Raw genomic sequence first — 249,284 nt, 5'->3', positions numbered from 1 at the left:
GGCCTTACAAATAGCTGTGAAAAGAAGAGAAGTGAAAAGCAAAGGAGAAAAGGAAAGATATTCCCATTTGAATGCAGAGTTCCAAAGAATAGCAAGGAGAGATAAGAAAGCCTTCCTCAGTGATCAGTGCAAAGAAATAGAGGAAAACAACAGAATGGGAAAGACTAGAGATCTTTTCAAGAAAATTAGAGATACCAAGGGAACATTTCATGCAAAGATGGGCTCGATAAAGGGCAGAAATGGTATGGACCTAACAGAAGCAGAAGATATTAAGAAGAGGTGGCAAGAATACACAGAGGAACTGTACAAAAAAGATCTTCATGACCAAGATAATCATGATGGTGTGATCACTCACCTAGAGCCAGACATCTTGGAATGTGAAGTCAAGTGGGCCTTAGAAAGCATCTCTACAAACAAAGCTAGTGGAGGTGATGGAATTCCAGTTGAGCTATTTCAAATCCTGAAAGATGATGCTGTGAAAGTGCTGCACTCAATATGCCAGCAAATTTGGAAAACTCAGCAGTGCCCACAGGACTGGAAAAGGTCAGTTTTCATTCCAATCCCAAAGAAAGGCAATGCCAAAATGCTCAAACTACTGCACAATTGCAGTCATCTCACATGCTAGTAAAATAATGATCAAAATTCTCCAAGCCAGGCTTCAGCAATACGTGAACTGTGAACTTCCAGATGTCCAAGCTGGTTTTAGAAAAGGCAGAGGAACCAGAGATCAAATTGCCAGCATCTGTTGGATCATGGAAAAAGCAAGAGAGTTCCAGAAAAACATCTATTTCTGCTTTATTGACTATCCCAAAACCTTTGACTGTGTGGATCACAATAAACTGTGGAAAATTCTGAAAGAGATGGGAATACCAGACCACCTGACCTGCCTCTTGAGAAACCTATATGCAGGTCAGGAAGCCACAGTTAGAACTGGACATGGAACAACAGACTGGTTCCAAATAGGAAAAGGAGTCTGTCAAGGCTGTATATTGTCATCCTGCTTCTTTAACTTATATGCAGAGTACATCATGAGAAACGCTGGGCTGGGGGAAGCACAAGCTGGAATCAAGATTGCCAGGAGAAATATCAATCACCTCAGATATGCAGATGACACCACCCTTATGGCAGAAAGTGAAGAGGAACTAAAGAGCCTTTTGATGAAAGTGAAAGAGGAGAGTGAAAAAGTTGGCTTAAAGCTCAGCATTCAGAAAACTAAGATCATGGCATCTGGTCCCATCACTTCAGGGCAAATAGATGGGCAAACAGTGGAAACAGTGGCTGACTTTATTCTTCTGGGCTCCAAAATCACTGCAGATGGTGGTTGAAGCCATGAAACTAAAAGATGCTTACTCCTTGGAAGGAAAGTTATGAGCAACCTTGATAGCATATTAAAAAGCAGAGACATTACTTTGCCAACAAAGATCCGTCTAGTCAAGGCTATAGTTTTTCCAGTGGTTATTTATGGATGTGAGAGTTGGACTGTGAAGAAAGCTGAGCACCAAAGAATTGATGCTTTTGAACTGTGGTGTTGGAGAAGACTCTTAAGAGTCCCTTGGACTGCAAAGAGATCCAACCAGTCCATTCTAAAGGAAATCAGTCCTGGGTGTTCATTGGAAGGACTGAAGCTGAAGCTGAAATTCCAGTACTTTGGCCACTTCATGTGGAGAGTTGACTCATTGGAAAAGACTCTGATGCTGGGAGGGATTGGGGGCAGGAGGAAAAGGGGATGACAGAGGATGAGATGGTTGGATGGCATCACTGACTTGATGGACATGAGTTTTAGTGAACTCCGGGAGTTGGTGATGGACAGGGAGGCCTGGCGTGCTGCGATTCATGGGGCCGCAAAGAGCTGGACACGACTGAGTGACTGAACTGAACTGAACTGAGGTCAATTATATTTCAATTTTATAAAAAGAATTTCCTTTGTATTTAAAGCTGAATAATATTCCATTGTATGTATACATATCACATTTTGCTCATGCATTCACTGGTTGATAAATACCTTGGGTGTATCTAACTTTTAGCTACTGTGAATAATGCAGCTATGAACAAGGGTGATAAAGATCTCTTACAGACCCTGCTTTCAATTCTTTAGGGTTTATACACAGAAGGGGAATTGATGGATCATATAGTAATTCTATTTTTAATTTTTTGAGGAACCACTGACAGTTTTTCACAGTGGCTATGCTATTTTACCTCATTCCCACTAACAGTACACAAGGGTTTCCTGATTCTACATCCTCGATAATATTTATTATTTTCTGTTTTTTTTATAGCAGTCATCATAGTGGGTATGAGGTGGTACCTGGCTGTTGTTTTCATTTGCATTTCCCTAATAATTAGTAATGTTAAACATGTTCTAATGTGCTTATTGGCCATTGTGTTCTTTTTGGAATTATATATATATATATATATTATGTATATATATATATTATATATACTATTAGTAGAAACAAGACCAGGAGCTGACTGTGGCTCAGATCATGAACTCCTTATTGCCAAATTCAGGCTTAAATTGAAGAAAGTAGGGAAAACCACTAGACCATTCAGGTATGACCTAAATCAAATCCCTTATGATTATACAGTGGAAGTGAGAAATAGATTTAAGGGCCTAGATCTGATAGATAGAGTGCCTGATGAACTATGGATGGAGGTTTGTGACATTGTACAGGAGAAAGGGATCAAGACCATCCCCATGGAAAAGAAATGCAAAAAAGCAAAATGGCTGTCTGGGCAGGCCTTACAAATAGCTGTGAAAAGAAGAGAAGAGAAAAGCAAAGGAGAAAAGGAAAGATATAAGCCTCTGAATGCAGAGTTCCAAAGAATAGCAAGGAGAGATACGAAAGCCTTCCTCAGTGATCAGTGCAAAGAAATAGAGGAAAACAACAGAATGGGAAAGACTAGAGATCTCTTCAAGAAAATTAGAGATACCAAGGGAACATTTTATGCAAAGATGGGCTCAATAAAGGACAGAAATGGTAGGGACCTAACAGAAGCAGAAGATATTAAGAAGAGGTGGCAAGAATGCACAGAAGAACTGTACAAAAAAGATCTTCATGACCCAGATAATCATGATGGTGTGATCACTGACCTAGAGCCAGACATCCTGGAATGTGAAGTTAAGTGGGCCTTAGAAAGCGTCACTGCGAACAAAGCTAGTGGAGGTGATGGGATTCCAGTTGAGCTATTCCAAATCCTGAAAGATGATGCTGTGAAAGTGCTGCACTCAATATGCCAGCAAATTTGGAAAACTCAGCAGTGCCCACAGGACTGGAGAAGGTCAGTATTCATTCCAATCCCAAAGAAAGGCAATGCCAAAATGCTCAAACTACTGCACAATTGCACTCATCTCACATGCTAGTAAAGTAATGATCAAAATTCTCCAAGCCAGGCTTCAGCAATACGTGAACTGTGAACTTCCAGATGTCCAAGCTGGTTTTAGAAAAGGCAGAGGAACCAGAGATCAAATTGCCAGCATCTGTTGGATCATGGAAAAAGCAAGAGAGTTCCAGAAAAACATCTATTTCTGCTTTATTGACTATCCCAAAACCTCTGACTGTGTGGATCACAATAAACTGTGGAAAATTCTGAAAGAGATGGGAATACCAGACCACCTGACCTGCCTCTTGAGAAATCTGTATGCAGGTCAGAAAGCAACAATTAGAACTGGACATGGAACAACAGACTGGTTCCAAATACGAAAAGGAGTACGTCAAGGCTATATATTGTCACCCTGCTTATTTAACTTGTATGCAGAGTACATCATGAGAAACGCTGGGCTGGGGGAAGTACAAGCTGGAATCAAGATTGCCAGGAGAAATATCAATAACCTCAGATATGGAGATGACACTACCCTTATGGCAGAAAGTGAAGAGGAACTAAGAAGCCTCTTGATGAAAGTGAAAGAGGAGAGTGAAAAAGTTGGCTTAAAGCTCAACATTCAGAAAACTAAGATCATGAAAAAAAATAAATAAATAAAAGAAAAAAAAAAAGAAAAAGAAAACTAAGATCATGGCATCTGGTCCCATCACTTCATGGCAAGTAGATGGGGAAACAGTGGAAACAGTGGCTGACTTTATTTTGGGGGGGCTCCAAAATCACTGCAGATGGTGATTTAAGCCATGAAATTGAAAGACGTTTACTCCTTGGAAGGAAAGTTATGACCAACCTAGATAGCATATTCAAAAGCAGAGACATTACTTTGCCAACAAAGGTCCGTCTAGTCAAGACTATGGTTTTTCCTGTGGTCATGTATGGATGTGAGAGTTGGACTGTGAAGAAGGCTGAGCGCCGAAGAATTGATGCTTTTGAACAGTGGTGTTGGAGAAGACTCTTGAGAGTCCCTTGGACTGCAAGGAGATCCAACCAGTCCATTCTGAAGGAGATCAGCCCTGGGATTTCTTTGGAAGGAATGATGCTAAAGCTGAAACTCCAGTACTTTGGCCACCTCATGCGAAGAGTTGACTCATTGGAAAAGACTCTGATGCTGGGAGGGATTGGGGGCAGGAGGAGAAGGGGACAACAGAGGATGAGATGGCTGGATGGCATCACCGACTCGATGGACATGAGTTTGAGTAAACTCCGGGAGTTGGTGGTGGACAGGGAGGCCTGGAGTGCTGCGATTCATGGGGCAGCAGAATCGGACATGACTGAGCGACTGAATTGATTAGTAGTATATAGATTACATATACTATTATAATCCTCATAATAATCCGCTCTCTCATGGATACTACTGATTACCTCTATAGACTGAATATTTATGTCACCCTGCAAAAAAATTCATTTGTTGGAACTTAATGTGATGGTATTGAGAGGTAGGGCTTTGGGGAGGTGATTAGGTCATGAGAGTGAAGTCCTCATAAATGGCATTAGTGCCTCTGTAAAATGGGCCAAAGAGAGTTCCCCCATCCCTTTCACCATGTGAGGTCAGAGCAAAAAATGACTACCTCCTATGAACCAGGAAGCCTGCCCTCATCAGACACCAAAGCTGCCATTGCCTTTTTCAGACTTCTCAGCCTTCAGATCTGAGAAATAAATTTCCATTGATTATAAGCCGCTCAAGTTATGGTATTTTGATACAGCAACCCAAATAGATTATGACAGTTGCCCATGCCCTTTCCTCTCTACCAACACTTCCTTTTTAGAGGGCCACCCTCTGTGTACTTAAGGGGCAGCTGAAACTATTCACAGTGATAGTAGGTTCTGATAGATCTAAGCCAATACTGGTGATCTCATTCCTCTTGCCCGTGTTTAGGAATATGTATTAAAGCAATTAATAATTAAAAAATAGTCCCAGTGTGGGACTTCCCTGGTGGTATAGTGGTTAAGAACCCACCTTGCAATGCAGGGCACATGGATTCAACCCCTGGTCTGGGAAGTAAGACCCCAAAGGATACAACGAAGATCCTGAGTGTGGCAACTGAGACCCAACACAGCCAAGTAAATAGATGTCTTTTTAAAAACCATGAGTTAAAAAATAACAAGCTTGGGGCAAGGTTTCTCAACCCTGGTACTACTGCAATATTTTGAGTTAGATAACTTTGTTGTAGGGAGGATGTTTTATGCATTATAGGATATTTAGCAGCACCCATGAGATGCCAGTAGATCCCACAGGTGCAACAATCATCAGTGAATCAGACATCAGTGAATGTCTTTTCCTCCCCACCATTTTGAAAATACAGGCTTAAGGTATTCCTCTGGTGCTGGTGACTATGATTGAGCCAGGGATAGGCATATGGTCTAAGCTGGTCCAATTAAACTGAAAGACAGATTCTGGTTGGAAAGAACCACTCTCTGAACTTACCATGGACAAGGAAGGAAGTTCCTCAGTTACTGCTGGCAGGTTTCTTATGACCACAGACTTTGGAAGTTTACAAGGAGGTGAGGGTAAGGCTGAAAAAATACGAAAATATAAATAAATGCTCATTCTCCAAAATTAGCAACAGTTTAACAATTCATGCCAGACCATGATTCTATCCTGCCTAGAGGCAGCCATACTTCTAGAACTACACTGTCTGATACTGTAACCACCCATCCACATGTAGCCATTGGGCCAGTGGATAGTCCAAACTGAAATGTGCCTTAAGTGTAAAATACACACCTGATTTTGAAGAGTCAGTAAAAAATAAGATTGTAAAATATGTCATTAATAATTTTATACTGATTACATGTTTAACAATATTTTTGATAATTAGGTTAAATAAAATGCTATTGAAATTAATTTAATGTGCTTTTTTTGGCATTTTAATATGGCCTCTAGGTAATTTAACATACATATGTAGCTTTCACCTGTGGCTCACGTTGTATTTCTCTTGGACAGAGTTACTCTAGACTATCTAGTTTTTGAGATAACACATTTTCTTATTGTTTAAACCAGTGTAGGTTGACCTTTTTTCCTATAGAAAGCTTCCTGTTTGATACAAGAGGCTGCTACATTATCGTTAACCTGCTTTTTACTGATTGTATACTGCTGGAACAGTATATAAGGTATATTTGGGGGGCATTTGCTATTTCCTCACTCCTATAATTTTCAGTTTCCAAAATATAAACAAGGCTTCTCCCAACACCCACATAACCTCCATAGTATAAGGAACTTGAAAGTGTATTAAAAGGAATTTTCAAACATACAGCACTAGCCTGATCGTGATACTCCTTTATCACAGGTAGGAAGCCCTTTGAGGCTTGTTCCCACAGTGGGCAATTTACTGCTTCACAGAAATATTTGGTTCACCAGTATCACAGATATTCTATGGAACAACCACAGGAGTGTAATTCTTTTATTAACTCAATGGTTTCTATATGTCAAATGGATTTGATGAAAAAAAAAAAACTGAATTTATCAACAGACATTAAGGTAATGGTGATATTGCAGTGCTCTTAGCTCTAGGATCAGTGTAATTACCCCTTATAAATGACATTCAGAAAATGTATTAAAGTAAAGGCAGAAAATATGTTTCACAATTGAAGGAGGTAGATACTTTTGGGGTAACTTCAGTTGATTCTTTCAATTATCTCTGACAACCTTCTATTTCAAGGTTTACTAACTGAAATAGATCATAATTTTTGAAAATCTAAATTTCCCACAATTTATCTCAAATTATTTTCTGTGATAAAGCTATTTGAGCATCATAAAACTCACAGGCAATTGAAATGCAAAGCAATATTTGGATTATTCTCATGTATAAGCATGGCCGGCCTCAGATTATATAGGATTAAATAAAGCATTATGCAGAAGCCAGCATGTTAAATTCATATCCATGAGTTAACTAAAATTGGGTACAATTAAGGGACTAGCACATTGGAAACTTTTCTTCAAAAAGAGGAAATAGATCATCCTGGAAATTATATATACATCAGCACGGACATGCCTCTTGAGAAACCTGTATGCAGGTCAGAAAGCAACAGTTAGAATTGAACATGGAACAACAGACTGGTTCCAAATAGGAAAGGGAGTCCATCAAGGCTGTATATTGTCACCCTGCTTATTTAACTTCTATGCAGGGTACATCATGAGAAACACTGGGCTGGAGGAAGCACAAGCTGGAATCAAGATTGCCAGGAGAAACATCAATAACCTCAGATATGCAGATGACACCACCCTTATGGCAGAAAGTGAAGAAGAACTAAAGAGCTTCTTGATGAAAGTGAAAGAGGAGAGTGAAAAAGTTGGCTTAAAGCTCAACATTCACAAAACTAAGATCATGGCATCCGGTCCCATCACTTCATAGCAAGTAGATGGGTAAACAGTGGAAAGAGTGGCTGACTTTATTTTGGGGGGCTCCAAAATCACTGCAGATGGTGATCGAAGCCATGAAATTAAAAGACGCTTACTCCTTGGAAGGAAAGTTATGACCAACCTAGATAGCATATTAAAAAGCAGAGACATCACTTTGTCAATAAACGTCCGTCCAGTCAAGGCTATGGTTTTTCCAGCGGTCAATTATGGATGTGAGAGTTGAACTATAAAGAAAGCTGAGTGCCGAAGAATTGATGCTTTTGAACAGTGGTATTGGAGAAGACTCTTGAGAGTCCCTTGGACTGTAAGGAGATCCAACCAGTCCATCCTAAAGGAGATTAGTCCTCAGTGTTCATTGGAAGGAATGATGTTGAAGCTGAAACTCCAATAGTTTTGTCACCTGATGCAAAGAGCTGTCTCATTGGAAAAGACCCTAATGCTGGGAAAGATTGAGGGCAGGAGGAGAAGGGGATGACAGAGGATGAGATGGTTGGATGGCATCACCGACTCAATGGACATGGGTTTGGGTGGACTCCGGGAGTTGGTGATGGACAGGGAGGCCTGGTGTGCTGCAGTTCATGGGGTCGCAAAGAGTTGGACAGAACTGAGCCACTGAACTGAACTGAACATTCTTCAACACATTACAGAACAAAGAACTAAAGCACAATTATGTGCAAGTGCATAATTTCCCTTCAGACTTAGCATGAAAAACCAAACTGGGGTCAAGCATTTAAATTCCACCCCATGATATGCAATATCACAGTCTGCTGAAACCAAATGGGACACATTCACATCTGCTGTTTGCAAACTTCCGGCCTCCTAACAATTAGTAAGACCCTTGACTGGAGAGGAAATGTCTATCAAGTGACTCTCTTTCATTTTAAGGCAATACAGAATGTATTTTCTCTCACAAATTATTAGAGGATTTAGATTATATTCTTCCGATGGGTCAATTTTTTCATTCAATTACCAAATATTTGTTATCTCCCACGTTTTGATATGAGGCACTGGGACCAGATGAGCACACGGTTAGACTTCTAATTATCATGGACCTTCCAATCTTAGGTGAGGGAGACAATAAGTACAAAAGAAATAAAGTGAATTTTCTATATGTTAATCACATTTTAAGCGTGTCCCCTTAAACTTAAGATGCAGGTGCTGATATTTTAGAGAATATAATTTTAATTTTAATCATTGTGATACTCTACCAAATTGACCCTATTAATAAATGGAAATGAACAGAAGTGAAAACTCTTACACTGTGAGTCTGAAGTACTATAAATCCATGTTAAGACTACCTGACAACCTAAAGAGGCAAGTAGAAAAGTTACCTGAACAGTAGAGGTGAATTTTTTTTTAATTCCAAACTAAAAAATTACTGGCAAATTAGTGGCAGGGTGTAATACTTCAGTTAAAGGTTAATCAGACCATTTGTCTTTCAGACAACGGTCTTCAATGAACACCGGCCTCCCGAAGAACACTACGTTCCCTGTTTACAATTATACCTACACCTAACACATTATAAAAGAAATCACCCTTGTTGCCTCAGGAAGTCTCCAAAACACAAACAGACCGTGAGTCACAAGCCCCCTAAGGACACTTTAACTATCAACAAACACAGAATTACATAGTGGGCAGCACGTCCTCACGCCACTGATTCAGGTACTTTAAAATCCACAGGCATGATTAGTTATGAATTCTTTTATCGGCTCCAGATTTAAGAACATAGTCTGGGAGACTCCGAGATGTTTCCAGAAACAAACACTATTTCAGCACGGACGGCCTATCTCCAGCAATCACACGGAAGCCTAGGAAGTAACCGGCCCCCGGCGAGCTAGTAAAAGCGCTGGCTTAGCAGAAGCAGGTGAGACAATCTTTCTTAGAATTGCTTTCCGTAAACACTTTAAAGGTAGTGGCTGTTTTGGAAACCTGATCCCCACCCTCTCGTAAATCTAAAATCTCGCGAGATAACAAGCCACGCCGAACGGCGTAATCGCGAGTTGCGCCTGCGCGCGCTGAAACAGCCTGCACTTCCGCCCAAGGCGTGCTGTCACTCACAGACTCCTCCAGTCCTGCGGGGTGACGTAACGCTTTCTTTTCCGCTCGCTCTGCAGCTCCGGACAGAGGCACGCCGAGCTGCGGAGTTGCAAAGTCTGGCGCTCAGAGCTGCGGCTCTCTGCGAGATTTCACCTTGCTGGTTCCGAGTCATTTCACCGATAATCAATAGCGGATCGCTTTGCCAAGTGCCGGGAAGAACAAAGGAATCAAGAAAGAGACGCTCGGCTCCCGGCCTTGTTCTGAGTGGCTTTTTCCGCTCGTTCCTGTCCGGAGAATCTGGATTTATAATCGTCACTGGATTGTAAGTACCCGAGGCGAAGAGAGCTCACTACGCCCCGCATTTTGAATATCTTTGTTCCGGGAGAGTTTGTGGTTTGGGCGTTATCTGCTGAGCCTTACTTTCTGTGCCGAAAATCCGTAGGAGCTGCCATTTGCTTTCTCTGCATTGTTCTGCAGCGGCATCTAGAGGTTGAAACTTGGCGTTGCAGCTAATAGATTTAAATGGACATAACTGAATAAGACAATGCATCAGTAACAACTGGTGTTCAGTCACGGCGTTTTAAGAAAGACTTGGGGCATAATTAAAAATATATGCTTAGCTGATGTTCTACCTAGAACTCTTTGTAATTAAGGATTCACGTTTATAAAGAACTGGTCTTTCTGGTGAAGTACCTGGAACTTTTTAGTGCAACAAGTGGTTATTAGAGAAAAAGTGAATTACAAAGAAATAAAAATGAGTAAGAGCAAAGATGATGCTCCTCATGAACTAGAGAGCCAGTTTATCTTACGCCTACCCCCGGAGTATGCCTCTACTGTGAGGCGGGCGGTACAGTCTGGCCATGTCAACTTGAAGGACAGACTGTCAATTGAGTTACACCCTGATGGGCGTCATGGAATTGTCAGAGTGGACCGAGTCCCTTTGGCCGCAAAATTGGTAGACCTGCCGTGTGTTATGGAGAGTTTGAAAACCATTGATAAAAAAACCTTTTACAAGACAGCTGATGTCTGTCAGATGCTTGTCTCTACAGTTGATGGTGATCTGTATCCTCCTGTGGAGGAACCAGTTGCTACTGCTGATCCCAAAGCAAGCAAAAAGAAGGATAAGGACAAAGAGAAAAAATTTGTATGGAACCATGGAATTACTCTGCCTCTGAAAAATGTGAGAAAGAGAAGATTCCGTAAGACAGCAAAGAAAAAGTATATTGAGTCTCCAGATGTGGAAAAAGAAGTAAAACGGTTGCTGAGCACAGATGCTGAAGCTGTCAGTACCCGCTGGGAAATAATTGCTGAAGATGAGACAAAAGAAACAGAAAATCAAGGCCTTGATATCTCTTCCCCAGGAATGTCTGGGCATAGGCAGGGCCATGACTCCTTAGAACATGATGAGCTTCGGGAGATATTCAATGACCTCAGCAGCAGCAGTGAAGATGAAGATGAGACACAGCATCAAGATGAAGAAGATATAAACATCATAGACACTGAAGAAGATCTGGAAAGGCAGCTACAGGACAAACTAAATGAATCAGATGAACAGCACCAAGAAAACGAGGGAACCAATCAGCTGGTTATGGGAATTCAGAAACAGATTGATAACATGAAAGGCAAGCTCCAAGAGACCCAGGACAGAGCAAAGCGACAGGAGGATCTCATCATGAAAGTGGAAAACCTGGCTCTCAAGAACAGATTTCAGGCTGTGCTGGATGAACTGAAACAGAAGGAAGACCGGGAAAAAGAGCAGCTCAGCTCTTTGCAAGAAGAGCTAGAATCACTCCTAGAGAAGTGAGGAGTGGTTTCATACTCAATTTCATTACTGTGAGAGGTCAGCATTGAAAGAGAAAATGTTTTTGTTTTCATCGCTTGTAAAACTGCAGTAGTTCGCAGTTTCTTCCACTGTATTCTTTTGGATTTGTCTTGTAGACAAATGTGAATTTCTAACTCATTTGTCTTTTGGAACCACTTTGCTAGGTGTTTATCCTGTAGGAAGTAGGAATGTATAGACAGATAAATGTAGAGAGTTGTAGGATTAGTGGAGTGAAAAGTTCAACTTAGTTATTAATCACAGCTTCATTGCAGGACTTTGTGGCTGTTTCTCTGATTAGAAGCTTCCATTGCTACTCTGTGATGACATCTGAGGTAAATCAATAGAGTCTAGTCTGGAGGCAGTAAAGTTTGTTTGCTTATGTTTTTTGATGCTATAGCTAATTTTCCAGCTATTCAAAGCAATTTTTCGTATTTTTGCATTGCAAGTCATTTCGTAATGTTCAACAATAAATAAAAGCAAGTTAAGTTTCACTTTATAATGTGTCTTGCTCTTTTCGGGGTAGTGGATATTATCCTCTTCTGAAGTGGTTTCCTGGTGGGGTTTAATAGATTGACCAATTGGATTCTGTTTTGTAGGAAAAGAAGCAATTATGTTCGATTTTAAGAAAAGAACACAGCAAGGGCAAAGAAATTGGGCAGTACCACCTTTACATTATGTTTCCAGTCCACCTGCTCCATTTGGAGGTTAGGAAATAAAGAGCCTTCCTAAACTATCTGAATGTTTTTTCCAGCCTAATCTCCCGTTCTCCCACTGTTTTCAATCCTGAGCTTATTTACATTTTTTTCAAGGAGTTTAATTACTCCTCTTCCTCTATAATAGTCTACTGGGATAAGTACTCTTATGCACACCTGTCATACCAGAGTCTAAGTTACCTGTTGCTCATATCCTTACTAAGCTGTTAATTCACTGAGATTAGGCATTTTGCCTTTTTAGTCACTAAAGAAGAGAAAAGCAGTTAAAATCACAAGGTCAGGTGATGTAGTGCCTGAGTTGAGTGATCTTGGGCAAGTAAATCTGTTTGCCTCAATTTCCTCATCTCTACCTAAAGTGGAGGTAATAATATCATCTACCTTGGGACCTTTGATTTTGGTTATTGAGTTAATACATATAAAGGATTTGAAAACAATTCCTGGAATAGAAGCAAATTATTGCCTATTTTCTAGGCAGTGATTACAAACTTGAATGAAAGAGTGATCAAAATGGTAGAAAAGTCTATGAAGAAACTTAAATGTTGACTGATTTCAAATTAAAGAATCTAAATCAAAGCTTAAACTACAGCAGAAACAGTTTTTCAATACATACATCTACCGCATAAGCATACTGAGTTTACTGTAGCTTTTTTTTTGTTTGATTTATTTATGGTTTTGCATAAGGCCTCCATAATGAAGAGTAATTATCTGTTACATAAACTTCAAAAGAGAACAACTTAAGATCCATTTCCCTTCATGTAAACCCAGAGTTTCCAAAAAAGACTCACTTTTCTCACAGCTCCCTTGTCTGATGAGTGTGATATATAGTTGGGCTACAGTTTTCAATATTTCTCTGAATTTGTGAACAGAAATTGAATTTTTTTTAAAAAGTTTAAAAGAGAAAAAACTCACTGAAAATTTTAAGCAATGCAGAAATTTTACAAATTCTTAATTTTACTCACTCCCCTATTACTGGTCGCTTAGGTTGTTCTGTTTTAAATTTGCTATTATACAGAATGCTGCAATAAGCATATCACTGTGGCCTTCTTTTTCATTGTATTTATAGATTAGGTACATGGGGGTCTTTATGTTCAGTTCTAAATGTCATAAAGCCTAGACATTTTGAATTTATAGATCAAATGTTTGAGATGAAAAATTGAGACAAATTGTGACAAGTCAAGTCTCTGAAGGACTGTGTCTTGAACTCTGCTTTTTAATGTTTTTTAGTATCCAGTAAGAATTCTGTGTAAAAACAGACTAGGAAAACTGCTCACCACACAGGAAGTATAGATGTTGGCCTTTCTGTGTTACAGATGCCCAGCTCTTTCACACTACAGAGCTTTGCTTTTATTACACTTAAATTTCCCTTTTTCTGGAACGTCTAGATCATGGCTAGCTTTTTGTTACTCAGCCCTCAGTTCAGACTTTACTTTCTCTGGTAACCTATCTGGCTACTCAATCAGATATCTAGGGAACTTGTGATGTGGGTATGCATCTTCTTAAGAGTGATGGACTTCACTGAAAATATGGAAATTTCATTGCCATTATTTTCCATGTATGCTTGGGAGTACATGTGCTTAAATTTAAAACAGAAGCATCATAATTTTGATTAAGTTAGAATCAGGAAAAAATGGTTTCAGATGGTCAAGACTGCCTTTTGTCTTGGGCAGTGTTACAGTATATTCTGTAAACAGTATATACAGTACAGCTCCAAGTCCAGCTGTTTAGTATATTTTATGGAACTTGAGTTCTGGCTGTAATATTTGTACAACTATGTCTGACTGTTCAGTGACGTTCCAGACCATTTTTCTATTAATGCCCGCATGATCCCTGGCACTGATTACTAATTTGGTTTTTCCAAAATATACACATACATGAACTTAATGCAGAAGCTTAATGATTTACTGCAGTAACCTCCATCTCTTGTGTTTGTAAAAACTCAGTATGTGCTTTAAAAATAAAAAACAATTTTTAATATTTAAAAATAAAAAAATAAACAATGAACCATATGTCATTAATGGACAGTTTTAAAAGCCAAAACATTTTTTAAAGACTCAAATATGATAGGACTAAAATTTTTTTTTCTAGTTTAAAATGGCACATTGTTCTTGTGAATCTCTTTTCTCTCCCAGAAAGCCTGCTGATACAGCATAGCAGCCCCTAAGGGAAAGAATAGGAGGTGAGACAGCAGGGGATGAGAGATGTCAGTCTGTTTTGATAAGACCAAAGCAGGTGAAGGAATGATTAATTCAGAGGTGGCAGAAAATTTCATGCTAAATGTCTACAAGGAGGTATACCAAGGAGAAACAAACCCACTTGACATAGACACTGTGAGCCTGGCCGTTTGTGCAGGCCATTTCCCAAGGAAAAGGGAAGGTGTGCGGCTGAAAACAAGATTAATTAAAGGCCAAGTTCTAGGACTTCCCTGGCAGTCCAGTGGTTAGAATTCCAGCTTCCACTGTGGAGGGCACAGATTAGATACCTGGTGGGGGAACTAAGATCCCACAGGCCCGGCAATGCAGTCAAATAATAAAAAGTCTGTGTTCAGAGTGGTTGGATATCCAGGAACCCTATCTCACCGGAGGAAGCCAGATGACTTCCTTACCCATCCCACAGAAGGAAAGTTTATTTTATGGGTAAACTGAACTAAAGAAGGCCCAGATGAAGGCTGGGTTCTACAGCATTTAAACAAGGGAATTGTGTGAAAGTCTTTTCTGATTGCAGAATGTCAACCCTCTTCTCCCATTTGGTCTCCTTACATAAGTACTTAAGGCATACACTGCCCCCTCCCCCATCCCCAAGCACGGACAAACAGACATATTGGAAGATTGGAAGATTATTCTCTGAAGAAACCATGTGGTACCGGGGAAAAGAAATCCAGGTACATTTGGGCACTCTAAAGAAAAGACCAGGTCACTATTTTCTATGGCAATGAAGTCTACCTGATGACAAACACTTATCTATCCATGCACCATCTGCTTTTAGGTGCTGCACTTTAAAATATTAGCTGATAGCCAAAGGATCAAAGAAAGCTTTCAAAATGAATCATTTAAGCCCTCCCCATTTTGTTTTTTAACCCCCAAAGTTAAATACCGCCTAGGGCTTAGAACTTAAACTTTAAGAGCATTGGTTCCAACGCTGGGATTATAAGCATCTGGGAGGAAAAAGTGTCCTGGCAGCGGTACCCTCCCTGATGGCCCAAACCACATCTTGCCTACTAGGTCTGTGGTCAATTACACCCAGAACTTATGTTGCACAAAGGTGCATGGCTCCTCAACGAGAGCCCGGAAGCACCAGAACCACACAGCTCTTTTCTATCAACTTTCTTAGCTATATATAAATATCTCTTTTCCAAGCCGATTGTACAAGGCCGTGCCCTACCTCTAGAAATAATAAGGGCTCTGCGTCCACTAGCGCGCAGGGATCCAGGCCCAGAGCCTCGGCGATGTTGCCACGAAATAAAGCTTCCGTCCGCCTCAGGCCTCCCTTCCCGTCCCCAGGCGAGCGAAGCGCCACAACTGGAGAGAGGCCCGGCGGTCGGCACATTTGCGAAGCTGTTCCTCTCCGGAGACGATTAAGGGTTTTCTGACCTGTAGGATACACCGACAGTCAGGTAACAACCCTCCGGCCCCCCAACCCGTGTTTGTTTGTTTTCTCTATTATAAACCTTTGTCTCTGAAGATTGACCCTTTGACTCCAGGCGCGATCAACTGGGAGCACCTCCCATTTTATTTGGCCGAGTAGAAAATGCGGGAGGCCGGGGGTCTAGCCGTATAGGAAGGCATTTCTTCCTCCGCTGCAGCAGCGCCTAGAGTTTCTTCCCCTAATCTCAGGAATTTATCGAATAGCTTTCAACTGCTGTATTGTAATTCATTTGAAGTGTTTATCTAGTCCGTCCTCAAGCCCGCCGGAGCTGGGACGGCCTGGCTGAGTGGAGCTAACAGGCGGCGGAGCTAACAGACCGCCGCGTCGGGGGTCCGGCGGTCACGCGGAGCGAGGAGCGGCGCGCGCTGGGCCACCGCCGGGGGTTAGCGCTGGGCCACGGTGCGCGGGGAGGGCGGCCCGAGGCCTAATCTGGGGTTAAGCGGCTACTCCAGCTGGGGAGAGACAGCCAAGAGTAGGGGGTGGGACACAGGACGCCCGTCTTAAACTCCAGAGAGTGGACTTCTGCGGAGACCGGCGGGTGGGCGAACATGAAATCCAGTCCTGCTATCCAGGCTGCCATCGACCTCACCGCGGGGGCCCTGGGGGGCACAGCGTGCGTCCTGACCGGGCAGCCCTTCGACACTATGAAGGTGAAGATGCAGACGTTCCCCGGCCTGTACAAGGGCCTCACCGACTGTGCCCTGAAGACGTACTCCCAGGTGGGCTTGCGGGGCTTCTACAAGGGGACCGGCCCCGCGCTAATGGCCTACGTCGCCGAGAACTCGGTCCTCTTCATGTGCTACGGCTTCTGCCAACATTTCGTTAGGAAAGTGGCTGGACTGGACGAGCAGGCGAAGCTGAATGATCTGCAAACTGCGGCCGCAGGTTCCATCGCCTCAGCGTTTGCCGCGCTGGCCCTGTGCCCCACTGAGCTCGTGAAGTGCCGGCTGCAGACCATGCACGAACTGGAGATGTCAGGGAGGATAGCCAAAAGCCATGATACAGTTTGGTCCGTCGTGAAGAGTATCCTTAGAAAGGATGGCCCCTGGGGCTTCTACCACGGACTCACCAGTACTCTGTTTCAAGTAGTACCAGGCTATTTCTTCTTCTTCGGTGGCTATGAACTGAGCCGATCGTTTTTTGCCTCCGGGGGTTCAAAAGATGAACTAGGCCCTGTCCCCTTGATGTTAAGTGGTGGAATTGCTGGCATTTGCCTTTGGTTTGTCATATACCCCGTGGATTGTATCAAATCCAGAATTCAGGTTCTTTCCATGTTTGGAAAACAGACAGGATTCATCAGAACTCTTTTAAGTGTTGTGAGAACCGAAGGAATAGCAGCTTTATATTCTGGTCTGAAAGCTACTCTGATTCGAGCGTTTCCTGCCAATGCAGCACTATTTTTGGCTTATGAATACAGCAGGAAAATGATGATGAGCCAGTTTGAAGCATATTGAAGTATCTTGGTGAGTCGGAATCCAAGTACAAGCCTTTGGGGACTGTAACTCAGTTTCATGAAGCTCTAGACCAGTGCGGTATTATTGTTGACTTCCTGGGAGCTTTGTTTTTGTCTTTCCTTCTTATACTCTTAAACTTTATAGAAGAAACTTCATTTTATATCATATAATTTCAGCCCATAATTGTATTCAAATAGAAAAATTGCTGCTCTTATGTTTGGTGAGATACACAGCATGAGTGGGTGGTCCTAGGTACCTAATCTGAAAAGCTAAATACAGTTGGGGGAAAAAGAATTATAGTTGAGTTTTTGCATAAATCTGCATATGTACGTGCAGTTTGGTTGGTTATGTGTTGTGTGAATTAAATAGAGCTTGGTTCCTGTGTTTAATCTTATGTCACAAGAAAAAACCGAGTTAAGCATGTTTCTGAAGGTGCTTATAAATGATTGCTTAATCCACTCAAGATGCAGGGTCTCTGGAAAACTCTGCTTAAAATGTGCACTGTTCTAGCCAATTAAAGTTTTTAAAAAGTTTTTGTGTGGTGCTTGAAAACCAAAATATCCATCTACAATTTTTTGCATCTACAATGATTCATTTATTTTATTTTTTACTGAGTAACTGATTTATAGCATTATATTTTTATTTCTATGTACCCTACAACGTGCTCACTACCAAAAATAATTTATTTTTTCTTTCATTACCATATAATTGATCCCCTTTATCCAGTTTGTCTTCCTTCTTCACCCTCCCTGCCAACCTCCCCCACCCCCCACCCAAAACCACTACTCTGTTCTCTGTAATGTAATTATGTTTGTTTTGTTTGGTTTTGGGTTGTTCATTTATTATGGATTTTGTTTGTTTATTAGTTTTTCATATTCCACATATGAATGAAGTCATATGGTATTTGTCTTTCTCTGTCTGACTTATTTCACTTAATACCTTCAAGGTCCATCCATGTTGATGCAAATGGCAAGATTTTATCTTTTTTTTTCTCATCTTGATTTTTAAGAGGAGAGTATACTTGCATACTGATGTGGCTTCCACATTTGTTAAAGTTTCAGGGTAGGCATCCCAGATTTCCCCAGGATTGCTCTACTCTTAAAATAATGCTACTCATTTTCAAAGTGGGATCATATTCCATACTCTTAGGTGTGGCTTCGTTAGGCATTAGGTCTCTGGGAAATAGCCTGGCCTTTGTATCAAATTTCATTCCTCTTCTCTCCCAAAGAGCTTCCCCTCTGCTCTACTTTAGACTGAAATAGTGGTGAAGAATGGAGCTGTGCTTAAATGCTTTGATGAAGACCCATGTAGCTGACAACAATTCTTAGCTTCCAGTCTCAGGGTCCTGGGCTGGGAAGAATTCCAGGATTTACTGTTGGCCCATTTAGGGGTTATTGATCCTCTTTAGGGAGGGGGGCTTCCCTGGTAGCTAATGGTAAAGAATCTGCCTGCAATGCAGGAAACCTGCATTCGATCCCTGGGTGGAGAAGATCCCCTGGAGAAGAGATTAGCTACCCACTCCAGTATTCTTGCCTGGAGTATTCCATGGACAGAGGATCCCCCTTGGATCATTCATTCTGCCTCCACCAGTGAGAAACCTTTCCAGGGAACAGCGAGTGCAAAAGCCATGAGAACTTTTTGTTCCCTAATGGTGATCAAGTGATATTACCAGTGGATGAATGAAGTCCTCTCCTCTCAAACAGAACTAGACAGAACTTAAGTGTTTGCAATTCACAGTGATTAATGTTAGAGCGGACCCATTCTGAAGCTTACCTGAGGATCCATAACTCCTAGTCGTTTTTGTTTTTTACAGTGTTGGAACCTTCTAAATTTTGTACTGGTTATCTGTGAATTTTACTGGTGATTATACATAAGACCTTACAAAACAATGAAACATTAAAAACAACTTTATTAAACTGTACCATATGCATGTATATAGGCACTGACAAAAATTAAAACGACATAGTCTATCTGACCCCTACACGCTCGTGCATCTGTTCTTTGGCTCTATGGTGTAAGAGGGTCATTCTTACTAAAGTAAGCCTCACATTTCCTTGCTGATTCAAGAGCAGCAGAGTCACTCTCCTTAAGAAGTGTTTTTAAGCAGTTTGTAAAGCTAAAAACTGGCAGGTTCCCGTTTTAATGATCGTCCATAGCATGTGTGTAAATCACTGCTGGTGAAATGTACATCTGGTGTGGAACCCCCAATTTCCTTCAGTTTTTTGCTGTCTATCAAGTTTGCATAGTAACTAGCCATATTGCCATAGGCAAAAGGGTCAGGGTGATGGATGTTGACAAACAGGGGCTGTGGCAGACATTTGGGGAAGGGATGCTCAGTGTCATGTCTGGTGTGCCCCAGAGCAATGGCTGGTCTTTCATTTGCTTTTTCCTTAAAAGAAAACCATTTTTCTATTTCTGAGTTATTTATACATTTAAGTTATATGTTACATACATAAGTGATCAGTAGCTACTTAGTGAGGCTATATTCAAGCAGGTCTTCATTAAAGCAGGAAAGAGAACAGGAATGACTTCCGCAGGAAGTGGACCTTTCAGAGGCTCCAGGCCCTTGCCCAGCATCCATGGGCTGGTCTCGATTAGCCCTGTTGTCAGTGGACCTTTTCACATGTTGTCCATTAAAGGTTTAACTAAATAGCTTCAATAGAAATAATTTGAGACAAGCAAGAGTGCTTGGGAGTAAGGAATTGAAACCTAAGTCAGAATTGTTTTCTACTCTTGCTTAATTCATGGTTCAATATTGAGGTACAGCTTGTAGCACTTCAGACCTGTTCTCAGAGAAAAATATAGTAACTTGAAATATTGTGCTTAAAGAAATTTGAGTGTTTGGTCATTAAATTATTTACCTAAATTGAAGTATTTATTGAATGTACACTATTTACAGTATACTATTTGAGCTCTGGGGATTCAGATATTAATGGTCTGGTTTCTGTTCTTAAGGATCTGATGGTCTAGATGTTTTACAGTCAAAAGAGTGATTTTCTAGAATACAGTTTAGAACAAAAGATTAGCATCCAAATTATATGTGTGTATGTGTGTAAAATGAGTGATGTGTATGTGTGCAAAATATTTTCTTTAATTGTGTTTTTGTTTTTATATTGTGGTTTCTTTCTGTCATTTAAATTACTTCCATGGTATTTCTTTCTCTTCTCAGAACCCCAGCTTTATTGAGATATAAATGACAGATAACATTGTGCTTGTTTAAGGTATACAATGTGATGCTTTGATATATGTGTTTATTGTGAAATGATTATGACAATAAGGTTAATAATGTCATAATGACATTACTATGTAATTATTAGTAATGTCTATTACTAATGTTTATTCAGTTCAGTCTCTCAGTTGTGTCTTTGCGTCACTCTTTGCGACCCCATGAACCTGAACCGCAGCATGCCAGGCCTCCCTGTCCATCACCAACTCCCAGAGTCCACCCAAACCCATGTCCACTGAGTCGGTGATGCCATCCAACCGTCTCATTGTCTGTCGTCCCCGTCTCCTCCTGCCCTCGATCTTTCCCAGCATCAGGGTCTTTTCAAGTGAGTCAGCTCTTCGCTGGCCAAACTATTGGAGTTTCAGCTTCTACATCAGTCCTTCTAATGAACACCCAGGACTGATCTCCTTTAGGATGGACTAGTTGGATCTCCTTAAAGTCCAAGTGACTCTCAGGAGTCTTCTCCAACACCATAGTTCAAAAGCATCAATTCTTCGGCGCTCAGCTTTCTTTATAGTACAACTCTCACATCCATACACGACCACTGGAAAAACCATAGCCTTGACTAGATGGACCTTTGTTGGGAAAGTAATGTCTCTGCTTTTTAATATACTGTCTAGGTTGGTTATAACTTTCCTTCCAAGGAGTAAGCGTCTTTTAATTTCCTGGCTTCAATCACCATCTGCAGTGATTTTGGAGCCCCCAGAAATAAAGTCAGCCACTCTTTCCACTGTTTCCCCATCTATTTGCTATGAAGTGATGGGACAGGATGCCATGATCTTAGTTTTCTGAATGTTGACCTTTAAGCCAACTTTTTCACTCTCCTCTTTCACTTTCATCAAGAGGCTCTTTAGTTCTTCACTTTCTGCCATAGGGGTGGTGTCATCTGCATATCTAAGGTTATTGATATTTCTCCTGGCAATCTTGATTCCAGCTTGTGCTTCCTCCAGCCCAGCGTTTCTCATGATGTACTCTGCATATAAGTTAAATAAGCAAGGTGACAATATACAGCCTTGACATACTCCTTTTCCTATTTGGAACCAGTCTGTTGTTCCATGTCCAGTTCTAACTGTTGCTTCCTGACCTGCATATAGGTCTCTCAAGAGGCAGGTCAGGTGGTCTGGTATTCCCATCTCCTTCAGAATTTGACTGTGATCCACACAGTCAAAGGCTTTGGCATAGTCAATAAAGCAGAAATAGATGTTTTTCTGGAACTCTCTTGCTTTTTTGATGATCCAGTGGATGTTGGCAATTTGATCTCTGGTTCTTCTGCCTTTTCTAAAACCAGCTTGAACATCTGGAAGTTCACGGTTCATGTATTTTTGAAGCCTGGCTTGACAATTTTGAGCATTATTTTACTAGTGTGTGAGATGAGTGCAATTGTGTGGTAGTTTGAGCATTCTTTGGCATTGCCTTTCTTTGGGATTGAAATGAAAACTAACCATTTCCAGTCTTGTGGCCACTGCTGAGTTTTCCAAATTTCCTGACATATTGAGTAGTAGTAATGTCTATTACCTCACAGATTACTATTTATTCATTACTATTATTTGAGGTAAAATGGTATATTTTTTTACAGGTACACGCTGCTTAATTTATTTACTTATTTTTGGCTGCACTGGGTCTTCATTGCTATACTCAGCTTTCTCTAGTTTCCAAGAACAGAGGCTACTCTGTAGCTGTGGTGTGCAGGCTTCTCAGTGCAGCGGCTTCTCTTGTTGCTGAGCACAGGCTCTAGGTGCACAGGCTTCACTAGTTGTGGCACAGGGGCTTATTAGTTGTGAACACTGGCCTGGCAGCATTCAGGCTTCAGTAGTTGCAGCTTGAGGCTCTAGAGCTTCAGTAGTTGTGGTGCATGTGGTGCAGTTGTGGTGCAGCTGCTCCTTGGCATGTGGAATCTTTCCAGACCAGGGATTGAAACCTGTGGCCCCTGCCTTGGCAGATGGATTCTTATCCACTGCGCCACTAGGAAAGTCCTGAGATGGTGTTTATGTCTAAGATTTAAATTGGTCAAATCCATATGTCTGACGCCTAGCCTTATTTTAAATGTCGCTTTCACAAGATATAAATGTATCCCTCAACTTTTTAAATTTCTTTCATTGAAGTACAGTTAACTTACAATGTTGTGTTGATTTCAAGTGTATGGCAAAGTGATTTAGTTACACATATATGTGTGTGTACATATATGTACTTTTCAAGATTCTTTTCTGTTACAGGTTATTTCAAGCACTAAGTATAGTTTTCTGTGCTATGCAGTAGGCCCTTGTTGTTTACCAGTTTTATATATAGTAGTGTGTATATGTTAATCCAAAACTTCTAGTGTATCCCTCTGCCATTGCTTTTTGATGGCCGTAAGTCTGTGTGAATCTGTTTTGTAAATAAGTTCACTTGTATCATTTTTTTTAGATTCCACAAATAAATGATATCACGTGATATGTCTTTGTCTGACTTACTTCACTAAATGTGATAAACTCTAAACCTCTCCATGTTGCTGCAAAAGGCATTATTTCATTTTTTTAATGGGCATTTAGATTGTTTTTGTGTCTTGGCTATTGTAAATAGTGTTGCTATGATTACTGGGGTGCATATATATAATTTCAAATTAGAGTTTTCTCTGGTATCCCTCATATTTTTTTTTTTTTATCCATGTTTTCTGGCTTGTGGGATCTTAGTTCCCTACCAGGGATTGAACCTGGGCCACAACAGTGAAAGTGCTGAGTCCTAACCACTGGTCATGGGCCAGGGAATTACCTGGTACTCCTCAACTTTGAAATATCTTATCCCTTTGGTATATTTATTATACCCTTTGGTCTACTGTCAGGGCCAGATGGTCTGCATCTTGCAATGGTACAGTGATACTCTAGCTAGAAATTCATTCTCTGTTCCAACTTTCATGGGATATCAAATACCAAGCTATAACAGTTAAGTATCAGAAGGATCATATCTGGCTGTGGAGTTCAGTTCCCTGTACTCTATGTGGATCAAACCTGAGCATTTTCTTGAATTAAACAAGAAAATGTCCCCAAGTTGTTCAATTTTGAAGAAACGCAAGTTCTTTTTCTTCTGGCCCAGATCTCTAAGAAGGAGTGATAATTATTATCAGGAAGTTGTTACATAAAACAGTCACAGGTTTTTTTTGCTCAAGTCAGAAAGTACCCTCTGTTCAGAGCTTGCATTTCCAATTCAAGCACCCTCTGAACTCTGAAATCCCTATTTTCAAAGTCTGTGACTCTCTGGTCTCTCTGATCTCTCCAGCTTCATGTGTCATGGCCCAGAAAGCTTCTCTAAGAGTCCTTTTAGAAAGTAAATTATTTCAGTGTGAAACTATCATTCATGTCTGTGATCTGCCTTTTGAGCTCCATGTTCCACTGTGTTTTCAGTTCTGTCCTAATGCCAGCACTTTTAAATACATGCTCCTTGTGAGTGATGTAAATAATGTTTAAAAAGCAGACTTAGGCCCTTTTGTATCCCTCTGTCTTCAAGGTTGATTGAGGTCATCTATTCTAATGCTTTTGTTTATGGCAACAGGTAATAAAGGCTTTTTTCAAAACACCTTCAGAAAATTTGGTATTACTGGCTTTAGTCTGAACCTTGAGACAAAAAATTTCACAGGTAGGTAAGTAGTTTTGTAGAAAATTGATGTCTGTTAATAATTATGCACATTCCATGGGGGAAAAAATTATCCTCAGAAAGAGTATTATTTCAGTTATAGGGAAGCCGGATAATTGTGTATATAGTCAGAGTTTCTATTCCAGCCTAAAGTAGTTTCACTGGGCCCTCCCCAGAAACCTGGACTCTGAGCAGACTTTAATTGAAGCATCCTTTCACTTAACTTGTTTGATCATTGATTTACAAATTTTTTTGTGCATTTGGAACAAAGAGTTCTTTTTGCCTGTCGGTTAAGGGCAGACTCATCATCCCACGCTCTGGGCTCTGATTTAGGTTCTTGGAGGTGTTGCCCACAAAAAGCCTTATCTGTGTCTTTAGCACCCAGACATGGGAATATTCTAGGACTCAGGTGCCCACTTGGTCATGGAGTGGTCCTGAAGCAGGGTTTGTCTTTGGTTTTGAGTTCAGAGGCTGCTGTGATGCCATTACTGTCTTTTGTAATGGCTCAAGGATTTTAGCACACACTGCTCTTTATTTTTCTATTCTCTGATTCTGTTTTTATGCTTGCCTTTCCACTTCTTTTTGCCATCTGGAGTCAAAGCTGATCCGTGTCGATAATAACCTTGCACTATTTCCAAGTGTTTTCCCCCCAGATTGATTCTGTTCTGTTACTGTGAAGAGCTAGGCAGGGAGGCCCCTGGGTTTCAAGATTGTGTCTCCTTGGGAGGTTGTTCTAAAGGCTTGGTTGAACTTAAACATTTTTGGCAAGAAAAATGATTGTATGTGCTTTATATTCTATCACATGTGCTATTTTTTTCCAATTTTATCCGGTTGGACCTCAAATTCACAGAATTGGATTATGATAAACTGTCATCAGTAGTCCATACCTGAAGTGCATTGTTTATTTACTTACCTGTCCAATATCATTTAACTGTATATCTATATATGTGGTTATCTATCAAAATAATAAGAAGAATTTGTGAACACGGCACCTCCCCACTAAATGCCAGGACCTTGGTAGTAGTATATATCTAATCGTACAAATAGCCCTTCCTACTGAGAGGACCTACCTGGTCCCCACCAAATGAAGACGGTTATCATCCTGAATTTTAGGTGCATCATTCTCGTTCCTTTGATTTTTTTTTTTTTGGTATTATGTTACTCCCACAAATATATTTTTCTAGTTGTTTTAAATAAAGGTTTTTTTAAACAAATAAGTTGTTTTATAATAAGAGTAAAATGCTGTATGTGATACTTTGGTACTGTTTTTCTCTTAATATTGTTAAAATCCAATAATCTTGTGTTACTGTAATTCATTTATTTAGACTACTGTGAAACATTTCATTTTGTGAATATGCCATGATTTATTTATTCAGCTGATAGACATACAGATTGCATTCTGATTTTTGCTCCTGTTGCCCAGGAGCAAAATGTAATGTAAAGGTAAATATTCTTATATATACTTCCTGATGTAAATGTGGAAGAATTTTGAGGGCTATATAACTAGGAATAGAAATTCTGGGGCTCTCAAGTATTTATCTAGGAGTAATTGTTACATTGTTTTATTGACTATGTCAAAGTCTTTGACTGTGTGGATCACAATAAACTGTGGAAAATTCTGAAAGAGATGGGAATACCAGACTACCTGACCTGCCTCTTGAGAAACCTATATGCAGGTCAGGAAGCAACAGTTAGAACTGGACATGGAACAACAGATTGGTTCTAAATAGGAAAAGGAGTATGTCAAGGCTGTATATTGTTACCCTGCTTATTTAACTTATATGCAGAGTACATCATGAGAAACGCTGGGCTGGAAGAAGCACAAGCTGGAATCAAGATTGCCGGGAGAAATATCAATAACCTTAGATATGCAGATGACACCACCCCTATGGCAGAAAGTGAAGAACTAAAGAGCCTCTTGATGAAAGTAAAAGAGGAGAGTGAAAAAGTTGGCTTAAAGCTCAACATTCAGAAAACTAATATCATGGCATCCTGTCCCATCACTTCATGGCAAGTAGATGGGGAAACAGTGGAAAGAGTGGCTGACTTTATTTTGGGGGGCTCCAAAATCACTGCAGATGGTGATTGAAGCCATGAAATTAAAAGACGCTTACTCCTTGGAAGGAAAGTTATGACCAACCTAGATAGCATAGTCAAAATCAGAGATATTACTTTCCCAACAAAGGTCCATCTAGTCAAGGCTATGGTTTTTCCAGTGGTCATGCATGGATGTGAGAGTTGGACTGTGAAGACAGCTGAGTGCCGAAGAATTGATGCTTTTGAACAGTGGTGTTGGAGAAGACTCTTGAGAGTCCCTTGGACTGCAAGGAGATCCAACCAGTCCATCCTAAAGGAGATCAGTCCTGGGTGTTCATTGGAAGGACTGATACTGAAGCTGAAACTCCAATACTTTGGTCACCTCATGCGAACAACTGACTCATTAGAAAAGACCCTGATGCTGGGAGGGATTGGGGGCAGGAGGAGAAGGGGACGACAGAAGATGAGATGGTTGGATGGCATCACCGACTCGATGCACATGAGTTTGGGTGAACTCCGGCAGTTGGTGATGGATAGGAAGGCCTGGCGTGCTCCAACTTATGGGGTCGCAGAGTCGGACACAACTGAGCGACTGAACTGAACTGAATTGTTACATTTAATAGATAATACTCAACTCAAAGTAGTTGTACTGGTTTTTACATGTACTTGCACTATATAGGCCTGAATCTCTTGTATCCACATGCTTTCCAACACTTGGCATTGTTACGCTTTTAAATTTTTGTCAAATAACTGTGAGTAAAAGAAAAAAATAAATCTACCTTATCTTGGTTTAATCTGTATTTTTCTGATTACAGTGAAAGAACATCTCTCTTCATGTGTCTAATGGTTATATGTTTCTTCTGTGAAATGTCTGTTCATGTCTTTTACCATTTTTCTATTGTTATTTTTATTTATGTTAGTTTGTAGAATTTCTTTATATTGATATATTCTTGATATTAATTGTCAGTGTGTATATGGTGATTATCCTCTCCTGGTTTGTACCTTTTCACACCTTTAAAGATGTCTATTGATTAATAAAATTTCTTGATTTTATTACAAATAGAGATGGTTAGATAGCATCACTAACTAAATGGACATGAATTTGAGTAAACTCTAGGAGATAGTGGAGAATAGAGGAGCCTAGCATGCCACAGTCCATGGTTCACAAAGTTGGACATGACTTAGCAATTGAACAACAACAAATCTTTTATTCTATCATCAGTGTCTTTTTAAAGAAATTATTTCTACTCCAAGGTCTAAAATACATGTATTTTCCACTAAGAGCTTAAAAGTTGTTTTGGGTTTTGTCTTTGTTTTGACATTTGAGTCTTAGATCCATTTGAAGTTGATTTTTAAATTAAGACTCAATTTAATCTTTGTATGGATAATCACTTTTAATTGAACATTTCATCTTTCCCATAGATCTGTGTTGTAGACTTAATGTTTGTGCTCCACCTGCCGAATTCATATATTGAGCCCTGGCCCCAACTGTGATGGTATTAGGAGATGAGGTCTTTGGGCAGTAATTAGATTTATGTAAAGTCATGAGGATGGAGTCCATGATGTGATTAGTGCCCTTTTTTTTTTTTTTTTTTTAACTGTGGATGTCTTTACAAGTAATTTTGAGCTACCTCACATTTTGTTTGTTTGTTTATTTACCTACAGTTTCAATGGTCTTCATTGCTGCTTTCTCTAACTGCTCTGAGTGGCAGCTGTTCTTTGTTTTGGTGCTCTGGCTTCTCATCGTAGTGCTTCTCATATTGTAGAGCACAGGCTCTAGGCTTGTGGGCTTCAGTAGTTGCAGTGGACTCAACAGTTGTGGCTCCAGGGCTCTTGAGTGGAGGCTCAGTAGTTGTGGCACATGGGCTTAGTTGATCTGAGACATGTGGAATCTTCCTTGACCGGGGATGGAACCCCTGTCCCTTGCACTGGCAGGCAGATTCTTATCCACAGTACCATTAGGGAAGCAGGAGATTCGTGCCTGTATAAGAACAGGAAGAAACACCAGAGCTGCTTCTTTCTACCATATGTACATAAAGAGAGAAGGTTGTAGCCTACAAGCCAGGAAGAAGGCCATCATCAAGAAACCAACTGATGGCACCTTGATCTTTGACTTACCAGCCTCCAGAATGATGAGAAATAGATACCTGTTGTTTAAGCCACCAGTCTATGGTATTTAGCTACTGAGTAGACTAAGACATTCTGGATTGCCATCTCTGTAATATTCAAACATTCCATATATATATATATATATATATATATATATATATATCTGTTTTTGAGCTCCCTAATCTATTACACTTGTCAAAATTTCTGCCTGTGCACCAAAGCAGACTATCTTGATTAAGACAGCTTTATAACAAGTCAAGTATAAGGAAGTCAAATTTTTTATCCTACTGTTTTTTTTAAGAAGTTTCCTAGCTCTTATTTTATTCTTTCATATGAATTTTAAAGTAATGTTGTAATGTTTAAAGTAATGTCCTGGGAGAGAAGAGAATTGATAACATTAAAATATTCAGTTCAGTTCAGTTCAGTTCAGTTGAGTCGCTCAGTCATGTCCGACTCTTTGCCCAGCATCAGGGTCTTTTTCAGTGAGCCAGTTCTTCACATCAGGTGATCAAAGTATTGGAGTTTCAGCTTGAACATCAGTCCTTCCAATGAACACCCAGGACTGATCTCCTTTAGGATGGACTGGTTGGATCTCCTTATAGTCCAAGGGACTCTCAAGAGTCTTCTCCAACACCACTGTTCAAAAGCATCAATTCTTCGGCACTCAGCTTTCTATATAGTCCAACTCTTACATCCATACACGACCACTGGAAAAACCATAGCCTTGACTAGATGGACCTTTGTTGGGAAAGTAATGTCTCTGCTTTTGAATATGCTATCTAGGTTGGTCATAACTTTCCTTCCAAGGAGTAAGCATCTTTTAATTTCATGGCTTCAACCACCATCTGCAGTGATTTTGGAGCCCCCCAAAATAAAGTCAGCCACTGTTTCCCCATCTATTTACCATGAAGTGATGGGACTGGATGCCATGATCTTAGTTTTCTGAATGTTGAGTTTTAAGCCAACTTTTTCACTCTCCTCTTTCACTTTCATCAAGAGGCTCTTTAGTTCTTCTTCACTTTCTGCCATAAAGCTGGTGTCATCTGCATATCTGAGGTGATTGATATTTCTCCTGGCAATCTTGATTCCAGCTTGTGCTTCCTCCAGCCCAGCGTTTCTCATGATGTACTCTGCATATAAGTTAAATAAGCAGGGTGACAATATACAGCCTTGATGTACTCCTTTTCCTATTTAGAACCAGTCTGTTGTTCCATGTCCAGTTCTAACTGTGGCTTCCTGACCTACATATAGGTTTCTCAAGAGGCAGGTCAGGTGGTCTGGTATTCCCATCTCCTTCAGAATTTTCCACAGTTTATTGTGATCCACACGGTCAAAGGCTTTGGCATAGTCAATAAAGCAGAAATAGATGTTTTTCTGGAACTCTCTTGCTTTTTCGATGATCCAGCGGATGTTGGCAATTTGATTTCTGGTTCCTTTGCCTTTTCAAAAACCAGCTTGAACATCTGGAAGTTCACGATTCATGTATTGCTGAAGCCTGGCTTGGAGAATTTTGATCATTATTTTACTAGCATGTGAGATGAGTGCAGTTGTGCGGTAGTTTGAGCATTCTTTGGCATTGTCTTTCTTTGGCATTGGAATGAAAACTGACCTTTTCCAGTCCTGTGGCCACTGCCGAGTTTTCCAAATTTGTTGGCATATTGAGTGCAACACTTTCACAGCATCATCTTTTAGAATTTGAAATAGCTCAACTAGAATTCCATCACCTCCACTAGCTTTGCTCATAGTGATGCTTTCTAAGGCCCACTTGACTTCACATTCCAGGATGTCTGGCTCTAGGTCAGTGATTACACTATCGTGATTTTCTGGGTCGTGAAGATCTTTTTTGTACAGTTCTTCTGTGCATTCTTGCCACCTCTTCTTAATATCTTCTGCTTCTGTTAGGTCCATACCATTTCTGCCCTTTATCGAGCCCATCTTTGCATGAAATGTTCCCTTGGTATCTCTAATTTTCTTGAAGAGATCTCTAGTCTTTCCCATTCTGTTGTTTTCCTCTATTTCTTTGCACTGATCACTGAGGAAGGCTTTCTTATCTCTCCTTGCTATTCTTTGGAACTCTGCATTCAAATGGGAATATCTTTCCTTTTCTCCTTTGCTTTTCGCTTCTATTCTTTTCATAGCTATTTGTAAGGCCTCCTCAGACAGCCATTTTGCTTTTTTGCATTTCTTTTCCATGGGGATGGTCTTGATCCCTGTCTCCTGAACAACGTCACGAACCTCTGTCAATAGTTCATCAGGCACTCTGTCTATCAGATCTAGTCCCTTAAATCTATTTCTCACTTCCACTGTATAATCGTAAGGGATTTGATTTAGATCATACCTGAATGAGTGGTGTAGTGGTTTTCCCTACTTTCTTCAATTTAAGTCTGAATTAAGCCTCAATTTATAATACTGAATCTTCCAATTTAGGAACACTATATATTGAGTTGGCCAAAAACTTTGTTTGGATTTTTCTGCAGCATCTTCTGGGAAAACGAGAACATACTTTATGGCCAACCCAATATTTCTCCATTTATATAAGTCATCTTAGTGTCTCTTCACAAAGTCATATGATTATTCCATAGAAGTCTTATACTTTGTGAGGCTTATTCCTAACTACTTGATTTTTTCTTTTTGGTTATAAATTCTATTTTTATTTAAATGTCAATTTCTCTTTGATATTTTATAAAACAAATCAATGTTATTAACTTTTCAAATTCAGCAATCTTAATAAACTCCTTTTAATGATAATATTTTATCTGTAGGTACTTTTGGATTTTCTTTGTATTCCTTAATATCATCTACAAATGATAACAACTTTTCTTCTTCCTCTGCATTCTTCGTAACTTGTATTTCTTTGCCTTGTGCTCACTAAACCTGTGTACAGTATCAAATAGATGTAATAGTGGACATTTGTGTCTTGTTTCTGATCTTGGAAGAAAGCTTTTAACATTTCACAATTAATGTGTTTTGTTGTAAATGTTTTCATATCATTTAAAGATTAAGGAAGTCTTCTATTTCTAGTTTGAGAATCTCCCCCCCCCCCCCCATTATAAGCAGAATTTTATCAAATCCTTTTTCTGTGTCTGTAAAATTTTTTCATGGGATTTTTTTCTCTTTTACTTTATGTCAATGAGTGACATTGGCTTTTAATTTTCCTTTCCTCGTCTCAGGGTTATGCTACAACTTTTAAGGGAATGTTCTCCCCCTCTTTTTTTTTCTTTTCCATGGTAATGTTTGTATAAGATTGGAATTATTTCTTCCTTCAATTTTTGGTAGTACAGTCAACTGGTCCTGAATTTAAACCTAAAGAATTATCTTACTTTTCTGTGTTTTCTAATCTTGGTGAATAGTTTGGTTAATCTATTATTTCTAGAAATTTGTTTATTCCAACTAAAATTTTAGCTTGTTGGCATAGCTTTGTGCATAATATTTCTTTATTACCTTTTTGTTGTCTATGTCTACAAAATTTGAGTTGCTATTCCTGTTTAAATTCCTGATATTGGCTGTTGGTGCATTCCGTTTAGTTTTCTTGTGTATTGCCAGAGGCTTGCCAATTTTATTACTGTTTCAAAGAATCAACTTTTAGGTATTTTGATTCCCTCTCTTAGATATTTGTTTACTATCTTATTAGTTTCTTCTCAATTATTTTCTTGTCTTCTTTGGGATTTATTTTCTTCTGTTTTTCTCATTCTCGAGAAAGATATTTAATTCATTAATCTTTACCCTTTTCTTTTTTCTAATATGTTTATTCAAGGCTCTTGGCTTTTCTCTAAATACTCCTTAATTGCATCATCATGTTTTGTTATGATATATCAAAATAATTCAGTTCAAAATATTTTCTAATTCTAGTGTGATGCTTACTTTGACCCACAGGTTATTTCAAACTGAATTTTAGAATTTTCAAACACCTGGGATATTCTAAACATCTTTCTGTTATTGATTTCTAGCTTAATTTCCTTGTGATCAGATAATATGCTCATATAAATTTCATCTTTAGCTATTTATTGAAAATTTTTTATATACAACATAGTCAATTTTTGTAAATTATGAAGAAAATAATATGCATTCTGTACTTGCTGAACTCCATACTTTATATATGTCCAGTAAGTCAGTTTTCTTGTTTCTAATATAATTGCATTCCTTCTAGGTGCTGAGCCAACCAGCAAATTCATTTGCCAAAGCTCAGCTCCTATACCTCTCTAATCTTACGATTTAGTGGCTCTGATGGTATCTAGCCCATAATGAGCAGCTCTCATGGCATGATGATCATTTGGTGTCACATAGTCAGCCACTCAGTCTCTACTAGGGCTCAGGAACATGACACCATCTATTATAAACACACAGAAGCTATCTATTATATAAATAGAAGGCATGGATCTGCACTATAAGATTTATACTATAATCCTCCTGCTGTGGGTTGCTGGAAGCTCTGCACAGCATCCTCATGCACTATTGGCATTTCACTATTGGCATCCTTATGCATTATTGGCATTGGCATATGCAACATCAGATTGACTGTATCACATCATATTGGCTAGTATTATAGTTTCAACCTAATATGTGTCTTTTTCTTACTCCCACCCTGCTCAAACCTGGTAGCATTTTGAGTTCCAAAATGGTATATGCTGCCTCTAAAATCCAAAGAGGTCCCTAAAGACAGTGCCTCTTTTTCAGTGGCAAGAGATTCAAGAGATAATTTGTATTTGTAATTCCTCAGGGGGAATTTTCTGGATGCCCCAGACCCCTAGAATCCTTATTGATGGGGCAGGCCCCTAAATCTTCATGGGGCTAACCCCTTACTCTTTGACATGCATGTGTCCTGCTAGGCCATCTAGGGTCCTTTTCATTTGCTGCCCATTAGACCCAGTTAGCATGATGTCATCAATATGGCAGTCTAACATTATGCTCCGCAGAATGTTCTATGTTGAGGTTTTTGTGGAGTATGTTACAAAAGAAAGGGTTAACATAGCTCTGGGGCAAAACAGTGAATGTATTCTGCTGCCCTGTTGTGAGAAGATGACCTACTTTTGATTTTATTCTGTGATGGAGTTTAAGATGAATGCATTCAGCAGAAAAATAGCCACCTCCCAAGTGCTGAAGGCTATACTGATCTACTCCAGTAAAGATAACCACTGGTATGGCAGCTATAATTGGATCTGCCAGCTGGTTAAGTAAATTGCAGTCCATTGTCATCAAATCACTATGATCCATCCAGTTTTTGCAGGGGGTGAACAAGTGAAGTAACTGTGGATATGGTGGAGATTATCATCTCTGCAAACTGTGAGTTTGAGAATGTAGTGCTAATCTCTGAAATTAGGGTGCAGTTACTTAAGATTTACTATCTTGCTTAGGGAAAGGGAAATTTCAGGTTTTCCACTCTAGTGTTTCTTACCCTGCCAGTCAGGGAACAAATGAAAGGGTTTGACATTGAAGGTTTCTAAGACCAAGAGGTTCCATGGTGTAATGGTTAGCACTTTGGATGCTGAAAGTTTCTAAGACCATCCCCAAGTTTGGTGATTTGCTAGAAAGACTCATCAGACTCAGCATATAGTCATACTCATGGCTGAGTATGTAAAATTATATAGTAAAAAAAATACAAAGAAAAACCAGCAAAGGGAAAAGGTGCATCAGACAAAATCTGCAGGAAAGTATGTAGAAGTTTCTAAGAGTCCTTTTCCCTTGGGTTCACACAGAAAGTGCTTAATTCTTGTAGATCAAACTGAAACAACATGTATGAAGTGTTGTCTACCAGGGAAGCTTACCTGAAATCCAGGGGTTTTATTGGGTGCTGGACACACATGAGCCTAGCATAAACTACATTGTGTATACAGTTAGGCACAGTAAACCACTTTTATCAGTTATTAAATGTTGGGGACACTCCCAAAATTCAAGTCCCAGACATCACCAAAGGGCCAGCCTTGCAAACAGGCCTTTCTAAGGATAGCAGTCTCAGGCCTGCTATGGTAACTCTTGCCTGCACAGTCCAGCCCCTTGGCCCTTGGCCAAGGTGTCTTTATGACAAGATTATTATCAGTGGGGCTCCGTGTAACAGGATGAGACTCACTGATAGCTTATGGTGACTATGTCAGATTCATGATCTCCCCACTGATAGCTTACGGTGAACGATGTTGGACTTGTGATCTCCAAAGATTTAGCTTTGGGACCAGGGACCAGGCTTGATCACTCAAGAGCTTTTGTGTAGCAGAGTTTTATTAATGTGAAAAAGGGACAGAGAAAGCTTCTGACATAGACATCAGAAGGGGGGCGGACAGTGCCCCCCTCATTAGTTTTAGCAAGAGAGTTATATACCTTATTACAGTAAAGGGTCTTACCAGACCCACTCCCACAATATACAATAACAGGATTAGAACTAACAATAGAAAGATCTTAACAGACCCACTCCCACAACATACATCTTTAGATAAAAGATTAATTAGAAGTTTCTTGTTAAGGGGGGCTTCCCTGATAGCTCAGTTGGTAAAGAATCTGCCTGCAATGTGGGAGACCTGGGTTTGATCCCTGGGTTGGGAAGATCCCCTGGAGAAGGGAAAGGCTACCCACTGCAGTATTCTGGCCTAGAGAATTCCATGGACTGTATAGTCCGTGTGGTTGCAAAGAGTTGGACATGACTAAGAGACTTTCACTTCACTTCACTTCTTGTTAAGGAGGAACATGTCCTTGAGTAAGATACATTGTTATATTGACTAAGACAAAGCAATGTAGAAAAAAAGTTTCTCCTTTTTGTCTTGTCCTTTTCTCCTCCTTGAGAGCCTTGGACTCCTTTCTTCTTCTCAAGAGCCCCAGACCCCTTTTCTTCTCCTCGGGGACCTAGACTTTTTTTTTATCAACCTGCCTAGGAATTGATTCTCTCACCACATGCAATATTGGCCTCAGTTATGCCGTTCATAGCAAACACCTTCTTCCAACAACACAAGAGAAGACTCTACACATAGACATCACCAGATAGTCAACACCAAAATCAGACAGATTATATTCTTTGCAGCCAAAGATGGAGAAGCTCTATACAGTCAGCAAAAACAAGACCAGGAGCCGACTGTGGCTCAGATCATGAACTCCTTATTGCCAAATTCAGACTTAAATTGAAGAAAGTAGGGAAAACCACTAGATCATTCAGGTATGACCTAAATCAAATCCCTTACGATTATACAGTAGAAGTGAGAAATAGATTTAAGGGACTAGATCTGATAGACAGAGTGCCTGATGAATTATGGATGGAGGTTCGTGACATTGTATAGGAGACAGGGATCAAGACCATCCCCATGGAAAAGAAATGCAAAAAAGCAAAATGGCTGTCTGAGGAGGCCTTACAAATAGCTGTGAAAAGAAGAGAAGAGAAAAGCAAAGGAGAAAAGGAAAGATATTCCCATTTGAATACAGAGTTCCAAAGAATAGCAAGGAGAGATAAGAAAGCCTTCCTCAGTGATCAGTGCAAAGAAATAGAGGAAAACAACAGAATGGGAAAGACTAGAGATCTCTTCAAGAAAATTAGAGATACCAAGGGAACATTTCATGCAAAGATGGGCTCGATAAAGGGCAGAAATGGTATGGACCTAACAGAAGCAGAAGATATTAAGAAGAGGTGGCAAGAATGCACAGAAGAACTGTACAAAAAAGATCTTCATGACCAAGATAATCACGATGGTGTGATCACTCACCAAGAGCCAGACATCCTGGAATATGAAGTCAAGTGGGCCTTAGAAAGCATCACTACGAACAAAGCTAGTGGAGGTGATGGAATTCCAGTTGAGCTATTCCAAATCCTGAAAGATGATGCTATGAAAGTGTTGCACTCAATATGCCAGCAAATTTGGAAAACGCGGCAGTGGCCACAGGACTGGAAAAGGTCAGTTTTCATTCCAATCCCAAAGAAAGACAATGCCAAAGAATACTCAAACTACCGCACAATTGCACTTATCTCACTAGTGCTAGTAGTATAGTGAGTAAATATAATTTACTCATATAAATAAAAATATAGCTAGTAAAATAATGCTCAAAATTCTCCAAGCCAGGCTTCAGCAATACGTGAACCATGAACTTCCAGATGTCCAAGCTGGTTTTAGAAAAGGCAGAGGAACCAGAGATCAAATTGCCAACGTCCGCTGGATCATCGAAAAAACAAGAGAGTTCCAGAAAAACATCTATTTCTGTTTTATTGACTATGCCAAAGTCTTTGTGTAGATCACAATAAACTGTGGACAATTCTAAAGGAGATGGGGATACCAGACCACCTGATCTGCCTCTTGAGAAATCTTTATGCAGGTCAGGAAGCAACAGTTAGAACTGGACATGGAACAATAGACTGGTTCCAAATAGGAAAAGGAGTATGTCAAGGCTGTGTATTGTCATCCTGCTTCTTTAACTTATATGCAGAGTACATCATGAGAAACTCTGGGCTGGAGGAAGCACAAGCTGGAATCAAGATTGCCGGGAGAAATATCAATAACCTCAGATACGCAGATGACACCACCCCTATGGCAGAAAGTGAAGAACTAAAGAGCCTTTTGGTGAAAGTGAAAGAGGAGAGTGAAAAAGTTGGCTTAAAGCTCAACATTCAGAAAACTAAGATCATAGCATCCGGTCCCATCACTTCATGGCAAATAGATGGGGAAACAGTGGAAACAGTGGCTGACTTTATTTCTGGGGGCTCCAAAATCACTGCAGATGGTGACTGCAGCCATGAAATTAAAAGACACTTACTCCTTGGAAAGAAAGTTATGACCAACCTAGACAGCATATTAAAAAGCAGAGACATTACTTTCCCAACAAAGGTCCGTCTAGTCAAGGGTATGGTTTTTCCATTGGTCATGTGTGGATGTGAGAGTTGTACTATGAAGAAAGCTGAGCGCAGAAGAATTGATACTTTTAAACTGTGGTGTTGGAGAAGACTCTTGAGAGTCCCTTGGACTGCAAGGAGATCCAACTAGTACATCCTAAAGGAGATCAGTCCTGGGTGTTCATTGGAAGGACTGATGCTGAGGCGGGAACTCCAATACTTTGGCCACCTCATGCGAAGAGTTGACTCATTGGAAAAGACCCTGATGCTGGGAGGGATTGAGGGCAGGAGGAGAAGGGGACGACAGAGGATGAGATGGTTGGATGGCATCACTGACTTGATGCACAAAAGTTTGGGAGAACTCCGGGAGTTGGTGATGGACAGGGAGGCCTGGCATGCTGTGATTCATGGGGTCGCAAAGAGTCGGACACAACTGAGTGACTGAACTGAACTGAAGTGAACTGATGCCCTTCATGGGCTTCCCTGGTGGCCAGTCGGTAAGGAATCTGCCTGCAATGCAGGAGACCCAGGTTTGACCCCTGGATCAGGAAGATCCCTTGGAGAAGGGAATGGCAACCCACTCTAGTATTCTTGCCTGGAGAATTCCATGGACAAAGGAGCCTGGTGGGTTACAGTCCATGAGGTTGCAAACAGTTGGACACAACTGAGTGACTAACACACGTACACATGACCTTTATGTGTCCTAGCTTTGGCCAGTTAAACAAATCCCACTAACCATAAAGGCCTTCCTAAGAAAGCCAGGGATCTTCCTGCTTAAGCTTTGTTATGATCTTTTTACCTAGCCCAAGGCTTCAAGTCAGGCACAACACAACTCTAGCTAGTAAGTTGAAGCTGACACAATGCCTTTTAGGGCTGAGGCAGTGTCAGGGTACACATGTCAAAATTACAATTCCAGAGGTTACATGTAGTACCTCTGGAGACAGAGTTTACATTGTTAGGGCACCCCAAGCAGAACATATATCAGCTAGGTAGTACCGATTGACAGCCTCCAAGATGGCCTCCAACCATGGTACCTCCTACTCTGGGATTCTCAGTTCAGTCCAATAATTCAGTTCAGTTTTTGGTTTCAAAGGGGCTTCCCAAGGCAGTCATTTCCAAACAGATTTGCTTGGACACTATATCAGTTTATCCACCTCATGTGTGTGGACAGCATCTGGAAGTGTTCTGCATCGAAAGTGCAGGAGCTGGAGCCATTCTCTGCTGCTTCATAGTCGGCACTGTCAGGTGTGATTGAGGGCTCAGCAGTCCAGCTGAATTATATGTGTTCACAGCAGCTTGGTAGGCAGCATGGGGAGTTTTCCTTCAAGAAGAGAGGGAAGCTTCCAGGAACAGTTCTGAAAAACAAAAACCATTAATGTACTCCCCACTCTCTGTGCCTCTCCAGAATGTGTTTTCTTCATTGTCAAAAAATCAAGTGTATCCCATTTAGCAACTATAACTTTTTATTTTTTAGTTATCCCCTACTCCAGCCCAGAGCTCTTGTTTGGAAAGGCTGTGTGCAAGAGACAAAAGCAGTTTCACAGAAAAGATTTTTGATGTAATTTAACCACAAAGTCATATCATGTTAAGGAGTTGGTCATGAAGATATTCTGAATTTTCAAAGGTTTTCAAAATGATTTATAGAGATCAATCTATTTCTGGGGATAGTTGTATTTAACAGTCAAATTGCCTTAATAAGATGTGTCTACTAGGAAAAAGGTGAGGGAAATAAAGTTCACACTATTAGTTCATTGATGCAGATTGCAACCAAACTAGAAATCTGAATACAGCAAATCAATAGCAGTGCAACATATCACATTAGGGTCCAGAGTCTGATCTGTCTGGAGTGGGTGGAGGGGTCATAGTCACTGTAATGTGCCTTCCCCCAACTTGGCAGCTTTCCACAGTACTCACAAGTTAGAAATGCAACCAGTCTCTGTATGTATCTATCAGAAATATAGAGAGAGTCAGCGCCTCAATTGCAAATAGCCCTATCAGAAAATAAGCCCTTTCCTGTGGGCATCTGTAAGTGGCCCAGATTGTCCAGCCAGCATCCATGTTTGCACTGTTTGCTGCTGCTGCTGCTAAGTCGCTTCAGTCGTGTCCGACTCTGTGCGACCCCATAGACGGCAGCCCACCAGGCTCCCCCGTCCCCAGGATTCTCCAGGCAAGAACACTAGAGTGGGTTGCCATTGCACTGTTTAGGGCTCCACAAATGGGTTTCCTAAACCTACACAATCACAGAATCTATGTTCCCTTTATTTATTAAAAAAAATTTATTTGACTGTGCCGGGTCTTAGTTGTAGCACGGGGAATCTTCGATCTTTGTCGTGGCTTGCCGGGTCTTTAGTTGCAGTATGTGAACTCTTAGTTGCGACATGTGGGATCTAGTTCCCTGACCAGGGATCGAACCAGGGCTCCCTGCATTGGGAGCTCAGAGTCTTAGCCACTGGACCACCAGGGAAATTTCTGTGTTCCCTTTATTGAGCCTATGGCTGCTTTCAATTTGGCACAGCTCATGCTCTAACTGAAATGGCCCTTAGAAGATAGTATCAGATTTTCACTTAGAGTCAGACCTAGGTGATTTGGATCTGTGAATTCATAATTCCAAGAAAGCCAGTGGTAAGGGACAGTGGAAATACTCCCCAAATCCAAGTTCCCAGATAACAGCCAAAGGCCAGCCTTGCAAGCAGGGCTTTCTAAGGATTTGCTGCATTAGCTCTTTTCTGCACAGGGTTCTTCCAGCTGATAAGTATATCTATCCCAATTATACACTCAGGGACCTGGGAAATAATCACATGGTAATGATAATCACATGGTCTGTGGATGCTTTGGCTCCACTTTGAGGTGGATTTGGGCCTACATTTCATTCATCTCTTGATCTCTATAAGCCTTCATTATAGCTGAAGGACCATTGTAGTGTTTTAGGTCACCTCTTTCAGAGACTGCTCAGGAACTATATTTCACCTCCTTTGAGAATTCTGAACAGTCCACTTGCCCAAGTGCAGTTACCTAGGCAAATAGCTGCAGGTCTCTGTAGGAAAGGATAGAAGTAACACTTGAGCTTCCCTGGTAGCTCATCAGTAAAGAATCAGCCTGCCAATGCAGGAGACCCAGCTTCAATCTCTGGGTCAGGAAGATGCTCTGGAGAAGGAAATGGCAACTCATCCCAGTATGCCTGGGAAATCCCATGGACAGAGGAGCCTGGTGGTCTTCAGTTCACTGGGGTTGCCAAAGAGTCAGACACGACTTAGCAACCAAACAACAACAGAAGGAACACTTAGAGTCTTTAGTTGTAGTGGCATTGCCCTTCTTTAAGGAGTGTTATCTTCTCCTTCTAACAGGCTCTGATATTGACCTGATATATCTAAAAACAGGGTGAGGAACTACAGTGTTCCATTGTAATAGCTGTACATGCATGCCTGCTAAGTCGATTCAGTCGTGTCTGACTCTTTGCGATCCCATGGACCGCAGCCCGTCAGGCTCCTCTGTCCATGAGATTCTCCAGGCAAGAATACTGGAGTGGGTTGCCGTGCTCTCCTCCAGGGGATCTTGCTGATCCAGGGATCCAACTCTTGTCTCTTAAGTCTCCTGCATTGGCAGGCAGGTTCTTTACCACTAGTGCCACCTGGAAAGCTGCAGTAGCTGTACACCAACTCTCAAATATATTTATAAAACAAGACAAGCTACATTTTATTTTCTCGTCTTTCTTGCTCCCAGGAACACATTGATTTATTAGGCATAGCCACAATCCCTATGTGTAAAAACACCTTGATTGCCATGATGGTCTTGCTGATACCACAGTAGTTAAATCTGCTTTGCCACTAATAGTTATGTGGAGCTATTTGGCCTCTGTTATTCTGAAATCTCATTATCCTTACTCATGCCAGAGAGCTCAGTTCTTTGCTAGCATCAGTACCACAAACCCTTGTCTATAAGGGATAGCTACCCACTGAGCTTCACAAAGATGTCAATATTTTTCTCATTAGAAGCCTCACTCCTGGGCCATCTTAGAGAACATAATTTTGGGGTTCTCAGGTTTTATACAGTCAATCTATCCTAACATTCTCACCTCTTTGAGCCTTCTTATATTCTCTTCCATACTATGTCCGAGGATATTTCATATCTACTACATTTATTAGCTATTCATTCTGTCTAATCTTCAAAGAACCATTGATCTTTCTGGCCAAAGTATTAGGATCTGGTTCAAGTATCCTTGCCAGAAGCTTAAATCCCAAGTCATGGACAAGTTCTCCATGTCATTTAATTCTGTCATATCCAGCTTTGTATTATGTGCCCTAGTCAAATACTCTCAAAATCCACTCTCTCATGTTTCCCTGGATCCTCTTGTACATTTGGTCAGGTCTTGAAATTGCTTCTGTGAAAGTGATCTCCTCTAGAATGAAAGTGTGCTTTTCCATAGGTCATAGCCTAAGGAATGTGGATTAGAAGGAGAGATGTTGACTTTTTCACACTACTAAGACAGGGATCCATATGGCGTTTTGGATTCCCACTGTAATGCAAAGGGAAACTTTCACAATGTCTGCTGTCCGTGATGTCCTGCAAATGGAGGAGGGTGGTGTCCTCAAATTCCTTGCAGCGGGAACCCACTTAGGTGGCACCAACCTTGACTTCCAAATGGAACAGTACACCTACAGAAGGAACAGTTACGGCATCTACATCATAAATCTGAAGAGAACTTGGGAGAAGCTTCTGTTGGCAGCTTGTGCCATTGTTGCCTTGGAAAACCCAGCTGATGTCAGTGTCACATCCTCCGGGAATACTAGCCACTGAGCTGTGCTGAAGTTTGTTGCTGCCACTGGAGCTATTCCTATTACAGCCCACTTCAGTCCTGGAACTTTCACTAACCAGATCCAGGCAGCCTTCTGGGAGCCAAGATTTCTGTTAGTTACTGATCCCAGGGCTGACCACCAGCCTCTCACAGATGCCTCCTACATTAACCTGCCTACCATTGCTCTGTGTAACACAGACTCTCCTCTGTGTTATGCGGACATTGCCATCCTGCAAGAGGAGAATGGGGCGGCAGAGGATGAAATGGTTGGATGGCATCATTGACTCAATGGACATGAGTTTGAGCGAACTCTGGAAGATATGGAGGGAAAGGGAAGCCTGGTGTGCTGTCCTCCATGGTATCGCAAAGAGTTGGGCATGACTGAATGAACAACAACAACAAGGGAGCTTGCTCAGTGGGCCTGATGTGGTGGTGGTTGCAGACCTGGGAAGTTCTGTGCATGTGTGGCATCATCCCCTGGGAACACCCATGGGAGGTCATGCCTGATCTCTGTTTCTACAGAGGTCCTGAAGAGTTTGAAAAGGAAGAATAGGTGGCAGCTGAGAAGGCTGCGATCAAGGAGGAATTTCAGAGTGAATGGACTGCTCGGTTCACTCACCAGTTCATTTGCTCACTGAGTTCACTGCTACTCAAACTGGGGGCTGAACTGGTCCAAAGGCATGCAGGAACTCAGTTCAGTGGTTCCCCACTGAAGACTGGAGTGCTCAGCCTGCCACTGCACACTGGTCTGTAGCTCCCACATGTCAAGCTGCTGAATGGGTAGAAGCAACCACTGAGTGGTCTTAAGTTGTTCTTCCACAAACTTTTTAAAAAGTAATTTTATTTATTCATTTATTAGTTTTGGCTGTGCTTGGTCTTTGTTGCTGTGTGGGCTTTTCCTTTAGCTGCAGGGAGCAGGCACTAATCTCTAGTTGCAATGCTTGGGCTTCTCGTTGCAGTGGCTTCACTTGTGGAACACAGGCTCTAGGGCATTCGGGCTTCAGGAGTTGTGGTTCCAGGGCTCTAGAGCACAAGCTCAATAGTTGTGGCTCATGGGCTTAGTTGCTCCACAGCATGTGGGATATTCCCAGACCAGGGATGGAACCCGCGTCTCCTGCATTGGGCAGGTGTATTCTTTACCGTTGAGCCACTGGGGAAGCCCCCACAAACTCTTAAAATGGAAACAGGCTGACAGAAAATAAACAGTTTCTTTAAAAAAAAAAAAAGGACAGATGTTAAGAACGAGTGTCATTTTGTAAAGCACCTGCCTTGTAAATTTGTTGTATGGTTTCCAGGAAAGAGGATACTGCTTTCCTCTGGCAAGTAGTTTAAAAGTCTTATGTTGGCCGGAGGATTTAGAAGAGTCAAGGGCTTTAAGATTTTAGGTTCATTTACCACCAAATATTGGTACAGTTGGAGAAAGGGCTATTTGATATCTTCTGGGTAGATCTATGCCTGGCATACAGTAAGCATATGTGTTTTTTTGAAGTAAAAAGCCACATAATTGACCTTCTTTTCAATTTCAGTACTAAAATTCACAACTGCAGTGTTGAACATTAGTGAGCATTCATTTGAGGCACGTATATCTACATATTCTGTGTCCCATTCTGAGAGAGTTTCATAAACATGTCTCTCATCCAGTGTGACATTGTGATTTTTTAAAAATAATTTTCATTTATTTATTCTGTTTTTGGTTGCACTGGATCTTTGTTGCTACAATGGCTTTTCTCTAATTGTGGCACGCGGGGGCTACCTTTCCTTGCAGTACCCAGGCTGCTCACTGCAGTGGCTTTTCTTGTCCTGGAGCACGGTTCTAGGCACTCAGGCTTCAGTAGTTGCAGCACTTGGGCTCAGTAGTTGTGGTGCATGGGCTTAGTTGCTCCACCAGAACAGGGATATTCTGGGACCAGGGATCGAACCCGAGTAACTTACATTGGCAGGCAGATTCTTTACCATTGAACCACCGGGAAAGCTGGACATTGTGATTGATAATAGGAAATACATATTTGGTCTTTCTTCTTGGTTTCTGATACAGCCCCTTACACCCTTGAAATTTCCTAAGAGAGCAATAAAGGTGTCTTTTGTTATGTCAATGAGGTGTCTTTTTTTTGTTATTCAGTCACTGAGTTCTGTCCCTTGTCTGACTCTTTGCGACCCTATCGACTGCAGCACACCAACCTTCCCTGTCCTTCACCATCTCCAGGAGTTTGCTCATGTCCATTGAGTTGGTGATGCCATCTAACTGTCTCATTCTCTGTCACCCACTTCTCCTCCTACCTTCAGTCCTTCTCAGCATCAGGGTCTTTTCCAGTGAGTCAGCTCTTTGGATCAGGTGGCCAAATTACTGGAGCTTCAGCTTCAGCATCAGTCCTTCCAATGAATATTCAGGGTTCATTTCTTTTAGGATTGACTGGTTTGATTTCCTTGCTGTCCAAGGGACTCTCAAAAGTCTTTTCCAGCACCACAGTTCAAAGGCATCAGTTCTTCAGTGCTCAGCCTTTTTTACTGTCCAGCTCTCACATCCGTACATGACTACTGGAAAAACCATAGCTTTGACTAGACGGACATTTGTTGGCAAAGTAATGTCTCTGCTTTTTAATATGCTGTCTAGGTTTGTCATTGCTTTTCTTCCAAAGAGCAAGCGTCTTTTAATTTCATGGCTGCAGTCACCATCTGCAGTGATTTTGGAGCCCAAGAAAATAAAGTCTGTCACTGTTTCCATTGTTTCCCCATCTTTTTGCTATGAAATGATGGGACTGGATGCCATGATCTTGGTATTTTGAATGTTGAGTTTTAAGCCAGCTTTTTTCACTTTCCTCTTTCACCTTCATCAAGAGGCTCTTTAATTCCTCTTTGCTTTCTGCCATAAGGGTGGTGTCATATGCATGTCTGAGGTTAATATTTCTCCCGGCAATCTTGATTCCAGCTTGTGCTTCATCCAGCCTAGCATTTCGCATGATGTATTCTGCATATAAGTTATATAAGCAGGGTGACAAAATAGAGCCTGGATCACTCCTTTTCCAATTTGGAACCAGTCTGTTTTTCCACATCTGGTTCTACCTGTTGCTTCTTGACCTGCATACAGGTTTCGCAGGAGGCAGGTCAGGTGGTCTGATATTCCCATCTCTTTAAGAGTTTTCCAGAGTTTGTTGTGATCCACATAGTCAAAGGCTTTGGCATAGTCAATGAAGCAGATGTTTTTCTGGAATTCTCTAACTTTTTCTATGATCCAGTGGATGTTGGCAATTTTATCTCTGATACCTCTGCCTTTTCTAAATCCAACTTGTACATCTGGAAGTTCTTGTTCATATACTGTTGAAGTCTACCTTGAAGGATTTTGAGCATTACTTTGCTAGTGTGTGAAATGATTGCAGTTGTGCAGTAGTATGAATGTTCTTTGACATTGCCGTTCTTTGGGATTGAAATGAAAACTGACCTTTTCCAGTCCTGCTGCCTTTTCCAAGTTTGCTGGCATACTGAGTGCTGCAGTTTAACAGCATCATTTTTTTAGGATTTGAAATAGCTCAGCTGGAATTCTGTCAGCTCCAGTAACTTCGTAGTGATGCTTTCTAAGGCCCACTTCACACTCCAGGATGTCTGGCTCTAGGTGAGTAATCATACCATTGTAGTTATCTGGATCATGAAGGTCTTTTTTATATAGTTCTTCTGTGTATTCTTGCCACCTCTTCTTAATATCTTTTGCTTCTGTTAGGTCCATACCGTTTCTGTCCTTTATTGTACCCATCTTTGCATGAAATGTTCCCTTGGTATCTCTAATTTTCTTGACAAGATCTCTAGTCCTTCCCATTCTATTGTTTCCCTCTATTTCTTTGCATTATTCACTCAAAAAGGTTTTGTTATCTCTCCTTGCTATTCTCTGGCATTCTGCATTCAGATGGGAATATGTTTCCTTTTCTCCTTTGCCTTTCGTTTCTCATCTTTTCTCAGCTATTTGTAAGGTCTCCTCAAACAACCGTTTTGCCTTTTTGCATTTCTTTTTCTTGAGGATGGTTTTCATCACCACTTCCTGTACAATGTTATGAACCTCTGTCCATAGTTCTTCAGGCGCTCTATCTATGAGATCTAATCCCTTGAATCTATTTGTCACTTCTACTGTATAATCATAAGGGATTTGACTAGGTCATACCTGAATGGCCTAGTGGTTTCCCTTGTCTGTACTGTGCTTAGTCACTCAGTCGTGTCTGACTTTGTGACCTCATGGATTGTAGCCTGCCAAGCTCCTCTGTCCATGGGGATTCTCCATTCTAGAATACTGGAATCGTTTGCCATGCCCTCCTCCAGGGAATCTTCCCAACCTAAGGATCGAACCCAGGACTTCTGTATTGCAGGTGGATTCTTTACTGTCTGAGCCCCAGGGAAGCCCATGAATACTGGAGTGGGTAGCCTATTTCTTCTCCAGGGGATCTTCCTAACCCAGGAATTAAACCAGAGTCTCCTGCATTGCAGGCATATTTTTTACCAGCTGATCTACCAGGGAAGCCCAGTGGTTTTCCCTGTGTTCTTCAGTTTAAGTCTGAATTTTGCAATAAGGAGCTCATGATCTGAACCACAATCAGCACCCAGTCTTGTTTTTGCTGACTGTATATAGCTTCTCCATCTTCAGCTGCAAAGAATATAATAAATCTTATTTTGGTGTTGACCATCTGGTGATGTCCATGTGTAGAGTCATCTTATATGTTGGAAGAGGGTTTTTCCTATGAGCACTGTGTTCTTTTGGCAAAACTTTTAACCAGCACCTATGGCTTGGGTACTGGTTGCCAGGTAAATCAACCATGTGATTAGAGGGTAAGAACTCTCAATCTGTGGAATCTAATGCTGTTATCAGGGGAGATAGTGTCAGAAACGACTTGATTTGTAGAATACCTAGCTGGTGTTGGAACATTGCTTGTTGGAGATGTGGAGAAAAACTCTGTCTTCCCACATTGAAATTGGGTGCTCAGAACACAAAACAGTTGGTGTCAGTGAAGTGGGATTTGCTAGGTTAGCCCTGGCTCATGGAAACATGTGGTTTGGGAAGAGAAAGCATGAAGGGCAGAGGATGAAGACCCTTTGATTCCCAAGTCACTTGGTCACCCATGGTATGAGCGGCAGTTTGCTGTAGTCAGTCAGAAAGGTAAAAGTTACCAAAGGTATTTAGAGATGGATCCAAATCCTGAGAAGTGGAATCACTGGGTATATAAGGAAGTACATAATAACAAGAGGCATACTAGACATAGAATTCCTTGGTTATTGTTATCTGTAATAGCTAAACTAAAAGATAATGCTGGGTTAGACCTTGATGCTGGTCCAAACTCAGATTTCAGCAAGTTTGAGCTTGGACCACTAGCCTCAAAGCTGCCCCCAAGGTAAAAAATTGTTCAGGGACAATAGAATGTCCTCTAAGACCTCTAGTTACCAAGAAGATAGTAAACATGTTCTTGTTTAGTCACCCAGTCATGTCCGACTCTTTGCAACTCCATGGACTGCAGCACACCAGGCTTCCCTGTCCCTCACCATCTCCAAAGTTTGCCCAAGTTCATGTCCTTTGCATTGGTCATGCCATTCAGCCATGTCATCCTCCTCTGCCCTCTTCTCCTTCTGACCTCAGTCTTCCCCAGCATCAGGGACTTTTCCAATGAGTTGGCTGTTCACATCAGATGACCAAAATACTGGAGCTTCAGTTTCAGCATCAGTCCTTCCAACGAGTATTCAGGGTTGATTTCCCTTAAGATTGACTGGTTTGATCTCCTTGCTATCTAAGGAACTTTCAGGAGTCTTCTCCAACACCACAGTTTGAAGCCATCAATTCTTTGGCATTCTGCCTTCATGGATCACTGCACTGTCCTGGCAAAGGGGCTTGCGAAACTCAATGAAGTTACGAGCCATGCCGTGTAGGGTTATAATGGAGATGGACGGGTTATAATGGAGAATTCTGACAAAACATGATTCACTGGAGGAGGGAATGGCAAACTACCCCAGTATACTTGCCATGATAACCTTGTGAACTGTATCAAAGAACAAAAAGATATGACACTGAAAGATGAGTCCCCCATTAAACATGGGGAAAAGGACTAAACCAAGAAGCTCCTGACACCAGGATTATAGTGTGAAGGAACTGTTTGATTCTGTAGACCATCAAGTTCCTGAAGAATCTTCACTGAAATAAATTGCGGAGTAACTAGTTTTGGGGCTGTGTCTTTGGTTTTGAGTGCTGCAAAATGGGAGAGCATGTTTGTATTGAAACAGGGCCCACATATCACTACGGAACAATCACAGATGATTATATGGGATCCAGACACAGGAGGTTATTCCTGGGGGAATAGCCAGCCTGATGGACTAGATAAAAGCCACTCTAACGTCTGTTTATCCTGAGATGGGGATGGTTTGTCTCCCCCTGTGAATGCCAAGTGGAAAACTTCACATGAGGCAGCTGATATGCTTCATATGCAAGCTGTGTGGGACTAGCCTTTTAATGAGTAGGATATACATCCACTGAATATGCCCATTACCCAGGTCATGGTAAATTCTGTGGTTAAAGGGACCCCTTCACATGGACATCCCCTATAATCCTATTTTTGTTCAGTCGGAAAGTGCATTACACATTCAGAGTTATTATGTCTTCATGGTGGTGGTGGTGGTGGTTGTTCTGTCACCAAGTCATGTCTAACTCTTTGCCACCCCATGAACTGCAGCACGCCAGGCCTCCCTGTCCCTCACCATCGCCTGGAGTTTGCCCACATTCTTGTCCATTGAATCGGTGATGCCATCCAACCATCTCATCCTCTGTCACCTCTTCTCCTCCTGCCTTCTATCTTTCCCAGCCTCAGGGTCTTTGCCAATGAGTTGGCACTTGGCATCAGGTGGCCAAAGTATTGGAGCTTCAACATCTGTCCTTCCAATGAATATTCAGGGTTCATTTCCTAAATTGACTAGTTTAATCTCCTTGCTGTCTGGAAGGGACTCTCAAGAGGCTTCTCTAGCACCATAATTTGAAAACATCAATTCTTTGAGGCCCAGCCTTCTTTAGGGCCCAACAATCCTGTTGCAAAAAACCGTTCAGGAAACCTTATAAAATTTGCTGTTTCATCTTCCCCTCACTGGATCTTATAGATGCTAATAAAAAATTGTTAATTAACAAGAGAATGTAAGAGGCCAAGGGGGGCAGTCACATGACTCTTCCCAACAAGGTAGAACATTTTAAATAGTTACTAAGTAGTAAGGAAGGTTATGACCAACTTAGACAGCATATTGAAAAGCAGAGACATTATTTTGTCAACAAAGGTCCGTCTAGTCAAGGCTATGGTTTTTCCAGTAGTCATGTATGGATGTGAGAGTTGGACTATAAAGAAAGCTGAGCGCTGAAGAATTGATGCTTTTGAACTGTGGTGTTGGAGAAGACTCTTGAGAGTCCCTTGGACTGCAAGGAGATCCAACCAGTCCATCCAAAAGGAGATCAGTCCTGAATATTCATTGGAAGGACTGACGTTAAAGCTGAAACTCCAATACTTTGGCCACCTGATGCGAAGAGCTGACTCATTGGAAAAGACCCTGGTGCTGGGAAAGATTGGGGGCAGGAGGAGAAGGGGACGACAGAGGATGAGATGGTTGGATGGCATCACCGACTCAATGGACATGGGCTTGGATGGACTCCAGGAGTTGGTGATGGACAGGGAGGCCTGGTGTGCTGCGGTTCATGGGGTTGCAAAGAGTTGGACACGACTGAGTGATTGAACTGAACTGAACTGAACTGAAGTAGTAAGGTGAATAAAGTGAATATTGACAGGAGCAAAACAAAGAGGAAACAGAGGAGAGCCACGGGACTTATTACAGTAGAATAGAAATCTTTAGATGGTTATTTAAAAATGAGTGAATAAAATGGACACTAATGGGGTTAAAACAAAAGCTTTAACATAGCACAACCTAGGGGTGGGTGGGCCGAAGGGATCCACCATTTGGATCCCTTTTAATGTTGGATGCCCTCCCAAATTAAAGGGCCCCAAAGGAGTCCACTCTACCCGTTTGGAAAAAATTTAAAAGTCAAAAGGTAGAAATTAAAATGAGAAACCTGACTGGCAATTTCAGGAGGCAGTGGGCAGGCAGGCAGATTTACAAGATGAAGATTAACAAAAGGGCCAGGGTCCCTTGTCTCAACCCCTCACTGGGGACCCAAAGACTTTGCACTGGAGAGGGTAAAATGGTCAGGGGCCAGAAAAGAGATGTTTTCAGGACTCAGCTGTGGTACCAAAGCCCATTGGTGAAGCCCTTAACCCAGGCTACAATTAGATTAAGATTACCTAATAATCATTGATAGGATTATGAAAGTTAGAATTATGTAAAGAAGTGTGTCAGTTTTACCTGAATGTTTTATGGGAGTGCATGTTATGTTTGGCAGGGGGAACACTTCCCCTACCTACTACTGTAAAATCAAAACCTGTGGATGAAGTCCTAATCGAGGCTACAGTTAGGAACATATGAGTTGTTGGAATTACTGTAAAACTTGTAGGAGAATCAGTATGTTTGAATAGGCTTTATGTGAATAGGCTTTTTTTTTAAACCAGCTTCTATGTGGGAGATGGATACTGAATCTGACTGGGGAGCATTTCCCCTACCTAGTATTGTCAAACAAGTGAAAGTGAAAGTCGCTCAGTTGTGTCCAACTCTTTGTGACCCCAAGGACTGTAGCCCACCTGGCTCTTCTGTCCATGCAATTCTCCAGGCAAGAATACTGTAGTGGGTTTCCATTCCCTTCTCCAGGGGATCTTCCTGACCAGGGATTGAACCCAAGTCTCTTGTGTCTCCTGCATTGGCAGGCAGGTTCTTTACTATTAATGCCACCTGGGAAACCACAAGAACTGTTCTATCTGCCACCAAAATACACTGACATTGCAGATAGCTGTGTGGCCAGCTTACTGGTGGCAAGACTCTTGGACACAGCTGACTGATACTGATACCCCTGTGGTGATACAAATGGATCCTGACAGGAGTTGATACTGGTTCTGGCCTGGACTTCACTTAACCTGGTGGTAGATGCAAATACTCAGAATGATTTTGGACACACACACACAGCAGTGAGCATTAGCTTGCAATAAGCAGGAGTTGGAAGAGAGAGAACTTAATTTCCAGCCAGAATTGAACCCTGGTCACCTGGGTGGAAACCAGGAATCTTCACTGCTAGACCACAGGGGCCAGCAGGTAGAATCTAAGTCCCCAGCCCTTGTCTTGAAAGGAAGAATCAGACAAAGAGACAGAAGATACAGAGGAAAGAGTATTTACTAGAAAACCAGAATAGATGTATAAAGACACATGGGCAAGCCCAGCGAGAGAGTGCTAGAGTCGTGCCTTTGGGAAGTTTAAATCCTTTATTATGGGGCAGTCTTCTGGGGCTTTGTCCCCTTCTTGGCCAGTCGTCTTGTTTTGACCCCCCTGGTTAATCTATCTCAGGACCTTCCTCTAGGTACACACACATCCCTCAGTCCAGATGGATTTCATGGCAAAGGCATATGGGAGGGGGGTAGCAAGACTTAGTATAGTCTACATCCCCTGCCTTTTTGACCCTGTGAAGCCTTTTGTGTATGTGTAGTGTCTCCCTTGCCCCAAGGATGGGAAATGTATGACCTCTTGATCTCCTAACACAGTTTAGCTCCTCTCTGCTCCTGCCATAAAATTATCTACCTGTTGTTTCTCATACAGACGTCCCACAGGGTATTTCCCTGGTGGTCCTGTGGCTGAGACTCTGCACTCCCAATGCAAGGGGTCCAGGTTGGATCCCTGGTCAGGGACCTAGATCCCACATGCCATAACTAAGAGCCTGCATGCCACAACTAAAGATCCCATATGCTACAACGAAGATCAAAGATCTGGAGAGCTAAAACTAAGACCTGGTACAAACAAATAAATAAATAAAAATTTAAACAAAATAACATTGAACAGAAAGAGCGAGAACTTTCTGGCTTTGTCTCTTACTATTATGGGGAAACATTCAATATCTTACCAATAAGTATGATGTTAGTTTTAGGATTTTTGTAGTTTTATTTTTTAACAATAGTAAGGGTGTTCCCATCCTCTAGTGTCTTGAAAGTTTTCATAAAATGCATTTTGTATTCTTCAAGGACTTTCTATGCACTAATTGAGATAATCATATATATGTTCTTTATTTTGTTAGTATGGTGAATTATGTTAATAGTTTTAATTTAATGATACTGTGTCATTCAGGAGTTTCATTCAGTTTTGAAGTTTTTTTTTTTTTTTACAAATTTATTTATGGCTGTGCAGGGTCTTTGTTGCTGTACAGACTTTTCTCTGGTTGTGGTAAGAAGGGGTTACTCTTCATTGCCGTGTGTAGGCTTCTCATTGAGATGGCTTCTCTTGTTGTGGACTACAGGCTCTTGGGTGTTCAGACTTCAGAAGCTGTGGCACATGGGCTCAGTAGTTGTGGCTCCCAGACTCTAGAGCACAGACTCAGTACTTTTGGCACATGGGCTTAGTTGCTCTGTGGCATGTGGGATCCTCCCAGACCAGGGATCAAACCTGTGTCTCCTGAATGGGCAGGCATATTCTTTACCACTGAGCCCCCAGGGAAGCCCTTTCATTCAGTTTTGATTTAGACAAAATTCCCACAACATGCTTCACAAATCAGCAAGGTGCTTATTTCTCTCCTAGAAGAGTCCAGAAATAGGTAACAAGGATAGCCACTCACCAGTCGCAATAGGGGAACGAAGTTACTTATTTGTTTATTTGCTTGCTTTTGCTGTAACATTTTATGACTCAGGAAAACAGACCCACTGGAAGTATTAGAACTATGTGCTCATTAGAGAAATTAGACCTTTCACAAATGTGGAGAAGAGGTAATCAGAGGACTGGAGAATCTTTAAACACAATATCCTTAAACAGTGGTATGAATGGACAGATTTGAGTTTGCAAGGAAATTCAAACAGCTGTGCATGTCTGTCTGCCAAAGTAGGACCATAAAAGGTGACTCGTGGAGATGTCTGTGGACACCGCCACCTCTGAGGGGACTGAAGTGCTTGTGATTGGCTCAGAGTTGATGTTATTCAACAAAGACAGTAGTCAGGAAGATAAGCTTGAAGTTTGGAACTTCTGAACAGTTTTGGATCTGTCAATCTGTTACATCCACATCATTTTGAGATTAATGGCTTCTTCATTTTTGCATTTCAAATCTCAGGAGGTTCCTCTTTTATTCAATTCTAACCATTCAGCAAAGAGTATTCTAGAAAAAGTAGTTCTAACCCTCATATAACATAATCCAGCACAATCAAATCCCCTAGCTTTTATTCTCACGGTTCCAAGTTCTCTCTTTTCAACGTGAATTGTTGTGTCCACCTTAAAAGAGGAGCAAAGTACAAAAGGTTAAATTACCAAGTCTGATGAAACCATCCTTTTTTGATAACTTTGACCATTTTTTATTTACATCAACTACTTATTAACCAAAACAAATGCTACCTACTATACTGGCCACAAAAATGCTAAAGATACATCTCTCTACAGTAAAGGTCAACAGCCTGAAAATTTCTGTTTTCATAGTAAGGAAGAAGGGTAGAATAGGTATCAGTAGGCAAATCACAGGGTCTGTCAAAGTAGGGCAGAAAGAAAATTCCAAGAGTACCAAAGTCAGTATCACAAGGACCGCATGCATTGCATATAGTGGAAATTAAGTAGAAACAATAACAGAACTAATTCCAAGTACACTTACTTGCATATTAAAACATACATTTTACTTCAGTCTGAGATGTCACAGTGGAAATGACACAGTGCACATATGCGAATCACAATGAAAGTAATACACATTGAAAGTTATATGAAATAGCTGAAAGGGTACTAGGAGTGTTATTAACAGAGGTTTATATTAGCAAATGGAAACTATAAGTTACAAGCTAGGGTTCCACTTCAAAGATGAGAGAGACACTGATAAAGCAATTCCCTATTTGCAGCATTTTAAAGATTTCTCTTCAGGTATTAATTTCTTTATGCATAACAAAGAAGAGATGCACCTGAAGGTTTTCCCACATTCATAGGGTTTTCTCTCCAGTGTGAGTTTTCACATATTTTTGGAGTATTAGGGAAAATGAAAGAATTTCCACATTCTTCAAATTCCTGTCTCCCAGTATGAGTTCTCACTTGATGACTAAAGAATGAGAAAGACCTGAAGGTTTTCCCACACTCTTCACACTGGTATGGTTTCTCTTATGTGTTCTCATATATGCACTAAAGTGTTAGGATTCACATGGTTTTGCAAGAATTAGATACAAATTAAGATTTTCCTGTGCTTCAAATACCAATAAGAGTTCTCTTCAGTATGAGTTCTCACAAATTTCCTAAATGATGAGAACAGATGAAGACACTCCTGCATTTCATATATGCACAGTTTCACTCCAATTTATGTTATCCCATGTACAGTAAAATGTCTACAATTATAGGGCCTCTCTCCAATATTGGTCCTTTTGTGGTTAATTAAAAGAGGAAGGGAGCTGTGCATTCCTTACATGTATAGAACTCATTTCATTTCTAGTGTTTTCTCACTTGTCAAATAATCTTTGAAGAATAAGTGAAGGTCTGAGTTGGAAAACTGTCCAGTGCTGTGTGCCTCAGGAAGAATCAACAAATGAAGGATTTCTAATTAAGGGGGGGCATCTGAATGACACAAAGGACAGAATTCCCTTCTCAAACTGCAGCAAGGCTAGGGAGAGCATGAAGATAAAAATACAAACTCTACTGGTCTTCTTTATATCTTCTGAGTTATTTAGATTTATGACTTAAATGAACAATTCTTTTCTGCCAATAAATAGTTTTGAATGAGCTTTTACATACAGATCTTCTATTAGTAGGACTAAAGATAAAAGGGAACAAGATGGGAAGGCAGAGGGAATGAGAGTAAAGCAATGTCTTTTATCATTTTCATTAGGTGATTCACTCAGGTTTAGTGAAAATCCAACATGGAGTGAAAGGAGGGGATTACTATCTGCTCTGGGTCTTTTTAAAAATTAGTGAATGTTAAACAGTTTGCCCAGGAGAATGATAGAAAATGTGTCTTAGTAAACAGGGATCTAAAGCACCCTGGAATTTACTGAGAAACTTGTTTGTAAAGGCTATACGTAATTATTGCTCTTTTCTTACAAAAAATGTATTTTTGAAATTTATATTCTGTCAACTAAAGTGCTTTTGTCTAAGCGGTTTTAAAAAAAAGAATAAGTGAAGGTTTTCCCACATTCCTTATATTCATAATACTTCTTTCCAATTTGAGTTCTTATAGGTACTTTAAGGGATATAGAAGAAATAAAACTTTCTCATACTCTTTTACATTCATTGGGTATATTTTCAATATGAATTCTCACATGTGTAACTAAAAAATGAGGGCCAGTTGAAGATTTTTCCACATTTTTTGCCTTCACAGAATTTTTCTCCACTGAGAGTTTTCACATTTTCTTAGAGATGAAAGAAATGGAAGGCATTTTCACATTCTGTAAATATAAAGCCTGTCTCCACTGTGAGTTCTTACATGTACAGCAGTGCATGAAGAATGAATGAGAGCTTTCCTACATTTTGTATATTCATAGTACTCTTCTCCAATGTGAATTTTCACATGAGTCCTAAGATACAAAGAAAAGCTGAAAAGTTTTCTACATTCCTTATATTGTTAGGAGTCTGTCCAGTGTGTCTTAACAAGTGAATGATTAATGAAGGCTGTCACAGATCTAGTGAATTCACAGGATTTATCTTTAGTATGAGTTCTGTTGTACACATTTAAATTTGGAATCAGGCTGAAGACTTTTCCATATTGATTACTCTCATTATATATCTCTCCAGTCTGAAATACCTTCCACATAGTAGATTTCAAGGTCTTTCTGAAGTATTTTCCAATTTGACCATATTTACAGAGATCCTTCACTAAATGAATTCTTAAATATCTCTCCTGTGTCTTGCACTGATCTGTGCTATGGCAAAAATGATGGTAATTACATAATAGGCAGCTTTCACATGATAGATGAAGTAGTATATTAAGTTAAGGTAGGCTGTGATAAGTAAAGTTTGTGTATTCCTATTTTTAGAGTAAACACTATCCCAAAATGTTATAAGTAAAAAGTCAATTTAGGATATAAAGTGGAATACCAAAAATTACAGAATTGAGCCAAAAGAAAACAAAAAAAGGAGAATAGACACAATTATAGAAATAATTATATTAAATGTAAATAGAATGCACTATCTTATTAAAAGGCAGAAATGATAAGACTGGATAAAAAAGCAAGATGCAACTCTATGCATGGTAGTTTACCAAAGATGAACTTAAAATATAAAGACAGAATAGAAACAAAAGGATGAAAATTGATATATTATACAAACCCCAAGCATAAGAAATATGGGTAACTCTACTAATATCAGATTTAAAGTATTACTAGAAACTAAAAGAGATATTTCATGATGATTAGTGTCAATTTATTGAAAATAAAATAATTCTAATGATGTGCATATCTAACAACAAAGCTTGCCAATACATAAGGTTACAAAAATGCTAGAACTGAAAGAATAGACAAATCCACAATTAACAATTGAAGAATTAACATTTTTCTCCCAGTAACTGATAGAACATATAGGAAAATGTGGTAAGAATAAAGAATATTTAAACATTATGAAAGCAATTTGGTTTGATATTTACAGAATACTACACACCACGACTATAGAATACACATTTCTTTCAAGCATACATATAAAACATATCAAGATAACCCATATGTTAGATAACAACAACAAAACAGCAAAACTCAATTTTAAAGGAGTGAAATTGTACAGAGTATCTTCTCAGACTAAAACAGACCTATTTGGGACATCCAAAATAATATCCCCAGATATTTGGAAATTAAGTCATACTTCTAGTTAAGCAACAGATCAAAGAAGAAATCAACAGGGAAATGATAAAATCAAACTTAATATTAAAATCACGATGTATCAAAATTCATGAAATGCAGCTTAATGCATAGTAAGAAATTTATAGCTTTAATTTTTATTTTTTTTCATTTTAATATGTATTAGGAAAGAGTCAATGATCTGAGCTTTCAGAGAAACTACAAAAAGAATAGAAAATTAAACCCAAAGTAGGTATAAGAAAAGAAAAACATATGAGTAGAAATCAGTGAAACAGAAATAGTAAAATAACAATGACAAGGTTGGTTTAAAAAAATGACTAATAAAATCATTATACTAACTGCAATACTGATAAAGGCAAAAGGAGAGAAAACATATTTACCAATATCCAAAAATGAAAGAGGGGCAACACTACAGATCCTAAATATATTGAAAATATAATAACAATATTATCAATAACTTCATGTATTACCATCTTAGATAAAATGGACAAATTGTTTAAAAAACATAAGTTACCAACTGACACAAGTGGAAATAGAAAATTGGAACTGCAGCGTATTTATTTAAGAAGTTGAATTTGCAATTCAGAATTTCCCCACAAAGAGAATGCTAGCCACACATGGCTTCTGTGGTAAATTCTGTCAAATACATAACGAAGAAACAATAAATATCTTATAAACCTCATTCATACAACAGAGGTGGAATAAGAATTGTCAGCTCATTTTATGAGATCAGTATAACCCTGAAACTAAAACTGACAAGAGCATAACATGAAAAAATATATAGAGAGACAAATATCCCTCATGAACACAGATGCAAAAATTCTCAACAGTGCAAATTGAAACCAGCCAATAGATAACATTTTCACACTGCCGCATGCCACCTGGAAGAAAAACAGATAATTTGCCTGATGAATCACAGCCATACAGGTGCTCTTCCGTTCCCAGTCTGCAGGACTTGTTTGTCGGATCTCCTAGGATCTTATTGTATTCTTCTACTGTTGCTGCTACTACCTCAAGTTCAGAATGGAGATCGACTTGATTCAGATCTCACCACTCAGATTTCAGCTGTGACCACCATCACTACTGCTGTGATGATATTTGAACTTGCAAGATAGAAACTACCAACAGGACCAGGGCTAGGGAAAGGTAAGCATCTCAGAAGCAAAATTAATGGGTCAACAAAATACTTAAAAAGTAAAGATAGATACTACTTAATTTAATATTCTAAAAAGTCAAACTTAATAATTCATGATGAAACAAAATATCAATATTTTAAATAAAGACAGGATCCAACCCTACACATGAACAATTTGATTCAACAATTTACTTTTTCCTGAGCTCACTGGAGAAAAAATGACCAAGTCTGGTTTACACTTCCCTCCCCAATGGCAATTCTATTACATACATTTATGCATTAAGGAAAAAAAGCCATCTTTACAGTGTGGAAAAGCTATCAAAAAGCTATGGAAAAGCATTGTTACTCTGATAGATTATCTCTGCATGCAGAACATCTCTACCATCTGCTAAAGCTACTCCCCTTCAGCCCTGCCACACACATATACACACAGATGCACACATATACAAGCATAGACAAATATACAAACACTCTGGGTGAAGCTGCTGCTGCTGCTAAGTCGCTTCAGTCATGTCCGACTCTGTGCGACCCCATAGATGGCAGCCCACCAGGCTCCCCCATCCCTGGGATTCTCCAGGCAAGAACACTGGAGTGGGTTGCCATTTCCTTCTCCAATGCATGAAAGTGAAAACTGAAAGTGAAGTCACTCAGTTGTGTCCGACTCTTAGCGACCCCATGGACTGCAGCCTACCAGGCTCCTCTGTCCATGGGATTTTCCAGGCAAGAGTACTGGAGTAGGGTGCCATTGCCTTCTCCGCTGGGTGAAGCTAAGGAATTCTAAAACTTTGTGAGGTAATTCCATCATGTATAATGATATATTTTTATTGATTTTCATGATTATGCTGATAAACTGGAAGTAACACTCTTTTCAAGGTATTCCAGATCAGTCAAAAGAGATGTAAGTAGGAAGCCTTTGGAGATGCCTTTAAATTCTACACTTTACCAATAAAGTACTTGTAAGATAGGAAAAGAGTAGTGCCTACTGACACCTTCAAGCCTGAAAACACACATCTCTGTATATTGAAAAGGTTGTCAGGAATTTCTGATCCTTTCATCAAGCATATTCTACCAGGACATATAGCTTGCTGATATGCTTATGAAGATTTTCAGGACTCATATGTAGTCAATTTATTTTACTAAATAAAATTTTTGGCTGTGCCACTTCCATGCCTGAGAGGGAAACAAATGGTTTGTTTCATAAATAAACAAACCTTAAACAAATCTGGTTTGTTTCATAAATAAACTTCTAGTCATCTTGTGAAGACACCACTGATGCAGATTTAAAAGTATAGCTGGCATTTATCAGGTCACTTTCTCATTCTGTTTTCCAAAACTCAATTTTTAGGGTTGCTACCAGCCAGGAAAATTCCTTTGGAAGTTCAATTATTTGTGTATGTTTTTATTAGTCAGATTGAGAGATGACTGAATAAAGATATAAAGTCAGCCATGGAAACTCAAGAGTACTATCCCTTGATAGCACCTAAGGGAAGATAAAGTATTTTTTTTTGACAAGCATGTCATATATCTTAAACAGACAACCTAGGACCTAATCAGACAACTGTGTGAGTCAACCTTACTCACAAGAAGGAGAGAAGAGATATGTCAGCTTGGAATGCATTTGTCTATAATCAACAGAAAACCTGACTACAATTGTTTAATCACATAAGAGTTTATTTATAAAGTGCAACATAAAGCCTGGAGGAGGTAGTATAGAGATGTGGTAACTTGACAATGCTGTAAGAAATTCAGGGGCTTTCCATCTTACCATACTTGGTATATATAACCTTTGTTCTATGGTATTCATCTCATGGTTGCAAGTTGGCTGCTTCAACTCAAAGTTTACTCAATACCAATGCCAATTAAGAAAAAGGAAAATGGGCAAAATCCTAAGGAATATGCCACAGGAGATTATCCCTTTCAAAAATATTTCCCTTAAGCCCAATTCCCAATTACACTTCTATATCATTAGCAATAATGGAGTGATATGACATTCCTATCTGCAAGAGATTATGGGAATATGAATATTCTGGCCTGAAGTAGGGGAAGGCAAAGAAAAATAGGCTTGGAAATAGCTCTGTTGATAGCCATTGTATTCATGTTCTATAGCTACTATTAACAAATTATGACACAAATTTATTATCTTACTGTTCTGGAAGTCTGAAGTTAAACTGGGCTAAAGTTAAGGTAGAATTATATTCCTTTCTGGAAGCAAGGGGGAATACATTTTCTTGTCTTTCTAGCTTCTAGAGGCTATCTGCATTCTCTCACTGGTGGCTCCTTTCTATCTTCAAATTCAGTAATAGCTGGTTCAGAGTTTTTCACATAATATCACTCTGATACTTTTCTGCTTCCCACTTGCACTTATTAAAGGTTCTTGTGGTTCTAAGCCCACTTGGATAATTTAGAGTAATCTTATTATAAGGTCAGCTGATTATCAACCTTAATTCCATCTGCAATTTAAATTCCCCTTTGCCACATAACAAGATATCCAGAGATTAGGACATAGATACTTTGTGAGGCCATTATTCTCCCTATCATAGTCCACTCTCTGGTCCCCAAAGATTTATAGACATCCCATATAAGAAATATATGTAGGGTTCTCAAAGATCTCATCTCATTATAGTATTGTCTCAGTGTGTATGCCCAATACAAATAGTGTACACCTGTGATATCCTTGGCTTTCTTTCCTAATTTTAGCATCTTTTACAATCTGAATAGGCTGAGAATTTCTCAAATCATCAAATTCTGGTTCCTTTTTGCTTAACAGTCCTTCCCTCAATCTATTTTATCCTTCTCACATTTTACTATAAGCAGCAAGAAGAAACGAGGCTGCACTTTAAACCTATGCCTGGAAATCTCAGCTAAATATCCAAGTTCATTGCTTACAAGTCTTTTTTCTCTCACATTTCCACTGCAGGACACAATGCACCTGTTTTCAGCCTCTATGTAGCAAGGATTCCCTTTCCTCCAGTTTCCAAAAACATTTTCCTCATTTCTTTCTGAGTCCTCATCATTAGTGACTTTAACATCCATATTACTACCAAGTCTCCTAAGGTTTTGATTTAGGTATTCTACATGGCAGTATATGTTTTCTCAACCATACTTCCTCAACTTACTTCCTTTCTCAACTTACTTCCTTCTGAATCTTTGCTAGCAGAGTTATTAACATTTGTATTTCAACTAACAGTCTGTCCAAAGCAATGTAAGACTTTTCCATCATGCTCTTCACAATTCTTCCAGCCTATGCTTGTTACTCAATTCCAAGCCAGTTTTCATGTTTTTAGTTATTTGTTACAGCAGCACTCTACTTCCAGGAACCAAAATCTGTATCAGTCAGGGTTCAATCAGAGAAACAAGCAGCAGGAGATACATGTTAAGAGATTTATTGTAAGGAAGTGACTTATTTGATTGGGTGAGCTGGCTAAGCAATATCCAAAATCTGTAGAGGAGGCAATTAGAAAGGAAAGGCTGGAAATCTGGGGCATCAACTGAAGCTGCTGCCCACAGTTGGAATTTCTTCATCTCAAGGAAGACTCAAAGCTGCTCTTAAGGCCTTTCAACTGATTAAATCAGGCCCTCCAAATCATCTAGGATATTCTCCGTATTTTAAGAATGATTACCAACCTTAATACCTCTGAACCTTAATTTCCTATTGCAATACAACACAGGATACTTACGGGTTCCAGGGATTAGGATGTGGATGTCTTTAGGGGGCCATTACTCTGCCAACCACACCAGGTTCCTGAAGATAAGAGTCATCCTGACAACAGAGTTGATTATTTCTTCAAATCATTCAATTCCCTCACCAACATATCTTTACTAAGTTTTCTTTGCTTAAGTAATGTTAATTCTACAATGTATTTCCTTTCAAATTACCTATTGACCAGAACAATGTCATCATCCAAAGGCAAACAGATACTGGAACGCTGTGTCAATAGCTCCTCTAGGGGCAGAATTTAGAGCTCACTTGAGAATTTGTTTGTAATAGTACGGGACAGCGGCAGACAATGTATTGCTTGGTCACGTCTGCTGCTGCTACTGCTAAGTCGCTTCAGTTGCGTCCAACTCTGTGCGACCCCATAGACGGCAGCCCACCAGGCTCCCCCATCCCTGGGGTTCTCTAGGCAAGAACACTGGAGTGGGTTGCCATCTCCTTCTCCAGTGCATGAAAGTGAAAAGTCAAAGTGAAGTTGCTCAGTAGTGTCCGACTCTTAGTGACCTCATGGACTGCAGGCTACCAGGCTCCTCTGTCCATGGGATTTTCCAGGCAAGAGTACTGGAGTGGGGTGCCATTGCCTTCTCCAATTATCCTCTAGTTAAGAATAATTTTTAAAAAAAAAAGAGAACTCATTAGTCATTGTGGGTATCATTAAACTCTTAACAGGATCATGACTTCAGTTAGATATAAGGAAGAACTTAAAAGTCTTCAACATTAAATTAGAACAGAATAGATGAAAAAGATAAACGTTCATGAGATAACATGTATTTTAAAGTGAAAGTCCAATGATTACAAGAGTGATTTTGAAATAAATAGGAAGTTATACATGTGGCTATCTACTGATAAAACAAAAATCCAAACAGAGCTTGGAAAAAATTGGAGACAAGTAACAGAAGAACCTGGAAGGTATAGTCCATAGGGTCACGACGAGTGGAACATGACTGAAGCGACTTAGTACAGCACACAGCACAGCACACAAATATAAATTGATTCCATTCCAAACAGAAGAGGCGTTATAGAAAAGTCATAGTTGTGTAAATAACAAAAACTTAAAACCTTCCAGTAATAAAAAAATGAAATATAAAATGAGTCAGACATTTTTACATAGTGTTATATACAGTGAGAAAAGAATTCTTTATAAAGTTAGAATTACTTTTATTCTGAAAGGCTTTCATATTATCATTTAGAAATAAATACTAAAAATTTAACCAGTAGTATGAACTTTCCTGATACAAAATTTTACTAACAATAATTGGAAAACTAATTATAGAGCAAACAGGCCAACAAAACGAAGATTAGCATTACTATGAAAAACTTTGAAAAGAAGAAAGACAAGTAGAATTATTACTACCAGGTTAAAAAAGGGATGGGGCTTCCCTGGTGGCTCAGCGGTTAAAGCGTCTGCCTGGAATGCGGGAGACCGGGGTTCGATCCCTATGTCGGGAAGATCCCTTGGAGAAGGAAATGGCAACCCACGCCAGTACTCTTGCCTGGAGAATCCCATGGACGGAGGAGCCTGGTAGGTTACAGTCCATGGGGTCGCAAAGAGTCGGACACGACTGAGCGACTTCACTTTCACTTTTAAAAAAGGGAAAAGTGTAGGAGATAAAACTAACGTACGAAGTTGGAGAAGTTTCAGATGCCTAAACGATTCTGGAGGGTTGGACTTCCTTCTGATTTCCTTTCAAAGTTTGATTCTAGAATACTGGGTAAGACAGGCTTCAAGAATTTGAACTCATTCGTCCCAGTACCTCCAGTCAGACACACCTCATACTGGTAGCTCTGGGACAGGGTCCCCGTGCCGCTGACGTCCACCAGATGGCCCGGGAAGTGGCCCTCGGCCACCGGGCAGCGACCCGCCGAGGCCGCCCCGCCCCTCCTGCACAGCCGCACCGCCACGAACACCAGCACCGAGAAGAGAAAGAGCGACGACACCGACGCCAAGGCCACCACCAGGTAGACGGTGAGCGGGTCGGCCGGCGCCGCGGCCGCCGCTTCCGCTTCCGGGGCCGGCAGGTAGGGCTGCGAGAAGCCGTCCACCAGCAGCACGTGCAGCGTGACGCTGGCCGACAGCGGCGGCTCGCCGTTGTCCTTGACCAGCACCACCAGCCGCTGCTTGGGCGCGTCGCGCTCGCTCAGCAGCCGCGCCGTGCGCACCTCGCCGTTGTGCGCCCACACGCCGAACAGCCCGGGCTCCGTGGCCTTGAGCAGCTGGTACGACAGCCAGGCGTTCTGGCCCGCGTCGCCGTCCACCGCCACCACCTTGGTCACCAGGTAGCCCGGCTCGGCCGCCCTGGGCACCAGCTCGGTGCAGGGCGCCGAGGCGTTCTGCAGCGGGTAGAGCACGAAGGGCGCGTTGTCGTTGGCGTCCGCCACGAGCACGCGCACCAGCGCCTGGCTGCTGAGCGCGGGCGAGCCGCGGTCGGTGGCGCCCACGCGGAACTCGAAGGCTCGCAGGGCTTCGTAGTCCAGGGACGTGAGGGCGAAGAGGTGGCCATTGTCGGGGTTGATGGACACGAGGGAGGCGAGGGGCACGAGCGGGTCGGGCGGCGGCAGCAGCGAGTAGGTGACCTGGGCGTTGGCGCCCGCGTCTGTGTCTGTGGCGCTGACGCTTCCGATGTGTAGGGCGGGGCTGTTGTTCTCGCGGACCCACAGGGTGTAGGAGGTCTGGGTGAAGGCGGGGGCGTTGTCGTTGACGTCGGACACCAGCACGATTATGTTGTGCTCCGTTTTCAACCTCGGTGTCCCCAAGTCGGTGACAGTAATGGTGACATTATACTCAGCTTTGCTTTCTCTGTCTAGCGCCCCATTTGTTACCAGCGTATAGAAATTCTCTTCAGATGGTTTCAGAATAAAGGGGAGATCATCCTGGATGGAGCAAGTCATCTTTCCGTTCTCCCCTGAGTCTCGGTCTCGAATCCTAAACAGGGCCACTTCTGTTTCGGGGGAGTTTTCAGGAATGGGGCTGGTAAGTGATGAAATAGTTAGTTCTGGGGCATTATCGTTAACATCTACCACCTCAATGGAGACAGAGCATTTTCCAGAAAGTCCCCCGCCATCAAATGCATCTATATCTAGATCATATGAGGATACTGTCTCAAAATCGAGTTTTTTAATTAGGCGAACTTCTCCCGAAAGGCTGTTTAGCTCAAAAGTTGGGCTCATCTCCTGAGAACTATAAAAAAGAGAATATGATACCTCTCCATTTGTCCCAGTGTCTAAATCTCTAGCAGAAACTTTGACAACGAGGGCACCTACGGGGCTGTTCTCCAGGACCTGCACCTGGTAGTGGGCCTGCGCAAACTCAGGGGCGTTGTCATTGATATCCAAGACCAAGATTCTGACCTGGGTGGTACCAGATCGAGGCGGAGAGCCGCCATCCAGCGCTGTGAGGGTTAATCTGAGCAAGGCCTGCTTCTCCCGATCAAGCTCTCGGTCCAGCACCAGCTCTGGGTATTTCCTACCATCCCCCCGATTGCGGGTGGAAACATGGAAATAAGAATTGGGACTGATACTGTAGTTTTGGATGTTGTTGTTGCCCACGTCCAAATCCTGAGCTTTTTTCAGAGGAAACACTGTCCCAGGAGGGCTGTTCTCTGGGATTTTCAAAGTCATTTCTCTTTCAGGAAACTCAGGAGCATGATCGTTTATGTCTCTCACCAGTAGCTCAGCTCGAAATACTCCCAATGGTTTTTTCAGTAATACTTGAAAATGCATTACACATGGATCTGTAGGGCCGCACATCTCCTCCCGGTCCAGTTTCTCATTTAATGTCAACTTCCCAGTCTGCAGATCGAGCTGCAACCGGGGTTCGTTATCCTCAGAGACCACCCGGGCTTCCCGCGCAGCTAGCTCCCCCACTCCGAGCCCCAAGTCCTTGACAAGGTTGGCCACAAACGAGCCGCTCTCTATTTCCTCCATCACGGAATAGCGACGGGATTCCCAGCCGGCAAAAGTCACTCCCAGCAAAAGAAAGAGAATCAGGACTTGCCTTTGTTGACGAAAACGCTCCACTCCAGCCTCCATCTTTACTTCCACAAATGCCTTTCCAGGATCAAGGGCCAGCTCTATTTTAGGGAGCGATGTGACTGAGAACGTGATGGTTCTCCCAGTTGGTAACCTGTCCGGAAATGTCTGTGAGTAGCATTTTCTGGAGACTTGTGAGCTTTGCTTACATTACAGTCTTTTCGCTTCCGCTGGAGATCTGATGTAAAATTGGTAGCATTTCCTGGGCATATTTTTTCGACGCCTTAGCCTGGAGCGCCACCATGCGTTGTCTTCGAAAATAATTGCTACAATTGTATTCTTTCTATATAATAATCTAAAAGGCTATTAGAAGCTTGAAAATGTTTGGGGGAAGAGTATATAATCAGAAAACTAGGCAATCATAATTATTCATACATCATTCAAGGAAATATGATTGATATATATGTACTAGTTTCTGAAATACATCAATAAACAATCCAGACATTGTCCCTACCTTCTAGAACCTGCTGTCTAGGTGAGGTGCTTTGAGGAGAACTTAGAAGTGAAAGGACACTTAATGATGATCAGTCATGTTCGTCTTTTAAAAATAACAATAAAAGCCCATGTGATTTATTAAAAGTCTCTCCATGAAACAGAAGGAATTCCTCTACATATGCTTTTAAATTCTATGTACCCTATGTGCCAGAATTGTGGTTTCCGTTGTTGGAATCGCATAGAGGAAAAAGCTACCATTTAAGTCCAGTTTATAATACCTATTATACATAAGGTCAGAGCATTAGGATTTTATGAAACTTTACAAAGTATGCGAAAATGCATATGAGGGCACTTCCCATCTCTCTTACCCTTCTCTTTTCCTTAGCATTGGTCATTGTCTTATAAAGCAGGTATGTACATATTTGTTTCTTTTTTGTGACATCATTGAGTTTGAGAACTTTGTTTTGTTCACCTTTACACCCACTAACATTGAGAACAGTTACTGGCAGAGCATTCCTGTAGATGCTCAATGAGTATTTGTTGACTAGATCAATGAATAAGTCACAATTAATTTTAAAATTCTGGTGGATGGATTCTCCTCCTAATATAGAAGCTGCCAGCTTTGCTGACATCCTACTTCGTTATAGGAGCTGTATAAACAAGGCAGCATGTTCTCAAATGGCTTTTTTTCTATGCTCTTATGAATAGTAATTTGAAATAATTCAGAATGGCATAAAATGTTTTTTCATTAAATAGCAAAATGCCCTGGTTCCTATAAGTAAAGGAATATATTATAATAAAGAAAGAACATAATAGCAAAGCTCTAGTGAATCTACAAATAAGTCATACATCTTTTAAGAACATATTTTACATTGTCAGTGTTTTTGAATATAATTAATGTCATAATGGGCTTCTTCCCAGGTGGCACTAGTGGTAAAGAACCTGCTTGCCAATGCAGGAGACAGAAGAGATGCAGGTTCGATCCCTGGATTGGGAAGATCCCCTGGAGAAGGGCATGGCAACCCACTCTAGTATTCTTGCCTGGAAAATCCCATAGACAGAGGAACCTGGTGGGCTACAGTCCATAGGGTTGCAGAAAATTCTACTGTGGGACCTATTATTCTACTAGGTAAGAAAGAATTTTTCTAGGAATTTCTAACTTCTGTTTAACACTCCAAATACCATTCAGTTTGGAAATATCCATCAATTCTTTATAGACCCTCAAAGACTACTAATATTCTACAATCTTTGATCCTACATAGTACATTAATATGAAAACCATTATTTTTTAACATCTCAAACCAATAGTAAGGTCCAAACCATGCAAGACTACCTAAAAGTGCTTTTGACAAGGGGAAAAAACAATTTGCCTATCTTATTTAGAGGGAAATTTATTAAAATATAGCATATTTGTTTCCAAAAACTCAATAGAGAAATCTTACTTGAAAGAGATCAGAAAATCCACAACAAGGTTACTCTTTAGGCATCTCCTTTAATGGCAACCCACTCCAGTATTCTTGCCTGGAAAATCCCATGAATGGAGGAACCTGGTAGGCTACAGTCCATGGGGTCACAAAGAGTTGGACACGACTAAGTGAATTCACTTTCACTTTTCACTTATCTAAGTAGATTGAATTTCGGTGCTTTTTTCATGTATTTAGCCATCATGATATAGTTTTCTTGTTAAGTAATGGGCTATTTTATACTAGTTTATAAAGCCATTTTTTAAAGCAGAGAAAATGAGATTGGTCAAGCTTGTATCAGTAATGTCTACCACTTTGATTATCTGAAATCACAGAGGGAGATAAGTCATATAAAATAAACATGGTTGCAACAATATACTATTACTGAAGAGAGAAGTTTTCTGAAAAAGGTAGGGTGGGATAGATAGACACTACAAAAGGGACCTATTATTTAAATATTTTGAAATAATATTTCAGTAACATTCATATATATTATATACAGAAGGTTGATGTAAAGAGAGCAAAAGTCTAAGTATAGGAGAAATTGTAGTCTTTTCCATTTAATACAATTGTGAAACAAAAACATGCATTTTGCAGACATTTCTCCATTAAAAAATTTAAGACAGGTAGGCATAATATGATTCAATAGAAGATATAATAATAATTCATTATATTTTATGATGCTCATCTCCCAAGTAACCACAGTATCAAAAAATTAGGAAGCGGTTTCTGAACAACAATCAAACAATGCGTCTTGGGTCATCTTCAAATCAATAGTGTTTGATGACAAAAAGTTGAAAAATTAAATGTTTGTGACTTTGCAATAATGAAGTTGAATGATCTTTCCATCAAAATAGAATAAAGAGCATATATATGACTATATACTCAAGAAAAATTGCTAACCTTAACTAGGAAAATGAAGTCAGCAAAAAAAATTCTATATGAATCTAAAAGCAAATGGAAACTGTATTTTGAAAGAATTTCCAACTCCAATAAACTAATAAATTCCTAATTGAATCCAAAACCATTCAGAAAGTCTGAGTTTTCTTCTACATTAATCATGGACCCCCGGTGATTGGAGGCAACAGACTTTAGAACCTTGAACTCTCTGGTCCCAGTTCCTCCGGTCAGACACACTTCGTACTGGTAGCTCTGGGACAGGGTCCCCGTGCCGCTGACGTCCACCAGATGGCCAGGGAAGTGGCCCTCGAGCACCGGGCAGCGACCCGCCGAGGTTGCCCCAGCCCTCCTGCACAGCCGCACCGCCACGAACACCAGCACCGAGAAGAGGAAGAGCGACGACACCGACGCCAAGGCCACCACCAGGTAGACGGTGAGCGGGTCGGCCGGCGCCGCGGCCGCCGCTTCCGCTTCCGGGGCCGGCAGGTAGGGCTGCGAGAAGCCGTCCACCAGCAGCACGTGCAGCGTGACGCTGGCCGACAGTGGCGGCTCGCCGTTGTCCTTGACCAGCACCACCAGCCGCTGCTTGGGCGCGTCGCGCTCGCTCAGCAGCCGCGCCGTGCGCACCTCGCCGTTGTGCGCCCACACGCCGAACAGCCCGGGCTCCGTGGCCTTGAGCAGCTGGTACGACAGCCAGGCGTTCTGGCCCGCGTCGCCGTCCACCGCCACCACCTTGGTCACCAGGTAGCCCGGCTCGGCCGCCCTGGGCACCAGCTCGGTGCAGGGCGCCGAGGCGTTCTGCAGCGGGTAGAGCACGAAGGGCGCGTTGTCGTTGGCGTCCGCCACGAGCACGCGCACCAGCGCCTGGCTGCTGAGCGCAGGCGACCCGCGGTCGGTGGCGCCCACGCGGAACTCGAAGGCTCTTAGGGCCTCGTAGTCCAGGGACGTGAGGGCGAAGAGGTGGCCATTGTCGGGGTTGATGGACACGAGGGAGGCGAGGGGCACGAGCGGGTCGGGGGGCGGCAGCAGCGAGTAGGTGACCTGGGCGTTGGCGCCCGCGTCTGTGTCTGTGGCGCTGACGCTGCCGATGTGCAGGGCGGGGCTGTTGTTCTCGCGGACCCACAGGGTGTAGGAGGTCTGGGTGAAGGTGGGGGCGTTGTCGTTGACGTCGGACACCAGCACGGTTATGTTGTGCTCGGTTTTCAGTCTTGGGGTTCCCATGTCAGTGACCGTGATGGTTATGATGTACTCAGCTTTACTCTCTCTGTCCAGTGGGCTCTCTGTTTCCAAGGTGTAGAAATTCTTGAAATTAGGCTTCAAGAGAAATGGAAGGTTGTCCTGAATTGAGCAAACCATCCTCCCGTTGTCTCCAGAGTCTTGGTCTCTGAGGCTAAAAACCGCGACCACCATTTCCGGCGATGAATTTTCTGGTATGGGGCTGGTAAGAGATGTTACGACTACTTCTGGCGGGTTGTCATTTACATCTACAACACTAACTAAAATTACTGATTTTCCTGAAAGGCCCCCACCGTCAATGGCCTGAATATTTATTGTGTAAGACTGAAGTAATTCGAAATCCAGAAACGCTTTTAAACGGACTTCACCAAAAATTGGATGGATTTCAAATGTCTTCTGTATGTCTCTGGAAACGTGGGAAAATGAGTAAGATAGTTCTCCATTTATTCCTGCATCTAAATCTGTAGCAGACACCCTGACGACCAAGAAGTCCAGAGGGCTGTTTTCTGGTATCGGAACCTCATAGACGGACCTCTCAAACTGTGGGGCATTGTCATTGATATCTAAGACCAACACACGCACCAGTGCAGTTCCAGACCTCGCTGGAGACCCTCCATCCAGGGCTGTAAGCGTTAATCTAAGCTCAGGCTCCTTTTCTCGATCCAGAGGTTGGTCCAGTAACAGCTCTGGGTATTTTCTACCGTCCTCACTGTCTTGCAGTTTAAGGTGGAAATGAAGATTGGGATTTAACGTGTAGTTTTGGACACCATTCTTTCCTACATCTAAGTCCTGGGCGCTATCCATTTGGAACGAGGTTCCTGGAGCAGTGCTTTCTGAGATTTTCAGAAGTATATGTTTGTTTGTGAACGTGGGAGTGTGATCATTTATGTCTTCAACCCAAAGCTCAGCCCGAAAAAATTGCAAAGGATTTTCAAGTAATACCTGGAAATGCAATATACATGGCTCGGTAAGATCGCAAAGTGCCTCCCGGTCCGGTTGCTCATTTAAGAGCAAGTTGCCAGTCTGCAGATCCAACCGCAAGTGTGGTTTATAATCGTCAAAGATGACTCTGGCCCCTCGTGCAGCCAGGTCTTCCACACCCAAACCTATGTCTTTCACCACATTGCCTATAAAGGAGCCGATCTCCGTTTCCTCTGCTACAGAATACCGCCAGGTCTCTGAACACACCAAAGACCCTCCCAGGAAAACAAAGAAAAGCAGCACTTGCCTTATCTGCTGAGGGTTTCCTTTTCCTAGCTCCATGGCTCCCTAGTCAAATGCCTTTCTGCGGAAACATTTCAATGCAATCTCAAACAGCTTCTCTCATCTATCAGCATGAACCTTTGGGAGCCTGAAGACTTGCAGTTTTGTGGCAAAGGAGTTTCTGGCTCCCTAGCTTTCTCTTGAAAGCCTCTTTTAATCACTGGTTCTCCGGCACTCCCAGTTCTAAAGGTTCACGGAAACCAGAGCGTCTGATGGTACAAATATTTCCCAATGTTAACCTGCAGCGCCACCACGCGACTCTGCAGATTCTCAGGTTTTAAATATAGTTAAGTAAGTTTGAGACAAAATATTAATTTATCCTATTTGTTGATGATGCAAAAGGTATTTTCTCCTGTTTTCCTATATTTCTCCTATATTTCTTTTCTGAGTTTTTTCTTTGTGGTATGTGATGCTGTTACTTTTACGTCTTTAACACAATAGACTACAATCTCTAGAGCTGTGGTGGATATAAAAAGCGTATTTAAGGTATCATCCCAAGCTAAGTTATGCTCCCTCTGAAGACAATATATAAAACAACTAAAAATAGTTAAGAGGACTCTTTTATGTAATTGACTTAGTGAGCAAGAGTTTCCAAGGAAAATTGGAAATGGGACCAGAGAACTTAGTCTTCTCTAGGTATCGGCAAATACACTTCAAAAAATGATAAGGATAAAGGCATGCACTGGAAACTGAACCTGCTATATGAAAACAGTTGTTCAGGGGAAGCTGAACAATACTGGCTGGGTAAATGGTACTGTTTATTTAGGAATACTCCATAAGTGACCTACCTGGCATTAGTAGAAAGTAAATGCTCATCAGTATTGAATAACATAAGATATGTCCAGTTTCTGTCAACATTTTTAAAAAGTTGAACGAACTGGAGCCCAGTTTAGTTGTGGAACTTAATTCTGTTTTGTACACCCAAGCCTTTCAGAGACATAATTCTACATATTTTATTTCTCCATTCATTAATTTGTTTGGCAAATATTTATTGAGCATATACTTTGTGCTAGGCATGGTGATTAGTGTTGGGGTAGAATGGGAAACAGACAGACATAGTTTCTGTCCTGAAAGATGGAGGCAGAAAAGTGATCACACATTTAAAATAGAGCATAATGAATGCCATGATAAGCAAAAGTTCATGCTTGTATAAGAGCATAGATGAGGGTCACCTAACCAAAATTTGGAATACAGGAAAGACTTTTCTGGAAAAAGTAAATTCTGGTTTGATACATGAAAAATGAGTATGAGTAATCCAAATAAAAATTGGACATGGGCTAAAATTTCCAACAAACTAAAAACATGGTCGTACAGATCCAAAATGAAAGAAGTGTTTTGGAAGAACTGAAATAGGATCAGTGTGGCTGAGCCATAGAGCAAGAAGAGAGAAATGGTGAGATTGGAAAGATCAACAAATAATTTTGTAACACATGCCAAGGTATTTGGACTCTACATAAATAGAAATGTGAGATTATTGAAAGGTTGTAAGTAGAAAAGTGACATGACCCAGTTTTATTTTTTAAAAGATCATCTTGTTTCAGGGTTGATGATAAATCACAGAGGAGTAAGACTAAAGGCAAGGGACAGATTAGTAGTTGTTGCATTAATACAGTTAGGTGATACTGCTCTCATCTACAAATGCAGTTATAGAGTTGTATTAGGATAATAAAGATAAAATATGCAGTATGTGGTGATTAAACAGAGTAGGATAAGAATGAGTAAATGTACTTTTTTTTTTTTCAGGCTTAGGGAACTGGGTGAGTGTTAGTTCTGTTAACTGATAGAGTGAACACAGGAAGACCAGAAGGCATACGTATAGAGCTAGAGAAAACATTTAGTTTTGATGAAGGGAAAATTTTGATGTAAAACATGTTGAGTTTGAGGTGTCCATAGAGCATCCATATAAATTATTACATAAATAATCTTACATTATATAAAGTGAGGAAGGAGGTTTGGGCTGCAGAGAAAATTTGGGACTTATTGATCTGAATGGTGACTGAAGCCCTTAGAGAAATAATGTAAGTTGTAAATTAAGAGAAGTATGTTTGAATTTGTGATTTTAGAGATGCAGCTCTAAAAGACTACTCTATTTAGAAGTGGTCATGGTCATATAGATCTACTAGACTAGGGAAGAATTGGATGTCACTTGAGATGAAGATAGACAGTAAGTCAAATTCCTGGACTTAGGACTGTAGTAAGGGAGGGACAGAGGAAAAGTATAAGAAAGTGTATTTGAAAACTAGCTTTACCCCACTTCTCTCCCATGATCTTGATTAATTTTAAATCAACTGACATCCAGTTAACTTGATTCCCTTATTTGATGACAAGCAAAGACTATTTAGGCAGGAAGGTTTGCTAATTTCTTTTAGCACTTTGAAGGTAGTTTACTTTTTAAAAATTTCCATTGCTACTGTTGAGAAATTGTCAACATGGAACACAGCTTTCAGTCTATCATGTGTTTAAATATGAAAAGTCTTTTGCCTATGACTTTTCTTTTAAAAAAATTCTGCTTTTTTCAAATTTCACTATGATGTTTCCAGGTATGGTTATCTTTTGTTATCCTGTTAGGCTTATTTGGGTCTCTTGAATCTGTGCACTTATGTTTTCATTAATTCTGAAGAATTCCCAGCCATTTTTTTTTTAAGATTGATTTGTTGGCTGCACCAGGGTCTTCATTGCTGCATGCAGGCTTTCTCTAATTGCAGCAAGCAGGGGCTACTCTCTAGTTGTGGTGCTTGGACTTCCCATTTTGGTGGCTTCTCCTGTTGAGCACCAGCTCTAGGGCGCAGGGGCTTCAGTAGTTCCCTCTAGCAGCATGTAGGATCCTAGTTCTTAGATCAGGGATCCAACCTATGTCTCCTGCTTTGCAAGGTGGATTCTTAACCACTGGACCACCAGGGAAGTCCCCCAGTCATTAGTTTTCCAAATATTGCCTCTGATCAGTCTTTCTCATCTCTCCTAGAATTCTGGATAAATATGTTAAACTTGTTTACTCTATTATCCTTTTCTAACCATCTCCCCCATATTTTCTATCTTATTAACCCTATGAGCTGCATGTGGGATAAGTTATTTTCTGCTCTATCTTCGCTCCACACATTATTTTTTGCATTTAGTTTTCTATTAAACCTTTTATGCAGTTTAAAATTGTATCACATTTTTCAATTATAGGAGTTCTATTTGATTCTTTCCTAATCTTTCACATTTTATTGTTTCTTGTTCCCTGTTCATTTTATATATTTTATTTCAATTGAAGTTGTTAGTTTATTATAGAGTGTGTCTGATAAACTGAAACATCTGAAGTGTTTGCAAATTTGAAAAGTGAAACTGTTAGGCGCTCAGCTCTTTGCGGCCCCATGCACCATAGCCCACCAGACTTCCTCTGTCTATGGAATTCTCCAGGCAAGAATACTGGAGTAGGTAGCCATTTTCTCCGTTAGGGGATCTTCCCCACCCAAGGATTCCCTGGTCTCCTGCATTGCAGGCCGATTCTTTACTGTCTGAGCCACCAGGGAAGCCCATTTGCAAGTTTATTTTTTTGTTTCATGTTTTGTTGGGTTTCACTCATGGTGTCATATTTCCTTGTGCATCCAGTTTTCTTTATATTCAAGTTAACATAAAAATTATTTATATAAATAATTCTAGGCATAAGATGAATAAACCTTCTTTCATAGAAGGTCTCCATTTGGTTCTATCAAGATCTGGGACGACTACTTGTCAACTACCACCTTAAATTAAGTGCAATGTTAAAAATAAAGTTCAAGGCTAAAATTGTACACAAGGGCTCATCAATTTCCAGTTTATTATCATAAAGGTGGTAGTTCTTAGGAATCTGAATTTATTGAAGTGAAGGTCTTCTATCAGCTTCTCAGTATGTTAGGCTTTGATTTTCTCCCCCATATACACCATCAAAATAGAGGTTCACATTTCCCAGAATTCCAAATCCCAGGGAAAAAAATTGATTGGGTGTTGCTTTATCTTTCTGAATTACCTTTTAACATTAACTGTGACCTGACAATGTATTAGTGTTTTATTAAACTATTTTTTTCCAGTAGGAGTGTTGGTATACATAATCTATACCACCCTTACTAAAAATATAAAATCTCAAGGATATTGTTATATCTCAAAATGAGAAGCAAATACTTTGTTCTCATGGAGTGTGGAGAATTGATCTTATTGAGAGGATAGAGAAATAGTATATATATTTTAACCAACTTGATCTGATCAATACTAAATCAACTATGATGCTGCAATCAATTTAAGCAATGTCTTTGAAGAAATACTTTTTTTTTTTTGTCATTGATATTGGTATAGCTCACACTTCCATCTTCACCCTATATGTAAAATACACATCTTCTTTCCTACATCTGTTCCTTCTTCTTTTCTTCCAATATGTTTATATATTTGTATATTTTTACAAGTATAAGATATTATGTATTATACGGATATATTGGTACTGTACTATAAATCTCAGTCTCTTTTTTCCTTTTTTCTTCCTTTTAAAACATTTGGAATTTATCCATGTGATTGTACACCTAGTTCACTCCTTTTCAACACTGCATAGTAAAGTGAAGGGAAATGTTAGTCGCTCAGTCATGTCCAACTCTTTGCCACCCGGGGGACTATAGCTCACCAGGCTCCTCTGTCCATGGAATTCTTCAGGCAAACATACAGGAGTGGGTTGCCATTCCCTTCTCCAGGGGATCTTCCTGACCCAGGAATCCAACCCAGGTTTCCTGCAGATTGTAGGATTGTAGGCAGAGTAAGTTCACTCCTTTTGAATAATGCATAGTGCTCCTTCACAAATATGTTTCACATTTATCAACTTCTTTACTGATGAATATGTAGACAGACTCCCATTATTTGCTTTCCCAAGATAAACATTCTTATGCACATCACTTTGTAAAGCTGTGTTAGAATTTTCTGGCTATATGCCCCAAAGTAGAAATGCTAGATCATAAACTGTGTATATTTTTATATTTTTAGTAATACTAAATTTACATACATACTAAATTTCATTAAATACTATTGAAATTCCCTCAAAATGGGGGTATATGCAATTTTCTATGCATATACATCTATGGTTCCATATGATGTTACCCAAATTTCTCATCTATGGGTGTAAAATTATTTTATCATGTATATCATCAACTAATGAGGTTGTGTGTAACTTCGTGTTCTTTTCAGACTTTGTTTTCCCCTCTTTTGAATTACTTTTCTCTTTCGTCCTTTAAAAAACATTCTATTGGCTCCCTTGATTTTCTGACTTTTGCTGATCTACAGGAGTTATCTGAATAACCTAAATATTAATCCTTCTGAGTTAAAATGTTGCAAGTAGCTTCTCCCTGCATCCCATCTGCTAGTTTATCTGAGCTATCCTCTAGTTTTAAGGTAGTAATGTTTGTCAGTTTTTATCTTTATTGTTTGCGCTTTTCAAAATTTATTACTTTTAAATTGAAGGATAATTGCTTTACAATATTGTGTTAGTTTCTACCGTACATCAACATGAATCAGCCATAGGTATACACATTTTCCCTCCTGAACCTCCTTCCACCTCCTGTTTGCACTTTAAAAACCTTGTTTAAGAAAGTGAAACAAACAGTAAGGTTGTAAAGAGATTTTTACTTAGATATTTTCTTTATATAGTGAATTTTCCAGCCAATTTTACTGGAAAAGTAATCAGTCTCTCCCTCCCCCCGGTAATTTTGACATCTCTTCGGTCATGACTAAATTTTCCTATATAAAAGGATCTGACCTTGAATTTCATTCTATCTGGCAGTGTACAAGCTTGTTTATGAATTATTCAAGTAGAGTATTTTGTTCTTGTCTATTCTTACTCTTATGCATAAGAAAAGTAAGATTTGCTTCTTATGCCTCTGAGAGGTAAAGAGGGTCCAAACATTTTTTTTTCAGGACTGTATAATGGCACCCGACTCCAGTACTCTCGCCTGGAAAATCCCGTGTACAGAAGAGCCTGGTAGGCTGCAGTCCATGGGGTTGCTAAGAGTCAGACATGACTGAGCAACTTCACTTTCACTTTTCACGCACTGGAAAAGGAAATGGCAACCCAGTCCAGTGTTCTTGCCTGGAGAATCCCAGGGACGGGGGAGCCTGGTGGACTGCCATCTATGGGGTCGCAGAGTCGGACACAACTGAAGTGACTTAGCAGCAGCAGTACTGCTTAAATGTCTAGTTAATAAAATTCTCACAACTAGTAAGTATCTGTTGCAATGCAAAATAAGACCAGTAAAAGCTTCATGAAGCAAAGAAAAATTTCCTAAGAAAATTGGAATTTGTTTTACCCATTTCACAACGTCAAGCAAAATTGCATTTTACTACATCATCTAGTCTATAATATTTAATTTTACAAGAGAAATCACAGAAATGTATATGCATAGTAGCTTTATTAGCCACACTACATTCTAGTTACCAAAATCTCCACTGAACTGTACACTTACAGATTGGAGACATTATGATTTGGAACACCATGAGGCATCTATAAGCCATTAATATAGACCCATCCTTTGTGAACATCTGAGAAAGAGCATAAATATTAAGGATTTTTAATATTTACTTTTAAAAATTAAGAGAAAAGTGAACTGAGTTCATTTCTTTAACAGTTTGAATTTTCATCTTAATTCTTAAGAAGTTTTTATCTTTATTCTTCTAGTGGAAGAGTATTTTACTTAAGATGACACCATAAACAATCGAGCTATGTAATGAACACTATAATACAAATTTAAACTGGCAAATGTGGCATATTGAGAGAAAACAAAGCAATGTAAAATAGCAGAACTCCCCTCAAAACAGCATCAACGACAATGAGAAAAGAGGAAAATTACTTAAGAAATCACTAATTTTCAATGTGGTCAGTTTTGTCATAAATTCATGAAAAACTCGATATAACAATAACCAAAACAAATAAGGTACCCTACTATTGAATATGGACAGGTAGCACTTTTACCCTTTATGATGAAAAATTTCAAAGGGAAGAGTGCAATAAGATCCAATATACTTTCCACCCAGTCAACAGGACTTTTAATTTTTGAAGTATCTATCTATGCTTTGATGAAATATCTAGAAGTAAATTACATATATAGTGACATTCCCTAATACTTTAGAATTTACACCTTCAAATAATAATGTCGTCTTGCATAACACCATTATCACAACAAAAAATTAGCAATAACTCCATTACTATGACATTTAGACCAAATGACAAAAAAATCAAAACTATTTTTCCATGACATTATAGCCACTAATTTTAAAGCCACTAAAGCTTTTTAAAGCAACTTCAAGGAGAGCATAAGAAATGATAATACATGCAACTACCATCCAACATAAAATATATTACAGATTGGCAAAAAGGGGCCTACAAAAAAAGGGGGGTGTCTATAGTTTGCCAAGAATAACAAAACATCAGAAGTTTAAATTATTTTACTGAAGGTTGAGTCCAAAGCTATTTCTAAAGTTCTCATTTTCCCCTATATGCCTACCAGTGTCTTGGACTGGAAGATTAGGGATAATCGGCTTCAGAAATTTAAATTCATTCGTCCCAGGACCTCCCATCAGACACACCTCATACTGGTAGCTCTGGGACAGGGTCCCCGTGCCGCTGACGTCCACCAGGTGGCCTGGGAAGTGGCCCTCGGCCACCGGGCAGCGACCCGCCGAGGCCGCCCCGCCCCTCCTGCACAGCCGCACCGCCACGAACACCAGCACCGAGAAGAGGAAGAGCGACGACACCGACGCCAAGGCCACCACCAGGTAGACGGTGAGCGGGTCGGCCAGCGCCGCGGCCGCCGCTTCCGCTTCCGGGGCCGGCAGGTAGGGCTGTGAGAAGCCGTCCACCAGCAGCACGTGCAGCGTGACGCTGGCCGACAGTGGCGGCTCGCCGTTGTCCTTGACCAGCACCACCAGCCGCTGCTTGGGCGCGTCGCGCTCGCTCAGCAACCGCGCCGTGCGCACCTCGCCGTTGTGCGCCCACACGCCGAACAGCCCGGGCTCCGTGGCCTTGAGCAGCTGGTACGACAGCCAGGCGTTCTGGCCCCCGTCGCCGTCCACCGCCACCACCTTGGTCACCAGGTAGCCCGGCTCGGCCGCCCTGGGCACCAGCTCGGTGCAGGGCGCCGAGGCGTTCTGCAGCGGGTAGAGCACGAAGGGCGCGTTGTCGTTGGCGTCCGCCACGAGCACGCGCACCAGCGCCTGGCTGCTGAGCGCCGGCGAGCCGCGGTCGGTGGCGCCCACGCGGAACTCGAAGGCTCTTAGGGCCTCGTAGTCCAGGGACGTGAGGGCGAAGAGGTGGCCGTTGTCGGGGTTGATGGACACGAGGGAGGCGAGGGGCACGAGCGGGTCGGGCGGCGGCAGTAGCGAATAGGTGACCTGGGCGTTGGCGCCCGCGTCTGTGTCTGTGGCGCTGACGCTGCCGATGTGCAGGGCGGGGCTGTTGTTCTCGCGGACCCACAGGGTGTAGGAGGTCTGGGTGAAGGCGGGGGCGTTGTCGTTGACGTCGGACACCAGCACGGTTATGTTGTGCTCGGTTTTCAGTCTTGGGGTTCCCATGTCAGTGACTGTGATGGTGATATTGTACTCTGCTCTTTCCTCTCTGTCCAGTGCTTTATCTGAAACTAGGGTGAAAAAGTTCTTGAAGGTCGGTTTCAGAAAAAATGGGAGGTCATCTTGGATAGAGCAAATAATCCTTCCATTTTCTCCAGAGTCTTGGTCTCGGACACTAAAAAGAGCCACAAGCGTCTCTGCGGCGTTCTCTGGAATTATCTTTGTAATTGATGAGATGATCACTTCTGGCGGATTGTCATTTGTATCTATTACTTTCACCAAAAGAGTGCATTCTTCGGAAAGACCCCCACCGTCTGTTGCCTGAATATTTATAGTGTAGGATTGTACTACTTCAAAATCCAGTTGTGATCTCAAATGAACTTCCCCAGATATTGGATTGATTTCAAATGTTTTACGAATATCTTCCGATGCATGAAAAAACGTATAAAGTATTTTCCCATAATTTCCTGCATCCAGATCCTTAGCAGAGACGGTGATAATCCAAGAGCCAACCGGTGCGTTTTCCAGGACCTGCACCTCATAGAGCCTCTGAGGAAATTCCGGGGCATTGTCGTTGATGTCTAAGACCTTGATGAGGACCAAAGTTGTCCCAGACCTGGGGGGATTTCCACCATCCAGTGCTACAAGTGTTAATCTGAGCTCAGGCTCCTCCTCATGATCTAACGCTCTGTGCAGGACCAGTTCTGGGTATATCTTTCCATCGTCGCTGTCTTGAATTTTAATGTAGAAGTGAGAATTGGGGCTAACTGTGTAGTTTTGAAGACTGTTGCTTCCTACATCCAAATCTTGGGCACTCTCCATTAGGAATGTAGTTCCAATAGTGGTACTTTCTGATATTTTAATAACTATTTCATTGTCAAGAAATGTAGGGGAGTGATCATTTATATCTTTGATGTGCAGCTCAGCCTGAAAAAACTGTAAAGGGTTTTCCAATACCATCTGAAAATGCATCACACAGGGCTCCGTGGAGCCACACATCTCTTCCCGGTCCAGTTTATCGTTTATCAGCAAATCCCCAGTCAGCAAATCGAGGTGCAAATGCTTTTCATTATCATCACATACTACCCGAGCCTCCCGTGAAGAGAGCTCCTCCACACCAAGCCCCAGATCCCTTGCCAGATTAGCTACCGAAGAACCGATTTCTGTTTCCTCTGCCACAGAATAGGGCACAGACTCCGGACGCGCCTGAGACAATCCCAGTAAAACAAAGAGAATCAGGACTTGCCTTTTCCGCAGAACGAGTGCCCCTCTGACCTCCATGGTTCTTTGAAGAAACCTTTTTTGTGGAAATTTCTTAGTTCATCCCTAATTTTGCAAACTGAGGCTCTGATCTTTTTTTTTAAGTTGGAAACTTCTGAAGGCTATATAAACCTCCAAGTCTGTAGGCGAAGCGCCTTAATACCTCTCTTTTCAGTGGGTTGGATGTTCTCTGTTCTCATGAATAATGGAGCCCTGTGTTGTAGAAGCACTGTTTTTGTCTTATACTGCAGCGCCACCATGTGTCTCTCTGATTTTTTTTCAGTAAAAAATTTTTTCTCTTTGAACAAGTAACTCATAAACTCATCTGGAGTATTTTAAAGCAATCCCAGACATCATGTATTTTTACATCTAAATACTTCACTAAGTATCTCTAACAGATAAGGACCACAAATTTAGTGATAGAACCTTAATACATTTTATATTCGATCTGTGTTTGCATTTCCCCATTTTCTTTTAAATCAGTATTTAAACAAAATTCATGAAATTCATTGAATTATCACTGTTTTGAATGCTTGACAAGAAGAACCGTTAAAATATCCTGAACTGAAAAAAATTATGTTTTATTCAGGCCATTTCTTGAGTTATTGCAAATGTATTCTCCTCTCCAGTCTTGTAAACACTTATAGATTTCAGTCAGTTATGGTTAATATTGTCATTACTTTTTCACTTGTATATTTTTAAAAACTACATATTAAGGACATGACATTGTCTTTATGGGGCTCAAAGGCTAGAAAATTTGGTAATCACAATATGCCAAAGTAATCAAATGGCATATTATTTGGCATAAATAATCAAAATATGCCAAAATGTTTGCATAGGTAAATAGTAATATGTAAATACCTAGAAGGGACATCTTATACCCAGGAGATAGCACTGCATAGTGGTTATGAACATGGATTCTGGAATCACAGTATCTACGTTAGAATCCTAGTTCTGCTACTCACTGTCTACAGTCATGGGCAAATTATGTACCTCTGCTTCCTTACCTATAAAATAGGGGTAATATTAATGTTTACCTTCTAGGATGATTATTATAGGAATCTAATGGTTTAATATTTACAAAGTGGCTGGTAAGTGCTTGTTCAGTTCAGTTCAGTTGCTCAGTCATGCCCGACTCTTTGCAACCCCATGGACTGCAGCATACCAGGCTTCCCTGTCCATCACCAACTCCCAGAGCTTGCTCAAACTCATGTCTATCAAATCAGTGATGCCATCCAACCACCTCATCCTCTGTCATCCCCTTCTCCTCCTGCCTTCAATCTTTCCCAGCATCAGAGTCTTTTCCAATGAGTCAGTTCTTCACATCAGGTGGCCAAAGTATTGGAGCTTCAGCTTCAGCATCAATCCTTCCAGTGAATATTCAGGACTGATTTCCTTTAGGATTGACTGGTTTGATCTCCTTGCAGTCCAAGGGACTCTCAAGAGTCTTCTCCAACACCACAGTTCAAAAGCATCAATTCTTTGGTGCTTATCTTTATGGTCCATCTCTCACATCCATACATGACTACTGGAAAAACCATAGCTTTGACTAGACGGACTTTTGTTGGCAAAGTAATGTCTAGGCTTTTTAATATGCTATCTAGGTTGGTAATAGCTTTTGTTCCAAGGAGTAAGCATCTTTTAATTTCATGGCTGCATGAAATTATGATAGCATATATATGCTACCACGTGTGAAATACATAGCTAGTGGGAAGGTGCTGTATAGCACAGGAAGCTCGGCTCAGTGCTCTGTAATGACCTAGAGAGGAGGGAGGGGGAGAGGTAGCAGGGATGCTCAAGAGAGAGGGGATATGTGTATACATATAGCTGATTCATGCAAAATTAACACAACACCGTAAAGCAGTTACACTCCAGTTATATGGCTGCTGACTGATCAGAATGATTGCTACATGTTGGAGTAGCTGTGGAAATTTCTTAAGGCAACAATGAAGTTTGCTGCATCAATGGAATCTTCGTTTCATGAAGTTTCTCTGTAGCCCACAATGCTGTTTGAGAGCATTTTACCCATAACAGAACTTCTTTGAAAATTGGAGTTGATTCTCTTAAACCCTGCTGCTACTTTATCAACTAAGTTTATGTCATATTCTAAACCCTTTGTTGTCATTTCAGTAACCTTCACAGCATTTTCACCTGTAGATTCCATCTCAAGAAATCACTTTCTTTGCATATCCATAAGAAGCAACTCCTCATCCATGAGAAAGTTTCATCATGAGATTTCAGCAGTTCAGTCACATCTTCAGGGTCCATTTCTAATTCTAGTTCTTTTGCTATTTCCACCATATCTGAAGTTTCTTCCTCCACTGAAGTTTGAACCCCTGAGTCACAAGGGTTGAAATAAACTTCTTCCAAACTCCTGTTAATATTAATATTTTGATTGCTCCCCATGAATCAATGTATTTCTGATGGCATCCAGAATGGTGAATCTTTTTCAAAAGGTTTTCAATTTCCTTTGCCCAGATCCATTAGAGAAATCACCATCTGTGGCAGCCAAAGATTTATGAAATGTATTTCTTAAATAGTTAAGACTTGAAAGTCAAAATGACTCCTTGATTCATGGGGTGCAGAACAGATGTTGTGTGCAGGCATAAAAACAACACTATTCTGGTTGTACATCTCCAGCACTAGGTCTCACCAGTGGATTTAAAATACTCAGTAAAACATGCTGTAAACAGGTGTGCTGTTATCCAGGCTTTGTTGTTCCATTTAAAGAGCACAGGCAGAATAGGTTTTGCATAATTCTTAAGAGTCCTAGGGTGTTGGGAATGGTAAATAAACATTGGTTTCAACTTAAAAGTTACCAGCTGTGTTAGACCATTACAAAAGAATCAGCCTGTCCTTTAAAACTTTGAAGTGAGGCATTACTTCTCTCTAGCTATGAAAATCCTATATGACTTCTCCTTCCAATGTAAGACTATGTCATTGACACTGAAAAGCTGTGATGGTGTAGTCAGCTTCATGAATTATCTTAGCTAGATCTTTTGGATAACTTGCTGCAACTTCTGCATCAGAACTTTCTGCTTCACCTTGCACTTTCATGTCCTAGAGACAGCTTCTTTCCTTAAATCTCACAAGCCAACCTCTGCTAGCTTCAAATTTTTCTTCTGTTACTTACTCATTTCTCTCAGCTTTTATAGAATTGAAGAGTTGAAGCCTTATTCTGTATTAAACTTTGGCTTAAAGCAATGTTACATATCTGGTTTGATCTTCTGTGCAGGTCACTAAAACTTTCTCCACATCAGCAATGAGACTATCACTTTCTTATTATTTGTGTATTCTCTGGATTAGCACTTTTAATTTCCTTTAAGAACTTATCCCTGGAGGATTTCCCTGGTGGTACAGTGGCTAAGACTCTGTACTCGCAATGCAGGGGGCATGGGTTTGATCCTTGGTCAGGGAGCTAGATCCCACATGCCACAACTGAATTCACTTGCTGCAACAAAGATGGAAGATCCCTCATGCTGCAACTAAGACCTGGAGCAGCCAAATAAGTTAATTTTTAAAAAGAGAAATAAGTAGAGAGAACTTGGCCTTTGCATTCACACCTGGGTCTTTGGTGCAAGAGGCCTTTTAGCCTTTCTTGTCTTTCAGCATGCCTTCTTCACCAAGTTTAATAATTTCTAACTTTTGATTTAAAATGACATATGTGACTCTTGCTTTCATTTGAACACTTAAGGCAAATTGTAGGATTATTAATTGGCCTATTTTCAATATTGTTGTGTCTCAGGGAATAGGGAGGTCCAAGGAGAGGGAGAAAGATGGGGAACAGCCAGTTGGTAGAGCAGTCAGAACATTTATCTGTTGAGTTCACTGTCTTATATGGGTACAGTTCATGGTGCTCCCCCAAATGATTACAACAGTAACATCAAAGGTCACTGATCAAAAAAAAAAAAAAAAAAGATCACTGATCACAGATCACCATTATATTTTGTTTTATTATAACAAATATAGTTAAAATGAAAAGTTTGAAATAGTGAATTACCAAAATGTTACACAGAGATATAAAGTGAGCAAATGCTGTTGGAAAAATGGTGTCGATAGGTATGCTTGTTGCAGGGTTGCCACAAACTTTATATTTGTAAAAATACACAATCTCTGCAAAGTGCAATAAAATGAGGTACGCCTGTGTTTGAAACCATGAGATCTCCATGTAAACCAAGCAAAAATGTGTCAAACGAGAATAGAAGAGGTTTAGCATAGAATTCTGAGAAATATCTTCATTTAGAGATGAGGTAAGGAAGTATTTTTTTAAAAAGATGAGGAAGGCCCAGAGTTCAGAATTATGAAACCAAAAGCATATAGCATTTCAAAACTATGAGGAAGATTGACAGTAGCAAATGCTTCAGAAAACTCAAGAAAAATAAATATTAAAATGGTCCATTGGATTTAAGGAGATGGTCATTGTGGAGGATTCTGTTAGATGTCTGCCAAAATCTGTTCCCTTTTTCTTTATAGAGATAGAACTGTATCCAAGCACATAGTGTCTCCATCTTGCCTGTAGTTAGGTGTGGCTAAGTTCTCACACATTGTGAATAGAACTTTCATTTGCCACTCCTGGGTCTGCCACATCTGGATTCTCTTTTCCCTCCTAGTCAACTAGAACCCAGATGTAGCAGTGACCCAGCTACAGTCATGTAGATTATGACATTGCAATAGGGGATGCAAGAGGAATTACTTGGAACAAATTTTGGTTCCAGAAGCACCATGAAGAGCAAAGCTGCCCTGTCTATGCAATCATTTACCCATTGTGGCTGTTAGAGGAAAGAGACATATTTTACAAGCCATTGCATGATTGTACTACTCTATTTCAGCAGTGTAATCTTAAAAACTTACACAGAAATCTTTGATCAGCTTTACAATAGCAGTTTTCAATATGGACTGCACTGGGTTGAAAAGCAAGAGGGATAAGGAAGTAAAAATGGAAATCCTTTTGAGAAATTTAGCTGCAAAAGAAAAAAGTAGATTTGTATCTGGAGAGGAATTTAGACTCAAGAGGGTTTTTTAAGCCTAGAGAAATGTTTTTAAAATGCTGATTTGCAGTACTGAGTAAAGAAGGAGAAAATTAAAATATACAAGAAAGGATATTATCAGTGTTAAGCCCCTAGAAGGTTGTCAAAGACAGGATTCAACAAATATGAATGAGTTGGACTTAAGTGGAAGGGAACTCAGCAGAGGAAATTACAAGTACATATGCTATCAAGAGTATAAATTTGGGGATAGGAAATTAAGATAATTCCCATCTGATGGATTTTGTTTTCTCTTTAAGATATTAAGTAAGTTCATCTGCCAAAAAGCGGTATGTAAGTAGTAGGGTAAGAAGTTTAAGATAAGTTGGTATGAAGTTGTTATTGAAGAGTAAAAGAGAATGCTACTTAGGAAAATATAAAAAGATTTCTTGATCTTGAAAGCCCAATTAATTTTGAATGTGATAACCTTAGTGGTGATAGTACTGATTATTTGCTAAGCTTTGTTTTATAAAGTGTGGCATCCTAGGTGTAAGAGAAAAGATAATTTTTATCGAATAATTTAACTAGATAAAAATATTTATCTAATGTGTTTCATCAGGAGGTAAAGGAAATCCTAGAGTAAAGGAAAATTGAAACAGAGAATTGAGAATATGAGCATGAACATGGTTGGAAATGGTAAAATCGGAGTCAGCTGATGGGAAGGAAATTAAAACAGGAGGGGGTTGATAGGTAATAGCAGCATCATGGGATGGAGGTCTTGACAAGGTCAAAGACAAGATGTGATAGAATCAGAGGGCTAAAGGCACAGAAGGTTCTCATAGAAGGTATTCTTAGAGGGAGAGATCTGAAATCATATTTCATAGAATAATCCTGGGTAGTGAGAAAGTACAGCATGCGGCCAAGGTACTGAGAGGCCATGCTAGATTAACCAGTGGATGCGTGCTCAGTCACGTCCAACTCTTCAACTTCATGGACTGTAGCCCACCAGGCTTCTCTGTCCATGGGATTATTCCAGCAAGAATATGGAGTGGGTTGCCATTACCTTCTCCAGGGGATATTCCTGACCCAGGGATGGAACCCACGTCTCTTGGGGCTCCTGCAGCTCCTGCATTGGCAGGTGGATTCTTCACCACTGAGCCACCTGGGAAGCCCCTTTTTTTCCCATACTCTTGGCAAATTCCAACCTAAACTGTTGTTTTGTTCTTATTAGCAAGGGTTTTCAAGAAAATCAACTCTGGGAAGCTGAACAGTTTCTTACATCTCCGTTTTGTAAGTGACCTCTTCCCATTGACAACCTATAGTCCTTTAATATAAAATTGGCTGATACAGTTGAATTCCTATGCACTGGTTGAAATCTAACTGTAAATTATTTGATGCATAAGAGCAAAATTTGTTTTTAACAATACATTTGAAGAGAACTGGTTGGTTTACTTGTATCTGAGCTCCAAAGGCCTCACCATTCTCCATTAGAGTCAGGAAACAGTTCTTTCCATAAATAGACAAGTCTTCCTGTTCAGATAGGTGGAAAAACCTGAAGCAACAGGCTTTTCTCTGCTGTTGCACCTGTTAAATTTTCTGCCTGAGTTGTTTAAACTGCTCTTTCCCCTTCCCCTATTATAAATGTGAGAGGCCAAGCTTACTGGGGAAACAAGCTACTAGAACACTCCCACCTTCATTTTTGACAGCTATCCCATCATATATCTCTTTATGCTAGTGGTCATCCATCTTTTCCCCACTAAGTACGGTAAAGATAGGAGGTAACCTTAATACTTTGATTTATTAATATGAGTTTTTGTTCTCTATGTAAAGAAGCTTACATTTATTTTAAGCTTTCATTTATTTCTAGTTCCACTTCTGAAAACAGAAAATTAGAATTTAGTTAGCCTGCATGGAGAAACTTTTGTTCCCTCCATTTTTCTTAAATTCAAAGAGTAGTCAATCAGTTCATACAGTTCAAAAGAACTGGCAGTGAAATTTTAGCATTCAAGAAGTGTAAACATTAGGTTATTTTGGATATGCTAGAGCGAGAGATTGTACTTACAGGCATTATTAACTAATACCCAGCCTCTCTACAATGTTAAGATTAGAATATCTTCAAGAGGCAGTTCCTGGCATTGACTCTAGTCTGTGGCCCCACCTCAGGAATAAAAACAATCATTTTACCATCATGCATGTCCTCTTTCTCATACCTACTCTCTCTCTTGTGAACATATTTCCTTTCCCTGTATACCCCTACTCATTTTGCTCATCTATACTTTCCTTCCACGACATATAGACTTTAAGACTTTTTGATGAAATTCTTGGAAATATCCTCCCCCAACAATGAAGGCTTTCTCTTCTATGATATAGTCAGGTCATTCAAAGCAAAAGTGGTTGGTTAGAGCTTGTACAGCATGAAACAAAACTTCCTCCTACAATGGCTTGAAAAAAGTTTTAAAATTAGAATGTTAAAGGACTATCTTTTCCTACTTTTCAGTACTCTACAAATATCTGAGAAACGTGGTTTTGAAACTTTGGATTGCTACCCATTAGTAAGTCATGAAATCAATTTAGTGGATCATGACATTTGAAAATTAAATTGAAAATTAAATTGAATGGAATAATATAGGCAATTTCAAATTGCATCACAAAAAAGCTAAGTAGTTTACAAAACATTTCTATTATGTTTATATGTTATATAATTTTTCTATTGGCTATTTCAAAATTTGAAAATTAGTGCCCAGTGTATATATATTCTGGGAGAGCACAGGAGGCAAAAGATTATACACTTTAGCACATAAGTCCACTCTACAATAAACAAATTATGGTTCAGGAGCCTGCATTCTACTAGATTGCATTATACCTTTGTAACATTAGTCAGATATCTGGAAAATAAAAACTTTAAATTCCAAGATTATGTGGGTGGTCACAATATTAATATGTCTTCACAATAACCCTCCAGGATCAGTAAGGAAGAGACACTAGGAAAATTGCCTTCTAGCCCTTTCTAACAAGGTGATTATGTTTATCAAAGGACATTATTTTCAGGTATATTTTCAGCAGTAATTAAACGTTTTAAAAAGTTAATTAAAGAGTGGTGAATTTAAAGAAAGAAAAATGACATTTCTGAATAGCAACCAATATTAAACCACAAGAAAAACTGCAAAAAATGAAGACATGCTTGAACACTTGAAATACTTTGAAAGTGGTCTGCTTTATTTTATCAAAAGCATAATTGTGAGTGAAAGTTCAACTGAAGAAGGAGCCATGTGAAAAAAGTTACTTGGTGTAAGGCAAGTTAATTAATTATGAATTAAGACCTCCTTGGTTAGAGAATAAGTTACTATTTGTAATAATTACAACCACAAAAAATAAGCATTGACTTAAAAGAAGATGGGTACAACATGCAAAGATATAAAGTAACAGTGCAATTTCAAACATATATTTCAAAAGTAACAGTGCAATTTCAAACACAACGATGGTGTGGAAGCAGCACAAAACAACATGTATATTAGATATAAAACTTAATTATGGTCACTGAATATTGAACCCAAGGCTATTGTAGGAAGTATGATTTTCCTCTATTTCTTTCCCGGTGCGTTGGGTCGGGAGATTGGGGAGAATCGGCTTCAAGAATTTGAACTCATTCGTCCCAGTACCTCCCATCAGACACACCTCATACTGGTAGCTCTGGGACAGGGTCCCCGTGCCGCTGACGTCCACCAGGTGGCCCGGGAAGTGGCCCTCGGCCACCGGGCAGCGACCCGCCGAGGCCGCCCCGCCCCTCCTGCACAGTCGCACCGCCACGAACACCAGCACCGAGAAGAGGAAGAGCGACGACACCGACGCCAAGGCCACCACCAGGTAGACGGTGAGCGGGTCGGCCGGCGCCGCGGCCGCCGCTTCCGCTTCCGGGGCCGGCAGGTAGGGCTGCGAGAAGCCGTCCACCAGCAGCACGTGCAGCGTGACGCTGGCCGACAGCGGCGGCTCGCCGTTGTCCTTGACCAGCACCACCAGCCGCTGCTTGGGCGCGTCGCGCTCGCTCAGCAGCCGCGCCGTGCGCACCTCGCCGTTGTGCGCCCACACGCCGAACAGCCCGGGCTCCGTGGCCTTGAGCAGCTGGTACGACAGCCAGGCGTTCTGGCCCGCGTCGCCGTCCACCGCCACCACCTTGGTCACCAGGTAGCCCGGCTCGGCCGCCCTGGGCACCAGCTCGGTGCAGGGCGCCGAGGCGTTCTGCAGCGGGTAGAGCACGAAGGGCGCGTTGTCGTTGGCGTCCGCCACGAGCACGCGCACCAGCGCCTGGCTGCTGAGCGCGGGCGAGCCGCGGTCGGTGGCGCCCACGCGGAACTCGAAGGCTCTTAGGGCCTCGTAGTCCAGGGACGTGAGGGCGAAGAGGTGGCCGTTGTCGGGGTTGATGGACACGAGGGAGGCGAGGGGCACGAGCGGGTCAGGGGGCGGCAGCAGCGAGTAGGTGACCTGGGCGTTGGCGCCCGCGTCTGTGTCTGTGGCGCTGACGCTGCCGATGTGTAGGGCGGGGCTGTTGTTCTCGCGGACCCACAGGGTGTAGGAGGTCTGGGTGAAGGTGGGGGCGTTGTCGTTGACGTCGGACACCAGCACGGTTATGTTGTGCTCGGTTTTCAGTCTTGGGGTTCCCATGTCAGTGACCGTGATGGTGATGTTGTACTCAGCTTGGCTTTCTCTGTCCAGCATTCTTTCCGTTTGCAACGTGTAGTAATTCTCAACTGAAGATTTTAGCACGAACTGGAGGTTTTCTGAAACAGAACAAATCATCCTCCCATTCTCCCCAGAGTCTCTATCTCGGATACTAAAAACCATAACCACAGTCTCCGGAGAATTTTCTGGGATTGGGCTGGTAATTGATGACACAGTCACTTCAGGAGCATTGTCATTCACATCCATCACCTCAATTCTGAGTGTTGATTTTCCAAAAAGGCCTCCCCCATCTGTGGCTTGAATGATTATGGAATATGATTCAGTTGTTTCAAAATCCAGGGGTGAAGTTAAACTCACTTCTCCAGACTTTTGGTTAATTTCAAATGTCTTGCGAATATCTTCTGAGGCATGGGAAAACATATATGATATTTCCCCGTTTTTCCCGGAATCTAAATCCCAAGCTGAGACGGTGACAACTGGTGAGCCTAGTGTGCTATCTTCTGAAATCTTCACCTCATAAAATGGCTGCTCAAACTCAGGGGAGTTGTCATTAATGTCCACGACCAGCACCCGGACCAAGGCACTCCCGGACTTAGGCGGAGACCCGCCATCCAGAGCGGTGAGGATGAAACTGAGTTCAGACTGATCTTCATAATCCAGCGCCTTATCTAGAACTAACTCTGGGTATTTCCTATTATCCGGATTGACTCTCATTTTAATATGGAAATGCGAGTTGGGGCTTATTGTGTAGTTTTTTAGAGCGTTGATTCCTACATCCAAATCCTTTGCACTTTCTAGTAAGAACACAGCACCGACAGGACTGTTCTCTGGGATTTCTAAGAGCATTTCTTTTTCTAAGAAGGCAGGAGAGTTATCATTTATATCCTTGACCTGGAGCTCAATCCTTAAAAACTGCAAGGGGCTTTTCATTAATATCTGGAAATGCAGCACACAAGGCTCGGTGAAGCCACAGAGCTCCTCCCGGTCTAGTGCTTCACTTAAGAGCAAATCCCCTGTATTTATGTCCAGCTGCAATCGCTGTTTGTTATCATTAGAGACCACACGAGCCCCTCTGAAGGATAGCTCACCCACTTCCAGCCCCAGGTCTTTTGCCAGATTGCCTACAATGCTCCCACTCTGCATTTCCTCTGCCACTGAGAAGCGCCCAGAGTCAGAGCCCGCTTGAGACATCCCCAGCAAAACAAAGAAAAGCAGGACTTGCCTTATCTGCAGAACGCCTGCCCCTCCAATCTCCATAGCTCCTTTCCCAAAGTCTTCCTGCAGAATCGCTTCACCCTTCCCACTTCTGGGTAAGGTGCCTCTGATATGTCCACCGAATCTTCCGAGGCTTAAGGATTTTAACCTTGTTGAATAACTTCTAGTTTGCCACTTGAAGCCTTGTTCTTTTTGTCTTCCTAGTGCTCTTTTTGCACTGGGTAACAATGTCCAGAACATCATCCAGCATAGAATGTTTTTTCTCCCCCAGCGATGTTATCCTGCAGCGCCACCATGCGTTTCCACAGATTTTCAGAGTTTGATGAAAGCTACCTAAATTCCATTCACATAAATATCCTCCAGAAGCAAATATTCTTTTATATATTGTGTTCAAGTGATTACAGATATCGTCTATCATCCATAAGAGGTATTCTATACTGTTTATAGTTTTTTATGTTATTAGTATTTTAAAAAGCATTTAAGCATCCTTCTCCACTCTCCACACAATTGTGGTGAATACAGAAATATGTGATTCCTGGCCCCCAGGAGCTTGTAATCTTTCTGAGAAAACTGAGCACCAGAAACAAGGAAAGTATAAGTGACTGTTTCACTGAACAAAATTCCAGCACTATTTGGCCTTCCTTAAGTGGTAAGGGAAAGGGAAAGTGTACACAAGTCATTTCAGAAGTCCTCTCAAAGAATATGAAACTGAATTAACCATGAGGTAGAACAAAGAGAACTATATATAGATAGTTCTTACAGCACTAGAAGGCCGTCTGTAGATTTCCTTGATAGCAGTGAACTGTGAACTAAGAGAAAAATGAAGTAAGATACTGGGGTGGAACATATTGTGGAAATCCGTAATTTAGTTCTGCTGCTGCTGCTGCTGCTAAGTCGCTTCAGTCGTGTCCGACTCTGTGCGACCCCATAGACAGCAGCCCACCAGGCTCCCCTGTCCCTGGGATTCTCCAGGCAAGAACACTGGAGTGGGTTGCCATTCTAGTTTCTCATAATTTACCAAAAAAAAAAAAAAAAAGAACAAATACACAAACATGTTAGTTTCATTTAACACAGGCTTACTCCTAAAACTGGCTTCCCTCAGTTTCCCAAGATTTATTCCAGCTACAGTTATGGTCATCTGCTGTCTTTTTCAGCACAGGAAGAGAGAGTGAAAGAGATTCTCTTTCCCAGTTGTAGGACAAAAACTTAGTTTTACTCTGATCAGACTAACCAAGATCATGTACCTGCTGCTGAGGCGATCATTGTTTCAGGGGTATAGAATTAAGAAAGTGAAAGTGAGTCACTCAGTTATGTCCAACTCTCTGCCACCCCATGGACTATCATGAAATTCTATACAGGCCAGAATAGAATTGAAGTGGCTAGCCGTTCCCTTCTCCAGGGGATCTTCCCAACCCAGGGATCTAACCCAGGTCTCCCGCATTGCAGGCAGAATTCTTACCAGCTGATCCACCAGGGAAGCCCACAATAGAACTGTAGGTGGAGATTTTAGTTTCAGAATCTGAACTCATCTTTGTCCTCTGTTTTGCTTTAATCCTCTCTGGGGTCACCTCTTAAGCTTTTGATGGTTTCAGTTTTAGCCAGAGTACATGGTTGCTACATGGTGAGCGAGATTGTTTGGAACAGAATTCACCTGTGATGTCCAGTATAGAAGGTCTCAAGAGTGTCCTCAAAAATTGATGGAGGAGGGATCTAAGAAGTTTTCATTTTTAAAATGTTAAGTTCAATTATATTCTTAAAAATGTAAGCTAGACACATGGTTGAAAAATAAATCACTACAAAAGGGCAGAAATTGAAAAGTAGATGGATTTACTACACACAGTTATCCTCACTCCTTTTATTTTTGAATTTAGAGTGACATTTATTATGTTCAGAGAAGACAGAATACCCTCATGTTTGATTCCTTCCAAATTTCGAAGAGCAATATTACAGTCAGTTCAGTCGCTCAGTCATGTCCAACTCTTTGCGACCCCGTGAATCGCAGCTCGCCAGGCCTCCCTGTCCATCACCAACTCCCAGAGTTCACCCAAACTTAATGTGCATCGAGTCAGTGATGCCATCCAGCCATCTCATCCTCTGTCGTCCCCTTCTCCTCCTGCCCCCAATCCCTCCCAGCATCAGGGTCTTTTTCCAGTGAGTCAACTCTTCGCATGAGGTGGCCAAAGTATTGGAGCTTCAGCTTCAGCATCAGTCCTTCCAATGAACACCCAGGACTGATCTCCTTTAGGATGGACTGGTTGGATCTCCTTGCAGTCCAAGGGACTCCCTTGAGTCTTCTCCAACACCACTGTTCAAAAGCATCAATTCTTCGGCACTCAGCTTTCTTTATAGTCCAACTCTCACATCCATACATGACTACTGGAAAAACCATAGCCTTGACTAGACAGACTTCTGTTGGCAAAGTAATGTCTCTGCTTTTAAATATGCTATCTAGGTTGGTCATAACTTTCCTTCCAAGGAAAGCATCTTTTAATTTCATGGCTTCAATCACCATCTGCAGTGATTTTGGAGCCCCCCAAAATAAAGTCTGACACTGTTTCCACTGTTTCCCCATCTATTTCCCATAAAGTGATGGGACCAGATGCCATGATCTTAGTTTTCTGAATGCTGAGCTTTAAGCCAACTTTTTCATTCTCCTCCTTCACTTTCATCAAGAGGCTTTTTCGTTCCTCTTCACTTTCTGCCATAAGGGTGGTGTCATCTGCATATCTGAGGTTATTGATATTTCTCCTGGCAATCTTGATTCCAGCTTGTGCTTCTTCCAGCCCAGCATTTCTCATGATGTACTCTGCATATAAGTTAAATAAGCAGGGTGACAATGTACAGCCTTGACGTACTCCTTTTCCTATTTGGAACCAGTCTGTTGTTCCATGTCCAGTTCTAACTGTTGCTTCCTGACCTGCATACAGGTTTCTCAAGAGAGGTCAGGTGGTCTGGTATTCCCATCTCTTTTTTTTTTAAGGATAAAAATTTCTTTTTTTTTTTTAAGGATAACAATTTCTTTTTTTTTTATTTTATTTTTAAACTTCACAATATTGTATTGGTTTTGCCAAATATTGAAATGACTCCGCCACAGGTATACATGTGTTCCCCATCCTGAACCCTCCTCCCTCCTCCCTCCCCATACCATCCCTCTGGGTCGTCCCAGTTCACCAGCCCCAAGCATCCAGTATTGTTGCATCGAACCTGGACTGGCGACTCGTTCCATATATGATATTATATGTATTTCAATGCCATTCTCCCAAATCATCCCACCCTCTCCCTCTCCCAGAGTCCAAAAGACTGTTCTATACATCAGTGTCTCTTTTGCTGTCTCGTATACAGGGTTTTCACAGTTTATTGTGATCCAGTACTTTCATGTAATTCTTTGATTTTGCACAGCTCACTCCTTTTAAAATGCCCAATAAATGATAGTTAATAAAAATTATATGAACTTACAGAGACGAAGAATGTATATACATAATTTTGATGACAGAAATCAGATCAAAGAGCAGTTATCAGTTCCAAGAAATGTCTAAAGAAAAGTTCCTGTTTGTCCAACATAATCCCATTTGGATACAGGATTTAGAGGAACGAAGTGTATAAGACTGAAGTCCAAAAGAAAAAAGACTGAAGTTCATTGAGGGCCAAAAAGGAAATGGCAACCCACTCCAGTATTCTTGCCTGGGAAGTCCCATGGACAGAGGATCCTGCTGGGCTACAGTCCATGGGGTTGGAAAGGAGTCGGACACAACTTAGCTACCAAACAACATCTTTAACTTTGGAGACCCTGGAAAGAGCTAAGTGCAAGTGTGAGGGGTGAAGCCAAAAATAGGGAAATCAAACAAAACTTTGCATCCTGAGTGGTGAGATTTCTAGTCCCTTTTCACGCAGTTGTCTCCAGTTGAAGTACGCAGGGTGGGCATCTCTAACAATATTGCAGAATCCTAACCTGGAGCATATGAAAGGCTCAAACAGAAACTTAAACATACTGGTATTTGAGGATCTCCTAAGCTAATAACTCTTATCTTACAATGATTACATTAGAGTGAGGTCCTGCCATCAATAACCTCATTATCACATACACAAAGAGCTGTCAGTGCCTTGATCTCTCATCATTCTTAAATATGAGAAGATAGCCATGGACCGCAAGACATGAGGAAGTATTAATGCCAAAACCACCACCACCACCAAAAAAGAGGGTCACAGGAGGAAACAGATACAGAAATAGAGAAAACAGAAGAAAGTGTTTTAAAATGTTTGATTAACTTGCTGGATAGCAGAAATTAACAGAGCAATGTAAATCAACTATATTTCAATGTAAAAAATCTGATTAATATCCTCAGAGTAGTAAAATCTAGTAAGAGCTAATATTTATTGAGTATTTATTCTGTGCTGCCTATTATTCTAGTGCCACATATGTGTTTACATATTTAATTGCAATAGTAATCATATGAAGTATGTATTCTTTTGTAAGATAAAGAATGGATTAGGGCTTAGTGCTACTTCCTAGATACATAATCTTGGGCAAGTTCTTAATTTCTCTATGACTCACTCTCATTTTAAAAGTAGTTATAATACTTTTTACAATGAATTTAATAATTTAAAAGAATTGTAGATGACAGAATAATTTTTTCTATTATAGTTGATTTACAATGTTGTGCCAGTCTCTGGTGTACAGCAAAGTAATTCAGTTATACAAACACACACACACATATATATATACACACACACTTTTAAAATGTTCTTTTCCATTATGGTCTATCACAGGATATTGAATGTAGTTCCCTCTGCTATACATTAGGAGCTTGTTGTTTATTCGTTCTAAAAGTAATACTTTGCATCTACCAACCCCAAATTCCCAGTCCATCCCTCTCCCTCTCCCCTTCTCCCTGTTGGCAACCAGAAGTCTGTTCTCTATGTCTTATGAGTCTGTTTGTTTTGTTGGTAGGTTCATTTGTGCCATATTTTAGATTCCACATATAAGTGATTTCATATGATATTTGTACTTTCTGACTTACTTCACTTAGTATGATACTCTCTAGTTCCATCCATGTTGCTGCAAATGGCATTATTTTGTTCATTTTTATGGCAGAGTGGTACTCCATTGTATATATGTACTAAGTTCCTATTTATTCATTCATATGTTGATGGACATTTAGGTTGCTTCCATGTTTTGGCTATTGTGAATAGTGCTGCTGTGTACATGGGGGTGCATGTATCTTTCTGAATTTTAGTTTTGTCTGGGTATATTCCCAGGAGTGGGATTGCTGGATCAAGTGGTAATTCTATTTCTGGTTTTCTGAGGAACTTCCATACTGTTTGTACCCACTTACCTTCCTACCAACAGTGTAGGAGAGTTCCCTTTTCTCCATACCTTCTCCAGCACTTGTTTTTTGTAGACTTTTTAATGATGGCCATTTTGACCAGTGTTAGGTGGTGCCTCAGTTTTGATTTGCAGTTCTCTAATAATTAGTGATGTTGAGCGTCTTTTCATGTGCCTACTGGTCATCTAAATGACAAAAGATCCTACATTTATAAATCTAAAACAGATGCTATGAAAAACATTCAAGAGAATTAAAAAGAGCTTTTAAAAAATAAATATTTGTCAGTCAAAAATTAAAAGTACAAAGCTTGGATGATAAAATATTTTGTCCAAAAAGTAGAACAAGAGGCAAAAAGAAAATAAGAAGTGGAAAAAAATTAGAGGGAGACAATCTATCAATTCAGGATATCCAGTATTTAACTAATGAAATTATGGTGAGAAGATACAAAATTCAAAGGAGAAATTACGATGAAAATAGAACAAGGAAATTTCTTAGAGCTAAAAGTGAGAGTTTAAATGTTAACAGAGTACACCCATGTGACTAGATAAATAGCTGACACTGATGTATCTTCAGAATAGGAGAAACAGTTTCCAATGTTTCCACCATGCAAAAATGTGACGTTAAAAGAGATAGGAATTAGAATGCAAAGTCTTCTGAATAGCAACTCTATATGCAATCACTAAAAGGAATACTGTTTTTAAGATATGAGGGAAAATTATTTTCAGCCTAGAATTTTATATCCAAACTATCAATCAAATGAAAGCAAGATACCTTCACAAGGCAAGTTCTCAAAAATTTTATGTCCTCTGCATCTATTTTTATGAAGATATTGAGAGATCTGTGTCAGCTAAATAAGTGGCCTCTTAGAATTTGTGAAGGGTTGGTTCTAAGACCCACAGATATCAAATTCCCCAGATGCCCAAATCCCATAGTTGGCCCTCCGCATCCAAGGGTTGCACATCCGAGGATTCAGCCAAGCTAAGATGGTGTATTAAGTTTGCATTCTGCAGTGCGTTGACTCATCAGATGTGCAGTCAGTGCATACACTATATGTATTAGAGAAATCCTCATATATGTGGACACAAAGTTCAAAACCCTGTTGCTCAAGGATCCACTATATACTGTTTCTTATCAAAGGGGACCAACATAGGAAAATGTTAAAGTCCTAACTATAGAGCAAATAGTATAAATGAAGGCGAGAGATAGGAGGGAATTTGTGTGAAAGATCTCCAGAAAATAAGTATAACTGATAGGCTTCTGAGATTTTTTTTTAAATTTAAGGGAAAATAATGATATTCAGGGAGAAATAATGTGAAAAATCAATAGAATTAAATAGAAAGTTGTGCCAATAAAAATAATTATCAACTCTAGGAAAGATATTTTCAAGAAAGGGAATGTAATCATACTATGGTGAAACTCCAGTACTTTGGCTACCTCATTCGAAGAGTTGACTCATTGGAAAAGACTCTGATGCTGGGAGGGATTAGGGGCAAGAGGAGAAGGGAACGACAGAGGATGAAATGGCTGGATGGCATCACTGACTCAATGGACGTGAGTCTGAGTGAACTCTGGGAGTTGGTGATGGACAGGGAGGCCTGGTGTGCTGCTATTCATGGGGTTGCAAAGAGTCGGACTGAACTGAACTGAACTGAATGTGTACTTTGAAGTAATCTTAGCAAATAAACCAAAACTATTAGTTTAACCAAAAGGAGGAGGAGAGGGGGAGAGGAAGCAGAAGCAGGAGAAGAAGAAAACCTAAGACAGGGAGAATAGAAGAAAGGGAATGTGTAATGTTTGTGTGTTTGTTAATTGGAAGGCAAGGAGGGCACGAAATAGGTGATGGGGATTAAAAGGCACAGACTTAAACAATTATAAAATTTCAAAAAACATGAAAATGTAATATACAGCATAAGGAATATATTATAATAACTTGTATGGGTACAGTTGGTTACTAGACTTGTGGTAATCATTTTGCAATGTATGCAAATGTCAAATCACTACGTGGTACACCTGAAACTAACATAATATTGTTATTATATTTCAATAAGAAAAGAAAGAAAGGAGGCCAAGCAATTAAGAAATAAAAAGGTAAGAAGGTTAAGTGCTTTATTACAGGAAGAAGTTATTAAAGTATAAAATTGAATGTCAAAGCAGTATAAACACATAACAGAAAATGTAGATAAATCTACAGAAAACAGAGAAGAGAGCTAGAGATGAATTTGTTGTCATTCCTTATGATTTTTAGTTCATCTTTATTTAAAAATTATAGATAATTAAAATATATTTACAAAATAAAATGAAAAGTGAAAAGCTTTGCAACAGTCCACTAATAGCTTTATACAGACCCTCAAAATGTTTTTATTTATATTCATTTTCATGCAGGTTATATTTTGAATTATAAGACATAGTCTGGTTTCTATATCAGCAAAAATGAACATTAGAAAATATTAACAAAGAGTAGCATATTTAAAGAAAATGAAATTATATGAACACAGTGAGTGAGTGAAGTTGCTCTTTGCGACCCCTTTGCGACCCTCTTTGCAGACAGTGAAAACTCTAGGTCCTTACCACTGGACCACGAGGGAATCCTACCAATGATGTTTCATTTTATCATGAGCAGAATAATAGAGAAATATTTCTTTTAAAATATCATTTAGAGCTAGATGATAGTTTCTTATCATGATTAAATGTTTTAGTAAGGTCAAGACATGCAGGTATATCTTCTTAGGTAAAGGAAGTACTGTAGGTGTATAAGATAATGAGATTCAGTCTATGAAATGTACTAGGGAAAAAAATCAACCTGTTTTCCAGAATGAAAATGGTACTAAACTCTTGTACATTTTGAAGGACCTAAACATACAAACTAATATTTAGATGGAGTACTGATTACAACTAACCTGTTTAATGGGAAAAAAAGGATGAAATAACATTGTAAAATCATATAGTACTTTAAAATAAGGCTTTAGTTGCAAAATAATTTAACTTGGAGTAATAAAACTAAACTAATATTGATATAGTTTCATAACACTTCAAAAATACGTGAACATATAGAAAGAATTTTACTGAAAATTAAATCCAAGGCTATTTCGAAATGTGGGATTTTCGTCACTATTTCTCCCAGGATCTTGTGCCTGAACAGTGGGGAGAATCGGCTTCAAGAATTTGAACTCATTCGTCCCAGTACCTCCCGTCAGGCACACCTCATACTGGTAGCTTTGGGACAGGGTCCCCGTGCCGCTGACGTCCACCAGGTGGCCTGGGAAGTGGCCCTCGGCCACCGGGCAGCGACCCGCCGAGGTCGCCCCAGCCCTCCTGCACAGCCGCACCGCCACGAACACCAGCACCGAGAAGAGGAAGAGCGACGACACCGACGCCAAGGCCACCACCAGGTAGACGGTGAGCGGGTCGGCCGGCGCCGCGGCCGCCGCTTCCGCTTCCGGGGCCGGCAGGTAGGGCTGCGAGAAGCCGTCCACCAGCAGCACGTGCAGCGTGACGCTGGCCGACAGCGGCGGCTCGCCGTTGTCCTTGACCAGCACCACCAGCCGCTGCTTGGGCGCGTCGCGCTCGCTCAGCAGCCGCGCCGTGCGCACCTCGCCGTTGTGCGCCCACACGCCGAACAGCCCGGGCTCCGTGGCCTTGAGCAGCTGGTACGACAGCCAGGCGTTCTGGCCCGCGTCGCCGTCCACCGCCACCACCTTGGTCACCAGGTAGCCCGGCTCGGCCGCCCTGGGCACCAGCTCGGTGCAGGGCGCCGAGGCGTTCTGCAGCGGGTAGAGCACGAAGGGCGCGTTGTCGTTGGCGTCCGCCACGAGCACGCGCACCAGCGCCTGGCTGCTGAGCGCGGGCGAGCCGCGGTCGGTGGCGCCCACGCGGAACTCGAAGGCTCTTAGGGCCTCGTAGTCCAGGGACGTGAGGGCGAAGAGGTGGCCGTTGTCGGGGTTGATGGACACGAGGGAGGCGAGGGGCACGAGCGGGTCGGGGGGCGGCAGCAGCGAGTAGGTGACCTGGGCGTTGGCGCCCGCGTCTGTGTCTGTGGCGCTGACGCTGCCGATGTGCAGGGCGGGGCTGTTGTTCTCGCGGACCCACAGGGTGTAGGAGGTCTGGGTGAAGGCGGGGGCGTTGTCGTTGACGTCGGACACCAGCACGGTTATGTTGTGCTCGGTTTTCAGTCTGGGGGTTCCCATGTCAGTGACCGTGATAGTGATGTTGTACTCCGCTTGGCTTTCTCTGTCCAGTGCCCCTTCTGTCATTAGGATGTAAAAATTCTCCACAGAGGGTTTCAGAAGAAATGGCAGATGGTCTGGGATGAAGCACACTGTCTTTCCATTTTCTCCAGAGTCTCTGTCTTTAATCCTAAAAACAGCCAATGCTGTCTCAGGAGAGTTCTCCACAACATGGTTGGAAAGTGATGATATGATCAGTTCAGGGGCATTGTCGTTGGTGTCTAATACCTCGACCAAAACTGTGCATTTTGAAGAAAGGCCCCCACCATCGATTGCCTGTGTATTTATTTTGTAAGACTTTACTAGCTCATAATCAAGCAACAGTCTGAGTATGATTTCTCCAGAAAAAGGATTGATATGAAAGGTTGTTAGAATATCTTCAGAAGCATCAAAAAATGAATAGGATATGTCTGCATAGATTCCAGAGTCTGCATCTTCTGCAGAGACTTTAGCAATAAAGGACCCTACTGGGCTGTTCTCCGGAGTCTGGGTCACATAGATTGCCTGAGAAAACTGAGGGGCATTGTCATTGACATCCAGGATAACAATGTGTATATTAGTGGCTCCAGACCTGGGTGGCAACCCACCATCCAGCGCTGTGAGTGTTAAGCTGAACTCTTGCTGTTTCTCCCGATCCAGCGTCCTGTCCAGTACTAGCTCTGGATATATTATGCCTTCATCACTGCCACTAATTTTAATATGGAAAAAAGAGTTGGGGTTGATAGTATAGTTTTGGATACCATTAAGTCCTCCATCTGAATCTTGTGCTCTTTCTAGTTGAAATGAGGTCCCTTCAGCTGTATTTTCTAATATTTTTAAGACTGTCTCTTTGTCTCGAAAAACTGGTGAATGATCATTTATGTCCCTCACCCTCAGCTCAATCCGGTAAATCTGAAAGGGATTATCCATTAAAATTTGAAAATACAGCACACAGGGTTCTCTGGAGCCACACAGCTTCTCCCGGTCCAGTTTTTCATTTGTAAGCAAATCCCCAGTTTGAGAGTCCAGGAGCAAGTGTTGTTTATTATCATCAGAGACCACCCGCGCTCCCCTTGCAAGCAACTCCTTGTCCCCCAGCCCCAGATCCTTAGCTATATTGACTACAAAGGATCCTCTCTCTGTTTCCTCTGTCACCGAGTAACGTCCAAACCCAGAGCCTGCCAAGGATACTCCCCCAAACAGAAAAAGAAACAGGACTTGCCTTTGTCTTGAGCAGGGAAATCGTCTAGCCTCCATAGCTGCTTCTGAATACGTCTTTAATATTGGTAACAATCACAGATCCCAGTGTAAATAAACAGCAGTCGCAAACCGCAGATCTACACCGTGTAGTAGCAAAGGTATGGGTTATGTTTTATAACCCCCTTTTCTAATCTTGGGTTGCTACAGCTTTTCTCCCTGGTCTACCTGCCGCTATCTTTCTTCTTATGTCAGTGACTTACCGCAGCACTCTCAGTTCAGATTTTTACCCCTGTCTCTTTAGCCTGCAGCGCCACCGCGTGGCCTCCAACAGACTCAAATCGCTGTACCCAATTTGTGCGCTTGTATGTCTTTGTTATTTAAATATTTCGTTTTTCTTTTGTTTGTATCATTAAAAATAATGTTAAAATAGAGAACTGTTCACTTTGTTGAAATTTTTCACTGCTTATGGTGAAAGTTAAAAATTCATCAGTTGAAAAAATAATGTGTCTAGCAGTTGAATCTGTCCATTGTGCTAGATTTTAGTTCTAAGCCTTGCACTACTGACACTTCTCCCAAGCAATACAAGGAATCCAAAGGAAAACTAGTGACCTCAAAGATCACCAAAGGAACAGATTTTACCTTTCCAAAACTTGAGCATAGGAACACCAAAAACTGAGAAAAGAAAAATTTCACACCTTCTTTAACAAATTTCTTCCAAACTTAATTACATTGCCGAAATAGAATCATCATTGTATAATCTAGAAAGAAGCATTTAAGGCTGTATCTTCTCTGTGCTCCAATAAAAACCTGTGTAATTGCCTTGTAAATATTGTTTCCAATAATGTGTCCCTTCTTCAATATGTGACCTGGTTAATGAATGGAACTTCAATATGGAAACTATGTCTTAATCATCGATTGCCAAATCAGACAATCACTAAATGCTTACTGTATTAAGGCATGCATAAATAAACTCTAGTGAGTAGGACATGAAATATTTTAGGGCCTTACCATTTGAAAAATTGTATTCTTTCACTCATTCTTTGCAATTTGTTCCCTTTCTTTCACATGTCTTTGTTTTTCTTACATCAGTTTTAAAATATATGCAGAATTAAAGCAGGGACTGACCTCTTTTTTAAGGTCCTTCTTAATTCAAGTGGGATCTAATTTCATGCACAAAATAAAAAGTAGACCACACTAATGCCTGTCCTATCTACTGAAAATAAGAACAGCATTATAAACTCTGCCTCACAGAGAATTTTGTCCAAGGCCCTAATATCTAGGGGGAAATCTCTCTTTTCCTCAACAGTAAGCAAGATATACAGATTAAACTGAGAACTATGGTACAAGGAAAGGGATAGATACTGTTCAAAACACTCAAATTGTTTAATATAAAAGCCATAGGGTATAAACCGCTGCTTGATGACTTCTGTTTTTCAACTGAATGGGACTGCATTGTTAGCCCCCCAAAATTTAACAGGAATATCTGATTTTTTTCTGACAAAGTTAAAAGCAACAAACTATTAAACATTTCTATGTGATACTATAGAATAATGATATTTTTGCTTTTTTTGTCTGCAAACATACATATATATGCACCCTCGGTATCCTAAAATCATGTTTCTTATTTTCAGATAAGAGACATCACACAATGGAAATACTATATTTTAAATAAGTAAATGCCAATACAGAGAGAATGTTTTAAAAAGTAACATAGTTTAAGAAAATTGCTGTAATGAAAATCTAGACTGACAAATCACCGAAAATACCGGTTTTGAAAAAAAATGAAATATCAAATAGTACACATACAGATCGCATGCAGCAGATTATCTTAGTAACTGAATAAGTATTAAGAACTGACATTTAAAATGTAAACACAAAGTCAGTAAAGATACATAAGTGGAGAAAATGTGGTAATACCAACTTTGACGATAAAGCCTATTTCACTTGTTGGGATTCTGGTGAGAAATGCTTCACTGAACTGAACTATGAATCTAAGGAAACTTGTGAAGTTGAACAAAGTTGGAGATTGAGGATAAACAAAACACAGAAAATTAAATACTACCTTATTGGTGGTGGTAATATTTTAAAGAAAAAATAGAGGAAGAAAATGTCTTTATTAAATAAGTTCCTATTAGGGGACTTCCCTGGTGGCTCAGACGGTAAAGCGTCTGTCTAAAATGCGGGAGACGCGGGTTCGATCCCTGGGTCGGGAAGATCCCCTGGAGAAGCAAATGGCAATCCACTCCAGTACTATTGCCTGGAAAATCCCATGGACAGAGCAGCCTGGTAAGCTACAGTCCATGGGGTCGCAGAGAGTCGGACACGACTGAGCGACTTCACTTCCACTTATCAATTATTAAATTCCAACGCTACCCTGAAACGAGGGGTTTTCTTCGACTTCCCTGCCTATGCTCTTGGATGAAAGATTGGGGAGAATTGGCTTTAGGACCTTGAACTCATTCGTCCCAGTTTCTCTTGTTAGACACAGCTCGTACTGGTAGCTCTGGGACAGGGTCCCCGTGCCGCTGACGTCCACCAGGTGGCCTGGGAAGTGGCCCTCGGCCACCGGGCAGCGACCCGCCGAGGCCTCCCCGCCCCTCCTGCACAGTCGCACCGCCACGAACACCAGCACCGAGAAGAGGAAGAGCGACGACACCGACGCCAAGGCCACCACCAGGTAGACGGTGAGCGGGTCGGCCGGCGCCGCGGCCGCCGCTTCCGCTTCCGGGGCCGGCAGGTAGGGCTGCGAGAAGCCGTCCACCAGCAGCACGTGCAGCGTGACGCTGGCCGACAGCGGCGGCTCGCCGTTGTCCTTGACCAGCACCACCAGCCGCTGCTTGGGCGCGTCGCGCTCGCTCAGCAGCCGCGCCGTGCGCACCTCGCCGTTGTGCGCCCACACGCCGAACAGCCCGGGCTCCGTGGCCTTGAGCAGCTGGTACGACAGCCAGGCGTTCTGGCCCGCGTCGCCGTCCACCGCCACCACCTTGGTCACCAGGTAGCCCGGCTCGGCCGCCCTGGGCACCAGCTCGGTGCAGGGCGCCGAGGCGTTCTGCAGCGGGTAGAGCACGAAGGGCGCGTTGTCGTTGGCGTCCGCCACGAGCACGCGCACCAGCGCCTGGCTGCTGAGCGCGGGCGAGCCGCGGTCGGTGGCGCCCACGCGGAACTCGAAGGCTCTTAGGGCCTCGTAGTCCAGGGACGTGAGGGCGAAGAGGTGGCCGTTGTCGGGGTTGATGGACACGAGGGAGGCGAGGGGCACGAGCGGGTCGGGGGGCGGCAGCAGCGAGTAGGTGACCTGGGCGTTAGCGCCCGCGTCTGTGTCTGTGGCGCTGACGCTGCCGATGTGCAGGGCGGGGCTGTTGTTCTCGCGGACCCACAGGGTGTAGGAGGTCTGGGTGAAGGCGGGGGCGTTGTCGTTGACGTCGGACACCAGCACGGTTATGTTGTGCTCGGTTTTCAGTCTTGGGGTTCCCATGTCAGTGACCGTGATGGTGATGTTGTACTCTGCTCTTTCCTCTCTGTCCAGTGTTCTCTCCGTTACTAAGGTGTAGAAGTTCTTGACTGAGGGTTTTAGAAGAAAAGGAAGGTCATCTTGGATGGAGCAAGTTGTTTTCCCATTGTCCCCAGAGTCAGGATCTGAAACACTGAAAACAGCAACTACAATTTCAGGGGAGTTCTCTGGGATGGGGCTGGTAAGTGCAGATACTGTCACTTCCGGAGGATTGTCATTCACATCCACTACCTGCAGGAGAAGAGTGCATTTTCCTGAGAGGCCGCCCCCATCGGTGGCCTTGACGTCCACTTCATAAGAGAAAACTGTTTCAAAATCTACTTGTTTTCTCAGTCGAATTTCTCCTGTTTTTGGATTTACCTCCAAAGTTTTACTAATATCTTCAGAAGGCTGAAAGAATGTGTATGATATTTTCCCATAGAGTCCACTGTCTACATCGCTGGCAGAAACAGTGACAACCAGGGAGCCTACGGGGCTGTTTTCAGGAATATGCACCTTGTAGAGCAACTGCTGAAACTGAGGGGCGTTATCGTTGATGTCCACCACTTCAATGCGAACCTGGGCTGTCCCATACCTTGGTGGAGAGCCGCCATCCAGCGCTGTCAGCGTTAATGAGATTTCGGGCTCCTCCTCCCGATCCAGCTCTTTGTCCAACACCAGCTCAGGGTATTTTCTGCCATCACTGCGCTTGTGGGTTATAACCCGGAAATGGAAGTTGGGGCTAATTGTATAGTTCTGAATATTGTTGCTGCCTACATCCAAGTCCAGAGCATTACTCAGAGGGAATGCAGTTCCTGTAGGACTGTTTTCCGGTATTTTTAGAATAATTTCTCTTTCATTGAACACGGGGGAATGGTCATTGATGTCCTTCACCCTCAGTTCTGCCTGGAATATCTCTAAAGGTTTTTCCATTAATACTTGGAAATGTAGTATGCAAGGCTCAGTTGGACCGCATAGCTCCTCTCGATCTAGCTTCTCATTTAGGAGCAAATCCCCCGTCTGAACCTTGAGCTGCAAATGCTCTTTGTTCCCCTGGGAAATGATCCGGACCGCTCGAGTAGCCATCTCTGCCAACCCCAACTCCAGATCTTTTGCTAAATTTGCCACAAAGGAGCCTCTCTCTGTTTCTTCTACTACTGAATAGGGCCCCAAATCAGCGCTCCCCCAAGACATGCTCAGGCAAACAAAGAAAACTAGGACTTGCCTTTGTCTGTGATTGTGCATCCGTCCAGTCTCCATTGCTGTTTCCTGACAACTAGGTTCACAGGAGCTTCATAAATGCCCAAGATCCTGGTAGCCCTAGCAGGTCAAAGCTTTGTCACTAAATAAAGTTTTAGAGAGGTTTCACACTCACTTTCGCTGTGGCTGAGAAAGCTATTCTTCAGGCAGTTTCCAGGCAGTGTGAAACTAGCTGGATACTGGAGCTACTGTTTTTAAGGCAAGTCTCTTTTTTTATCACCTTAACCTGCAGCGCCACCATGCGTTCTGTCTCATCTTTACTGGTTTCACTGAATGCAAAACTGAATGCAGTTATCCTAAATGTACCAGATAGGTTGTCAACTGTGTTCATTAATTTAAAACACTAAGTTCTATTTCCATATGGCTTTTATGAGTTCAGGAAGAGCTGTGTTGTTGCACAGAAGTACAAAGAGCAAAATTTCATTTATGTTAATGTTCAGAGTTAATGATTAAAATAATTTAATTATCATTTAAGTTAAAAAGAATATACACTTTAGTATATCATTTTCACGGTAAATATTATAGAATTATAAATGAGTAGACACTGCAAAATTGCAATCAATTATGTTTCTAAAGAGAGTATTTTACCAATGCCTTATTAAAGAATATTACTTCTTCATTCCAACACCTAAGTCTGAGGACAGTGAGTTTCCAAAACTTTCATGTTTCATGGCTTTCCAAAAGTTTCATGTTCCAAAACTTCCCCAAACGGGAGTCTAATAGTTATTAGGCCTGCCATGTTTTTGGATTAAAAAAAAAATCATGAGAATGATTTGTTTTATTCCTTTTTTTTTTTTTTTTAAAGATCCCCTTGAGAAGGAAATGGCAACCCAATCCAGTTTTCTTGCCTGGGAAATCCTATGGACAGAGGAGCCTGGTGGACTACAGTCTATGGGTGGCAAGAGGAGGACATGACTTAGCGACTAAACCACCACCACACTATCTACGGTGTAAAATGTGAATTAAAAAGGCTTACAATTTATTTTATTTACTAAAACCTAGCCTGAAATATTGGGATATTGTGTTCATTTTGGGATATCACATTTAAAGTACATTGATAAGTCAGAGTGTATCCATAGGAATTTTAAATAAAGAAAAGAGGGCGTCAAAGTACCAGAGTTCAAGAGTATGAAGAGCTGTCATGTAACACTGTTTACACTATTCATATGCAGTGGGTAGAGTTAGAGTGAATGAATGGGCTTGCTCAAAGCAGGTTTATACTTTCTATGACAAAATAATTAAGTGATTAGATCTGCCTTTTTTTTTGTTTGTTTCATACATGACATTTCACATGTTTCAATGCCATTCTCCCAAATCTTCCCACCCTCTCCCTCTCCCACAGAGTCCATAAGCCTGTTCTATACATCAGTGTCTCTTTTGCTGTCTCGTATACAGGGTTATCGTTACCATCTTTCTAAATTCCATATATATGCGTTAGTATACTTGTTTTATTCCTTTTTTTAAAAAACAGCTTTAATGAGATGTAATTCACATACCATAAAATTATACATTCAAAATGTATAATTCAATGGCTTTTAGTATATTCACATCCACAACCACAGTCAATTTTAGAACATTTTCTACCTCAAACCCATATCCTTTAGTTCAGATTTTCCAGTTTTATAATTGAAATTGAATTTTGGTAAAGATTCGTAATATATTTATAAACTCAGTGTTTTTGTTTAACTATATTTAGAAGTTTGTCTAATACTTTGTCTAGGGTTAAAGCATCTAATCAATAAGGTCTAAACTCCTGTCACAAAGGTCTTTGTATGCCTTTCTTTGGCCATAGGTGGTACTGCCAGACTGGATAATTTTCTTTCAAGCAGCCAACAGTAAGCAGAATAATGGCCACCTACCCAAAGATACTCATGCCCTAATTCCCAAAGTCTGTAATAATGTTCTTACATGTCAAAAGAGAATTCATAAATGTAATTAAATTGAGGACCCTGTGAAGGAGAGGTTATCTTGGATTATCTGGGAGGGACAGAACCTTTCCTGGCTATGATCAAGGAAGATATGATTACAGAAGAACTGGAGTAAGGGACAGAGTGTTGCTGGCTTTGAATGTAGATTAAAGAGACCATGAGTCAAGTAATATAGGCAGCATCTAAAAGCTGGAAAAGACCAAGAAATTAATTCTCCTCTAGAGCCACCAGAAAGAAATGCATCCCTGCCAACATCCTGAATTTAGCCCAGACTCATGTCAGACATCACACCTACAGAACTATATAGTAGCACATTTTTATTGTTTTGAGAGTCTATGTTTGTGGTAATTTTTAATAGCAGCAATACAAAACTAATACACATAAACATGAATTTTCATGCACCCAGCATCCAAGTCAGCAAAAATTCATCACTCTACAAGGACAGCATTATCAGAGCAAATGCTTAAGAATGTCTGATTCAGCTCTTGTGATCCATTTTTTCAAAATAGTCATTTATGACTCTAAATCTTTTTTCAGTATAATTTTTTAAAGAGATGTTGTCAAAGCCATATGGTTAATTTTAACAGAAAATTACTAGAGCCTATTGGCTCTATTAACATTCCAGAATCTCTAAATTGTTTAGTGATAAAAATTCTGCCACATAATTGCTCATACTTTTCTGAAATTAGTTATTTCATTCAGAATACTAGAATAGCTACTGCTTCAAAACAAATAGTGGGCTAATGTGAATATAGTATTTTAATCTGAGTAAGGAACTTACAAATTGTGTATAATAAACTTTCAAAAAAAAGAATATGTATATTAGGATTGACAGAAAAAGACTGAAGAAATAGTACAAAAATACAACCAAAAAAAAAAAAATACAACCATAGGGTTAATTCTACTCTCTATTCAGAGCATTCATTTCTTCAGTAATGAATGTGATATGTTGAGAAGGTACAGGAATATAATCAGACTGATTGGATCATGATGAAGATCAACTGTGGTATCTGACCCAGCTTACTTAGGTCAATGCTGCTATAAGAACTTTGGGTTCATTGGTTCAGAGCAGTGTGATCTTTGGTACAGAACCAAAATCAAGGAATAGACTAAAAGTTACATTTCTACATGTGAGTTCAGTTTATGAAAAAGAATTTCACTTTCTCAGTTTTGAAGACAGTGCTACCAGTTAGTGCTTGCTGGCATAGCATCTGGGTTAAGAACTGGGGTACTCAATTCAAATAGACTTAGAATATATTTCACATTTTTTTCCATTTATTACTTCCAAATTGTGTGCAAGTAAAAGAGGAGATAATATGTCAACTTCCTTAGGGTTTGGCAGAAGATTATAAAAATAATGAACGTAAAGCACTCCTCACTCTAAATTAGTGATCAAGAAAAAATGACAAAGATCAGTTACATCGAATTCTCTTACACTTAAGAGTTGTGCATTCTACTGTATTATATAATATTTTAACACTATCTTACTGTGAGAGCATTAGGATTGGATTCTGCTGGAGGTAGCACAAAACTAAAACAATAGAGGCTTAAATGAGATAGAAATACCTTTATTTCCCAAGTAAAAAAAGTTCAGAAGTAGGCAATTCAGGGATGACATGATGACTCCGATTATCAGGGATCCTCATATCTTTAGAGTTTATGCTACACTGACTGTCTTGAACCATTATTTCCATCTTTAGTTTTGCTTTATGGCTCAATATGACATTATATTCCAAAAGTTACTCACACATTCCAAGCAGCAAAGGCAGTTAGAGAAAGACAAAAGGGACCCCCCAGCCACTTCCTAGATGAATCACCTTGCTTTTAAAGGCCTTTCTGAAACTCTCTTAGAACATTCTCATATACATTTCTTTGACAGTAACCTAGTCAAATGTTTTATTAGAGCTGCCAAGAAGGTTGGGAAAATGTTTTCTTTTAACTAAGTACACTAATGTTCTAAATGAAATTTGGGGATCTGTTACTAAAGAAGAAAAGATGAATGGAGTTTAAGTGGCTACTGCATACTCTGTCATAGATGATCAGTGTTTCTCAAGTGGGAAAAGCCAGTTTCCTACTATGCCCTTTCATCTCACTAAATAAACAGTGTAGCTTTTTCTCCCTTGTTAACACCAATGAAACTAAATGAAAAGCAATTAAAACAATTATATTAAAACTAACATTGGTATATTAATGAAACACAATTAGTATAACATTTTAAGAGAAAATATGATCAAAGTGCTATGACAGCAGAATAAAGCAAGAACCAGAGTCTCACTGTATCAGTTCTCTCTCCTTTCATATTAGTCATGGCTCAGTGTGTTAGTACGGTAGTGCTCTTACATATTTACTTGTTAAACTATGCAGAAAAAGTTAAGCGAATACAACTGATAATAATTTCCCATTGTTTTTTCCTCATATAGATCTAAGCTATGCCAGAACAAGGGTTTGTACAGCTATTGACTTCATCATTGTTTTCAGGCAACATTTAGGACCATTAATCTTGTTATAGTAATGAAAAAAAGATACCATTTTTAAAAACAAATTTTGCAAGTAAGTTTAGTGTTTTAAAAGTTCATGGTAAGTTGCCAGAAAAACCTTTAACCGTCATCAATTTAAAATATTTGTTATATTAAAAACAACTATTGTCACTGAATACTGAAACTAAAGTCTTCCCTAAAATTGCGGATTTATTTCTGGCCCCGGGAAATGGCTCTGAAACTTGGGTACAACTGGCTTTAGGAATTTGAACTCGCCGGTCCCGGTACCTCCCATCAGGCACACCTCGTACTGGTAGCTCTGCGACAGGGTCCCCGTGCCGCTGACGTCCACCAGGTGGCCCGGGAAGTGGCCCTCGGCCACCGGGCAGCGACCCGCCGAGGCCGCCCCGCCCCTCCTGCACAGCCGCACCGCCACGAACACCAGCACCGAGAAGAGAAAGAGCGACGACACCGACGCCAAGGCCACCACCAGGTAGACGGTGAGCGGGTCGGCCGGCGCCGAGGCCGCCGCCTCCGCTTCCGGGGCCGGCAGGTAGGGCTGCGAGAAGCCGTCCACCAGCAGCACGTGCAGCGTGACGCTGGCCGACAGAGGCGGCTCGCCGTTGTCCTTGACCAGCACCACCAGCCGCTGCTTGGGCGTGTCGCGCTCGCTCAGCAGCCGCGCCGTGCGCACCTCGCCGTTGTGCGCCCACACGCCGAACAGCCCGGGCTCCGTGGCCTTGAGCAGCTGGTACGACAGCCAGGCGTTCTGGCCCGCGTCGCCGTCCACCGCCACCACCTTGGTCACCAGGTAGCCCGGCTCGGCCGCCCTGGGCACCAGCTCGGTGCAGGGCGCCGAGGCGTTCTGCAGCGGGTAGAGCACGAAGGGCGCGTTGTCGTTGGCGTCCGCCACGAGCACGCGCACCAGCGCCTGGCTGCTGAGCGCGGGCGAGCCGCGGTCGGTGGCGCCCACGCGGAACTCGAAGGCTCTTAGGGCCTCGTAGTCCAGGGACGTGAGGGCGAAGAGGTGGCCGTTGTCGGGGTTGATGGACACGAGGGAGGCGAGGGGCACGAGCGGGTCGGGGGGCGGCAGCAGCGAGTAGGTGACCTGGGCGTTGGCGCCCGCGTCTGTGTCTGTGGCGCTGACGCTGCCGATGTGCAGGGCGGGGCTGTTGTTCTCGCGGACCCACAGGGTGTAGGAGGTCTGGGTGAAGGTGGGGGCGTTGTCGTTGACGTCGGACACCAGCACGGTTATGTTGTGCTCGGTTTTCAGTTTGGGTGTCCCCAAGTCCGTGACAGCGATGATGATGTTGTATTCGGCTCTGGTCTCTCTGTCTAGCGGTCGCTCTGTTACTAGGGTGTAAAAATTTTCCATGGAAGATTTCAGCAAAAACGGTAGATCGTACTGAACGGAGCAACTTACTTTCCCATTCTCTTCAGAGTCAAGATCTGAAACACTGAAAACTGCAACCACAGTCTCAGGCGAGTTCTCAGGGATCTGTCCAGTGAGTGCAGACATGGTGACTTCTGGGGCATTGTCGTTCACATCCACGACTTGAATCAGAACGGTGCATTTTCCAGAAAGGCTTCCAGTATCGATGGCCTCGATATTGACCTCATAGGACTGAGTTGTTTCGAAATCAAGTTGTTTTTTCAGTCGAATTTCTCCAGTCATGGCATTGATCTCAAAGGTTTTGCTAATGTCTTCTGAAGCCTGGGAAAGTGAATAGGAAATCTCTCCATTGACTCCTGTGTCTACATCGGTAGCAGAGACTTTGACAACAAGGAAGCCTTTGGGACTGTCCTCAGGGATCTTTACTCTGTAGAAAGGCTGTTCAAATTCAGGGGCGTTATCATTGATGTCCACGACTTCTATGTAGATGTGAGCGGTGCCAGACCGTGGTGGAGAACCACCATCCTGAGCAGTGAGGGTTAACCTGAACTCAGCTTCCTCTTCGCGATCCAGTACTTTGTCCAGCACAAGTTCTGGATATTTTCTGCCATCGCTGCGTTTGCGAGTGAGGACCCGAAAATAGGAGTTGGGACTGATTATATAATTTTCAATATTATTTTGGCCTACATCCATGTCCTGAGCATTCTTTAGAGGAAATGTAGTGCCAGGAAGACTGTTCTCTGATATTTTTAACAACATATCTCCATCCCTGAACACTGGAGTATGGTCATTTATGTCTGTTACCTGTAGCTCAGCTTGAAAAAACTCTAAGGGATTCTCTAGTAAAACCTGGAAACGCAGCACACATGGCTCTGTCTGACCACACAGTTCCTCGCGGTCCAGTTTCTTATTTAGCAGTAAATCCCCAGACTCCTGATCCAGCTGCAAATACAGTTTGTTCCCTTTGGAAATGACCCTTGCTCCCCGACTGGAGAGTTCCCCCTGCCCCAGACCCAGGTCTTTTGCTAAATTGGTTACAAAAGAGCTCCCCTCAGCTTCCTCCACGACAGAATAACGCCTAGATTCAAAGCCCGCCAGAGCTAAGTGTAAGAAGAGAAAGAAGAAAAGGACTTGCCTTTGTCTGCAAACAAGCTTCCTGCTGGCCTCCATTATTCTTGCCCGGTATAGCCTCTGGCGAGGATGGTTCCGCGGAGCTGTAAAGGCCTCAATATCTTGTGGTTTACCTCAGAAATATTTCCGTGAGTAGCCCTTTACGGAAGACCTAGTCGTACTGTGACACCCAAGCTTCCCGTGGGCTTCCAGGCTCTGCTTACAAGTTCTGCCTTTAATAGAACCGCAGCTGCGGTTTAGGTATGTACCTTCTTATCCTGCAGCGCCACCACGCGTCCTCAGAGGAACTTGTATTTTCCGGGTTGAAATGGATGCAGTGTTCCCAGCTTTTTTTTTTTTTTTTTTTAATTTTGGCCGCGCTGCGTTGCTTCTGGGATCTGCGTTCCCTGACCATGGACTGAACCCATGTCACTTCAGTGAAAGCAAGGAATTGTAACTACTAGACCACCAGGGAACTCCCCAGTGTTCCCAACTCTTGACAGTATTATGTATCACCGACATATCTAAGGTTCAGTTCAGTTCAGTCACTCAGTCATGTCCGACTCTTCGACCCAATGGACTGCAGCACGCCAGGCATCTCTTAGAATACTGTTTTTACTATTTCCCACCCTAAGGTTCAGACAACTGTCTGAGGGCCATACAGGAGAAATGATAGTAGACTGACTACTTTCAATAATGCTAATTGAGTCTGGAGCAAAAGAAAATATGTGACAGTCTGATAAGAAAGACTATGCAGAAATTTAAATGTATATGGTAACAGAAAACTTTGAGAATTGGACAATTTTACTGCCATGAACTATGGGAATAATTAGTAGCTATAAACCTTGGACACATTATTTAACCAGTGTCTCTGTTTCCTCATCTGTCTAATGTGACAATATTAAAGGTATTTACCCATTGGGATGCTGTGAGTTCCCCACTTAAAGATGAGGAAACTGAGGCAGAAAGAAATTAACCTTATACACACATACACCAGGCATGTTTTTTGATGCCATCAGGTAGCTCAGTTTGCATTAGTCCATTGCCATGACTAGAAAAACAAGATTCACATGGCAGAAGAATTCATGAGCAGCATTATTTCAGATAGACGTTATCATATCAAATGATGAAACACAAAGGCTGGAGAGTTTGTTTAGTAGAGGTATAATCAGATCATATCGATGAGTCTGTATCTCAGAAGTGTTCTAGTTTTCATTCCACTTCTTACAGTGTCAGTTTTTTCCATCTTTTTTAAAGTTAGGGGATAATTACAATATTGTGATTTCTTTTTTTTTGCCATCAACATGAATTAACATTAGGTATACATATGTGCCCTTTTTCTTGAATGTCCCTCCTACCTCCCTCCCCTTCGCAACACTCTGGGTTGTCACAGAGCACTGACTTGTTCTCTATGCCATACATAGAGAATTTCCCACTGGCTATCTATTTTACATATGATAATATATATATGTTTCAATGCTATTCCTCTCAAATCATCCCACTCTTTACTTCCCCTACTGTGTCCAAAAATCCTTACAGTGTCCATTTAAAAAAATCTTTTATTTTGAAAAATTTCAAACCCCATAATGAAGGAGAGTAGTATGACAAACTCCCAGGTACTCATAGCGAGTTAGAACAGGTATCAGTATTTTGCCATAATTGTTTACCCTATATCCCCAACATTTTCACATCCCAGACAAACTAAATTTTCACTGGTAAAAATTTTATTATACATCTCTAACTTTCAGTTTTTTAAAAACACTACAGTGACCTTACCACACCTAAGAAATTGTTAATATCGTTTAATATCAGTTTATAGTCAGACTTTTCTAATTATTTCTAAGTTGTATTGATTGAATCAAAATTCAAACAAGATCCACCATCCATTATATTTAGATAGTATGTCTTAATTTCTATCATTGTGTAAAATTCTGTTCCTCCCCTTTTCCTGATGCAGCACTGAAGTCTATTGAATATAACTTTAAAAATAAACTTTCAATTTAAAGGAAAAAATGTGTTAAAAAGAGCAGATAGGGGCTAATGTAGGAAAATTACTGCAATGGGAGGGAAATAATAAGTGATTAAAATTAATAATTGTATAATATTTCTATTCATGGTCATTAATCTTTTCTATGAAATGCAGGTCATGGGTTTAGATAACAAGAAGCCACAGATAGATCTTTCAATTGTTTTTGAGATTTGGTTAGGTCAGAGCTTTAAAAATAATACTTGAATTATTATCCACAAAAACTGTATTGTTAGTTTATAAGAAAATAAAACCACAATACACATCTTATTCTTTACGAATACAGAAAAGACTGTACAGAGATATGAGAAAAACATTTCTCTTTAATTAGGCAGAAACTTGCCAGGTGATATCTAACAAGAGAAAAGAGTATAGCATCACAATAAGGCCCCAGAATCAGATTTAAGAGATGCTTAGTTCTACCATTTTTCACTTGGTGACCTTTGTGAACTCAAAGAAGCTCTATGAACATATGTTTGCTCGTTTTTAAAATACCTCCCATCATAGGTTTATAAAATTGAAAATGTCTAAGTATATATTGCATAGTTTTTTTTTTAATTTAGGTACTTGCACAGCACTCTAATTCACTAAGAAAATAAAAGTAGCAATAATATTTGAAGACAGTGAATTCCAATTTAAAACGTCTCAAACAAGATTTGTCATGTAATAGCCTGCACACAAAGCATAATTGAAGCAAAAGATGACAATACACAATCCATGCTTTGTGTTCTTAGGGCCAAAGGTGAATCCTTTTCTGCGTGAAGAAATTCATTCTTTGACCTTAGGAATACCGGAAATGATGCGAAAGCATTCCTCTACAAGTAAATTGAGATAAATTTCTTAACAGGAATATATTCACAGATATAGTAACGGTATTTTTCATTTTTACCACAAACCCAAATCATTCCGATATGAGGGATATTCTTCCACTTCCCTGCCTATGCTCTGGAATGCGAGATTGGGGAGAATCGGCTTCAGGAATTTGAACTCGCCAGTACCAGAGCCTCCCATCAGACCCACCTCGCACTGGTAGCTCTGGGACAGGGTCCCCGTGCCGCTGACGTCCACCAGGTGGCCCGGGAAGTGGCCCTCGGCCACCGGGCAGCGACCCGCCGAGGCCGCCCCGCCCCTCCTGCACAGCCGCACCGCCACGAACACCAGCACCGAGAAGAGAAAGAGCGACGACACCGACGCCAAGGCCACCACCAGGTAGACGGTGAGCGGGTCGGCCAGCGCCGCGGCCGCCGCTTCCGCTTCCGGGGCCGGCAGGTAGGGCTGCGAGAAGCCGTCCACCAGCAGCACGTGCAGCGTGACGCTGGCCGACAGCGGCGGCTCGCCGTTGTCCTTGACCAGCACCACCAGCCGCTGCTTGGGCGCGTCGCGCTCGCTCAGCAGCCGCGCCGTGCGCACCTCGCCGTTGTGCGCCCACACGCCGAACAGCCCGGGCTCCGTGGCCTTGAGCAGCTGGTACGACAGCCAGGCGTTCTGGCCCGCGTCGCCGTCCACCGCCACCACCTTGGTCACCAGGTAGCCCGGCTCGGCCGCCCTGGGCACCAGCTCGGTGCAGGGCGCCGAGGCGTTCTGCAGCGGGTAGAGCACGAAGGGCGCGTTGTCGTTGGCGTCCGCCACGAGCACGCGCACCAGCGCCTGGCTGCTGAGCGCGGGCGAGCCGCGGTCGGTGGCGCCCACGCGGAACTCGAAGGCTCTTAGGGCCTCGTAGTCCAGGGACGTGAGGGCGAAGAGGTGGCCGTTGTCGGGGTTGATGGACACGAGGGAGGCGAGGGGCACGAGCGGGTCGGGGGGCGGCAGCAGCGAGTAGGTGACCTGGGCGTTGGCGCCCGCGTCTGTGTCTGTGGCGCTGACGCTGCCGATGTGCAGGGCGGGGCTGTTGTTCTCGCGGACCCACAGGGTGTAGGAGGTCTGAGTGAAGGTGGGGGCGTTGTCGTTGACGTCGGACACCAGCACGGTTACGCTGTGCTCGGTTTTCAGTCTTGGGGTTCCCATGTCAATGACCGTGATGGTGATGTTATACTCGGCTCTTTCCTCTCTGTCCAGTGGACTGTCCGTTACCAAGGTGTAGTAGTTCTCTACAGATGGCTTCAGGACGAAGGGGAGATCGTCTTGGATAGAACACACCATCTTTGCATTGTTCCCCGAATCTCTGTCTCGAATCCTAAAAACAGCTACGACTGTTTCAAGTGAATTTTCTTGAATTGGGCTAGTAAGTGATGACATGAGCAGTTCTGGTGGATTGTCGTTTATATCTGTTACCTGAATCACCACCGTACATTTTCCAGATAGTCCTCCGCCATCTTTGGCCTGAATAGTTAATGTGTAAGTTTGAATTACCTCATAGTTCAATTCAGCTTTGAGATAAACACTGCCGGATGTTGGATTGATTTGAAATGTGTTGAGAATTCTTTCAGTAGCATAAAAAAATGCATAAACTATTTCCCCATTACTTCCCGTATCTAAATCTCTAGCTGAGACAGTGACAACCAGAGAGCCCACAGGGCTGTCCTCACACAACTGCACCTTGTAGAGAGGCTGTACAAATTCAGGCGCGTTGTCATTTATGTCCAAAACCAGGATGCGCACCAGGGTAGTCCCTGATCTGGGCGGAGAGCCACCATCCAAGGCGGTGAGGATTAAACTGAGTTCAGGCACCTCTTCTCGATCCAGCGGTCTATCCAGGACCAATTCAGGATAGATAATCCCATCTGCACCATTATGAACACTAATGTGGAAATAGGCATTGGGGCTGATGGTATAGTTTCTCACATTATTGGTTCCAATATCTGAATCCTGTGCACTTTGTAGAAGAAATGCCGCCCCTGGGGTGGTACTTTCTAATATTTTCAAGAGAATCTCTCTATCCAGAAATACTGGAGAATGATCATTGATATCTCTAACCCATAATTTAGCACGGAAAATCTCAAAAGGCTTTTCCATTAACAACTGGAACGGTAGCACACAAGGCTCTTTGGGGCCGCACAGTTCCTCTCGGTCTAATTTCTCATTTAGAGATACATCACCAGTAAGCGGATCGAGTAGTAAAAATCCTATTTTTTGGTCTGAAATGACTCTAGGCTCCCGGGCTGATAGTTCCTCCATCCCCAACCCCAGGTCATGTGCTAGGTTCGCCAGAAGGGTGCCTCTCTCAGCTTCCTCCTCCACAAAATACACTAGCGGTTCCTCAGCAGCCCAGGACATTCCCAGAAATACACAAAGAAAGAGGACTTGCCTTTGCTGCACAGCACATTCCACTCTGGCGTCCATTCTTCGTTTAACCAGTCTTTCAAAAACACTTTCTCTCGTTCTTAAGCAACTCAGAAATGGCATCAATCGAATCCTTAGAAATGAAGTGGATAACAGCAATACTTGTAGGGAGGAATTCCCATTTTACCCAACTCTTCTTACCACGGTTTCCTTTCCTCTATTGTTATAGTGTGGCCAGCTTTCCTCTAAACGCTGGCATCCGCAACATCCTTGATGCGAATATTTTTTTCTCTTTTTAGCCTGCAGCGCCACCTTGCGTTTTGTGGGTGTTATTCCCGATTTTAAGAATAGAGCAAAAAGATGGCGGATTAAAGGAACTGAAGTAGGAGTGATTTTTTACCCCCAAGTTTCTTTGCTGTTTTATTTCATTTTTTTTTCCTCAACTAGCCATCGTACGCCTAGTAAGTTCTTACATCGTTTCCCTCTCTGTGAGTGCACTCGCAGAAAAATAAATCAGCTGTTTTCTTATAATTTATGTACACAAAATTAAATCAGCTGTTTTCTTATAATTTATGTACACAAAATTCCACTGTGGCGTCCATTCTTCGTTTAACCAGTCTTTCAAAAACACTTTCTCTCGTTCTTAAGCAACTCAGAAATGGCATCAATGGCATTTGAAATGGCACCGAACTCCCCTCCCATCTACACTGGCTATAATTTATTGTGTACGTAAATTATAACTCCTGTATGGGAACCCATACATATGGTTCCCATACAGGAGTTAATCCTAAGAAAATCTCTTGTTTTTAAGATTTATAGTAAAGAATATATAAGACAATGAAGTCTCCATCCCAAAGTCAAATATCGGTTGAGGACCTTTTATTTGCAAACTGCTTAACAATAATGCTGTCCACCCTGCAGAGTAACGCCTTTTTTCAGTTTCTTGTTAATTAAATAACGCTTCCAGTTTCAAGGTCTTTGCTCTTTTCCCACAATATTTTTCGGAACACTGTCTACCACCCCACCCTCTACCCTTCACCTGATTTATGTATGTGTTCAGGTAACAGGCATTCTAAGAGTATGCGATGAATGCTCTTAAAATTAATAATAGCATTCAGGTGTCACTCTTGTCTGTGGAAGTGCTCCTAGTATTTCATCTTTAACTATGATGGTTGATGTCAACTTGGGGTAAATGCTCCATTTTTTGGATGAAAAACGTTTTATTTTTCCATATTCTTTCATATTTTAATTTTTGACATTTGTGAAATTGTGCTTTTATTCTTTAGCTTTTTAATTACTGAATTCTTGATATAAATGATATTTAACCATTATATATTGTTTTAATGCACAGGTAGATTTGATGAGCCAACATCGTTTTAGGATTTTTTCTGGCTCATGCTGTTCTGTTTGTGTGCATATATGTGTGTGTTTAGCTTATATGGCTTTGATAGTAAACTTTTCTGGCTTTGTAGTATGGATTAGGAAGCTTTCTATTCTTATGCAACAGAATTGTTTTTATAATGATATCATCTGTTTCTACATGCTTTATTATGACTTGCCTTTTAAATGGTTTGGATTTGGGTGGTAAATTTATGACTATCTTTCCATTTTACTTTTGATTATTAATCTATGAGTTTTGTTTCTGTTTAAAGTAATTTGTATTTTATTTTTAAAAACCATTTATTTTATCTGGATTTGCAAGTATTTTAGTATTATATTTTCATTGCATAGTTTATGTTTAGTTATATATGTGCTCTTATTAGTTATATTTAGTATTTTATTTCCTTTTTATTATTTAGGATACTTGCAAGAACTCTATTTTACTTATCTTTTAAAATCCACTCTTTTAAAAATAATCTATGACCTTGATTCAAAATCAATAGTACTAAAAGGTTTAGACGAAAACACAGTAGTTTTCTGTACTTTCTCTCATTTTCCTAGTTCATTTCCCAATAAGGAGACTTTTTTTGAATTAATATTTGTTTATAACCTTATTGTTTCATGTTTCATGTGTACACTGTATTTTGACTTCTGTGTACACTATGGTGTGATCACCACAAGTTTAGTTTTCGCTTACACAGGTGACCCCTCTTACACATTATGCCCTGCCCCTACACTTCTTTTCCTCTGATGACCATTAGAGGAAAAGACCATTCTTCTCATCTGTTCTCTATAGCTATGTGTTTGTTTGTTTATTTTGTCTTTTGTTTTTTATGTTTCACATATGAGTGAAATCATACAGTATCTGTCTTTCTCCCCCTGACTTATTTCACTTAGGGTAATGTCCTCAAGGTCTGTTGTAGCACATAGAACGATTTCATCTTTTTATGCTGAGTAGCATTCCATTGTGTGTGTGTGTATCATATCTTCTTTGTCCATTTGTTTGTCGATGGGCATTTAGGTAATTTCCGTATCTTTGCTATTTTGAGTAATGCTGCAATGAATATAGGGTACATATATCTTTATAAATTGCTGTTTTCATTTTCTTCAGGTAAATATCCAGAAGTGAAATAGCTGGATCATATGGTAGTTCTATTCTTAGTTTTTTTGAGGAATCTTCCTATTATTTTCTATAGTGGCTCCAGAATTTACATTCCCATGAACAGTGTATGATTCCCTTTTGTCCACATCCTCTCCAGAATTTGTTATTTCTTGACTTTTTTGATAATAGCCATTCTAATGGGTGTGAGGTAATATCTCATTGTGGTTTTTATTTGCATTTTCTAAAAATTAGTGATGCTTGAATATCTTTTCATATGGCTGTTGACCATCTTTTTGTCGTCTTTGGAAAAATGTTCAGATCCTATGTTCATTTAACTTTTATTTATTTATTTGGCTTTATCAGCTCTTAGTTGTAGCATGCAGAATCTTTAGTTGTGGCATGTGGGGTCTTTCAGTGGTGGCATACAGACTCTTAACTATGGCATGTGAACCCCCAATTACAGCATGTGGGATCTAGTTTCCTGACCAGGGATCAAACCTGAGCCCCCTATATTGGGAGTTCAGAGTCTTAGCCACTGTACCACCAGGGAATCCCCCTCTGTTCATTTCTTTATATTTTTAAAATTGTATTGGGGTATATCCAATTAACAATGTTGTGATAGTTTCCAGTGACTAGCGAAGGGACTCAGCCATACATACGTATCCATTCTCCAAACTCCCCTCCCATCTAGACTGCTGTATAATACTGAGCAGAGTTCCACAGGCTATACAGTAGTTCCCCTCCATTCATTTTTAAATTAAGTTGCTTTGTTTTTGTTGAGTTGTATGAGTTCTTTATATATATATTGGCGTTAAACCATTATTGGATATATGATTGCAAATATCTTCTCCCATTCTATAGATTGTCCTTTTATTGGTGGTTTCCTTTGCTGTGCAGAAGAGTTTTAGTTTGAAGTAGTACCATTTGTTTATTTTTGCTTTTGTTTACCTTAAGAGACATATTCAGAAAGAAATTAGTAAGACAGTATTGAAAAGCATATCGCCTATATTTTCTAGTGAGAGTTTTTATGGCTTCAGGTCTTATACTTAAGCCTTTAATCCATTTTGAGTTGATATTTATATATGGTATAAGATAATGGTCTAGTTTCATCATTTTGCATTTGGCTATCCAGTTTTACCAACACCACTTATTGACGAGACTGTCCTTTTTCCACTGTATGTTCTTTGCCCCTTTGTCTCAAATTAATTGTTAATATATGTGTGAGTTTATTTCTGGACTCTCAATTTTTTCCATTGATCTGTGTGTCTGTTTTTCTGCCAATAAGATACTGTTTTGATTACTATAGCAATAAGCAGCCATTTTCGACTCTTTGTCTCTTGTGCCTTTAATTTATATTCTACTATACTTAGATGAATTGGTTTTAGACATTATCAGTTGACTCCTTTTTATGTTGGATTAGATTTTATCTCTTGTACATCTCCGAGGCCCTTTCATGCTTTCTTTCATTTGCAGCATCATTGGGAGCATTGTGTACTCATTGTATCTTTTTATTTTACTTTTTATTCCTTGAAGTTAAAGACTACCTTGTGTTTTCATTTATTTGGTTTTCTTTAGATATGTCATCTATTCTTCTCACACTTCCGGTTGCCTCTCAGTTTAATTTTCCATGTGGTCATTGCCTTATCTCCTGAGCTATCAATTCTCCTTCAAATTGAGTGATTTTTCTCTACATTTGCTGCACAGCTCTCATCCTGAAACTTTCCTTTGCTGTCATTCTTGGGATTTTGTTTTCCTTTTTTTCTGATTGGGTTTCCTATTTCAAGGATTTTATTCTTCCTCTTTTTTGGTTTATTCTCTAGCTTTAAGAGTCATCCGAGGATCATCCTTCAACATTCTATGGAGACTCATTTCACTTGTTCTGCTTTGGATCATATCTTTTCTCTTTCTTCTGACTTCCTCTCTCTTAGATTACTCTCTCATTTTGATATTTACCTTCCAGTAGTTTCCAGAGAACAGTGTATGAAAGTTAAATTTTATTGTGACCTTGAGTGTATTAAATTATCTTTATTTTACTCTCAAACTTGAGTGTAAAATTGACTGATTATAGAGTTTTAGGTTGAAAATAATTTTTATTCAGAATTTTGAAATATTTTGTCCATGAGCTCCCTAACCCAATGTGTTTGTTAAGAAGTCTAAAGTGAATTTTATATTTTCTATATGAGACCTATATTTTTAGTTCTTAATGTAGCATTATTTCATTGTCCCAAGCTTTTTATTTTTTGTAACAACTGATTATAGATTAAAAAGGTTGATTTAGGCATTGGCAATGGTGACTTCCACCTTGACTCCTGGCTCAATACTGATGGAAGTGACCTGCTTGACAATTCCAGAAGGGCTGTGCAGGTCAGTAAGTCGCATGTGGATCCTCATTTGGAATCGATCCCAAGTCTTAGAACCTTCACCACAAGGAGTTTCCCTTGTAGTTACTCTTAGTCTTGGTAGGCATCCGAACTGGTCCTTTGGCTTTGAGATTCTTTTCCTTTGAGCCTCTAATCAGGTCAGCACACACCTTCTCCAGAGACTTCACGTTGTGGCTGATGAGGGTGATCCTAATCCGGTGAATGGCCACCTCTGGCCCCACCGGAGTCTTGCCGGTGTCTTTAAAGGCCATGGCTGCGGCGCGGCTTCCTGACCGGCCTGTTCCTCGGCGAGAGTGAACAGCGGTGAGTCAGGAGCAGAAGCCGGCGGCACGGAGCTCCGCTTCAGCGGCGACTGCGTCTTCCTTAAAGAGCTGTCCCAAGCTTTTTAAATTAAATGCTGATGTATCTTGGCTTGAGCTTATTTTTATCCACTATACAGGACAGTTGATGAAACTTAATTTCCTCCAGCTTTTAGAAACTTGCTATTTTCTCCAATTTATCTTTTTTTTTTTTTTTTGCTTTGCTTTGGTTTCCCATTGAAAAAAAGTTTTAATAAAGGTTTTTTTTTAAATTAATCTATTTATTTTAATTGGAGGCTAATTACTTTACAATATGGTGGTTTTTGCCATACATTGACATGAATCAGCCACAAGTGTACATGCCCCCCCCCAACCCGCAAACACCCCTCCACCCTATCCTGAACCCCCTCTCCACCATCCCGTCCCTCTGGGTTGTCCCAGTGCACTGGCTTTGAGTACCCTGTTTCATGCATCAAACTTGGGACAGGTCATCTGTTTCACATATGGTTCAGTTCAGTTCACTTCAGTCGCTCATGTCGTGTCTGACTCTTTGGACCCCATGAATCGCAGCACGCCAGGCCTCCCTGTCCATCACCAACTCCCAGAGTTCACTCAAACTCACGTCCTTCGAGCTGGTGATGCCATCCAGCCATCTCATCCTCTGTTGTCCCCTTTTCCTCCTGTCCCCAATCCCTCCCAGCATCAGAGTCTTTTCCAATGAGTCAACTCTTCGCATGAGGTGGCCAAAGTACTGGAGTTTCAGCTTTAGCATCATTCCTTCCAAAGAACACCCAGGGCTGATCTCCTTTAGGATGGACTGGTTGGATCTCCTTGCAGTCCAAGGGACTCTCAAGAGTCTTCTTCAACACCACAGTTCAAAAGCATCAATTCTTCGGCGCTCAGCCTTCTTCACAGTTCAACTCTCGCATCCATACATGACCACTGGAAAAACCGTAGCCTTGACTAGACAGACCTTTGTTGGCAAAGTAATGTCTCTGCTTTTCAATATGCTATCTAGGTTGGTCATAACTTTTCTTCCAAGGAGTAATGGTAGGTTTTTTTTTAATCAAGTATACAACTATTTAGAAATAGATAAAATTAAGATCTGTTCCTTATGCCATACTGCTTTTATTTTTGTATTTCTTTTAGGAAACTTTCTTTGGGCATTTCCTTCAGGTGTCTGTTCTTAATTTAGTGTGGGAGATTAAAGAGCTCAATAATAGCTTTGAGCACATGTTACCAGGGCTTGTGCATTTTGATTATTACTCTAAGATGAATTAGGAGTTGTTGGAGAAATCCACAACAGTGTTTTTAGGTCTTTAGTCAGTGTAATTAGGTCTTTCCACTTGGACTAGTCAGAGTACCCAAATCTTTAAAAATCTCCTACTCAGGAGAAAAAGGTATGGATTGAAAAAGTAAAAGATTGAATGGGAAAGAGGAATGTAAGTCTACATTATTCAGGATAGGTTAGTTATGCTTCAGTACTAAACAGTTACTGCAAATCTCAATGGTTTAACACAATTAAGGTTGATTTCTTTCTCACACTACACATCCCATACAGTTTAGCATGGGATCCTCCTCACAGCTGTCAGTAAGGGACCCAGGCTTCTGGAGACTCCTGTCTTTACAAAGGCTTTCATGATCACTATAGTGGGCAAAATAAATGTGTTAGACCATGCGTTAGACTGTCTCCAAAAGCTCCAGCCCAAAAGTAATGTATGTCACTTCTCCCAATTTATTGGCCAAATGAAATTACATAGACATGTATGTCTATGTAAAACAGAATTGAAATTCTACCATGTGTCTGAGAGGAGAACTGAAAAATTTATAAGTGGTCCCAGTGACTAAAATAGCATTTTTATCAATCATCATCACTGTTTAGATGGTCACCTATTTCCACTATCCATATTACCCCTGCTCTCAGTTTTGACCATGGACCCTCTAATATAGTGACTCTCTTTTCCTAAAGTGGGAAACAAGACTCCAGACTTATGGTAGGGACAGGAAAGCAGGTTACTTAGTGACTAGAGTAGGAGAAAGTGATCTGACCACTAGAGATTTAAATAATCCTCAGGCAATTTTAACACACTTCTCCTTATTTGGAACCCTGTCATCATTTCCAGAGTATCTAGGGCTGACAGTTTTGATACTTCTGAAAATCCTGTAGTATAAACACAATTGGTTCTTAGCTTTTCCCAGTTCAAGACTGGTAGTTGGTTTATCACTTCTACTAAGTTATCCATCTGCTTTCCAGCTACTAAGATTTTTTTCTGCTGTCTTCTGTCTTATTCGCTGCATACCTGTAGGTTTATATTTTTGAAAATATCTCTTCACTTTTGTGTTAGTGCATTTTTGTCATTCACTAAGTTGTATTTGACTCTGCGACCCCATGGACTGTAGCATGCCAGGCTTGCCCATCCTTAACCATCTCCTGGAGTTTCCTCAAACTCATGTCCATTGAGTCAGTGATGCTATCCAGCCATCTCATCCTCTGTCACCCCCTTCTCCTCCTGCCCTCAATCTTCCCCAGCATCAGGGTCTTTTCCAGTGAGTCGGTTCTTTGCTTCAGGTGGCCAAATCCGTCCTTCCAGTGAATATTCAGGGTTGATTTCCTTTAGATAGATTGGTTTGGTCTCCTTGCTGTCTAAGGGACTCTCAAGAGTCTTTCCCAGCACCACAGTTTGAAAACGTCATCTTATAGGATTTTTAAGTAGCTCAGCTGGATTTTTAGAGAAAGCCAAATTAAAGGTACATATCCAATCTACCAGTTTATCTCAAAATCCCTTGAATTTTTCAGAGACGTAGACTTGTGTTTAATTGATTAAATCTTATGTGGTTTTTATTCTACTTAATTTGCTTTTATATTAATAAATACCATTTATTTTCTTTATTTTTTAATTGTTTTTCTTGAATTCTGAGTTGTTTGCTTTGCCTATTTCTTCCCAATAAACCTTGATTTCTAAGAAATGCATACCTCACAGTTTTCTCTATTCATTCTTTGGTTCTTACCTTAAATATCACTTTATTTTAAAAGCTTACTGTATCAACTAGAATTATGTGCTAAATAATTTCTATATATAGGTATTCCATATAATTTTTGCCTGAAAAAATAGAAAAACCCATAATAACAATTGTTTACACAAAACAGAATTTTATTTTTCTCTCAGGAAATAAGGCTAGTGGCTTAAATGCACTCCATGATATCTGGGACCGTGGCCCATTCCATTTTGTTGCTTTGCCATCTTTAGGACATGACCTTTAACTCACAGTCCAAGATAAATATCCAGCTATTACACTGCTATTCAAACTTGCCAATAGGAGAAAGGGAAAGCTGTGTCTTTTTTTTTTTTTTTTTAAACTACTTCTGTGAAGTATTCCATAGCACTTGTGCTCATGTCTCACTGGCCATAACTTGGTTACAAGACCATCCCCGGTCACAACAGAAGTTGGCAAGTATAATGTATAGCCCACATGTCCTCATGGGCAGCTAAAAATGAGACATCTATTGATAATAGGAGAACACATATTTGGGTGAAATTAGTAGTCTGTCACACCCACTCAGACCACACCTGTAGCCCCCACTACCCACTAGGAGGAGACAGAGTCAAATAAATTGCCTGATTGGCTTGGTTTTTGGAGGAGCATTTGATTGTAATCCTCCATATTGGTGGTGTGTTTTTGTAGCCAAAAAAGTTCTTGTTCCCCTGAAAGCTTAGCCCCTATAGCAATGAAGTAATAAATTCAATTTCTGGAAGAAGATCCTTTGAACCAATGATGTTCCCCTCCTGTGTTATTGGCACCTGTCATCCATCCCTACTTCCTTTTATTTACGTAAACAAAAATTTAGGGTCTGCAAAGCTTAAACCTCCATTTCACAGACTCATTTGAATTATTATTCTGGATGTATACTAGGATTTACCAGTGAAATGCCTTCACATGAGCTTTGAAGACAGGCAAAAGTCATCTTCCCAGTCATTGCTGCTAGCCAACAGATCAGAAAGATATGAGTGCTTGCAGCCAAGTCAGTGTTTCTTTGCCCAGCCATCAGTTTCATGGGGAACTGGAGGCCACTGTGGCAGCCAGACATGTTCCACTGTGTAGTCATCAATTTTGGAGGTGGGAGAGGAGAGGCCTTTGTGGGAGTAACAGTTTGAATAGTAGCAATAGCAGCACTTAGGCAGTAATGGTAGTATGCCTTCAAAACCAGGAATTCAGTGCTGACTTTCGCTTCTGCTTGTCCAGTTCGGATTTTGTAAGCAACTAATCCATATATCAAATATATTTTTTTACTTTAGTTAGATGTACATAGAGTGGTTTCTGATTTTTTGTTTTGTTTTTGTTTTGAACTTGGAATAATTCAGTTTTATACCTTTACTCAAATTATAAGGGATAGGAGCTTCTTAATCAGTTTGTAAAGGAAAAGATGCAAAATATAAACTCATTAACCAGTTATGGCACTATTCTCTAAACCTAATACATCTTGGTTTAATAGGGAAGAATTAAAAAGTATGAGTGCACTCCTGAGAGACTAGGGATGAAAGTGTTTAATATATTTAATGTCTATATTTCTACAAAACAGAGCATGGTCTAAAAGTGAATTATAAAACACTTTCTTCCCTCACATGCAACACAACAGATAAAAATTAGTTTTAAAGTTTCATTATCTGTGAATAAATAAGACTCAACATCACATACATTTAAAAAGATAATTGGCTCACATTTTTTTGACTGCCCTGCATGGCATATGGGATCTTAGTTCCCTGACCACAGATGGAACCCTCTGTAGTGGAAGGACAAAGTCTTAAATACTAGGTAGCCAGGGAAGTCCCCGGCTCATATATTCTAAATGATATATAGTTAGGTGAATGATGCAAGCATCAAATAGTGCAAATAGTAATAAGCATTTTATAAAAAGAAATATAATATTTTGTTATAGTTTTAAAATTTATAAAGTCAGATGATAAAATAGATTGAAATTTATTCACTAATTTATTCAATACTTATTCATCCATATTTACTTCAGTATGTATTTTTCTAAACACAATAGAAAAAGAGCTCTCTCCATGAGGAGATTATAATTTAGTGGGGAAGGGAGATCATTGATTTGACTGGGCAGAATATGCAATCAATAGAGCACTGGATACAATGGAATCAAAATAAAAATAGCCTAATATGTCATTGAAATGATGGAAAAATTGAATCTTCAAATTGAAAAGACATTAGGCAGAGCTTTTTATTCCTGAAACTGATGGTGTAGATAATTCAGATGACCCTCCTGTGGAAAACAATAAAAAGTGATGGGCAAGACTTTTAAAAAAGTACTTTAGGAAATGCCCTGGTGGTCCAGTGGTTAGGACCCTCTGCATCCACTGCTGAAGGCCTAAGGTTGGATCCCTGGTCAGGGAACTAAGATCCTGCAAACCACACAGTCTGGCCAAAAAAATTTTTAAAAATTCACTTAAAATATTAAAGAGGTGAAAACAGTCATTTGTGATGGATGCATGTAATAGAGGCATGTAAACAATATACCAAAACTTATTATTCTCTCAGGGCATTTGAAAACATTTTCCTTTGGGCTTTGATTTGAAGCAATGTAATATCAAAGAAATATAAATCAAGTCTCAGGGCCAGCCAAATGTGCAGCAATGTTATTTGAAGATATTTTGTATTTCAAGTGACCCCACAGGTCCACAATATAAACACAGTGTAAATGCCAAAAAAATCTAAACCTGCTTCCTCTGTTGGCTCTCTGGTGTTAAGTAGAGTGGAAGAAAAAAGAAAACATGCCTGGAAATTGTAGCTACAAATTGGGCCTCGTTGTGTTTGTATTTTAAATCTGTGTAGGTTGAGTTGCAAGAAACATTAAGATATAACTTGGTTTGTGATAGTCCCTTATTTATAGTGTTTCTATCCTGGCTAGCAGAGAAGGCAATGGCAACCCACTCCAGTACTCTTGCCTGGAAAATCCATGGATGGAGGAGCCTGGTGTGCTGCAGTCCATGGGGTCGCTAAGAGTCAGAGACAACTGAGCAACTTCACTTTCACTTTTCACTTTCTTGCATTGGAGAAGGAAGTGGCAACCTACTCCAGTGTTCTTGCCTGGAGGATCCCAGGGACCGGGGAGCCTGGTGGGCTGCCATCTATGGGGTCGCACAGAGTCGGACATGACTGAAGCGACTTAGCAGCAGCAGCATCCTGGCTAGAACAAATGAAAATTAATTTTGAAAGATGGAACATGCAAACAACACTTTGAGGACTACCCTACAAATAAACTTTCAGTGGCAGCCAACCATATAATTCACACAAACGAAGAACCTGCACAGAACAGTTTGAAACAGATTGAAAGGGTCCCTGAGTTTCAGGGAAGGTAGTACAAAAATTATCCAAATTAGGATATAATCTGATCAATATAATTAATTTCAAGGATAGAAAGCAAGTTATCAATAGCCTTCAGACTCCTCATCAACATTTATACCAGAACATGATGGAAATGTCTGGAGGCTTCCGAGAGAAATAAATTATGGCTCAATAATGTAGAACCGGACATGGAACAACAGACTGGTTCCAAATAGGACAAGGAGTACGTCAAGGCTGTATACTGTCACCCTGCTTATTTAACTTATATACAGAGTACATCATGAGAAACGCTGGGCTGGAAGAAGCACAAGCTGGAATCAAGATTGCCAAGAGAAATATCAATAACCTCAGATATGCAGATGACACCACCCTTATGGCAGAAAGTGAAGAGGAACGAAAAAGCCTCTTGATGAAAATGAAGGAGAAGAGTGAAAAAGTTGGCTCTTTAAGCCAACATTCAGAAAACTAAAATCATGGCATCTGGTCCCATCACTTCATGGGAAATAGATGGGGAAACAGTGGAAACAGTGGCTCCAAAATCACTGCAGATGGTGATTGCAGCCATGAAATTAAAAGATGCTTACTCCTTGGAAGGAAAGTTATGACCAACCTAGATAGCATATTGAAAGCAAAGACATTACTTTGCCAACAAAGGTCTGTCTAGTCAAGGCTATGGTTTTTCCAGTGGTCATGTATGGATGTGAGAGTTGGACTGTGAAGAAAGCTGAGTGCCAAAGAATTGATACTTTTGAACTGTGGTGTTGGAGAAGACTCTTGAGAGTCCCTTGGACTGCAAGGAGATCCAATTAGTCCATTCTGAAGGAGATCAGTACTGGTTGTTCTTTAGAAGGAATGATGCTAAAGCTGAAACTCCAGTACTTTGGCCACCTGATGCGAAGAGTTGACTCATTGGAAAAGACTCTGATGTTGGAAGGGATAGGGGGCAGGAGGAGAAGGGACGACAGAGGTTGAGATGGCTGGTTGGCATCACCGACTCGATGGACGTGAGTTTGAGTGAACTCCGGGAGATGGTGATGGACAGGGAGGCCTGGCGTGCTGCAATTCATGGGGTCGCAAAGAGTCAGACACGACTGAGGGACCGAACTGAACTGAATGTTATACCTACCCAAGCTGTTCTAGTACAAAGATAACAATGTGGAAAACAGGAAAGAATTTCTAAAAGATTGCATTAACATTCATGACTACTTACAAAAAAAAACTACTTAAAGATGAAATTCAGACAATTTACAGATGGACTGAGAAACTTTGATAGGGTTAATGTAATATTTGGCATCGAGAAATCTCTGAAGAAAAGAAAGTTGACTGAAGAATACTCGGCTCAGTTCAGTTTTCACTTGCTCAGTCATATCTGACTCTTTGTGAGCCCATGGACTGCAAGTACGCCAGGCATTCCTGTCCATCACCAACTCCCAGAGCTTGCTCAAACTCCTGTCCATCGAGTTGGTGATGCCATCCAACCATCCCATCCTCTGTCATCCCCTTCTCCTCCTGCCTTTAATCTTACCCAGCATCAGGGTCTTTTCAAATGAATATTCAGGACTGATTTCCTTTAGGATTGACTGGTTTGATCTCCTTGTAATACAAGGGACTCCCAAGAGTCTTCTACAATACTACAGTTCAAAAGCATCAATTCTTCAGCACCCAGATTTCTTTATGGTCCAACTTTCACATCCATACATGACTACTGGAAAAACCATTGATTAGATGGACCTTTGTCAGCAAAGTAGTGTCTCTGCTTTTTAATATGCTGTCTAGGTTGGTTGTCATAGCTTTTCTTCCAAGGAGCAAGTGTCTTTTAATTTCATGGCTTCAGTCACCATCTCGTGATTTTGGAGCCCAAGAAAATAAAGTTTCTCACTGTTTCCATTGTTTCCCCCCATCTATTTGCCATGAAATGATGGGACCAGATGCCATGATCTTTGTTTTCTGAATGTTGAGTTTTAGGCCAGCTTTTTCACTCTCCTCTTTCACTTTCATCAGGAGGCTCTTTAGTTCCTCTTCACTTTCTGCCATAAGGGTGGTATCCTCTGCATGTCTGAGGTTATTGATATTTCTCCCAACAATCTGGATTCCAGCTTGTGGTTCATTCAGCCTGGCATTTTGCATGATGTACTCTGCATATAAATTAAATAAGCAGGGTGATTATATACAGCCTTGACATACTCCTTTCCCAATTTGGAACCAGTCCATTGTTCCATGTCCTGTTTTAACTGTTGTTTCTTGACCTGCATACAGATTTCTCAGGAGGCAGAAAAGGAGATCTGGTTTTCCCATCTCTTTAAGAACTTTCCAGAGTTTGCTGTGATCCACACAGTCAAAGGCTTTGGCATTGTCAATGAAGCAGAAATAGATGTTTTCCTGGAACTCTCTTGCTTTTCTTATGATCACATGGATGTTGGCAATTTGATCTCTGGTTCCCCTGCCATCTCTAAATCCAGCTTCAACATCTAGAAGTTCTCAGTTCACATACTGTTGAAGCCTCACTTGGAGAACTTTGAGCATTACTTTGCTAGTGTGTGAGATGAGTGCAATTATGCAGTAGTTTGAACATGTTTGGCATTGCCTTTCTTTGGGATTTAATTTTATACCCAGCTAAATAATACTTCTCAAGCATATGATAATTCAAGAAATACAGCACCTATAAACTCTTCTTTAAAGGATTATACCTGATGAAATCCAGCAAATCAAGATCTGATGCATAAATATGTTCAGCAAGAGCTGAACATAAATAATTCAGGACTGAGGAAGCTGGCTAAAATAACTGACAGTAAGTACTGCATTTCATTCCAGTTTGAACATACCAGTTTATCTCAATTCACCCTTGAAACTTCATTTAAGCAATAGAGAGCAAAGGTTTAACATAAATGAACATACGAAGACAAAAAGTATAGGAAAAGAGTAAAGAGCAGGGGAGAAAAGTCACTAAAAATTTTGGAAGATGCCAAGTATACAGACAATTGGTTATGGACAGATTTCACTTTTTTACTATTGCCAAATAAGAGTACAAAGTGGGGGTACAGCTGCAGGTGGGTAGGATTTTAAGAAGAAAATCAAATCCATGTAATGATTCATATTGAGGGTCCAAGGAGAGGCTGAAAACAACAGTGGCTGAAAATCTGTATAAGACTACCTATATCTGAGAATTTCTTCTCCAATCACTGAAGAAAGGTGCCTTCCTTTTTCTCTAGTGGCAGAAAATGGGAGGTATACTATTTGTAGATGTTATACAGGCTTGGCTGGACCAAGGGATGCTAGCATACTAAGGGTAGGGCTGAGACCTTATTAAGAAGAGAATTAAAGAAATTCTACATACTGATTAGGACCCCAGTTCCAACCAAGGAGTTCTTAGTGCTGAGTGCTATCTTTATAACACCTTCCACCACTACCCCCATTCTTGTTGAATTTTTCTGTGGAAAATAACATAGGCCCAAGAAAAGAGATTTACAAATACTAACTTTTGGTCCCCAAGCCAAATGTTGTTTTCTATTTCATTATCCTAAGGTGAGATCAACCACTCAATTAGTCCCACCCAAACATGCCATGCTTAATCAGCTTTTTAGTGTCTCATGAAAAAAAAAACAAACAGCTGCACAGCATAACACATAAAAAGGAGAGTCTCTAAAATGAGGCTAGAGACCAAAGACAAAGAGGATAAAAGTATTAATAATTCTAAAGAAAAATGAAATGCTAGGATCAGAAGATAAAATTTTTAAAACCTAAAATTAATATCTTCAGAGATATAAAAAAAGACCAAGTCAGTGTGATACAATAAAAAGATGAAGTCGCTGCCATTGATGGATAAAGGCCTAAATGTAAGGGCTAAAACTATAATACTCTTATAAGAAAACACAGGTGTAAACCTTCATGACCTTAGATTAGGCAATGATTTCTTAGGCATGATACCAAAAACATAAGCAACCAAAGGAAAAATAAATAAATTTCGGTTCATTAAAATTTTTTAAAAACTCTTGTACTTCAAAGTACACTGTCAATACATTTAAAAGACAAATCACATAATGGGAGAAAATATTTGTAAATCATATGTTTGATAAGGGTGTAGTATCCAGAATAACTATTCCAACTCAACAATAGAAAGATAAAAATCCATGTATAGAACAGTCTTATGGACTCTGTTGGAGAGGGAAAAGGTGGGAAGATTTGAAAGAATGGCATTGAAACATGTATAATATCATGTATGAAACGAGTTGCCAGTCCAGGTTCGATGCACGATACTGGATGCTTGGGGCTGGTGCACTGGGACGACCCAGAGGGATGGTATGGGGAGGGAGGAGGGAAGAGGGTTCAGGATGGGGAACACATGTATACCTGTGGTGGATTCATTTCGATATTTGGCAAAACTAATACAATATTGTAAAGTTTAAAAATAAAATAAAAAAATTTAAAAAAAAAAATAAAAAAAAATGTAAAAAGAATTTGAGTAGGTATTTCTCCAGGAAGATATTCAAATGGTCAAATAATCAAATGAAAAGATGCTCAACATAATTAGCTATCTGGGACATGCAAATCAAACCACAATGAGATATACTTCATACCATCCAGGATGGCTATAATCAAACAGAAAATAACAAGTGTTGGTGAGGAGAAACTGGAATCCTCCTACACTATCACTGGGAACGAAAAATGGTACAGCTACCTTGGAAAGCAGTTTGGCAATTCCTTAAAAAGTTAAACAGTTGCTGTATGTATGACCTAGCAATTCTAATTCTAGGTATATACTTTGCTAAGTCACTTAAGTCGTGTCCAACTCTGTGTGACCCCAGAGACAGCAGCCCACCAGGCTCCCCCGTCCTTGGGATTCTCTAGGCGAGAACACTGGAGTGGGTTGCCATTTCCTTCTCCAGTGCATGAAAGTGAAAAGTGAAAGTGAAATCGCTCAGTTGTTTCCGACTCCTAGCGACCCCATGGACTGTAGCCTACCAGGCTCCTCCATCCATGGGATTTTCCAGGCAAGAGTACTGAAGTGTGGTGCATTGCCTTCTCCAAGGTATATACTCAAGGGGATCAAAACATATGTCCACAAAAAACTTGAACATGAATGTTCATAGAAGTGATATTCATAATAGCACTAATGTGGAAACAAACCCCACTGTCCATAAGCTGGTAAAATGTGGTATATCAATACAATGTTAATATAGATTATTTGGCCATAAAAAGGAATGAAATACCAATATATGCCACAACATGGAAACATTATGCAAATTGAGGGAAGACAGATCTAAATGGCTACATATTATATGACTCAATTTATATGAAATATCTAGAATAGAAGAATCCATAGAGACAAAGTTGATTAGCAGTTGAAGAGCAAGAGGGTACTGCTAATGGGTACCAGGCTTCTTTTCAGGGTGATGAAAATGTGAAAATGTTCTGCAGTTAGACTGGTTCCAAATAGGACAAGGAATACATCAAGGCTGTATATTATCACCCTGATTATTTAACTTATATGCAGAGTACATCATGAGAAATGCTGGGCTGGAAGAAGCACAAGCTGGAATCAAGATTGCCAAGAGAAATATCAATAACCTCAGATATGCAGATGACACCACCCTTATGGCAGAAAGTGAAGAGGAACGAAAAAGCCTCTTGATTAAAGTGAAAGAGGAAAGTGGAAAAAGTTGGCTTAAAGCTCAACATTCAGAAAACGAAGATCATGGCATCTGGTCCCATCACTTCATGGCAAATAGATGGGGAAACAGTGGAAAGTGTCAGACTTTATTTTGGGGGGCTCCAAAATCACTGAAGATGGTGACTGAAGCCGTGAAATTAAAAGACGCTTACTGCTTGGAAGAAAAGTTATGACCAACCTAGATAGCATATTGAAAAGCAGAGACATTACTTTGCCAACAAAGGTCTGTCTAGTCAAGGCTATGGTTTTTCCAGTGATAATGTATGGATGTGAGAGTTGGACTATAAAGAAAGCTGAGCACAGAAGAATTTACGCTTTTGAACTGTGGTGTTGGAGAAGACTCTTGAGAGTCCCTTGGACTGCAAGGAGATCCAACCAGTCCATCCTAAAGGAGATCAGCCCTGGGTGTTCTTTGGAAGGAATGATGCTAAAGCTGAAACTCCAGTACTTTGGACACCTCATGCGAAGAGCTGACTCATTGGAAAAGACTCTGATGCTGGGAGGGATTGGGGGCAGGAGGAAAAGGGGATGACAGGGGATGAGATGGCTGGATGGCATCACCAACTCAATGGACTTGAGTTTGAGTGAACTCCGGGAGATGGTGATGGACAGGGAGGCCTGGCGTGCTGTGATTCATGGGGTCGCAAAGAGTCGGACAGGACTGAGTGACTGAACTGAACTGAACTGAATGATTGTATAAGACCTACAAGACCTTCTAGAACTAACACCAAGAAAAAGATGCCCTTTTCGTCATTGGGGACTGGAATGCAAAAGTAGGAAGTCCAGAGATACCTGGAGTAACAGGGAAGTTTGGCTTTGGAGTACAAAATGAAGCAGGGCAAAGGCTAACAGAGTTTTGCCAAGAGAATGCATTGATCATAGCAAACACCCTCTTCTAAAACACAAGAGATGACTCTACACATGGACATCACCAAGATGGTCAATACTGAAATCACACTGACTATATTCTTTGCAGCTGAAGATGGAGAAGCTCTATACAGTAAGCAAAAACAAGACTGAGAGCTGACTGTGGCTCAGATCATGAACTCCTTATTGCCAAATTCAGACTTAAATTGAATAAAGAAGGGAAAACCACTAGACCATTCAAGTATGACCTAAATCAAATCCCTTATGATTATACAGTGGAAGTGACAAATAACTTCAAGGGATTAGATCTCATAGACAGAGTACCTGAAGAACTATGGACGGAGGTTCGTGACACAGTACAGGAGGCAGTGATCAAGACCTCCCCAAGAAAAAGAAATGCAAAAAGGCAAAATGGTTGTCTGAGGATGCCTTACAAATAGCTTAGAAAAGAAGAGAAGTGAAAGGCAAAGGAGAAATGGAAAGATATACCCATCTGAATGCAGAGTTCCAAAGAATAGCAAGGAGAGATAAGACAGCCTTCCTAAGTGATCAATGCAAAGAAATAGAGGAAAATAATAGAATGGGAAAGACTAGAGATCTCTTCAAGAAAATAAGAGATACCAAGGAAACATTTCATGCAAAGATGGGCACAATAAAGGAATGGTATGGACCTAACAGAAGCAGAAGATATTAAGAATAGGTGGCAAGAATACACAGAAGAGCTATACAAAAAGATCTTAATGACCCAGATAACGATGGTGTGATCACTAACCTACAGTCAGACATCCTAGAGTGTGAAGTCAAGTGGGCCTTAGGAAGCATCACTATAAACAAAGCTAGTGGAGGTTATGGAATTCCAGTTGAGAAATTTCAAATCCTGAAAAAGGATGCTGTGAAAGTGCTGCACTGAATATGCCAGCAAATTTGGAAAACTCCACAGTGGCTACAGGACTGGAAGAGGTCAGTTTTCATTCCAATCCCAAAGAAAGGCAGTGCCAAAAATGTTCCAACTACTGCACAGTTGCACTCAACTCACACACTAGCAAAGTAATGCTCAAAATTCTCCAAGCAAGGCTTCAACAGTATGTGAACCGAGAACTTCCAGATGTTCAAGCTGGATTTAGAGAAGGCAGATGGACCAGAAATCAAATTGCCAACATCCGTTGGATCATAGGAAAAGCAAGAGAGTTTCAGAAAAACATCTATTTCTGCTTTATTGACTATGCTAAAGCCTTTGACTGTGTGGATCACAGCAAACTCTGGAAAATTCTTAAAGAGATGGGAAAACCAGATGCCCTTTACTGCCTCCTGAGAAATCTGTGTGCAGGTTGAGAAACAACAGTTAGAATGGGACATGGAACAACAGACTAGCTCCAAATTGGGAAAGGAGTATGTCAAGGCTGTATATTATCACCCTGCTTATTTAACTTATATGCAGAGTACATCATGTGAAATGCCAGGCTGAATGAACCACAAGCTGGATACCAGATTGCTGGGAGAAATATCAATAAACTCAGACATGCAGAGGATACCACCCATATGGCAGAAAGTGAAGAGGAACTAAAGAGCCTCTTGATAAAAGTGAAAGAGGAGAGTGAAAAACCTGGCTTATAACTCAGCATTCTAAAAACAAAGATCATGGCATCTGGTCCCATCATTTCATGGCAAATAGATGGGGAAATGATGGAAACCGTGACAGATTTTATTTTATTGGGCTCCAAAATCACTGAAGATGGTGACTGCAGGCATGAAATTATAAGATGCTTGCTCCTTGGAAGAAAAACTATGAGTAACCAACCTAGACAGCATATTTAAAAAGCAGAGACGTTACTTTGCCACCAAAGATCCGTCTAGTCAAAGCTATGGTTTTTCCAGTACTCCTCTATTGATGTAAGATTTGTACCATAAAGAAGACTGATCACCAAAGAATTGATGCTTTTGAACTGTGGTGTCAGAGAAGACTCTTGAGAGTCCCTTGGACTTCAAGGAGATCAAACCTGTCAATCCTAAAGGGAGTCAACCCTGAATAATCATTGGAAGGACTAATGCTGAAGCTCCAATACTTTGGCTGGCTACCTTATGCAAAGAGCTGACTCACTGGAAAAGACCCTGATGCTGTGAAAAATTGAAGGCAAGAAGAGAAGGAGTGACAGAGGATGAGATTGTTGGATGGCATTACCAACTCAATGGGTATGAATTTGAGCAAGCTCTGGGAGATAGTGAAGGACAGGGAAGCCTTGAATGCTGCAGTCCTTAGCATTGCAAAGAGTCGGGCAGTCCTGAGTGACTGAACAAAAACAACAAAACTCAATCTGAAGGTTTAAAAAATAGGTTGAGATGCTTCTCAGAATGGCTGGTATCAAAAACTCTACAAACAATAAATGCTGGAGAAGGGGTGGAGAAAAGGGAACCCTCTTACACTGTTGGTGGAAACGGAAACTAGTATAGCCACTATGGAAAACAGTGTGGAGATTCCTTAAAAAACTGGAAATAGAACTGCCATATGACCCAGCAATCCCACTGCTGGGCATACACCGAGGAAATCAGAATTGAAAGAGACACATGTACCCCAGTGTTCACTGCAGCAGTGTTTACAATAGCCAGGACGCAGAAGCAATGTAAATGTCCATCGGCAGACGAATGGATAAGAAAGCTGTGGTACATATACACAATGGAGTATTACTCAGCTATTAAAAAGAACACATTTGAATCAGTTCTAATGAGGTGGATGAAACTGAAGCCTATTATACAGAATAAAGTAAGTCAGAAAGAAAAACATCAATACAGTATATTAACACATATATATGGAATTTAGAAAGATGGTTACAATGACCCTATATGTGAGACAGCAAAAGAGACATAGATATAAAAAACAGACTTTTGGACTCTGTGGGAGAAGGCAAGGGTGGGGTGATTTGAGAGAATAGCTTTGAAACATGTATATTACCATATGTGATATAGATCACCAGTCCACACTGGATGCATGAAACAGGGCACTCAAAGCCAGTGCACTGGGACAACCCTGAGGGATGGGATGGGGAAGCAGGTGGGAGGGGGGTTCAGGATGGGGCACACATGTACACCCATGGCTGATTCATGTCAATGTATGGAAAAAACCTCCACAATATTGTAAAGTAATCAGCTTTCAATTAAAATAAATAAATTTTAAAAAACTGAATAAAAATATAGGTTGAGAAAATTCTTAGAATCCAGGGAAATGAAGATAAAAGGCAGTAAATAGAGAAACGTTAAGAAAAATTGAATGTCAACCAAGGAGGTCACTATATAACTAAAAGGAGTTAGAGAACCAGTAAACAAGGACACTGAGTAAATAATTTTTTAAATTACACACACACACACACACACATCCCAAATCCTGTCCTAGTCTAAAGAATATATGTCACAAGATTGACAGATCTCACTGAAGAATTATCACAATAAATGACAAAATTCTTACACTATGACACTACATAGTTAAGAAATTCTATAAAAATGGAGGTAATATATAATGACCTAATTTCATTTTTAACAAGCTTTCTTAGCCTCAGTACGATTGGCCTTTGGGGGCCATATAATTCCTTATGTGCAGGGGGCTGTCCCATGCATTGCAGAATGTTTAGCAACATCCCTGGCCCAACTAGATGCCAGTAGCACCATCTCCACCAATTATGCCAATCAAAATGGTTCCATATATTATCAAATGTTGCTGGGTGGCAAAATTGCCCCAGCTGAGAACCAGGGATCTAGAAAAAATAGATCTTAGAAAAAAAATAGGTAATGAAAATGTTGAATTCCTCAACACAGGAGATTAGAAAACAAAGGAATGCCTTCAAAATGCTAGCAGCAAATAATTCCTAACCTGTAATTCCACATTCACTGAAATCAGTAAATCATTTGATTTTACTGCATCTAAAATTTTCAGATGTTCAAGTTCTCAGTAAGTTTATCACCAAATGTTTTTCAGGAATGTAGGGAAATAAACCAATAAAGAGGAAGTCATAAAAATGCAGAAAATGAAATCAAACTCAGGAGAGACAGAAAAGTATTTCCTAGGACAAAAAGTATAGCACAAGTCCCAAACTGCCCAGCCACGGAGTAGGACTAGAGAACAAATAGTGTATAACTGAGCACAAGCCTGGGTGGATCCAGGATGGCTCCATGGGAAAAAATGGAACTGAGAGGTTTTTTTAAGCACTTAATATAATGAGGTGCTTTAGACTTTACAAAGTATGGGGATAACTTAAAAGTATATACCTAGAAAAGTAAGTAAAGTGGAAAGTGAGACAATCATAAACTTAAGAAAAGAAAAATATCAGCAACATGAGGTTCAGGTATAAGTGATATTTATGTAATTATTTAAATACTACTTAAACAGATTATGACATTGTTATCAGAGAGGATGGGGTAGAAGTGTTCAAGTTTGTGTGTGTGCTTCTTAGAAGTAAATGGATAATATCTAAAACTTAAATTAAGAAAAAGGATTTTTTCAGCATATTATTTAGAAACATGGAAGTAAATACTATGGGGAAAAAAACAGATAAAAGGCTCAGAAGTTATCATCTCTGGGCACTCAGACATGAGTACACTTGGAAAAATTGAAGCGTTGTATGACAAATTAAATATTTAAAACATAAAATGTCTAAACAATGATAAACATCATCTTTTAAAAACACATTGTATGGAGAAGGAAATGGCAACTCACTCCAGTATTCTTGCCTTGGACATGCCATGGACAAAGGAACCTGGTGGGCTATAGTCCAGTGGGGTCACAAAAGAGTGGGACATGACTTAGCAACTAAAACAACAACAAATTCCTTGACTTAGGTCCCTTACAGGGCTTGGGCAGCTTTCAACCTGCCATAAAAAATACCATAGACTGTGTGGATTAAGCAACAGAAGCTTATTTCTTATAGTTCTGGAGGCTGGAAGTCTGAGCTCTGGGTGTTAGCAGGTTAGATTCTGATGAGATCTTTCTTCCTGGCTTGCAGATGCCCACCTCAATGTGCCCTCACATGAGAGAAAGAGCAAGTTCTCTGGTGTCTCTTAGGAAGGCATTAATCTCATGAAGACCCCTGCCCTCCTGACGGTATCCAAACCTAATTATACCCCAAAGGCCCAGCTCCAATTTCCATTACTTTGAGGGCTAGGGCTTCAATGTATGATCTTGGGAAGACACAACTGAGTCCACAGCACTTGGAAAAAACACTAATTTTAAAAAATGAAAGTAAACAGAACCATATGATCCAGCAATCCCACTTCTGGTTATATATCCAAAGGAAACAAAATCAGAATCTCAAAGGGGAAAAAAACACATTGTAAATGTTATAAACATTGACAACTCTATATATTTGCTATCTTCTTAAGTTTATTTGCTCACTTATTTAGCTACATGCAGACTCCTACCTGTGTCTTAGTTGCAGCATGTGGAATGATGGGATGCCAGGATGAGGGATCTAGTTCCCTGGCTAGGGACTGAACCCAGAGTGCCTGCTTTGGGAGCCTGGAGACTTAGCCAGTGGGTCACCAGGGAAGTCCCTATTTGCTCACTCATAAGAGGGCAGTTAAGTGATGCTAATATTTTAATATGCATCACACTCTTGTTTGTTAACCTTGTAGGGCTTATTTATCTAAGCATAAGCAAGTTCTGTAGGTTCATATTATTTTGTTTTTATTCAAGTAAAATCTGATAGTTTTAATTATAAAGATAGGAATTTATTACAGATCCATTTTATATTATTTTCATCTACTATAAGCATCATGGAAATGTTTTAGGATGATGTTGAAAATTATTTGAGTGGGAGAATGTTATGCTTTCCTTTTTATTCTTATTAAATGTTAAAATATGTTATTTTAAAAGAATCATTTTCATACTAAAAGCCATTTATTATGAAAAAGAAACCATAACTCTACCAACTTTTTTCTACTTAACTGGGATTATATCCTTTAAAATTATAGTAGATGGTCTAATTAAACGATACCAATTTTGAAAGAAAATACTCAGAAAGCATTCAGATAAAATATTAGTTCATTTGAGGAAAGACAATAGTGTTCTTGAAACAACAGTACAGAACTCCAGCAGTTTACAAGGTCACAAAATTTTTTGCATAAGTGAAAAATTTTAAAACTAAAAGCCATCATTTACAAGTCAGACATGCAATAATAATCGTAAAACACAATTCTCTTAGTTATAACAAGTTATCAACGAACAAGCTCAACTATCAGGAACTTGAAAACACTTATGACTTAGAAAAATCTGATCCTCCAAAACTTGAGAAACACCATTTCTCTGCTAAATGTTTGATCTCCCATGCAAAATGTTAAGGGCTTATAAAAATCGACAAAAGAGCAACAATAAAAACCACCTAGAGATTCGGAATGTAAAACACTTCAAACTATAAATAGGACAACACTTAATGAACGTGTGAATATGTAAGCTCATGTTAATGAAAGAGTTGGAAATTAATATATTAGTGAACATGATCATTGATCATCTCTTGTCAAGTGAGATTCCTAATTGAACCCCAAACGATTTATAAAGTTAGCATTTTCCGCGGTGTCCATACCAGCTCCTTCACTCATGAGGCTGGGGACAATAGGTTTGAGAAACTTGAATTCGCCGGACCCAGTACCTCCCATCAGACACACCTCGTACTGGTAGCTCTGGGACAGGGTCCCCGTGCCGCTGACGTCCACCAGGTGGCCCGGGAAGTGGCCCTCGGCCACCGGGCAGCGACCCGCCGAGGCCGCCCCGCCCCTCCTGCACAGCCGCACCGCCACGAACACCAGCACCGAGAAGAGGAAGAGCGACGACACCGACGCCAAGGCCACCACCAGGTAGACGGTGAGCGGGTCGGCCGGCGCCGCGGCCGCCGCTTCCGCTTCCGGGGCCGGCAGGTAGGGCTGCGAGAAGCCGTCCACCAGCAGCACGTGCAGCGTGACGCTGGCCGACAGCGGCGGCTCGCCGTTGTCCTTGACCAGCACCACCAGCCGCTGCTTGGGCGCGTCGCGCTCGCTCAGCAGCCGCGCCGTGCGCACCTCGCCGTTGTGCGCCCACACGCCGAACAGCCCGGGCTCCGTGGCCTTGAGCAGCTGGTACGACAGCCAGGCGTTCTGGCCCGCGTCGCCGTCCACCGCCACCACCTTGGTCACCAGGTAGCCCGGCTCGGCCGCCCTGGGCACCAGCTCGGTGCAGGGCGCCGAGGCGTTCTGCAGCGGGTAGAGCACGAAGGGCGCGTTGTCGTTGGCGTCCGCCACGAGCACGCGCACCAGCGCCTGGCTGCTGAGCGCGGGCGAGCCGCGGTCGGTGGCGCCCACGCGGAACTCGAAGGCTCTTAGGGCCTCGTAGTCCAGGGACGTGAGGGCGAAGAGGTGGCCGTTGTCGGGGTTGATGGACACGAGGGAGGCGAGGGGCACGAGCGGGTCGGGGGGCGGCAGCAGCGAGTAGGTGACCTGGGCGTTGGCGCCCGCGTCTGTGTCTGTGGCGCTGACGCTGCCGATGTGCAGGGCGGGGCTGTTGTTCTCGCGGACCCACAGGGTGTAGGAGGTCTGGGTGAAGGTGGGGGCGTTGTCGTTGACGTCGGACACCAGCACGGTTATGTTGTGCTCGGTTTTCAGTCTGGGGGTTCCCATGTCAGTGACCGTGATGGTGATGTTGTACTCGGCTTTTTCTTCTCTGTCCAGTGCGCCTTCTGTTACCAAGGTGTAAAAATTTTCTATCGTGAGCTTCAGTAGGAAAGGGAGATGGTCTTGGATGGAACACATCATTTTTCCATTGTTACCAGAGTCTGAATCTGAAATTCCAAAAACAGCGACCACAGTGTCAGGGGTGTTTTCTGGGATATCATTAATGAGTAGTGATACGGTCAATTCAGGGGCGTTGTCGTTTACATCCATTACTTCTATGGCTACAGTGCATTTTCCTGAAAGACCGCCGCCATCTGAGGCCTCAATTTCCATATGGTAAGATCTAATTTCCTCAAAATCCAACTTTTTTTTTAATCGTATATCCCCTGTGGCTGTGTTTACTTCGAAGGCCTGAATGACTTGATTTGAGGATTGGAAAAATGAGTAGGAGAGCTCGCCATGGATCCCAGCATCCAAATCTCTAGCAGAAACAGTGATGACAAGGGAGCCTATAGGGCTGTTTTCTGGGACCTGCACCTGGTAGAGCTGCTGAGCAAATTCAGGGGCATTGTCATTTATGTCCAGGACTATGATGAGGACCTGGGAAGTCCCGGTCTTGGGCGGTGACCCACCATCCATCGCTGTGAGGGTTAATCTGAGCTCGGGCTGCTCCTCACGGTCCAGCTCTTGGTCCAGCACCAGCTCCGGGTATTTTCTGCCATCGCTGTGATTTCGAGTAAAAAGGTGGAAATGGAAGTTGGAGCTAATTGTGTAGTTCTGTACTGTATTACTACCAACGTCTAAATCTTGAGCTATTTTCAAAGGATATGCAGACCCTGGATGGCTGCTTTCTGATATTTTCAGGAGGATTTCATTTTCCAAGAATTCTGGGGCATGGTCATTTACATCTTGAATCTGCAATTCACCTTGAATAAACTGCACCGGGTTTTTCAGTAACACCTGGAAATGCAGTATACATGGATCCGTGTCACCGCACAAATCTTCTCGGTCCAGTTTTTCTTTTAGTATCAAATTCCCACTCTTCTGCTCGATCTGCAAATGCTGTTTATTCCCTTTGAAAAGAATCCGGGCGCCCCGAGAAACCAGCTCCCCTAAGCCCAACCCCAGATCTTTTGCTAGGTTGGCTACAAATGAGCCGCTGTCCCTCTCTTCTAGAACTGAATACTTAATGATCTGACCGCCCGCCTCCCACAATAATAATAGAATAATAATAGCGGTCACTTGCCTTTTCTGAGTCATTTTGGGTAGCGGTGTCTCCATCGTTCCTGAGTGCAAAAAATGCAGTATTTAATCATAAAGTAATTGTTTTGCACCAGATCTGCTATCTTGGTTCGGTAATTTTGAGTTACTTCTTGTCATGGACTGACAAGGGGATAGCTGCCTCTCTGAAACCTATCCCCAGCTGTGTAAATATTTCCTTTGTGAGCTACCAGAAACAGATCGGCTTTTATGGAGTCTAGGACTCTGCAGACTGTTTTTTTTTTTCACTCTCTTAGCCTGCAGCGCCACCAAGCGTTCTTCTTTACAACTTCAGGGAGTTTTCATTTCAAAGCATGATATAATACCAAAATTGCAGTGAACACACTGTGGGTCATAAAATGTTATTAATTCCTTTCCTCCGCCCCTGTAATGCAGTCTTGTCCAGGTAGGTAACAGTAGTTGTGAGAGAAAAATAAGTTATTTATCTAAATCTACATTCATTTTCCCTTTAAAGGTACAAGTTTGGTATGCAAAACTCAGCTCAAGACAAATTTATTTTTCATTTAATAAGTATTTCTCTGTGCAGGAATTATTAAAGCTTCTCGGGATAAAACTGTAAATTAAGCACAAAAATTCTTGCTCTTGCGAAGCTTACATTCTATTACAAAGTTACTAATTTGTTCTATGGTGTTAGAAGAAGTTATACATTTTAAAATCCAGTTTTTACTCCCCCCAAAATTGCAGTGTGCCTGGAACTTCTGGGAAAATGTGACTTTTCAGTCTCTGGGATACACAGACTTTGGACCTTTTTTTCCTTCATAAGTTCACTGTGTACATAGCCCAGTGAGAGGAAATGACTGTTTTATTAGAAACCAATTGTAAGTTCTCAACTCAGGCAATGTCTTTCTGCAAACATGAAGAAGGCAATAAAGCCAAGGAACTCAAAGTATATCTTTCTAGGGAAAGGTTTTGACCTGTCAGCATTAAATAGGGCCCACACCCCTGTATGTTTTATACCCTCTGGGACTATGCAGATGGATATACTGAAAAAATCCACTATACCAACTAAAGTCATGTGGTTGGAGTGAGAACAGTAGAAGCAGCAATTCCCCCAGAGAAGAATGGAGGAGGAGAGGGTAAATATCTGGTTTAAGTTTCCCCTACACTCACTAATTGGTAATCATCTATGACAAAAGAACCATGATAGTTCACTTATCTGAATACAGAACACAGCCAAATATAATTTAGTTAAGCCCAGTTGCATTAAGAATAAAAAGAAAATACTCATTTGTCACTCTAGAATAAATTGCCTGACTTTGATGGGAAGTTGAAAAGAGGGACTTCTCATAATATACTACAAACATAACCAAACCAAATATGGGTTAAATTGTGAAAGTAAATTATTTTGTGGCTAACAAAGGTAAATGGTGCATATACATCAGTGAAAGAGAAAAATCTGACTAGTAACCTGCTACTAGTAACTAACTTAGGTCTTGGGAGGGAACACACCTATAGAAGCTTGAGAAATAGGCACAGGAGCCTGAAAAAATATAATCTGGATTTTCCTAAAAATACTTTTGAACTTTCAAATTGTTAGACAAAGACAAGGAGGTGAAATGTACTCTGAAGCACTTTATATTCTGTAATAGAGTTTAGGGTGAATGAAGGTGTTTTCTGTTTAGAAGGCAAATAAAAGGGTGATATTTAATAACTTTATTTACTGGCAAGGATGCTATATTGTAGTGAGAATATTAGGATTACTTATTCCTTGAAGGTTATTTTAAAAATTCACGATTGGACTGTTAATAACAGTCCAATACAACAGTTAATAACTGTTAATAGCAAATATTTATTAAGCATTAATAATTGTTTTTTAAATTATCATCATATACTTACATGAAATTCAAAAACTGTAATTTAATGTGTTGACACTTTCCTGAAGTCTGTATTGATAGAAAATGTGTATGTACTATTGTGATATATTGAAATGCACATAAATGTGACTAGCTATTTAGTATTTAGCCATCTTTAGTATCTGTTTTTAGTTTTTCACACTATAGGAGTTACCCCAAAATGAGACTTACATTGGTGGGTTAAAAAACTATCAAACATATTTTAAACATGTCCGTACATGTCACTTGTGATGTCAGCTGTCACTACTAGTTAGAGATGCAATCTTGAGGACTTTGGAATATAAAATTTATAAAAAGGATAGATGATTAAAATGTTTTAAAATTATGCAAATAAAATTTTAGTGTTCCCTGGTGGCTCTGTGGTAAAGAATCTGCCTGTCAATGTAGGAGACTCAAGTTTGATTCCCGGGTCAGGAAGATTCCTTGAGAAAGAAATGGCAACCCACTCCAGTATTCTTGCCTGGTAAATCCCATGGACAGAGGAGCCTGGTGGGCTACCGTCCATGGGTTGCAAGGAGTCAGACATGACTTAGCAGCTAAACAGTAAAATAAAATTTTACTTTTCATTCAGATTGTCAATATAGTGGAGACTAATATTTAAATGCTTTTGAACTGTGGTGTTGGAGAAGACTCTTGAGAGTCCCTTGGAGTGCAAGAAGATCCAACCAGTCCATTCTAAAGATCAGTCCTGGGTGTTCATTGGAAGGACTGATGCTAAAGCTTAAACTCCAATACTTTGGCCACCTCATGAGAAGAGTTGGCTCACTGGAAAAGACTGATGCTGGGAGGGATTAGGGGCAGGAGAAGAAGGGGATGACAGAGGATGAGATGGCTGGATGGCATCACCGACTCAATGGACATGAGTTTGAGTAAACTCCGGGAGTTGGTGATGGACAGGGAGGCCTGGTGTGCTGCGATTCATGGGGTCGCAAAGAGTCGGACACGACTGATCGACTGAACTGAACTAAACTGAACTGAATATTTAAAAAACCATAAAGTTAACGCATGAAAAATACAGTGAATACCCAGTGTCTGACTCTAAAATTTCACAATGAGGAGCAGTAGTAAAACAATCGTGAAACGGACCATCAATAATATGCATCGATAACATGTATCTTTAAGTTAAAATAGATTACCAAACTTATTAAGTAGGGCTTAATAACAGAATAATGCAATACTTAATTGAATAGGAAACTACTCCGAACGGTGGAGTTTTCCTTGATTTCCCTCACAGTGCCCTGGAGAGGGAAGGTGGGGAGAATTGGCTTCAGACACTTGAATTCCCCAGTCCCAGTACTTCCCCTCAGACCCACCTCGTACTGGTAGCTCTGGGCCAGGGTCCCCGTGCCGCTGACGTCCACCAGGTGGCCCGGGAAGTGGCCCTCGGCCACCGGGCAGCGACCCGCCGAGGCCGCCCCGCCCCTCCTGCACAGCCGCACCGCCACGAACACCAGCACCGAGAAGAGGAAGAGCGACGACACCGACGCCAAGGCCACCACCAGGTAGACGGTGAGCGGGTCGGCCGGCGCCGCGGCCGCCGCTTCCGCTTCCGGGGCCGGCAGGTAGGGCTGCGAGAAGCCGTCCACCAGCAGCACGTGCAGCGTGACGCTGGCCGACAGCGGCGGCTCGCCGTTGTCCTTGACCAGCACCACCAGCCGCTGCTTGGGCGCGTCGCGCTCGCTCAGCAGCCGCGCCGTGCGCACCTCGCCGTTGTGCGCCCACACGCCGAACAGCCCGGGCTCCGTGGCCTTGAGCAGCTGGTACGACAGCCAGGCGTTCTGGCCCGCGTCGCCGTCCACCGCCACCACCTTGGTCACCAGGTAGCCCGGCTCGGCCGCCCTGGGCACCAGCTCGGTGCAGGGCGCCGAGGCGTTCTGCAGCGGGTAGAGCACGAAGGGCGCGTTGTCGTTGGCGTCCGCCACGAGCACGCGCACCAGCGCCTGGCTGCTGAGCGCGGGCGAGCCGCGGTCGGTGGCGCCCACGTGGAACTCGAAGGCTCTTAGGGCCTCGTAGTCCAGGGACGTGAGGGCGAAGAGGTGGCCATTGTCGGGGTTGATGGACACGAGGGAGGCGAGGGGCACGAGCGGGTCGGGGGGCGGCAGCAGCGAGTAGGTGACCTGGGCGTTGGCGCCCGCGTCTGTGTCTGTGGCGCTGACGCTGCCGATGTGCAGGGCGGGGCTGTTGTTCTCGCGGACCCACAGGGTGTAGGAGGTCTGGGTGAAGGTGGGGGCGTTGTCGTTGACGTCGGACACCAGCACGGTTATGTTGTGCTCGGTTTTCAGTCTTGGGGTTCCCATGTCAGTGACCGTGATGGTGATGTTGTACCCGGCTCTTTCCTCTCTGTCTAGCGATCTCTCTGTCACCAGACTGTAAAAGTTTTTGAACGTAGGTTTCAAGAGAAAGGGGAGATCATTCTGAATGGTGGAAACCATCTTACCGTTTTCCCCGGAATCTGGATCAGAAACACTGAAAACAGCTACCACAGTCTCTGGGGAGTTTTCTGGGACAGAGCTGATGAGTCTCGACATGGTCAGTTCGGGGGCGTTGTCGTTCACATCCACCACCTCAATAGCTACAGTGCATTTTCCTGAAAGGCCCCCGCCGTCTGTGGCTGCAATCTCCACGTTATAAAACCGAGTTGCCTCGAAATCCAATGCCCTTTTCAGACTAATTTCTCCTGTTATTTCGTTTATTACAAATGGTTGAGTAACTTCATCTCCTTGGAATAGAGCATAGGCTACTTTCCCATATGTTCCTGCATCTAAATCTCGGGCAGAGACAGCGACAACTAAGGAGTTTAGGGGGCTGTTCTCTGGAATCTGGACCTCATAGACGGACTGTAAAAATTCTGGGGCATTGTCATTAATGTCCACGACTTCGATGCGGACTGTAGTGGTCCCAGACCTGGGCGGAGCCCCCCCATCCAGCGCGGTGAGGGTTAAACTGAGCTCAGGCTGTTTCTCCCGATCCAGTGCTTTGTCCAGCACCAGCTCTGGGTATTTTCTGCCATCTCCACGATGATGAGTGACAACATGAAAATGGGAGTTGGGGCTGATTGTGTAGTTTTGAACCGCGTTGCTACCTATGTCAAAGTCCTGAGCTATTTTCAAAGGAAACACAGTCCCTGTCTGGACGCTCTCGGGGATTTTTAGGAGCATATCTCTCTCTAGGAACTCTGGGGAATGGTCATTTATATCTGTGAGCTGTAGATCAGCTTGAATAATCTGTACCGGGTTTTCCAGTAATAGTTGGAAATGCAGTATACAGGGATCTGTTGCCCGGCACAACACTTCCCGGTCTAGTTTTTCATATAGAAGCAAATTCCCGGTCGTTATATCCAGCTGCAAGAGCTGTTTGTTTCCTTTGTAATGGATTCGCGCGCCCCGCGTGGCTAGTTCCCCCACCCTGAGATCCAGGTCTTTTGCCAGGTTGGCCACAAGAGACCCACTTTCTGTTTCTTCTGGCATGGAATACCTAATTTCTTCAGAGCCAGTCTCCCACAAAAACAACAATATAGCAAGAAAGATAACTTGCCTTTTTTGTAGCGTTTTTGCTGGCGCAGTCTCCATTGTCCAGATCCGGTGCAAGAAGGTAATTTCTTCAACTCGATATACAACCAATCCAGATGAGTTCGTTAAATAAAATGGAATTTGATCTGATTGACTTGCACTAGGACGATGCCCTTCTCAGAGATCTCTGCCCCTACATCCTATGTAAATTGCTTCCTTCTTTTAGAAAGCACTCGGGGTTGTGATTCCCACTTTAACAGCTTCTGGGACAGTCACAGATCCCTTCATTCATACTCCTAGCTTGCAGCGCCACCAGGCGTCACTATTTACTATTGCATATAGTATTGGCCATTTCATTCCAAGCTTTAACTTGGTATGTATCAGTTTCCTTTTAAGTCAGAAATGCTCCCGATTGATTCTGTATTTCCAGTTTTTAGTTACTGGAAGTTCTGAATAAGCATTTGCTAAGTTAACTTCCAGTTAAAGAATACTTTTCAGAACAAACTAAAATGATGTATCAGTATTCCTCATAAAACACCTTTTGAGTACTCAAACTTTCTCTTGTGGGATTCTTATTTGATTATATTCAAGAAATTAGTAATAATGGTAAGTTTACAATTTTTCAAAATGGTTTTATTTTAAATATACATCAGAAAAGGGAAAAAATCATGTGTGTACAACTCAATAACTTTTCAGGAAGTGAACACACTGGTAAGCAGAACCTAAATTAAAACTAAAATGTTACCAAAACCCTAGAAGCCCTCTCCTGTCATTATCTGGTCACTAAAGGTAAAACTCTTCTGATTTCTATTATTATAGTGTGGGGTGGTTTTTTTTCTGTTCTTGTTTTTAAGCTTTCACACAAATGGAGTTATACAATATTACTCATATATTTGTAAAGTCCACCCCTTCTATACTGTTCTAACTTATCTCATTGCTTTGTGTTACTCTATTGTACAATGATTTGTTTTTCTATTCTCCAGTGGATGGACATTGGTATTTTCCAGTTAAGGGATATTTTGAGTACTGCTGCTATCAATATTTTTGCTGTCTTTGTGTGCACTTATATTGTGAAGAGTGAGAGCTCCAGTTTCTCCAAATCCTTGTCATCATTTGATATTGTCTTTTAACCATTTTGGTGAGTGTGTGGTGATGTCATGTTGTAACTTTAATTAGGATTCCCCTGAAGATTAATTAAATGAGTCCATTTTCACTTGTTTATTTTTATTAGAGTACATTCTTGTGAAGTACCTGTTTCTTGTCTACTGTTCTTGTTAGGGCATTTGCCTTTTTTTTTTCTTACGGATCTTTAGAAGTTCCTTATATATTCTGGATTTAAGTACTTTTTCAGACGTATGTATTGCAGGTATCTTCTCTGATTCTATTGCTTGCACTTTAAGTCTCAAGATATCTCTGAAGAACAAAACCTTTAAATTTTAATTTAGTCTAATTTTCAATATTTTTCATTTATGGTTTGAATTTTTTTGTATTCTCTTTAATTCTTTGCATACAGCAAAGTGATGAAAATACTGCTGTGTGGTGTTTTCAAAAAGTCAATTACTTTTTACATTTATAGCTATAATTCTCATGAAATTAATTTTTTAATAGGAATGAGGTTAGGCTCAGATTATTTTTTCATAAAAATATCCAAATGTCTTTGCACCATCTACTGAAAAAAGTTCCATTCTCCACTATTTCTGAGTTGTCATTTTTTTTCATAAATCAGATGACCATAGTTATGTTCAAGGCCCTTCTTTTTTTCAATTTTTCTCCTTGTTTATCCTGCAATACCAAATTATCTTAATTTCTATACTTTGTAATAGGTTTTATTATCTGATAATTAAGTCCTTTAGTTTTATTCTTTTTTTCAAGATTGCTTTGGTTAGTATTGTCTATTTCCATATAAATTTTAGATTCAGCTTGTCAGTTTTACAAAGAAATCTGCTGAAGTTTTTTCTAGGATTTTACTGCATCAGTAGATTGATTGAAGAGAACTGGCATATTCCCAACATTGAATCCTCCAACTGGAATGTCCCTGAATTTGACAAGTATTCTGACAGGGGAACTGGCCTCCAATTTGCCATAGGCATATGAAGTTACTCTATCCCTGGCAGGAGCAGAAGCCTTTTGTCTGTTCTTAAATGAAGTCACTCCATAGGGTCCGTCTCATTGCGACCCCATGGACTGTATGTAGCCTGCCAGGCTCCTCCATCCGTGGGATTTTCCAGGCAAGAATACTGGAGTGGGTTGCCATTTCCTTCTCCAAGGGATCTTCTGGACCCAGGAATCAAACCTGGGTTTCCTGGCACTGTTCTTAGGCTTTTGCAAATTTCCTCAGGGCAAACTGTAGGAGTCAGTTCAGAGCTCTCTCAAGAAGTTTCCTTTTCAGGAAGCTTACTTAGCCCCTTCAGTTCTTTGAATATGATCTACTGTTTCTTCAAACTAGTAATTTCTGAATTTTAACCAAGCTTTATAGTTGTTTGAAAGTGAAAGAAGAAAAAAAAAAGTTGTTTTCTGCTGTTAAATAATCCTTCTAACTTGAAATAGAATACAACCAAATATATGCAAAACTTAAAATCTGAGACTACTTAAAATCTGTATTCTGTAACTTTTGGCCATAAGGAAGAGGAGTTCTGAAAGTGATGTGGGCCACATTGACTTAAGTAGAATTTATGTCTGAAAGTGATGTGGGCCGTGTTGACTTAGGTAGAATTTATGTCACTAAAACAACACACTGTGTGTGCTAGGTCACTTCAGTCGTGTCAGACTTTTTGCGACCCTGTGCACTGTAGCCCACCAGGCTCCTCTGTCCATGGGATTCTCCAGGCAAGAATACTGGAGTGGGTTGCCATTCCCTTCTCCAGGGGATCTTCATGACCCAGGGATTGAACTTGCATCTTCTGCATTGGCAGGTGAATCTTTACCACTATTGCCACCTTGGAAGCCCTAAACACACTTTATGCTGTGCCTAAAAAATGATGAAAGAGGAAATGTTAAAAATGAACATATATAATACATTTGAGAAAGTGATTGAAATGGGTATTATTATCCAGATATTTGGCTCCTTTTTATTTTATTTTATTTTGCAACAATAGAAATGGCCTGTTTTTCATGATGTATTCATTTTGTGGAAGTTATCTGGATATTTACTACTAAATTGTAATTGAATTTTAAAGTGTTGATGAGGTCTACACCAAAGTCTGCTAGTGATCTCCAGCTAGTAAGTAATGATCCATACTTTATGAATACACACAGTAATTTATAAATTAATACACTCATTTATAAGTTAATACACAAAGTAATTTAAAAAACATATATAAAGTTAATAAAGGTGGGTTCTCAGTGTTTATTTGCTTAGACTCATTTAGGTAATTATACAAATTTGACTTTCCTGGCATAAACAAAAACATGAACTTTTTTCATAATGTTGAGATATAGTGGTGAGATATAGAGGTGAAATAGATATAGTGGTGAAAACGTCAATCAGATTTCTTGTCATCATACATTAAACTATTTCATTTAAATATCTAACAGTAAATGGAGGCATCATTAAAGTTAAATACAATATTTATGTCATTTGTTTAATTGTGTTCTTATCACTTTCTAATTTCAAGTATTAGATTGGATGAAGGTAAAAAGGTATGTTCAATGATAACTTTAAGTAGTTTTCATTTTTTATTTCATTACATCCTTAGAAAAAATATAATTAAGGAAAGATGCAAATAATTAAATTCCTGTAGAGTGATACTTGAGACTTATAAAGCAAACTCTTTAATAGATGTAAGTGGCTTTATAGTTATATCCCTATAACTTTAGTTGGAAATCACATAGCTTCCTTGGTTTAATGAACACAATATAAAGCAATTGCAATGCCAGGTGAGTTTATTTCTTATGTTGTCTTAAAGGAAAAAAAAACAATGCTTATTTCTTAATAATGAAAGTTTAGCATAATTGAAAAAACTACTTTGCAAAATGTCTGAAAGCTACATAGAAGAACAAAAGATAACTTGGACATAAAAAATATGTCACTGTTTTGTTGATAAAGACTGTCCATGTCTGCAGAATAACAAAGTGAAAATCTATTATCACTCAATAACCAGACTAGAACAGAATAACCAAAACTCAAAAGAAATTCTTACTCTTTTGAAGGTGCAGAGAAACTTCAGGGAAACCAAGAAAAACAAATACGTTAAACTACATTTGAACTTGTAGTTATAGGGCAAAAGGAAGGACAAGGCAGTATATGATGCCCTCTACCTCTTTAGTCCTTTGAAATGACTTAGGGTGTATTTAAGGTTCTGTGTTTTAAAAAATAATTTAAAAAGTAGTGACTTAGTTTTATTTAGTGAAGTAATGCCAAATTGTATCAGATTTTTCTTTTTAATTATTATTAGAATAATTTTTATGTTAATGTGAGTATGTAGCAATTGCAATGTGCTAGGTTAAGTAGCAGACAAATAAGAGAGAGAAATCTCTAGCATATTGGTGCTTACAATGGGATATGGTCAAAATTGTAGTGTATTACTACTTTAATAAAGTGCATGTTTATGTACAGTTTTGGAGAAACAAGTATGCTAAGATATGCTCATGGCTATTCAGGGGCCATAGCTTTGTAGAATAATCAACAAGAACGGTCTAGGTAGTTACAAAGAATTTCAAACACTAGCTTGCAAATAGAAAGCTGTATGATAAGGAAAAGCACCAAAAATATACAGAAATGCATGATTACACAGGAGCTTTAAAATGTTTCATTGAAAAGACATAAACTAAGAAGTTGATTTAAATATTAATAGAATTTCTTTTTATACTAGAGTAATTTTTAGTTATGGAAAGATTAATCATCAAGAGAAGGTCAAATATGGAGAAAATACATATTCAATATCCAGTACAACTAAAAATGCTAAATCTAATTAGCACAGAGACATGCATATATATATATATATATATATGTATGTATATGTATGTATATTTGTGTGTGTTAATCACTCAGTCGTGTCCGACTCTTTATGATCCCATGAACTGTAGCCTGCCAGGTTCCTCTGTCCATGGAATTCTCCAGGCCAGAATACAGGAGTGGGTTGTCATTTCCTTCCCCAGGGGATCTTCACGACCCAGGGATCGAACCAGGATCTCCAACATTGCGGGCAGATTCTTTACCACTGAGCCACCAGGGAAGCCCTATATATACATTTGTACAACAGTACAACTTCTTAAGAGAAAGGTATTGCAATGGGAATTAGGTTTGCCAAAATTAAGGAGAGGCTCACTTAACCAAATATGACATTTAACTGAATACAAAGCTATTTCTACAACTGGGGCTTTCTTTGATTTCTCTCTCAGTGTCCTGAACCAAGAGGTTAGGGAATACCGGCTTCAGGAATTTGAACTCACCAGTTCTATGGTCTCCCGTCAGACACACCTCGTACTGGTAGCTCTGCGACAGGGTCCCCGTGCCGCTGACGTCCATCAGGTGGCCCGGGAAGTGGCCCTCGGCCACCGGGCAGCGACCCGCCGAGGCCGCCCCGCCCCTCCTGCACAGCCGCACCGCCACGAACACCAGCACCGAGAAGAGGAAGAGCGACGACACCGACGCCAAGGCCACCACCAGGTAGACGGTGAGCGGGTCGGCCGGCGCCGCGGCCGCCGCTTCCGCTTCCGGGGCCGGCAGGTAGGGCTGCGAGAAGCCGTCCACCAGCAGCACGTGCAGCGTGACGCTGGCCGACAGCGGCGGCTCGCCGTTGTCCTTGACCAGCACCACCAGCCGCTGCTTGGGCGCGTCGCGCTCGCTCAGCAGCCGCGCCGTGCGCACCTCGCCGTTGTGCGCCCACACGCCGAACAGCCCGGGCTCCGTGGCCTTGAGCAGCTGGTACGACAGCCAGGCGTTCTGGCCCGCGTCGCCGTCCACCGCCACCACCTTGGTCACCAGGTAGCCCGGCTCGGCCGCCCTGGGCACCAGCTCGGTGCAGGGCGCCGAGGCGTTCTGCAGCGGGTAGAGCACGAAGGGCGCGTTGTCGTTGGCGTCCGCCACGAGCACGCGCACCAGCGCCTGGCTGCTGAGCGCGGGCGAGCCGCGGTCGGTGGCGCCCACGTGGAACTCGAAGGCTCTTAGGGCCTCGTAGTCCAGGGACGTGAGGGCGAAGAGGTGGCCATTGTCGGGGTTGATGGACACGAGGGAGGCGAGGGGCACGAGCGGGTCGGGGGGCGGCAGCAGCGAGTAGGTGACCTGGGCGTTAGCGCCCGCGTCTGTGTCTGTGGCGCTGACGCTGCCGATGTGCAGGGCGGGGCTGTTGTTCTCGCGGACCCACAGGGTGTAGGAGGTCTGGGAGAAGGCGGGGGCGTTGTCGTTGACGTCGGACACCAGCACTGTTATGTTGTGCTCGGTTTTCAGTCTGGGGGTTCCCATGTCAGTGACCGTGATAGTGATGTTGTACTCGGCTCTTTCCTCTCGGTCCAGTGCCCCTTCTGTTACCAATGTGTAGAAATTCTCAACGGACGGTCTTAAAACAAAGGGGAGATTGTCATGTATAGAACAGATAACCTGTTGGTTATGTCCAGAATCAGCATCTGATACACTGAAAACTGCCACTAGGATCTCTGGCAGGTTTTCAGGGATGGGGCTAGTCAGTGAGGACATAGTCAATTGGGGAGCATTGTCATTCACATCCAGGACCTTGATGACTACAGAGCATTTTCCTGATAGTCCCCCACCGTCTGTAGCCTCGATATCCACCTGATACGATTGAAATTCTTCAAAATCCAATTTCTTTTTTAGTCGAATTTCTCCTGTATTTGCGTTAATTTCGAAAGGTTCGTTAACGTCATCGACTTGAAATAGGGCGTAAGATACCTCTCCAAATGATCCTGCATCTAAATCTCTCGCTGAGACAGTGATAACCAGAGAGCCCAGGGAGCTATTTTCAGGGACTTGCGCCTCATAGAACTCCTGAGCAAACTCGGGGGCGTTGTCATTGCTATCCAAGACCAGGATCTGAATCTCTGTGGTCCCAGACAGAGACGGAGACCCGCCATCCAGCGCTGTGAGGGTTAGCCTGAGCTCGGGCTGCTCCTCACGATCCAACGCTTTGTCCAGTACCAGCTCCGGGGACTTCCTCCCGTCCTTGCGGTTTCTAGTGAGAATGTGGAAGTGAGGGTTGGAGCTGATTATGTAGCTCTGAAGGCCGTTGCTACCAGCATCTAAATCTTGTGCCATTTTCAAAGGAAATACCTTACCTGGTATAGTAATTTCTGATATTTTTAGTTGCATTTCTCTAGCAGGGAACTCTGGAGCGTGGTCATTTACATCTCTAATTACCAAGGCAGCCTGAAATAACTGAAAGGGATTTTCCAGTAACACTTGGAAGGGTAGCACGCAGGGCTCAGTGGAGCCGCACAGCTCCTCCCGGTCCAGTTTATCATTCAGCAGCAAATCACAGGTGCCTGGATCAAGCCGCAAATGCTGTCTATTCCCCTTAAAAACAACTCGGGCGCCCCGGGCAGCCAGCTCTCCCATCCTGAGTCCCAGGTCTTTTGTCAGGTTGGCCACAAACGTGCCACTTTCTGTCTCTTCCAGTACAGAGTACCGAATCGTTTCTGAACCTGCCTCCCACGAAAGAATCAATGTAATGAAGATCATCACTTGCCTTTTCTTCTGATGTAGTTTCCTTTGCACCATTTCCATTGTTATGTCTGGTTCCAGAAGAAAAATCTTTTTCCAATCCCAATCACTACGTCCACTGTTGACCCTTCAAAATGTCTGCTCCGGAATTTCAAATTCGTTCCTATAACTTGTCTGGCAGCGACTGCTCCCTGAACACTTCTGTCTTAGCTTAACCTGTAAATGAGCTCTATATTTTTCTCTTGGGCTTCTCTGAAATGGAGTCCACCGAGTCTGCAGAGCTTATATCCACTCTTAGCCTGCACTGCCACCATGCGTTGAAATGAGTAACTTCGTGGGGGTGCTGCAGGTCAACACCACATCCAAAATGTAAACATTATAAACGTTTTAAGGAAAACGCTGAGTTTCTCAGACTGCAGTGAGTGAACCACATGCATAAAGACTTATCTGGGAGTCTTGTTTTTTTTTTTTCTTTTTCAGAACTTGAATTTTCTAGCCTTCTGGCTGTACTAACTAATCTGTAAGTCAGTCTTTCTCTTTAAGAATTCTGATACATACTAACACATTTAAGAGTCATTCCCTCAGGTAATATAAACTTCCTATAACCAACTTTCATTCATTGGTTCAGTTCAGTTCAGTTGCTCAGTCGTGTCCCACTCTTTGCAGTTTATCTCTGAGGAGCAGTGTAATTTCTGAATCTGAGAAGTATACTATTTAATTGTCCCACGGACACTCTATACAAAAGTAAAAGTTGGTTAGCAAGATCAATCTTAAACACTTATTTCTCTAAACTTTATGACTAATAAAATGGAATGAACAACATACTTACCGTTGTTTTGTGGTCACACCTGCACAATAAAGGGAACAATTAGGCTATTAGGAAAATTGAGGCCAAGAAATAGGTATTATAGAAGTATCAAATCAAATTATTTAAAAGAGGGGCCAGGAATAATCTGGTATGTATCGTAAGTAAGCATTTTAGGAATCCATTTCATTTTTGTATTGGTAGAAATGGCCATGATTTTATTAGGGTTGTTCATTTTATTGTAACTTTTTGGTCAAATTTCCCTTCTGTGTGTATTAATTAATCAAAGTCCAAATGTATTACCCTGTTATAAGGGCATAATGCAATGTAGAAAACGAACATTCAAGAATCACCTCTGCCATTCTTTCACAATAAGGATAACACTTGGTCCTATAAATACAGACCAAATAACGTAGTGTGAAAGGTGGATTATATTTGAGTGGATACCCTGAAATTCAGTGATAGTTCATTATGACTATGTTCATTCCTATCTCACCAATTTCTGCTCAGATAAACTGGGAAATATATCTCTAAATTTCCTGAGAATGCAATAAATGGGTCAGTGCATATCTAAGCATACAAAAATACCAAACATAATTTACTTCAGAATGATTTTGTGTTTGTGGAAAGGTGAAATGATTTGAATTCAAGCAAAATTCACTTCAGGTAAGGAGTGAATGATGGAAGGTTAAAAATGAGGATATTTTTCAAAATACTTCAACTCTAGCTAAAATAAATCTAAATAAAATCTAAATTCTGAGCTGATGAAATCATTTTATAGTTGAAAAGCAACTCTATATACCCAGAAGGATAAAATTAAGATCACTGTCACCAGCCTCCATTGTTCACTTGGTAAATGTTGCTGAAAACAGACTCCCCTGAGAATATGAATAATGAAATACACTGATAAAGTAAAACCAACAATCAGAAACATCTTGGATGGGTTAGCTTCTTCTCTGAAACAAAATTATTTGTAGCTCAGTCCTAAATGCTTCCTCTTTTCAGTGGACATTCTGAGTTCTGATTCCAACTTAATGCCGTCTCTGGCATCCACAGTTCTTTATTCACTGTCTTTGCCTGAAGGCATCCTCAAATACAGCTTATTAAATTATTTTCATTTTAAAACATTTCATTTATTAGTAGTACAGTATATATAAAAATCAAGTTAGATCATTGAAGTGTCTGTGAGAACATTGGTTGCTATAGAAAGAAGGTAATGTCTTAATGTAACCCAAAGAGAGGTCAGTTGGGTATGTGAAGAAACTCCCTTTTTGGAAAGTGGATTGCGTTAGATTCCTTCAGGAAAATGCTTCTCAGTTGCTCAGATTTGCTAAAGTAGAGTTGAATTGACTTTGCTTTTATAAACCCATCTCACAAGGACTATTCATTTAAAAATTTTTTATTATGGACAAAGTTCAACATATGCAAAGTAAACAGCATAAACTTCCATGTACACACCTCCCAACTTCACAACATTCTGTCTTGTTTCATCTATACCTTTTCCTCCATTTTATGCCTCCCAGTCAATGTTCAGTTTTGCATAGTTCTTTTCTTACGGTGATGTTTACACAAATTGAAAGGCACCAATCTTAACTGTAGCATTTTTAACAAATGGATCCATCTGTGTAACCCACATCTCTCTCAAAATAAAGAACATTTCTGTGATCCACTGGGAACTGTATTAATTATATCAGTATTTTTCAGATTAATTTTAATAACTAGATGGCACAATCTTGGTCTCCTCTGGACAGGGGAAGCTAAACAATGTAAAAAAATCACCATGTGCCATGCTCTTTTTGCTCATGCGTGCTACTTGGAAGTTACCTTTCAAGATTAATTTAGCTGGATTATTACCAGTGAATTGAAATAATAATTTAACTGATGAAACATTGTCAAGTATGTTAATTTTATTTAGTTAACTTATAACCATTGCATTGCTGATTTCCATTTATATGCCACACATTTGTCTTTCTTTCATTCTGTTATAAAATTTAAAAAGTCTTCAAGTTTATTAAAAATGAAAGATAAAGACTAAGCTTCAAGGATGAATTGAAACTCTTGGAAATATTTCTAAATTTAGTTACATGTAAGGAAAACACAGTATTCAGGGAAAATATAGAGATGATATATAAACCAATAACTTAGGGAAACCTTTCATCTGATGGGATGGGATACCTGCTGCAGAAAAGTTTGAGAATATAAACAATTTGATGCTAAACGCATTTGAAAACTGAAATCATTGAAAAAAGTTTTTTTGCCAGCATTGCTATATATTTGCCAATTTTATCAATTTTATTAAAAAACAGCTCATTTCACTAATTTTATTTTTGTTTTGAATTTCATTTATTTTTTAATATATATATATATATTCCTACCTCCTGCTTGCTGTGGGTTTATTTTCCCCTTCTTTTCCTGCATGCTTGAGGTAGGAGCTTAGACGATTGAGACTTTTCCTCTGTTCTAATATATGCATTTTGTGCTATAAAATTCCCTCTCTGCACCACTTTAACTATGTCTTATAAATTTTGATACATTGTTTTTACATTTCCAGTTCACTTCAATATATTTGAAAAATTTCCCTTGTGACTTTGTCATCAACCCATGGATTAATTAGAAGTGTATTGTTTAGTCTCCAAGTGTTTGAAGATTTTCCTGTTATTTTTAGTTTGATTCCATTGTAGTTGGAGAACCCATGCTGTATGATTTCAGTTTTAAAAATTGGTTGAGTTTGTATTAGGCTTATTTATGTGGTCTGTGTTGTATATGATCTCTGAGCATTTGAAAAGAATGTATATTCTGGAATTGTTGGGTGTTCTATAAATATGTTGGTTGTTGGTTGAACTCTTCTGTACTCTCGTTGATTTTCTGTCTAGTTGTTCCATGAGTTGAAATAGGGTTCAAAGAGGGTGTTTAAATCTCCAAGTTTAATTGTGGATCTATTTCTCCTTGCAGTTCTGTCAGTTTTTGCTTAACATATTATTCATCTCTGTTGTTTGATATGTATATATTTAGGATTGTCTTTATCATTATATAATGTTCTACTTTCTCTGGTCATTTTCCTTGCATATTTTTCTTTTTACTTTCAATCTGCCTGTGTCATTATATCTGGAGTGAAGTTTCCTATAGCTAGCATATGGTTGGTCCATTTTTGAAAACCCATTCTGGTCATCTGTTTTAATTGGTGTGTTCAAAATATTTACATTTAATGTAATTACTGATATATTAAAGCTTAATTCTATAGTTTTTTTTTTTTCTATTTGTCTGTCTTTTCTGTCTCCATTTTAGTTTTCCTGCCTTCCTGTGGGTTATTAGAACAGTTTTTAGAGTTCTACTTTATCTATAGTGGGTTTTAGTGTGTCCTTTTGTATAGCTTTTATAGTAGTTGGCCCACACATAACTTGTTAGGGTTTGAAGTGAAATGAAGTCGCTCAGTTGTGTCTGACTCTTTGTGACCCCATGGACTGTAGCCTACCATGCTCCTCTGTCCATGCGATTTTCCAGGCAAGAATACTGGAGTGGGTTGCCATTTCCTTCAGGGTTTACTGGTTGTCATTTTGCATATGCAAGGGTGGAAAACTTAAGTACTGTTACATACCTTTACCCTTCCCCATTTATAATTGTCTTAAATATTTCCTCTATAGAAATTTTGAACATAGTGTTATAATTTTGGATTCAACCATCAAACATAATTTAGAAAACTAAACTCTAAAGAGAAGGAAAATCTATGGTGTTTACACATATTTTTGTTTACTGTATTCATTCTTTCCTGATGTTCCAAGATTCCTTTTATTATTGATTCCTTTCTGTTTGGAGAGCTCCCTTTAGCCATGTTTAAAAGAGTAGGCCTTATGGCAACAAATTTTCTTCCAGGAGGGTATTTTCACTGCATGTAGAATTCTGGGTTAATTGTTCATCAGTTGGAAAATACTGTGCCATTTTCTTCTGACTTCCATGGTTTCTGATGAGAAATCAACTCTTATTCAGATTGTCATTGCTCTATGTGTAATGTGTCATTTATCTGTCACTGCTTTTCAGACTTTTTCCTTCTGTTCAGTTTTCAGAAATTTGACTATATCTTTTCAGTATATTTTTTTGTTTATCTTGTTTTGGATTTGTTTGGCTTTCTAAATCTCTGGATCTCTATCTTTTGCCAAATTTGGAAGGTCTTCTCTCCTTCTGGGATTCCAATGACACAAATGTTAGATCTCTTGTTATTGTCCAACAGGTCTCTGAGGCTCTGTTAAATTTTTAGTCTGTTTTTTCTCTTTTGCTAAAATTGGGTAAATGCTTTGTTGTTATCTTCTAGTTCATTGACTCTTTGTCTTCCTGTTGTTAAGCTTGTCCACCAAGTTCTTCAATAATTGTATTTTTAATCTCTAAAATTTTCATTGGTAGTTCTTTACATCTTTTATTTCCTTGTACAATTTTATGTTTCTTTTCTGAGAATATTTTTTCTTTTATTTCAAGCATGTTTAATATTGCTTATTGAGGCGTTTTTCATCGTCAATTTAAAAATCTTTGTCAGATATCTCCAACATCTCTTTCATCTCAGTGTTGGCATCTTTTAATAGTCTATTTTACTTAGTTTGATATCATTCCAGTTCTTGCTATGACCCGGGTAGCACCTTCCTAGATGTGCCTGTACCCAAAAGGAACTCTTGCCCAAGTGCATGAGGAGATATATTCTAGAATGCTTATATCAGTATTGTTATGATAACCAAATTCCTGGAGCAACCCAAAAATCTACAATAAAATGAATTTAAAGGTGAGGGTGTATTTATTTAATGGGATACTGCAGAGCGGTGTAATTGAATGAACTGCATTTAACACTGATGAGTTCAATACCATAATGACTGAGAAAAGCAAGCCCACAGATGTCCATACTGTGTCAATACATGTATATAAATTGCAAAGACAGACAAGATCAAACAATGTATTATTTAGCAATATATGCATTTCCAATACAACTACAAAGAATAACGAGTAATTAATAAAAATTCAGGATAGTGGTTGATTTTAATGCAAGTGGAAGATGTTATGGTGGAGGCACACAAGGATTTCCAACGTCTTGGCATTGTTCTAATTCTTAAGTAGATGATGAACATTTTATTATTTTTAAATTGCACATATACATTGTGTACACTTTTTGGAATGTTTAATGGATTTCAAAATTTAAAAAGTAAAGACAAAAAAGCGATATCTTTGGGGTCAGGCTGCCTGGAGTCAAATCCTGATTCCACTACTTATTAGCTAGGTAGCCTTGGGCAAGTTACTTTAACTCTGTTCCGTTTGTTCATCTCTAAACTTGGCTTACCAGTTGTACCATTATTTAAACGAGTAAATGAGATATGTGTACAGAATTTAGAAAACAGTAAAGTACATAGATAGTATGTAATATGAAAAATATATGTAACATATAATTTTAATAATTAGCCTTCCTCTGCACAGAATCAGACACGACTGAAGAGACTTAGCAGCAGCAGCAGCAGTCTTCCTCCAGACCTTCTTTCAAAAAAAAAGTCTCATTTCTTAAGAAATAAAAAGGAATTTTTTTTGGAGAACACTGGAACATTTTGGTAAAGAACAGGAATTCCAGCATAAAATTTTTGTATCCTAACACTTGCAGGGCCACATCCTGAAAAGAGTTCTTTGCCCATTCATCACAATGCTCCTTAAAGTCTGATATTTTATAAACCTGGCTCTGCACTGCCTCATGTGGAGCACCTTGTCAGAAAATCCACTCAGGACAGAAACTTGGGTGCAGACTACCTTATCACATAAAAGCTGATAAGACCTAGCAAAACAGCAATTGCTACATACCAGATACTCAAATTCTTTTTCTTACATATGAACACATCTCTCACCAGACATGAAAACCAAAATTACACAGAAACACACAAAAAAGAAATGGGAACTCCAGGAAACAGATCATTTAGGAAATAAAATGAACTTTGAAAATTCCAAGTGCTACTATGGAAAAGACACATCAGATAATAAGAAAACACCTAGGGATTTAAATACTCCATTAAAATTGAAAATTTAATAAACATACTCAAAGTGACTGAAAGATGTTAAATGAGGATATAGAGGGAAAACCAAAGATATATAGGAGAAATATAAGAAACAGAGAAATGATTTAAATTGTTCAATATCCAACAAGCTCAAGCTTCAGAAAAAATAAGCTAGGAATACAACTATTAAGGAAATAATATTAGAGATGAAATAATTTCAGATATGACAAGGCATGAATTGTTAGAAAGTGTATTGAATATATATGTATGCAATGAAGCAGAATCGAAAACTGCATTTTCAGACATGCAGAGATACAAAAAGTCTGTATTTGTGTACCTTCTCTTAAAAAGCCACTTGAGGGTATATACTGTAGCAAAGAGATGGAATTTAAAAAAAAGGAAAGGAGATTTCCTTGAACCCTACCCAAAATCACCTAACATAAGCCCAGATCCTCTAACTCCTTGGTAGGGTGCTATTATGTGCATGGATCAATGGTTCTCCATGGTGTGCAGTCTCCCTCATTGCTGCTGCTGCTCAGTCACTTCAGTCGTGTCCGACTCTGTGTGACCCCATAGACGGCAGCTCACCAGGCTCCCCAGTCCCTGGGATTCCCCAGGCAAGAATACTGGAGTGGGTTGCCATTTCCTTCTCCAATGCACGAAAGTGAAAAGTGAAAGCGAAGTCGCTCAGTCGTGTCCGACCCTCAGTGATTCCATGGACTGCAGCCTACCAGGCTCCCCCATCCATGGGATTTTCCAGGCAGGAGTACTGGAGTGGGGTGCCATTGCCTTCTCCGATCTCCCTCATTATAAGTCAGTAAACCTAACTTTGTTCTGATATAATGTGTTCCTGGTGATCTTTAGCTGAAGAGCATTCATAATTTATATGGTCATTAAAGATAAAATTTTAATACTGCTTTTTAGGTTTTAAAACATCTATAAACAATACAAGGAACTCTTAACTATAGTCAAAGAGTAAAAAGTACCATTAATGCTGACTATATAGAAGTAAAAACTCATTTTTGAGAGGTTTGAAAGTGTAAGGGAGAAACAAAAGGAAAAATAAGAATTCTATTAGTTTCTTTCATACAAGAAAATAATAAATGGTTGTTAGTGGAATAATAAGTGGAGGTTTCATTTGAGCAGAGAAAATAATGAGATAACTATATGGATGAGGGAAAGTTAAAGTGTATAGGATACCAACAACAATAGAGTGAAATTGAAGTTTATGAAAAAGTTACAAGCATATTCTTAGTGAGAAGAAAGTATTTAAAAAGCTAGAAGATAAAGGTTTAAAAGTGCTTCCAGAGGGATAAAATAAAAAACAGATAATATCAGATGTTGGCAAGAATGTTGAGGAACTGGTACATCCATATGCTGCTGATAGCAGTCAGTGTAAATGGGTACAACCACTTTGAAAAACTATTTGGAAATATTTACTAAAAGTGGACATGCACTTACTGAACGAGCAACAAATCAACCCTAGGTACACACAGAACAGAAATGCATATACGTGTTTGTTGAAGGATATGTATGAGAATGTTTATAGCAGTATTATTCAAACAGCCAAACCTTACACGAACCCAAATATCCATATACAGTAGAATGGGTTATAAATTGTGAAATATTCACAGTGGAATACTATATAGTAACAAGAATGAACAACTAAAATTAAAAATAGTATTTATGGATAAATGTCATAAACATATTGCTGAGTTAAAGACACCGGATGCAAAACAGTTCACACTCTACTATTTCATTTATATAAATTCAAAACAGGCAAAACAGCTGTAGCATTGGTTATTGAGTTATCTGTTATGTTTGAACTGGCAGGGATTTTAAAGGGTAATTTGTGTGGCACTTGGGATGCTAATAACTCATTTCTTCAAGATGCTGATATCACGTATGTTCATTTTCTGAAAATACAGTGAGCTGTATTAAGGATTTGTCCATTTTTCTGTATGTAATAATTCCATGAAAATATTCATTAAAAATTATTTTCCAGTAGGATGAGAGCTAGGGAGTGTAAACAGAAGAGTGTTGGTTTTCATAATGCTTTCTTACATATTTCTATGCATATATTCCTTTAAAAACCAAATATTATGTAAACATTTTAAATTTTTGTTATTTAGCATCAAATAAACTTTTAGAGTGTGATGAAGCAGAATGAACGTAGAGAAAACAATATTTTATTGTTGCAAAAATTACGAAAAGAAAGCAAAAATTTCAGGAAAATCAACAGCATGCAAAGATTTGGAATGGCACGCTAAAACAAAAACAGCAAGAATCGAATGGAGTTTTCCAAAATTAGACAAGTTCATTGTAAAAGGGAAATCAATGCTATACCTGAATGTGAGATTTTTCTCCATGAGGTTCTCAAATTTTTCATCTGGGGAATTACAGATAAATGACAAATACCTTGCATCATGATGAGATCCCTAATTGAATCCAGAGCTATTCCGAAAGTTGGCATTTTCCTCTATTCAACGGGAGGTTGGGGAGAATCGGCTTTAAGAATTTAAACTCATTTAATCCCGAGCATAACGTCAAGCACACCTCCTACAGATAGCTCTGGGACAGGGTCCCCGTGCCGCTGACGTCCACCAGGTGGCCCGGGAAGTGGCCCTCGGCCACCGGGCAGCGACCCGCCCTTCCTGCACAGCCGCACCGCCATGAACACCAGCACCGAGAAGAGGAAGAGCGACGACACCGACGCCAAGGCCACCACCAGGTAGACGGTGAGCGGGTCGGCGGGCACTGCGGCCGCCGCTTCCGCTTCCGGGGCCGGCAGGTAGGGCTGCGAGAAGCCGTCCACCAGCAGCACGTGCAGCGTGACGCTGGCCGACAGCGGCGGCTCGCCGTTGTCCTTGACCAGCACCACCAGCCGCTGCTTGGGCGCGTCGCGCTCGCTCAGCAGCCGCGCCGTGCGCACCTCGCCGTTGTGCGCCCACACGCCGAACAGCCCGGGCTCCGTGGCCTTGAGCAGCTGGTACGACAGCCAGGCGTTCTGGCCCGCGTCGCCGTCCACCGCCACTACATTGGTCACCAGGTAGCCCGGCTCGGCCGCCCTGGGCACCAGCTCGGTGCAGGGCGCCGAGGCGTTCTGCAGCGGGTAGAGCACGAAGGGCGCGTTGTCGTTGGCGTCCGCCACGAGCACGCGCACCAGCGCCTGGCTGCTGAGCGCCGGCGAGCCGCGGTCGGTGGCGCCCACGTGGAACTCGAAGGCTCTTAGGGCCTCGTAGTCCAGGGACGTGAGGGCGAAGAGGTGGCCATTGTCGGGGTTGATGGACACGAGGGAGGCGAGGGGCACGAGCGGGTCGGGGGGGCGGCAGCAGCGAGTAGGTGACCTGGGCGTTGGCGCCCGCGTCTGTGTCTGTGGCGCTGACGCTGCCGATGTGCAGGGCGGGGCTGTTGTTCTCGCGGACCCACAGGGTGTAGGAGGTCTGGGTGAAGCTGGGGGCGTTGTCGTTGACGTCGGACACCAGCACGGTTATGTTGTGCTCGGTTTTCACTCTGGGGGTTCCCGTGTCATTGACTGTGATGGTGATGTACCTGGCTCTTTCCTCTCCGTCTAGCGGTCTCTCTCACCAGAGTGTGACAGTTTTTGAACGTGGGTTTCAAGAGAAAGGGGAGATCATTCTGAATGGAGGAAATCATCTTACCGTTTTCCCCGGAATCTGGATCAGAAACACTGAAAACAGCTACCACAGTCTCTGGGGAGTTTTCTGGGATAGAGCTTATGAGTCTCGACATGGTCAGCTTGCGGGCGTCGTCGTTCCCATCCACCACCTCTATAGCTACAGTGCATTTCCCCGAAAGCCTCCCACCATCTTTGGCTACAATCCCCACGTTATAAAATCGAGTTGCCTCGAAATCCAATGCCCTTTTCAGACCAATTTCTCCTGTTATTTCGTCTATTACAAATGGTTGAGTAACTTCATCTCTTTGGAATAGTGCATAGGCTACTTTCCCATATGTTCCTGCATCTAAATCTCGGGCAGAGACAGCGACAACTAAGGAGTTTAGGGGGCTGTTCTCTGGAATCTGGACCTCATAGACGGACTGTAAAAATTCTGGGGCATTGTCATTAATGTCCACGACTTCGATGCGGACTGTAGTGGTCCCAGACCTGGGCGGAGCCCCCCCCCCCCCCCCCCCCCCCCCCCATCCAGCGCGGTGAGGGTTAAACTGAGCTCAGGCTGTTTCTCCCGATCCAGTGCTTTGTCCAGCACCAGCTCTGGGTATTTTCTGCCATCTCCACGATGATGAGTGACAACATGAAAATGGAAGTTAGGGCTGATTGTGTAGTTTTGAACCGTGTTACTACCTATGTCAAAGTCCTGAGCTATATTCAAAGGAAACACAGTCCCTGTCTGGACGCTCTCGGGGATTTTTAGGAGCATTTCTCTCTCTAGGAACTCTGGGGAATGGTCATTTATATCTGTGCGATGAAGATCAGCTTGAATAATCTGTACCGGGTTTTCCAGTAATAGTTGGAAATGCAGTATACAAGGATTTGTCGCCCCGCACAGCACTTCCTGGTCTGGTTTTTTATGCAGCAGCAAATTCCCGGTCTTTAAATCCAGCTGCAAGAGCTGTTTGTTTCGTTTGTAATCGATGCGGGCACCCCGCGTGGCTAGTTCCCCCACCCTGAGACCCAGGTCTTTTGCCAAGTTGGCCACAAAAACCCACTTTCTGTTTCTTCTGTCATGGAATACCTAATTTCTTCAGAGCCAGCCTCCCACAAGAGGAACAATATAGCAAGAAAGAGAAGTTGCGTTTTCTGAAGCGTTTTTGCTGGTGCGGTCTCCGTTAAGTCCAAACCCGGTTCAAGAAGGTGCAGTTTCTTCAACTCCCGAAATACAATCAACCCAGGTGATCTGGTTAAATAAGCTTGCGTTAAATCTCTCTGACTGCCTTGCACTAGGCCAATGCCCTTTTTTGGAGTCCTCCACGCCTAGATCTTACGTAAAATGCTTCCTTCTTTTAGAAAGCACTGGGAGTTCTGATTCCCAGTTTAATGGCTTCCCAGTTAAGTTCAGTTCATTTCAGTTCAGTCACTCAGTCGTGTCCGACTCTTTGCGACCCCATGAATCGCAGCACGCCAGGCCTCCCTGTCCATCACCAACTCCCGGAGTTCACTCAAACTCACGTCCATCGAGTCGGTGATGCCAACCAGCCATCTCATCCTCTGTCGTCCCCTTCTCCTGCCCCCAATCCCTCCCAACATCAGAGTCTTTTCCAATGAGTCAACTCTTCGCATCAGGTGGCCAAAGTACTGGAGTTTCAGCTTTAGCATCATTCCTTCCAAAGAACACCCAGGGCTGATCTCCTTCAGAATGGACTGGTTGAATCTCCTTGCAGTCCAAGGGACTCTCAAGAGTCTTCCCCAACACCACAGTTTAAAAGTATCAATTCTTCGGTGCTCAGCTTTCTTCACAGTCCAACTCTCACATCCATACATGAATACTGGAAAAACCATGCCTTGACTAGATGGACCTTTGTTGGCAAAGTAATGTCTCTGCTTTTCAATATGGCAATATTGAAATGCAATATGACCAACCTAGGTCATAACTTTCCTTCCAAGGAGTAAGCGTCTTTTAATTTCATGGCTTCCCAGGCAGTCACTAATCTCTCCATTCATACTTCTAAATACTATTGCATATAGTATTTGCTGTTTCATTTCATATATATGCAGTCAATATATTTGAAGTCACAGAATTGTTCCCAATTGTATCTCCAGTTCTTAGTTATTGGACGTTCTTAAAAAACATGTGCTGGGTTAACTTCAGTGAAAGAATACTTTTCAGAGCAAACTAAAACCCTAGTATTCCTCAGAAAGTGCATTTTGAGCACACAAAGAAACTTTTCCCTTATTGGATCCTTAATTGATTAAGAAATAAGTAATAATAGATGTTTAGAATCTTACAGTATTATAAAATTTTAAAATATATCAGGAAAGGACATAATCATGAGTGTACAACTCAAAAAAGTTCAGGAAGTGAACACATTCATATGCTAAATGTAAAGTAAAATTGAAATGTTAACAAAAACTATAGAAGCCCCCTCTTGTTATTGTCTGGTCACTACTCTTCCCCTGCTAGATAAAGGTATGCACTCTTCTGAGTTATAGTATCATGTGTGTGTCATAGTATCATGGTTTCTGTCTTTTTTTTTTTTTAACTTACACAAATGGAGTTATAGAGTGTGTTATGTTTGCCTTCTTTCACTCAATCTTACCTTTGTAAAATTCATGTTACATATTGTTTTATTCTCATTGCTTTGTTATTCTATTGTACCACCATTTTTTATTTATTCTCCAGTTGATGGACCTTAGGGTTTTTCAGTTTGTGTATATATTGAGTAGTCTTGCTATAAACATTCTTGTCTTTTGGTGTCTGTGTGTTCATTTATATTTAATATTCCTAGGAGTTAGACTGCTGTGCCTTAAGATATGCACACATATTTATATTTTTGTTTTAGTTTTAATAGATATTGCAAAATAGTTTTCAACTCTGGTTTTACAAAAACTAGCAAAGAGTGAGAGTTCCAGTTGCTCCATATCCTTGTCAACATTTGATATTATCTTTTAATTTTAAACACTCTGATGAGTATGTGATGTTATATTGTAATTTTATTTTTATTTTATGTCACTGTAATTTTAATTAGTGTTCCCTGATGATTCCTTAAATAAGCACATTTTTCACATGGTTATTTTTATTAGGGTATATCCTTGTGAATTGCATAAGTCTTTTGTCTGTTTTTCTATTTAAGGTATTTGCCCTTTTTCTGATTGATCTTTAGAAGTTCCTTATATATTCTTGGCATAAGTACTTTTTTAGAAGTATGTATTGCAAATATTCTCTCCCATTCTATGGCTAGCATTTCAACTCTCTTGAGATATCTTTGAAAAACAAAACTTAACTTTTAGTCTAATTTTCCAATATTTTTAATTTATGGTTTGAACTTTTTGTATTTTCTTTAAATCTTTGCATGTGCCAAAGTCATGAAAGTATCGTTGTGTGGTGCTTCTGAAAAATCACTTTACTTTTCACATTTAGAGCTGTAATCCTCCTGAAATTAATTTTTTCATGTTAATGAGGTTAGAGTCAAATTGCTTTTTTCATATAAATATCCAAATGACCACACTGCCTATTGAAAAGCTGCATTTCCAATTATTTTCTGATGTATCCATTTTTTCATAAATCAGGGGTCCATAGTTCTGTACAAGTCTTTTTCCCCCATTATTCTCTTTGTTTATCCTGTAATACCATATTGCTTTTTAAGTAATAATTCATTATACAGATATACCAGTTTTTTAATTAATTACTTTCTGGTTGCACTGGGTCTTTGTCGCTGCATGCAGGCTTTTCTCAAGTTGGGGGGAGTGGGGGCTACTCTTTGTTGCTGTGCACGGGCTTCTGATTGCAGTGGCTTCTCTTGTTGCAGAGCACAGGCTCTAGGTGCATGGGCTTCAGTAATTGCAGCACGTGGGCTCAGTAGTTGAGGCTTATGGGCTCTGGAGCATGGAGTCAGTAGTTATGGTAGTCGAGTTACTCCACAGCATGCAGAATCTTCCCTGACCAGGGATCGAACCCATGTCCCCTGATTTGGCATGGGAGTCTTATCCACTGTACCACCCAGGGAAGTCCTGGGTGTACAGGACTTGGGTGTACCATATTGTCTTGGGTGTACAGTCCTGGGTGTACCATATTGTCTTCTTAATTACTATACTTCATAATAGGTTTTATTATCTGATTGGTAAGTCTTCCAGTTTTACTCTTTGCTTTAAAATTGTTTTAGTTATTATTGTCCCTTTGTATTTCCCTATAAATTTTATTGACTCCCCTGGTGGCTCAGATGGTTAAGCGTCTGTCTACAATGCGGGAGACCCGGGTTTGATCCCTGGGTCGGGAAGATCCCCTGGAGAAGGAAATGGCAATCCACTCCAGTACTCTTGCCTGGAAAATCCCATGGACAGAGGAGCCTGGTAGGCTACAGTCCATGGGGTTGCAAAGAGTCGGACACGACTGAGTGACTTCACTTTCACTTTCATAAACTTTATTATCTTTTTAATATTTTTATTTATTTGGCTGTGCCTGGTTTTAGTTGCAGCATGTGGGGTCTATTAATAGTTCCCTGGCCAGGGATTGAACTCAGGCCCCATGCATTGGGAGCATGGTGCCTTCTCCACTGGACCACCAGGGAAGTCTCCATATAAACTTTAGATTCATCTTGTTACCTTTCACAAAGAAACATGCTAAAGTTTTGTTTAGGATTTTATTGCATTTATAGGTTGACTGGGAAGAATTGACATATTCCCAGCATTGAGTCTTCCAGTATTGGAACATTATATATCCGTCTGTTTATTCAGGTACTTAACTTTTCTCAGTAATATTTTATATTTTTCAGTGTATAAGTTTTATGGATATTCTGTTAGGTTTGTTTCTAGAAGTTTGATATTTCTGAAACTTGTAAGTGATAACTTGGAATTCTTCATTTTCTGGGTTTTATTGCTATATAGGAATACAATTATTATTTGCATGTAGACCTTATATCCAGTGGCATTATTAACTTCATTTATTAATCCTAACAGTCTGTGGATTCTTTATGACTTTTAATGTATACAATCATGTCATTTAAAAAAATAATCATATTTATGTATTTAGTTTTAGTTGTTCTGGGTCTTCATTGCTGCGAGGACTTTCCCTAGTTGCCTCAGTCAGGGGCTACTCTCTAATTGCAGAGAGTGGGCTTCTTATTGTGGTGGCTTCTCTCCTTGCAGAGCATGGGCTCCAGGGCAGTCTGGCTTAGGTAGCTGAGCTACTCCCTGGCTGTAGAGCACAGGCTCAATAGCTGTGGCACACAGGCTTAGTTACTCTGAGGCATGTGGGATCCTCCCAGATCAGGGATCAAAACTGTGTCTCCTGCACTGGCAGGTGGATTCTTTACACTGAGCGACCAGGGAAGCCCCATTGTCATTTTTTTAAAAAGACCTCTTATTTCATCCCTTCCAATTACTGTGCATTTTTTCCTTGCTTTATTCCACTGCTTAGAACCTGCAGTAAAACACTGAAATGAAATAGTATAAGCAGGCATTCTTGTTTTATTCTTGATCACTGAAGAAAAGTTTTAAATAATTTTCCATTAAGTATAATGTTTATTGTAAATTTTAAAATACTTTCTGAAAGTTCCCTTCTGTTTTCAGTCTGCTAACAATTGTGTGTGCTGAATTTTATCAAGTGATTTTTTTCTGTATCCATTGAGGTAATCATATGATTTTTCTCCTTTACCTATTAATGTGATGTATTGATAGATTTAAAATATTAAATTGATTTATATTCCCTGAATAAGTTTTCTCATACTTTATTATTTCTCTTTCATATATTTCTGAATTTTATTTGTTGATATTTTGTTTAGAATTTTTCCATCTGTGTTTTTAATAGAGATTGGTCTCTAATTTTCCTTCCTTATGATGTCCTATTCAGATTTGGATGTCATAATTCATTGAAGTCATTCTGGTACCCAAATAATCTGGGAAATATTCCCTGTTTTTTCTATCTTCCAAAAGATTTTGCATAAGTTGGTATTGTTCCATGAGTATTTAGGAGAATTCACTAGTGTAAACTGAAGTGGCAAGGTTTTTAATAACAAATTTAATTTACTTAATAGAACTAATCAGATTCCTTCTTGTTTCAGTTTTAGTAAATTGTGTACTAAAAGATTTTTCCATTTTACATAAATTTTCAAATTTATTGGCAGATGGTTATTCATAATATCCTTTTTTATTTTTTTAATGTCTGTAGGATTGATAATCAGAGAAGGCAATGGCACCCCACTCCAGTACTCTTGCCTGGAAAATCCCATGGACGGAGGAGCCTGGTGGGCTGCAGTCCATGGGGTCGCTAAGAGTCGGACACAACTGAGCGACTTCACTTAGACTTTTCACTTTCATGCATTGGAGAAGGAGATGGCAACCCACTCCAGTGTTCTTGCCTGGAGAATCCCAGGGACGGGGGAGCCTGGTGGGCTGCCGTCTATGGGGTCACACAGAGTCAGACATGACTGAAGCGACTTAGCAGTAGCAGGATTGATAATGATGTTCCTTTTTTCATCCCTGATATTTGTGATCGATGTTTTCTTTCTTTTTAAAATTAATCTTAGTAGTCTTAGTAAGAGTCTTTAATTCCATTCATCATGACATAGAACCAACTTTAAGTTTTGTTAATCTTCTTGGTTATATACTTTTAAAAATAATTTTATTTATTTAGTTTTGGCTGTGCTGGGTCTTTGTTGCTACATGGGCTTTTCTCTAGTTGCTGCAAGTGAGGACTGCTTTCTAGTTGCAGTACACGTGCTTCTCATTGTGGCGACTTCTCTTGTTGAAGAGCACAGATTCTAGGGCCTGTGGGCTTCAAGTAGTTGTGGCTCCCTGGGCTCTAGAGCACAAACTCAATAGTTGTGGCACATGGGCTTAGTTGCCCCATGGCATCTGGGATCTTCCTGGACCAGGGATTGAACCTGTGTCTCCAGCACTGGCAGATGGATTCTTCACCACTGAGCCACCAGGGAAGCCCTTCTTGGTTGTATATTTATCAGCATTGTATTTATGTTTATATATATAATACATGCATTATTTTTTCCTTCTTTGTTCTTTTTCTAACTTCTTCAGATGAAAGCTTATTGTTTTTTAACCTTTTTTATCTAACATGTTCATTTAAAGTTTTAAAATTTCTCTGTAAATTCTGTTTTGATATATCATATCTTAATTTTTACCCAGTTCAAAATGTATGGAAATTTCTTCTGCAATTTCTTCTTTTGACTCATGGATTATATTATTTACTTTTGAAGCATTTGGGGATTTCTGGATAAATTTTTATTTCTAACTTAATTTCACTTCTTTAAAAATTTTTAGAGAATTGCTTTATGACCTAGAATATGGATAATTTTGATATATGCCATATGCATATAAGAAGAACATGTACTTTCCTGTGTACTACGTATGTCAGTTTATTCACATACGATTATTGTGGTGTTCAGATTTTTAATATTCTGTTTTTGTGTGTCTTCTATCAGGGGTTGAGTTAATTGTTAATATATCCTCTCCTATGTGGATTTGTCTATTTTTTATGTTCTTTCAATTTAACTTTTTATATTTTGTAGTTTTCTTATGGGGATATATTTAGTCTTATAACTGACATATTTTTGGTATATTTTACCCATTTATCATTATGAAATATCTCTCCTTATCTGTAGTAATGCATCTTTCCTTAAAGTCTCCTTTGTTTTATGTGAGTATATCTACACTTGATTAGTTTGGTTAATGTTTGTATCTTTTTCTATTTTTAAAACTTTCAACCTGTGATAATACACACACAGAGGTATGTGACAACATATAGCTGAATTTTTCTTAAACCTATTCTGACAATTTTGGTTCTTTAACTGGATTATTTAATCCAATAGCAATTACTGTAATATTTTATATCTATCCATTTATATTTACCATCTAAAATTTTTTTCTATTTGCTCTTAAAGTTTTTTTCTTCTTTTGGATAATTTAGATATTTCTTATTTTTTCCTTCAATTCATTTAAAATTACTCTTATGATTATTCTAAAGATTACAACATGCATCTTTAATCTACAAGCGTCTAATACAAATTATTTCAGTTTACTACTCTTATGATAATGTTTAGAACCTTAGAATTCCTTAACTCTGTTTATATCACCTGCCTTTTACATCACCATTATCATGAATTAAAATGCTACATATACTTTAAATCCTTTAAGAAACTATTATTTCTACCTTTATTAATCAATAAATAACAGTTTATAGTTACCCTTATTCTTGTTCATTTCTTCCTGCAAATCTGTGATTCCTCCAGGACTGTTTTCCATCTTCCTAATGAATCCACTAAAAGTATTTATTTTAGTGCAGATGGGACTGTGATTGATTCTTGAAGTTTTTATTTGTTTTAGAACTTCGTTTTTGCAAGATGTGTTTTCTGGTGATAGAATTCTAGTCTGGTAGCTAATTTTTTTCAGGACTCAAAAGACATCATTCCTTTGTCTTTTGGCTTCTTGATGGTCAGCTCTCCATCTTACTATTATTCCTTTAAAAGCAATGTCATTTTCATGTGATTGCTTTTAAGATTTTCTCTTTGACTTTAGTCTTTAGCAGCCTTCCTGTGATATTTCTAAATATGCGGTTTTTTACTCTTCTAATTAGGTTCACTGAACATCTTGAGGGGTAAATTTTTTCATCATTATTGGTCATCATTTCTTTACACATTCCTTATTCGCTATTCCTGGTCCTTCCAGGATTACAATCATGTATGTGTTGGAGTTTTTCATTATGTTCTACATGTAACTAAATGTTCTTATCTGTATTTTTAATTATTTTATTCTTCAGTGCTTCTATTTGGATATTTAATATTGACCTGTCTTGCATTCACTAATCCTATAATATTTTACGACAACTATGCCATTATACACGGAGAAGGCAATGGCACCCCACTCCAGTATTCTTGCCTGGAAAATCCCATGGATGGAGGAGCCTGGTAGGCTCCAGTCCATGGGGTCGCTAAGAGTCGGGCACGACTGACCAACTTCACTTTCACTTTCCACTTTCATGCATTGGAGAAGGAAATGGCAGCCCACTCCAGTATTCTTGCCTGGAGAATCCCAGGGACAGAGGAGCCTAGTGGGCTGCCGTCTATGGGGTCGCACAGAGTCGGACACAATTGAAGTGACTTAGCAGCAGCAGCAGCAGCAGCATGCCGTTATACAATCTAATATTTTAAAATTTCAGTATTGTATTTTTCAGTCCCCAAATTATATTCTATTTCATTCTGTGGTGAAATTCTCTTTACCTGTTTTCTATATTCCTTATTTTAACATATTAGTTATACTTATTTTAACACCATTGTCAGTCAGTTCTAGTATCTTATTTTATCTGTAGATCACCCGTATGTCTGGTTTTTCCTCTAGGTTTTATTCATGTCAACCAGTTTTTTTTGTATGTATGCCTTATAATTTTTATCGAATGTTGATTATTAATGTAAAAAGCTCTCCTCCAGGGTTCTGATGATATTATATTTTTCCAGAAAGAGTCCATCTTTTCCTTTGTTAGCTTGACAGTGTGTGCTGAGTAGCTTCAGCCGTATCTGACTCTGAGACCCTCTGGACTGTAGCCCGCCAGGCTCCTCTGTCCATGGGATTCTCCAGGCAAGAATTCTGGAGTGGGTTGCTATATCCTCCTCCAGGGGATCTTCCCAACCCAGGGACTGAACCAGAGTCTCTTAAGTCTCCTGCACTGGCAGGTGGGCTCTTTACCACTAGTGCCACTGGGAATCCCCTTTAGATTGATAGAAACATGTCTAATCAAATTGCCTTAATTCAAAACAGGCACTGTGCTTAGTCAAGATTCTTTCCAGTCCTAATAAGTACCTGGCCCTCCAGAATTTTCAGTTCGGAACTCAGTGTATTCTCCACAGTCTCTCAGATGGCAGATCACAAATTCTGATCTCATATATTAAGACTATTAAAACTTCACTTGGCTTTTCAGTAATTTTCCACTTAATATTTTGGTCTTCTTTCCTGGAATGTCCCATAATTTGACAAATATCATGAGGGGGAGAACTGGCCATGAACTTGAATTCTCCAGTTTCCCAAAGACTGTTGAAGTTACTCTATCCCTGGCCTTTCCTTAGACTTTGCAAACTTCTTTAGGGCAAATTGACTATTGGAGTCAGTTCACAGCTCCAAGGATTTTCCTTTTCAGGAATCTTAGCCCCTTCAGTTCTTTATATATCATCTGCTGTCTGTTGCTTCAAACTGAAAATTTCTGAATTTAAAGCAGGTTTAAATAATCCATCTTATCTGAAAACAGAATTCTACCAAATAGGACTATTTAAAATCTATATTTTGTAATTTTAATAGTAAGAATGTTGTTTATTCGTTAAGTTGTGTTCCACTCTTTTGCTACCCCATGGACTGTAGCCCACCAGGCTCCTCTGTCTATGGGATTTCTCAGGCAAGAATACTGGAGTGGGTTGCCATTTCCTTTTCCAGGGTATCTCTGGACCCAGGGATCAAACCCTCATCTCCTGCATTGGCAGGTGGGTTCTTTACTGCTGAGCCACTAGGGAAATCCAGTAAGAAATATAAGGTCTTAAAGTGATGTGGCTTATATTGCCTTCAGTAAAATGTCTGCCCCTAAAACAGCATGTACTAAACTCACTATATCTGTACCTAAAAACAACAAAGGAATTGTAAAAAATGTCAATATAATAGAAGTACTTGAGAAACTGTGATTGAAATGGGTATTATCCAGTTATTTGGCCTCCATTCTCTATTTTTGTTTTGCAGAAAAGAATTGTCCAATTTTCCATAAGGTATTCATTTTGTGGAAATTATCTGGATTATATTTACTATTAAATTATAATCACTGAATTTTAAAATGTTAACCTGTTCTATACTAGAGTCTGATAGTGATCCCCAACTGGTAAGGAATGATCTATGCTTTATGAATACACACAGCAATTTATAAGGTAATACACAAAGTAATTCATAAATTTACTCATATAAATTCATAAATGTGGGTTCTGAGTGTTTATTTGGCCAGTCTCCTTTGGGTGATTATACAAGTTGGGCTTTCCTGGCATACACAAAAACATGAAGTTATACTTTCATAATGTTGAAACATATTGCTGAAAACTTCAATCATATTTCTTGTCATCATCCATAAAACTATTTCATTTAAATATCTAACAGAAAATGGTGAACTCATTAAAGCTGGCTACTAAATGTCATATATTTGTGTTTAATTCTGTTCATATTTTTATCACTTTCTAATTTCAAGTCTCAGATTGGATGAAAGCTAAAAGCTATGTTTCAATAATAACTTGAATAATTTTTCTTTTTTATTATATTTTTAAAAATGTAATTCAGGGAAACACAAAATAATTAAGTTCCAGTAGGATGACACTTGAGATTTAAAAATAAATACTTAGGTTATAAAGCAAACTCTAATTACTCATATTGTGCCAAAAGATCAATAACTGTTCTTATAGCTATATAAATTTAGTTAGAAATCACAAGTCATCTTAATTGGCCTAATGAACATGACATAAAACAATTATAATTCAGATAAGTTTATTTCTTAATTTCTATTTCTATTCTTATTGTCTTAAAGGAAAAAACAATGCTTCTTATTGAAAGTTAGCATAATTGAAAAAGTAAATTTACGCAAAATATACAAAAGCTACATTGAAAGACAAAACAAGGTCATTTGGACATCAAAAATACATCATCATTTTGTTGATAAAAGCTGCTCAAGTTTACAAAATAGAGTAATCAGACTAGAACATAATCAACAAAACTCAAGAGAAACTCTCCCTTTTTTGAAGGATGTGGAAGAACTGAAAGCCAAGAAAAACACATACTTTGTACTTACATTTGAACTTCTATTAATAGAGCAAAAGAAGGACAGGAAAATATATGATGCCCTCTACCTCTTGAGTCCCTCTAAAGGATTTAGGATTTACTTAAAGTTCTAAGGTTTTTAAGTATGTTATCAAGCAGTGAATTAGTTTTATTTTAGTGAAGTGAATTTGATACCAAATTATATAAGATTTTCTCTTATTTATAAATAATAATGTTTTTATTTTAATATTGGTATTCCTGAAGCAATTACAGTGTGCTAGGTAAGTAGGAAACAAATAATCCCTAGCATATATGGTACTCAGAATGGGATAGGGTCACAATTGTAGTGTATTAATAATTTAATAAAGTGCATGTTTAGGTGCAACTTATGAGAAATAAGTATGCTAAGTTATATGCTCATGGCTATTTAGTGGGGTACAGCCTTGTAGAATGAATGGTGAACAGGAAAGCTCTAGGTAGCTACAAAGAATTTCTAACACTCTGCCCTTGCAAATATAAGTAAAGAAACCAAAACATACAGAAATGCAAGATTATGTAAAAGCTTTAAAGTATTTCCTTAAAAAGACATTAAAAGAGGTTGATTTAAATATTAATAGAATTTCTTTACAGCTTGAGTAATTTATAGTTATGGGAACATTAATCACCGAGAAGGTAAAATATGGAGAAATAATATCAACTGTAACTAAAAATGCTAAATCCAATGAATACTATAAAAGGAAAATTTAGTAGAGACATGCATAACTTTTGGAATAGAGATATATATACAAATTTATGTAACAGTACAATCTCTTAAGAGAAAAATATTGCAATGTGACTTAGGCTTAACAAAATTGAGAGCCTCACTTAACCAAATATGGCATTTAACTGAATACAAAGCTATTTCTACTGTTGGGGCTTTCCTTGATTTCTCTCTCGTTGTCCTGAACCAAAAGGTTAGGGAATATCGGCTTCAGGAATTTGAACTCACCAGTTCTGTGGTCTCCCGTCAGACACACCTCGTACTGGTAGCTCTTGGACAGGGTCCCCGTGCCGCTGACGTCCACCAGGTGGCCCGGGAAGTGGCCCTCGGCCACCGGGCAGCGACCCGCCGAGGCCGCCCCGCCCCTCCTGCACAGCCGCACCGCCACGAACACCAGCACCGAGAAGAGGAAGAGCGACGACACCGACGCCAAGGCCACCACCAGGTAGACGGTGAGCGGGTCGGCCGGCGCCGCGGCCGCCGCTTCCGCTTCCGGGGCCGGCAGGTAGGGCTGCGAGAAGCCGTCCACCAGCAGCACGTGCAGCGTGACGCTGGCCGACAGCGGCGGCTCGCCGTTGTCCTTGACCAGCACCACCAGCCGCTGCTTGGGCGCGTCGCGCTCGCTCAGCAGCCGCGCCGTGCGCACCTCGCCGTTGTGCGCCCACACGCCGAACAGCCCGGGCTCCGTGGCCTTGAGCAGCTGGTACGACAGCCAGGCGTTCTGGCCCGCGTCGCCGTCCACCGCCACCACCTTGGTCACCAGGTAGCCCGGCTCGGCCGCCCTGGGCACCAGCTCGGTGCAGGGCGCCGAGGCGTTCTGCAGCGGGTAGAGCACGAAGGGCGCGTTGTCGTTGGTGTCTGCCACGAGCACGCGCACCAGCGCCTGGCTGCTGAGCGCGGGCGAGCCGCGGTCGGTGGCGCCCACGTGGAACTCGAAGGCTCTTAGGGCCTCGTAGTCCAGGGACGTGAGGGCGAAGAGGTGGCCGTTGTCGGGGTTGATGGACACGAGGGAGGCGAGGGGCACGAGCGGGTCGGGGGGCGGCAGCAGCGAGTAGGTGACCTGGGCATTAGCGCCCGCGTCTGTGTCTGTGGCGCTGACGCTGCCGATGTGCAGGGCGGGGCTGTTGTTCTCGCGGACCCACAGGGTGTAGGAGGTCTGGGTGAAGGCGGGGGCGTTGTCGTTGACGTCGGACACCAGCATGGTTATGTTGTGCTCGGTTTTCAGTCTTGGGGTTCCCATGTCAGTGACCGTGATAGTGATAATGTACTCGGCTTGACTTTCTCTGTCAAGAGGGCTGTCAGTTACCAGGGTGTAGAAATTCTTGAAAGTCGGTTTTAAAATGAATGGCAGATTGTCTGGAATGGAGCAAATCATCTTTCCATTGTCTCCGGAGTCTCTATCTCGAATTCGGAAGATAGAGACCACGGTCTCCGGGGCATTTTCTGGGATGGAGCTGATGAGTGAAGATATGGTAAGTTCAGGGGCATTGTCATTCACATCTACCACCTCTATTACTACAGTGCCTTTCCCGGAAAGGCCTCCTCCATCTGTAGCCTCAGTTTCCACGTGGTAAGATTTGATTTGTTCAAAATCCAATTTCTTTGTCAGTCGGATTTCTCCTGTGACTTCATTTATTGAGAAAGTTTGTTTAATTTCCTCTGAGGCTTGGAACAAGCTATAGGAAACAGTCCCAAAGTTTCCAGCATCTACATCCCTAGCTAAAACTGTAAGTATTAGGGAGTCTAGAGGGCTGTTTTCCAAAACCTGCACCTCATATGGAGTGTGCACAAACTCGGGAGCATTGTCATTGACGTCCATGATCAGGATTCGCACCATGCTGGTGCCGGACCTAGGTGGAGACCCACCATCCAGCGCCATTAGGGTTAAGCTGAACTCTGACTGCTCCTCTCGATCCAGCACTTTGTCCTGCACCAAATCTGGATATTTCTTGCCATCACTATGATTTCGAGTGAGAACGTGAAAATGAGAATTGGCGTTGATGGTGTATTTTTGAAGACCGTTGCTACCCACGTCCAAATCCTGAGCTAATTTCAACGGAAATACAGTCCCTGGCTGGCTGTTTTCCGGTATTTTCAAAAGCATTTCCCTATTTGGGAATACTGGGGAGTGGTCATTTATGTCCTGTATTAATAATTCTCCTTCAAAAAATTGCACTGGAGTTTCCAGGAACACTTGGAAATGCAGCACACAGGGTTCATCGGAGCCACATATGTCTTCCCGGTCTAGTTTCTCCCTCAAAAGCAAATCTCCAGTCTGACGATCCAGCAGCAAGCGCTGCTTGTCATCGTCACAAACCACCCGAGCCGACCGTGCCTTCAGCTCCCCAATTTCCAGGCCCAGGTCCTTGGTTAAATGGGCTATAAAGGAGCCGCTCTCTGTTTCTTCCAGAACAGAATAACGAATAGGCGCAGGGTTAGCCTGAGACAAGATTACCATCAAAATAAAGGTTGTCACTTGCCTGTTGGGTTGAATTCTCTCTAGCGTCTCCATGTTGGAGCCAGGGTGCTTACATCCAGTCCCCCTTCAGCAACCAGAAGAAGACCAGAGGTGTTAAATTTTCTTGCTTGGTAGAATCCTCACAGAGTCACTTGTAATCTTAAATTCGTTTAGAATATCGCTGCCCAAATTCGTTGGTAACCCAGTACTGCTGGCAGAGCTTACTTGTGGTGGTGTTTCCGTCTTGCAGCAAAGGAATACGTGAGCGTTCTAGGGCTGTTTATTCACAATCTTAGCCGGCAGCGCCACCCTGCGTCCCGATCGATAAACTAACATTCTTAACTCAGCCTATTTTGGAAGTGTTCAAATTAAGCCATTTCAAAAAGTGTAAAGGACTTTTTCAAGTATTATTCCATTAAATGACTTAATGTATACGTTATTCCATTACATTGTGTGAGCTATAATAATTGTGAGCACAAAGCCAGGGACTATCTCCATCTGCCCATACCCTTTACAGTAGAACTTAAAGAACTCCATTTACCCTTTGCCATAATCTAACCAGGGGAGATAAACTCTTATAAAATTACAGTCCATAATAGTTATATCTGTTTATTTCCAAGTATGTGAGAAATTTATGATGATGCAGAAAGTTTGTTAAAGTGCTCTGTACCACCTGGTCTCAGGGAGACTTTTTCAAAGGAAAGGTTCTATGTTTTTACACTGGTGTGCAAATGATAATACAGTTGAATAAAGTGGCATCTTGCCTTATTATAAGCCCTTTTACAATGTGAACCCACATTAAAATATTAGGGAGGTCAGATAGTATTAGAAACAGATTCTTAGATGCATAAAGAAAATGAAAGGATTTTTATAGATAAACAGAAATTCAGAGGATGATAAGACTTGATTATTCTGCGTGACTATTAGGATAATATCAAGCCAAAATTGAGTAAGTGAAAATAATAGAATTTTATTAAGAAAAAGGCTTTAAGATGATTTAGCTCAATAGATATCTATAATTTATGAGTTTACTTCTCACCACACTGACCCTTTGTTTCCTAGATATCATATTCTTTGACTACCCAATTTGCAGAAGACAGGGAGCTATGATTTGAAACATTTTAATCTGTGAACAAAGGGTGCCTCAAGCTTTGTCTACTCATACATGGTGAAGAGGAAAGACTTGTTTATAAAATGGATTTCAGCACAGTGTGCAACCATCCTGATTTCTCTGATACAGTAAGTTAACTGAGACACAGTTAACCAGTTTACTATTTACTATTAGTATATAGAATGGAGTACCATTTATTTGGGATTTCTCCTCCTTAAATATCTTATAATTTAACTAAGTTCATAAATTACAATTCACATTGAATGCATTATTTTAAAAGCAGTAATCTTTGTCAGTAATCTTAAGTTCTTATGATAGAAAGTATTAGGGAAATAAATTTTTTGGCCACACCACATGCATGCAGCATCTTAGTTCCCCAACCATGGATTGAATCTATGCCTCATGCAGTGGAAACGTTGAGTCTTACCACTGGACTACCAAGAGAACTTCAGGAAAAATTATTTTTGAAAGAAACCTGGACAATAGTAGTCATTCAGTAAATGTCAATTGGGTAAATTAATTAATCCACTCTAATCATTGTGTTTCTGCCTATATTAGAAGATTATTGTCACATCATGCATTCAGTCATGAACATGTCTGACACTGAAAACAGAATTCTTAGAGATGAGAGTATAATACGTGCTAAGCACTGCTCAACTAAATTTACATTTTTATAGTTCTGTTAATTCCTATTGTAAGAGATATAGCAATAATAATAATTACACTATTAATATAGTTTAGAATTTTCTTCCACATTTAAGGCAAATCAGAGAAATATATATATATCAACATTGTTGTTGTTCTTCAGTCACTAAGTCACGTCCAACTCTTCGCAACCCCATGGCCTACAGCATGCCAGGCTTCCCTGTCCTTCACTATCTCCCAAAGTTTGCTCAAACTCATGTCCATATCAACATGAAGTGAAAAGAAAAAATAAACATACAGAAAAAAATAATATTCTTTTAGATATAAGTGGAAAGCAAATTTCCTGAACAAAACATTGTTTTATACTATTGTAGCAGAGTTTTAGTTCGATTCAAGTTAAAGAGTTCAGGACAAAATTCAAACTAGATTTTGTTTACTTATTCCTACATGTTGACATAGAAATAGTGTTGCAAATTAGCTACTTTTGGTTTCTTTTGTCAATTCAACACAAATGAAATCTAGGTAATATTAACATCTATGTGTTACTACATGTGAGATAGTATTCTAAATATTTTATATTCATTAACTCATTTTATCCCCCAAATAGCCCTGTAATGTGGGCACTCTTACTAGGCATATTTTATAGAAATCGAAGATACAGAAACTTAGTAACCTTCCCATAGTCACACACCATTTGAAGTGGCAGGCTAGGATTCAAATTGCTACAGTATGGCTCCAGAATCCATTCTCTGATCTACCTAAGTGGAATTGAAGAAGTGAACAACTTTTTATATAATTTAGATCCAAACTTCAGCCTTGCCTTGAGTAGATGGGTATCATAGGTGAAATATATCTGTATTCAGATTTTCAGTTAATATAAGAAACTTTTAAATGGTTTTCTCTTTTGAGAGATAGGTATCAGCAAAAAGAGGTGCTTACAAAACTTAGAAATTTGAAGGGAAACTAAGAGTGTTTTGTTGAGATCATTAACTAGATTTTAAAAAACTAAGAATGACATGAATAATGAATTCCTTGTAGCCTTAAATGGAAAAATACTTATTCACAGGTCTTTTGAAATGTTATCCAAGTGTAAAGTTAAAATCAAGAAAGGTGGTCTAAGATGACAGTCTAGCATTGAATCATGGATTATTTTGCCAAACTTAATCAGAAAAAAATTATTATATCTGCATGGAAGAGGCCTTAATGATAAAGAGAATGATAACCTGCAAAACAATTCCAGTCAGGAAAGCTGCATTATCCATTCTGAAGGATTCATACAACTTCCACAATTGGTTGCCTGCCCTGGAGCACAATATTTAAAACATTTTTTTCCCATTCTGAATACACAAAGAGGAGAGATAGAAGAGTTAGAGGGATACTCTGGCAATTAAATACCAGTTTTAACTCCTCCATTGTAAAATACAGCCAGGAACTTTTAAATATCATTGAGGCAAAGATAAAAATCATTTTAAAGGAATCTGAATACAAAAAGTTCTAAAGTTCAAATGCTGAACACAAACTTTGAAGTTTTGAGTAGTTTCACTTATTTTTTTTTAAATGAGAGAATGTATTTTAAACTTTATGACTTGAGGACTGTTTTGTTTGTAAATTGAAGGGGCAAAGTACAGAGGTATATTAAACATTAATTGTTGAGAGGAGAGGTGTAAATTGGTGAAATAGATATTTTAACTAGTAATTTTAGTTACTAAAATTACACTTCAAATAGTATGCAGTTCAGTTCAGTTGCTCAGTCATGTCTGACTCTTTGCAACCCCATGGACTGCAGCACACCAGGCTTCCCAGTACATCACCAACTCCCAGAGCATGCTCAAACCCATGTCCATTGAGTCAGTGATGGCATCCAACCATCTCATCCTCTGTTGTCCCCTTTCTCCTCCTGCCTTCAATCTTTCCCAGCCTCAGGGTCTTTTCCAGTGAATCAGTTTTTCTCATCATGTGGCCAAAGTATTGGAGCTTCAGCTTCAGCTTCAGCATTATTCCTTCCATTGAATATTTAGGATGATTTCCTTTAGGATTGACCAAGGGACTCTCAAGAGTCTTCTCCAACACCACAGTTATAAAGCATCAGTTCTTTGGCACTCAGCTTTCTTTATGGTCCAGCTCCATACATGACTCACATCCATACATGACTACTGGAAAAACCATAGCTTTGACTGGATGGACCTTTGTTGGCAAAGTAACGTCTCAGCTTTTTTATATGCTGTCTAGGTTGGTCATAGCTTTTCTTCCAAGGAGCAAACATCTTTTACTTTCATGGCTTCAGTCACCATCTGCAGTGATTTTGGATCCCAAGAAATTAAAGTCTCTCATTGTTTCCATTGTTTCCCCATCTATTTGCCATGAAGTGATGGGACCAGATGGCATGATCTTCATTTTTTGGATGTTGAGTTTTAGGCCAGCTTTTTCACTCTCCTCTTTGCTTTCGTCAAGAGGCTCTTTAGTTCCTCTTCACTTTCTGCCATAAGGGTGGTGTCATCTGCATATTTGAGGTTATTGATATTTCTCCCAGCAATCTTGATTCTGGCTTGTGCTTTATCCAGCCCGGGATTTCACATGACGTACTCTGCATATAAGTTAAATAAGCAGGGCGACAATATACAGCCTTGATATACTCTTTTCCCAATTTTGAACCAGTCCATTGTTCCATGTCAGTTCTAACTGTTGCTTCTTGACCTGTATACAGATTTCTTAGGAGGCAGGTAAGGTGGTCTGGTATTCCCATCTCTTTAAGAGTTATCCAGAGTTCGTTGTGATCTATACAAAGGCTTTGGCATAGTCAATAAAGCAGATGTTTTTCTGGAACTCTCTTGCTCTTTCCATGATTCATTGGATGTTGGCAATTTGATCTCTGGTTCCTCTGCCTTTTCTAAAACCAGCTTGAACATTTGGAAGTTCTCAGTTCACATCACGTACTGTTGAAGCCTAGTTTGGAGAATTTTGAGCATTACTTTGCTAGCATGTGAGATGAGTGCAATTGTGCAGTAGTTTGAACATTCTTTGGCATTGCCTTTGAGATTGGAATGACAACTGCCTTTTCCAGTCCTGTGGCCACTGCTGAGTTTTCCAAATTTGTTGGCATATTCAGTGCAGCGCTTTCACAGCATCATCTTTTAGGATTTGAAATAGCTCTACTGGAATTCTGTCACCTCCACTAGCTTTGTTTGTAGTGATGCTTCCTAAGGCCCATTTAACTTCACACTCCAGGATGTCTGGCTGTAGTTGAGTGATGATCACACCCGTGGTTATCTGGGTCATTTTTGTTTAGTTCTTCTGTGTATTCTTGCCACCTCTTCTTAATATCTAATGCTTCTGTTAGGTCCATACTGTTTCTGTCCTTTATTGTGCCCATCTTTGCATGAAATGTTCTCTCTCATTTTCTTGAAGAGGTCTCTAGTCTTTCCCATTCTATTGTTTTTATCTATTGCTTTGCATTTATCACTTAGGAAGTCTTAATTATTTGTCCTTGCTATTCTTTGGAACTCTGCATTCAGGTGGGTATCTTTCCTTTTCTCCTTTGCCTTTTGTTTCTCTTCTTTTTTCAGCTATTTGTAAGGCCTCCTTAGACAACCATTTTGCCTTTTGCATTTATTTTTCTTGGGGATGGTTTTGATCACCGCCTCCTGTACAATATTACAAACCTCCATCCATAGTTCTTCAGGCACTCCGTCTATCAGATCTAATCCCTTGAATCTATTTCTCATTTCCACTGTATAATCGTAAGAGATTTGATTTAGGTCATACCTGAATGGTCTAGTCGTTTTCCCTACTTTCTTAAATTTGAGCCTGAATTTGGCAATAAGGAGTTCATGATCTGAGCCACAGTCAGCTCCCAGTCTTGTTTTTGCTGACTGTGTAGAGCGTCTTCATCTTCATCTGCAAAGAATATAATCAATCTGCTTTCCGTATTGACCATCTGGTGATGTCTATGTATAGAGTCGTCTCTTTTGTTGTTGAGGGAGGGGGTTGGCTGTGACCAGTGCGTTCTCTTGGCAGAACTCTGTTAGCCTTTGCCCTGCTTCATTCCAAGGCCAAACTTGCCTGTTACCCCAGGTATCTCTTGACTTCCTAGTTTTGCATTCCAGTCCCTATATGATGAAAAGGACATTTTTTGGGGTGTTGATTCTAGAAAGTCTTGTGGGTCTTCATAGAACCCTTTAACTTCATCTTCTTTGGCATTAGTGGTTGGGGCATAGACTTGGATTATTGTAATACTGAATGGTTTGCCTTAGAAACAAACAGAGATCATTCTGTCATTTTTGAGATTGTACCCAAGTACTGCATTTCAGACTCTTTTGTTGACTATGAGGGCTACTCCATTTCTTCTAAGAGATTCTTGCCCACAGTAGTAGATGTAATGGTAATCTGAATTAAATTCACCCATTTTGGTCCATTTGGTTCACTGATTCCTAAAATAGTATTTCTCAAATAGTGTTACTTCCAAATATTAAGCTAGCATTGATAATGTGTGTGTGTGTGTGAGCACGTGTGTGCTTAGTCGCTCAGTTGTGTCTGACCATTTGTGACTCCATGGACTGTAACCTGCCAAGCTCCTCTGTCCATGGAATTTTCCAGGCCAGAAAACTGGAGTGGGTTGCCATTTCCTTCTCCAGGGGATCTTCCCAAACCAGGGATCAAGCCTGTGGCTGTTGCATCTCCTGCACTGGTAGGCGGATTCTTTACCACTGAGCCACCTGGGAAGCCCAGCATTGATAATGGAATAATGGATTATTATAAATGGTTTGTGGATTTTACTAGAAAATTCTTATAAAAGGAATTATCTTTTGAATGTTTCTATTACATACATAGATAAATTAGATACATCAGCTTCCCATTCAAGTAAAATAACTGTAAAGCAAACAATACTGCTCACAGGTGATAACAAACTAAAATTTAGTATCTGCTGTCCTTCCAAACTAAACCTAGAAGATGTTTTCAAAAATCACACTAATTGAAATGCAAATTTAGAAAGGAGATATTTGAATAATTAGAGTGTTTGGCCTTAGAAGTTTGTGATGAAATCCAATATAATTACCAATAATTCCTTGTATTACATACTAAATTAAAAACAGTGTTAATATGTCAAAATATTCTAATATTTGTCAGTTTGGGGGAGCCCTTCCATTTTGTTGTTATTTTCCAGGATTGTTTTGGCTATTCTGGGTCCCTTGATTTCCAAGTGAATTTTACCTTCAATTTTCCAACTTTTACCAAAAAAAAAGCCTGGGGATTTTTGATCGGGATTCAGTTGAATCTGTAAACCAATTTGGGCACATTTACCATCTTAACAATGTAAATCTTCCAAGCCATGAACACTTTCCATTTACTTATATTTTCTTTCTTTCATTGATGTTTTGTAGTATTTGGCATACAAGTCTTGAACTTATTAAATTTATTTCTAAGTATTTTATTATTTCTGATGCTATTGTAAATGGAATTGCTTTTCTCATTTCATTCTGGCCTGTCCAACGCTAGTGTATAGAAATACTATTGATTTTTGTATATTGATCTTGTATCGTTTGCTGAATGCATCTATTAATTTTAGTGTTTTTTTGTGTGTGGATTACTTAGGATTTTCTATATGTGTGATCATGTCACCTGCAAAGATACTTTTACTTCATTTCCAATTGGAATAATTTAATTTCTTGTCACATTGCTCTGGCTAGAACTTCCAGTACAATGTTAAATAGAAACAGTTGGCAGGAACAGCCTTGCTTTGTTTCTGGTCTTAGAGAGAAAGCTTTCAGTCTTTCTCCATTACATGTGAAGTTAGACTTTTATAGTTGCAGCTTATCACCTAGAGGATGGTCCTTATTATTTAGTTTCATGAGTGTTTTTCAACCAACATTTCAATAAAATCCCACTTGGTTATGGTGTATAATCCTTTTTACATGTTGCTGGAGTCAGTTTGCTAATATTTTGTTGATTTTTTGCATCTATATTTATACAGGATATTGGTATTTAATTTTCTTGTATTATCTTTGGTGCTGACCTCATAGAATTAATTTGGAAGTGATCCCTGCTCCTTTTTTTTTTTTTTTTTTTAAATTACAAGTTTGTGAAGGATTGGTGTTAATTCTTTAAATGTTCAGTAGGATTCACCAGTGAAGCCATCTGGTCCTGGACTTCTTCTTTGTGGAAAGTTTTAAAATTACTGACTAAATTTTGTTGAATAGAATGAAAACTTCAGGAGGAAGAACTCCATTTCCCCATTTAAGGGGAAAAAACTCAAAATGACAATATTTAGAGAAGACAGTTTTAATTTTTTTTTATTTTTTTTTCAGTTTTAATTTTTGATAAACCTCTAATCTTTCTAGAAGTTGAGTTTTCATCAAAGTCTTTCCTCATGGACAGCCTATATTAATTGGAAATGACTGACTTCAAAAATGTGAACCCATTTACCTCTGATATTCGAGTCAGAAACTTCTCATATTAATAATTCTGGATCTAAGTCCCAGTGATGTTGACACCTCCAGAATGCTCAGAAGATGGCCTTATGAGCAGCAATTCACTGAATGCTCCGTGTTCATCCTCTGCATTTCAGCATCATTGAATAGGAGCAAAGAGAATTGAGAGGAAGATGGCTAAGTCAAATCAGTGATCAAGAGAGTAGAACATGCGTTGACTGGAGTAAACTTCTATAGGTAGTAAAAGGAAGAGAAGGTAGGGCTGGGATAGGTCCTAGATGGGTAAGCCTGACTATGCCAAATAGAAGGTGGCTTCTTCACAAGGTGGCTTGTGCCTTGCTGTGTCTGTTTTTTTAGGATCCTAGGTATGCCTCGGTACTCCATACTTCCAGGTTGTTGGTCCACATGCTAAACATTAAGTACTTTAAATCTTTGAATCATTGATAAGATAGTCATGAGTTCTAGCTCAAGTCACCATCTAGAATTCTACCTTGTTCTTTACCTGGCACCAACTCAGTACACAATATAGGATTGCTCAGCAGTGGGTTTTGTCATCTAGCAAGCTGTGTGCACCATCCAGGACCACCATGGGTAGCACTGTTTCATGCATATTAATCAAGACCATGTTTTCCCCCTGTAGGTAATTCTGATGTATCAATTACTTCAGTTACAACTCATTTTCCTCAAAATCAGCTTTACTCTATATCAACACACTCTGAAGATTGAAAAGTAAATGCTATCTCCATGAGCTCTCATGTCTATCATCTTATCAGACCCCACGACAGCCAAAAAGCAGAGGGTGACAGTCCCTAAGATTTTGCTTCATAGAGCAAATGCAGAGCAGTACCACCCAAGGGAGACTGGGGCTCAACTCAAACACATCATTAAGTGTTGGCCCAGAACTTCCACCCGTCACAGAGTTGAGCTAAGCTTCTTAATTAAGGCTTTCATTTGTAGAGCCTGAGGCTATAACCACCTGAGCCTCCAAAAGTAGTACTGGTATGGGGGAGCCCTCCAATAGAACACAAATTCTCAATAAAATATCACCAACTAACAAAGAATTACAGTGTGAAAAACAAACTTAAATAAAAGAAGGTACATATAAGAAACAGAGAGTGGAACAATATGGAAATAACTTCAAAGTAAAATATATTTAATTTCCTTCAACAAAAAAGAAATGGTAATTGTAAAAAACATAAATTGTTGTGAAACCTGTAAAACAGAAATTTTTGGGGGGAAAAAACTATAGTTACTTTAAAAATTCAGTATACTGGGTAAATCTTAGGTTTGGGTCTAGCAAATTATCAAAATATCAAGAATAAAGAAAAAATCTTAAAGGAGTTTACAGATAAAAGAATGCAAACTAGAGTGATATACTCTTCATCAACAGTTTTGAATAAAATTCTAGAAGAGAAGGAAAATTAGTTTACATTTTAAAATCTATCATCAACTAAGCTATTGGCAAAGAATACGAGGATCAAACATAGAAATAACTCTGAACTATGACTAATATGTTGCCAGCTTTAAAACGTGTAAGTCTAAGAAGAAAAATGTAGTGAGATGTATTTTTTTTTAAACTGTCAATATAAAGTCCAACTGAGGACTTTATAAAGTCCTCATTTACAAGGAAGCCATATTTAAGGATTAAGGAAGATTTATTAAAAGTACAGTAAGTTACTTCACTATTTCTAATGAGTGATATTTGAATATAGTCTTTTAACAACTACATAAAAGTTTAAAGTTCATTTTCATCTCTTTGCTTTTCAGTGTTAAAAAAAACTAGTTTAGAATATCAGTAAGAGATCAATCTAGAAATAATTCACTAATAAATTTTTCCATCCTCTTAGAAGAAAATTCTAGAAAAATTATGTAGAAAGTTATCACTTTTACCTCGTGCCAGACTTTCACTTGGGCTTCCCAGGTGGTACAGAGGTAAAGAATCTGCCAACACAGGGGACACAAGAGACATGGGTTTGATCTCTGAGTTGCGAAGAGCCCCTGGAGTAGGAAATTGCAACCCACCCCGGTATTTTTGCCTGGAAAATTCCATGGACAGAGGAGCCTGGCAGGCTACAGTGCATGAGGTTGCAAAAAGTCAGACAAAACTGTGTACACACACACAGACTTTCACTTTAGGGGATTCCAAAAAGTAGTAATGATAGTATTATACATATAGTGCCTTTTGTCATGTACTTAATAAAATATCCAGATAAAGAAGTTTCTGTAAGTTTTCCTCAAAGGGTAAAAAGGTTCCCAGTAGCCAAGAAATAAAAGCAACTTTGAATCAACAGTAAGGTATAATTGTTAACTATCTTCAAATGTAGTCCACATGATCTTTTCTGAAGGCTTTACTAAATTCTGATCACTTTCTCAACAATATGTGAATTCAGTGCACCCATCAACTAAAGTATTATTAGGCATCTATGCTTATTATTTCAGAGTCTAAATGACTCCTCAGTTATATAGTCCCTACAACTTGAGTCCCAAATCATATACCATATTTGCCAAAAAACAATGGGCCTCCCTATCTTCCACAGTTGAAAACTTCCCTGGATCTGACATGACCTGAGACTAAGCCAGCCAAATAAAGAGAAGTTTGATCAAAATTACCTTTTCTCTAATCTTCATGAAAACTCAGCTTATGAAAAGAAAAAAAATCTGAGCAAGGAGCCTGATCCAGACATCTGTATAAAGTATTTAATGAGTGAAGGGAAATACTACCTCCTCTGATTACTAAGGATTCATGTATCTGATTCTCAGTTATATAAAATAACACCATTTTAATGTGATTATAACTTTACATGATTGAAGACATGTCATTAGGGTTTTTTATTTTGAGCTGTAATTGAAATAAAACACTATGTTAGTTTCAGGTGTGACATAATGATTTGCTATTTGTGCATATTGCAAATGATCACATGACTGTAGTTAACATCTAGTTAACATTCTTTCTCTCTTTTTAGAATTTTCAAAATCTTTGAGAAACTTCTTTCTTCTAATCATGAATATTCAATTCCTGGTAAGTTCTATCGTTCTGGATGAGAAAATGTCTAGGAGGAGAAATTTTACATTTTCCTAATCAGATAATTGGGGAATAAATATTCTGTTACATAAAAATAAGTTTTTTCTATTTCATTCAAAATAGACATAAAAATTGGTATTTGGTTGTTTCCAGATTTTAGTCTTAGCTAATTTAGACTTTCATAGGGATATTGCTCTTTCATTAGAACTTCCCATTCTTCTAATCTTTTTATTACTCTACAGGAACTATTGTAGAATGCTGATGTAGATGGGCAGTGTTTATCCCAGAAGGACCGTACCTAATTCTAAGTCATGTCAGGTTCAAATCAGAAAAAGGGAACTAAGAGAGGAAACAAAGAAAATATTTCCTTAATATATAACCATATAAATGCCAAATACGTATTAATTTTTTAAAAGTAGGATTGGATGGAACATCACTTTTACTATAAAGCACTTAGTATGCATACATGTACTTCCTGAAAGCTGTGTTCAATATACACAATGGAATACTACTCAGCTATTAAAAAGAACACATTTGAATCAGTTCTAATAAGGTGGATGAAACTGGAGCCTATTAAACAGAGTGAAGTAAGTCAGAAAAACACTAATACAGTATATTAACATGTATGTATATATGGAATTTAGAAAGACTGTAACAACAACCCTATATGTGAGACAGCAAAAGAGACATATAAAGAACAGACTTTTGGACTCTGTGGGACAAGGCAAGGGTGGGATGATTTGAGAGATTAACATTACCATATGTGTATATTGCCATATGTGAAATAGATCACCAGTCCAAGTTCCATGCATGAAACAGGGCACTCAAAGCTGGTGCACTGGGACAGCCCAGAGGGATGGGATGGGGAGGGAGGTTGGGAGGGGGTTCCAGATGGGAGGGACACATGTACACCCATGGCTGATTCAGGTCAATGTATGGAAAATACCACCACAATATTGTAAAGTAATTAGCCTCCAATTAAATAAATTTTTTAAAATGGCCCTCAGGTTGATAATATTTACATCTCAGAAGTTACAAAACAAATGGTCTTCCCATCAGATGCCTTACTAAATAATGTTTTTACACCAAATGGGAAAGCACAATTAGTTGTTCAAAAAGCCTTAGGTTTAATTTTTTCAGTCATCCATCATAAATAAACACTTGAGACAAATTAAGTAATCTGCCTTATTAACCTATATTTTTGTTTATTTCTGCCCAATATAAGCATATGTAATTTTGAAATACTAACTGCAATTGTCAAAACAGAAAATTATAAGTTTTGATTACTAAACCTCTGGAAGACAATACACTTTAAAATAATACATTTTAAAGAAAACAGACTTTTATCTATACATTTCATTAACCACAGACAAAGATGCTTTAGGAGTATTATAAAATAATATTACCTGACTATATTCAACAGGGTAAGTTGTAAGATTGGTGGTTCAGAACTCTACATTGCTTTGGATATAGAATTTGAAATGACTACCTTAAATAAACCTATATGGAATCACCATTAAAACATAATGCATTTATTTTTAATCACCAATTAGAAAAAGTCATTAAGATCAGATTGAAAAGATAGCAGATGAAAAACGGAGAACATTCAAGGATTGACTAAATAGAAAGCAAAATCAATATATAAACAAAATATTGTATCAATGAAGAGCCTTGATTTTTAAAAAAGCATTCTGTCTTCTTGTATCCTGCGTACGCCACTTGTCTCGCTGTAGCTCACTGAATCCAGGGTAGGCAAGGTGTGAACGGAGTGGGGAAGGTGGAAGAAGCTGAGAGGAGGCAAAGGAACCGTAGACATTCTTTATTCACCGTGCATTCAAGGCAGACATGCTTTACTCTCTTAATAGCCTACACAGCAGCAACTACAACTACTCGACTCGACTTGTCCCAAGAACTCAGGTGGTGCGTATATAGGGCATTGCGCCTGCGCGGTGCTATAAATGAGCTCAGCTGTAATATAGGTATTTTTAAAAGCTGGGTGAGAACCAGAGGCCGTGGGGGTGAGAGTCTGATCACCGCCATCTTAACCAATTTGCTCCTTCCCTACACATTCGTAGTCAAAAAACTTTTTGATTCTAATGTTAATGAAACCTACGTCTATTCTTGCAATTGCAGGTCTGCGCTACTCCTGCCCAGTGTCTTGAACCAGACTACTAGCAAGAATCGGTTTCAAGAATTTAAACTCATTTAACCCCCAGCCTCCCGTCAAGCACACCTCGTACTGGTAGCTCTTGGACAGGGTCCCCATGCTGCTGACGTCCACCAGGTGGCCTGGGGAGTGGCCCTCGGGCACCAGGCAGCGACCCGCCGAGGCCCCCCGCCCCTCCTGCACAGCAGCACCGCTACGAACACCAGCACCGAGAAGAGGAAGAGCGACGACACCGACGCCAAGGCCACCACCAGGTAGACGGTGAGCGGGTCGGCCGGCGCCCGCTTCCGGGGCCGGCAGGTAGGGCTTCGAGAAGCCGTCCACCAGCAGCACGTGCAGCGTGACGCTGGCCGACAGCGGCGGCTCGCCGTTGTCCTTGACCAGCACCACCAGCCGCTGCTTGGGCGCGTCGCGCTCGCTCAGCAGCCGCGCCGTGCGCACCTCGCCGTTGTGCGCCCACACGCCGAACAGCCCGGGCTCCGTGGCCTTGAGCAGCTGGTACGACAGCCAGGCGTTCTGGCCCGCGTCGCCGTCCACCGCCACCACCTTGGTCACCAGGTAGCCAGGCTCGGCCGCCCTGGGCACCAGCTCGGTGCAGGGCGCCGAGGCGTTCTGCAGCGGGTAGAGCACGAAGGGCGCGTTGTCGTTGGCGTCCGCCACGAGCACGCGCACCAGCGCCTGGCTGCTGAGCGCGGGCGAGCCGCGGTCGGTGGCGCCCACGTGGAACTCGAAGGCTCTTAGGGCCTCGTAGTCCAGGGACGTGAGAGCGAAGAGGTGGCCATTGTCGGGGTTGATGGACACGAGGGAGGCGAGCGCACGAGCGGGTCGGGGGGCGGCAGCAGCGAGTAGGTGACCTGGGCGTTGGCGTCTGTGTCTGTGGCGCTGACGCTGCCGATGTGCAGGGCGGGGCTGTTGCTTTCGCGGACCCACAGGGTGTAGGAGGTCTGGGTGAAGGCGGGGGCGTTGTCGTTGACGTCGGACACCAGCACGGTTATGTTGTGCTCGGTTTTCAGTCTTGGGGTTCCCATGTCAGTGACCGTGATGGTGATGTTATATTTGGATCTTGCTTCTCGGTCCAGGGCTGCGTTTGTGACTAAAGTATAAAAGTTTTTAACAGAGGGTTTAAGATTGAAAGGGAGATCCTCTTGGATGGAGCAAGCCGTCCTTCCATTGTCCCGAGTCAGTGTCTGAAACGCTGAATACAGCAATTATGGTCTCCCGCAAATTTTCTAGGATTTCATTGAAAAGATATGGTCAGTTCCGGAGGGTTGTCATTCAAATCCATCACTTGAACAGGCACCACACAACTTCCAGAAAGGCCCCCACCATCTGTCGCCTGAATATTTAAAGTAGAGGTCTGGATAGATTAGAAATCCAGTTCCCGTATTAAAAGGATTTCTCCCGATTTTGCATTTATTTGAAATGTTTTGCAGATATCTTCAGGTGCTTGCGAAAATACATAAGATATTTCTCCATTGGTTCCAATATCTAAATCTCTGGCAGAGATGATGGCAGCCTGGAATCCAATGGGGCAGTGTTCTAGGACTTGCACCTCATAGTGCAGCTATGCAAACTCGGGGGCATTATCACTGATGTCTAATCCGCAGTCCCAGACTTGGGTGGAATCCCGCCATCCAGTGCTTGGAGGGTTAATCTGATCTCAGGCTGTTCCTCTCGATCCAGTGTTTTGTCCAGCCCCGGCTGTGGTAATATTGTGCCCTTGGAACTGTCTTGTAATTTAAGACGGAAGTGGGAATTGGGGCTGACTGTATAACTTGGAAACTGTTGATTCCTACATCTAAGTCCAGGGCACACTCTATCTGGAAAGTAGTTCCGGGAGTGATACTTTCTGAAATTTTCAAAATTATTTCTTTGTCTAGGACCCCTAATCCATATCTCAGCCTGGAAAAACTGCAAGGGATTGCCTAGTAATATTTGGAAAGGTAGTACATAGGGTTCGATAAGGCCACACAGCTCCTCCTGGTCCTGTTTCTCATTTAACAACAAATCCTCGGTCTACCTTTCAAAATGCAAACGCTTTTTTTTTTTTTTTTCCAATTCGGAAACAACCCTGGGGCCTGAGCAGCTAGATCATCTACCCCCAGTCCCAGGTCTTTCAATAGATTGGCCACAAAGGAGCCACTGTTCATTTCCTCAGCCACTGAATAATGCCTAGGCTCAGAACCAGCCTGAGTTATGCCCAGCAAAACAAGGAATATCAAGACTTGCCTTTGTTTCAGAGAGCTCTCCATTCTGTCTCCTGCCTTCATTGCTTTCTGGTTTCCCAGACGACTTGACCCAGCTCGGATTCATGTTGTCGCTGATCTGTCTCCCAGTATCACTCAGATCCTTGGATAAATAGAGATGTCTAGGGCCCTGATTTCCCCAGCAACTGCCTTAAAAAGTCTCCCTTCCTGCTTGCTTCTTAAGCAGAACATCGCTAGAGGAGCACAGGCTGGTAGCTTGCTTTCTCTACTTCTAATGCTCCAGCGCCACCCCGCGTCCTTTCCGAGTGTTTATTTTCTGCACAGTATTTAGGAAATCCCAGTCCTTTATTTTCAGACTGATGGTATTCAAATATTTTCAAGTAGTGTCTCTTAATGTACTGAAACAACAATAATTCCAGATTATCTAAAATCTAGTCCCTAATAATTTTTGTTAATTATCCTTCCCCAATTTTCTTCCCGGAGTTGGTGATGGACAGGGAGGCCTGGCCTGCTGCAGTCCATGGGGTCACAAAGAGTCAGACACGACTGAGCGACTGAACTTTACTCAACTAAATAAGAATTCGTATTCACTGAATTCCTTTTACAAATGCACTTATTTTTTTAGCCACTTGATATAAGGAATATCATAGAAAATTTGTTTTTTTTTTTAAATCAAGTTTCATGATTGTATTGGATGTTACATCTATTTATTCTGGAACGGTCCACTGTATTTTATTGATATTGAATATTTTGAAGTGTCCAGATCAGTTGTCTTGTAGGTAAATAAAAAGGTAAAAATAGGTAATATATCAGTACTTGTTGACTATAAACGAACAATTATTTATGTGTCAGAACAAAAGAAGACACTAGTGAAGTTAGAGCAATAAAACAACTATAATGTTATTTGGAAAGGGGATGTTTTTCTCTACTTTTTACCCAGAGCTGAAAAAAAGAATGCCAAGGGCGATAGCTATCTCCACCTACTGTCTTGTTTTCAGCTTCAAAGAACCTAATTTGCTGCTGCTGCTAAGTCATTTCAGTCATGTCCGACTCTGTGTGACCCCATAGGCGGCAGCCCACCAGCCTCCCCTGTCCCTGGGATTCTCCAGGCAAGAACACTGGAGTGGGTTGCCATTTCCTTCTCCAATGCATGGAAGTGAAAAATGAAAGTGAAGACACTCAGTCATGTCTGACTCCTAGTGATCCCATGGACTGCAGCCTACCAGGCTCCTCTGTCCATGGGATTTTCCAGGCAAGAGTACTGGAGTGGGCTGCCATTGCCTTCTCCGGAACCTAATTTAATTGGAGATAAAGTGATGTTAAAGAGATATATCTCTTGTCTCTCTGTCCTGCACTAGGTTGGCCGAGTATGGGAATTCTTTTTTTTTTTTTTACATTCAATGGAAAGAAAATTTTGGAAAGAAGGACCAAGACATTTTCTTTTTATTCCAGAGTTCTGAGATAATTCTTAAAGAGGTGAAGTCGGCTTCTGGATGTACTCTAGGATGAGCAGGTAAGTGTCAACATGACCAGCTTTATATAATTGTCATCCAATGCAGTTGTCATCCAACATCTTTTACGTGAAAGTAAATGCAGTTGTTATCCAACATCTTTTATGTGAAGGTATTTCTGAAGCTATTTCTGATGTAAACTGCCTGAGTGTTTGCAACATAACCCTAAATTGCCTGGTAATTTTCTTGAAGTGGATGTTTATAATTCACAGATATGAGTGGTATTTATTTATATTTTTAATATTTATTTATTACTTTTGACTGCAGTGGGTCTTAGTTGCTGCATGGGCTCTCTTTAGTTGCCTCAAGTGGGGGGCTACTGTTTAGTTGCAGTATTCGAGCTTTTCATTGTGGTGGCGTCTTCTTTTGTGGAGCACAGTCTCTAGGGCTCAAGGGCTTCAGTAGTTGTGGCATGTGGAATTTTCCTGGACCAGGGATCAAACCCATGTCCCCTGCATTGGCAGATAGATTCTTAACCATTGGACCACCAGGGAAGTACATGAGTGGTATTTAAAATGTTTGGTGAATACGTTCCAGAAATAGGAGAATTTGGTGAACTGTTCCTTAATTTACTGAGATTTAAACCTTTTGCAGTCTTTGATAACCAGGTTGCTGAAAAGCATGCATTGCCAAGATTGTCATTGATTGTCACAATCTTGACCTTAGGAGGTCTGAGACTAGTGTTGATACCTACTGTTCTTATCTGTGAGAATTAAACTTAGCTTAGGTTGTACTTCATCCAGTGATTTTTCCCTCCTGAATGGGCAAAGTACTTACCCCACTATTGCATTGTGTATTATTGTGAATTGAACTCCCTGTGTGGTTTCCAGTGATGGGAAAACCACCCAGATCTCATGCACATTCTGAAACATTAATAAGAATTTCTCAAAGTGGCAACATCTCAGATTCATTGATTTTTTTCTCAGAAAACAAAAAACTTTATAGGTAATACTTGGAAATGTATAGTTTCCATAGGTCTGGCTTCCTATTCAGAAACAAAGGCTTCTTCTGTGGGTATATCTAAAATATTCTTTGATCTCAATGGTTTAGATCCACCCAGAGAAGAGCCTTTCTTTTCTCAGGAATCCCTTATCACTTTGGAAACCACCTTGCTTGGGTGTGTCCACCCACAGCTATGCAGACACTCCCCTTTCCGCTCCCAAATCTCCAGGAACTATAAAAGCAGCTTTACTTTTTCTGGGCCACCTACCCTACGCCCAGGAAGAAAAGGAAAACTCACCACTTGCCTTTTTCTGCCAGCTTTTCTCTCAGTTTCCAGCATCGTCTCTCTCTCTCTTTGACTGCATTGTCTTTAATGAAAGAAGCCTTCGAAAGTTTTTCAGGAGGATATATCAACATATATCTAGTCCCCTTGTTTGAAACCTGAGCTTGCTGCCAACATTTGCCAAGGCATGTCGATCCAGCACCTCTCAGATTTCATCTTTTCTAAAATGGAGTCTGTGGCCGGTGCCGGGCTCTACCTGCCCCCCCTTTTTTTTCTGTTGGCAGTGCCACCAGGCGTCTGAACAGAAACTATCAAAAACAAAAACCTGTTCGTGTCATGTGGTCTAGTGGTAGTCTGATAGTTTAAATAACTTCTCTGACTTTTGGTTTAGCTTATTACAATTTTTAATTAGTATATGGCCTTTTTTTAAATCAGTCAGCTATACAATTTCTTCTGAGAGTAACTTGATTTCTTTCATTTCAGACAGGCCATGCATTCACTGAGTTTTTTAATTCATTGGCAGGTGTCTATTACACACAGATAAATTTCAGGCACTGTGAACGGCATTTGCTGCTGCTGCTGCTGCTAAGTCGATTCAGTCGTGTCCGACTCTGTGCGACCCCATAGACGGCAGCCCACCAGGCTCCCCTGTCCCTGGGATTCTCCAGGCAAGAACACTGGAGTAGGTTGCCATTTCCTTCTCCAATGCATGAAAGTGAAAAGTGAAAGTGAAGTCGCTCAGTCGTATCCGACTCTCAGCGACCCCATGGACTGCAGCCTACCAGGCTCCTCCATCCATGGGATTTTCCAGGCAAGAGTACTGGAGTGGGGTGCCATTGCCTTCTCTGGTGAAAGGCATTTAGGGATAGGAAATTGAATGAAGCCTGGTACCTACATCCCAAGAGGTTACAGCCTAGAAGGATGACGCACGTAAAGCGACAGTTACTGTAGTGAGTGATGAGTGCTAAGATGGAAATTTGCACAGGCACTTGGAGGTACTCAAAAGGGATATTTAAGTAATAACAGAAATGAAGCATCAGGAAAGATTCTCAGAGGAGACAAGGTTTGAGGTAAAAAGCATCACTATGAACAAAGCTAGTGGAGGTGATGGAATTCCAGTTGAGCTATTTCAAATCCTGAAAGATGATGCTGTGAAAGTGCTGCACTCAATATGCCAGCAAATCTGGAAAACTCAGCAGTGGCTACAGGACTGGAAAAGGTCAGTTTTCATTCCAATCCCAAAGAAAGGCAATGCCAAAGAATGCTCAAACTACCGCACAATTGCACTCATCTCACACGCTAGTAAAGTAATGCTCAAAATTCTCCAAGCCAGGCTTCAGCAAAATGTGAACCGTGAACTTCCTGATGTTCAAGCTGGTTTTAAAAAAGGCAGAGGAACCAGAGATCAAATTGCCAACATCTGCTGGATCATGGAAAAAGCAAGAGAGTTCCAGAAAAACATCTATTTCTGCTTTATTGACTATGCCAAAGCCTTTGACTGTGTGGATCACAATAAACTGTGGAAAATTCTGAAAGAGATGGGAATACCAGACCACCTCACTTGCCTCTTGAGAAATTTGTATGCAGGTCAGGAAGCTGTTAGAACAGTTACAACTGGACATGGAACAACAGACTAGTTCCAAATAGGAAAAGGAGTACGTCAAGGCTGTATATTGTCACCCTGCTTATTTAACATATATGCAGAGTACATCATGAGAAACGGTGGACTGGAAGAAGCACAAGCTGGAATCAAGATTGCTGGGAGAAATATCAATAACCTCAGATATGCAGATGATACCACCCTTATGGCAGAAAGTGAAGAGGAACTAAAAAGCCTCTTGATGAAAGTGAAAGAGGAGAGTGAAAAGTTGGCTTAAAGCTCAACTTTCAGAAAACTAAGATCATGGCATCTGGTCCCATCACTTCATGGGAAATAGATGGGGAAACAGTGGAAACAGTGTCAGACTTTATTTTGGGGGGCTCCAAAATCACTGCAGATGGTGACTGTAGCCATGAAATTAAAAGACGCTTACTCCTTGGAAGGAAAGGAGTCTAGACAGCATATTAAAAAGCAGACACATTACTTTGCCAACAAAGGTCCGTCTAGTCAAGGCTATGGTTTTTCCAGTGGTCATGTATGGATGTGAGAATTGGACTGTGAAGAAGGCTGAGCACTGAAGAATTGATGCCTTTGAAGTGTGGTGTTGGAGAAGACTCTTGAGAGTTCCTTGCACTGCAAGGAGATCCAACCAGTCCATTCTGAAGGAGATCAGCCCTGGGATTTCTTTGGAAGGAATGATGCTAAAGCTGAAACTCCAGTACTTTGGCCACCTTATGCGAAGAGTTGACTCATTGGAAAAGACTCTGATGCTGGGAGGGATTGGGGACAGGAGGAGAAGGGGATGACATAGGACAGGATGGCTGGATGGCATCACTGACTCGATGGATGTGAGTCTGAGTGAACTCTGGGAGTTGGTGATGGACAGGGAGGCCTGGCGTGCTGCAATTCATGGGGTCGCAAAGAGTCGGACACGACTGAGCGACTGATCTGATCTGATCTGATGGTGAATCTTCGTTACTATGCAGTCTTTTCCCTAGTTGCAGCCAGTTTGGGGCGGACAGTGAAAGTGAAAGTCGATCAGTTGTTTCCGACTCTCTGCAATTCTCTAGGCCAGAATACTGGAGTGGGTAGTCATTCCTTTCTCCAGGGAATCTTCCCTACCCAGGGATTGAACCCAGGTCTCCTGCACTGCAGGCAGATTCTTTACCAACTGAGCCACCAGGAAAGCCCTTAAATGGTTATAGGGTTCATTATGTCTCATTCATTTTTTTTTTTAATTGCAAGTCATATTGAAAATTTTGCCAAAATTTATTTCAGAGACTATTTTACCTATGGTTCCTTTGTGGTTTTAGGCTGTCATAACTAATATTTATATCTTTAAGTCTTTTTGAGTTTTTGCCCTTCAGTGGTTGATGTGTTATGTCTTTATTACTTCTACTTGTCTGTCCTTCATTTTAAAGACCTCTTGCAGAAGTCACTGTCTTTCCTCTGTGAATATACTCACCACTGTCTTCTAATTATTTGAGAAACAGTGTGTTGATTTACTTTTGTTTTCCTTGTCATTTCATTGGTTTGTATGTGGTTTTTTTTGGAGGCAGGGCAAAAGCCAGCATAGCTTCTTTAATATTTATCTTCTTGCCTTATTATTATTTAAAATGTATGATTTTCTGTTCCTCTGGACAGTGATTGGAATTTATATATATATATATATATATATATATGTAGTCTCATTTATCTATTCCCATTTATTTTAGCTTATCACAATATTTAGTATAGTTTTCTGTGGATAGTGTAGGATTTGATGTTTATGCATTCCGAACATTATTGTCTAGATCTTTTGAATCCCAAACTGTCAGTCGCTTCCCTCCTCTTGCCTGTCCCTGCTGTCAACTTCCTTTCTGTTCTCTATGTCTCTGAGTTGTATTCTGTTTTTAATGATTAGCCCATTTGTGTCTTTAGATTCTAAATTTAAAGGGTTTCCAATCACATTTTTCTTTTTCTTTCTAACTTCATTGAGTTAGTATGGTAACTTCTAGGTCCATCCATGTTGCTGCAAGTGGCATAAGTTCATTCTCTGTTCTGGCTCTGTAGTACTGTGTTGTATATATACGTACCTCGTCTTCTTGATCCATGCATGTTGTGATGAGTCATTGGATTGTTTCCTTCTCTCAGCTATTGTGAAGAGTGCTCCTTTGGCCATAGGGGTGTATGTATCTCTTTGAATGATACTTTAATCTGAATATATGCCCTGAAATGGAATTGATGGATCATATAGTAATTCTGTTTGTAACCTTGTTGATCCTACATCATGTTATCCATAGAGTCTGCACCAATTTTCATTTCCGTCAACAATGTAGGAGGGTTTCCTTTTCCTCACACTCTACCGAGCATTCATTTTTTCAAGCCTATTTAATGATGCCATTCTGGCCTGTGTGATGTGGTACCTTATTATATTTTTGATTTGCATTTTTATAATTAGCCATGTTGGCATGCTTTTCCTATGTCCATTGGGTATCTGAATGTCCATTTGGAGACTTGTCCATTTGGAGACTTGTCCATTTGATCTCGATTCTGCTTTTTTATTATTGAGTTGTATGACCTGATTATGTTTGGGAAATAAAGCTCTCTTTCATGATGGCGTTTTTAAATATTTTCTCCCTTTCACAAGAGTGTCTTTTAGTTTTGGTAATGGTTTCCTTTCCATTTAAAATGGTTATAGAATTGGTTACATTTGATTGATTTTTTTTTCCTTTGGAAGTCATAACTGAGAAACTTCTGCCAGAATTTTCATCAGAGAATATTTTACTTATGGTTCATTTTGTGGTTTCAGGATATCATAACTCATTTATATCTTAAGCCTTTTTGAGTGTATTTTCCCTTCAGTGGAGGTTGTGTTATATCTTCATTCAGTTCAGTTCAGTCACTCAGTCGTGTCCGAATATTTTTTCTGGATGTGTGTGCCAGAAGTACACATTATTTTTTATTTATTGCATTATGAATATTTACACTTTTGTGTTTATTTTTGTTTTTCTAGACAGTGATTGGGATTTCTATATAGAGAGAGCCCTTTATATATTCTCCATCACACTTTATCACAGAATATTTAATATAGTTTTCTGTGGATACTGTGGAATCTTGGTGTTCCTGCATTCTCCATATATAATTGTTGACATGTTAATCCCAAAGTACCAATTGCTCACCTCCTCATCTCAGTCCTCCTTGGCAACTGCCTGTTTGTTCTGAGTTGTTTTCTGTTTTGTAGATTAGCTCATTTGTGTCTTTAGATTCCAGATTTAAGGGATATCAAAAGGTGTTTGTCCTTTTCTTTGTAACTTCCTTAACTTGGTATGGTAACCTCTAGGTCCATCCATGTTGCTGCAAATTACAATTTCATTCTCCGTTCTGGCTCCGTAGTACTCTGGTGTGTATATAAACTTCCTCTTTTTGATACATGCACCTTGTGATGGAATGTTGGCTTGTTTCCTTCTCTGGACTATTGTGAAGGGTCTCCTAACCTAGGATTACAGGGGTGTATATATCTCTTTGTTGATACTTTTGTCTGAATGGGATTCCCTGGTAGCTCAGACAGTAAAGCATCTGCCTACAATGCAGGAGACCTGGGTTTGATCCCTGGGTTGGGAAGATCCCCTGGAGAAGGAAATGGCAACCCACTCCAGTACTCTTGCCTAGAAAATTCCATGGATGGAGGAGCCTGGTGGGCTACAGTCCATAGGGTCACAAAGAGTCGGACACGACTGAGCGACTTCACTTTCACTTTACGCCCTTTAATGGGATTACTAGATCCCAGAGTAAGTGCGTTTGTACTTTTGTTGATCCTCCATCGTATTATCCATAGAGTCTGCACCATTTTCAATTCCCACCAACAGTGTAGGTTTCCTTTTTGACACACTCTCCCTGCCTTGGTTATTTCAAGCCTTTTCAGTTCAGTTCAGTCGCTTAGTAATGTCCCACCCTTTGTGACCCCATGAATAACAGCGTGCCAGGCTTCCCTCTCCATCATCTGCTCCTGGAACCTCTTCAAACTCAAGTCCATTGAATCAGTGATGCCATTCAACCGTCTTGTCCTCTGTCTTTCCCTTTTCCTCCTGCCTTCCATCTTTCATCATCTTTTCCAGTGAGTCAGTTCTTCATAGCAGGTGGCCAAGTATTGGAGCTTCAGATTCAGCCTCAGTCCTTCCAATGAATATTCAAGACTGATTTCCTTTAGGATGGACTGGTTGGATCTTCTTGCTGTCCAAGGGACTCTCAAGAGTCTTCTCCAACACCACAGTTCAAAAGCATCAATTCTCCAGCACTCAGCTTTCTTTATAACTCTCATCCATACATGACTACTGGAAAACCATAGCTTTGACTAGATGGACCTTTGTTGGCAAAGTAATGTCTCTGCTTTTTAATATGCTGTCTAGGTTGGTCATAGCTTTTCTTCTAAGGAGCAAGCGTCTTTTAATTTCATGGCTGCAGTCCCCATCTGCAGTGATTTTGGAGTCCAATAAAATAAAGTCTCTCACTGTTTCCACTGTTTCCCCATCTATTTGCCATGAAGTGATGGGACCGGATGCCATGATCTTCGTTTTCTGAATGTTGAGTTCTGAGCCAACTTTTTCACTCTCCTCTTTTCACTTTCTTCAAAAGGCTCTTTAGTTCTTCACTTTCTGCCATAAGGGTGGTGTCATCTGCATATCTGAGGTTATTGATATTTCTCCAGGCAATCTTGAGCTTCATTGAGCCCAGCATTTCACCTGATGTGCTCTGCATATATGTTAAATAAGCAGGGTGACAATATACAGCGTTGACATACTCCTTTCCCAATTTGGAACCACTCTGTTGTTCCATGTCCAGTTCTAACTGTTGCTTCCTGACCTGCATACGGATTTCTCAGGAGGCAGGTCAGGTGGTCTGGTATGGTCTGATATTCCCACCTCTTTAAGAATTTTCCAGAGTTTGTTGTGATCCACACAGGCAAAGGCTTTGGCATAGTCAATAAAGCAGATATTTTTCTGGAATTCTCTTGCTTTTTCTATGATCCAACGCATGCAGAGATCAAATGACAATTTGATCTCTGGTTCCTCTGCCTTTTCTAAATCCAGCTTGAGCATCTGGAAGTTCTCGGGGCACATAGTGATGAAGCCTAGCTTAGAAAATTTTGAGCATTACTTTGCTAGCATGTGAGATGAGTGCAATTGTGCTGTACTTTGAACATTCTTTGGCATTGCCTTTCCTTGGGATTGGAATGAAAACTGACCTCAGCCTTTTAATGATAACCATTCTGGCCTTTGTGATGTGATACTTCACTATGTTTTTGATTTGCATTTCTATAACAATCAGCCAGGTTGATATGATTTTCTCATGTCCATTGGGTATCTGGAGGTCTGTTTGGAGAACTGTACATTCAATCTCCTGTGTACTTTTTTATTCAATTTTTTATTAGTTTTTGAGCTTTTTTTTTTTTTTTTTAGAAATAAAGCCCTCTTTGATCACAGCCTTTTCAAATAGTTTCTCCATTTCACAAGGTTGTCTTTTTGTTTTGATAATGATTTCATTTCCTGTTTAAATGCTGATATGATTGCATCTCATTGATTTTTTTTTTTTAACTTTGGGATTCATAGCTAAGAAACTTTTGCCAGAATTTATGTCAGAGAATAGTTTTCCTTTGGTTCCTTTTGTAGTTTTATGTGTTATAACTTACATTTATGTCTTAAGCCTTTTTGAATTGATTTTTTTTTTTTTAGTGGAGGATATATCTTCATTTCATAAATATCTGTGGATCTTTCTAAAGAGCAGTTGCAGAAGACACTCTTTCCTCTGTTGAATGACTTGCCTCTGTCATCAAATTAATTGACCCCTGGAGAATGGAGTTATTTCTGGGGTCCTTCCTCAATTTGATTGGGTTGCATGCATTTTTCTTGTGCCAGTGCCACCCATAGCTTCTAATTTATTTTATTGCATTATGATTATTTATAATGTTGTGTTAATGTCTGTTCACCTAGACAGTGATTTGAACTTCTTTCTATACATGTTTTTTATATATTCTTCTTCTCCATTATACTTTATCACAGAATATTTAATGTAGTTTTCTTTGCATACTGTAGAATCTTGATGTTACTTAGTCCTGCATATAATGGTTGACATCTGCTAATCTCGAAGTGCAAATCTCTACCCTCCTCATCTCTATAGCTCTTGTCAACTGCCTGTCTGTTCTCTGTGTCTCTGAGTTGTTTTCTGTCTTGTAGATTACCTCATTTGTGTCTTTAGACAACACATTTAAGGGATATCAAAAGGTACTTTTTTTTTTTCTTTATAAATTCCTTCACTTTGTTTGGTAACCTCTAGGGGAACTCCGGGAGTTGGTGATGGACAGGGAGGCCTGGCGTGCTGCAGTTCATGGGGTCACAAAGAGTCGGACACGACTGAGCGACTGAACTGAACTGAGGTCCGCCCATGTTGCTTAAAATGACATAATTTCATTCTCTGTTGTGGCTGTGTAGTACTCTGTTGTGTATAGATACCTCATCTTCTTAATCCATACAGGTTGTGCCAGATCATGGGGTCATTTCCTTGTCTAGGCTATTGTGAAGAGTACTGTATGAACATAAGGGTTCATGTTTCTCTTTCAAGTACAGTTTTGTCTGTATGTGTGCCTAGGAGTGGTTTTCTGGACCCCATAGTAATGCTATTTGTACTTTTTGGTGAAAGCTACACCATGTTATCCATTGGGGCTGCACCAGTTTTCATTCTCACCAACTGTAGGAGGGTTTCCTTTACTCCACACCATCCTACCTTTATTGTTTCAAGCCTTTTTAATGATGGCCATTCTGGCCTGTTTGTGGTACCTCATTATATTTTTAGTTTGCATTTCTATAATAATCAGTGTTGTTAAGAAGTTTTTTGTTTGTTGATTTTTAAGGAACTGTCCATTAGATCTTCAGCCTATTTTTTTATTCCATCTTTTTATTATTGGATTGTATGAGCTGTTTCTATTTTTGAGGAATAAAACCCTTGCCAGTCACAGCATTTTCAAATATTTTCTCCCTTTCACGAGGTTGTCTTTTAGTTTGGTAATGGTTTCCTTTCCTGTTTAAATGGTTATTTGATTGATAACATTGCATTGATTTTTTTTTCAATTTAGGAGTCATATCTAAGAAATTTTTTCCAGAATTTATGTCAGAGAATACCTTCCCTATAGTTTATTTTGTGATTTGAGGATGTCACATCTTATATTTATTTCTTTAAGCCTGTTGAATTTATTTTTCCTATACTGGATGATGTGTTATATCTTCATTACATATATCTGTCTGTTCATCTTTCTAAAGACCACAGAAGATCCTGTCTTACCTCTGTGAATGTACTTGCCTCTGTTCAAATTATTTGACGGTGTGTTTGTTTCCTTCTGAGGTCCTTCCTCTGTTTCATTGTTTTCTATGTGTGTTTGTGTGTGTATGTGTGCCATTACACAGGTAGCCTCTTTTATATTTATTTACTTGCCTTATCATCATTTACAATGTATGTTAATTAATTTCTGTTCCTCTGGACATTGACTTGGATTTATATGTATATATGTCTCATTTATAAATTCTTCTCCATTGCACTTTATTACAGAATATTTAATGTATTTTAGTGGATGTTGTATGATTTGTTGTTTGATATTCTCTATATAATTATTTACATCTGCTAATCCCAATGTGCCAATCCCTCCCCTCCTTATCCCTGTCCTTCTTGGCATCTGCCTGTCTGTTCTGTACATCTCTGAGTTGTTTTCTGTTTTGTAGAGTATCCCATTTGTTTCCTTAGATTCCAGATTTAAGGGATATTGAAAGATATTTATCTTTTTCTAACTTCCTTCACTTAGTATGGTAACCTCTAGATCCATCCATGTTGGTGCAAATGGCATAATTTCATTCTCTGTTTTGACTTTTAGTACTCTGTTGTATATATGTACCTCATCTTCTTGATCCATGCATGTTCTAATGGACAGTCATGTTGTTTGTCTCAGATATTTGAAGAATGCTCCTGTGAACATAGGGGTGCATGTTTCTCTTTGAATGATCATTTTGTCTGGATGTATGCCTAGAATACAAATTCTATTTGTAGTTTTTGTGAATCCTACACAGTGTTATCGATAGGGCCTGCTCCAATTTCCATTCCCACCAACAGTGTAGGAGGGTTTTCTTTTCTCCACACCCTCCCCAGCCTTTGTTGTTTCAAGCCTTTTTAATCCCTTCTGGCCTGTTTGATGTGGTTCCTCATTATATTTTTGATTTTAATTTTTATAATAATCAGCGATGTTGAGAATCTTTCATATGCCAGTTGGGCATCTGGATACCTGTTTTGCAGAATTGTGCTTTCTACATCCTGCTGATATTTTGATTAGATTTTTAAATTATTGAGTTGTAAGAGCTGTCTATATATTTGAGAAATTAAGCCTCCTAAGTCACTGTTTTCAAATATTTTCTCCTTTTAAGAAAGCTGTGTTTTAGTTTTGGTAATGGTTTCCTTTCCTGTTTAAATGTTTTAGGATTGATTATGTTTCATTGATTTTTTGTTTGTTTGTTTGTGTATTTTGGAGACATATGTCAGAAAATTTTGCCATAATTTACCTCAGAAGATTTCACCTATGTTTTCTTTTGTGGTTTTATGATATCATAACTTGTTTTTATGTCCTTAAGCCTTTTTGAATTTATTTTTCCTTTATAGTGGGAGGATGTGTTACATCTTCACTACTTATATTTAACTGTCCATCTTTCTCAATACCTACTTGCAGAAGACACTGTCTTTCCTCTGTTGAATGTACTTGCCTTGTCTTCAAATTAATTGACATACAATGTGTCAATTACTTCTTGGGTCCTTCCTCTATTGGTTTGAATTTTTTTTGGTGCCAATACCACACTTGGATTCTTTTATGTTTATTTTATTGCCTTATCATTATTTATAACATTGCATTAATTTCTGTTACTCTGGACTGATTTGGATTTACATATATATAGTCTCTTTTATAGATTCTTCTCTATTACAGTTTATCACAGAATATTAAATATAGATTCTTGTAGATATTGTAGGATCTTCTTGTTCGTTCATTCACTATATAATCGTTTACATCTGCTAATTCCAATGTGCCTGTCCTTCCTCTATCCCTGTCCTTGGCATCTTCCTGTCTGTTCTCTGTGTGTCTGAGTTGTTTGTTTTTTAGTTTAGCCCATTTATATCTTTAGATTACAAATTTAAGGAATATCAACAGGTATTTGTTTTTTTCTTTCTAATTTCCTTCACTTAGTATGGTAATCTCTAGGTCCATTTGTGTTGCTGCCAGTGGCATAATTTCATTTTATGTTGTGGCTCTGTAGTACTCTGTTGTATGTATGTATATTCCTCATCTTCTCGATCCATGCATGTTGTGATGGACCATTGGGTTGCTTCCTTGTCTCGGCTATTGTGAAGAGTGCTACCATGATCATAGGTGTGCGTGTTTCTCTTTGAATGATACTTTTGTCTGAATATATGCCCAGGAATGGGATTACTGGATACTATGGTAATTGTGTGGATCACAATAAACTGTGGAAAATTCTGAAAGAGATGCGAATACCAGACCACCTGACCTGCCTCTTGAGAAATCTGTATGCAGGTCAAGAAGCAACAGTTAGAACTGGACATGGAACAACAGACTGGTTCCATATAGGAAAAGGAGTACGTCAAGGCTGTATATTGTCACCCTGCTTATTTAACTTATATGTAGAGTACATCATGAGAAACGCTGGACTGGAAGAAACACAAGCTGGAATCAAGATTGCCGGGAGAAATATCAATAACCTCAGGTATGCAGATGACACCATCCTTATGGCAGAAAGTGAAGAGGAACTAAAAAGCCTCTTGGTGAAAGTGAAAGTGGAGAGTGAAAAAGCTTAAAGCTCAACATTCAGAAAACGAAGATCATGGCATCTGGTCCCATCACTTTATGGGAAATAGATGGGGAAACAGTGGAAACAGTGTCAGACTTTATTTTGGGGGGCTCCAAAATCACTGCAGATGGGGACTGCAGCCATGAAATTAAAAGACATTTACTCCTTGGAAGGAAAGTTATGACCAACCTAGATAGCATATTCAAAAGCAGAGACATTACTTTGCCAGCACAGGTCTGTCTAGTCAAGGCTATGGTTTTTCCACTGGTCATGTATGGATGTGAGAGTTGGACTGTGAAGAAGGCTGAATGCCACAGAATTGATGCTTTTGAACTGTGGTGTTGGAGAAGACTCTTGAGAGTCCCTTGGACTGCAAGGAGATCCAACCAGTCCATTCTGAAGGAGATCAGCCCTGGGATTTCTTTGGAAGGAATGATGCTAAAGCTGAAACTCCAGTACTTTGGCCACCTGACGCGAAGAGTTAACTCATTGGAAAAGACTGTGATGCTGGGAGGGATTGGGGGCAGGAGGAGAAGGGGATGACAGAGGATGAGATGGCTGGATGGCATCACTGACTCGATGGACGTGAGTCTGAGTGAACTCTGGGAGTTGGTGATGGACAGGGAGGCCTGGTGTGCTGCGATTCATGGGGTCGCAAAGAGTCGGACACAATTGAGTGACTGAACTGAACTGAACTGATGAATTCTGTGTGTACTTTTTTTGTGGAACCTACAGTGTTTTTCCATAGAGGCTTTACCAATTTTCATTCCCACCAACAGTGTAGGAGAGTTTCCTTTGTGTCACATCTTCCAATGAGTTTGTTGTTTCGTGCCTTTTTAATGATGGCCACTCTGGCCTGTGTGAATGTGATATTTCTTTGAATTTTTGATTTGCATTTCTGTAATCATCAGCAATGTTTAGAACCTTTTTATATGTGAAATCGGCATCTGGATGTCTATTTTGCAGAATTGTCCATTTGATTGCCAGCCTATTTTTTCATTCCTTTTATTTTTTTTTTTTACTATTGAGTTGTGTGAGCTGTTTATGTGTATATTTTAGAAATTAAGCCCTCATCATTCACAGTGTTTTCATGTATTTATCACTTTCACAAGGTTATCTTTTAGTTTTGGTAATGGTTTCCTTCTCTGGTTAAATGGTTATATGATTATTTACATCTCATTGATTTTTTTAAAATTAATTTAGGAGGTGTATCTAAGAAACTTGCCAGAATTTACATCAGGGAATATTCTGCCTATTTTCTTTTTCTGGAGTATGTGTTATATATTCATTACTTACATGTATCTGTCCATCTTTCTCCATATCACATGCAGAAGACACTGTCTTTTCCTGTGTTGAATGTACTTGCCTTGGTCATCAAACTAACTGATGAACTGTGTGTAGATTTATCTCTGGTCCTTTGTCTGTTTCATTTGGTTATATGTAATTTTTTGTGCCAATATAACACTTAGGTTCTTTTTATTTATTTTATTGCCTTATCATTATTTAAAATGTTGTGTTAATTTCTCTTCCTCTGGATAGTGATTTGGATTTCCATATATATAGTGCCTTTTATATATTCTTCTCCATTATACTTTATCACAGAATATTTAGTGTAGTTTTTTTGTATATTGTAGGATCTTTATATTCATGCATTTTCCACATTATTGTTTACATCTGCTAAACCCAAAGTGCCAGTTTCTCCCCTCCTCATCCCTGCCTGTCCTTCTTGCCAAGTGCCTGTCTATTCTCTCTATCTCTGAGTTGTTTTTTAGTTTTGCTTATTTGTGTCTTTAGATTGCAAATTTAAGGGATATTAAAAAGGAGTTGTCTTTTTCTTTCTAACTTCCTTCGCTTAGTATGGTAATCTCTCTTAATATGTTGCCAGTGGCATAATTTAATTCTCTGTTGTGGCTCTGTTGTGTGTATATATATATACACTTCATCTTCTTGATCCATGCACTTGTTAAAAATCAATTAATTTCCACGCACGTTTTAATGGACCACCGGGTTGTTTCCTTGTCTTGGCTGTTGTGGTGAGTACTCCTGTGAACACTGAGGTCCATTTATCTCTTTGAATGATTGCTTTGTCTGGATATATGCCCGGGAGTGGGATTGCTGGTTCCTATGGTAATTCATTTTCTACTTTCTTGGTGAAACTTACACAGAGTTATCCATAGAGGCTGCACCAACTTATATTTTCTCCAGCAGTGTTGAAGTGTTTCCTTTTCTCCGTACCCTCTCCAGTCTTTGTTTTTGTCCTTTTTAATGATGGTGATTCTGACTAGCGAGTCATGCTAAATCACCGCATTATGATAAATCAAAGCTTATCTTTGATTTGCTTTCTATAACTAACAAAGGTGTTGAGAAACTTTTCATATGTCAGTTTGACCTCTGGATGTCTATTTTGGAGAATTGTCCACTTGATCTCCAGCCTATTTTTTTTTTTTTAGCTGATTGTATATTTGATAAGTTAGGCCCTTGTCAGTCACAGTGTTTTCAAATATTTTCTCCCATTTAGAAGATTGTCTTTTTGCTTTGGTGAATCTTTCCTTTTCTTTTTAAATGGTAATAAAATTCATTAGGTCTCAATGAAATTTTTATTTTAGTTTGGGAGGTATATCAAAGAAAGTGTTACAAGTATTTATATTAGAGAATATTTAGCCTATATTTTTTGTGGTTCTATGATATTGTGACTTATACTTTAGTCTTTAAACTCTTTTCAATTTATTTGTTTGTATAATAGGAGGATGTATTCTGTCTTCATTGTTTCACATGTGGCTGTCCATTTTTCCCTATACCACTTGCAGAAGACACTCTTTCCTCTGTTGAATGTACTTGCCTCTGTCATCAAATTAATTGACCAATAGTGTGTGGATTGTTTTCTAGGGTCTGTCCTCTGTTTCATTGATTTGTATGCTTCTTTTTATGTCAATACCATACTTAGATTTTTAAAAATTAATTGTATTGCATTTTAGTTATTAACAATGTTTATTTCTGCATTACTGTGCAATTATTTCAATTTACATATATGTACATGCTTTTGTATATTTCCATTATCTTTATCACAGGATATTTAATATAGTTTCCTCTGGACACAGTAGAATCTTGTTCACACATTCTCTATGTATCTGTTAATCCCAAACCGTCTATCCATCCCTTCCTTATCATTTCCCTCTTGACAACCACAGGTCTGTTCTTTATATCTCTTGGTTGTTTTCTCTTTTGTAGATGAGCTCTTTTGTGTCAGATTTTAGATTCCAAATAGAAGTGGTGTCATGAGGTAATTGTCTTTCTGATTTCCTTCACTTAGTATGGTAATCTCTAGGTCCATCCATGTTGCTGCAAATGCCATAATTTCATTCTCTGTTGTGGCTAAATAAAATTCAGTACCCAGTTGTGTATGTATACCTCATCTTCTTGATCCATTCACCAGTTGACAGACTATGGGGTTGTTTCCTTGTCTTGGCTATTCAGAAGAGTGTTCCTATGAACATAGGGGTGCATGTTTTCCTTTGAATGATTGTTTTGTCTGGATGTATGCCCAGGAATGGGATTCCTGGATCCTTGGCAATTCTTTTTGTACGTTTTTGTGAAACCTACAGTGTTATTCATAGACACTGCAGCAATTTACATTCTCACTGACATTGTAGGAGGCTTCCTTTTCTCCACACTTTACCCAGCATTTGTTGTTTGTAGCTTTTTAAAAAATTAATTTATTTTAATTGAAGGCTAATTACCTTATAATATTGTGGTGGTTTTTGCCATACATTGACATGAATCAACCATGGGTATGCATGTGTCCCCTCATCCTGAACCCCCTCCTACCTTCCTCCCCACCCCATCCCTCTGGGTTGTTGCAGAGCACAAGCTTTGAGTACCCTGCTTTGTGTGTTGAACTTGCATTGGTCATCGATTTTCAGTTCAGTTGCTCAGTTGTGTCCGACTCTTCGCGACCCCAAGAACCTCAGCACACCAGGCCTCCCTGTCCATCACCAACTCCCAGAGTCCACCCAAACCCATGTCCATTGAGTCGATGCTGCTATCCAACCATCTCATCCTCTGTCATCCCCTTCTCCTCCTGCCCTCAATCTTTCCTAGCATCAGGATCTTTTCAAATGAGTCAGCTCTTCGCATCAGGTGGCCAAAGTATTGGAGTTTCAGCTTCAACATCAGTCTTTCCAATGAACACCCAGGACTGATCTCCTTTAGGATGGACTGATTGGATCTCCTTGCAGTCCAAGGGACTCTGAAGAGTCTTCTCCAACACCACAGTTCAAAAGCATCAATTCTTCGGTGCTCAGCTTTCTCTCACATCTCAGTACAGCTCTCAAATCCATACGTGACCACTGGAAAAACCATAGACTTGACTAGACGGACCTTTGTTGTCATTGATTTTACATATGGTAATATACATATTTCAATACTATTCTCTCATCATCCCACGCTTGCCTTCTCCTAGAGTCCGAAAGTCTGTTCTTTACATCTGTATCTCTTTTACTGTCTTGCACATAGGGTCATCGTTACCGTTGTTCTAAATTCTATATATATATATGCGTTAATATACTATATTGTGTTTGTAGCTTTTTAATGATGGTCATTTGACTGGTTTGATATAGTATCTTACAGTATTTTTTAATCAGCATTTCTATTATAATCAATAATGTTTAAAAGTTTTTCAGGTCTGATTGACCATCTGGATGTCTGCTTTGAGAAATGTCCATTTTGATCTCCTTCCTATTTTATGATTTTTTTTTTTTTTGTATCGAGTTGTATGATCTGTTAGTATATTTTACAAATTTTGCCCTTGTCGGCTGTAGCACTTACAGATCTTTTCTCTGATTTTGTAGGGTGGTTTTTTTTTTTAATGGTGTTCTTTACTGTTCAAAGGTTTATAAGGTTGATTGGTTCCGTCTGTTTGTTTTTCATTCAGTGTTTTTCCTTGTGAGGCTGATCCAAGAAAATACTGCTACAGTTTATACCGGAGCATGTTTTGCCCTTGGTTTTTTATATGAGTTTTATGGTGTCATTTCTCGTATTTCAATCTTGAAGCCGTTTTGAGTTTTCTTTGTTTGTGGTGGGAGGGAATGTTCAAACTTCATCATTTTACTTGTGGCTGTCCTATTTTCCCAGCACGACTTGCTGAGGTTACTCTCCTTTCTCCAGGAGAGTATATATATTCCCGTTGTTCATCAAAGATTAATTGATTGTTGGTATGTGGATTTATTTCTGTGCTCATATCTTGTTGCTTTGATCTATATGACTGTTTTTATCCAATAACACACTGGTTCTTTTTAATATAGTTTATTGTAGGATAGTTGGGTTAAGTTCTGCTGTATAGCACAGTGATTTATTTATACAGATATAGATTCCTTTTCATATTTTTCCCATTACAGTTTATCATAGTGAAAGGTCATTGTTGAGCCGTGAAAGACACTGGGATTCTTAGGGGAGAGGAATTCAGTCCTGGGCCAGTGATGAGGCTTGATCACTCAGAGCTTTTGTGTGATAAAGTTTTATTAAAATATAAAAGAGATAGAGAAAGCTTCTGACATAGACATTAGAAGGGGGCAGAAAGAGTGCCCCCTGCTAGTCTTTAGCCAGATGTTTTATGTCTGTTAGAAAGCTATTAGTCAGATAAGAGAGACACCTTAAGGCTGACGGAGTTTCACCAGGCCCCTCTCCCACAATATGAATTTTTGAGAGAGGATGGCATGACGTGTGTCATCCCCCAGCCATAAAACAATTGATATGAATACTGGTTTGTTGAGCTATTATCAGCCCAAGGTTTGAGAAAAGAAAGTTAATCTTAAGTGGAACATTTTTGAAGAAAGGCAAATTCCAAAGCAAATACATAGTTTCATTAACGTAGTTTATGAAAAACATTTCCATAAGAAAAACGCATTGGTTAGCTCAAGGTTTGAGAAAAGTTAAGTTCAGGTAGAACCAGGTGTCATCATGGCAACACAGAATTTTAAGAGAAAAAACAATCTGACACTTGTGGTTTGTTTCCTCCTGCCACTTAAGGGAGAGAGAAAAAATGTCTGACACTTACAGCCTGTTTCCTCCATTGGAGACCCCTGGCCTTCCTGCCTGTTACCCTCTCAATAGAATATTGTATATAGTTCCATGTGCTATACAATAGGAATGTATTTTTTAATCCATCCTCTATATAATAGTTTGCATCTGTGAATCCCAAATTATCATTCCATTCTTACCCTAGTCCCTCTCCTCCTTTGCCAACCACAAGTCTGTTCTGTGTGTAAATCTCTTTGTGCCATATTTGAGATTGCACAGTGATACCATACAGTATTTCTCTTTCTCTTTCTGACTTCCTTTCTTTGTTTTGTAAACTTAAGGTCCATACATACTGTTGAAAATGGCTTAATTTCATCCTTTGTTGTGGCTGAGTAGTATGCTGTTGCGTGTATGTACCTCAATTTGATCCAGTCACTTATCATAGGACACGTAGATTGTTTCCCTGTCTTGGCTGTTGTGAAGAATGCTCCTATGAACATAGTGGTGCATGTATGTCTTTGAACAATACTTTTGTCTGGATATCTATTTCTGTTTTGTTGACTGTGCCAAAGCCCTTGACTGTGTGCATCACAGCAAACTGGAAAATTCTTAAAGAGATGGGAAAACCAGATCCCCTTTCCTGCCTCCTGAGAAACCTGTATGCAGGTCAGGAAGCAACACTTAGAACTGGACATGGAACAACAGACTGGCTCCATATAGGGAAAGGAGTACGTCAGGGCTGTATATTGTCACCCTGCTTATTTAACTTATATGCAGAGTATATCATGAGAAATGCTGGGCTGGAGGAAGCACAAGCTGGAATCCAGATTGCTGGGAGAAACATCAATAACCTCAGATATGCAGATGACACCACCCTTATGGCAGAAGTGAAGAAGAACTAAAGAGCCTCTTGAGGAAAGTGAAAGAGGAGAGTGAAAAAGTTGGCTCAAAACTCAACATTCAGAAAATGAAGACCATGGCATTGGGTCCCATCACTTCATGGCAAATAGATAGGGAAACAGTGGCTGACTTTATTTTTCTGGGCTCCAAAATCCCTGCAGATGGTGACTGCAGCCATGAAATTAGAAGACGCTTACTCCTTGGAAGGAAAGTTATGATCAACCTAGATAGCATATTCAAAAGCAGAGACATTACTTTGCCAACAAAGGTCCGTCTAGTCAAGGCTGTGTTTTTTCCAGTGGTCACGTATGGATTTGAGAATTGGACTGAGAAGAAAGCTGAGCACCGAAGAATTGATGATTTTGAACTGTGGTGATGGAGAAGACTCTTGAGAGTCCCTTGGACTGCAAAGAGATCCAACCAATTCATCCTAAAGGAGATCAGTCCTGGGTGTTCATTGGTAGGTAGGACTGATTTTGAAGCTGCAACTCCAATACTTTGGCCACCTGATACGAAGAGCTGACTCATTTGAAAAGACCCTGATGCTGGGAAAGATTGAGGGCAGGAGGAGAAGGGGACGACAGAGGATGAGATGGTTGGATGGCATCACTGATTCAATGGAAATGGGTTAGGGTGGACTCCGGGAGTTGGTGATGGACAGGGAGGCCTGGCCTACTGCGGTTCATGGGGTCACAAAGAGTTGGACATGACTGAACGACTGAACTGATGCCCAGGAGTAGAATTGCTGGATCCTATGGCAATTCTTTTGTACTTGGTTTTTTTTTTTTTTTTTTTTTGGCGTGTGGAAACTACACAGTGTTTTTCATAGAGGCTTCACCAATTTACATGTGTCAATAGGTCAACTGGAAAAATAGGTCTTCTTTGGAAAAATGTCTATTTAGGTCTCCTGCTCTTTTTTTTCAGTGGGTTTTTAAAATTGTTTATCTGTGTCTTTCTTTTTCAAACTAAGTCCTTATTGTTCCTATAATTTTCAAATATTTTCTCCCATTCCCTAGGTTGTCCTTTTGTTTTGTTGATGGTTTCCTGTGCTCTTCAAAGCTTATAAAGTTGATTAGGCCCTTTGTTTATTTTTGCTTTCATTTTTCTTTTTGTGTTTCTTTTTGTGTAAGGTTGGGAGTATTGTAATTTCATTGATTTACATATGGCTCGACTTTCCCAATACCACTTGCTGATGAGCCTATCTTTTCTCCATAGTATATACTTGCATCCTTCATCAAAGATTAATTGACTGTCAGTGTGTGGACTTATTTCTGGGCTCTTTGTTTTATTCCATTAATCTGTATGTCTTTTTTTGTGCCATTACCACACTTTGGTTTCTTGGGGTTTTTTTTTTCCATTTATTTTATTGAAGTATAGTTGTGTTACAATGTTTACATTTCTACTGAACAGTGCATGACTGAAATATAGATATAGCTATACATTCTTTTTTTGTGTTCTTTTCCATTATTTTATATCACAAGTTTAATATAATGTAGTCGGTGTGCTACACCGGAGGACCTTACTGTTTGTTTATTCTCTGTGTAATAGTTTGCATCTGCTAATCCCAAACTCTCAACGCACTTCTTCCCTACAAATCTCCCCTTGGCAACCACAGGTCTGTTCTTTGTTTCTGACACAGTTTCTGTTTTGTAGATAAGTTCATTTCTGTCACATGTGTGACTCCACAGGTAAGTGATATCATATGATATTTGTCTTTTTCTTTCTTCATTTAGCGATCTCTCAGTCCATCCATGTTGCTGCAGATAGCATTATTTCATTCCTTTTCGTGGTCTAGTTGTACTTCATTGTATGTATGTACCTCATCTTCTTGATCCATTCACCTGTCAATGGACATTTAGGGTTGTTTTCATGTCTTGGGTATTGTAAAGAGTGCTGCTGTGAATATAGGGATGCAGGTTTCTCTTTTAATGATAGTTTTGTCTGGATATATGCCCAGGAGTGGGATTACTGGATCAAACAGTAGCTATTTTTAAGCCAATTTCCATTCCCATCAGTGCAGGAGTGTTCCCTTTTCTCCACACCCTCTCCAGCATTTGGTACTTGTGGCCTTTTTAATGATGGCCATTCTGGTTGATTGAGGTGATGCCTCATTGTAGTTTTCACACATATTTCTTTTGTATTCATCAATGTTGAACATCTTTCTTGTGTGCAGTGGATGTTATTAGGCATCTAGATGTCATCTTTGGAAAAATATATCTTCAGGTCTTCTGCCCTTTTTTCATTGGGTTGTTTGATTTCTTTTTTATATTGAATTTTATTCATGAGCAATGTATATATTTTAGAAATTAAGGCCTTTTCAGTCACATTGTTTGGAAATATCTTCTCCCATTTTGTTGGTTGGTTTGGTTTTCACTTGTTTTTGCTGTAGAAGAGCTTATAAAGTTGATCTGTTTTTGTTTATGTTTGCTTTTATTTCTTTTTTCTTTGGGAAACTGGTATAAAAAATACAGCAACAATTTATGCTAGAGAATGTTTTTCCTATGTTCTCTTCTAGGATTTTTATGGTATCATTTCTTACAATTAAGTCTTTAAGCCATTTTGAGTTTATTTTGTCCATGGTTGGAGGGCATTTCTAGCTTCATTAATTTTCCTGTGGTTGTCCTGCGTTCCCAGTACCATTTGTCAAAGGAACTGCCTTTTTCTCCATTGTATCTACTTGCCTCCTTCATCAAAGGTTAATTAACCATGGGTCTTTGGATTTAGCTTTGTACTCCTTTTTCTGTTCCTCTGATGTATATATGTCTGTTTTTGTCCCTAGCCCATCTGCGTTTTTTGATAATTTTGGACTCTGTGGGAGAAGGCAAGGGTGGGATGATTTGAGAGAATAGCATTGAAACATGTATATTATCATATGTGAACTAGATCGCCAGTCCAGGTCGATGCATGAGACAGGGTGCTCAGGGCTGGTGCACTGGGATGACCCTGGGGGATGGGATGGGGAGGGAGGTAGGAGGGGGGTTCAGGATGGGGAACACGTGTACACCCATGGCTGATTCATGTGATGTATGGCCAAAACCACCACAATATTGTAAAGTAATTAGCCTCCAATTAAAAAGTATAGTTGAAAAAAAAAAAGTATAGTTGGTCTACATTGTTGTGTTAATTTCTGCAGTATAGCACAAGTGATTTAGTTTTACAAGTATATAGATTTTTTTCATCTTCTTTTTAATTACAGTTTGTCAAAGGATCCTTGTTCTGTATAGTAAGACCTAGTTGTTCATCCATTCCCTAGCAGTTTGCACCTGCTAATCCCAAACTCCCACTCCATCCCTCTTCCAGTCCCTCTGCCCCATGGCAACCTCAGGTCTGTTTTCTATGTCTGTGAGTCTGTTTCTGTTTGGTAGATAAGTTCATTCTGTCATTTTACTTACCATCTGTAAGTAATAGCATATGGTATTTGTCTTTCTGACTTCATTTACGAGGATGATAATCTGTAGGTCTATTCATGTTGCTGCAGATGGCATTATTTCACTTGTTGTTGGTGAGTAGTTGTCCGTTGCATTTATATATCACATCTTTTTGATTCATTCATCTGTCACTGGACATTTAGGTTATTTCCTTGGCTATGGTGAGTAGTCCTGCTGTGAACATAGTACATGTATCTCTGAATGAGTCTCCTTTGGATATATGTTCAGGAGTGGAATTGCTGGATCGTGTGGTAACTCTGTACATTTTTGAGGAATCTGCATAGCATTTTCCATAGTGGCTGCAACAATTTACATTCCCACCAAGAGTGTAGGAGGATTTTTTTCCCATACTGTCTTCAGCACTTGTTGTTTATAGTCTTTTTATTGATGGCCATTATAACCAGTGTGAGTTGGTACTTGATTGTAATTTTGATTTGCATTTGTCTAACAAAGTTGAGCATCTTTTCATGTGCATTTTGATTATTTGTGTGTTTTAAGAAATGTCTTTTGGCCTTCTACTCATTTTTTGAATGGTTTTTAGTTTTGAGGGCTTTTTTATGTTGAATTTTGTGCGCTTATTGTCCTTTTGTTAATTGTTTTGAATTACCTTTCCTAGGGTTTTTTTTTTTTTTTCCTTTCTTTTGTTCTCTTGTGATTTGATGACTGTCTTTAGTGTCATGTTTGGATTTTTTTCTTTTGTGTCTGTATCTTATAGATTTTTGGTTTTTTGTTACAGTGAGGTTTTTATAAAGCAATTCATATATGTATCCGTGGTTCTTTTAAGTTGCCAATCTCCTATTTTCAATTGCATTTGAACAACTCTGCATTTGTACTCTCCCCTTGTGATTATTGTTTTTCTTTTATCTAATTGTTTTGTGTATTCCTTACCTGCTTATTGTTGGTATATTTGGTTTTACTCCTTTTTTTTTTAATTCCCTCCTACTAACTTTGTGCAAGGATGATACTTTTTCTGTATGTTTGCCTTTACTGATGAGCTCTTTTATTTTGTAATTTCATGTTTCTAGTTGTGGCTTTTTATTTTTTACTCAGAAGTTCCTCTAACATTTCTCACTAAGCTGGTTTGATTGTGGCTTTTGTTTGTCTTTAAAGCTTTTGATCTCTCCATCAGCTCTGAAAGAGAGCCTTGCTGATAGAGTGTTCTGGGTTGTAGATTTTTCTCTTTCATCACTTTAAATATATCATGCCACTCCCTTCAGTTCCTGCTGAAAAATCAGCCAATAGCCTTATGAGAGTCCCCCATGAGAGTTATTTGCTGCTTTTCCTTTGCTGTTTTTAATACTCTTTAGCTTTAATTTTTGTTTTATTTATTTTTATTTTACGTCTTATTTATTTGTTATTATTATTTGTTTTATTCATTTTTAGTGTCTTGGTGTGTGTTCCTCTTTGGGTTAGTCCTGTACAAAACTCTCTGCCCCTTCTGGACTTGGATGTCTGTTTTCTTTCCCAGTTAGGGAAATTTTCAGCTATTGTGTCTTCAAATATGTTCTCAGCCCCTTTCTTTCTTCTCCTTTTGGGACCCCTATAATGTGAATGCTTGGCCTTGTGTCAAAGGTCTTTGAAATTGTTTTCATTTCTTTTTATTCTTTTTTTTCCCTTTGTTCAGAATCAGTGTTGTCACTACTCTGCTTAACCTTGCTGACCTGTTCCTCTATATCATTTAGTCTGTTTATTCCTTCTACTGTATTTTTCATTTCAGTTATTGTATTTTTGATCTGTTTGGTTGTTCTTTATATTTTATAATTCCTTGTTAAAAACCTCTAACTTCTCACTCTGTGCATCCATTCTTCTTGTGAGTTCTCTGATCATCTTTACCATCATTACCCTGAACTTCTTTTTGGGTAGATTTCCTATCTTTACTTCACTTAGTTCTTCTCCTGGGTTTTTAATCTTATTCCTTTCTCTGTAACATGTTTCTCTGTCACTGCATTTTGCCTAAATTGATATTTTTATTTTCTTATGTATTTGGTAGGTTATATTTCTCAACCTTGGTGAAGTGACCTTATATAGGAGATGTCCTGTGTGTCCCAGGAGCACACACCCCTCTTGCCACCCAAGCTGTATGCTCTAGGGGTTTTCCTGTGATGGCTATGTGAATCTTTCAGTTGTGGCAGTCTGTGGGGGTAGTATGGTAAATTTGATTGGTCTCCAGTCCAACTGGTTGCCAGACCCTGCCTTATGCAGAGGCTGCTGGCTACTGATTGGTAGGACTGGGTCACAAGGCTGACTGCAGAGCCCCGGGGAGTCCTAGGGCTTACGATGGCTCACTGGTAGGCAGACTCAGGTTTTAGAAGACTGGATTTGCTGCTGACTGCAAATTGGTGGGTGAAGCCAGATCCTGGGGTTAGTGCTGGCCTACTGGTGGGCAGAGGCAGGTCCTGGAGTCTGGCTGTAGGACCCGGGGGCCAGAGCTGGTGTTTGATTGCTGCTGGGGATGGGGGTAGTTTCCTGACACAGTTGGATACAAAATCCTGGGTATCCTGAAGTTCATATTGGCCTGCTAGTGGAAAAAACTGTGACCCAGCTGGTCTCAGGGCAGGATCTGGCATGCTAATAGGTAGGCTAGGTTCTCAGGCTGGGGGACTGTGGTTTCTTGAGTCTGCTATCTGTTCCCTGGTCGGTGAGACAGATCTAGAGGCTAGAGCCAGCTCCCTGGAGGGCAGGACCAGGGAGCAGGGGATTCTGGGACTGTTGCATGCTGGCTGGTGGTTAGAACTGAGTGCTGGGCCCTCGGTGGACAGGGCCATGTGCAGAGGTGACCGTGGTGCAGGGGGTCTTAAGGCAGCCTGTCTGCTGATGGGTGTGGCTGTGTCTCCACCCAGGTGGTTTCTTGGCCTGAGTCATCCCAACACTGGCATTATCTGCTGTTGGAGAAGGAGAGCAGGTCTTGGTGCAAGTGCAAGAGCTAAAGGGAGAATTCCACGATGATGCTTGCCAGCACCAGTGTCCTCGTGGTAGAAGGAGCTACCCTGAATGGCTTCCGCCAGTGTCTGTGTCCCCAGGGTGAACTGTAGTTGCCTCTGGTCTCTCCAAGAGACTCTCCACGATCAGCAGGTGGGTCTAACCCAGGCTCCTCTCAAATTACCACTTATGCCCTGGGTACTAGATAGAGCATATGAGATTTTGAGTGTACCCTTTAAGAGGGAAGAGGCTTCATCTCTGGTAGCTCAGACAGTAAAAAATCTTCCAGCAATGCAGGAGACTCACGTTAGATCGCTGGGCCAGGAAGATCCCCTGGAGAAGGAAATGGCAACCCACTCCAGTATTCTTGCCTGGGAAATCCCATGGACAGAGGAGTGTGGTGGGCTATACAGCCCATGGGGTCACAAACAGTTGGACATGACTGAGTGATTAACACTTGAAGAAGGGAATCTCTATTTCCCCATCTCTCTGGGACTCCTTAAATGTAAGGACTCCTGGCCTTCAAAGCCAAATGCTTATCTTCCTGCTACAGGCCCCATAAGCTGGGGAGCCAAGACATGGGGCTGAGATCTCTCACTCCTTTGAGAGAACCTCTGCAATGTAACTGTTCTTCAGTTTGTGGGCCACCCACCCAGGAGTATGGCCTTGACTATGTCGCAAGTCTACCCCTCTTACTCATCTTGTTGTGGTTCCTTCTTTGTCTTTGGTTGTAGAAAATCTTTTTGATAGATTCCAGTCTTTTTCATCAATTGGTTGTTCTGGAGATAGTTGTGATTTGGGTGTGCCTGTGAGAGGAGGTGAGCTCGTGGTCTTTCTGCCCTTCCATCTTGGCCAGTCTTCCTTGGTTTTTTCATTTGAGACTTTTCCTCTATCCAGATATATGAATTTAGTATTATAAATTTCCTTCTTAGCACAGTTCTAGCTGTTTTCCACAGTTTTGATATGCTTTTATTTTCATTCAGTTCAGTGCATAAGTTTTGTTTTGCTAGGCCTCCCTTTTGCTGATTCTTTAGACAGGGAGTAGTGTGTGTTTGTTCATTTTTTGAGGGTATTTTTTTTTTTTTGTCTGTGGCTGACTTTTATTTTTCTGGGCTCCAAAATCACTGCAGATGGTGATTGCAGCCATGAAATTAAAAGATGCTTACTCCTTGGAAGGAAAGTTATATCCAATCTAGACAGCATACTAAAAAGCAGAGACATTACTTTGTCAACAAAGGTCCATCTAGTCAAGGCTATAGTTTTTCCAGTGGTCATGTATGGATGTGAGAGTTGGACTGTGAAGAAAGCTGAGCACTGAAGAATTGATGCTTTTGAACTGTGGTGGTGGAGAAGACTCTTGAGAGTCCCTTGGACTGCAAGGAGATCCAACCAGTCCATCCTAAAGGAGATCAGTCCTGAGTGTTCATTGGAAGGACTGATGCTGAGGTGGAAACTCCAATACTTTGGCCACCTGATGCGAAGAGCTGACTCATTTGAAAAGACCCTGATGCTTGGAAAGACTGAGGGCAGAAGAGAAGGGGATGACAGAGGATAAGATGGTTGGATGGCATCACCAACTCAATGGACATGGGTTTGGGTGGACGCCGGGAGTTGGTGATAGACATGGAGGCCTGGCATGCTGTGGTTCATGGGGTCGCAAAGAGTCGGACACGACTGAGCGACTGAACTGAACTGATTGACATTTCTGGATTGCTAGCAGTCCATGGGGTCACTAGAGTCGGACACGACTGAGCGACTTCACTTTCACTTTTCACTTTCATGCATTGGAGAAGGAAATGGCAACCTACTCCAGTGTTCTTGCCTGGATAATCCCAGGGACGGGGAAACCTGGTGGGCTGCCATCTATGGAGTCGCACACAGTTGGACACGACTGAAGTGACTTAGCAGCAGCAGCAGCATCTTAAACTCCAAGTGTGAGATACATGGTGGGGAGAAAGTAAGAAACTCATGTCTGTGTTGTTGTTCCAGTTTATAGCTATCTGCCTTCTTCTCTCTTCTCTTTTGGATTTTCCTTATGTTTGTTTGATATAGAGTTTGAAAGGTTTTTAGTTGTACTCATCAAGAAATATAGGGGAAAGTATGTTTATTCCATCTTTGACTATAAGTTGAAATCTTATAGTCTAATTTTTTACATTATATTTTATTTTTGGCTACACTGGGTCTTTGCTGCTGCCTGGGCTTTTCTCTAGTTGCTTCAAGCAAGGGCTGATCTCTAGTTGTGTTGCGTGGACTTCTTATTGTGATGTCTTGTTGCAGAGCATGGGCTCTAGGGCATGGAGGCCACAGTAATTGTGACACATGGGCTCAGTAGTTAGGACTCCTGGGCTCTAGAGCACAGGCTCAATAGTTGTGGCACACGGGATCAGCTGCTCTATGGCATGTGGAATCCTCCTGGACCAGGGATCAAACCCATATCTCCCACATTAGTAGGAGAACTCCTTATCACTGAACCATCAGAGAAACCTGGTGTCTAATGTTTAATCATTGCTATTTTCTCAGTTCAGTCATTCCATCGATCAGTTTTAAAAAAGGGTGGTTGGGAATGGTGGAGGGAGAGAGTCAGTAGGAGGGGGTAGAGTGACCAAGAAATTGGGATTGGTTTTGCCAATATTTTATTTAGAATTTTTGTATCTGTTTATGATGATATTGGGAAATAGCTTTTCTTTTTTTCTAGACAAGTTTTAGTATCATAAAATGAGTTGAGGGGTATATCAGACATCCACAAGATCACCCCCAGCTTTGATTTGCTAGGAGGAATCTCACAGGACCTTCCCTGGTGGCTCAGCAGTAAAGAATTTGCCTGCCAATGCTGGAGACAAGGGTTCGATTCCTGGGGAAGATCCCTTGGAGAAGGAAATGGCAACCCACTCCAATATTCTTGCCTGGGAAATCCCGTGGACAGAGGAGCCTAGTGGGCTACAGTCCATGGGGTCACAAAAAAGTTGGACATGACTTAGTGACTAAACAATAACAAGAGATATTAGAACAAAAAAGTACAAAGCTAAATCAAAGGGTAAAGGGACATGGGCGAAGTCTGGAGGAAAGCAGGCACAAGCATCTAAAAATTCTCTCCCTGTGGAGTTACACAGGTCACATTTGATTCCTCCAAGTGATGAACTATGACAACAAGTGGGAAATGCTCTCTGCTAGAGAAGCTCATTAGAAACTCAGAGACTAGGGTGTTTTACTGGGCCCTGGTAGAGCCCTCTACCTGGCTCTAAAAACGAAAGGTTTTCAGCATAAATCACAGTGAGCCACTCCTGTCATTTAGGGAAAGTTTTATCAATGTAGTGAACTGTTTATGATTCAAGTCCCCAAACCGCCTCTGCTTTTGGTATTATATCCAAGAAATTGTCGAAGCTTTTCTCTAGGTTTTCTTCTAGGAGTTCTTGTTCAGTTCTTACATTTACATCTTTACCCATTTTGAGGTAATTTTTTTTAATGGTATAAGGTCCCAATATCATTGTTTTGCATGTGGATATCCAGTTTTCCTAACACCATTTATTGAAGACACTGTCCTTTCCCCACTGAGTATTCTTGGCACACTTGTCAAAGATCAACTAACCATATATGAGTAGTTCTATTTCTGGGCTCTCTATTTTGTTTGGTTGGTTAATTCATCTGTTTTTATACCAGTGCCATATTGTTTCTATTACTGTGACTTTGAACTGTATTTTGAAATAAGGAAATGTGATGCCTCCAGCTTTATTTTTCTTGCTTAAAATTGCTTTGGCTATCTGGGGTCTTTTGTGGTTCTGTTAATTTTAGCATTTATTTTTGAAAAAAAAATGCCATTAGGATTTTGATAGATCTATACTAAATCTGTAGATTGCTCTAGGTAGAACAGACATTTTAACAATGTTAATGTTCCTATACGTAAGCACAAGATCTTTTCCATTTGCATTTTTTTTTCCAGTTATGCTTTATAGTTATCCAGTGTCAAGTCTTTCACCTCCTTGTTAGTTTACTTCTAAGTATTTTATTATTTTTTCTACTAATGTATTGTTGTCTTCATTTCCTGTTTGGATACTTTGTTGTTAGTGCATAGAAATGCAACTGATTTTTGTACACTGATTTTGTATCCTGCAACTTTACTGATTTCACTTGTTCTAACAGTTTTTTTTTTTTTTGGAGAGGGCAGTGGCAACCCACTCCAGTACTCTTGCCTGGAGAGTCCCATGGATGGAGGAGCCTGGTAGGCTGCAGTCCATGGGGTCGCTGGGAGTCGGAAGCGACTGAGCGACTTCACTTTCACTTTTCACTTTCCTGTTTTGGAGAGGGAAATGGCAACCCACTCCAGTGTTCTTGCCTGGAGAATCCCTGGGACAGGGAGCCTGGTGGGCTGCCATCTATGGGGTCGCACTGAGTCAGACACGACTTAAGCGACTTAGCAGCAGCAGCAACAGTTTTTTAATGTGGAGTCTCTAGGGTTTTCTGTGTGTAAGATCATGCCATCTGCAAATAATTTTACTTTTTTCTATCTGATTTAATTTTTTTAAATTTCTTTTTCTTACCTAATGGTCTTGGCTAGGACTCCCAGTACTATATTGAATAGAAGTGGTGAGAGTGGACATCTTTATCTTTGCCTTATTCTAGATCTTAGAAGACCTTTCAACTTTTCATCATTTTGTATGATGTTAGTTTTGGGCTTTATGATGTTAGTTACTATATGGCCTTCATTGTTCTGAGGATAGTTCCTTATATATACCTAATTTGTTGAGAGCTTTTATCCTGAAAGGGTGTTAAATTTTGTCAGATACTTTGTCTGCCTCTGTTAGGATGATCATGTGATTTCTTTTTTTTGAAGGATTATAATATATTCTCTGGAAAACATTCAGTAGTACAAAAGCCATCCCTGAGCCCTCCTTCAGGTCCACAGCTGGTGGAATGGTCCAGAAATCCTTGAGCTCTGAAATGGTCCCTGGTCAGTCCTTGGTCAACACGGGTTGACTATAATGGAAGAAGCTGCTCAAGAATGGTTCTTGACATCTGGGGAATCCTTTCCAGAAAGATCACTTCAAACTCAACAACAGGGTCCCCGTGTTTCTTGGGCACCTTGGGGAGAGGGTGGGCTTCTCTGGGAACTTTTCGCTGCATGCCAAGCCTGATGACATCTTTGAACACAACGGGTATGGTCCTAATGTCCATAGTGAGGACACTGACTGTACAGCCACACAAAGCCTCCCAAAGGCTGATCCTGATGACATCAGAGCCATCTCTCTCAAAGATATTGTGTGGTTTGTCCTTTAAGACAAAGACGATACCGGCTGAAATGTTGTTGGAAGTCTGGTCTCCTTCCTTGGGGAAGGTGATTTTGGTCCCTTCTTTCCACCCTTGCTTCACTTCCATGGTCAAGATTTTATCTTCATTGTGGATGCTCTTTCTGTCGGGGTTCAGCCACGTATGAGAGATTTTCATCTTCTCGTTACAGCTGCTATAGACCTCTTCAAGTGAGACCCTAAGGTCATGGGTGACAGAGGGATCTTGTTTCTTTTGGGTGGGCTCATGGGCAGGACAGGAGCGGCTAAAGTTCATGTTGATGAAGCCACCCATGCCCATAGGGAAGCCGGAGAACAGGTCATCGATGTCCATGCCTTCCTCCCCACTGTGCTGCCCAAAAAAGGTATCAAAGGGATTTTGGCCACCGAAGAACTCAGCAAACATGGCATGAGGGTCTCCGTGGAATGTGTAGCTGAAGGAGGTACCATTAGTACTGCTTCTGCTCCTGCCACTGGGGCCACCGCCCTACAAGCCTTCCACCCCTCAGCAGTTGAAGATTTTGTGCTTTCATGGGTCACTGAGCACATTGTAGGCCTCTGCGATCTTATCAGGATGATCTTGTGATTTTGTTCTTCTTTCTGTTTAGGTACTATATCACATTCATTTGCATATGCTGAAGCATCTTTGCAACCCAGCGATAAATTCCATTTGGTCATGTTGTATATTTTAATATGCTATTAAATTTGGTCTGCTAGTATTTCATTGAGGATATTTGTATCTATATTCATCCAGGGATATTGACTTGAGGTTTTCTTGTGTCTTTGTCTGGCTTTGGTATCAGGGTGATGTTGGCCTCATAAAGTAAATTTGGAAATGTTCTCTGTTTTTTGAAAGAGTTTAAGAAGGATTAATAATTATTCTTGAAATGTTTGGAATTCATCCATTAAACCAGTTGGTCTTGGGATTTCTTTGTTGAGAGGGTGGTGATGTTTTGACCTGCAATCTTGAAATAGGATTTCTGCAGCTCATGCTAATTTGCCATCTTGGCAAGAACCAGAGTCAATACTATCTTTTCTCTTTCTTTCCCTCCATTTTCTTCTTTTGTATCATCAACTGAGCCCATACTAGGGTTTTTTTCAATCTATGTTCTGTGTATTCTGTGGCTGGTTTAAAACTTGGGCCCAAGATTTTTTGACGCTTACATATTCAAGAGGTAGGCCTATATCCCTCCCCCCATTAAGTTTTGGGTGGTTTGTTACTTTTTGTTCTGTTATTGATGAATCCCTTAGTTATATACAAATTTACTAATTTGTTCTTCAGTAACTCCCATACTAAATTTTATACCATCTACTGAGGTTTTATTGCATGACTTAATGTTTTATTTCTAAAATTTCTAATCATTTATATATATGTGTGTGTGTGTATATATATATAATCTAGTTTTATTTCAGCCTCATGGTTTGTTTCTCCCATAACTAATTATCTATTTTGTGGGTGTAGTCCTGAAATCATCTTTATAAGTATCCTTTTTAAAAACTGTATTATGAGTAGTACGTTTTAAAAAGTATATTCTCTATCCTTTCTCTCCCCACCAATATTTATCCCTAGACCACCCAGCCATGGTCTAGAATCAGGTCTTATAATAGTGACTTGGGCTTCTGATCCAACATAGTACAAAATAGTACTTATCCAAAATAGTACAATTGATTTCATTGAGCCTGTTAGCTATAAGGTTTAGCATGTAGTCTTTGTATTCCAGCTTCCATAGGTCTGAAACATAGTACAGTGAATAACTTCAGGAATCTTTCTGTAGTGGCTATGTTTGCTTCATTTCTAGTGTTTGCATTTAAAATTTTATCTATTATCTCTGTTTAGAGAAAAGCGTGGTACATAAAAACATTTGCTTCACCAGTTGAAACAAAACACTTGTTACTTTTACTTTTTAATATTATGTTTCAGTGTTCTATAAACACAACAGATATTTCAATAATATTATAAAAAGTTATATAGATTTGGAAATGAGGTCAAATTTTAGGCTGAAGAGGATGTGTGATTAATCATGTACTTTGATATTCAACTCTGTAGAAAATAAACCTTTATATATGAGAATTATACAGATAAATTTTGCTTTTGAGAATGAGACAGATTTATCTTTAAATATAAAACAACAAAAAGCACTGACACAGAGAAAGCAATATATGTATTTATCTTTGGTAGAATTAAATAAAGCCAAAGAGATCAATTCCATTTTAATTTCAGCATGTAAATCTATATTTAAATGACATCTTTATTATACTTAGCTTATAAATATATAAACATGTCTAATTTTAAATTTGCATAGCCAATACCTATTTAATAATTTTATAACGAATGGAAATTTAAGATCAAGTTAATGTAATTTTCATTTAGAGTTAAAACATAAATAAACAAACAAGTTAAAAGATTTTTATGCTTGCTTTAAGATAATGTAACATAGTATTACAAAGAAATACTCATTTTGAATAAATTGTGCTCTATATGGATAATTCCAGGCTTAAAAATCTGCTCTTCATCCCAGATAAGAGTTTGCTCATAAAAGGGTAACATTGGGTTATAGTCCAAATAATATAGTAAATGTCCATGAATCCATATATAAAGAAATGAGTAAAATATAAATGTAGGAGAAGTGACAAGCATTCTTTAAAGAATTTCAGTTAATTAGTGTAAAAGGAATCAGAAATTCACCATTCACTGCCACAGTTACTAATTGCCACAGGAAACAGCCAGTAATGGATACTAAAATTAGTGGGCAAAAGTTAAAGCAGAAACATTATATTTGCATTGTAGTTTCAAAGTATCTCTCCCCATATTAATTACAAGAGGAAAAATAGTAACATTATAGTAAATAAACTTGACAGATATTATCTTAACCAAGTGCTCAAGATTGATATCACTTTAACATTACTGAACTATATACTTAAAAATGGTTAATATTCTACCACAGTAACAAAAATATTAACATTACCAGATAAGACATTTTGACATCATGTACCCCCTGATATGATGGATTGAGAAGGTCACAGTATCATTTCTGTAATATTCTTCCCAGTAATGCAGAACAATCTAATTATGAGAAAACAAAGACAATGTCGAGTTAAGGGACATACTTGTTAACAATAAGCTTGTTGTGGTAATCATATGCTGTATACCTTAAACAGTGCTATGTCAATTATACCTCAATGTAACTGGAAGAAATTGAGAGACATTTTACAATAACTAACCATTACTCTTCAAAAGTCTCAAGGTCATGAAAGACAAAAGATTAAGGGACGATGGTGAATGGCAGAAACTAAATTCATTGTGAGATCCTAGATTGGATCCTTTAAAAGAAAAAGGACAGTAGGGTAAAATCTGAATAACATTTGTAGTTTAGTTTATACAATTGTACCAATGTTAATTTCTTAATTTTGTTGACTGTGCTATGGTTATATGGGAAGCCAGGTGAAGAGTATATGATAACTCTATACTATTCTTGCAGTTTTATGAGTCTAAAATTATCTCATAAGGAATTTAAATCCTTTTAAAAAACTTTTGCTGTAACTCGAAATTTCCAGTAGAAATGTAGATTTATATGCATTTCAAAGTTAAATAGGTAATTGAAGCTATTTGCCCAAACTAGAGGTATTGCTCTATCTACCCTTGGAATACCAGGTACAAATATTGTGCTTATGTGTGCGTAACATACCCTTTGTGGGTCTGCGTTTACACATTATGTAAAATAAGGTACATAACTAAAGACTCATTAAAGCAAACCCTTAAACAGTTAAGGCACAATTGGTAATTGTATCCTTGAAATGTTAATATTTTAATTTCAGTTTTTTAAGTTTAGAATGAGAGAACTTAAAATAGCTTATAGATTGAATTTGATTCCCTACTCCATTTTATGAATGATATTCTAGGAACTACCTTTTTCTTGGTCTCCATGTATGTCATCACATCAGCATGCTCAGAGGTAAAAATGGCTTAAGATCAACTCTGAAAATAGGTGAAAATCTTTCTTTTTTTAAGGCCACTTAATTGGTATTAATGAATTCTTTTTCCTTTAATATCTTCTGTAGATCTACTTGTAGTCTGTTTTTTTCCTCATCCACTTTTCATTCTCGACATTCATAAAGAGACATAAGACTTGCCTAAGGCTCCCCAACAACCATTAAGAAATCTAACTTAATTTTAGCAAACATTCCTGAACTGAATCTCTTTAGCCTTATATCTGTCTTTATATTTGCAAATAAGGCAAATCCTTTTTCTTCTTCTTTATCCTTCCTCCCATCTAGTTATCTATTGAGGACCACCATTCACCAGACATTTGCATGATTGCGAATGGTGGTACAAGACATTGATTCAGAAATGATCTCTACTCAAGGGACAAAAACCTAGAAATTTCTGAATAATGATAAACTATATTTCTACGTCTCAACCTGACTGCTTTCTGATACATCAAAACTAGAAGCTAGTTCTCTTCCCCTAAGCATGTGTAACTTTCTAATAGAAAATAACATAAAGGCAAAATAACACAGTATCTCTATGGAACTAAGTGTTTCCAGAGCCAGAACTAGTGAACTTCCACAGGAGATATGGGTAATGGTTACATATAGTCATCAGATACTTGGGCATGGCCCTCTGACCCCCGAGACCTGTTCCTATCAGAATCTGGTGGTAATCTGGAATCAGCCTCTGTTTTTGCCTCTCCATTTCCGTGGGGGAAAGGGAAGTTGGGCATAAAGCGCTTAAGAAACCGGAACTCACTATTGCTAGTGCCAGTGGCTGAGCACATCTCATAGGGACAAGGCTGCAATATTGGTCCACTGGCTCCTCCTTGTACCAGGTTGTTAGAGAAATTGCAGTCATCATAGAAATGCTCTTGAATTGTAAACTTTTCTCTGTGTTTAATCTTCTGGCAGATATGTATAATGAAGATCACTGTGACAGAGAGAAGAAAGAGAAAGGAAAGCACAGCCAGAGAAATGACTAAATATTTAGTGGATGGATTTACCCTTGTAGGATGCTTAAATGTATCCCGAAACTGCAGATAGGGCTCAGAAAAGCCATCTACCAGGAGAATGTTAAGTGAGGCAGTAGTAGAAAGAGCTGGTTGGCCATGATCCTGAACAAGGATGACCAGTTTCTGCATCGTGGGGTCTCTCTCAGATACCTGCCGCAATGTACGGATTTCCCCATTTTGTTGCTGAACAGAGAATAACCCAAGGTCAGTGGCTTTAAATAGATGATATGAAAGCCAAGAATTCTGACCCGAGTCACCATCCACTGCCACCACCTTGGTCACCAGGTAGCCTGCCTCTGCAGACCTGGGCACCAGGTCATTGCAGGGTAAAGTGCCATTTTGCAATGGGTACAGGATCATTGGACGGTTATCATTGTCATCCAGGACAACCACTCTGACAGTAACCTGGCTACTCAGTGACAGGAAGCCCCCATCAGTTGCCTTTACCACAAACTGGAAATGTTGAATGGCCTCATAATCCATCGTTCTCAGTGCATAGAGTTTCCCATTGTCTGAATTTATGGAGATGTAAGCAAAGACTGATAGATCTCCACTTTTTGGAGGCAACAGGGAATACGTTACTTTGGCATTCTCACCCAAATCTAGATCCTCAGCAAGGACTTTGCCAATAAAAACTGCAGGGCTGTTGTTTTCTCTAACAGTCAAGATGTAGGAATCTTCCTGAAATACTGGGGGGTTGTCATTAATGTCTGATATTAGCACCTCTATCACAGTCTCCGAGGACAGAGTGGGTGGTCCAGTATCCATGGCAACAAGGGTGATATTATAGCCAGAGACCGCCTCCCGATCCAAGCCTCTGTCAGTGACCAGTGAGTAGGAGTTCCGGAATGTAGGTTTGACTGCAAAGGGAAGGTCTTCTTTGAGGAAGCAGGTGATTTTTCCTCCCACTCGAATGTCCCGGTCTCGGATAGAGAAAAGGGCCACGACAGTCTGTAGTGGAGAGTCCTCAGGGAGAGGGCTGGATACAGAGGAGACTGTAACTTCAGGAGGATTGTCATTAACATCCACCACTTCCACCAGGACTTTGCTGTGGGCAGAGAGGCCTCCTCCATCAGTAGCTTGAATGTCAATGTCGTATGTTTCAATCGCTTCAAAATCTAGGGGCCCTCTTAGTCGAACCTCTCCAGTTTCAGAGTGAATCTGAAATGTCTGGAGAATTACTTCTGGGTTTTGAGCTAAAGAGTAAGTTATCTCCTTGTTGGAGCCCTCGTCCAGGTCTGTGGCAGTCACCGTAGCCACCAGGGAACCGTTGGCGCTATTTTCCGGTACCTGAGCGCGGTACACCAGTCGAGAGAATTGGGGCACGTGATCATTGACGTCCAGAACCTCCACCCGGATGTGGGCGGTGCCAGACTTGGGCGGAGACCCTCCGTCCACAGCTGTGATTGTCATGTTGACTTCCGGCTGCTCCTCTCTATCCAGGGGTTTATCCAGCACTAGTTCGGCATATTTGGGCCCGTTGCTGCGGAAGCGGGTGTGCAGGTGGAAATACTCATTGGCGCTTAGGGTGTAGTTTTGGAGACCGTTGAGGCCGACGTCCAGATCCTGGGCGCTCTGCAGAGGAAACCGTGAACCCAGGGGGGTGCTCTCCGGAATCCTTAAAAGAGGCTCCTTGTTTAGGAAAACCGGGGCATTGTCATTGATATCAAATACCCTGACCTCCACGCGAAAGGACTGCAGTGGCTCCACCAGGACTACTTCAAAGTGCAGAACGCATGGGTCGGCTTTGCCACAGAGTGACTCCCGATCCAATTTCTCCTTCACGAACAGATCCCCTGTTTTGCGGTGGAGCCGGAAATGCAGTTTATTGCCCTCGGAAACAAGCCGCGCCCCGCGCGCAGCCAGCTTCCCTACCTCCAGCCCCAGGTCCTTAGCCACATTAGCTACAAATGAACCACTCTCCATCTCCTCTGCCACCGAATAGCGAATGGTTGCTGCACCCCCCACAGATAAGCACAGGAAAAGGAGAAGAGTTTCCACTTGCCTGCTTTGCAGGAGTTTTCTGCATGCAGTCGCCATTCTTTTCTCAGAAGCGCACTCAGCAGCAGCTGCCACCTGTTGCGGGTACACTTTAAACTTCTCTGCCAACAGGTTCCGGTAACAGCTGCCCTCGGCTTTGCTAGCCTCTAACCGCAGCACCTCCAAAGGCTAACCGAGCTGGGTGAGCTGTTTTGAACTTGGAAGAAAAATTACGTTGAGCAACTCAACTCCCCAGTCCCCAGTCTATCGAATGTATTAATAGATATGTTCTCATTCTGGAAAATTAGGTAGAGGTTGAAATTTGTTGCCAAAGCAACAGCAAACTCACCTTTCATTTCCCTTTCAGAAAAAAAAAAAAAAAAGCCCTTGGGGATGGAAGCCAATGAGGATACTCGTTAAGCGAGCTTAAGGCTGAAGTCATCGTATCTGTCAGCCGGCTGGGGATGCTGCAGCGAACAGCGAGGTGTTAAGGTACTGGGCACACCCCACACACTGCGCCTGGAGACCAAGGGAAAGGCAGAAAGATCCCGAAGAGTCTTCTGAAGCCTGAACCAGCTGGGTGGGGGTGGGGGCTTGGAGGAAATGATTAGTAGGAAAAGAAAAGAGGACAGATAGATATCATCCTTCAGGAAACTGGGGTCCAGTAGGTACATTGGATAGGGCAGCTGTTCACCTTGCCTCATGATATGCATAAATCCATTCTTTTCCCTGGAATCCTCAAATGCTCAAATCCTCAAAAACCAGCAACTGGTTTGTTACTCATGATTATGATGGAATTAGTACTTATTGGGTATATTTCTATATACTGTTATGTGTTAAGTAATTCACATGCATTATCTGATTTAACCCTTGCATCAACAACTCTATAGCGTACACATTTCCTTTTTACAGATGAAATTGAGAGGTTATGTTATTCCCCTAGGGCCCTCTACCTAGTAAATATGAGATAATAAAGTTTTATTAATTTATTAAGATAATTTAGTTTTGTCTGACACAATTCATGCTTATAATTAGTATGTAAATCTGCTTCCCAAATAATATAGTAGATAAACGAAATGAAGACAAATGTTTGGCTTTAGATTTTAGAGGAAATTAAATAACAGACTACTTACATATATTGAAAATGGCCCAATAGAAATTGTGCAAGGTATTTGTTCAGAGTTTCTTTAATAGTCATCATAGAATGTTTAAGAATGCACCTCAGAAAAATTAGGTCCATCTCCCCACCCCCTTTTAAAAAATATTTACATGATTGCATTGGGTCTTAGTTACAGGATTCGAACTCTTAGTTGCAGCATGTGGAATCTAGTTCCCTGACCAGGGATCTAACCTTGGCCCCCCTGCGTTTGGAGCACTGAGTCTGAGGCACTGGACCACCGTGTAAGTCCCTCCCCTTTTTTTAAATAGATGAAAAACTAAGTCCCAAATGATTAAATCACTTGCCCAGTCCATACAGCTACTCCTAGCAATATAAGAACTAGAACCTGTCTTCTGACACTGTCTGATGCTCGTTATTCCCTTTGTGAAAAACAAAAACAACTATATATAGTGTATAGAATGTTTAAAAAAAAAGTGCAGAAGGTAATCTTCAGAATCTGGTCCCTTTTCATTGATACTTAATTCAGGACTTGTGGTATTTAACTGTGTGAAAGGTGATTTGGGGGTGGTTTGAAGTAGGACTATGTCAAATATAGACTTAGGTAAGGAGAGGCTGCTTTAAAAGACCATTGCAATAACAGAACTCACTCTTCACAAAATCTGCAAATGTCTCAAGCAGAAGAAAACCAAAGTTTTTTAAAATTAGGAGTAACTCAGAAGGAATTTTATTGTTGGATATATTAATAATTCTCATGCAGAAAGTGAAAAAAATGGGAGGAGGCTAAAACTTTAGTTGGTAATTCATATTAGCCAGGATAGAGAAATACTTGGTCAGGTTTGTGGATTGGAAAATGTACCTTTATGCCTATTTGTGGCATCTTCTTGTTTTTCTCTTAATCCATCACCATCACAGAGTAGCCATGTCTGATACTGTTGTTCTGTGAACCTGTTTTTGTTTAACATGAGAACAACAGCCTGGCTCTGAGTATCAGGCTAGCTCCTAACTGTCACAGACTGCTTTTTGTCTTTTTCAGTGTGAATACAGCAAAAACTCATTTACTCATTCTATTGTTCCATTGTTCATAGAAGTTTGTCATTATACATGTCACTTTGTACACAAGTGTATACATTTGAAGGAGGGGGCAGATACCTAGAAGTGGCATTGGTGTCACAGGGTTTGCTCTCTTCAGCTTTATCTGATACTGCCAAGCTGCTTTCTAAGAACTTGTACCAATTACACTCTCATCAGCAGGATAACTTCCAGTTATTCTACTTACTACCAATACTTGTCATTACTAATCTTAAATTTTAACCATTTTTGCTATCTCATTGTAGGCTTAATTTGCATTTCTGATTATTAGTGATGTAGTAGGGCACTATTTAAGAATATTTTTGGTTATCTGGATAACCTTTGGTTGGGGCAGGGTTGTTCAGTTCTCTTGCCCATTTTTTTTTTACATGGATTGTCTTTTTCCTATTGATTTGTTGTAGTTCTTCCTATTTCTAACTGAGTCCTGCTGCTGCTGCTAAGTCGCTTGTCATGTCTGACTCTGTGCGACGCCATAGATGGCAGCCCACCAGGCTCCCCCGTCCCTGGGATTCTCCAGGCAAGAACACTGGAGTGGGTTGCCATTTCCTTCTCCAATGCATGAAAGTGAAAAGTGAAAGTGAAGTCGCTCAGTCATGTCCGACTCTTAGCAACCTCATGGACTGCAGCCTACCAGGCTCCTCCATCCATGGGATTTTCCAGGCAATAGTACTGGAGTGGGTTGCCATTGCCTTCTCTGATGAGTCCTGAGTATCTCTTTATAATTAAGAAAAAGAGACATGCTTATCTTTAGTTGATATAGTTTATTTTTATATTTAATATATAGCTATAGAGTTTTTATTGAAAAGGGAGGTATTTCTCCCAGTGATTAACTCATTAACCAGAAGCTTATTGCATCCTAAGAAGTCTTTTTTTAAAAATTAAGATATAATTGATACAACATTATGAGTTTAAGGTATACAACTTGATTCATATATATTGCTAAATGCTCAGCACAGTACGTCTAGTTAACATTCATCACCACACATAGTTAAAAGTTCTCATCACAATAAAGAACAAACTTACAAGACCTTTTCTCTTAGCAGTTTTCAAATATACAATTCAGTGTTATTAACTATAGTCACCACCTAGGAATCTTAATACAGTCAATTTCTAAGTAACTCATTCAAGACTCATAAATTTTAAAAATACATTCTTACAACTTGAAATACAGGAATATGCTGCTCTTTAATTGGATTTCTCTGAATCTTAATTTGTTTAGTTAGTTCCCAGGATATGTATTAATATCTGCTTGATGGGATTAAATTACAAACTACTTACTTTCTCCTCTGAAAAACTATGGACCCTTTAAACATTGTGGTATTTTTTTAAGGAAGTTTTTATTCTTTCCGGTGAAGGTAAAATTAGGACCAGATAAATCTACAGCCTACTAGGCTGTAATATAGGGTCTTTACTCAAAGTCTAGTTACTGGAAAGAGGGGCAAAGTACAGCTAGTAAAATATCATGATGTTTTGGGAGAATAAAAAATGCATTCCAAAACTGTAGCTAAGTACTAAGTCTTAAACTTTTAAAAAATCTTATTTTGAAATAATTTAAACCTACAGAAGAGTTGTCTATAATTTGGTTTGACCAAATTTTAGTTAGACTTCTCTTCTCCTGCTAGGCCCCTGAACTTTAACTCATCTCCAAACTCAAGTCCTGAAATACAGACATCCCCTCCTTAATGGTTCATTCAGAGAATTGATCAACCATAGAGGGAAAAATACTCCTGTTCCAACACCATGATTATACCGTCTGCTTGCTGCCCCTTGCCATACTCCCACACAAAGTTACTGTTAGCTCTGCCTACCTCTCCCTTCCCAGGTGGCTTAGACAGTAAAGAATCTGCCTGCAATGCAGGAGACCTGAGTTTGATCCCTGGGTCAGGAAGATCCCCTGGAGAAGGAAATGGCTACCCACTCCAGTGTTCTTGCCTGGAGCATTCTATGGATAGAGGAGCCTGGCGGGCTATAGTACATGGGGTCAAAAAGAGTTGGACATGACTGAGTGACTAACATATACAGACACCTCTTCCTAATTTTATTTTTTAAAAACTTTTTTTTTTTCTGTGTGAGACATTTGCAGATTTTGTGATCAGTGAGTTCTGGTATTACAATAGTTTTTTAAAACAACTTCTCCTTACCTAAGTCCGGACTTGTTGATATTTGACATAATAAGCAATAATAAGTAACCATCTAGATTCACCAATTAGCTCCATTTGTTCACTCTCTCATATATATATATATACACCTGTGTCTATATATTTACATATATCATACATTATATGTATATATATACATTTATTATTCAAAAAGTCACTCTCCCTGTTAAATTCTATGGGAAGCGTATACCTCTCTGCTCCATTGATGTTGAATTTGGCCATGTGAATTATACCAAACCCTCACAATGGGTTTAGTTTAATTTTCCATTTTTGGGCTTGACCCTATGAGTTCCTTTGGCCAATGGGATATTAGCAAGCAGCATTGAATTGTATCCTTCAGAAAGCTGTGTTTAAATCCTAACCTCTAGTATCTGTGAATGTGACCTTTTCTAGTATCTTGAATATCATCAAGTTAAGATAAACTTATATGGAATTAGGGTAAACTTGAAGTCTGATGACTGATATCCTTATAGAGATTTAGAGGCATGCAGACACACACAGGGAAGAAGGCCATGTAATGATGAAGCTGAGAGACTGGGCTGATGCTGCTATGAGCCAAAGCATGCCAAGGATCACTGGCAACAACCAGAAACTAGAAAATGGTAAGTAAGGATCCTTCCCTAGTCTTCGGAGGGAGCAGGGCCCTGCTGACAGCTCAGTTTCAGACTTTCAGCCTCCAAACTATGAGAGAATTTATGTTTGCTTTTTTAAGCCACCCGGTTTGTGGTAATTTGTTGTAGCAATCCTAGGAAACTAATACACAGAGTAACCTGTGGCTTGAAATATGCTGCTGCAGTAAGTGCCCTCTTGTTCTTCTGCCATGTCTGTAAGAACATTTTCTGGATAGCCCACTGATTCAAGGATGAGGATGGAACAGCACCAGACACAACCTGTATACTAAAGCCAAGCACAGCTCATCTCAGCCTGTCTTACCTCCAGAGGTATGAGTGAGAAGTCATGTTGTTTTAAACTATTGAGTTTTGTGCTGCATTATGAGAAGGAAAGGGAGGGAAGGAGGAGAAAGCAAAAAGAAAGCAAGCTGACAGAATGGCAACCCATTCTAGTATTCTTGCCTGGAAAATTCCATGGACTGAAAAGTCAGAGACAACTGACCACAGACACACACACAAACACAGTATGTAAACACTGAATTTTGTAGTGAGCTGTTGCACACATTTTAACATATCATCCCTAAATATCTCAACATGTCTTACAAACAAGGGCATTCTGCCACGTGACTTCAAATACAGTTATCACACTCAGCAAATTCAACATGAACACTATTACCCAGTATTGTATTCAATATTCTGATTTCTTCCATTGTTTCAATAAAGCCCTTTGGGGCTGTTTTTTTAATCTAGGATATAATCAAGCTTTGCATATTGTATTCAAATGTCATGTGTTTCTAGTTTCCTTTAAACTAGAACGGTTTAAAGAAAATAGTTGACGGTTTTTCATGACATTGTCTTAAAAAGTCATTTTACCGCATATCCCTCAATTTGGGCGTTGTGTCTTCGTTAAATTCAGATGAAATATTTTGAAATCAATACTGCCTTGGAGATGTTGTATTTTCTATGGTTTACATCAGAGGGCATATACTGTCATTTCATCCCATTGCTGATGATACTAAGTTTGACATAAGTTTGTTACAAAACAGTGTTCAGAAACCTTTCAGTTTGAAAGGTACCACCTTTTAACTTTTCATGATTGTTTATCTTTGGAGGGATGCTTCAAAACTATGTGAATATCATGTGAAGAAAAGGGAACCTTTGTGCACTGTTGGTGGGAATGAAAATTGGTACAGCCACAATGAAAACAGTATGGAGATTCTTCAAAAAATTAAAAGTAGAGCTTCCATATGACCAGAGAAATTCCACTCCTAGGTATTTATCTAAACAGAAACACTAATTAGAAAAGATATATGCACTCCTATGTTCACTGCAGCTTATTTACAGTAGTCAAGATACGGAAGCAGTCTGGATAAAGAAGATGTGGTGGGTGGGTGGCTGTAGGGGTGTGACTTAGAATACTGGGGCTTCCCTGGTGGCTCAGATGGTAAGGAATCCGCCTGCAATGCAGGAGACCCAGGTTCAGTCCCTGAGTCAGGACAATCCCCTGGAGAAGGGAATGGCTACCCACTCCAGTATTCTTGCCTTAGCCATAAAAAAAGAATGGAATCGTGGCATTTGTGGCAACATGGATGGTCCTAGAAGGTATTATGCTAAGTGAAAAAAGTCAGATAGAGAAAGACAAAAACTATATGATTTCACTTACATGTGGAATCTTAAAAGTTAACAAATATAACAAAGCAGGAACAGTTATAGCTAGAACAAATAGGTGATTTCCAGGGGGAGAGGTGGGGGATGAAAGAAATAGGTGAGGAAGATTAAGGAGTACAGGGAGATTAAGAAGTATAAATTCCAGTTACTAAGTAAATGAGTCAAGAGGATGAAATGCGCTGTGTGGGGAATACAGTCAATGTTGTTCAGTTGCTAAGTCGTGTCCGACTCTGACCCCATGGACTACAGCATGCCAGGCTTCCCTTTCCTTCACCATCTCCACTATGTAATATTAAATCACTATGTTGTTTACCAGGAACTAACAGTGTTGTAGGTCAACTATACTTCAAAAAAAAAAAACAAAGTCACAGAAAGAGAGATCAGATTTGTGGTTACCAGAGGGCTGGGGTGGGAGGGGGAATTGTATGAAGGTAATCAGAGGTTCAAAGTTAGAAGCTTTCAGTTATAAGTACTAGGGATGTAATATACAACATGATAAATATAATTTAGCACTGCCTTATATATGAAAGTTGAGAGTTCTTATCATACAGAATTTTTTTTCCTATTTCATTTTATACCTATATGAGATGAATGTTCACTAAACTTTTTGTGATAATCATTTCATGATGTAAGTCAAGTCATTATGCTGTATGCCTTGAACTTACATAGTACTATATGTCATAAGACTGGAAGGGAAAAACTAGGAATATCCTGTTTCTAAACAATTTTAGTACTCAGTGCTTTCCAACATCCATGGGTGATACTTGCCTATATTAATATATACTTGTACTTATACAAGTATCTGTGGTGTGCATTTGTGTATAATCATGGTATTTATATTTTCAATCCATTAAAACAGGTTTTTTTCCTTTCCATCCCCCAGTTCATATTTATATTAGCCTTGTACCAAAGTGAGAATCTTTGGTTCCTAACACTATCAATATATTTACTCATTATGTTACTCATAACTGAAACATGTTATTTTTACAGGAAGATTTGGCAGTCATGATCCTTGGTATTTGCCCTAAGTAGCTGAACTTATGTCCACACAAATGTTTATAGCAGCTTTATTCATAATTGCCAAAACTTGAAGCAACTAAGATGTCCTTCAGTAGCTGAATTAATAAACTGTGATATATCCAGATAGTGAATTAGTCTTTATTATTCAGCACTAAAAAGAAATCAGTTATCAAGCCATGAAAAGATATGGAGGAAAATTAAGTGCACCCTATTTAAATGCATCCTAACAAAGGGAAAGAAGCCAGTCTGAAAAGGGCTGTATACTATATGATTCCAGCTGTAATTCTAAAAATGGCAAAACTACAGAAACAGTAAAAAAAAAAAAAAAAAAAAAAATGGTTGCCAGGGCTTAGGGATGAGGCAGGAAGACTAGGTGGAGCACACAGGATTTTTTAAAATGAACTATATTATTACACATGTGTAACTGCAATACTGGCTAATATGCCTATTGGCTGTTTCTGTTATTATATTCAAACTTGAAATAGTCTTTTAATGTTTGTTATAGTCATATTTATAAGTGTATCAGTATCTGGGATACCCTCTATTTTCTTTCATATATACTCCATAAGTTTAAAAAAAAAAACTTTCTTAGCACATTTTAAAACACTGAGTTCACACCTGAAGTTTTAGACTTTGTTATTTTAGGGTTATCCTTTTATTGTTTATTTTCACGCATTTTAGGTTTCTTATTCCATTTGGCAGGAACAAGAGGCTTTAAGGGTATAGACGTCTATCTTAGGCAGCTCAACTTACTGCAGCTGCTTTTGATCTACCATCTGTTGCTTTAAATGACAGTACCCCTTATGGTTTACCATGTGTATGTACGTATAATGTTTCTGTCTTCCACAGTAACATAAGAAGCTTTAATATAAACCAATACCACTTATATTCCAGATTTATATTACATTCCAGATTTAGATTACATTCTTACTTTAAACAAATGGCTTTCATACCCATGTTGACTCTGGTAGGAAAGGTTATAGGTCTCTTTCCATGAAATCTGACAGGTGTTTGAGAAACTTCCCATTTTAACCAAATGGAGTCTAGGTTAGAATGTTAATTCTTCTCTTAAACTCTGACCAATTTATCTCCTTTATCAATGAAGATAATTCAAATAATTTTCCCCACACTTAACACCTAAATTTTTATTGAAATCAGTATTTAAAAAAATGTTTTATGTCTTAAAATACATGATACCTGTATTTTCTGTGTTAAGATCCATAGAAGAGTAAATGAGAAAATATAACAATACTAAATATTAAGTGGGTTGGACTAAGCCAAGTGTGCCTCTTGGATAGTTCTTTTTCTGAGGTTGTCAAGTTTAAGAAAGAAATTCATTTTTACTTAGTTTGCTAGAAGTGACTACACTGTAACCCACAGATCATATAGTAAGCCTCTGGTTATAAAGCAGTGACTTGTTTCAGAATTATAGGGAGAGTGATATGAAATTAATAAGGAAGAAGAGGTTACCATCAAAAACATAGAAATTTTAAAGTCAGTTGGGATTTTGACATTACAGCCTCTTAAAAAGTACCCACCTTTTCATAATATTTTTATAAATATAACATTTGAAAGAAGCATACCATTAACCTCTTTCTCCT

The 249,284-nt window shown here is 40.3% G+C and overlaps 16 protein-coding genes, 1 long non-coding RNA gene and 3 pseudogenes across 21 annotated transcripts; 3 read left to right on the top strand and 17 right to left on the bottom strand.

Moving 5' to 3' along the window:
- The first annotated feature begins 9,858 nt into the window (after window positions 1-9,858).
- TAF7 (TATA-box binding protein associated factor 7) lies at window positions 9,859-12,090 on the top strand. Its single transcript, NM_001046028.2, is given in 1 exon segment — window positions 9,859-12,090. A coding segment is annotated over 1 exon segment (1,050 nt). The 5' UTR covers window positions 9,859-10,526; the 3' UTR covers window positions 11,577-12,090.
- Window positions 12,091-16,497: 4,407 nt separating this feature from the next.
- Window positions 16,498-17,403, top strand: SLC25A2 (solute carrier family 25 (mitochondrial carrier; ornithine transporter) member 2). The gene has a single exon (NM_001144086.1). The coding sequence runs from the start codon at window positions 16,498-16,500 to the stop codon at window positions 17,401-17,403; it is 906 nt and encodes a 301-aa protein (NP_001137558.1).
- A 17,170-nt stretch (window positions 17,404-34,573) lies between these two features.
- Window positions 34,574-41,330, bottom strand: LOC132345760 (uncharacterized). The gene is made up of 2 exons (XR_009495281.1): window positions 41,248-41,330; window positions 34,574-38,530 (listed from the first exon to the last, which is right to left on the bottom strand). It is a non-coding gene; the product is annotated as an uncharacterized lncRNA (long non-coding RNA).
- A 339-nt stretch (window positions 41,331-41,669) lies between these two features.
- LOC107132643 (small ribosomal subunit protein uS2-like) lies at window positions 41,670-42,774 on the top strand (annotated as a pseudogene).
- Window positions 42,775-51,938: 9,164 nt separating this feature from the next.
- On the bottom strand, window positions 51,939-67,529 carry LOC786553 (protocadherin beta-15). Of its 3 annotated transcripts, none has more exons than XM_010807386.4 (3): window positions 63,464-67,529; window positions 61,656-61,738; window positions 53,218-53,307 (listed from the first exon to the last, which is right to left on the bottom strand). In XM_010807386.4, the coding sequence occupies exons 1-2, from the start codon at window positions 65,720-65,722 to the stop codon at window positions 61,685-61,687; spliced, it is 2,313 nt and encodes a 770-aa protein (XP_010805688.2). In that variant the 5' UTR covers window positions 65,723-67,529; the 3' UTR covers window positions 53,218-53,307; window positions 61,656-61,684. The 3 variants fall into 3 exon arrangements, with proteins under 3 accessions (XP_059744743.1, XP_010805688.2, XP_059744744.1); XM_059888761.1 differs by lacking the exon at window positions 53,218-53,307 and adding an exon at window positions 56,399-57,724; XM_059888760.1 differs by lacking the exon at window positions 61,656-61,738 and having other exon boundaries at window positions 51,939-53,307.
- A 746-nt stretch (window positions 67,530-68,275) lies between these two features.
- PCDHB11 (protocadherin beta 11) lies at window positions 68,276-71,197 on the bottom strand. Its single transcript, NM_001103248.1, is given in 1 exon segment — window positions 68,276-71,197. A coding segment is annotated over 1 exon segment (2,391 nt). The 5' UTR covers window positions 71,020-71,197; the 3' UTR covers window positions 68,276-68,628.
- Window positions 71,198-77,401: 6,204 nt separating this feature from the next.
- Window positions 77,402-84,737, bottom strand: LOC615130 (protocadherin beta-14). The gene has a single exon (XM_002689234.6). The coding sequence runs from the start codon at window positions 80,851-80,853 to the stop codon at window positions 78,454-78,456; it is 2,400 nt and encodes a 799-aa protein (XP_002689280.1). The 5' UTR covers window positions 80,854-84,737; the 3' UTR covers window positions 77,402-78,453.
- A 4,254-nt stretch (window positions 84,738-88,991) lies between these two features.
- Window positions 88,992-99,607, bottom strand: LOC100848799 (protocadherin beta-12). The gene has a single exon (XM_005209502.5). The coding sequence runs from the start codon at window positions 91,929-91,931 to the stop codon at window positions 89,331-89,333; it is 2,601 nt and encodes an 866-aa protein (XP_005209559.2). The 5' UTR covers window positions 91,932-99,607; the 3' UTR covers window positions 88,992-89,330.
- An 85-nt stretch (window positions 99,608-99,692) lies between these two features.
- LOC107131225 (protocadherin beta-10-like) lies at window positions 99,693-102,661 on the bottom strand. The gene has a single exon (XM_005209503.5). The coding sequence runs from the start codon at window positions 102,469-102,471 to the stop codon at window positions 100,072-100,074; it is 2,400 nt and encodes a 799-aa protein (XP_005209560.1). The 5' UTR covers window positions 102,472-102,661; the 3' UTR covers window positions 99,693-100,071.
- Window positions 102,662-103,773: 1,112 nt separating this feature from the next.
- LOC100848138 (protocadherin beta-16) lies at window positions 103,774-110,222 on the bottom strand. Its single transcript, XM_003586303.6, has one exon. It carries the CDS (start codon window positions 107,159-107,161, stop codon window positions 104,771-104,773), a length of 2,391 nt encoding a protein of 796 aa, XP_003586351.1. The 5' UTR covers window positions 107,162-110,222; the 3' UTR covers window positions 103,774-104,770.
- A 419-nt stretch (window positions 110,223-110,641) lies between these two features.
- Window positions 110,642-115,508, bottom strand: LOC518612 (protocadherin beta-8). Its single transcript, XM_005209504.4, has one exon. The coding sequence runs from the start codon at window positions 114,127-114,129 to the stop codon at window positions 111,763-111,765; it is 2,367 nt and encodes a 788-aa protein (XP_005209561.1). The 5' UTR covers window positions 114,130-115,508; the 3' UTR covers window positions 110,642-111,762.
- Window positions 115,509-116,400: 892 nt separating this feature from the next.
- On the bottom strand, window positions 116,401-119,561 carry LOC787102 (protocadherin beta-7). Its single transcript, XM_005209505.5, has one exon. The coding sequence runs from the start codon at window positions 119,435-119,437 to the stop codon at window positions 116,981-116,983; it is 2,457 nt and encodes an 818-aa protein (XP_005209562.1). The 5' UTR covers window positions 119,438-119,561; the 3' UTR covers window positions 116,401-116,980.
- Window positions 119,562-119,654: 93 nt separating this feature from the next.
- LOC104969192 (small ribosomal subunit protein uS10-like) lies at window positions 119,655-124,718 on the bottom strand (annotated as a pseudogene).
- An 18,657-nt stretch (window positions 124,719-143,375) lies between these two features.
- LOC786512 (protocadherin beta-17) lies at window positions 143,376-159,632 on the bottom strand. The gene is made up of 2 exons (XM_005209506.5): window positions 157,026-159,632; window positions 143,376-146,277 (listed from the first exon to the last, which is right to left on the bottom strand). Exons 1-2 carry the CDS (start codon window positions 159,310-159,312, stop codon window positions 143,879-143,881), a joined length of 4,686 nt encoding a protein of 1,561 aa, XP_005209563.1. The 5' UTR covers window positions 159,313-159,632; the 3' UTR covers window positions 143,376-143,878.
- On the bottom strand, window positions 145,865-156,915 carry LOC786489 (protocadherin beta-5). The gene is made up of 3 exons (XM_024995223.2): window positions 149,439-156,915; window positions 146,238-146,277; window positions 145,865-145,951 (listed from the first exon to the last, which is right to left on the bottom strand). Exons 1-2 carry the CDS (start codon window positions 151,692-151,694, stop codon window positions 146,248-146,250), a joined length of 2,286 nt encoding a protein of 761 aa, XP_024850991.1. The 5' UTR covers window positions 151,695-156,915; the 3' UTR covers window positions 145,865-145,951; window positions 146,238-146,247.
- Window positions 159,633-159,817: 185 nt separating the features above from the next.
- LOC104968820 (protocadherin beta-4-like) lies at window positions 159,818-184,970 on the bottom strand. The gene is made up of 2 exons (XM_015472267.3): window positions 182,478-184,970; window positions 159,818-159,983 (listed from the first exon to the last, which is right to left on the bottom strand). The coding sequence occupies exons 1-2, from the start codon at window positions 184,759-184,761 to the stop codon at window positions 159,964-159,966; spliced, it is 2,304 nt and encodes a 767-aa protein (XP_015327753.1). The 5' UTR covers window positions 184,762-184,970; the 3' UTR covers window positions 159,818-159,963.
- LOC104972843 (protocadherin beta-5-like) lies at window positions 161,438-171,020 on the bottom strand (annotated as a pseudogene).
- Window positions 184,971-197,713: 12,743 nt separating the features above from the next.
- LOC616427 (protocadherin beta-2) lies at window positions 197,714-200,830 on the bottom strand. The gene is given in 10 exon segments (XM_002689251.7): window positions 197,714-198,250; window positions 198,253-198,359; window positions 198,361-198,892; window positions 198,895-199,253; window positions 199,255-199,323; window positions 199,325-199,679; window positions 199,682-199,858; window positions 199,861-199,961; window positions 199,963-200,158; window positions 200,161-200,830. Coding segments are annotated over 10 exon segments (2,283 nt in total). The 5' UTR covers window positions 200,348-200,830; the 3' UTR covers window positions 197,714-198,050.
- Window positions 200,831-232,284: 31,454 nt separating this feature from the next.
- LOC504207 (dnaJ homolog subfamily B member 1-like) lies at window positions 232,285-233,521 on the bottom strand. The gene has a single exon (XM_059888910.1). The coding sequence runs from the start codon at window positions 233,437-233,439 to the stop codon at window positions 232,726-232,728; it is 714 nt and encodes a 237-aa protein (XP_059744893.1). The 5' UTR covers window positions 233,440-233,521; the 3' UTR covers window positions 232,285-232,725.
- Window positions 233,522-235,251: 1,730 nt separating this feature from the next.
- Window positions 235,252-240,336, bottom strand: PCDHB1 (protocadherin beta 1). 3 transcript variants are annotated; one of them, XM_059888759.1, is made up of 2 exons: window positions 238,028-240,335; window positions 235,252-236,097 (listed from the first exon to the last, which is right to left on the bottom strand). In XM_059888759.1, exons 1-2 carry the CDS (start codon window positions 240,074-240,076, stop codon window positions 235,996-235,998), a joined length of 2,151 nt encoding a protein of 716 aa, XP_059744742.1. In that variant the 5' UTR covers window positions 240,077-240,335; the 3' UTR covers window positions 235,252-235,995. The 3 variants fall into 3 exon arrangements, with proteins under 3 accessions (XP_059744742.1, XP_059744741.1, XP_005209567.1); XM_059888758.1 differs by having other exon boundaries at window positions 235,304-236,097; window positions 237,781-240,335; XM_005209510.5 differs by having other exon boundaries at window positions 235,304-240,336.
- Window positions 240,337-249,284: the final 8,948 nt, after the last annotated feature.

This window comes from Bos taurus, chromosome 7, assembly GCF_002263795.3.
Source record: "Bos taurus isolate L1 Dominette 01449 registration number 42190680 breed Hereford chromosome 7, ARS-UCD2.0, whole genome shotgun sequence".
Taxonomy (NCBI): Eukaryota; Metazoa; Chordata; class Mammalia; order Artiodactyla; family Bovidae; genus Bos; species Bos taurus.
The sequence above is the reverse complement of the archived record's forward strand: the minus strand, read 5'-3'. Positions and strand labels throughout refer to the sequence as shown.

What these genes read in the sequence shown, in the direction of transcription:
- LOC518612 (XM_005209504.4), bottom strand. Translation starts at nt 114,129, where the DNA reads ATGGAGGCCAGCAGGAAGCTTGTTTGCAGACAAAGGCAAGTCCTTTTC.
- PCDHB1 (XM_005209510.5), bottom strand. Translation starts at nt 240,076, where the DNA reads ATGGCGACTGCATGCAGAAAACTCCTGCAAAGCAGGCAAGTGGAAACT.
- LOC786489 (XM_024995223.2), bottom strand. Translation starts at nt 151,694, where the DNA reads ATGGAGACTGCGCCAGCAAAAACGCTACAAAAAAGGCAAGTTATCTTT. An exon ending in CCCAGAGCTACCAGTACGAG is followed by an intron (nt 146,278 to 149,438) that starts GTGGGTCTGAGG and finishes TTTTGCACTCAG; the next exon opens with GAACGATGGAGACACCGCTA.
- LOC100848799 (XM_005209502.5), bottom strand. Translation starts at nt 91,931, where the DNA reads ATGATGTTCTGGACATTGTTACCCAGTGCAAAAAGAGCACTAGGAAGA.
- LOC787102 (XM_005209505.5), bottom strand. Translation starts at nt 119,437, where the DNA reads ATGCCATTTCTGAGTTGCTTAAGAACGAGAGAAAGTGTTTTTGAAAGA.
- LOC504207 (XM_059888910.1), bottom strand. Translation starts at nt 233,439, where the DNA reads ATGTTTGCTGAGTTCTTCGGTGGCCAAAATCCCTTTGATACCTTTTTT.
- SLC25A2 (NM_001144086.1), top strand. Translation starts at nt 16,498, where the DNA reads ATGAAATCCAGTCCTGCTATCCAGGCTGCCATCGACCTCACCGCGGGG.
- LOC107131225 (XM_005209503.5), bottom strand. Translation starts at nt 102,471, where the DNA reads ATGGAGGCTAGACGATTTCCCTGCTCAAGACAAAGGCAAGTCCTGTTT.
- LOC786512 (XM_005209506.5), bottom strand. Translation starts at nt 159,312, where the DNA reads ATGGAAATGGTGCAAAGGAAACTACATCAGAAGAAAAGGCAAGTGATG. An exon ending in GACGGGAGACCATAGAACTG is followed by an intron (nt 146,278 to 157,025) that starts GTGAGTTCAAAT and finishes TTTTGCACTCAG; the next exon opens with GAACGATGGAGACACCGCTA.
- LOC100848138 (XM_003586303.6), bottom strand. Translation starts at nt 107,161, where the DNA reads ATGGAGACTGGACGGATGCACAATCACAGACAAAGGCAAGTCCTAGTT.
- LOC104968820 (XM_015472267.3), bottom strand. Translation starts at nt 184,761, where the DNA reads ATGGAGACGCTAGAGAGAATTCAACCCAACAGGCAAGTGACAACCTTT. An exon ending in GACGGGAGACCACAGAACTG is followed by an intron (nt 159,984 to 182,477) that starts GTGAGTTCAAAT and finishes ACTTTTGTATAG; the next exon opens with AGTGTCCGTGGGACAATTAA.
- LOC786553 (XM_059888760.1), bottom strand. Translation starts at nt 65,722, where the DNA reads ATGGAGGCTGGAGTGGAGCGTTTTCGTCAACAAAGGCAAGTCCTGATT. An exon ending in CCCAGAGCTACCAGTATGAG is followed by an intron (nt 53,308 to 63,463) that starts GTGTGTCTGACT and finishes TCCTCTTTTAAG; the next exon opens with GTGGACACAACAATTCACGT.
- LOC615130 (XM_002689234.6), bottom strand. Translation starts at nt 80,853, where the DNA reads ATGGAGGTCAGAGGGGCACTCGTTCTGCGGAAAAGGCAAGTCCTGATT.